The sequence below is a fragment of the Pseudophryne corroboree genome, unplaced genomic scaffold (genome assembly GCF_028390025.1).
Source record: "Pseudophryne corroboree isolate aPseCor3 unplaced genomic scaffold, aPseCor3.hap2 scaffold_99, whole genome shotgun sequence".
NCBI lineage: Eukaryota > Metazoa > Chordata > Amphibia > Anura > Myobatrachidae > Pseudophryne > Pseudophryne corroboree.
The window spans coordinates 313178-587133 of NW_026970570.1; the positions used below are offsets into that span (position 1 = coordinate 313178).

Below are 273956 nucleotides of genomic sequence, written 5' to 3' on the forward strand. Positions count from 1 at the left end.
TCCAATGAAGCAAGTTTAATTTAGTAATAGGTGAAAAACCATCACTACAAATATGTTAATCAGATACTTGGCTTTGTGGACACTTTTCAGAGAACAAATTAGTTAGCATAAAAATAAAGCCAGAAAATGAAGAGCTGTTTAATCACTCAATTGGATTTTTCTGCCAGCATATTTCTTTTTCTCTGCAACCCACTGCTAAATTGTGCTTCCTAGCTGTTTTTATAAAATCACTGAATCAAATCTAACTCTGATTACATCAGAGAAGGCCAGGTACCCTACACCATAAGAGGGGGTTTGCAATTTTGACTTGTCTACTTAAATATCACCAAAATCTGATCACAAGGTCAATTACGTCCCTGGGTGGGATTGAACCACCAACCTTTTGATTAATAGCTGAACACACTAACCGATTGCGCCACAGAGACACTTTGCAAAAAGTATATACTGACAAAGACTAATAAGCATTCATCTAGAACGTTTCCTAGAAAAACTTTAAAAAGTCAATAATCTGGAGAGTGTTTGTAAGATGTTTCTTCCAGCAACCAATGAAGAAACACATTGGTACTTTCGCATGATGAGTGAGTGCTTCAGGATCTCTTGCACTTACATGTGCAGCAGAGTACTGCAATGGAAGCATGCTGGGTCCATAACCCAGAGGTAGGCAGATTGAAACTATCCTTTGCTATATGCATTTTTTTTTGTTCATTAAAGTAATCCAAAACTGGGATTGATATTTTAGCTTTTATTTTTACTTAAAGTACAATAACTTTTACCATTTTAATTTGTTTTAATAGTATATTGACAGTATTGTTTTCTTTCAAAAATCCACTTAATTTTCTTTACCCGATTATTAAAATGGTAATTGACAAAAACAAACTACATTGTCACCAGAAGAGCAATACAAAATGTACAAGTGATATATTAAAATCATCTTTCCAGCTTGAATTTCAATGATGCATTGGGGCAACGATTTTGTGAGAAACATCTTCACCCTTAAATAAAGATTTTCTTAATTCCTTACCTGTGTGCTAATTAGATATCACCTTGTTTTCACATTAAACAGACTTCCACATGAGAAAGCAGCAAGGATGCAGTGGCGTTAATGTTTCCTGGTGTCAACCTGTATTATTTCAGTAGATATTGAAATGAGGATGCATCTTGCTGCCTTTCCAATGAAGCAAGTTTAATTTAGTAATAGGTGAAAAACCATCCCTACAAATATGTTAATCAGATACTTGGCTTTGTGGACACTTTTCAGAGAACAAATTAGTTAGCATAAAAATAAAGCCAGAAAATGAAGAGCTGTTTAATCACTCAATTGGATTTTTCTGCCAGCATTTTTCTTTTTCTCTGCAACCCACTGCTAAATTGTGCTTCCTAGCTGTTTTTATAAAATCACTGAATCAAATCTAACTCTGATTACATCAGAGAAGGCCAGGTACCCTACACCATAACAGGGGGTTTGAAATTTTGACTTGTCTACTTAAAGATCACCAAAATCTGATAACAAGGTCAATTAAGTCCCTGGGTGGGATTGAACCACCAACCTTTTGGTTAATAGCCTTACACACTAACTGATTGCGCCACCGCGACACTTTGCAAAAGTACAAACTGACAAAGGCTAATAAGCATTCATCTAGAACGATTCCTAGAAACATTTTAAAAAGTCAATAATGTGGAGAGTTTTTGTATGATGTTTCTTCCATCAACCAATGAAGAAACACATTGGTACTTTCCCATGATGAGTGAGTGCTTCAGGATCTCTTGCACTTACATGTGCAGCAGAGTACTGTAATGGAAGCATGCTGGGTCCATAACCCAGAGGTAGGCAGATTGAAACTATCCTCTGCTATATGCATTTTTTTTTTGTTAATTAAAGTAATCCAAAACTGGGATTGATATTTTTGCTCTTTTATTTTTACTTAAAGTACAATAACTTTTACCATTTTAATTTGTTTTAATAGTATATTGACAGTATTGTTTTCTTTCAAAAATCCAATTAATTTTCTTTACCCGATTATTAAAATGGTAATTGACAAAAGCAAACTACATTGTCACCAGAAGAGCAATACAAAATGTACAAGTGATATATTAAAATCATCTTTCCAGCTTGAATTTCAATGATGCATTGGGGCAACGATTTTGTGAGAAACATCTTCACCCTTAAATAAAGATTTTCTTAATTCCTTACCTGTGTGCTAATTAGATATCACCTTGTTTTCACATTAAACAGACTTCCACATGAGAAAGCAGCAAGGATGCAGTGGCGTTAATGTTTCCTGGTGTCAACCTGTATTATTTCAGTAGATATTGAAATGAGGATGCATCTTGCTGCCTTTCCAATGAAGCAAGTTTAATTTAGTAATAGGTGAAAAACCATCCCTACAAAGATGTTAATCAGATACTTGGCTTTGTGGACACTTTTCAGAGAACAAATTTGTTAGCATAAAAATAAAGCCAGAAAATGAAGAGCTGTTTAATCAGTCAATTGGATTTTTTTGCCAGCATATTTCTTTTTCTCTGCAACCCACTGCTAAATTGTGCTTCCTAGCTGTTTTTATAAAATCACTGAATCAAATCTAACTCTGATTACATCAGAGAAGGCCAGGTACCCTACACCATAACAGGGGTTTTCGAAATTTTGACTTGTCTACTTAAATATCACCAAAATCTGATCACAAGGTCAATTACGTCCCTGGGTGGGATTGAACCACCAACCTTTTGATTAATAGCTGAACACACTAACCGATTGCGCCACAGAGACACTTTGCAAAAAGTACATACTGACAAAGACTAATAAGCATTCATCTAGAACGTTTCCTAGAAAAACTTTAAAAAGTCAATAATCTGGAGAGTTTTTGTAAGATGTTTCTTCCAGCAACCAATGAAGAAACACATTGGTACTTTCGCATGATGAGTGAGTGCTTCAGGATCTCTTGCACTTACATGTGCAGCAGAGTACTGCACTGGAAGCATGCTGGGCCCATAACCCAGAGGTAGGCAGATTGAAACTATCCTTTGCTATATGCATTTTTTTTTGTTCATTAAAGTAATCCAAAACTGGGATTGATATTTTAGCTTTTATTTTTACTTAAAGTACAATAACTTTTACCATTTTAATTTGTTTTAATAGTATATTGACAGTATTGTTTTCTTTCAAAAATCCAATTAATTTTCTTTACCCGATTATTAAAATGGTAATTGACAAAAACAAACTACATTGTCACCAGAAGAGCAATACAAAATGTACAAGTGATATATTAAAATCATCTTTCCAGCTTGAATTTCAATGATGCATTGGGGCAACGATTTTGTGAGAAACATCTTCACCCTTAAATAAAGATTTTCTTAATTCCTTACCTGTGTGCTAATTAGATATCACCTTGTTTTCACATTAAACAGACTTCCACATGAGAAAGCAGCAAGGATGCAGTGGCGTTAATGTTTCCTGGTGTCAACCTGTATTATTTCAGTAGATATTGAAATGAGGATGCATCTTGCTGCCTTTCCAATGAAGCAAGTTTAATTTAGTAATAGGTGAAAAACCATCACTACAAATATGTTAATCAGATACTTGGCTTTGTGGACACTTTTCAGAGAACAAATTAGTTAGCATAAAAATAAAGCCAGAAAATGAAGAGCTGTTTAATCACTCAATTGGATTTTTCTGCCAGCATATTTCTTTTTCTCTGCAACCCACTGCTAAATTGTGCTTCCTAGCTGTTTTTATAAAATCACTGAATCAAATCTAACTCTGATTACATCAGAGAAGGCCAGGTACCCTACACCATAACAGGGGGTTTGAAATGTTGACTTGTCTACTTAAAGATCACCAAAATCTGATCACAAGGTCAATTAAGTCCCTGGGTGGGATTGAACCACCAACCTTTTGGTTAATAGCCTTACACACTAACTGATTGCGCCACAGCGACACTTTGCAAAACTATATACTGACAAAGGCTAATAAGCATTCATCTAGAACGATTCCTAGAAACATTTTAAAAAGTCAATAATGTGGAGAGTTTTTGTAAGATGTTTCTTCCATCAACCAATGAAGAAACACATTGGTACTTTCCCATGATGAGTGAGTGCTTCAGGATCTCTTGCACTTACATGTGCAGCAGAGTACTGTAATGGAAGCATGCTGGGTCCATAACCCAGAGGTAGGCAGATTGAAACTATCCTCTGCTATATGCATTTTTTTTTGTTAATTAAAGTAATCCAAAACTGGGATTGATATTTTTGCTCTTTTATTTTTACTTAAAGTACAATAACTTTTACCATTTTAATTTGTTTTAATAGTATATTGACAGTATTGTTTTCTTTCAAAAATCCAATTAATTTTCTTTACCCGATTATTAAAATGGTAATTGACAAAAACAAACTACATTGTCACCAGAAGAGCAATACAAAACGTACAAGTGATATATTAAAATCATCTTTCCAGCTTGAATTTCAATGATGCATTGGGGCAACGATTTTGTGAGAAACATCTTCACCCTTAAATAAAGATTTTCTTAATTCCTTACCTGTGTGCTAATTAGATATCACCTTGTTTTCACATTAAACAGACTTCCACATGAGAAAACAGCAAAGATGCAGTGGCGTTAATGTTTCCTGGTGTCAACCTGTATTATTTCCGTAGATATTGAAATGAGGATGCATCTTGCTGCCTTTCCAATGAAGCAAGTTTAATTTAGTAATAGGTGAAAAACCATCCCTACAAAGATGTTAATCAGATACTTGGCTTTGTGGACACTTTTCAGAGAACAAATTTGTTATCATAAAAATAAAGCCAGAAAATGAAGAGCTGTTTAATCACTCAATTGGATTTTTCTGCCAGCATTTTTCTTTTTCTCTGCAACCCACTGCTAAATTGTGCTTCCTAGCTGATTTTTTATAAAATCACTTAATCAAATCTAACTCTGATTACATCAGAGAAGGCCAGGTACCCTACACCATAAGAGGGGGTTTGCAATTTTGACTTGTCTACTTAAATATCACCAAAATCTGATCACAAGGTCAATTACGTCCCTGGGTGGGATTGAACCACCAACCTTTTGACTAATAGCTGAACACACTAACCGATTGCGCCACAGAGACACTTTGCAAAAAGTCCATACTGACAAAGACTAATAAGCATTCATCTAGAACGTTTCCTAGAAAAACTTTAAAAAGTCAATAATCTGGAGAGTTTTTGTAAGATGTTTCTTCCAGCAACCAATGAAGAAACACATTGGTACTTTCGCATGATGAGTGAGTGCTTCAGGATCTCTTGCACTTACATGTGCAGCAGAGTACTGCAATGGAAGCATGCTGGGCCCATAACCCAGAGGTAGGCAGATTGAAACTATCCTTTGCTATATGCATTTTTTTTTTGTTCATTAAAGTAATCCAAAACTGGGATTGATATTTTAGCTTTTATTTTTACTTAAAGTACAATAACTTTTACCATTTTAATTTGTTTTAATAGTATATTGACAGTATTGTTTTCTTTCAAAAATCCACTTAATTTTCTTTACCCTATTATTAAAATGGTAATTGACAAAAACAAACTACATTGTCACCAGAAGAGCAATACAAAATGTACAAGTGATATATTAAAATCATCTTTCCAGCTTGAATTTCAATGATGCATTGGGGCAACGATTTTGTGAGAAACATCTTCACCCTTAAATAAAGATTTTCTTAATTCCTTACCTGTGTGCTAATTAGATATCACCTTGTTTTCACATTAAACAGACTTCCACATGAGAAAGCAGCAAGGATGCAGTGGCGTTAATGTTTCCTGGTGTCAACCTGTATTATTTCAGTAGATATTGAAATGAGGATGCATCTTGCTGCCTTTCCAATGAAGCAAGTTTAATTTAGTAATAGGTGAAAAACCATCCCTACAAATATGTTAATCAGATACTTGGCTTTGTGGACACTTTTCAGAGAACAAATTAGTTAGCATAAAAATAAAGCCAGAAAATGAAGAGCTGTTTAATCACTCAATTGGATTTTTCTGCCAGCATATTTCTTTTTCTCTGCAACCCACTGCTAAATTGTGCTTCCTAGCTGTTTTTATAAAATCACTGAATCAAATCTAACTCTGATTACATCAGAGAAGGCCAGGTACCCTACACCATAACAGGGGGTTTGAAATTTTGACTTGTCTACTTAAAGATCACCAAAATCTGATAACAAGGTCAATTAAGTCCCTGGGTGGGATTAAACCACCAACCTTTTGGTTAATAGCCTTACACACTAACTGATTGCGCCACAGCGACACTTTGCAAAAGTACATACTGACAAAGGCTAATAAGCATTCATCTAGAACGATTCCTAGAAACATTTTAAAAAGTCAATAATGTGGAGAGTTTTTGTAAGATGTTTCTTCCATCAACCAATGAAGAAACACATTGGTACTTTCCCATGACGAGTGAGTGCTTCAGGATCTCTTGCACTTACATGTGCAGCAGAGTACTGTAATGGAAGCATGCTGGGTCCATAACCCAGAGGTAGGCAGATTGAAACTATCCTCTGCTATATGCATTTTTTTTTGTTAATTAAATTAATCCAAAACTGGGATTGATATTTTTGCTCTTTTATTTTTACTTAAAGTACAATAACTTTTACCATTTTAATTTGTTTTAATAGTATATTGACAGTATTGTTTTCTTTCAAAAATCCAATTAATTTTCTTTACCCGATTATTAAAATGGTAATTGACAAAAACAAACTACATTGTCACCAGAAGAGCAATACAAAATGTACAAGTGATATATTAAAATCATCTTTCCAGCTTGAATTTCAATGATGCATTGGGGCAACGATTTTGTGAGAAACATCTTCACCCTTAAATAAAGATTTTCTTAATTCCTTACCTGTGTGCTAATTAGATATCACCTTGTTTTCACATTAAACAGACTTCCACATGAGAAAACAGCAAAGATGCAGTGGCGTTAATGTTTCCTGGTGTCAACCTGTATTATTTCCGTAGATATTGAAATGAGGATGCATCTTGCTGCCTTTCCAATGAAGCAAGTTTAATTTAGTAATAGGTGAAAAAACATCCCTACAAAGATGTTAATCAGATACTTGGCTTTGTGGACACTTTTCAGAGAACAAATTTGTTATCATAAAAATAAACCCAGAAAATGAAGAGCTGTTTAATCACTCAATTGGATTTTTCTGCCAGCATTTTTCTTTTTCTCTGCAACCCACTGCTAAATTGTGCTTCCTAGCTGTTTTTTTTATAAAATCACTTAATCAAATCTAACTCTGATTACATCAGAGAAGGCCAGGTACCCTACACCATAAGAGGGGGTTTGCAATTTTGACTTGTCTACTTAAATATCACCAAAATCTGATTACAAGGTCAATTACGTCCCTGGGTGGGATTGAACCACCAACCTTTTGATTAATAGCTGAACACACTAACCGATTGCGCCACAGAGACACTTTGCAAAAAGTACATACTGACAAAGATTAATAAGCATTCATCTAGAACGTTTCCTAGAAAAACTTTAAAAAGTCAATAATCTGGAGAGTTTTTGTAAGATGTTTCTTCCAGCAACCAATGAAGAAACACATTGGTACTTTCGCATGATGAGTGAGTGCTTCAGGATCTCTTGCACTTACATGTGCAGCAGAGTACTGCAATGGAAGCATGCTGGGCCCATAACCCAGAGGTAGGCAGATTGAAACTATCCTTTGCTATATGCATTTTTTTTTTGTTCATTAAAGTAATCCAAAACTGGGATTGATATTTTAGCTTTTATTTTTACTTAAAGTACAATAACTTTTACCATTTTAATTTGTTTTAGTGCAAAAGGCATATCAACAGTCAGCACTAACTGGTGACATGCCATTTGTACAAGTAAGCCATGTGTGACTAATATATAAACATACTTTATTAAATAACACCTCAAACTATCATACCCTGGATTCAAACCTATAACCTGTTGAATTCTAATCAAACACCCTACCCATGGAGCTACTTGATCCTGCATCTTTTCTAACCTCCAAAAACAGATTCAGTTGCATTTTCCAGCGTGTTTTGTTTGCGCCTTTGCAAATGTCTTACATCGACAAACTTATTTAGTACTATTTTGCAAATAGGGTTACATTGTCGCAACATTGTGTTCCCTAATTGCTTGATTTTTAAAATGCAACAATTGATAAAGACACCTGATAATTGCTCTGTGGAGTCTTATTTTGTGTTTGTGTTTAGTCTTTAGATCTGAATTTGAATGTACTTGTGAACTAACTTAATTTCCTACTTCTAAATTCATTCCTAAATTCACTACTTACATGAATCCTGTAGTTGGGCATTTTGGGACTTCGATTGTGGGCATTGTTTTGTGTCCAGACCAGCAGCAGGTGGTGTGCATTTGCTGGAAAGGCATCGAAGACCTCCGATATGCTGCATCTCCTGATGTGTGTCTCCCTCAAGTGGCTGTCAGCAAATGCCTGCTAGACACCCCATTCCAAGCTGATTGTGACATCATGGAACATGCATCATAGAACAGGCATGCTAAAACATGGGTCTTCAACCTGCGACCCTCCAGCTGCTGTGGAACTACACATCCCAGCATGCCCTGCCTCAGTTTTAGCATACCTTAATAGCAAAACTGTGGCAGGGCATGCTGGGATGTGTAGTTTCACAGCAGCTGGAGGGCCACAGGATGAAGACCCATGTGCTAGAGCCAAGCCGCAGGTACATTGAATGCTAGCAAGCTGAATATTTAAATCCTTTTTGTTCCGCAGCATTCCAATGCGGAAGATTCCATGGAACCAGAGATCCTTCCATTGAGAAGGACATGCTGCCTGGATGACTACACTGTGCAAATTAAATCACGGAGCCAGTTGGCTTGTGGGTGGCTCTGGTGACTGGGTGGTTGGGTGGGTGGTGTGTCGGAAGTGGAGCGCATGCAAATGATTGTGTATCATCCAGCTAGTGAGAGAGAAAACTCATGCAGGAGTGTGCCTGCTTGTCAGTGGGTTATGCACCTTGCCAGACGTTAAATCTACATAGAGCAGCTGGAGGGGACAAGAGCAGGTTTGCAAAATATAGATAGAAGAGCATATATGCTGGCGCATTCTCCATGATTGTGTCAGCTTATGTTTTGGTGCACTGCACTTTCCTCCACTAAGTTTTAGCCATTTTTGTTAAGCTCAAGTGTAGTTGCTTCTCGGCCTTTTGGCTGTGATCTTGTATCGTGGTTGAAGGGTCTGCTGGAGGGAGGGATTGTTTTCTTCATTGGCGAAAGACCAAAGATATTCCAGGATGGAAGGCTTGGGAACACTATCTGTTTTTCAGTTGTGGAAGAGCACAGAGGTCGGATTGGACTACATTCTATAGTAAAGGATATCTTTCTATTTATTGACCCTCCCCTTATATGTGTCTGTGTTACAATAAAGCTTCGGTTTTGTGAATCCCTCACCCTCTTACACTCCACACCCATAGCCTTATTAACTGTTGTATTATTGTATAGTTTAAATGTATAGTGCAGTTCATGATTTATAGTGTAGGCTGGCCTGTGCTGTAGTTCTGGAACTGTACTATACCGTCAGCATTTGTATTGTGTTTTGGCTGTGCTGCAACACTGTACTTATGTGTGTAATGTTTATGTATGTTTTTTTAATGTCAATAAAAACTGCTTTTTCAAGCCAATATCTGAAAACAATCAATGTTTATCTTTGATGGCAATAAAAGTGGTATGATATTTGATGCTTTTGAAAGGCAATATCTGATATGTCCCCTATCTGGGAACCATATATTAAATGGCTTTTCAGAAAAGGGAGATGGGAGAAGAGCTTTCAGTACTTGTAGGACCGATGCACATAAAGAAGCAAAAAAACATACATAAACATTACACACATAAGTACCGCGTTGCGGCAATGCCAAAACACAATAGAAATGCTGACGGTATAGTACAGTTCAAGAACTACAGCACAGGCCAGCCTACACTATAAATCATGAACTGCACTATACATTTAAACTGTACAATAATACAACAGTTAATAAGGCTATGGGTGTGGAGTGTAAGAGGGTGAGGGAATCACAAGCCCGAAGCTTTATTGAAAGACTGACACATATAAGGGGAGGATTAATAAATAGAAAGACATCCTTTACTATAGAATGTAGTCCAATCCGGTCTTTCAACTCTTCCACAATTGAAAAACGGATAGTGTTCCCAAGCCTTCCATCCTGGAATATCTTTGGTCTTTCGCCAATGAAGAAAGCAATCCCTCCCTCCAGCAGACCCTTCAACCACAATACAAGATCACAGCCAAAAGGCCGAGAAGCAACTACACTTGAGCTTAACAAAAATGGCTAAAACTTAGTGGAGGAAAGTGCAGTGCACCAAAACATAAGCTGACACAATCATGGAGAATGCGCCAGCATATATGCTCTTCTATCTATATTTTGCAAACCTGCTCTTGTCCCCTCCAGCTGCTCTATGTAGATTTAACGTCTGGCAAGGTGCATAACCCACTGACAAGCAGGCACACTCCTGCATGAGTTTTCACTCTCACTAGCTGGATGATACACAATCATTTGCATGTGCTCCACCTCCGACACACCACCCACCCAACCACCCAGTCACCAGAGCCACCCACAAACCAACTGGCTCCGTGATTTAATTTGCACAGTGTAGTCATCCAGGCAGCATGTCCTTCTCAATGGAAGGATCTCTGGTTCCATGGAATCTTCCGCATTGGAATGCTGCGGAACAAAAAGGATTTAAATATTCAGCTTGCTAGCATTCAATGTACCTGCGGCTTGGCTCTAGCACATGGGTCTTCATCCTGTGGCCCTCCAGCTGCTGTGAAACTACACATCCCAGCATGCCCTGCCACAGTTTTGCTATAAGGTATGCTAAAACTGAGGCAGGGCATGCTGGGATGTGTAGTTCCACAGCAGCTGGAGGGTCGCAGGTTGAAGACCCATGTTTTAGCATGCCTGTTCTATGATGCATGTTCCGTGATGTCACAATCAGCTTGGAATGGGGTGTCTAGCAGGCATTTGCTGACAGCCACTTGAGGGAGACACACATCAGGAGATGCAGCATATCGGAGGTCTTCGATGCCTTTCCAGCAAATGCACACCACCTGCTGCTGGTCTGGACACAAAACAATGCCCACAATCGAAGTCCCAAAATGCCCAACTACAGGATTCATGTAAGTAGTAAATTTAGGAATGAATTTAGAAGTAGGAAATTAAGTTAGTTCACAAGTACATTCAAATTCAGATCTAAAGTCTAGGTAGGCCTCACGTCCTGGCAGCCGCCAGCATTTAAAAATGCCTTGATTAGAGGTACGGAATTAAATGTAGATAAGAAGTAGACACAAAATAAGACTCCGCAGAGCAGTTATCAGGTGTTTTTATCAATTGTTGCATTTAAAAAATCAAGCAATTAGGTTGCAACAATGTAACCCTATTTGCAAAATAGTACTAAATAAGTTTGTCGATGTAAGACATTTGCAAAGGCGCATCCAAAACACGCTGGAAAATGCAACTGAATCTGTTTTTGGAGGCTAGAATAGGAAATGTGCATCGGTCCTACAAGTACTGAAAGCTCTTCTCCCATCTCCCTTTTCTGAAAAGCCATTTAATATATGGTTCCCAGATAGGGGACATATCAGATATTGCCTTTCAAAAGCAGCAAATATCATACCACTTCTTTTGCCATCAAAGATAAACATTGATTGTTTTCAGATATTGGATTAAAAAAGCAGTCTTTATTGACATAAAGAAGCAAAAAAACATACATAAACATTACACACATAAGTACTGTGTTGCAGCACAGCCAAAACACAATACAAATGCTGTCGGTATAGTACAGTTCAAGAACTACAGCACAGGTCAGCCTACACTATAAATCATGAACTGCACTATACATTTAAACAATACAATAGTTAATAAGGCTATGGGTGTGGAGTGTAAGAGGGTGACGGAATCACAAGCCCAAAGCTTTATTGAAAGACAGACACATATAAAGGGAGGATTAATAAATACAAAGATACCCTTTACTATAGAATGTAGTCCAATCCGGTCTTTCAACTCTTCCACAACTGAAAAACGGATAGTGTTCCCAAGCCTTCCATCCTGGAATATCTTCAGTCTCTCGCCAATGAAGAAAACAATCCCTCCAGCAGACTCTTCAACCACAATACAATATCACAGCCAAAAGAGCGAGAAGCAACTACACTTGCGTTTAAACAAAATGGCTAAAACTTAGTGGAGGAAAGTGCAGTGCACCAAAACATAAGCTGACACAATCATGGAGAATGCGCCAGCATATATGCTCTTCTGTCTATATTTTCCAAACCTGCTCTTGTCCCCTCCAGTTGCTCCATGTAGATTTGACGTCTGGCAAGGTGCATAACTCACTGACAAGCAGGCACACTCCTACATGAGTTTTCTCTCTCACTAGCTGGATGATACACATTCATTTGCATGTGCTCCACCTCCGACACACCGCCCACCCAACCACCCAGTCACCAGAGCCACCCACAAGCCAACTGGCTCCGTGATTTAATTTGCACAGTGCAGTCATCCAGGCAGCATGTCCTTCTCAATGGAATAATCTCTGGTTCCATGGAATCTTCCGCATTGGAATGCTGCGGAACAAAAAGGATTTAAACATTCAGCTTGCTAGCATTCAATGTACCTGCGGTTTGGTTCTAGCACATGGGTCTTCATCCTGTGGCCCTCCAGCTGCTGTGAAACTACACATCCCAGCATGCCCTGCCACAGTTTTGCTTTTAAGGTATGCTAAAACTGAGGCAGGGCATGCTGGGATATGTAGTTCCACAGCAGCTGGAGGGTCGCAGGTTGAAGACCCATGTTCTAGCATGCCTGTTCTATGATGCATGTTCCGTGATGTCACAATCAGCTTGGAATGGGGTGTCTAGCATGCATTTGCTGACAGCCACTTGAGGCAGACACACATCAGGAGATGCAGCATATCGGAGGTCTTCGATGCCTTTCCAGCAAATGCACACCACCAGCTGCTGGTCTGGACACAAAACAATGCCCCCAATTGAAGGCTCAAAATGCCCAACTACAGGATTAATGTAAGTAGTGAATTTAGGAATGAATTTAGAAGTAGGAAATTAAGTTAGTTCACAAGTACATTCAAATTCAGATCTAAAGACTAGGTAGGCCTCACGTCCTGGCAGCACCCAGCATTTAAAAATGCCTTGATTATAGGTAGGGAATTAAATGTAGATAAGAAGTAGACACAAAAGAAGACTCCACAGAGCAATTATCAGGTGTCTTTATCAATTTTTGCATTTAAAAAATCAAGCAATTAGGGAACACAATGTTGCGACAATGTAACCCTATTTGCAAAATAGTACTAAATAAGTTTGTCGATGTAAGACATTTGCAAAGGCGCAAACAAAACACGCTGGAAAATGCAACTGAATCTGTTTTTGGAGGTTAGAATAGATGCAGGATCAAGTAGCTCAATGGGTAGGGTGTTTGATTAGAATTTAACAGGTTTTAGGTTTGAATCCTGGGTATGATAGTTTGAGGTGTTATTTAATAAAGTATGTTTATATATTAGTCACACATGGCTTACTTGTACAAATGGCATGTCACCAGTTAGTGCTGACTGCTGATATGCCATTTACACAAACATGCCATGTGTGACTGTATATGCATTTAAGGAGGGCACCCCTGCAATACCACAAACCATTGAGTGTCAAGTATACTAGATATATCTTCATATCTCATGTGCTTTCTCTGAGACCAATCTTGTTATGCCCCTTCCCCACAAGGCATGCGCCTTTTGTCCATATTGCAAAAATGGGGGGGAGGGCATATCATTCTCTGTCACAGGGCACCAAAAAGTCTAGTTATGGCTCTGGTATGCATTATGTAATCTGGCAGACCATCTCTCCAACACTGGCTGGTTGGAATAGAAATCCGGTTATCTATGTGAGCAAATGACCATCAACGATTTACTCTCAAACACTAAAAAATGGACAAAAATGGTCCCCTAAACAAATTGGTTAAATTTTGGGTTTAACCAATTTGTGTAATGACCATTTTTGACCACTTTTCTAGTGTTTGGGAGCAAATGGTTAATTGACATTTGCTCCTATACATTACCAGATTTTCATTCCAACCATCCAGACTGGATAGATAGCCTGACAGATAATTGTGTAGTGTACGCCCAGGATAACTGTTAGTCATGCTTTATTTTATGGCGGCACATAAATGGGTGGACAGATCCAGGGCAAGCACTGCCCACTCATGCATAGTTGTCAACTGATGTGAAGTTCCAGGGGGCAATCTCAGTTATAAAGGGAAGTATCTGGAAATTGTCCCTAGTTAAAAAAAAAAAAAAATTTGATCAACTCCATTTATTTAGTATGATATCCCAGGTGATAGGATGCCGGCAGTCAGAACAACATACTTTATTAAATAACACATCTCAAACTACCATACCCAGGATTCAAACCTATAACCTGTTGAATTCTAATCAAACACCCTACCTATTGAGCTATTTGATCCTGCATAAAAATTGTGAACATTATATGAAGCTATTGGTACTTTGCAAAAAAAAAGAATCAGCATTACAACGCAGCAGATCCATGCAGTTTGCAGCCACACACTACATGTATCTGCTCAGCCACAATGCTGATTATTTCTTCACAAAGTACAAGGTGAGCTCCAAACAGAATTCTCTAGCTTAGAATTATACCTTTCTTTGCCAAACCTAGAAGTCGGGCCCCCCACCCTGGGATCCCCCAGAGGGAGGCCTGCACCGTCATGCGGCAGGCTTGTCCGTTTTGGAAGCAGGCTGATGGGCAGCCCAGGATTGCTTCAGTCTGGGCTTGGCAGGTCTGGAAACATGAGCTTGCTTTGGGTATGCCTGACCTTGGGTACGCTTTACCTGGAGGATGAAAGGGCCAAGAAAAGTACTTTTAGCCTTCTGCGTGGTAGGAGTCATACTAGGTAGGCAAGCTGTTTTAGCAGTAGCCAGATCAGCTACAATCTTATTGAGGTCTTCTCCAAAAGGAGATTCAACTGAGGCAGCACAAGGGAACTCTCATCTGGGGACAACAACTGCAGGGAGAACACATATTTTCAGATGAACATGGTAGGGCAGAAGGCTGCCTAATACTGAAGCACCCCCAAACAACAAATCAAATGCAACTTACTTGACAGAGATGTGCCTGAGCAACGGCCCTCCCCAGCCCTATCCCAAATCATACTTATTTTGCATAGGAGATACCATGGTCATGAAGATTGTTCTCCCAGGGTTAGGTTCATTCATTGCATTCTGGGTATGCTGACCCCTGTGATTTCCCCAAATGTGGGAAACTCGACTGCATTATTTGTGGTAGTGGGGGACTGTATTTGTGCTTTCCTCTGGTCAGCTCTGGTAAAATTCAGATTTCTTTGTCTCAGATCTTCCTCTAGCCTTGTTCTTCTTTCGAGAGTTCCCTTGTGCTGCCTCAGTTGGATCTCCTTCACTTGACAGGGGGGTGCCCGAGCAGCGACCCTCCCCAGCTCTAGCCCAACTCCTACTTACCTGCCAGGTGAGATACTATGATCATGAAGTTGCTTCTCCCAGGGCAAGGCTCACCCATTGCACTCTGGGTGTGCTGCCCCTGCGATTTCCCCAAATGTGGGAAACTTGACTGCATAATTTGAGTTTTCCCTGGTCGGCTCTCATGTAATTCAGATCTCTTTGTCTCAGGTCTCTCTCCAGCCTAGTTTGCTGTCTGGTTCCACTTCTTTTTTCTTGAGCCCCTCCCTTCTATACCCTTGTGCACTATCCTGACTTCTCCTCCCGTCTGCTTACTTTGTGCCTCCCAATGCACAATGCAAACTACGGGTAGTGCTGCAGGGCCCACACCCTTTTACTTGCTTTACAGAGCAGCTCTGGAGCTGTTACAGTGCCCAGCTGCTGCAAGAAATCAGCTTGAATGCTTCAGGGGCTGGGGAATGGCCAACATGAGCCCCACACCGAAGGAGGGTGGGGGTGCTTAATGCGAACTAGGGGTCATCCAAGCACCACAAAAGGCCTCCATGCCCTGCACGCTCCTTTTCTCTTTTCATATGCAGACAAGGGTTGAAGCCAACTTTGACCCACTGCTTGGATGACATCACCATATTCAAATCCATCTGCTGCAGGCCATCCCCCAGGAATGCTTGCACTAGTTGTTGCATTTGGTTTGTTGTTTGGGGGTGCTTCAGTATTAGGCAGCCTTCTGCCACCCCATGTTCATCTGAAAATATGTGTTCTCCCTGCAGTTGTTGTCCCCAGATGAGAGTTCCCTTGTGCTGCCTCAGTTGAATCTCCTTTACTTGACAGAGATGTGCCTGAGCAGCGGCCCTCCCCAGCCCTATCCCAAATCATACTTATTTTGCATAGGAGATACTATTGTCATGAAGATTGTTTTCCCAGAGTGAGGTTCATTCATTGCATTCTGGGTATGCTGACCCCTGTGATTTCCCCAAATGTGGGAAACTCGACTGCATTATTTGTGGTAGTGGTGGACTGTGTTTGTGCTTTCCTCTGGTCAGCTCTGGTAAAGTCAGATTTCTTTGTCTCAGATCTTCCTCTAGCCTTGTTCTTCTTTTGAGAGTTCCCTTGTGCTGCCTCAGTTGGATCTCCTTCACTTGAAAGGTAGTGCCCGAGCAGCGACCCTCCCCAGCTCTAGCCCAACTCCTACTAACCTGCCAGGTGAGATACTATGATCATGAAGGTGCTTCTCCCAGGGCAAGGCTCACCCATTGCACTCTGGGTGTGCTGCCCCTTGCGATTTCCCCAAATGTGGGAAACTTGACTGCATAATTTGTGTTTCCCCTGGACGGCTCTCGTATAATTCAGATCTCTTTGTCTCAGGTCTCTCTCCAGCCTAGTATGCTGTCTGTTTCCACTTCTCTTTTCTTGAGCCCCTCCCTTCTATAACCTTGTGCACTATCCTGACTTCTCCTCCCGTCTGCTTACTTTGTGCCTTCCAATGCACAATGCAAACTACAGGTAGTGCTGCAGGGCCCACACCCTTTTACTTGCCTTACAGAGCAGCTCTGGAGCTGTTACAGTACCCAGCTGCTGCAAGAAATCAGCTTGAATGCTTCAGGGGCTGGGGCATGGCCAACATGAGCCCCACACCGAAGGAGGGTGGGGGTGTTTAATGCGAACTAGGGGTCATCCAAGCGTCGCAAAAGGCCGCCATGCCCTGCATATCCCTTTTCTCTTTTCATAAGCAGACGAGGGTTGAAGCCAACTTTGACCCACTGCTTGGATGACATCACTTGCTGCCTTTCCAATGAAGCAAGTTTAATTTAGTAATAGGTGAAAAACCATCCCTACAAAGGTGTTAATCAGATACTTGGCTTTGTGGACACTTTTCAGAGAACAAATTAGTTAGCATAAAAATAAAGCCAGAAAATGAAGAGCTGTTTAATCACTCAATTGGATTTTTCTGCAAGCGTATTTCTTTTTCTCTGCAACCCACTGCTAAGTTGTGCTTCCTAGCTGTTCTTTTATAAAATCACTTAATCAAATCTAACTCTGATTACATCAGAGAAGGCCAGGTACCCTACACCATAAGAGGGGGTTTGAAATTTTGACTTGTCTACTTAAAGATCACCAAAATCTGATGACAAGGTCAATAACATCCCTGGGTGGGATTGAACCACCAACCCTTTGGTTAATAACCAAACACACTAACCGATTGCACCACCGAGACACTTTGCAAAAGTACATACTGACAAAGGTTAATAAGCATTCATCTAGAACGTTTCCTAGAAAACTTTAAAAAGTCAATAATCTGGAGAGTTTTTGTAAGATGTTTCTTCCATCAACCAATGAAGAAACGCATTGGTACTTTCCCATGATGAGTGAGTGCTTCAGGATCTCTTGCACTTACATGTGCAGCAGAGTACTGCAATGGAAGCATGCTGGGTCCATAGCCCAGAGGTAGGCAGATTGAAACTATCCTCTGCTATATGCGTTTTTTTTTTGTTAATTAAAGTAATCCAAAACTGGGATTGATATTTTTGCTCTTTTATTTTTACTTAAAGTACAATAACTTTTACCATTTTCATTTGTTTTAATAGTATATTGACAGTATTGTTTTCTTTCAAAAATCCACTTAATTTTCTTTACCCGATTATTAAAATGGTAATTGACAAAAACAAACTACATTGTCACCAGAAGAGCAATACAAAATGTACAAGTGATATATTAAAATCATCTTTCCAGCTTGAATTTCAATGATGCATTGGGGCAACGATTTTGTGAGAAACATCTTCACCCTTAAATAAAGATTTTCTTAATTCCTTACCTGTGTGCTAATTAGATATCACCTTGTTTTCACATTAAACAGACTTCCACATGAGAAAGCACAAAGGATGCAGTGGCGTTAATGTTTCCTGGTGTCAACCTGTATTATTTCAGTAGATATTGAAATGAGGATGCATCTTGCTGCCTTTCCAATGAAGCAAGTTTAATTTAGTAATAGGTTAAAAACCATCCCTACAAATGTGTTAATCAGAAACTTGGCTTTGTGGACACTTTTCAGAGAACAAATTTGTTAGCATAAAAATAAAGCCAGAAAATGAAAAGCTGTTTAATCACTCAATTGGATTTTTTTGCCAGCATATTTCTTTTTCTCTGCAACCCACTGCTAAATTGTGCTTCCTAGCTGTTTTTATAAAATCACTGAATCAAATCTAACTCTGATTACATCAGAGAAGGCCAGGTACCCTACACCATAAGAGGGGGTTTGAAATTTTCACTTGTCTACATAAAGATCACCAAAATCTGATAACAAGGTCAATTACGTCCCTGGGTGGGATTGAACCACCAACCTTTTGGTTAATAGCCTTACACAGTAACTGATTGCGCCACAGCAACACTTTGTAAAAGTCCATACTGACAAAGGCTAATAAGCATTCATCTAGAACGATTCCTAGAAACATTTTAAAAAGTCAATAATGTGGAGAGTTTTTGTAAGATGTTTCTTCCATCAACCAATGAAGAAACACATTGGTACTTTCCCATGATGAGTGAGTGCTTCAGGATCTCTTGCACTTACATGTGCAGCAGAGTACTGTAATGGAAGCATGCTGGGTCCATAACCCAGAGGTAGGCAGATTGAAACTATCCTTTGCTATATGCATTTTTTTTTTGTTCATTAAAGTAATCCAAAACTGGGATTGATATTTTAGCTTTTATTTTTACTTAAAGTACAATAACTTTTACCATTTTAATTTGTTTTAGTGCAAATGGCATATCAGCAGTCAGCACTAACTGGTGACATGCCATTTGTACAAGTAAGCCATGTGTGACTAATATATAAACATGCTTTATTAAATAACACCTCAAACTATCATACCCAGGATTCAAACCTATAACCTGTTGAATTCTAATCAAACACCCTACCCATGGAGCTACTTGATCCTGCATCTTTTCTAACCTCCAAAAACAGATTCAGTTGCATTTTCCAGCGTGTTTTGTTTGCGCCTTTGCAAATGTCTTACATCGACAAACTTATTTAGTACTATTTTGCAAATAGGGTTACATTGTCGCAACATTGTGTTCCCTAATTGCTTGATTTTTTAAATGCAACAATTGATAAAGACACCTGATAATTGCTCTGTGGAGTCTTATTTTGTGTTTTGTGTTTAGTCTTTAGATCTGAATTTGAATGTACTTGTGAACTAACTTAATTTCCTACTTCTAAATTCATTCCTAAATTCACTACTTACATGAATCCTGTAGTTGGGCATTTTGGGACTTCGATTGTGGGCATTGTTTTGTGTCCAGACCAGCAGCAGGTGGTGTGCATTTGCTGGAAAGGCATCGAAGACCTCCGATATGCTGCATCTCCTGATGTGTGTCTCCCTCAAGTGGCTGTCAGCAAATGCCTGCTAGACACCCCATTCCAAGCTGATTGTGACATCATGGAACATGCATCATAGAACAGGCATGCTAAAACATGGGTCTTCAACCTGCGACCCTCCAGCTGCTGTGGAACTACACATCCCAGCATGCCCTGCCTCAGTTTTAGCATACCTTAATAGCAAAACTGTGGCAGGGCATGCTGGGATGTGTAGTTTCACAGCAGCTGGAGGGCCACAGGATGAAGACCCATGTGCTAGAGCCAAGCCGCAGGTACATTGAATGCTAGCAAGCTGAATATTTAAATCCTTTTTGTTCCGCAGCATTCCAATGCGGAAGATTCCATGGAACCAGAGATCCTTCCATTGAGAAGGACATGCTGCCTGGATGACTACACTGTGCAAATTAAATCACGGAGCCAGTTGGCTTGTGGGTGGCTCTGGTGACTGGGTGGTTGGGTGGGTGGTGTGTCGGAAGTGGAGCGCATGCAAATGATTGTGTATCATCCAGCTAGTGAGAGAGAAAACTCATGCAGGAGTGTTCCTGCTTGTCAGTGGGTTATGCACCTTGCCAGACGATAAATCTACATAGAGCAGCTGGAGGGGACAAGAGCAGGTTTGCAAAATATAGATAGAAGAGCATATATGCTGGCGCATTCTCCATGATTGTGTCAGCTTATGTTTTGGTGCACTGCACTTTCCTCCACTAAGTTTTAGCCATTTTTGTTAAGCTCAAGTGTAGTTGCTTCTCGGCCTTTTGGCTGTGATCTTGTATCGTGGTTGAAGGGTCTGCTGGAGGGAGGGATTGTTTTCTTCATTGGCGAAAGACCAAAGATATTCCAGGATGGAAGGCTTGGGAACACTATCTGTTTTTCAGTTGTGGAAGAGCACAGAGGTCGGATTGGACTACATTCTATAGTAAAGGATATCTTTCTATTTATTGACCCTCCCCTTATATGTGTCTGTGTTACAATAAAGCTTCGGTTTTGTGAATCCCTCACCCTCTTACACTCCACACCCATAGCCTTATTAACTGTTGTATTATTGTATACTTTAAATGTATAGTGCAGTTCATGATTTATAGTGTAGACTGGCCTGTGCTGTAGTTCTTGAACTGTACTATACCGTCAGCATTTGTATTGTGTTTTGGCTGTGCTGCAACACTGTATTTATGTGTGCAATGTTTATGTATGTTTTTTTTTTATGTCAATAAAGACTGCTTTTTCAAGCCAATATCTGAAAACAATCAATGTTTATCTTTGATGGCAATAAAAGTGGTATGATATTTGATGCTTTTGAAATCCAATATCTGATATGTCCCCTATCTGGGAACCATATATTAAATGGCTTTTCAGAAAAGGGAGATGGGAGAAGAGCTTTCATTACTTGTAGGACCGATGCACATAAAGAAGCAAAAAAACATACATAAACATTACACACATAAGTACCCGCGTTGCGGCACAGCCAAAACACAATAGAAATGCTGATGGTATAGTACAGTTCAAGAACTACAGCACAGGCCAGCCTACACTATAAATCATGAACTGCACTATACATTTAAACTGTACAATAATACAACAGTTAATAAGGCTATGGGTGTGGAGTGTAAGAGGGTGAGGGAATCACAAGCCCGAAGCTTTATTGAAAGACTGACACATATAAGGGGAGGTTTAATAAATAGAAAGACATCCTTTACTATAGAATGTAGTCCAATCCGACCTCTGTGCTCTTCCACAACTGAAAAACAGATAGTGTTCCCAAGCCTTCCATCCTGGAATATCTTTGGTCTTTCGCCAATGAAGAAAGCAATCCCTCCCTCCAGCAGACCCTTCAACCACAATACAAGATCACAGCCAAAAGGCCGAGAAGCAACTACACTTGAGCTTAACAAAAATGGCTAAAACTTAGTGGAGGAAAGTGCAGTGCACCAAAACATAAGCTGACACAATCATGGAGAATGCGCCAGCATATATGCTCTTCAATCTATATTTTGCAAACATGCTCTTGTCCCCTCCAGCTGCTCTATGTAGATTTAACGTCTGGCAAGGTGCATAACCCACTGACAAGCAGGCACACTCCTGCATGAGTTTTCACTCTCACTAGCTGGATGATACACAATCATTTGCATGTGCTCCACCTCCGACACACCACCCACCCAACCACCCAGTCACCAGAGCCACCCACAAACCAACTGGCTCCGTGATTTAATTTGCACAGTGTAGTCATCCAGGCAGCATGTCCTTCTCAATGGAAGGATCTCTGGTTCCATGGAATCTTCCGCATTGGAATGCTGCGGAACAAAAAGGATTTAAATATTCAGCTTGCTAGCATTCAATGTACCTGCGGCTTGGCTCTAGCACATGGGTCTTCATCCTGTGGCCCTCCAGCTGCTGTGAAACTACACATCCCAGCACGCCCTGCCACAGTTTTGCTATAAGGTATGCTAAAACTGAGGCAGGGCATGCTGGGATGTGTAGTTCCACAGCAGCTGGAGGGTCGCAGGTTGAAGACCCATGTTTTAGCATGCCTGTTCTATGATGCATGTTCCGTGATGTCACAATCAGCTTGGAATGGGGTGTCTAGCAGGCATTTGCTGACAGCCACTTGAGGGAGACACACATCAGGAGATGCAGCATATCGGAGGTCTTTGATGCCTTTCCAGCAAATGCACACCACCTGCTGCTGGTCTGGACACAAAACAATGCCCACAATCGAAGTCCCAAAATGCCCAACTACAGGATTCATGTAAGTAGTGAATTTAGGAATGAATTTAGAAGTAGGAAATTAAGTTAGTTCACAAGTACATTCAAATTCAGATCTAAAGTCTAGGTAGGCCTCACGTCCTGGCAGCCGCCAGCATTTAAAAATGCCTTGATTAGAGGTACGGAATTAAATGTAGATAAGAAGTAGACACAAAATAAGACTCCGCAGAGCAGTTATCAGGTGTTTTTATCAATTGTTGCATTTAAAAAATCAAGCAATTAGGGAACACAATGTTGCAACAATGTAACCCTATTTGCAAAATAGTACTAAATAAGTTTGTCGATGTAAGACATTTGCAAAGGCGCATCCAAAACACGCTGGAAAATGCAACTGTATCTGTTTTTGGAGGCTAGAATAGGAAATGTGCATCGGTCCTACAAGTACTGAAAGCTCTTCTCCCATCTCCCTTTTCTGAAAAGCCATTTAATATATGGTTCCCAGATAGGGGACATATCAGATATTGCCTTTCAAAAGCAGCAAATATCATACCACTTCTATTGCCATCAAAGATAAACATTGATTGTTTTCAGATATTGGATTGAAAAAGCAGTCTTTATTGACATAAAGAAGCAAAAAAACATACATAAACATTACACACATAAGTACTGTGTTGCAGCACAGCCAAAACACAATACAAATGCTGTCGGTATAGTACAGTTCAAGAACTACAGTACAGGTCAGCCTACACTATAAATCATGAACTGCACTATACATTTAAACAATACAATAGTTAATAAGGCTATGGGTGTGGAGTGTAAGAGGGTGACGGAATCACAAGCCCAAAGCTTTATTGAAAGACAGACACATATAAAGGGAGGATTAATAAATACAAAGATACCCTTTACTATAGAATGTAGTCCAATCCGGTCTTTCAACTCTTCCACAACTGAAAAACGGATAGTGTTCCCAAGCCTTCCATCCTGGAATATCTTCAGTCTCTCGCCAATGAAGAAAACAATCCCTCCAGCAGACTCTTCAACCACAATACAATATCACAGCCAAAAGAGCGAGAAGCAACTACACTTGCGTTTAAACAAAATGGCTAAAACTTAGTGGAGGAAAGTGCAGTGCACCAAAACATAAGCTGACACAATCATGGAGAATGCGCCAGCATATATGCTCTTCTGTGTATATTTTCCAAACCTGCTCTTGTCCCCTCCAGTTGCTCCATGTAGATTTGACGTCTGGCAAGGTGCATAACTCACTGACAAGCAGGCACACTCCTGCATGAGTTTTCTCTCTCACTAGCTGGATGATACACATTCATTTGCATGTGCTCCACCTCCGACACACCGCCCACCCAACCACCCAGTCACCAGAGCCACCCACAAGCCAACTGGCTCCGTGATTTAATTTGCACAGTGCAGTCATCCAGGCAGCATGTCCTTCTCAATGGAATAATCTCTGGTTCCATGGAATCTTCCGCATTGGAATGCTGCGGAACAAAAAGGATTTAAACATTCAGCTTGCTAGCATTCAATGTACCTGCGGTTTGGTTCTAGCACATGGGTCTTCATCCTGTGGCCCTCCAGCTGCTGTGAAACTACACATCCCAGCATGCCCTGCCACAGTTTTGCTATTAAGGTATGCTAAAACTGAGGCAGGGCATGCTGGGATATGTAGTTCCACAGCAGCTGGAGGGTCGCAGGTTGAAGACCCATGTTCTAGCATGCCTGTTCTATGATGCATGTTCCGTGATGTCACAATCAGCTTGGAATGGGGTGTCTAGCATGCATTTGCTGACAGCCACTTGAGGCAGACACACATCAGGAGATGCAGCATATCGGAGGTCTTCGATGCCTTTCCAGCAAATGCACACCACCAGCTGCTGGTCTGGACACAAAACAATGCCCACAATTGAAGGCTCAAAATGCCCAACTACAGGATTAATGTAAGTAGTGAATTTAGGAATGAGTTTAGAAGTAGGAAATTAAGTTAGTTCACAAGTACATTCAAATTCAGATCTAAAGACTAGGTAGGCCTCACGTCCTGGCAGCACCCAGCATTTAAAAATGCCTTGATTATAGGTAGGGAATTAAATGTAGATAAGAAGTAGACACAAAAGAAGACTCCACAGAGCAATTATCAGGTGTCTTTATCAATTTTTGCATTTAAAAAATCAAGCAATTAGGGAACACAATGTTGCGACAATGTAACCCTATTTGCAAAATAGTACTAAATAAGTTTGTCGATGTAAGACATTTGCAAAGGCGCAAACAAAACACGCTGGAAAATGCAACTGAATCTGTTTTTGGAGGTTAGAATAGATGCAGGATCAAGTAGCTCAATGGGTAGGGTGTTTGATTAGAATTTAACAAGTTATAGGTTTGAATCCTGGGTATGATAGTTTGAGGTGTTATTTAATAAAGTATGTTTATATATTAGTCACACATGGCTTACTTGTACAAATGGCATGTCACCAGTTAGTGCTGACTGCTGATATGCCATTTACACAAACATGCCATGTGTGACTGTATATGCATTTAAGGAGGGCACCCCTGCAATACCACAAACCATTGAGTGTCAAGTATACTAGATATATCTTCATATCTCATGTGCTTTCTCTGAGACCAATCTTGTTATGCCCCTTCCCCACAAGGCATGCGCCTTTTGTCCATATTGCAAAAATGGGGGGGAGGGCATATAATTCTCTGTCACAGGGCACCAAAAAGTCTAGTTATGGCTCTGGTATGCATTATGTAATCTGGCAGACCATCTCTCCAACACTGGCTGGTTGGAATAGAAATCCGGTTATCTATGTGAGCAAATGACCATCAACGATTTACTCTCAAACACTAAAAAATGGACAAAAATGGTCCCCTAAACAAATTGGTTAAATTTTGGGTTTAACCAATTTGTGTAATGACCATTTTTGACCACTTTTCTAGTGTTTGGGAGCAAATGGTTAATTGACATTTGCTCCTATACATTACCAGATTTTCATTCCATCCATCCAGACTGGATAGATAGCCTGACAGATAATTGTGTAGTGTACGCCCAGGATAACTGTTAGTCATGCTTTATTTTATGGCGGCACATAAATGGGTGGACAGATCCAGGGCAAGCACTGCCCACTCATGCATAGTTGTCAACTGATGTGAAGTTCCAGGGGGCAATCTCAGTTATAAAGAGAAGTATCTGGAAATTGTCCCTAGTTAAAAAAAAAAAAAAAAATTTTATCAACTCCATTTATTTAGTATGATATCCCAGGTGATAGGATGCCGGCAGTCAGAACAACATACTTTATTAAATAACACATCTCAAACTACCATACCCAGGATTCAAACCTATAACCTGTTGAATTCTAATCAAACACCCTACCTATTGAGCTATTTGATCCTGCATAAAAATTGTGAACATTATATGAAGCTATTGGTACTTTGCAAAAAAAAAGAATCAGCATTACAACGCAGCAGATCCATGCAGTTTGCAGCCACACACTACATGTATCTGCTCAGCCACAATGCTGATTATTTCTTCACAAAGTACAAGGTGAGCTCCAAACAGAATTCTCTAGCTTAGAATTATACCTTTCTTTGCCAAACCTAGAAGTCGGGCCCCCCACCCTGGGATCCCCCAGAGGGAGGCCTGCACCGTCATGCGGCAGGCTTGTCCGTTTTGGAAGCAGGCTGATGGGCAGCCCAGGATTGCTTCAGTCTGGGCTTGGCAGGTCTGGAAACATGAGCTTGCTTTGGGTATGCCTGACCTTGGGTACGCTTTACCTGGAGGATGAAAGGGCCAAGAAAAGTACTTTTAGCCTTCTGCGTGGTAGGAGTCATACTAGGTAGGCAAGCTGTTTTAGCAGTAGCCAGATCAGCTACAATCTTATTGAGGTCTTCTCCAAAAGGAGATTCAACTGAGGCAGCACAAGGGAACTCTCATCTGGGGACAACAACTGCAGGGAGAACACATATTTTCAGATGAACATGGTAGGGCAGAAGGCTGCCTAATACTGAAGCACCCCCAAACAACAAATCAAATGCAACTTACTTGACAGAGATGTGCCTGAGCAACGGCCCTCCCCAGCCCTATCCCAAATCATACTTATTTTGCATAGGAGATACCATGGTCATGAAGATTGTTCTCCCAGGGTTAGGTTCATTCATTGCATTCTGGGTATGCTGACCCCTGTGATTTCCCCAAATGTGGGAAACTCGACTGCATTATTTGTGGTAGTGGGGGACTGTGTTTGTGCTTTCTTCTGGTCAGCTCTGGTAAAAGTCAGATTTCTTTGTCTCAGATCTTCCTCTAGCCTTTGTCTTCTTTCGAGAGTTCCCTTGTGCTGCCTCAGTTGGATCTCCTTCACTTGACAGGGGGGTGCCCGAGCAGCGACCCTCCCCAGCTCTAGCCCAACTCCTACTTACCTGCCAGGTGAGATACTATGATCATGAAGTTGCTTCTCCCAGGGCAAGGCTCACCCATTGCACTCTGGGTGTGCTGCCCCTGCGATTTCCCCAAATGTGGGAAACTTGACTGCATAATTTGAGTTTTCCCTGGTCGGCTCTCATGTAATTCAGATCTCTTTGTCTCAGGTCTCTCTCCAGCCTAGTTTGCTGTCTGGTTCCACTTCTTTTTTCTTGAGCCCCTCCCTTCTATACCCTTGTGCACTATCCTGACTTCTCCTCCCGTCTGCTTACTTTGTGCCTCCCAATGCACAATGCAAACTACGGGTAGTGCTGCAGGGCCCACACCCTTTTACTTGCTTTACAGAGCAGCTCTGGAGCTGTTACAGTGCCCAGCTGCTGCAAGAAATCAGCTTGAATGCTTCAGGGGCTGGGGAATGGCCAACATGAGCCCCACACCGAAGGAGGGTGGGGGTGCTTAATGCGAACTAGGGGTCATCCAAGCACCACAAAAGGCCTCCATGCCCTGCACGCTCCTTTTCTCTTTTCATATGCAGACGAGGGTTGAAGCCAACTTTGACCCACTGCTTGGATGACATCACCATATTCAAATCCATCTGCTGCAGGCCATCCCCCAGGAATGCTTGCACTAGTTGTTGCATTTGGTTTGTTGTTTGGGGGTGCTTCAGTATTAGGCAGCCTTCTGCCACCCCATGTTCATCTGAAAATATGTGTTCTCCCTGCAGTTGTTGTCCCCAGATGAGAGTTCCCTTGTGCTGCCTCAGTTGAATCTCCTTTACTTGACAGAGATGTGCCTGAGCAACGGCCCTCCCCAGCCCTATCCCAAATCATACTTATTTTGCATAGGAGATACTATTGTCATGAAGATTGTTCTCCCAGGGTGAGGTTCATTCATTGCATTCTGGGTATGCTGACCCCTGTGATTTCCCCAAATGTGGGAAACTCGACTGCATTATTTGTGGTAGTGGTGGACTGTGTTTGTGCTTTCCTCTGGTCAGCTCTGGTAAAAGTCAGATTTCTTTGTCTCAGATCTTCCTCTAGCCTTGTTCTTCTTTTGAGAGTTCCCTTGTGCTGCCTCAGTTGGATCTCCTTCACTTGAAAGGTAGTGCCCGAGCAGCGACCCTCCCCAGCTCTAGCCCAACTCCTACTAACCTGCCAGGTGAGATACTATGATCATGAAGGTGCTTCTCCCAGGGCAAGGCTCACCCATTGCACTCTGGGTGTGCTGCCCCTTGCGATTTCCCCAAATGTGGGAAACTTGACTGCATAATTTGTGTTTCCCCTGGACGGCTCTCGTATAATTCAGATCTCTTTGTCTCAGGTCTCTCTCCAGCCTAGTATGCTGTCTGTTTCCACTTCTCTTTTCTTGAGCCCATCCCTTCTATAACCTTGTGCACTATCCTGACTTCTCCTCCCGTCTGCTTACTTTGTGCCTTCCAATGCACAATGCAAACTACAGGTAGTGCTGCAGGGCCCACACCCTTTTACTTGCCTTACAGAGCAGCTCTGGAGCTGTTACAGTACCCAGCTGCTGCAAGAAATCAGCTTGAATGCTTTAGGGGCTGGGGCATGGCCAACATAAGCCCCACACCGAAGGAGGGTGGGGGTGTTTAATGCGAACTAGGGGTCATCCAAGCGTCGCAAAAGGCCGCCATGCCCTGCATATCCCTTTTCTCTTTTCATAAGCAGACGAGGGATGAAGCCAACTTTGACCCACTGCTTGGATGACATCACTTGCTGCCTTTCCAATGAAGCAAGTTTAATTTAGTAATAGGTGAAAAACCATCCCTACAAAGGTGTTAATCAGATACTTGGCTTTGTGGACACTTTTCAGAGAACAAATTTGTTAGCATAAAAATAAAGCCAGAAAATGAAGAGCTGTTTAATCACTCAATTGGATTTTTCTGCAAGCGTATTTCTTTTTCTCTGCAACCCACTGCTAAGTTGTGCTTCCTAGCTGTTCTTTTATAAAATCACTTAATCAAATCTAACTCTGATTACATCAGAGAAGGCCAGGTACCCTACACCATAAGAGGGGGTTTGAAATTTTGACTTGTCTACTTAAAGATCACCAAAATCTGATAACAAGGTAAATTACGTCCCTGGGTAGGATTGAACCACCAACCTTTTGGTTAATAACCGAACACGCTAACTGATTGCGCCACAGAGACACATTGCAAAATTATATACTGACAAAGGCTAATAAGCATTCATCTAGAACGTTTCCTAGAAAAACTTTAAAAAGTCAATAATCTGGAGAGTTTTTGTAAGATGTTTCTTCCATCAACCAATGAAGAAACACATTGGTACTTTCCCATGATGAGTGAGTGCTTCAGGATCTCTTGCACTTACATGTGCAGCAGAGTACTGCAATGGAAGCATGCTGGGCCCATAACCCAGAGGTAGGCAGATTGAAACTATCCTCTGCTATATGCATTTTTTTTTGTTAATTAAAGTAATCCAAAACTGGGATTGATATTTTTGCTCTTTTATTTTTACTTAAAGTACAATAACTTTTATTATTTTAATTTGTTTTAATAGTATATTGACAGTATTGTTTTCTTTCAAAAATCCACTTAATTTTCTTTACCCTATTATTCAAATGGTAATTGACAAAAACAAACTACATTGTCACCAGAAGAGCAATACAAAATGTACAAGTGATATATTAAAATCATCTTTCCAGCTTGAATTTCAATGATGCATTGGGGCAACGATTTTGTGAGAAACCTCTTCACCCTTAAATAAAGATTTTCTTAATTCCTTACCTGTGTGCTAATTAGATATCACCTTGTTTTCACATTAAACAGACTTCCACATGAGAAAGCAGCAAGGATGCAGTGGCGTTAATGTTTCCTGGTGTCAACCTGTATTATTTCAGTAGATATTGAAATGAGGATGCATATTGCTGCCTTTCCAATGAAGCATGTTTAATTTAGTAATAGGTGAAAAACCATCCCTACAAAGGTGTTAATCAGATACTTGGCTTTGTGGACTCTTTTCAGAGAACAAATTTGTTAGCATAAAAATAAAGCCAGAAAATGAAGAGCTGTTTAATCACTCAATTGGATTTTTCTGCCAGCATATTTCTTTTTCTCTGCAACCCACTGCTAAATTGTGTTTCCTAGCTGTTTTTTTTTCATAAAATCACTTAATCAAATCTAACTGATTACATCAGAGTAGGCCAGGTACCCTACACCATAAGAGAGGGTTTGAAATTTTGACTTGTCTACTTAAATATCACCAAAATCTGATCACAAGGTCAATTACGTCCCTGGGTGGGATTGAACCACCAACTTTTTGGTTAATAGCCGTACACACTAACTGATTGCGCTACAGCGACACTTTGCGAAAGTACATACTGACAAAGGCTAATAAGCATTCATCTAGAACGTTTCCTAGAAAAACTTTAAATAGTCAATAATCTGGAGAGTTTTTGTAAGATGTTTCTTCCATCAACCAATGAAGAAACACATTGGTACTTTCCCATGATGAGTGAGTGCTTCAGGATCTCTTGCACTTACATGTGCAGCAGAGTACTGTAATGGAAGCATGCTGGGTCCATAACCCAGAGGTAGGCAGATTGAAATTATCCTCTGCTATATGCATTTTTTTTTGTTAATTAAAGTAATCCAAAACTGGGATTGATATTTTTGCTCTTTTTATTTTACTTAAAGTACAATAACTTTTACCTTTTTAATTTGTTTTAATAGTATATAGACAGTATTGTTTTCTTTCAAAAATCCACTTAATTTTCTTTACCCGATTATTAAAATGGTAATTGACAAAAACAAACTACATTGTCACCAGAAGAGCAATACAAAATGTACAAGTGATATATTAAAATCATCTTTCCAGCTTGAATTTCAATGATGCATTGGGGCAACGATTTTGTGAGAAACATCTTACCCTTAAATAAAGATTTTCTTAATTCCTTACCTGTGTGCTAATTAGATATCACCTTGTTTTCACATTAAACAGACTTCCACATGAGAAAGCAGCAAGGATGCAGTGGCGTTAATGTTTCCTGGTGTCAACCTGGAAAGGCAGCAAGTGATGTCATCCAAGCAGTGGGTCAAAGTTGGCTTCATCCCTCGTCTGCTTATGAAAAGAGAAAAGGGATATGCAGGGCATGGCGGCCTTTTGCGACGCTTGGATGACCCCTAGTTCGCATTAAACACCCCCACCCTCCTTCGGTGTGGGGCTTATGTTGGCCATGCCCCAGCCCCTAAAGCATTCAAGCTGATTTCTTGCAGCAGCTGGGTACTGTAACAGCTCCAGAGCTGCTCTGTAAGGCAAGTAAAAGGGTGTGGGCCCTGCAGCACTACCTGTAGTTTGCATTGTGCATTGGAAGGCACAAAGTAAGCAGACGGGAGGAGAAGTCAGGATAGTGCACAAGGTAATAGAAGGGATGGGCTCAAGAAAAGAGAAGTGGAAACAGACAGCATACTAGGCTGGAGAGAGACCTGAGACAAAGAGATCTGAATTATACGAGAGCCGTCCAGGGGAAACACAAATTATGCAGTCAAGTTTCCCACATTTGGGGAAATCGCAAGGGGCAGCACACCCAGAGTGCAATGGGTGAGCCTTGCCCTGGGAGAAGCACCTTCATGATCATAGTATCTCACCTGGCAGGTTAGTAGGAGTTGGGCTAGAGCTGGGGAGGGTCGCTGCTCGGGCACTACCTTTCAAGTGAAGGAGATCCAACTGAGGCAGCACAAGGGAACTCTCAAAAGAAGAACAAGGCTAGAGGAAGATCTGAGACAAAGAAATCTGACTTTTACCAGAGCTGACCAGAGGAAAGCACAAACACAGTCCACCACTACCACAAATAATGCAGTCGAGTTTCCCACATTTGGGGAAATCACAGGGGTCAGCATACCCAGAATGCAATGAATGAACCTCACCCTGGGAGAACAATCTTCATGACAATAGTATCTCCTATGCAAAATAAGTATGATTTGGGATAGGGCTGGGGAGGGCCGTTGCTCAGGCACATCTCTGTCAAGTAAAGGAGATTCAACTGAGGCAGCACAAGGGAACTCTCATCTGGGGACAACAACTGCAGGGAGAACACATATTTTCAGATGAACATGGGGTGGCAGAAGGCTGCCTAATACTGAAGCACCCCCAAACAACAAACCAAATGCAACAACTAGTGCAAGCATTCCTGGGGGATGGCCTGCAGCAGATGGATTTGAATATGGTGATGTCATCCAAGCAGTGGGTCAAAGTTGGCTTCAACCCTCGTCTGCATATGAAAAGAGAAAAGGAGCGTGCAGGGCATGGAGGCCTTTTGTGGTGCTTGGATGACCCCTAGTTCGCATTAAGCACCCCCACCCTCCTTCGGTGTGGGGCTCATGTTGGCCATTCCCCAGCCCCTGAAGCATTCAAGCTGATTTCTTGCAGCAGCTGGGCACTGTAACAGCTCCAGAGCTGCTCTGTAAAGCAAGTAAAAGGGTGTGGGCCCTGCAGCACTACCCGTAGTTTGCATTGTGCATTGGGAGGCACAAAGTAAGCAGACGGGAGGAGAAGTCAGGATAGTGCACAAGGGTATAGAAGGGAGGGGCTCAAGAAAAAAGAAGTGGAACCAGACAGCAAACTAGGCTGGAGAGAGACCTGAGACAAAGAGATCTGAATTACATGAGAGCCGACCAGGGAAAACTCAAATTATGCAGTCAAGTTTCCCACATTTGGGGAAATCGCAGGGGCAGCACACCCAGAGTGCAATGGGTGAGCCTTGCCCTGGGAGAAGCAACTTCATGATCATAGTATCTCACCTGGCAGGTAAGTAGGAGTTGGGCTAGAGCTGGGGAGGGTCGCTGCTCGGGCACCCCCCTGTCAAGTGAAGGAGATCCAACTGAGGCAGCACAAGGGAACTCTCGAAAGAAGACAAAGGCTAGAGGAAGATCTGAGACAAAGAAATCTGACTTTTACCAGAGCTGACCAGAGGAAAGCACAAACACAGTCCCCCACTACCACAAATAATGCAGTCGAGTTTCCCACATTTGGGGAAATCACAGGGGTCAGCATACCCAGAATGCAATGAATGAACCTAACCCTGGGAGAACAATCTTCATGACCATGGTATCTCCTATGCAAAATAAGTATGATTTGGGATAGGGCTGGGGAGGGCCGTTGCTCAGGCACATCTCTGTCAAGTAAGTTGCATTTGATTTGTTGTTTGGGGGTGCTTCAGTATTAGGCAGCCTTCTGCCCTACCATGTTCATCTGAAAATATGTGTTCTCCCTGCAGTTGTTGTCCCCAGATGAGAGTTCCCTTGTGCTGCCTCAGTTGAATCTCCTTTTGGAGAAGACCTCAATAAGATTGTAGCTGATCTGGCTACTGCTAAAACAGCTTGCCTACCTAGTATGACTCCTACCACGCAGAAGGCTAAAAGTACTTTTCTTGGCCCTTTCATCCTCCAGGTAAAGCGTACCCAAGGTCAGGCATACCCAAAGCAAGCTCATGTTTCCAGACCTGCCAAGCCCAGACTGAAGCAATCCTGGGCTGCCCATCAGCCTGCTTCCAAAACGGACAAGCCTGCCGCATGACGGTGCAGGCCTCCCTCTGGGGGATCCCAGGGTGGGGGGCCCGACTTCTAGGTTTGGCAAAGAAAGGTATAATTCTAAGCTAGAGAATTCTGTTTGGAGCTCACCTTGTACTTTGTGAAGAAATAATCAGCATTGTGGCTGAGCAGATACATGTAGTGTGTGGCTGCAAACTGCATGGATCTGCTGCGTTGTAATGCTGATTCTTTTTTTTTGCAAAGTACCAATAGCTTCATATAATGTTCACAATTTTTATGCAGGATCAAATAGCTCAATAGGTAGGGTGTTTGATTAGAATTCAACAGGTTATAGGTTTGAATCCTGGGTATGGTAGTTTGAGATGTGTTATTTAATAAAGTATGTTGTTCTGACTGCCGGCATCCTATCACCTGGGATATCATACTAAATAAATGGAGTTGATAAAATTTTTTTTTTTTTTTTTAACTAGGGACAATTTCCAGATACTTCTCTTTATAACTGAGATTGCCCCCTGGAACTTCACATCAGTTGACAACTATGCATGAGTGGGCAGTGCTTGCCCTGGATCTGTCCACCCATTTATGTGCCGCCATAAAATAAAGCATGACTAACAGTTATCCTGGGCGTACACTACACAATTATCTGTCAGGCTATCTATCCAGTCTGGATGGATGGAATGAAAATCTGGTAATGTATAGGAGCAAATGTCAATTAACCATTTGCTCCCAAACACTAGAAAAGTGGTCAAAAATGGTCATTACACAAATTGGTTAAACCCAAAATTTAACCAATTTGTTTAGGGGACCATTTTTGTCCATTTTTTAGTGTTTGAGAGTAAATCGTTGATGGTCATTTGCTCACATAGATAACCGGATTTCTATTCCAACCAGCCAGTGTTGGAGAGATGGTCTGCCAGATTACATAATGCATACCAGAGCCATAACTAGACTTTTTGGTGCCCTGTGACAGAGAATTATATGCCCTCCCCCCCATTTTTGCAATATGGACAAAAGGCGCATGCCTTGTGGGGAAGGGGCATAACAAGATTGGTCTCAGAGAAAGCACATGAGATATGAAGATATATCTAGTATACTTGACACTCAATGGTTTGTGGTATTGCAGGGGTGCCCTCCTTAAATGCATATACAGTCACACATGGCATGTTTGTGTAAATGGCATATCAGCAGTCAGCACTAACTGGTGACATGCCATTTGTACAAGTAAGCCATGTGTGACTAATATATAAACATACTTTATTAAATAACACCTCAAACTATCATACCCAGGATTCAAACCTATAACCTGTTAAATTCTAATCAAACACCCTACCCATTGAGCTACTTGATCCTGCATCTATTCTAACCTCCAAAAACAGATTCAGTTGCATTTTCCAGCGTGTTTTGTTTGCGCCTTTGCAAATGTCTTACATCGACAAACTTATTTAGTACTATTTTGCAAATAGGGTTACATTGTCGCAACATTGTGTTCCCTAATTGCTTGATTTTTTAAATGCAAAAATTGATAAAGACACCTGATAATTGCTCTGTGGAGTCTTCTTTTGTGTCTACTTCTTATCTACATTTAATTCCCTACCTATAATCAAGGCATTTTTAAATGCTGGGTGCTGCCAGGACGTGAGGCCTACCTAGTCTTTAGATCTGAATTTGAATGTACTTGTGAACTAACTTAATTTCCTACTTCTAAACTCATTCCTAAATTCACTACTTACATTAATCCTGTAGTTGGGCATTTTGAGCCTTCAATTGTGGGCATTGTTTTGTGTCCAGACCAGCAGCTGGTGGTGTGCATTTGCTGGAAATCTTTAAGTAGACAAGTCAAAATTTCAAAAACCCCTGTTATTGTGTTGGGTACCTGGCCTTCTCTGATGTAATCAGAGTTAGATTTGATTCAGTGATTTTATAAAAACAGCTAGGTAGCACAATTTAGCAGTGGTTTGCAGAGAAAAAGAAATATGCTGGCAAAAAAATCCAATTGAGTGATTAAACAGCTCTTCATTTTCTGGCTTTATTTTTATGCTAACAAATTTGTTCTCTGAAAAGTGTCCACAAAGCCAAGTATCTGATTAACATCTTTGTAGGGATGGTTTTTCACCTATTACTAAATTAAACTTGCTTCATTGGAAAGGCAGCAAGATGCATCCTCATTTCAATATCTACTGAAATAATACAGGTTGACACCAGGAAACATTAACGCCACTGCATCCTTGCTGCTTTCTCATGTGGAAGTCTGTTTAATGTGAAAACAAGGTGATATCTAATTAGCACACAGGTAAGGAATTAAGAAAATCTTTATTTAAGGGTAAGATGTTTCTCACAAAATCGTTGCCCCAATGCATCATTGAAATTCAAGCTGGAAAGATGATTTTAATATATCACTTGTACATTTTGTATTGCTCTTCTGGTGACAATGTAGTTTGTTTTTGTCAATTACCATTTTAATAATCGGGTAAAGAAAATTAAGTGGATTTTTGAAAGAAAACAATACTGTCAATATACTATTAAAACAAATTAAAATGGTAAAAGTTATTGTACTTTAAGTAAAAATAAAAGAGCAAAAATATCAATACCAGTTTTGGATTACTTTAATTAACAAAAAAAAAATGCATATAGCAGAGGATAGTTTCAATCTGCCTACCTCTGGGTTATGGACCCAGCATGCTTCCATTACAGTCCTCTGCTGCACATGTAAGTGCAAGAGATCCTGAAGCACTCACTCATCATGGGAAAGTACCAATGTGTTTCTTCATTGGTTGATGGAAGAAACATCTTACAAAAACTCTCCACATTATTGACTTTTTAAAATGTTTCTAGGAATCGTTCTAGATGAATGCTTATTAGCCTTTGTCAGTATGGACTTTTGCAGTGTTGCTGTGGCGCAATCAGTTACTGTGTAAGGCTATTAACCAAAAGGTTGGTGGTTCAATCCCACCCAGGGATGTAATTGACCTTGTTATCCGATTTTGGTGATCTTTATGTAGACAAGTCAAAATTTCGAAAACCCCTGTTATGGTGTAGGGTACCTGGCCTTCTCTGATGTAATCAGAGTTAGATTTGATTCAGTGATTTTATAAAAACAGCTAGGAAGCACAATTTAGCAGTGGGTTGCAGAGAAAAAGAAATATGCTGGCAAAAAAATCCAATTGAGTGATTAAATAGCTCTTCATTTTCTGGCTTTATTTTTATGCTAACAAATTTGTTCTCTGAAAAGTGTCCACAAAGCCAAGTATCTGATTAACATCTTTGTAGGGATGGTTTTTCACCTATTACTAAATTAAACTTGCTTCATTGGAAAGGCAGCAAGATGCATCCTCATTTCAATATCTACTGAAATAATACAGGTTGACACCAGGAAACATTAACGCCACTGCATCCTTTGTGCTTTCTCATGTGGAAGTCTGTTTAATGTGAAAACAAGGTGATATCTAATTAGCACACAGGTAAGGAATTAAGAAAATCTTTATTTAAGGGTGAAGATGTTTCTCACAAAATCGTTGCCCCAATGCATCATTGAAATTCAAGCTGGAAAGATGATTTTAATATATCATTTGTACATTTTGTATTGCTCTTCTGGTGACAATGTAGTTTGTTTTTGTCAATTACCATTTTAATAATCGGGTAAAGAAAATTAATTGGATTTTTGAAAGAAAACAATACTGTCAATATACTATTAAAACAAATTAAAATGGTAAAAGTTATTGTACTTTAAGTAAAAATAAAAGAGCAAAAATATCAATCCCAGTTTTGGATTACTTTAATTAACAAAAAAAAATGCATATAGCAGAGGATAGTTTCAATCTGCCTACCTCTGGGTTATGGACCCAGCATGCTTCCATTACAGTACTCTGCTGCACATGTAAGTGCAAGAGATCCTGAAGCACTCACTCATCATGGGAAAGTACCAATGTGTTTCTTCATTGGTTGATGGAAGAAACATCTTACAAAAACTCTCCACATTATTGACTTTTTAAAATGTTTCTAGGAATCGTTCTAGATGAATGCTTATTAGCCTTTGTCAGTAAGGACTTTTGCAAAGTGTTGCTGTGGCGCAATCAGTTACTGTGTAAGGCTATTAACCAAAAGGTTGGTGGTTCAATCCCACCCAGGGACGTAATTGACCTTGTTATCAGATTTTGGTGATCTTTATGTAGACAAGTCAAAATTTCAAACCCCCTCTTATGGTGTAGGGTACCTGACCTTCTCTGATGTAATCAGAGTTAGATTTGATTCAGTGATTTTATAAAAACAGCTAGGAAGCACAATTTAGCAGTGGGTTGCAGAGAAAAAGAAATATGCTGGCAAAAAAATCCAATTGAGTGATTAAACAGCTCTTCATTTTCTGGCTTTATTTTTATGCTAACAAATTTGTTCTCTGAAAAGTGTCCACAAAGCCAAGTTTCTGATTAACACCTTTGTAGGGATGGTTTTTCACCTATTACTAAATTAAACTTGCTTCATTGGAAAGGCAGCAAGATGCATCCTCATTTGAATATCTACTGAAATAATACAGGTTGACACCAGGAAACATTAACGCCACTGCATCCTTGCTGCTTTCTCATGTGGAAGTCTGTTTAATGTGAAAACAAGGTGATATCTAATTAGCACACAGGTAAGGAATTAAGAAAATCTTTATTTAAGGGTGAAGATGTTTCTCACAAAATCGTTGCCCCAATGCATCATTGAAATTCAAGCTGGAAAGATGATTTTAATATATCACTTGTACATTTTGTATTGCTCTTCTGGTGACAATGTAGTTTGTTTTTGTCAATTACCATTTTAATAATCGGGTAAAGAAAATTAAGTGGATTTTTGAAAGAAAACAATACTGTCAATATACTATTAAAACAAATGAAAATGGTAAAAGTTATTGTACTTTAAGTAAAAATAAAAGAGCAAAAATATCAATCCCAGTTTTGGATTACTTTAATTAACAAAAAAAAGTCAAAATTTCAAACCCCCTCTTATGGTGTAGGGTACCTGGCCTACTCTGATGTAATCAGAGTTAGATTTGATTAAGTGATTTTATCAAAAAACAGCTAGGAAGCACAATTTAGCAGTGGTTTGCAGAGAAAATGAAATATGCTGGCAGAAAAATCCAATTGAGTGATTAAACAGCTCTTCATTTTCTGGCTTTATTTTTATGCTAACTAATTTGTTCTCTGAAAAGTGTCCACAAAGCCAAGTATCGGATTAACATCTTTGTTAATCCGATAGAACGTTTCCTAGAAAACTTTAAAAAGTCAATAATCTGGAGAGTTTTTGTAAGATGTTTCTTCCATCAACCAATGAAGAAACGCATTGGTACTTTCCCATGATGAGTGAGTGCTTCAGGATCTCTTGCACTTACATGTGCAGCAGAGTACTGCAATGGAAGCATGCTGGGCCCCTTAACCCAGAGGTAGGCAGATTGAAACTATCCTCTGCTATATGCATTTTTTTTTTGTTAATTAAAGTAATCCAAAACTGGGATTGATATTTTTGCTCTTTTATTTTTACTTAAAGTACAATAACTTTTACCATTTTAATTTGTTTTAATAGTATATTGACAGTATTGTTTTCTTTCAAAAATCCACTTAATTTTCTTTACCCTATTATTCAAATGGTAATTGACAAAAACAAACTACATTGTCACCAGAAGAGCAATACAAAATGTACAAGTGATATATTAAAATCATCTTTCCAGCTTGAATTTCAATGATGCATTGGGGCAACGATTTTGTGAGAAACCTCTTCACCCTTAAATAAAGATTTTCTTAATTCCTTACCTGTGTGCTAATTAGATATCACCTTGTTTTCACATTAAACAGACTTCCACATGAGAAAGCAGCAAGGATGCAGTGGCGTTAATGTTTCCTGGTGTCAACCTGTATTATTTCAGTAGATATTGAAATGAGGATGCATATTGCTGCCTTTCCAATGAAGCATGTTTAATTTAGTAATAGGTGAAAAACCATCCCTACAAAGGTGTTAATCAGATACTTGGCTTTGTGGACTCTTTTCAGAGAACAAATTTGTTAGCATAAAAATAAAGCCAGAAAATGAAGAGCTGTTTAATCACTCAATTGGATTTTTCTGCCAGCATATTTCTTTTTCTCTGCAACCCACTGCTAAATTGTGTTTCCTAGCTGTTTTTTTTCATAAAATCACTTAATCAAATCTAACTGATTACATCAGAGTAGGCCAGGTACCCTACACCATAAGAGAGGGTTTGAAATTTTGACTTGTCTACTTAAATATCACCAAAATCTGATCACAAGGTCAATTACGTCCCTGGGTGGGATTGAACCACCAACTTTTTGGTTAATAGCCGTACACACTAACTGATTGCGCTACAGCGACACTTTGTGAAAGTACATACTGACAAAGGCTAATAAGCATTCATCTAGAACGTTTCCTAGAAAAACTTTAAATAGTCAATAATCTGGAGAGTTTTTGTAAGATGTTTCTTCCATCAACCAATGAAGAAACACATTGGTACTTTCCCATGATGAGTGAGTGCTTCAGGATCTCTTGCACTTACATGTGCAGCAGAGTACTGTAATGGAAGCATGCTGGGTCCATAACCCAGAGGTAGGCAGATTGAAATTATCCTCTGCTATATGCATTTTTTTTGTTAATTAAAGTAATCCAAAACTGGGATTGATATTTTTGCTCTTTTTATTTTACTTAAAGTACAATAACTTTTACCTTTTTAATTTGTTTTAATAGTATATAGACAGTATTGTTTTCTTTCAAAAATCCACTTAATTTTCTTTACCCGATTATTAAAATGGTAATTGACAAAAACAAACTACATTGTCACCAGAAGAGCAATACAAAATGTACAAGTGATATATTAAAATCATCTTTCCAGCTTGAATTTCAATGATGCATTGGGGCAACGATTTTGTGAGAAACATCTTACCCTTAAATAAAGATTTTCTTAATTCCTTACCTGTGTGCTAATTAGATATCACCTTGTTTTCACATTAAACAGACTTCCACATGAGAAAGCAGCAAGGATGCAGTGGCGTTAATGTTTCCTGGTGTCAACCTGTATTATTTCAGTAGATATTGAAATGAGGATGCATCTTGCTGCCTTTCCAATGAAGCAAGTTTAATTTAGTAATAGGTGAAAAACCATCCCTACAAAGATGTTAATCCGATACTTGGCTTTGTGGACACTTTTCAGAGAACAAATTAGTTAGCATAAAAATAAAGCCAGAAAATGAAGAGCTGTTTAATCACTCAATTGGATTTTTCTGCCAGCATATTTCATTTTCTCTGCAAACCACTGCTAAATTGTGCTTCCTAGCTGTTTTTTTATAAAATCACTTAATCAAATCTAACTCTGATTACATCAGAGTAGGCAGGTACCCTACACCATAAGAGGGGGTTTGAAATTTTGACTTGTCTACTTAAAGATCACCAAAATCTGATGACAAGGTCAATAACATCCCTGGGTGGGATTGAACCACCAACCCTTTGGTTAATAACCAAACACACTAACCGATTACACCACAGAGACACTTTGCAAAAGTACATACTGACAAAGGCTAATAAGCATTCATCTAGAACGTTTCCTAGAAAACTTTAAAAAGTCAATAATCTGGAGAGTTTTTGTAAGATGTTTCTTCCATCAACCAATGAAGAAACGCATTGGTACTTTCCCATGATGAGTGAGTGCTTCAGGATCTCTTGCACTTACATGTGCAGCAGAGTACTGCAATGGAAGCATGCTGGGCCCCTTAACCCAGAGGTAGGCAGATTGAAACTATCCTCTGCTATATGCGTTTTTTTTTTGTTAATTAAAGTAATCCAAAACTGGGATTGATATTTTTGCTCTTTTATTTTTACTTAAAGTACAATAACTTTTACCATTTTAATTTGTTTTAATAGTATATTGACAGTATTGTTTTCTTTCAAAAATCCAATTAATTTTCTTTACCCGATTATTAAAATGGTAATTGACAAAAACAAACTACATTGTCACCAGAAGAGCAATACAAAATGTACAAATGATATATTAAAATCATCTTTCCAGCTTGAATTTCAATGATGCATTGGGGCAACGATTTTGTGAGAAACATCTTCACCCTTAAATAAAGATTTTCTTAATTCCTTACCTGTGTGCTAATTAGATATCACCTTGTTTTCACATTAAACAGACTTCCACATGAGAAAGCAGCAAGGATGCAGTGGCGTTAATGTTTCCTGGTGTCAACCTGTATTATTTCAGTAGATATTGAAATGAGGATGCATCTTGCTGCCTTTCCAATGAAGCAAGTTTAATTTAGTAATAGGTGAAAAACCATCCCTACAAAGATGTTAATCAGATACTTGGCTTTGTGGACACTTTTCAGAGAACAAATTTGTTAGCATAAAAATAAAGCCAGAAAATGAAGAGCTATTTAATCACTCAATTGGATTTTTTTGCCAGCATATTTCTTTTTCTCTGCAACCCACTGCTAAATTGTGCTTCCTAGCTGTTTTTATAAAATCACTGAATCAAATCTAACTCTGATTACATCAGAGAAGGCCAGGTACCCTACACCATAACAGGGGTTTTCGAAATTTTGACTTGTCTACATAAAGATCACCAAAATCGGATAACAAGGTCAATTACATCCCTGGGTGGGATTGAACCACCAACCTTTTGGTTAATAGCCTTACACAGTAACTGATTGCGCCACAGCAACACTGCAAAAGTCCATACTGACAAAGGCTAATAAGCATTCATCTAGAACGATTCCTAGAAACATTTTAAAAAGTCAATAATGTGGAGAGTTTTTGTAAGATGTTTCTTCCATCAACCAATGAAGAAACACATTGGTACTTTCCCATGATGAGTGAGTGCTTCAGGATCTCTTGCACTTACATGTGCAGCAGAGGACTGTAATGGAAGCATGCTGGGTCCATAACCCAGAGGTAGGCAGATTGAAACTATCCTCTGCTATATGCATTTTTTTTTTGTTAATTAAAGTAATCCAAAACTGGTATTGATATTTTTGCTCTTTTATTTTTACTTAAAGTACAATAACTTTTACCATTTTAATTTGTTTTAATAGTATATTGACAGTATTGTTTTCTTTCAAAAATCCACTTAATTTTCTTTACCCGATTATTAAAATGGTAATTGACAAAAACAAACTACATTGTCACCAGAAGAGCAATACAAAATGTACAAGTGATATATTAAAATCATCTTTCCAGCTTGAATTTCAATGATGCATTGGGGCAACGATTTTGTGAGAAACATCTTACCCTTAAATAAAGATTTTCTTAATTCCTTACCTGTGTGCTAATTAGATATCACCTTGTTTTCACATTAAACAGACTTCCACATGAGAAAGCAGCAAGGATGCAGTGGCGTTAATGTTTCCTGGTGTCAACCTGTATTATTTCAGTAGATATTGAAATGAGGATGCATCTTGCTGCCTTTCCAATGAAGCAAGTTTAATTTAGTAATAGGTGAAAAACCATCCCTACAAAGATGTTAATCAGATACTTGGCTTTGTGGACACTTTTCAGAGAACAAATTTGTTAGCATAAAAATAAAGCCAGAAAATGAAGAGCTGTTTAATCACTCAATTGGATTTTTTTGCCAGCATATTTATTTTTCTCTGCAAACCACTGCTAAATTGTGCTTCCTAGCTGTTTTTATAAAATCACTGAATCAAATCTAACTCTGATTACATCAGAGAAGGCCAGGTACCCTACACCATAACAGGGGTTTTTGAAATTTTGACTTGTCTACTTAAAGATCACCAAAATCTGATAACAAGGTCAATTACATCCCTGGGTGGGATTGAACCACCAACCTTTTGGTTAATAGCCGTACACACTAACTGATTGCGCCACAGCGACACTTTGCAAAAGTACATACTGACAAAGGCTAATAAGCATTCATCTAGAACGTTTCCTAGAAAAACTTTAAATAGTCAATAATCTGGAGAGTTTTTGTAAGATGTTTCTTCCATCAACCAATGAAGAAACACATTGGTACTTTCCCATGATGAGTAAGTACTTCAGGATCTCTTGCAATTACATGTGCAGCAGAGTACTGTAATGGAAGCATGCTGGGTCCATAGCCCAGAGGTAGGCAGATTGAAACTATCCTCTGCTATATGCGTTTTTGTTTGTTAATTAAAGTAATCCAAAACTGGGATTGATATTTTTGCTCTTTTATTTTTACTTAAAGTACAATAACTTTTACCATTTTCATTTGTTTTAATAGTATATTGACAGTATTGTTTTCTTTCAAAAATCCACTTAATTTTCTTTACCCGATTATTAAAATGGTAATTGACAAAAACAAACTACATTGTCACCAGAAGAGCAATACAAAATGTACAAGTGTTATATTAAAATCATCTTTCCAGCTTGAATTTCAATGATGCATTGGGGCAACGATTTTGTGAGAAACATCTTCACCCTTAAATAAAGATTTTCTTAATTCCTTACCTGTGTGCTAATTAGATATCACCTTGTTTTCACATTAAACAGACTTCCACATGAGAAAGCAGCAAGGATGCAGTGGCGTTAATGTTTCCTGGTGTCAACCTGTATTATTTCAGTAGATATTCAAATGAGGATGCATCTTGCTGCCTTTCCAATGAAGCAAGTTTAATTTAGTAATAGGTGAAAAACCATCCCTACAAAGGTGTTAATCAGAAACTTGGCTTTGTGGACACTTTTCAGAGAACAAATTTGTTAGCATAAAAATAAAGCCAGAAAATGAAGAGCTGTTTAATCACTCAATTGGATTTTTTTGCCAGCATATTTCTTTTTCTCTGCAACCCACTGCTAAATTGTGCTTCCTAGCTGTTTTTATAAAATCACTGAATCAAATCTAACTCTGATTACATCAGAGAAGGCCAGGTACCCTACACCATAAGAGGGGGTTTGAAATTTTGACTTGTCTACATAAAGATCACCAAAATCTGATAACAAGGTCAATTACGTCCCTGGGTGGGATTGAACCACCAACCTTTTGGTTAATAGTCTTACACAGTAACTGATTGCGCCACAGCAACACTTTGCGAAAGTCCATACTAACAAAGGCTAATAAGCATTCATCTAGAACGATTCCTAGAAACATTTTAAAAAGTCAATAATGTGGAGAGTTTTTGTAAGATGTTTCTTCCATCAACCAATGAAGAAACACATTGGTACTTTCCCATGATGAGTGAGTGCTTCAGGATCTCTTGCACTTACATGTGCAGCAGAGTACTGTAATGGAAGCATGCTGGGTCCATAACCCAGAGGTAGGCAGATTGAAACTATCCTCTGCTATATGCATTTTTTTTGTTAATTAAAGTAATCCAAAACTGGGATTGATATTTTTGCTCTTTTATTTTTACTTAAAGTACAATAACTTTTACCATTTTAATTTGTTTTAATAGTATATTGACAGTATTGTTTTCTTTCAAAAATCCAATTAATTTTCTTTACCCGATTATTAAAATGGTAATTGACAAAAACAAACTACATTGTCACCAGAAGAGCAATACAAAATGTACAAATGATATATTAAAATCATCTTTCCAGCTTGAATTTCAATGATGCATTGGGGCAACGATTTTGTGAGAAACATCTTCACCCTTAAATAAAGATTTTCTTAATTCCTTACCTGTGTGCTAATTAGATATCACCTTGTTTTCACATTAAACAGACTTCCACATGAGAAAGCAGCAAGGATGCAGTGGCGTTAATGTTTCCTGGTGTCAACCTGTATTATTTCAGTAGATATTGAAATGAGGATGCATCTTGCTGCCTTTCCAATGAAGCAAGTTTAATTTAGTAATAGGTGAAAAACCATCCCTACAAAGATGTTAATCAGATACTTGGCTTTGTGGACACTTTTCAGAGAACAAATTTGTTAGCATAAAAATAAAGCCAGAAAATGAAGAGCTGTTTAATCACTCAATTGGATTTTTTTGCCAGCATATTTCTTTTTCTCTGCAAACCACTGCTAAATTGTGCTTCCTAGCTGTTTTTATAAAATCACTGAATCAAATCTAACTCTGATTACATCAGAGAAGGCCAGGTACCCTACACCATAACAGGGGTTTTTGAAATTTTGACTTGTCTACTTAAAGATCACCAAAATCTGATAACAAGGTCAATTACATCCCTGGGTGGGATTGAACCACCAACCTTTTGGTTAATAGCCGTACACACTAACTGATTGCGCCACAGCGACACTTTGCAAAAGTACATACTGACAAAGGCTAATAAGCATTCATCTAGAACGTTTCCTAGAAAAACTTTAAATAGTCAATAATCTGGAGAGTTTTTGTAAGATGTTTCTTCCATCAACCAATGAAGAAACACATTGGTACTTTCCCATGATGAGTAAGTACTTCAGGATCTCTTGCAATTACATGTGCAGCAGAGTACTGTAATGGAAGCATGCTGGGTCCATAGCCCAGAGGTAGGCAGATTGAAACTATCCTCTGCTATATGCGTTTTTTTTTGTTAATTAAAGTAATCCAAAACTGGGATTGATATTTTTGCTCTTTTATTTTTACTTAAAGTACAATAACTTTTACCATTTTCATTTGTTTTAATAGTATATTGACAGTATTGTTTTCTTTCAAAAATCCACTTAATTTTCTTTACCCGATTATTAAAATGGTAATTGACAAAAACAAACTACATTGTCACCAGAAGAGCAATACAAAATGTACAAGTGTTATATTAAAATCATCTTTCCAGCTTGAATTTCAATGATGCATTGGGGCAACGATTTTGTGAGAAACATCTTCACCCTTAAATAAAGATTTTCTTAATTCCTTACCTGTGTGCTAATTAGATATCACCTTGTTTTCACATTAAACAGACTTCCACATGAGAAAGCAGCAAGGATGCAGTGGCGTTAATGTTTCCTGGTGTCAACCTGTATTATTTCAGTAGATATTCAAATGAGGATGCATCTTGCTGCCTTTCCAATGAAGCAAGTTTAATTTAGTAATAGGTGAAAAACCATCCCTACAAAGGTGTTAATCAGAAACTTGGCTTTGTGGACACTTTTCAGAGAACAAATTTGTTAGCATAAAAATAAAGCCAGAAAATGAAGAGCTGTTTAATCACTCAATTGGATTTTTTTGCCAGCATATTTCTTTTTCTCTGCAACCCACTGCTAAATTGTGCTTCCTAGCTGTTTTTATAAAATCACTGAATCAAATCTAACTCTGATTACATCAGAGAAGGCCAGGTACCCTACACCATAAGAGGGGGTTTGAAATTTTGACTTGTCTACATAAAGATCACCAAAATCTGATAACAAGGTCAATTACGTCCCTGGGTGGGATTGAACCACCAACCTTTTGGTTAATAGTCTTACACAGTAACTGATTGCGCCACAGCAACACTTTGCGAAAGTCCATACTGACAAAGGCTAATAAGCATTCATCTAGAACGATTCCTAGAAACATTTTAAAAAGTCAATAATGTGGAGAGTTTTTGTAAGATGTTTCTTCCATCAACCAATGAAGAAACACATTGGTACTTTCCCATGATGAGTGAGTGCTTCAGGATCTCTTGCACTTACATGTGCAGCAGAGTACTGTAATGGAAGCATGCTGGGTCCATAACCCAGAGGTAGGCAGATTGAAACTATCCTCTGCTATATGCATTTTTTTTGTTAATTAAAGTAATCCAAAACTGGGATTGATATTTTTGCTCTTTTATTTTTACTTAAAGTACAATAACTTTTACCATTTTAATTTGTTTTAATAGTATATTGACAGTATTGTTTTCTTTCAAAAATCCAATTAATTTTCTTTACCCGATTATTAAAATGGTAATTGACAAAAACAAACTACATTGTCACCAGAAGAGCAATACAAAATGTACAAATGATATATTAAAATCATCTTTCCAGCTTGAATTTCAATGATGCATTGGGGCAACGATTTTGTGAGAAACATCTTCACCCTTAAATAAAGATTTTCTTAATTCCTTACCTGTGTGCTAATTAGATATCACCTTGTTTTCACATTAAACAGACTTCCACATGAGAAAGCAGCAAGGATGCAGTGGCGTTAATGTTTCCTGGTGTCAACCTGTATTATTTCAGTAGATATTGAAATGAGGATGCATCTTGCTGCCTTTCCAATGAAGCAAGTTTAATTTAGTAATAGGTGAAAAACCATCCCTACAAAGATGTTAATCAGATACTTGGCTTTGTGGACACTTTTCAGAGAACAAATTTGTTAGCATAAAAATAAAGCCAGAAAATGAAGAGCTATTTAATCACTCAATTGGATTTTTTTGCCAGCATATTTCTTTTTCTCTGCAACCCACTGCTAAATTGTGCTTCCTAGCTGTTTTTATAAAATCACTGAATCAAATCTAACTCTGATTACATCAGAGAAGGCCAGGTACCCTACACCATAACAGGGGTTTTCGAAATTTTGACTTGTCTACATAAAGATCACCAAAATCTGATAACAAGGTCAATTACATCCCTTGGTGGGATTGAACCACCAACCTTTTGGTTAATAGCCTTACACAGTAACTGATTGCGCCACAGCAACACTTTGCAAAAGTCCATACTGACAAAGGCTAATAAGCATTCATCTAGAACGATTCCTAGAAACATTTTAAAAAGTCAATAATGTGGAGAGTTTTTGTAAGATGTTTCTTCCATCAACCAATGAAGAAACACATTGGTACTTTCCCATGATGAGTGAGTGCTTCAGGATCTCTTGCACTTACATGTGCAGCAGAGGACTGTAATGGAAGCATGCTGGGTCCATAACCCAGAGGTAGGCAGATTGAAACTATCCTCTGCTATATGCATTTTTTTTTGTTAATTAAAGTAATCCAAAACTGGTATTGATATTTTTGCTCTTTTATTTTTACTTAAAGTACAATAACTTTTACCATTTTAATTTGTTTTAATAGTATATTGACAGTATTGTTTTCTTTCAAAAATCCACTTAATTTTCTTTACCCTATTATTAAAATGGTAATTGACAAAAACAAACTACATTGTCACCAGAAGAGCAATACAAAATGTACAAGTGATATATTAAAATCATCTTTCCAGCTTGAATTTCAATGATGCATTGGGGCAACGATTTTGTGAGAAACATCTTCACCCTTAAATAAAGATTTTCTTAATTCCTTACCTGTGTGCTAATTAGATATCACCTTGTTTTCACATTAAACAGACTTCCACATGAGAAAGCAGCAAGGATGCAGTGGCGTTAATGTTTCCTGGTGTCAACCTGTATTATTTCAGTAGATATTGAAATGAGGATGCATCTTGCTGCCTTTCCAATGAAGCAAGTTTAATTTAGTAATAGGTGAAAAACCATCCCTACAAAGATGTTAATCAGATACTTGGCTTTGTGGACACTTTTCAGAGAACAAATTTGTTAGCATAAAAATAAAGCCAGAAAATGAAGAGCTGTTTAATCACTCAATTGGATTTTTTTGCCAGCATATTTCTTTTTCTCTGCAAACCACTGCTAAATTGTGCTTCCTAGCTGTTTTTATAAAATCACTGAATCAAATCTAACTCTGATTACATCAGAGAAGGCCAGGTACCCTACACCATAACAGGGGTTTTTGAAATTTTGACTTGTCTACTTAAAGATCACCAAAATCTGATAACAAGGTCAATTACATCCATGGGTGGGATTGAACCACCAACCTTTTGGTTAATAGCCGTACACACTAACTGATTGCGCCACAGCGACACTTTGCAAAAGTACATACTGACAAAGGCTAATAAGCATTCATCTAGAACGTTTCCTAGAAAAACTTTAAGTAGTCAATAATCTGGAGAGTTTTTGTAAGATGTTTCTTCCATCAACCAATGAAGAAACACATTGGTACTTTCCCATGATGAGTGAGTACTTCAGGATCTCTTGCAATTACATGTGCAGCAGAGTACTGTAATGGAAGCATGCTGGGTCCATAGCCCAGAGGTAGGCAGATTGAAACTATCCTCTGCTATATGCGTTTTTTTTTTGTTAATTAAAGTAATCCAAAACTGGGATTGATATTTTTGCTCTTTTATTTTTACTTAAAGTACAATAACTTTTACCATTTTCATTTGTTTTAATAGTATATTGACAGTATTGTTTTCTTTCAAAAATCCACTTAATTTTCTTTACCCGATTATTAAAATGGTAATTGACAAAAACAAACTACATTGTCACCAGAAGAGCAATACAAAATGTACAAGTGATATATTAAAATCATCTTTCCAGCTTGAATTTCAATGATGCATTGGGGCAACGATTTTGTGAGAAACATCTTCACCCTTAAATAAAGATTTTCTTAATTCCTTACCTGTGTGCTAATTAGATATCACCTTGTTTTCACATTAAACAGACTTCCACATGAGAAAGCAGCAAGGATGCAGTGGCGTTAATGTTTCCTGGTGTCAACCTGTATTATTTCAGTAGATATTCAAATGAGGATGCATCTTGCTGCCTTTCCAATGAAGCAAGTTTAATTTAGTAATAGGTGAAAAACCATCCCTACAAAGGTGTTAATCAGAAACTTGGCTTTGTGGACACTTTTCAGAGAACAAATTTGTTAGCATAAAAATAAAGCCAGAAAATGAAGAGCTGTTTAATCACTCAATTGGATTTTTTTGCCAGCATATTTCTTTTTCTCTGCAACCCACTGCTAAATTGTGCTTCCTAGCTGTTTTTATAAAATCACTGAATCAAATCTAACTCTGATTACATCAGAGAAGGCCAGGTACCCTACACCATAAGAGGGGGTTTGAAATTTTGACTTGTCTACATAAAGATCACCAAAATCTGCTAACAAGGTCAATTACGTCCCTGGGTGGGATTGAACCACCAACCTTTTGGTTAATAGCCTTACACAGTAACTGATTGCGCCACAGCAACACTTTGCAAAAGTCCATACTGACAAAGGCTAATAAGCATTCATCTAGAACGATTCCTAGAAACATTTTAAAAAGTCAATAATGTGGAGAGTTTTTGTAAGATGTTTCTTCCATCAACCAATGAAGAAACACATTGGTACTTTCCCATGATGAGTGAGTGCTTCAGGATCTCTTGCACTTACATGTGCAGCAGAGTACTGTAATGGAAGCATGCTGGGTCCATAACCCAGAGGTAGGCAGATTGAAACTATCCTCTGCTATATGCATTTTTTTTTGTTAATTAAAGTAATCCAAAACTGGGATTGATATTTTTGCTCTTTTATTTTTACTTAAAGTACAATAACTTTTACCATTTTAATTTGTTTTAATAGTATATTGACAGTATTGTTTTCTTTCAAAAATCCAATTAATTTTCTTTACCCGATTATTAAAATGGTAATTGACAAAAACAAACTACATTGTCACCAGAAGAGCAATACAAAATGTACAAATGATATATTAAAATTATCTTTCCAGCTTGAATTTCAATGATGCATTGGGGCAACGATTTTGTGAGAAACATCTTACCCTTAAATAAAGATTTTCTTAATTCCTTACCTGTGTGCTAATTAGATATCACCTTGTTTTCACATTAAACAGACTTCCACATGAGAAAGCAGCAAGGATACAGTGGCGTTAATGTTTCCTGGTGTCAACCTGTATTATTTCAGTAGATATTGAAATGAGGATGCATCTTGCTGCCTTTCCAATGAAGCAAGTTTAATTTAGTAATAGGTGAAAAACCATCCCTACAAAGATGTTAATCCGATACTTGGCTTTGTGGACACTTTTCAGAGAACAAATTAGTTAGCATAAAAATAAAGCCAGAAAATGAAGAGCTGTTTAATCACTCAATTGGATTTTTCTGCCAGCATATTTCATTTTCTCTGCAAACCACTGCTAAATTGTGCTTCCTAGCTGTTTTTTGATAAAATCACTTAATCAAATCTAACTCTGATTACATCAGAGTAGGCCAGGTACCCTACACCATAAGAGGGGGTTTGAAATTTTGACTTGTCTACTTAAAGATCACCAAAATCTGATGACAAGGTCAATAACATCCCTGGGTGGGATTGAACCACCAACCCTTTGGTTAATAACCAAACACACTAACCGATTGCACCACAGAGACACTTTGCAAAAGTACATACTGACAAAGGCTAATAAGCATTCATCTAGAACGTTTCCTAGAAAACTTTAAAAAGTCAATAATCTGGAGAGTTTTTGTAAGATGTTTCTTCCATCAACCAATGAAGAAACGCATTGGTACTTTCCCATGATGAGTGAGTGCTTCAGGTTCTCTTGCACTTACATGTGCAGCAGAGTACTGCAATGGAAGCATGCTGGGCCCCTTAACCCAGAGGTAGGCAGATTGAAACTATCCTCTGCTATATGCATTTTTTTTTGTTAATTAAAGTAATCCAAAACTGGGATTGATATTTTTGCTCTTTTATTTTTACTTAAAGTACAATAACTTTTACCATTTTAATTTGTTTTAATAGTATATTGACAGTATTGTTTTCTTTCAAAAATCCACTTAATTTTCTTTACCCTATTATTAAAATGGTAATTGACAAAAACAAACTACATTGTCACCAGAAGAGCAATACAAAATGTACAAGTGATATATTAAAATCATCTTTCCAGCTTGAATTTCAATGATGCATTGGGGCAACGATTTTGTGAGAAACATCTTCACCCTTAAATAAAGATTTTCTTAATTCCTTACCTGTGTGCTAATTAGATATCACCTTGTTTTCACATTAAACAGACTTCCACATGAGAAAGCAGCAAGGATGCAGTGGCGTTAATGTTTCCTGGTGTCAACCTGTATTATTTCAGTAGATATTGAAATGAGGATGCATCTTGCTGCCTTTCCAATGAAGCAAGTTTAATTTAGTAATAGGTGAAAAACCATCCCTACAAAGATGTTAATCAGATACTTGGCTTTGTGGACACTTTTCAGAGAACAAATTTGTTAGCATAAAAATAAAGCCAGAAAATGAAGAGCTGTTTAATCACTCAATTGGATTTTTTTGCCAGCATATTTCTTTTTCTCTGCAAACCACTGCTAAATTGTGCTTCCTAGCTGTTTTTATAAAATCACTGAATCAAATCTAACTCTGATTACATCAGAGAAGGCCAGGTACCCAACACCATAACAGGGGTTTTTGAAATTTTGACTTGTCTACTTAAAGATCACCAAAATCTGATAACAAGGTCAATTACATCCCTGGGTGGTATTGAACCACCAACCTTTTGGTTAATAGCCGTACACACTAACTGATTGCGCCACAGCGACACTTTGCAAAAGTACATACTGACAAAGGCTAATAAGTATTCATCTAGAACGTTTCCTAGAAAAACTTTAAGTAGTCAATAATCTGGAGAGTTTTTGTAAGATGTTTCTTCCATCAACCAATGAAGAAACACATTGGTACTTTCCCATGATGAGTGAGTACTTCAGGATCTCTTGCAATTACATGTGCAGCAGAGTACTGTAATGGAAGCATGCTGGGTCCATAGCCCAGAGGTAGGCAGATTGAAACTATCCTCTGCTATATGCGTTTTTTTTTGTTAATTAAAGTAATCCAAAACTGGGATTGATATTTTTGCTCTTTTATTTTTACTTAAAGTACAATAACTTTTACCATTTTCATTTGTTTTAATAGTATATTGACAGTATTGTTTTCTTTCAAAAATCCACTTAATTTTCTTTACCCGATTATTAAAATGGTAATTGACAAAAACAAACTACATTGTCACCAGAAGAGCAATACAAAATGTACAAGTGATATATTAAAATAATCTTTCCAGCTTGAATTTCAATGATGCATTGGGGCAACGATTTTGTGAGAAACATCTTCACCCTTAAATAAAGATTTTCTTAATTCCTTACCTGTGTGCTAATTAGATATCACCTTGTTTTCACATTAAACAGACTTCCACATGAGAAAGCAGCAAGGATGCAGTGGCGTTAATGTTTCCTGGTGTCAACCTGTATTATTTCAGTAGATATTCAAATGAGGATGCATCTTGCAGCCTTTCCAATGAAGCAAGTTTAATTTAGTAATAGGTGAAAAACCATCCCTACAAAGGTGTTAATCAGAAACTTGGCTTTGTGGACACTTTTCAGAGAACAAATTGGTTAGCATAAAAATAAAGCCAGAAAATGAAGAGCTGTTTAATCACTCAATTGGATTTTTTTGCCAGCATATTTCTTTTTCTCTGCAACCCACTGCTAAATTGTGCTTCCTAGCTGTTTTTATAAAATCACTGAATCAAATCTAACTCTGATTACATCAGAGAAGGCCAGGTACCCTACACCATAAGAGGGGGTTTGAAATTTTGACTTGTCTACATAAAGATCACCAAACTCTGATAACAAGGTCAATTACGTCCCTGGGTGGGATTGAACCACCAACCTTTTGGTTATTAGCCTTACACAGTAACTGATTGCGCCACAGCAACACTTTGCAAAAGTCCATACTGACAAAGGCTAATAAGCATTCATCTAGAACGATTCCTAGAAACATTTTAAAAAGTCAATAATGTGGAGAGTTTTTGTAAGATGTTTCTTCCATCAACCAATGAAGAAACACATTGGTACTTTCCCATGATGAGTGAGTGCTTCAGGATCTCTTGCACTTACATGTGCAGCAGAGTACTGTAATGGAAGCATGCTGGGTCCATAACCCAGAGGTAGGCAGATTGAAACTATCCTCTGCTATATGCATTTTTTTTTGTTAATTAAAGTAATCCAAAACTGGGATTGATATTTTTGCTCTTTTATTTTTACTTAAAGTACAATAACTTTTACCATTTTAATTTGTTTTAATAGTATATTGACAGTATTGTTTTCTTTCAAAAATCCAATTAATTTTCTTTACCCGATTATTAAAATGGTAATTGACAAAAACAAACTACATTGTCACCAGAAGAGCAATACAAAATGTACAAATGATATATTAAAATCATCTTTCCAGCTTGAATTTCAATGATGCATTGGGGCAACGATTTTGTGAGAAACATCTTCACCCTTAAATAAAGATTTTCTTAATTCCTTACCTGTGTGCTAATTAGATATCACCTTGTTTTCACATTAAACAGACTTCCACATGAGAAAGCAGCAAGGATGCAGTGGCGTTAATGTTTCCTGGTGTCAACCTGTATTATTTCAGTAGATATTGAAATGAGGATGCATCTTGCTGCCTTTCCAATGAAGCAAGTTTAATTTAGTAATAGGTGAAAAACCATCCCTACAAAGATGTTAATCAGATACTTGGCTTTGTGGACACTTTTCAGAGAACAAATTTGTTAGCATAAAAATAAAGCCAGAAAATGAAGAGCTGTTTAATCACTCAATTGGATTTTTTTGCCAGCATATTTCTTTTTCTCTGCAAACCACTGCTAAATTGTGCTTCCTAGCTGTTTTTATAAAATCACTGAATCAAATCTAACTCTGATTACATCAGAGAAGGCCAGGTACCCAACACCATAACAGGGGTTTTTGAAATTTTGACTTGTCTACTTAAAGATCACCAAAATCTGATAACAAGGTCAATTACATCCCTGGGTGGTATTGAACCACCAACCTTTTGGTTAATAGCCGTACACACTAACTGATTGCGCCACAGCGACACTTTGCAAAAGTACATACTGACAAAGGCTAATAAGTATTCATCTAGAACGTTTCCTAGAAAAACTTTAAGTAGTCAATAATCTGGAGAGTTTTTGTAAGATGTTTCTTCCATCAACCAATGAAGAAACACATTGGTACTTTCCCATGATGAGTGAGTACTTCAGGATCTCTTGCAATTACATGTGCAGCAGAGTACTGTAATGGAAGCATGCTGGGTCCATAGCCCAGAGGTAGGCAGATTGAAACTATCCTCTGCTATATGCGTTTTTTTTTGTTAATTAAAGTAATCCAAAACTGGGATTGATATTTTTGCTCTTTTATTTTTACTTAAAGTACAATAACTTTTACCATTTTCATTTGTTTTAATAGTATATTGACAGTATTGTTTTCTTTCAAAAATCCACTTAATTTTCTTTACCCGATTATTAAAATGGTAATTGACAAAAACAAACTACATTGTCACCAGAAGAGCAATACAAAATGTACAAGTGATATATTAAAATAATCTTTCCAGCTTGAATTTCAATGATGCATTGGGGCAACGATTTTGTGAGAAACATCTTCACCCTTAAATAAAGATTTTCTTAATTCCTTACCTGTGTGCTAATTAGATATCACCTTGTTTTCACATTAAACAGACTTCCACATGAGAAAGCAGCAAGGATGCAGTGGCGTTAATGTTTCCTGGTGTCAACCTGTATTATTTCAGTAGATATTCAAATGAGGATGCATCTTGCAGCCTTTCCAATGAAGCAAGTTTAATTTAGTAATAGGTGAAAAACCATCCCTACAAAGGTGTTAATCAGAAACTTGGCTTTGTGGACACTTTTCAGAGAACAAATTGGTTAGCATAAAAATAAAGCCAGAAAATGAAGAGCTGTTTAATCACTCAATTGGATTTTTTTGCCAGCATATTTCTTTTTCTCTGCAACCCACTGCTAAATTGTGCTTCCTAGCTGTTTTTATAAAATCACTGAATCAAATCTAACTCTGATTACATCAGAGAAGGCCAGGTACCCTACACCATAAGAGGGGGTTTGAAATTTTGACTTGTCTACATAAAGATCACCAAACTCTGATAACAAGGTCAATTACGTCCCTGGGTGGGATTGAACCACCAACCTTTTGGTTATTAGCCTTACACAGTAACTGATTGCGCCACAGCAACACTTTGCAAAAGTCCATACTGACAAAGGCTAATAAGCATTCATCTAGAACGATTCCTAGAAACATTTTAAAAAGTCAATAATGTGGAGAGTTTTTGTAAGATGTTTCTTCCATCAACCAATGAAGAAACACATTGGTACTTTCCCATGATGAGTGAGTGCTTCAGGATCTCTTGCACTTACATGTGCAGCAGAGTACTGTAATGGAAGCATGCTGGGTCCATAACCCAGAGGTAGGCAGATTGAAACTATCCTCTGCTATATGCATTTTTTTTTGTTAATTAAAGTAATCCAAAACTGGGATTGATATTTTTGCTCTTTTATTTTTACTTAAAGTACAATAACTTTTACCATTTTAATTTGTTTTAATAGTATATTGACAGTATTGTTTTCTTTCAAAAATCCAATTAATTTTCTTTACCCGATTATTAAAATGGTAATTGACAAAAACAAACTACATTGTCACCAGAAGAGCAATACAAAATGTACAAATGATATATTAAAATCATCTTTCCAGCTTGAATTTCAATGATGCATTGGGGCAACGATTTTGTGAGAAACATCTTCACCCTTAAATAAAGATTTTCTTAATTCCTTACCTGTGTGCTAATTAGATATCACCTTGTTTTCACATTAAACAGACTTCCACATGAGAAAGCAGCAAGGATGCAGTGGCGTTAATGTTTCCTGGTGTCAACCTGTATTATTTCAGTAGATATTGAAATGAGGATGCATCTTGCTGCCTTTCCAATGAAGCAAGTTTAATTTAGTAATAGGTGAAAAACCATCCCTACAAAGATGTTAATCAGATACTTGGCTTTGTGGACACTTTTCAGAGAACAAATTTGTTAGCATAAAAATAAAGCCAGAAAATGAAGAGCTGTTTAATCACTCAATTGGATTTTTTTGCCAGCATATTTCTTTTTCTCTGCAAACCACTGCTAAATTGTGCTTCCTAGCTGTTTTTATAAAATCACTGAATCAAATCTAACTCTGATTACATCAGAGAAGGCCAGGTACCCAACACCATAACAGGGGTTTTTGAAATTTTGACTTGTCTACTTAAAGATCACCAAAATCTGATAACAAGGTCAATTACATCCCTGGGTGGGATTGAACCACCAACCTTTTGGTTAATAGCCGTACACACTAACTGATTGCGCCACAGCGACACTTTGCAAAAGTACATACTGACAAAGGCTAATAAGCATTCATCTAGAACGTTTCCTAGAAAAACTTTAAGTAGTCAATAATCTGGAGAGTTTTTGTAAGATGTTTCTTCCATCAACCAATGAAGAAACACATTGGTACTTTCCCATGATGAGTGAGTACTTCAGGATCTCTTGCAATTACATGTGCAGCAGAGTACTGTAATGGAAGCATGCTGGGTCCATAACCCAGAGGTAGGCAGATTGAAACTATCCTCTGCTATATGCATTTTTTTTTGTTAATTAAAGTAATCCAAAACTGGGATTGATATTTTTGCTCTTTTATTTTTACTTAAAGTACAATAACTTTTACCATTTTAATTTGTTTTAATAGTATATTGACAGTATTGTTTTCTTTCAAAAATCCAATTAATTTTCTTTACCCGATTATTAAAATGGTAATTGACAAAAACAAACTACATTGTCACCAGAAGAGCAATACAAAATGTACAAATGATATATTAAAATCATCTTTCCAGCTTGAATTTCAATGATGCATTGGGGCAACGATTTTGTGAGAAACATCTTCACCCTTAAATAAAGATTTTCTTAATTCCTTACCTGTGTGCTAATTAGATATCACCTTGTTTTCACATTAAACAGACTTCCACATGAGAAAGCAGCAAGGATGCAGTGGCGTTAATGTTTCCTGGTGTCAACCTGTATTATTTCAGTAGATATTGAAATGAGGATGCATCTTGCTGCCTTTCCAATGAAGCAAGTTTAATTTAGTAATAGGTGAAAAACCATCCCTACAAAGATGTTAATCAGATACTTGGCTTTGTGGACACTTTTCAGAGAACAAATTTGTTAGCATAAAAATAAAGCCAGAAAATGAAGAGCTGTTTAATCACTCAATTGGATTTTTTTGCCAGCATATTTCTTTTTCTCTGCAAACCACTGCTAAATTGTGCTTCCTAGCTGTTTTTATAAAATCACTGAATCAAATCTAACTCTGATTACATCAGAGAAGGCCAGGTACCCAACACCATAACAGGGGTTTTTGAAATTTTGACTTGTCTACTTAAAGATCACCAAAATCTGATAACAAGGTCAATTACATCCCTGGGTGGGATTGAACCACCAACCTTTTGGTTAATAGCCGTACACACTAACTGATTGCGCCACAGCGACACTTTGCAAAAGTACATACTGACAAAGGCTAATAAGCATTCATCTAGAACGTTTCCTAGAAAAACTTTAAGTAGTCAATAATCTGGAGAGTTTTTGTAAGATGTTTCTTCCATCAACCAATGAAGAAACACATTGGTACTTTCCCATGATGAGTGAGTACTTCAGGATCTCTTGCAATTACATGTGCAGCAGAGTACTGTAATGGAAGCATGCTGGGTCCATAGCCCAGAGGTAGGCAGATTGAAACTATCCTCTGCTATATGCGTTTTTTTTTGTTAATTAAAGTAATCCAAAACTGGGATTGATATTTTTGCTCTTTTATTTTTACTTAAAGTACAATAACTTTTACCATTTTCATTTGTTTTAATAGTATATTGACAGTATTGTTTTCTTTCAAAAATCCACTTAATTTTCTTTACCCGATTATTAAAATGGTAATTGACAAAAACAAACTACATTGTCACCAGAAGAGCAATACAAAATGTACAAGTGATATATTAAAATAATCTTTCCAGCTTGAATTTCAATGATGCATTGGGGCAACGATTTTGTGAGAAACATCTTCACCCTTAAATAAAGATTTTCTTAATTCCTTACCTGTGTGCTAATTAGATATCACCTTGTTTTCACATTAAACAGACTTCCACATGAGAAAGCAGCAAGGATGCAGTGGCGTTAATGTTTCCTGGTGTCAACCTGTATTATTTCAGTAGATATTCAAATGAGGATGCATCTTGCAGCCTTTCCAATGAAGCAAGTTTAATTTAGTAATAGGTGAAAAACCATCCCTACAAAGGTGTTAATCAGAAACTTGGCTTTGTGGACACTTTTCAGAAAACAAATTGGTTAGCATAAAAATAAAGCCAGAAAATGAAGAGCTGTTTAATCACTCAATTGGATTTTTTTGCCAGCATATTTCTTTTTCTCTGCAACCCACTGCTAAATTGTGCTTCCTAGCTGTTTTTATAAAATCACTGAATCAAATCTAACTCTGATTACATCAGAGAAGGCCAGGTACCCTACACCATAAGAGGGGGTTTGAAATTTTGACTTGTCTACATAAAGATCACCAAAATCTGATAACAAGGTCAATTACGTCCCTGGGTGGGATTGAACCACCAACCTTTTGATTAACAGCTGAACACACTAACCGATTGCGCCACAGAGACACTTTGCAAAAAGTAAATACTGACAAAGACTAATAAGCATTCATCTAGAACGTTTCCTAGAAAAACTTTAAAAAGTCAATAATCTGGAGAGTTTTTGTAAGATGTTTCTTCCAGCAACCAATGAAGAAACACATTGGTACTTTCGCATGATGAGTGAGTGCTTCAGGATCTCTTGCACTTACATGTGCAGCAGAGTACTGTAATGGAAGCATGCTGGGTCCATAACCCAGAGGTAGGCAGATTGAAACTATCCTTTGCTATATGCATTTTTTTTTGTTCATTAAAGTAATCCAAAACTGGGATTGATATTTTAGCTTTTATTTTTACTTAAAGTACAATAACTTTTACCATTTTCATTTGTTTTAATAGTATATTGACAGTATTGTTTTCTTTCAAAAATCCACTTAATTTTCTTTACCCGATTATTAAAATGGTAATTGACAAAAACAAACTACATTGTCACCAGAAGAGCAATACAAAATGTACAAGTGATGTATTAAAATCATCTTTCCAGCTTGAATTTCAATGATGCATTGGGGCAACGATTTTGTGAGAAACATCTTCACCCTTAAATAAAGATTTTCTTAATTCCTTACCTGTGTGCTAATTAGATATCACCTTGTTTTCACATTAAACAGACTTCCACATGAGAAAGCAGCAAGGATGCAGTGGCGTTAATGTTTCCTGGTGTCAACCTGTATTATTTCAGTAGATATTCAAATGAGGATGCATCTTGCAGCCTTTCCAATGAAGCAAGTTTAATTTAGTAATAGGTGAAAAACCATCCCTACAAAGGTGTTAATCAGAAACTTGGCTTTGTGGACACTTTTCAGAGAACAAATTTGTTATCATAAAAATAAAGCCAGAAAATGAAGAGCTGTTTAATCACTCAATTGGATTTTTCTGCCAGCATTTTTCTTTTTCTCTGCAACCCACTGCTAAATTGTGCTTCCTAGCTGTTTTTTTTTATAAAATCACTTAATTAAATCTAACTCTGATTACATCAGAGAAGGCCAGGTACCCTACACCATAAGAGGGGGTTTGCAATTTTGACTTGTCTACTTAAATATCACCAAAATCTGATCACAAGGTCAATCACGTCCCTGGGTGGGATTGAACCACCAACCTTTTGATTAATAGCTGAACACACTAACCGATTGCGCCACAGAGACACTTTGCAAAAAGTAAATACTGACAAAGACTAATAAGCATTCATCTAGAACGTTTCCTAGAAAAACTTTAAAAAGTCAATAATCTGGAGAGTTTTTGTAAGATGTTTCTTCCAGCAACCAATGAAGAAACACATTGGTACTTTCGCATGATGAGTGAGTGCTTCAGGATCTCTTGCACTTACATGTGCAGCAGAGTACTGTAATGGAAGCATGCTGGGTCCATAACCCAGAGGTAGGCAGATTGAAACTATCCTTTGCTATATGCATTTTTTTTTGTTCATTAAAGTAATCCAAAACTGGGATTGATATTTTAGCTTTTATTTTTACTTAAAGTACAATAACTTTTACCATTTTAATTTGTTTTAATAGTATATTGACAGTATTGTTTTCTTTCAAAAATCCACTTAATTTTCTTTACCCGATTATTAAAATGGTAATTGACAAAAACAAACTACATTGTCACCAGAAGAGCAATACAAAATGTACAAGTGATATATTAAAATAATCTTTCCAGCTTGAATTTCAATGATGCATTGGGGCAACGATTTTGTGAGAAACATCTTCACCCTTAAATAAAGATTTTCTTAATTCCTTACCTGTGTGCTAATTAGATATCACCTTGTTTTCACATTAAACAGACTTCCACATGAGAAAGCAGCAAGGATGCAGTGGCGTTAATGTTTCCTGGTGTCAACCTGTATTATTTCAGTAGATATTGAAATGAGGATGCACCTTGCTGCCTTTCCAATGAAGCAAGTTTAATTTAGTAATAGGTGAAAAACCATCCCTACAAAGATGTTAATCAGATACTTGGCTTTGTGGACACTTTTCAGAGAACAAATTTGTTAGCATAAAAATAAAGCCAGAAAATGAAGAGCTATTTAATCACTCAATTGGATTTTTTTGCCAGCATATTTCTTTTTCTCTGCAACCCACTGCTAAATTGTGCTTCCTAGCTGTTTTTATAAAATCACTGAATCAAATCTAACTCTGATTACATCAGAGAAGGCCAGGTACCCTACACCATAACAGGGGTTTTCGAAATTTTGACTTGTCTACATAAAGATCACCAAAATCTGATAACAAGGTCAATTACGTCCCTGGGTGGGATTGAACCACCAACCTTTTGGTTAATAGCCTTACGCAGTAACTGATTGCACCACAGCAACACTTTGCAAAAGACCATACTGACAAAGGCTAATAAGCATTCATCTAGAACGATTCCTAGAAACATTTTAAAAAGTCAATAATGTGGAGAGTTTTTGTAAGATGTTTCTTCCATCAACCAATGAAGAAACACATTGGTACTTTCCCATGATGAGTGAGTGCTTCAGGATCTCTTGCACTTACATGTGCAGCAGAGTACTGTAATGGAAGCATGCTGGGTCCATAACCCAGAGGTAGGCAGATTGAAACTATCCTCTGCTATATGCATTTTTTTTTTGTTAATTAAAGTAATCCAAAACTGGGATTGATATTTTTGCTCTTTTATTTTTACTTAAAGTACAATAACTTTTACCATTTTAATTTGTTTTAATAGTATATTGACAGTATTGTTTTCTTTCAAAAATCCACTTAATTTTCTTTACCCGATTATTAAAATGGTAATTGACAAAAACAAACTACATTATCACCAGAAGAGCAATATAAAATGTTCAAGTAATATATTAAAATCATCTTTCCAGCTTGGATTTCAATGATGCATTGGGGCAACGATTTTGTGAGAAACATCTTCACCCTTAAATAAAGATTTTCTTAATTCCTTACCTGTGTGCTAATTAGAGATCACCTTGTTTTCACATTAAACAGACTTCCACATGAGAAAACAGCAAAGATGCAGTGGCAATAATGTTTCATGGTGTCAACCTGTATTATTTCCGTAGATATTGAAATGAGGATACATCTTGCTGCCTTTCCAATGAAGCAAGTTTAATTTAGTAATAGGTGAAAAACCATCCCTACAAAGATGTTAATCAGATACTTGGCTTTGTGGACACTTTTCAGAGAACAAATTTGTTATCATAAAAATAAAGCCAGAAAATGAAGAGCTGTTTAATCACTCAATTGGATTTTTCTGCCAGCATTTTTCTTTTTCTCTGCAACCCACTGCTAAATTGTGCTTCCTAGCTGTTTTTTTTATAAAATCACTTAATTAAATCTAACTCTGATTACATCAGAGAAGGCCAGGTACCCTACACCATAAGAGGGGGTTTGCAATTTTGACTTGTCTACTTAAATATCACCAAAATCTGATCACAAGGTCAATCACGTCCCTGGGTGGGATTGAACCACCAACCTTTTGATTAATAGCTGAACACACTAACCGATTGCGCCACAGAGACACTTTGCAAAAAGTAAATACTGACAAAGACTAATAAGCATTCATCTAGAACGTTTCCTAGAAAAACTTTAAAAAGTCAATAATCTGGAGAGTTTTTGTAAGATGTTTCTTCCAGCAACCAATGAAGAAACACATTGGTACTTTCGCATGATGAGTGAGTGCTTCAGGATCTCTTGCACTTACATGTGCAGCAGAGTACTGTAATGGAAGCATGCTGGGTCCATAACCCAGAGGTAGGCAGATTGAAACTATCCTTTGCTATATGCATTTTTTTTTGTTCATTAAAGTAATCCAAAACTGGGATTGATATTTTAGCTTTTATTTTTACTTAAAGTACAATAACTTTTACCATTTTAATTTGTTTTAATAGTATATTGACAGTATTGTTTTCTTTCAAAAATCCACTTAATTTTCTTTACCCGATTATTAAAATGGTAATTGACAAAAACAAACTACATTGTCACCAGAAGAGCAATACAAAATGTACAAGTGATGTATTAAAATCATCTTTCCAGCTTGAATTTCAATGATGCATTGGGGCAACGATTTTGTGAGAAACATCTTCACCCTTAAATAAAGATTTTCTTAATTCCTTACCTGTGTGCTAATTAGATATCACCTTGTTTTCACATTAAACAGACTTCCACATGAGAAAGCAGCAAGGATGCAGTGGCGTTAATGTTTCCTGGTGTCAACCTGTATTATTTCAGTAGATATTCAAATGAGGATGCATCTTGCAGCCTTTCCAATGAAGCAAGTTTAATTTAGTAATAGGTGAAAAACCATCCCTACAAAGGTGTTAATCAGAAACTTGGCTTTGTGGACACTTTTCAGAGAACAAATTTGTTATCATAAAAATAAAGCCAGAAAATGAAGAGCTGTTTAATCACTCAATTGGATTTTTCTGCCAGCATTTTTCTTTTTCTCTGCAACCCACTGCTAAATTGTGCTTCCTAGCTGTTTTTTTTTATAAAATCACTTAATTAAATCTAACTCTGATTACATCAGAGAAGGCCAGGTACCCTACACCATAAGAGGGGGTTTGCAATTTTGACTTGTCTACTTAAATATCACCAAAATCTGATCACAAGGTCAATCACGTCCCTGGGTGGGATTGAACCACCAACCTTTTGATTAATAGCTGAACACACTAACCGATTGCGCCACAGAGACACTTTGCAAAAAGTAAATACTGACAAAGACTAATAAGCATTCATCTAGAACGTTTCCTAGAAAAACTTTAAAAAGTCAATAATCTGGAGAGTTTTTGTAAGATGTTTCTTCCAGCAACCAATGAAGAAACACATTGGTACTTTCGCATGATGAGTGAGTGCTTCAGGATCTCTTGCACTTACATGTGCAGCAGAGTACTGTAATGGAAGCATGCTGGGTCCATAACCCAGAGGTAGGCAGATTGAAACTATCCTTTGCTATATGCATTTTTTTTTGTTCATTAAAGTAATCCAAAACTGGGATTGATATTTTAGCTTTTATTTTTACTTAAAGTACAATAACTTTTACCATTTTAATTTGTTTTAATAGTATATTGACAGTATTGTTTTCTTTCAAAAATCCACTTAATTTTCTTTACCCGATTATTAAAATGGTAATTGACAAAAACAAACTACATTGTCACCAGAAGAGCAATACAAAATGTACAAGTGATATATTAAAATAATCTTTCCAGCTTGAATTTCAATGATGCATTGGGGCAACGATTTTGTGAGAAACATCTTCACCCTTAAATAAAGATTTTCTTAATTCCTTACCTGTGTGCTAATTAGATATCACCTTGTTTTCACATTAAACAGACTTCCATATGAGAAAGCAGCAAGGATGCAGTGGCGTTAATGTTTCCTGGTGTCAACCTGTATTATTTCAGTAGATATTCAAATGAGGATGCATCTTGCAGCCTTTCCAATGAAGCAAGTTTAATTTAGTAATAGGTGAAAAACCATCCCTACAAAGGTGTTAATCAGAAACTTGGCTTTGTGGACACTTTTCAGAGAACAAATTGGTTAGCATAAAAATAAAGCCAGAAAATGAAGAGCTGTTTAATCACTCAATTGGATTTTTTTGCCAGCATATTTCTTTTTCTCTGCAACCCACTGCTAAATTGTGCTTCCTAGCTGTTTTTATAAAATCACTGAATCAAATCTAACTCTGATTACATCAGAGAAGGCCAGGTACCCTACACCATAAGAGGGGGTTTGAAATTTTGACTTGTCTACATAAAGATCACCAAAATCTGATAACAAGGTCAATTACGTCCCTGGGTGGGATTGAACCACCAACCTTTTGGTTATTAGCCTTACACAGTAACTGATTGCGCCACAGCAACACTTTGCAAAAGTCCATACTGACAAAGGCTAATAAGCATTCATCTAGAACGATTCCTAGAAACATTTTAAAAAGTCAATAATGTGGAGAGTTTTTGTAAGATGTTTCTTCCATCAACCAATGAAGAAACACATTGGTACTTTCCCATGATGAGTGAGTGCTTCAGGATCTCTTGCACTTACATGTGCAGCAGAGTACTGTAATGGAAGCATGCTGGGTCCATAACCCAGAGGTAGGCAGATTGAAACTATCCTCTGCTATATGCATTTTTTTTTTGTTAATTAAAGTAATCCAAAACTGGGATTGATATTTTTGCTCTTTTATTTTTACTTAAAGTACAATAACTTTTACCATTTTAATTTGTTTTAATAGTATATTGACAGTATTGTTTTCTTTCAAAAATCCACTTAATTTTCTTTACCCGATTATTAAAATGGTAATTGACAAAAACAAACTACATTGTCACCAGAAGAGCAATACAAAATGTACAAGTGATATATTAAAATAATCTTTCCAGCTTGAATTTCAATGATGCATTGGGGCAACGATTTTGTGAGAAACATCTTCACCCTTAAATAAAGATTTTCTTAATTCCTTACCTGTGTGCTAATTAGATATCACCTTGTTTTCACATTAAACAGACTTCCACATGAGAAAGCAGCAAGGATGCAGTGGCGTTAATGTTTCCTGGTGTCAACCTGTATTATTTCAGTAGATATTCAAATGAGGATGCATCTTGCAGCCTTTCCAATGAAGCAAGTTTAATTTAGTAATAGGTGAAAAACCATCCCTACAAAGGTGTTAATCAGAAACTTGGCTTTGTGGACACTTTTCAGAAAACAAATTGGTTAGCATAAAAATAAAGCCAGAAAATGAAGAGCTGTTTAATCACTCAATTGGATTTTTTTGCCAGCATATTTCTTTTTCTCTGCAACCCACTGCTAAATTGTGCTTCCTAGCTGTTTTTATAAAATCACTGAATCAAATCTAACTCTGATTACATCAGAGAAGGCCAGGTACCCTACACCATAAGAGGGGGTTTGAAATTTTGACTTGTCTACATAAAGATCACCAAAATCTGATAACAAGGTCAATTACGTCCCTGGGTGGGATTGAACCACCAACCTTTTGGTTATTAGCCTTACACAGTAACTGATTGCGCCACAGCAACACTTTGCAAAAGTCCATACTGACAAAGGCTAATAAGCATTCATCTAGAACGATTCCTAGAAACATTTTAAAAAGTCAATAATGTGGAGAGTTTTTGTAAGATGTTTCTTCCATCAACCAATGAAGAAACACATTGGTACTTTCCCATGATGAGTGAGTGCTTCAGGATCTCTTGCACTTACATGTGCAGCAGAGTACTGTAATGGAAGCATGCTGGGTCCATAACCCAGAGGTAGGCAGATTGAAACTATCCTCTGCTATATGCATTTTTTTTTGTTAATTAAAGTAATCCAAAACTGGGATTGATATTTTTGCTCTTTTATTTTTACTTAAAGTACAATAACTTTTACCATTTTAATTTGTTTTAATAGTATATTGACAGTATTGTTTTCTTTCAAAAATCCAATTAATTTTCTTTACCCGATTATTAAAATGGTAATTGACAAAAACAAACTACATTGTCACCAGAAGAGCAATACAAAATGTACAAATGATATATTAAAATCATCTTTCCAGCTTGAATTTCAATGATGCATTGGGGCAACGATTTTGTGAGAAACATCTTCACCCTTAAATAAAGATTTTCTTAATTCCTTACCTGTGTGCTAATTAGATATCACCTTGTTTTCACATTAAACAGACTTCCACATGAGAAAGCAGCAAGGATGCAGTGGCGTTAATGTTTCCTGGTGTCAACCTGTATTATTTCAGTAGATATTGAAATGAGGATGCACCTTGCTGCCTTTCCAATGAAGCAAGTTTAATTTAGTAATAGGTGAAAAACCATCCCTACAAAGGTGTTAATCAGAAACTTGGCTTTGTGGACACTTTTCAGAGAACAAATTTGTTAGCATAAAAATAAAGCCAGAAAATGAAGAGCTGTTTAATCACTCAATTGGATTTTTTTGCCAGCATATTTCTTTTTCTCTGCAACCCACTGCTAAATTGTGCTTCCTAGCTGTTTTTATAAAATCACTGAATCAAATCTAACTCTGATTACATCAGAGAAGGCCAGGTACCCTACACCATAAGAGGGGGTTTGAAATTTTGACTTGTCTACATAAAGATCACCAAAATCTGCTAACAAGGTCAATTACGTCCCTGGGTGGGATTGAACCACCAACCTTTTGGTTAATAGCCTTACACAGTAACTGATTGCGCCACAGCAACACTTTGCAAAAGTCCATACTGACAAAGGCTAATAAGCATTCATCTAGAACGATTCCTAGAAACATTTTAAAAAGTCAATAATGTGGAGAGTTTTTGTAAGATGTTTCTTCCATCAACCAATGAAGAAACACATTGGTACTTTCCCATGATGAGTGAGTGCTTCAGGATCTCTTGCACTTACATGTGCAGCAGAGTACTGTAATGGAAGCATGCTGGGTCCATAACCCAGAGGTAGGCAGATTGAAACTATCCTCTGCTATATGCATTTTTTTTTGTTAATTAAAGTAATCCAAAACTGGGATTGATATTTTTGCTCTTTTATTTTTACTTAAAGTACAATAACTTTTACCATTTTAATTTGTTTTAATAGTATATTGACAGTATTGTTTTCTTTCAAAAATCCAATTAATTTTCTTTACCCGATTATTAAAATGGTAATTGACAAAAACAAACTACATTGTCACCAGAAGAGCAATACAAAATGTACAAATGATATATTAAAATTATCTTTCCAGCTTGAATTTCAATGATGCATTGGGGCAACGATTTTGTGAGAAACATCTTACCCTTAAATAAAGATTTTCTTAATTCCTTACCTGTGTGCTAATTAGATATCACCTTGTTTTCACATTAAACAGACTTCCACATGAGAAAGCAGCAAGGATACAGTGGCGTTAATGTTTCCTGGTGTCAACCTGTATTATTTCAGTAGATATTGAAATGAGGATGCATCTTGCTGCCTTTCCAATGAAGCAAGTTTAATTTAGTAATAGGTGAAAAACCATCCCTACAAAGATGTTAATCCGATACTTGGCTTTGTGGACACTTTTCAGAGAACAAATTAGTTAGCATAAAAATAAAGCCAGAAAATGAAGAGCTGTTTAATCACTCAATTGGATTTTTCTGCCAGCATATTTCATTTTCTCTGCAAACCACTGCTAAATTGTGCTTCCTAGCTGTTTTTTGATAAAATCACTTAATCAAATCTAACTCTGATTACATCAGAGTAGGCCAGGTACCCTACACCATAAGAGGGGGTTTGAAATTTTGACTTGTCTACTTAAAGATCACCAAAATCTGATGACAAGGTCAATAACATCCCTGGGTGGGATTGAACCACCAACCCTTTGGTTAATAACCAAACACACTAACCGATTGCACCACAGAGACACTTTGCAAAAGTACATACTGACAAAGGCTAATAAGCATTCATCTAGAACGTTTCCTAGAAAACTTTAAAAAGTCAATAATCTGGAGAGTTTTTGTAAGATGTTTCTTCCATCAACCAATGAAGAAACGCATTGGTACTTTCCCATGATGAGTGAGTGCTTCAGGTTCTCTTGCACTTACATGTGCAGCAGAGTACTGCAATGGAAGCATGCTGGGCCCCTTAACCCAGAGGTAGGCAGATTGAAACTATCCTCTGCTATATGCATTTTTTTTTGTTAATTAAAGTAATCCAAAACTGGGATTGATATTTTTGCTCTTTTATTTTTACTTAAAGTACAATAACTTTTACCATTTTAATTTGTTTTAATAGTATATTGACAGTATTGTTTTCTTTCAAAAATCCACTTAATTTTCTTTACCCTATTATTAAAATGGTAATTGACAAAAACAAACTACATTGTCACCAGAAGAGCAATACAAAATGTACAAGTGATATATTAAAATCATCTTTCCAGCTTGAATTTCAATGATGCATTGGGGCAACGATTTTGTGAGAAACATCTTCACCCTTAAATAAAGATTTTCTTAATTCCTTACCTGTGTGCTAATTAGATATCACCTTGTTTTCACATTAAACAGACTTCCACATGAGAAAGCAGCAAGGATGCAGTGGCGTTAATGTTTCCTGGTGTCAACCTGTATTATTTCAGTAGATATTGAAATGAGGATGCATCTTGCTGCCTTTCCAATGAAGCAAGTTTAATTTAGTAATAGGTGAAAAACCATCCCTACAAAGATGTTAATCAGATACTTGGCTTTGTGGACACTTTTCAGAGAACAAATTTGTTAGCATAAAAATAAAGCCAGAAAATGAAGAGCTGTTTAATCACTCAATTGGATTTTTTTGCCAGCATATTTCTTTTTCTCTGCAAACCACTGCTAAATTGTGCTTCCTAGCTGTTTTTATAAAATCACTGAATCAAATCTAACTCTGATTACATCAGAGAAGGCCAGGTACCCAACACCATAACAGGGGTTTTTGAAATTTTGACTTGTCTACTTAAAGATCACCAAAATCTGATAACAAGGTCAATTACATCCCTGGGTGGTATTGAACCACCAACCTTTTGGTTAATAGCCGTACACACTAACTGATTGCGCCACAGCGACACTTTGCAAAAGTACATACTGACAAAGGCTAATAAGTATTCATCTAGAACGTTTCCTAGAAAAACTTTAAGTAGTCAATAATCTGGAGAGTTTTTGTAAGATGTTTCTTCCATCAACCAATGAAGAAACACATTGGTACTTTCCCATGATGAGTGAGTACTTCAGGATCTCTTGCAATTACATGTGCAGCAGAGTACTGTAATGGAAGCATGCTGGGTCCATAGCCCAGAGGTAGGCAGATTGAAACTATCCTCTGCTATATGCGTTTTTTTTTGTTAATTAAAGTAATCCAAAACTGGGATTGATATTTTTGCTCTTTTATTTTTACTTAAAGTACAATAACTTTTACCATTTTCATTTGTTTTAATAGTATATTGACAGTATTGTTTTCTTTCAAAAATCCACTTAATTTTCTTTACCCGATTATTAAAATGGTAATTGACAAAAACAAACTACATTGTCAAGAGAAGAGCAATACAAAATGTACAAGTGATATATTAAAATAATCTTTCCAGCTTGAATTTCAATGATGCATTGGGGCAACGATTTTGTGAGAAACATCTTCACCCTTAAATAAAGATTTTCTTAATTCCTTACCTGTGTGCTAATTAGATATCACCTTGTTTTCACATTAAACAGACTTCCACATGAGAAAGCAGCAAGGATGCAGTGGCGTTAATGTTTCCTGGTGTCAACCTGTATTATTTCAGTAGATATTCAAATGAGGATGCATCTTGCAGCCTTTCCAATGAAGCAAGTTTAATTTAGTAATAGGTGAAAAACCATCCCTACAAAGGTGTTAATCAGAAACTTGGCTTTGTGGACACTTTTCAGAGAACAAATTGGTTAGCATAAAAATAAAGCCAGAAAATGAAGAGCTGTTTAATCACTCAATTGGATTTTTTTGCCAGCATATTTCTTTTTCTCTGCAACCCACTGCTAAATTGTGCTTCCTAGCTGTTTTTATAAAATCACTGAATCAAATCTAACTCTGATTACATCAGAGAAGGCCAGGTACCCTACACCATAAGAGGGGGTTTGAAATTTTGACTTGTCTACATAAAGATCACCAAACTCTGATAACAAGGTCAATTACGTCCCTGGGTGGGATTGAACCACCAACCTTTTGGTTATTAGCCTTACACAGTAACTGATTGCGCCACAGCAACACTTTGCAAAAGTCCATACTGACAAAGGCTAATAAGCATTCATCTAGAACGATTCCTAGAAACATTTTAAAAAGTCAATAATGTGGAGAGTTTTTGTAAGATGTTTCTTCCATCAACCAATGAAGAAACACATTGGTACTTTCCCATGATGAGTGAGTGCTTCAGGATCTCTTGCACTTACATGTGCAGCAGAGTACTGTAATGGAAGCATGCTGGGTCCATAACCCAGAGGTAGGCAGATTGAAACTATCCTCTGCTATATGCATTTTTTTTTGTTAATTAAAGTAATCCAAAACTGGGATTGATATTTTTGCTCTTTTATTTTTACTTAAAGTACAATAACTTTTACCATTTTAATTTGTTTTAATAGTATATTGACAGTATTGTTTTCTTTCAAAAATCCAATTAATTTTCTTTACCCGATTATTAAAATGGTAATTGACAAAAACAAACTACATTGTCACCAGAAGAGCAATACAAAATGTACAAATGATATATTAAAATCATCTTTCCAGCTTGAATTTCAATGATGCATTGGGGCAACGATTTTGTGAGAAACATCTTCACCCTTAAATAAAGATTTTCTTAATTCCTTACCTGTGTGCTAATTAGATATCACCTTGTTTTCACATTAAACAGACTTCCACATGAGAAAGCAGCAAGGATGCAGTGGCGTTAATGTTTCCTGGTGTCAACCTGTATTATTTCAGTAGATATTGAAATGAGGATGCATCTTGCTGCCTTTCCAATGAAGCAAGTTTAATTTAGTAATAGGTGAAAAACCATCCCTACAAAGATGTTAATCAGATACTTGGCTTTGTGGACACTTTTCAGAGAACAAATTTGTTAGCATAAAAATAAAGCCAGAAAATGAAGAGCTGTTTAATCACTCAATTGGATTTTTTTGCCAGCATATTTCTTTTTCTCTGCAAACCACTGCTAAATTGTGCTTCCTAGCTGTTTTTATAAAATCACTGAATCAAATCTAACTCTGATTACATCAGAGAAGGCCAGGTACCCAACACCATAACAGGGGTTTTTGAAATTTTGACTTGTCTACTTAAAGATCACCAAAATCTGATAACAAGGTCAATTACATCCCTGGGTGGGATTGAACCACCAACCTTTTGGTTAATAGCCGTACACACTAACTGATTGCGCCACAGCGACACTTTGCAAAAGTACATACTGACAAAGGCTAATAAGCATTCATCTAGAACGTTTCCTAGAAAAACTTTAAGTAGTCAATAATCTGGAGAGTTTTTGTAAGATGTTTCTTCCATCAACCAATGAAGAAACACATTGGTACTTTCCCATGATGAGTGAGTACTTCAGGATCTCTTGCAATTACATGTGCAGCAGAGTACTGTAATGGAAGCATGCTGGGTCCATAACCCAGAGGTAGGCAGATTGAAACTATCCTCTGCTATATGCATTTTTTTTTGTTAATTAAAGTAATCCAAAACTGGGATTGATATTTTTGCTCTTTTATTTTTACTTAAAGTACAATAACTTTTACCATTTTAATTTGTTTTAATAGTATATTGACAGTATTGTTTTCTTTCAAAAATCCAATTAATTTTCTTTACCCGATTATTAAAATGGTAATTGACAAAAACAAACTACATTGTCACCAGAAGAGCAATACAAAATGTACAAATGATATATTAAAATCATCTTTCCAGCTTGAATTTCAATGATGCATTGGGGCAACGATTTTGTGAGAAACATCTTCACCCTTAAATAAAGATTTTCTTAATTCCTTACCTGTGTGCTAATTAGATATCACCTTGTTTTCACATTAAACAGACTTCCACATGAGAAAGCAGCAAGGATGCAGTGGCGTTAATGTTTCCTGGTGTCAACCTGTATTATTTCAGTAGATATTCAAATGAGGATGCATCTTGCAGCCTTTCCAATGAAGCAAGTTTAATTTAGTAATAGGTGAAAAACCATCCCTACAAAGGTGTTAATCAGAAACTTGGCTTTGTGGACACTTTTCAGAGAACAAATTGGTTAGCATAAAAATAAAGCCAGAAAATGAAGAGCTGTTTAATCACTCAATTGGATTTTTTTGCCAGCATATTTCTTTTTCTCTGCAACCCACTGCTAAATTGTGCTTCCTAGCTGTTTTTATAAAATCACTGAATCAAATCTAACTCTGATTACATCAGAGAAGGCCAGGTACCCTACACCATAAGAGGGGGTTTGAAATTTTGACTTGTCTACATAAAGATCACCAAACTCTGATAACAAGGTCAATTACGTCCCTGGGTGGGATTGAACCACCAACCTTTTGGTTATTAGCCTTACACAGTAACTGATTGCGCCACAGCAACACTTTGCAAAAGTCCATACTGACAAAGGCTAATAAGCATTCATCTAGAACGATTCCTAGAAACATTTTAAAAAGTCAATAATGTGGAGAGTTTTTGTAAGATGTTTCTTCCATCAACCAATGAAGAAACACATTGGTACTTTCCCATGATGAGTGAGTGCTTCAGGATCTCTTGCACTTACATGTGCAGCAGAGTACTGTAATGGAAGCATGCTGGGTCCATAACCCAGAGGTAGGCAGATTGAAACTATCCTCTGCTATATGCATTTTTTTTTGTTAATTAAAGTAATCCAAAACTGGGATTGATATTTTTGCTCTTTTATTTTTACTTAAAGTACAATAACTTTTACCATTTTAATTTGTTTTAATAGTATATTGACAGTATTGTTTTCTTTCAAAAATCCAATTAATTTTCTTTACCCGATTATTAAAATGGTAATTGACAAAAACAAACTACATTGTCACCAGAAGAGCAATACAAAATGTACAAATGATATATTAAAATCATCTTTCCAGCTTGAATTTCAATGATGCATTGGGGCAACGATTTTGTGAGAAACATCTTCACCCTTAAATAAAGATTTTCTTAATTCCTTACCTGTGTGCTAATTAGATATCACCTTGTTTTCACATTAAACAGACTTCCACATGAGAAAGCAGCAAGGATGCAGTGGCGTTAATGTTTCCTGGTGTCAACCTGTATTATTTCAGTAGATATTGAAATGAGGATGCATCTTGCTGCCTTTCCAATGAAGCAAGTTTAATTTAGTAATAGGTGAAAAACCATCCCTACAAAGATGTTAATCAGATACTTGGCTTTGTGGACACTTTTCAGAGAACAAATTTGTTAGCATAAAAATAAAGCCAGAAAATGAAGAGCTGTTTAATCACTCAATTGGATTTTTTTGCCAGCATATTTCTTTTTCTCTGCAAACCACTGCTAAATTGTGCTTCCTAGCTGTTTTTATAAAATCACTGAATCAAATCTAACTCTGATTACATCAGAGAAGGCCAGGTACCCAACACCATAACAGGGGTTTTTGAAATTTTGACTTGTCTACTTAAAGATCACCAAAATCTGATAACAAGGTCAATTACATCCCTGGGTGGGATTGAACCACCAACCTTTTGGTTAATAGCCGTACACACTAACTGATTGCGCCACAGCGACACTTTGCAAAAGTACATACTGACAAAGGCTAATAAGCATTCATCTAGAACGTTTCCTAGAAAAACTTTAAGTAGTCAATAATCTGGAGAGTTTTTGTAAGATGTTTCTTCCATCAACCAATGAAGAAACACATTGGTACTTTCCCATGATGAGTGAGTACTTCAGGATCTCTTGCAATTACATGTGCAGCAGAGTACTGTAATGGAAGCATGCTGGGTCCATAACCCAGAGGTAGGCAGATTGAAACTATCCTCTGCTATATGCATTTTTTTTTGTTAATTAAAGTAATCCAAAACTGGGATTGATATTTTTGCTCTTTTATTTTTACTTAAAGTACAATAACTTTTACCATTTTAATTTGTTTTAATAGTATATTGACAGTATTGTTTTCTTTCAAAAATCCAATTAATTTTCTTTACCCGATTATTAAAATGGTAATTGACAAAAACAAACTACATTGTCACCAGAAGAGCAATACAAAATGTACAAATGATATATTAAAATCATCTTTCCAGCTTGAATTTCAATGATGCATTGGGGCAACGATTTTGTGAGAAACATCTTCACCCTTAAATAAAGATTTTCTTAATTCCTTACCTGTGTGCTAATTAGATATCACCTTGTTTTCACATTAAACAGACTTCCACATGAGAAAGCAGCAAGGATGCAGTGGCGTTAATGTTTCCTGGTGTCAACCTGTATTATTTCAGTAGATATTGAAATGAGGATGCATCTTGCTGCCTTTCCAATGAAGCAAGTTTAATTTAGTAATAGGTGAAAAACCATCCCTACAAAGATGTTAATCAGATACTTGGCTTTGTGGACACTTTTCAGAGAACAAATTTGTTAGCATAAAAATAAAGCCAGAAAATGAAGAGCTGTTTAATCACTCAATTGGATTTTTTTGCCAGCATATTTCTTTTTCTCTGCAAACCACTGCTAAATTGTGCTTCCTAGCTGTTTTTATAAAATCACTGAATCAAATCTAACTCTGATTACATCAGAGAAGGCCAGGTACCCAACACCATAACAGGGGTTTTTGAAATTTTGACTTGTCTACTTAAAGATCACCAAAATCTGATAACAAGGTCAATTACATCCCTGGGTGGGATTGAACCACCAACCTTTTGGTTAATAGCCGTACACACTAACTGATTGCGCCACAGCGACACTTTGCAAAAGTACATACTGACAAAGGCTAATAAGCATTCATCTAGAACGTTTCCTAGAAAAACTTTAAGTAGTCAATAATCTGGAGAGTTTTTGTAAGATGTTTCTTCCATCAACCAATGAAGAAACACATTGGTACTTTCCCATGATGAGTGAGTACTTCAGGATCTCTTGCAATTACATGTGCAGCAGAGTACTGTAATGGAAGCATGCTGGGTCCATAGCCCAGAGGTAGGCAGATTGAAACTATCCTCTGCTATATGCGTTTTTTTTTGTTAATTAAAGTAATCCAAAACTGGGATTGATATTTTTGCTCTTTTATTTTTACTTAAAGTACAATAACTTTTACCATTTTCATTTGTTTTAATAGTATATTGACAGTATTGTTTTCTTTCAAAAATCCACTTAATTTTCTTTACCCGATTATTAAAATGGTAATTGACAAAAACAAACTACATTGTCACCAGAAGAGCAATACAAAATGTACAAGTGATATATTAAAATAATCTTTCCAGCTTGAATTTCAATGATGCATTGGGGCAACGATTTTGTGAGAAACATCTTCACCCTTAAATAAAGATTTTCTTAATTCCTTACCTGTGTGCTAATTAGATATCACCTTGTTTTCACATTAAACAGACTTCCACATGAGAAAGCAGCAAGGATGCAGTGGCGTTAATGTTTCCTGGTGTCAACCTGTATTATTTCAGTAGATATTCAAACGAGGATGCATCTTGCAGCCTTTCCAATGAAGCAAGTTTAATTTAGTAATAGGTGAAAAACCATCCCTACAAAGGTGTTAATCAGAAACTTGGCTTTGTGGACACTTTTCAGAAAACAAATTGGTTAGCATAAAAATAAAGCCAGAAAATGAAGAGCTGTTTAATCACTCAATTGGATTTTTTTGCCAGCATATTTCTTTTTCTCTGCAACCCACTGCTAAATTGTGCTTCCTAGCTGTTTTTATAAAATCACTGAATCAAATCTAACTCTGATTACATCAGAGAAGGCCAGGTACCCTACACCATAAGAGGGGGTTTGAAATTTTGACTTGTCTACATAAAGATCACCAAAATCTGATAACAAGGTCAATTACGTCCCTGGGTGGGATTGAACCACCAACCTTTTGATTAACAGCTGAACACACTAACCGATTGCGCCACAGAGACACTTTGCAAAAAGTAAATACTGACAAAGACTAATAAGCATTCATCTAGAACGTTTCCTAGAAAAACTTTAAAAAGTCAATAATCTGGAGAGTTTTTGTAAGATGTTTCTTCCAGCAACCAATGAAGAAACACATTGGTACTTTCGCATGATGAGTGAGTGCTTCAGGATCTCTTGCACTTACATGTGCAGCAGAGTACTGTAATGGAAGCATGCTGGGTCCATAACCCAGAGGTAGGCAGATTGAAACTATCCTTTGCTATATGCATTTTTTTTTGTTCATTAAAGTAATCCAAAACTGGGATTGATATTTTAGCTTTTATTTTTACTTAAAGTACAATAACTTTTACCATTTTCATTTGTTTTAATAGTATATTGACAGTATTGTTTTCTTTCAAAAATCCACTTAATTTTCTTTACCCGATTATTAAAATGGTAATTGACAAAAACAAACTACATTGTCACCAGAAGAGCAATACAAAATGTACAAGTGATGTATTAAAATCATCTTTCCAGCTTGAATTTCAATGATGCATTGGGGCAACGATTTTGTGAGAAACATCTTCACCCTTAAATAAAGATTTTCTTAATTCCTTACCTGTGTGCTAATTAGATATCACCTTGTTTTCACATTAAACAGACTTCCACATGAGAAAGCAGCAAGGATGCAGTGGCGTTAATGTTTCCTGGTGTCAACCTGTATTATTTCAGTAGATATTCAAATGAGGATGCATCTTGCAGCCTTTCCAATGAAGCAAGTTTAATTTAGTAATAGGTGAAAAACCATCCCTACAAAGGTGTTAATCAGAAACTTGGCTTTGTGGACACTTTTCAGAGAACAAATTTGTTATCATAAAAATAAAGCCAGAAAATGAAGAGCTGTTTAATCACTCAATTGGATTTTTCTGCCAGCATTTTTCTTTTTCTCTGCAACCCACTGCTAAATTGTGCTTCCTAGCTGTTTTTTTTTATAAAATCACTTAATTAAATCTAACTCTGATTACATCAGAGAAGGCCAGGTACCCTACACCATAAGAGGGGGTTTGCAATTTTGACTTGTCTACTTAAATATCACCAAAATCTGATCACAAGGTCAATCACGTCCCTGGGTGGGATTGAACCACCAACCTTTTGATTAATAGCTGAACACACTAACCGATTGCGCCACAGAGACACTTTGCAAAAAGTAAATACTGACAAAGACTAATAAGCATTCATCTAGAACGTTTCCTAGAAAAACTTTAAAAAGTCAATAATCTGGAGAGTTTTTGTAAGATGTTTCTTCCAGCAACCAATGAAGAAACACATTGGTACTTTCGCATGATGAGTGAGTGCTTCAGGATCTCTTGCACTTACATGTGCAGCAGAGTACTGTAATGGAAGCATGCTGGGTCCATAACCCAGAGGTAGGCAGATTGAAACTATCCTTTGCTATATGCATTTTTTTTTGTTCATTAAAGTAATCCAAAACTGGGATTGATATTTTAGCTTTTATTTTTACTTAAAGTACAATAACTTTTACCATTTTAATTTGTTTTAATAGTATATTGACAGTATTGTTTTCTTTCAAAAATCCACTTAATTTTCTTTACCCGATTATTAAAATGGTAATTGACAAAAACAAACTACATTGTCACCAGAAGAGCAATACAAAATGTACAAGTGATATATTAAAATAATCTTTCCAGCTTGAATTTCAATGATGCATTGGGGCAACGATTTTGTGAGAAACATCTTCACCCTTAAATAAAGATTTTCTTAATTCCTTACCTGTGTGCTAATTAGATATCACCTTGTTTTCACATTAAACAGACTTCCACATGAGAAAGCAGCAAGGATGCAGTGGCGTTAATGTTTCCTGGTGTCAACCTGTATTATTTCAGTAGATATTGAAATGAGGATGCACCTTGCTGCCTTTCCAATGAAGCAAGTTTAATTTAGTAATAGGTGAAAAACCATCCCTACAAAGATGTTAATCAGATACTTGGCTTTGTGGACACTTTTCAGAGAACAAATTTGTTAGCATAAAAATAAAGCCAGAAAATGAAGAGCTATTTAATCACTCAATTGGATTTTTTTGCCAGCATATTTCTTTTTCTCTGCAACCCACTGCTAAATTGTGCTTCCTAGCTGTTTTTATAAAATCACTGAATCAAATCTAACTCTGATTACATCAGAGAAGGCCAGGTACCCTACACCATAACAGGGGTTTTCGAAATTTTGACTTGTCTACATAAAGATCACCAAAATCTGATAACAAGGTCAATTACGTCCCTGGGTGGGATTGAACCACCAACCTTTTGGTTAATAGCCTTACGCAGTAACTGATTGCACCACAGCAACACTTTGCAAAAGACCATACTGACAAAGGCTAATAAGCATTCATCTAGAACGATTCCTAGAAACATTTTAAAAAGTCAATAATGTGGAGAGTTTTTGTAAGATGTTTCTTCCATCAACCAATGAAGAAACACATTGGTACTTTCCCATGATGAGTGAGTGCTTCAGGATCTCTTGCACTTACATGTGCAGCAGAGTACTGTAATGGAAGCATGCTGGGTCCATAACCCAGAGGTAGGCAGATTGAAACTATCCTCTGCTATATGCATTTTTTTTTTGTTAATTAAAGTAATCCAAAACTGGGATTGATATTTTTGCTCTTTTATTTTTACTTAAAGTACAATAACTTTTACCATTTTAATTTGTTTTAATAGTATATTGACAGTATTGTTTTCTTTCAAAAATCCACTTAATTTTCTTTACCCGATTATTAAAATGGTAATTGACAAAAACAAACTACATTATCACCAGAAGAGCAATATAAAATGTTCAAGTAATATATTAAAATCATCTTTCCAGCTTGGATTTCAATGATGCATTGGGGCAACGATTTTGTGAGAAACATCTTCACCCTTAAATAAAGATTTTCTTAATTCCTTACCTGTGTGCTAATTAGAGATCACCTTGTTTTCACATTAAACAGACTTCCACATGAGAAAACAGCAAAGATGCAGTGGCAATAATGTTTCATGGTGTCAACCTGTATTATTTCCGTAGATATTGAAATGAGGATACATCTTGCTGCCTTTCCAATGAAGCAAGTTTAATTTAGTAATAGGTGAAAAACCATCCCTACAAAGATGTTAATCAGATACTTGGCTTTGTGGACACTTTTCAGAGAACAAATTTGTTATCATAAAAATAAAGCCAGAAAATGAAGAGCTGTTTAATCACTCAATTGGATTTTTCTGCCAGCATTTTTCTTTTTCTCTGCAACCCACTGCTAAATTGTGCTTCCTAGCTGTTTTTTTTATAAAATCACTTAATTAAATCTAACTCTGATTACATCAGAGAAGGCCAGGTACCCTACACCATAAGAGGGGGTTTGCAATTTTGACTTGTCTACTTAAATATCACCAAAATCTGATCACAAGGTCAATCACGTCCCTGGGTGGGATTGAACCACCAACCTTTTGATTAATAGCTGAACACACTAACCGATTGCGCCACAGAGACACTTTGCAAAAAGTAAATACTGACAAAGACTAATAAGCATTCATCTAGAACGTTTCCTAGAAAAACTTTAAAAAGTCAATAATCTGGAGAGTTTTTGTAAGATGTTTCTTCCAGCAACCAATGAAGAAACACATTGGTACTTTCGCATGATGAGTGAGTGCTTCAGGATCTCTTGCACTTACATGTGCAGCAGAGTACTGTAATGGAAGCATGCTGGGTCCATAACCCAGAGGTAGGCAGATTGAAACTATCCTTTGCTATATGCATTTTTTTTTGTTCATTAAAGTAATCCAAAACTGGGATTGATATTTTAGCTTTTATTTTTACTTAAAGTACAATAACTTTTACCATTTTAATTTGTTTTAATAGTATATTGACAGTATTGTTTTCTTTCAAAAATCCACTTAATTTTCTTTACCCGATTATTAAAATGGTAATTGACAAAAACAAACTACATTGTCACCAGAAGAGCAATACAAAATGTACAAGTGATGTATTAAAATCATCTTTCCAGCTTGAATTTCAATGATGCATTGGGGCAACGATTTTGTGAGAAACATCTTCACCCTTAAATAAAGATTTTCTTAATTCCTTACCTGTGTGCTAATTAGATATCACCTTGTTTTCACATTAAACAGACTTCCACATGAGAAAGCAGCAAGGATGCAGTGGCGTTAATGTTTCCTGGTGTCAACCTGTATTATTTCAGTAGATATTCAAATGAGGATGCATCTTGCAGCCTTTCCAATGAAGCAAGTTTAATTTAGTAATAGGTGAAAAACCATCCCTACAAAGGTGTTAATCAGAAACTTGGCTTTGTGGACACTTTTCAGAGAACAAATTTGTTATCATAAAAATAAAGCCAGAAAATGAAGAGCTGTTTAATCACTCAATTGGATTTTTCTGCCAGCATTTTTCTTTTTCTCTGCAACCCACTGCTAAATTGTGCTTCCTAGCTGTTTTTTTTTATAAAATCACTTAATTAAATCTAACTCTGATTACATCAGAGAAGGCCAGGTACCCTACACCATAAGAGGGGGTTTGCAATTTTGACTTGTCTACTTAAATATCACCAAAATCTGATCACAAGGTCAATCACGTCCCTGGGTGGGATTGAACCACCAACCTTTTGATTAATAGCTGAACACACTAACCGATTGCGCCACAGAGACACTTTGCAAAAAGTAAATACTGACAAAGACTAATAAGCATTCATCTAGAACGTTTCCTAGAAAAACTTTAAAAAGTCAATAATCTGGAGAGTTTTTGTAAGATGTTTCTTCCAGCAACCAATGAAGAAACACATTGGTACTTTCGCATGATGAGTGAGTGCTTCAGGATCTCTTGCACTTACATGTGCAGCAGAGTACTGTAATGGAAGCATGCTGGGTCCATAACCCAGAGGTAGGCAGATTGAAACTATCCTTTGCTATATGCATTTTTTTTTGTTCATTAAAGTAATCCAAAACTGGGATTGATATTTTAGCTTTTATTTTTACTTAAAGTACAATAACTTTTACCATTTTAATTTGTTTTAATAGTATATTGACAGTATTGTTTTCTTTCAAAAATCCACTTAATTTTCTTTACCCGATTATTAAAATGGTAATTGACAAAAACAAACTACATTGTCACCAGAAGAGCAATACAAAATGTACAAGTGATATATTAAAATAATCTTTCCAGCTTGAATTTCAATGATGCATTGGGGCAACGATTTTGTGAGAAACATCTTCACCCTTAAATAAAGATTTTCTTAATTCCTTACCTGTGTGCTAATTAGATATCACCTTGTTTTCACATTAAACAGACTTCCACATGAGAAAGCAGCAAGGATGCAGTGGCGTTAATGTTTCCTGGTGTCAACCTGTATTATTTCAGTAGATATTCAAATGAGGATGCATCTTGCAGCCTTTCCAATGAAGCAAGTTTAATTTAGTAATAGGTGAAAAACCATCCCTACAAAGGTGTTAATCAGAAACTTGGCTTTGTGGACACTTTTCAGAGAACAAATTGGTTAGCATAAAAATAAAGCCAGAAAATGAAGAGCTGTTTAATCACTCAATTGGATTTTTTTGCCAGCATATTTCTTTTTCTCTGCAACCCACTGCTAAATTGTGCTTCCTAGCTGTTTTTATAAAATCACTGAATCAAATCTAACTCTGATTACATCAGAGAAGGCCAGGTACCCTACACCATAAGAGGGGGTTTGAAATTTTGACTTGTCTACATAAAGATCACCAAAATCTGATAACAAGGTCAATTACGTCCCTGGGTGGGATTGAACCACCAACCTTTTGGTTATTAGCCTTACACAGTAACTGATTGCGCCACAGCAACACTTTGCAAAAGTCCATACTGACAAAGGCTAATAAGCATTCATCTAGAACGATTCCTAGAAACATTTTAAAAAGTCAATAATGTGGAGAGTTTTTGTAAGATGTTTCTTCCATCAACCAATGAAGAAACACATTGGTACTTTCCCATGATGAGTGAGTGCTTCAGGATCTCTTGCACTTACATGTGCAGCAGAGTACTGTAATGGAAGCATGCTGGGTCCATAACCCAGAGGTAGGCAGATTGAAACTATCCTCTGCTATATGCATTTTTTTTTTGTTAATTAAAGTAATCCAAAACTGGGATTGATATTTTTGCTCTTTTATTTTTACTTAAAGTACAATAACTTTTACCATTTTAATTTGTTTTAATAGTATATTGACAGTATTGTTTTCTTTCAAAAATCCACTTAATTTTCTTTACCCGATTATTAAAATGGTAATTGACAAAAACAAACTACATTATCACCAGAAGAGCAATATAAAATGTTCAAGTAATATATTAAAATCATCTTTCCAGCTTGGATTTCAATGATGCATTGGGGCAACGATTTTGTGAGAAACATCTTCACCCTTAAATAAAGATTTTCTTAATTCCTTACCTGTGTGCTAATTAGAGATCACCTTGTTTTCACATTAAACAGACTTCCACATGAGAAAACAGCAAAGATGCAGTGGCGTTAATGTTTCATGGTGTCAACCTGTATTATTTCCGTAGATATTGAAATGAGGATACATCTTGCTGCCTTTCCAATGAAGCAAGTTTAATTTAGTAATAGGTGAAAAACCATCCCTACAAAGATGTTAATCAGATACTTGGCTTTGTGGACACTTTTCAGAGAACAAATTTGTTATCATAAAAATAAAGCCAGAAAATGAAGAGCTGTTTAATCACTCAATTGGATTTTTCTGCCAGCATTTTTCTTTTTCTCTGCAACCCACTGCTAAATTGTGCTTCCTAGCTGTTTTTTTTATAAAATCACTTAATTAAATCTAACTCTGATTACATCAGAGAAGGCCAGGTACCCTACACCATAAGAGGGGGTTTGCAATTTTGACTTGTCTACTTAAATATCACCAAAATCTGATCACAAGGTCAATCACGTCCCTGGGTGGGATTGAACCACCAACCTTTTGATTAATAGCTGAACACACTAACCGATTGCGCCACAGAGACACTTTGCAAAAAGTAAATACTGACAAAGACTAATAAGCATTCATCTAGAACGTTTCCTAGAAAAACTTTAAAAAGTCAATAATCTGGAGAGTTTTTGTAAGATGTTTCTTCCAGCAACCAATGAAGAAACACATTGGTACTTTCGCATGATGAGTGAGTGCTTCAGGATCTCTTGCACTTACATGTGCAGCAGAGTACTGTAATGGAAGCATGCTGGGTCCATAACCCAGAGGTAGGCAGATTGAAACTATCCTTTGCTATATGCATTTTTTTTTGTTCATTAAAGTAATCCAAAACTGGGATTGATATTTTAGCTTTTATTTTTACTTAAAGTACAATAACTTTTACCATTTTAATTTGTTTTAATAGTATATTGACAGTATTGTTTTCTTTCAAAAATCCACTTAATTTTCTTTACCCGATTATTAAAATGGTAATTGACAAAAACAAACTACATTGTCACCAGAAGAGCAATACAAAATGTACAAGTGATGTATTAAAATCATCTTTCCAGCTTGAATTTCAATGATGCATTGGGGCAACGATTTTGTGAGAAACATCTTCACCCTTAAATAAAGATTTTCTTAATTCCTTACCTGTGTGCTAATTAGATATCACCTTGTTTTCACATTAAACAGACTTCCACATGAGAAAGCAGCAAGGATGCAGTGGCGTTAATGTTTCCTGGTGTCAACCTGTATTATTTCAGTAGATATTGAAATGAGGATGCATCTTGCTGCCTTTCCAATGAAGCAAGTTTAATTTAGTAATAGGTGAAAAACCATTCCTACAAAGATGTTAATCAGATATTTGGCTTTGTGGACACTTTTCAGAGTACAAATTTGTTAGCATAAAAGTAAAGCCAGAAAATGAAGAGCTGTTTAATCACTCAATTGGATTTTTTTGCCAGCATATTTCTTTTTCTCTGCAAACCACTGCTAAATTGTGCTTCCTAGCTGTTTTTATAAAATCACTGAATCAAATCTAACTCTGATTACATCAGAGAAGGCCAGGTACCCTACACCATAACAGGGGTTTTTGAAATTTTGACTTGTCTACTTAAAGATCACCAAAATCTGATAACAAGGTCAATTACGTCCCTGGGTGGGATTGAACCACCAACCTTTTGGTTAATAGCCGTACACACTAACTGATTGCGCCACAGCGACACTTTGCAAAAGTACATACTGACAAAGGCTGATAAGCATTCATCTAGAACGTTTCCAAGAAAAACTTTAAATAGTCAATAATCTGGAGAGTTTTTGTAAGATGTTTCTTCCATCAACCAATGAAGAAACACATTGGTACTTTCCCATGATGAGTGAGTGCTTCAGGATCTCTTGCAATTACATGTGCAGCAGAGTACTGTAATGGAAGCATGCTGGGTCCATAGCCCAGAGGTAGGCAGATTGAAACTATCCTCTGCTATATGCATTTTTTTTTGTTAATTAAAGTAATCCAAAACTGGGATTGATATTTTTGCTCTTTTATTTTTACTTAAAGTACAATAACTTTTACCATTTTAATTTGTTTTAATAGTATATTGACAGTATTGTTTTCTTTCAAAAATCCACTTAATTTTCTTTACCCGATTATTAAAATGGTAATTGACAAAAATAAACTGATGAGGATACTACTGCAGTCTTTGTTTCGTCTGTACCCGCTGAAAGAGCAGCAAAAGGTGGAGATCTTGATGGGACAGTTGAAAGGGCTTGCACTTAGAGAGGTTACTTCCTGGCCTACTGAAGAGAAGAAGACTGTGGACCAGATCCTCAACAGGCTTGCTACCACATTTGACACAAGGACAGTGTCAGAACTTAAAATGCACTTCTTTGCTCGAAAGCAACAACCAGGAGAGTCACTACGGGGCTATGCCCTCAGCTTGCAGGAAGCACTCAGAGATGTTCAGCAAGCAGACCCTGAGCAAGTGCATGACAAAGAGAAAATGTTATTGGACCAGTTCACTGAAGGTGCAAGGGGCGAATTTGTAAAACTCAGCTGCGACTATTGAGATTGCAGAAGCCTGGAAGCACATTCCTGGATTTTAAAGAGGCTGCGATTAAAGTTCTAGGCTCCAGTCTTACTTCAGGGGCTGTTCCACAAGAGTCTATTCCAGAGATGCCACGGTATCAAGAGAATTCTGATGCCCAGGAGTCAAGTTTTAAAGGAGCTACTTACCCACCTACAGTAAAAGGAGTGACAGTGCCATGTTCAAAGACATGCATATTTGACTCTTCTAGTGAGTTACGAAGTCTGCTGGCTGAACTGACACGTGGTGTGACAGAGATGCGCAGAGACCTGCAGATTCTGAAGAGACAGCAGGCACTGCTCCATGAAGAAATGGAATGGTGCCAGGAGAGGAGACCACTGAACAGTTCCCAATGGGACCTACATAGAAACAGGGAGACACTTTTTTCCAACCACTTTGCCTCCCAAAGGCGACCCATTTTTCAAAGCTGTGAAGGAAGCGGACAAATTAAGAGAGAATTTGAGCAGCCAGATCATTTAAACTCCAAATTCATGTGGTTAACCCGTTATGTTAGCCAAAGCCCGGTGGTTCAAGTTTGCATCAATGGAGTCTCAATGCCCGCTCTCTTAGACACTGGATCACAAGTGACCACAATACAAGCAACACAGTTTGAGCAGCATTGGACTGAGGAACAGATGTTTCCGTCAACTTCCACATTGATAAACCCGATTGCAAGCAATGGGCACTGCATCCCTTGCAAAGGATACTCGGAAGCTGAAATTCAAATCGGACGAACAGTGCTACCACAGCAAGGCTTCATCATCACCACTGCCCAAGATGATGGATTGCCTCCAGTGATAGTGGGCATGAATGTGTTGCGGAACTGCTGTGAGGAGCTCGTAGCAGCACTCCAAGGAGAGTTTCAAACTGACAAGCTCCAGGAGAAACAAGGCCTTCAACCTGGGATAGCCAAACAAAAGGGAAGAATGATAACAGAATTATCTGTAAGAGAGGAACATGAAAAAAATAAGGCTAGCCAAATAATGATAGAAATGCCCATCTCCAGTGTCCAGATTATCCGAAAGAATGCTTCAATGTTAGGCATGAATAATATAGCATCCAGTTCTAGAAACTGTGAGCAACCTATTCAAGGAACCAGTTTTGACCACCTGCAAGATAAAAGTCAGATGATAAGACACCTCAAAGCCTTACTGAAGATTGGGAAATACCTGACCAAGCGACAAAGGCAAGAATCCTCGCCAGAACTCCTGAAGTTGTTGAGACAGCGAGAAAGGCTGTTTGAAGAGAAAGGACAGTTGGTTCGATGTAGTGTGGATCCTAATACTCATTATAGGATCAGTCAACTTGTAATTCCAAGACAAAGTGCTTGTTATGTGCTTGAAGAATATCACGACAAGTCAGGTCACCCTGGGTGCAAAAGGATGGAAACAAGCATCTGGAAAAAGTTCTTTTGGGTTGAAATGAGGGAAGACATCAAGAGATGGTGCCGAAACTGTCCAACCTGTTCTGTAAGAAGAACCTTGCTGCCTCTTTCTCTCCAGAATCCATTGTCCCAAACCAGCTGTGATACTGAATCCCAAGATGGAATGGAAGAGGCTCATAAAATGTATTTACAGCAGACTAAGGTGGTTTGTCACCGACAAGGAGGCAAGAAGACTAGGGCTTGCAAAACAGAAAACCACCATAGTCAGCTGCAGTTTTGTACAGCATGTCCCAAAGACAGTTTAGAAAGAGTTCAATACTCATCCATGGCAGGGGGGTTGAGGTTTCCTAGACAAACTTTTCAAGACCATATACTGTCCAGATTTCAACCGATTGCTCCAGGAGCATGTGTTAATGTACTATAGCACAAAAGGAATTATACCTATCAGATACTGATGTTAAAAATGTTGATAAATGTTAATGTTTCAGACATAATCTGTGTTCACTAATGAATGTGACTGGATATAGTGAGAAGTTTATATAGGGATAAAACCAAAATGCGTGAGGACACGCATGTTTTGGGGGGGGGGCACGTGTGATATCCCATAACAACAAGGACATTTTTGACAACAGTGTAGTTGCCTGTGCCATTTTAAATAAAGTTTATTTAAAAGAAAATTGAACAGCAGTTTGAGAAGTCAGTTGGAGCCATGGTGAGGAAAGAGCTGGCGACGCCATTACGCAGAGATGAGCAGCTGAGAGAGGGGAGACAAATAAGCTGAAAATTGCATGAGAGAGTAAGCAGTAGTGCAAAATACAGCAGTGGAAGTGCAGCAATTAACAAGTAAGAACGCCATGACACTCTCAGCCAAGAGAGTGCACAGCAAGTGTCAGAGACAGGAGAGTATAAAGCCTTTATACCAATGCTGACTGGCCTACATCTGAGGGGAAACTGCCTCAGAAACATCTATTGACTGGGTGAGATAAATCCATATTTATACTGAAACCTACTCCACTGCAAAGGACATTATCCTATATTTACTATACCTATGCAGCGATTTACATGGGAAGCAGCTCCAGTTTGTTTTAAACAATCATCTTTACTACACAGAGCTACAATATTTTGTTCACAGCTAAAGAAGACAATAGCTGCATATAACTATGTAACAACATAACCGGGCCCCAACGTGCACATAGAGACTCCCTGCAGTGACACCAATGTTATCTGGGACTTAAATATTGTCTGCATAAGTTGATTTCTATTACTAAGCAACATAGTATTAATCTCAGATTTAGTTATATTACCATTTGTGTAATGACTTAAAGTGTATATGGTGTCTGTGTTTAAGTTGCTTGAATCAAATCTTTCCCTTCCCTACTGTAATCAGTTCCTTTTCTGAGTTATGTGGTAAACCATTTATTCTTTCATACAAAGCCCTGCCTGCCTTTCTTTGTGTCTGGGGAAACCTTGCCTCTCTGCCAGGAATAGAGAAGAGCTGCTGCTGAAGGAGGAATAGTCCATCAAGGTATCCCTGACCTGTTCCACATAGTTTACACACTTGTTATACCGGGGTGTTACATTGTGTGTGACTGACCTTAGGAAGAAACCGGAGCCTCCGCTGCAGTGACCCAGCAACCAGGGCACGGGAGTATACAGTGCCGCTGGGAGTGATGAAGCTGCAGTAAAGATGTCTATTAGACCTAGCCTGCTGCAGCCCTTGTAGATTCTCATAAAAAAAGTTCTTCTTTTCTTGTCAAAATTAATAGCTAAGAATAGGCTGCTTGAGGCAGGCCCCTGTTAAGTGGCCTGCTACTGAAGGCAACAACTACAAACTGAGCTCCCTGTTCATGGAAGCGGGGTTATAGAGGAGAATGCGCTGAGCATCTTGGGAACAGTCAAAAGCTTTGAGCCGGTTGGTGCCTCAGATCAAGATCCTACTCTACACCCCAATGTGAATCCTTGTGGAGTCCAGTGTACCCCACAGAAGAAATTAATGTGTCACACCCATTGGCAGCAACCTTAGAATAGCTGCTGACGGGCACAATTGAGAAAGGAAGGGGGGGGGGGACATTTGAATCCAGCACATAGATGCAATTCAAATATGTAATTTGAACCTTCCTATTTTAAAATATAATGGATGAACCTCACCCTGTGAGAACAATCTTCATGATATAGAGATCTCATATGCAAAATAAGTATGAGTTGGGATAGGGCTGGGGAGGGTGGCTGCTCGGGCAGCCCCTCCCCCGTCAAGTTAAGGAGATTCAACTGAGGAAGCACAAGGGAACTCTCGTCTGGGGACAACAACTGCAGGGAGACCACATCTTTTCAGATGAACATGGGAGGGCGGAAGGCTGCCTAATACTGAAGCACCATCAAATATCAAACCATATGCAATAACTAGTACAAGTATTCCTGGGGGAAGGTCTGCAGGAGACGAATTTGCATACGGTGATGTCATCCAAGCAGTGGGCCAAAGTTGGCTGGAACCCTCATCTGCATATGAAAAGAGAAAAGGGTTATGCAGGGCTTGGCGGCCTTTTGCGGCGCTTGGATGACCCCTAGTTCGCATTAAACACCTCCACCCTCCTTCGGTGTGGGGCTCATGTTGGCCATGCCCCATCCCATGAAGCATTGAGCATTGAGAGCCGACCAGGGGAAACACAAATTATGCAGTCAAGTTTCCCACATTTGGGGAAATCGCAGGGGCAGCACAGCCAGAGTGCAATGGGTGAGCCTTGCCCTGGGAGAAGCACCTTCAAGATCATAGTATCTCACCTGGCAGGTAAGTAGGAGTTGGGCTAGAGCTGGGGAGGGTCGCTGCTCGGGCACCCCCCTGTCAAGTGAAGGAGATCCAACTGAGGCAGCACAATGGAACTCTCGAAAGAAGAACAAGGCTAGAGGAAGATCTGAGACAAAGAAATCTGACTTTTACCAGAGCTGACCAGCGGAAAACACAAACACAGTCCCCCACTACCACAAATAATGCAGGCGAGTTTCCCACATTTGGGGAAATCACAGGGGTCAGCATACCCAGAATGCAATGAATGAACCTCACCCTGGGTGAACAATCTTCATGACCATGGTGTCTCCTATGCAAAATAAGTATGATTTGGGATAGGGCTGGGGAGGGCCGCTGCTCAGGCACATCTCTGTCAAGTAAAGTTAATTCAACTGAGGCAGCACAAGGGAACTCTCATCTGGGGACAACAACTGCAGGGAGAACACATATTTTCAGATGAACATGGGAGGGCAGAAGGCTGCCTAATACTGAAGCACCCCCAAACAACAAACCAAATGCAACAACTAGTGCAAGCATTCCTGGGGGAAGGCCTGCAGCAGATGGATTTGCATATGGTGATGTTATCCAAGCAGTGGGTCAAAGTTGGCTTCAACCCTCATCTGCATATGAAAAGAGAAAAGGGGCGTGCAGGGCATGGCGGCCTTTTGCGCTGCTTGGATGACCCCTAGATCGCATTAAACACCCCCACCCTCCTTTGGTGTGGGGCTCATGTTGGCCATGCCCCATCCCATGAAGCATTCAAGCTGATTTCTTGCAGCAGCTGGGCACTGTAACAGCTCCAGAGCTGCTCTGTAAGGCAAGTAAAAGGGTGTGGGCCCTGCAGCACTACCTGTAGTTTGCATTGTGCATTGGAAGGCACAAAGTAAGCAGACGGGAGGAGAAGTCAGGATAGTGCACAAGGGTATAGAAGGGAGGGGCTCAAGAAAAGAGAAGTGGAAACAGACAGCAAACTAGGCTGGAGAGAGACCTGAGACAAAGAGATCTGAATTATACGAGAGCCGACCAGGGGAAACACAAATTATGCAGTCAAGTTTCCCACATTTGGGGAAATTGCAGGGGCAGCACACCCAGAGTGCAATGGGTGAGCCTTGCCCTGGGAGAAGCACCTTCATGATCATAGTATCTCACCTGGCAGGTAAGTAGGAGTTGGGCTAGAGCTGGGGAGGGTCGCTGCTCGGACACCCCCCTGTCAAGTGAAGGAGATCCAACTGAGGCAGCACAAAGGAACTCTCGAAAGAAGACCAAGGCTAGAGGAAGATCTGAGACAAAGAAATCTGACTTTTACCAGAGCTGACCAGAGGAAAGCACAAACACAGTCCACCACTACCACAAATAATGCAGTCGAGTTTCCCACATTTGGGGAAATCACAGGGGTCAGCATACCCAGAGTGCAATGAATGAACCGCACCCTGGGAGAACAATCTTCATAACAATGGTATCTCCTATGCAAAATAAGTATGATTTGGGATATGGCTGGGGAGGGCCGCTGCTCAGGCACATCTCTGTCAAGTAAAGGAGATTCAACTGAGGCAGCACAAGGGAACTCTCATCTGGGGACAACAACTGCAGGGAGAACACATATTTTCAGATGAACATGGGAGGGCAGAAGGCTGCCTAATACTGAAGCACCCCCAAACAACAAACCAAATGCAACAACTAGTGCAAGCATTCCTGGGGGAAGGCCTGCAGCAGATAGATTTGCATATGGTGATGTCATCCAAGCAGTGGGTCAAAGTTGGCTTCAACCCTCGTCTGCATATGAAAAGAGAAAAGGGGCGTGCAGGGCATGGTGGCCTTTTGCGGCACTTGGCTGACCCCTAGTTTGCATTAAACACCTCCACCCTCCTTCGGTGTGGGGCTCATGTTGGCTATGCCCCAGCCCCTGAAGCATTCAAGCTGATTTCTTGCAGCAGCTGGGCACTGTAACAGCTCCAGAGCTGCTCTGTAAGGCAAGTAAAAGGTTGTGGGCCCTGCAGCACTACCTGTAGTTCGCATTGTGCATTGGAAGGCACAAAGTAAGCAGAAAGGAGGAGAAGTCAGGATAGTGCGCAAGGGCATAGAAGGGAGCTGCTGAAGAAAAGAGAAGTGGAAACAGACAGCAAACTAGGCTGGAGAGAGACCTGAGACAAAGAGATCTGAATTATACGAGACCTGACCAGGGGAAACACAAATTATGCAGTCAAGTTTCCCACATTTGGGGAAATCGCAGGAGCAGCACACCCAGAGTGCAATGGGTGAGCCTTGCCCTGGGAGAAGCACCTTCATGATCATAGTATCTCACCTGGCAGGTAAGTAGGAGTTGGGCTAGAGCTGGGGAGGGTCGCTGCTCGGGCACCCCCCTGTCAAGTGAAGGAGATCCAACTGAGGCAGCACAAAGGAACTCTCGAAAGAAGAACAAGGCTAGAGGAAGATCTGAGACAAAGAAATCTGACTTTTACCAGAGCTGACCAGAGGAAAGCACAAACACAGTCCACCACTACCACAAATAATGCAGTCGAGTTTCCCACATTTGGGGAAATCACAGGGGTCAGCATACCCAGAGTGCAATGAATGAACCGCACCCTGGGAGAACAATCTTCATAACAATGGTATCTCCTATGCAAAATAAGTATGATTTGGGATATGGCTGGGGAGGGCCGCTGCTCAGGCACATCTGTCAAGTAAAGGAGATTCAACTGAGGCAGCACAAGGGAACTCTCATCTGGGGACAACAACTGCAGGGAGAACACATATTTTCAGATGAACATGGGAGGGCAGAAGGCTGCCTAATACTGAAGCACCCCCAAACAACAAACCAAATGCAACAACTAGTGCAAGCATTCCTGGGGGAAGGCCTGCAGCAGATAGATTTGCATATGGTGATGTCATCCAAGCAGTGGGTCAAAGTTGGCTTCAACCCTCGTCTGCATATGAAAAGAGAAAAGGGGCGTGCAGGGCATGGTGGCCTTTTGCGGCACTTGGCTGACCCCTAGTTTGCATTAAACACCTCCACCCTCCTTCGGTGTAGGGCTCATGTTGGCTATGCCCCAGCCCCTGAAGCATTCAAGCTGATTTCTTGCAGCAGCTGGGCACTGTAACAGCTCCAGAGCTGCTCTGTAAGGCAAGTAAAAGGGTGTGGGCCCTGCAGCACTACCTGTAGTTCGCATTGTGCGTTGGAAGGCACAAAGTAAGCAGAAAGGAGGAGAAGTCAGGATAGTGCGCAAGGGCATAGAAGGGAGCGGCTCAAGAAAAGAGAAGTGGAAACAGACAGCAAACTAGGCTGGAGAGAGACCTGAGACAAAGAGATCTGAATTATACGAGACCTGACCAGGGGAAACACAAATTATGCAGTCAAGTTTCCCACATTTGGGGAAATCGCAGGGGCAGCACACCCAGAGTGCAATGGGTGAGCCTTGCCCTGGGAGAAGCACCTTCATGATCATAGTATCTCACCTGGCAGGTAAGTAGGAGTTGGGCTAGAGCTGGGGAGGGTCGCTGCTCGGGCACCCCCCTGTCAAGTGAAGGAGATCCAACTGAGGCAGCACAAGGAAACTCTCGAAAGAAGAACAAGGCTAGAGGAAGATCTGAAACAAAGAAATCTGACTTTTACCAGAGATCAGAGGAAAACACAAACACAGTCCCCCACTACCAACAAATAAAGCAGTCGCGTTTCCCACATTTGGGGAAATCACAGGGGTCAGCATACCCAGAATGCAATGAATGAACCTCACCCTGGGAGAGTAATCTTCATGACCATGGTATCTCCTATGCAAAATAAGTATGATTTGGGATAGGGCTGGGGAGGGCCGCTGCTCATGCACATCTCTGTCAAGTAAAGGAGATTCAACTGAGGCAGCACAAGGGAACTCTCATCTGGGGACAACAACTGCAGGGAGAACACATATTTTCAGATGAACATGGGAGGGCAGAAGGCTGCCTAATACTGAAGCACCCCCAAACAACAAACCAAATGCAACAACTAGTGCAAGCATTCCTGGGGGAAGTTCTGCAGAAGACGGATTTGCATACGGTGATGTCATCCAAGCAGTGGGTCAAAGTTGGCTTCAACCCTCATCTGCATATGAAAAGAGAAAAGGGGCGTGCAGGGCATGGCGGCCTTTTGCGGTGCTTGGATGACCCCTAGTTCGCATTAAACACCCCACCCTCCTTTGGTGTGGGGCTCATGTTGGCCATGCCCCATCCCCTGAAGCATTCAAGCTGATTTATTGCAGCAGCTGGGCACTGTAACAGCTCCAGAGCTGCTCTGAACGGCAAGTAAAAGGGTGTGGGCCCTGCAGCACTACCTGTAGTTTGCATTGTGCATTGGAAGGCACAAAGTAAGCAGACGGGAGAAGTCAGGATAGTGCGCAAGGGCATAGAAGGGAGCGGCTCAAGAAAAGAGAAGTTGAAACAGACAGCAAACTAGGCTGGAGAGAGACCTGAGACAAAGAGATCTGAATTATACGAGAGCCGACCAGGGGAAACACAAATTATGCAGTCAAGTTTCCCACATTTGGGGAAATCGCAGGAGCAGCACACCCAGAGTGCAATGGGTGAGCCTTGCCCTGGGAGAAGCACCTACATGATCATAGTATCTCACCTGCCAGGTAAGTAGAAGTTGGGCTAGAGCTGGGGAGGGTCGCTGCTCGGGTACCCCCCTGTCAAGTGAAGGAGATCCAACTGAGGCAGCACAAGGGAACTCTCGAAAGAAGAACAAGGCTAAAGGAAGATCTGAGACAAAGAAATCTGACTTTTACCAGAGCTGACCAGAGGAAAGCACAAACACAGTCCCCCACTACCACAAATAAAGCAGTCGAGTTTCCCACATTTGGGGAAATCACAGGGGTCAGCATACCCAGAATGCAATGAATGAACCTCACCGTGGGAGAACAATCTTCATGACCATGGTATCTCCTATGCAAAATAAGTATGATTTGGGATATGGCTGGGGAGGGCCGCTGCTCAGGCACATCTCTGTCAAGTAAAGGAGATTCAACTGAGGCAGCACAAGGGAACTCTCATCTGGGGACAACAACTGCAGGGAGAACACATATTTTCAGATGAACATGGGAGGGCAGAAGGCTGCCTAATACTGAAGCACCCCCAAACAACAAACCAAATGCAACAACTAGTGCAAGCATTCCTGGGGGAAGGCCTGCAGCAGATGGATTTGCATACGGTGATGTCATCCAAGCAGTCGGTCAAAGTTGGCTTCAACCCTCGTCTGCATATGAAAAGAGAAAAGGGGCGTGCAGGGCATGGCGGCCTTTTGCGGCGCTTGGATGACCCCTAGTTCGCATTAAACACCTCCACCCTCCTTCGGTGTGGGGCTCATGTTGGCTATGCCCCAGCCCCTGAAGCATTCAAGCTGATTTCTTGCAGCAGCTGGGCACTGTAACAGCTCCAGAGCTGCTCTGTACGGCAAGTAAAAGGGTGTGGGCCCTGCAGCACTACCTGTAGTTTGCATTGTGCATTGGAAGGCACAAAGTAAGCAGACAGGAGGAGAAGTCAGGATAGTGCACAAGGGTATAAAAGGGAGGGGCTCATGAAAAAAGAAGTGGAAACAGACAGCAAACTAGGCTGGAGAGAGACCTGAGACAAAGAGATCTGAATTATACGAGAGCCGACCAGGGGAAACACAAATTATGCAGTCAAGCTTCCCACATTTGGGGAAATCATAGTGCAATGGGTGAGCCTTGCCCTGGGAGAAGCACCTTCATGATCATAGTATCTCACCTGGCAGGTAAGTAGGAGTTGGGCTAGAGCTGGGGAGGGTCGCTGCTCGGGCACCCCTCTGTCAAGTGAAAGAGATCCAACTGAGGCAGCACAAGGAAACTCTCGAAAGAAGAACAAGGCTAGAGGAAGATCTGAGACAAAGAAATCTGACTTTTACCAGAGCTGACCAGAGGAAAGCACAAACACAGTCCCCCACTACCACAAATAATGCAGTCGAGTTTCCCACATTTTGGAAATCACAGGGGTCAGCATACCCAGAATGCAATGAATGAACCTCACCCTGGGAGAACAATCTTCATGACCATGGTATCTCCTATGCAAAATAAGTATGATTTGGGATAGGGCTGGGGAGGGCCGCTGCTCAGGCACATCTCTGTCAAGTAAAGGAGATTCAACTGAGGCAGCACAAGGGAACTCTCATCTGGGGACAACAACTGCAGGGAGAACACATATTTTCAGATGAACATGGGAGGGCAGAAGGCTGCCTAATACTGAAGCACCCCCAAACAACAAACCAAATGCAACAACTAGTGCAAGCATTCCTGGGGGAAGGCCTGCAGCAGATGGATTTGCATACGGTGATGTCATCCAAGCAGTGGGTCAAAGTTGGCTTCAACCCTCGTCTGCATATGAAAAGAGAAAAGGGGCGTGCAGGGCATGGCGGCCTTTTGCGGCGCTTGGATGACCCCTAGTTCACATTAAACACCTCCACCCTCCTTCGGTGTGGGGCTCATGTTGGCTGTGCCCCAGCCCCTAAAGCATTCGAGCTGATTTCTTGCAGTAGCTGGGCACTGTAACAGCTCCAGAGCTGCTCTGTACGGCAAGTAAAAGGGTGTGGGCCCTACAGCACTACCTGTAGTTTGCATTGTGCATTGGAAGGCACAAAGTAAGCAGACAGGAGGAGAAGTCAGGATAGTGCACAAGGGTATAAAAGGGAGGGGCTCATGAAAAAAGAAGTGGAAACAGACAGCAAACTAGGCTGGAGAGAGACCTGAGACAAAGAGATCTGAATTATACGAGAGCCGACCAGGGGAAACACAAATTATGCAGTCAAGCTTCCCACATTTGGGGAAATCGCAGGGGCACCACACCCAGAGTGCAATGGGTGAGCCTTGCCCTGGGAGAAGCACCTTCATGATCATAGTATCTCACCTGGCAAGTAAGTAGGAGTTGGGCTAGAGCTGGGGAGGGTCGCTGCTCGGGCACCCCCCTGTCAAGTGAAAGAGATCCAACTGAGGCAGCACAAGGGAACTCTCGAAAGAAGAACAAGGCTAGAGGAAGATCTGAGACAAATAAATCTGACTTTTACCAGAGCTGTCCAGAGGAAAGCACAAACACAGTCCCCCACTACCACAAATAATGTAGTTGAGTTTCCCACATTTGGGGAAATCACAGGGGTCAGCATACCCAGAATGCAATGAATGAACTTCACCCTGGGAGAACAATCTTCATGACCATGGTATCGCCTATGCAAAATAAGTATGATTTGGGATAGGGCTGGGGAGGGCCGCTGCTCAGGCACATCTCTGTTAAGTAAAGGAGATTCAACTGAGGCAGCACAAGGGAACTCTCATCTGGGGACAACAACTGCAGGGAGAACACATATTTTCAGATAAACATGGGAGGGCAGAAGGCAGCCTAATACTGAAGCACCCCCAAACAACAAACCAAATGCAACAACTAGTACAAGCATTCCTGGGGGAAGGCCTGCAGCAGATGGATTTGCATATGGTGATGTCATCCAAGCAGTGGGTCAAAGTTGGCTTCAACCCTCGTCTGCATATGAAAAGAGAAAAGGGGCGTGCAGGGCATGGCGGCCTTTTGCGGCGCTTGGATGACCCCTAGTTCGCATTAAACACCTCCACCCTCCTTCGGTGTGGGGCTCATGTTGGCTATGCCCCAGCCCCTGAAGCATTCAAGCTGATTTCTTGCAGCAGCTGGGCACTGTAACAGCTCCAGAGCTGCTCTAAACGGCAAGTAAAAGGGTGTGGGCCCTGCAGCACTACCTGTAGTTTGCATTGTGCATTGGAAGGCACAAAGTAAGCAGACGGGAGAAGTCAGGATAGTGCGCAAGGGCATAGAAGGGAGCGGCTCAAGAAAAGAGAAGTTGAAACAGACAGCAAACTAGGCTGGAGAGAGACCTGAGACAAAGAGATCTGAATTATACGAGAGCCGACCAGGGGAAACACAAATTATGCAGTCAAGTTTCCCACATTTGGGGAAATCGCAGGAGCAGCACACCCAGAGTGCAATGGGTGAGCCTTGCCCTGGGAGAAGCACCTACATGATCATAGTATCTCACCTGCCAGGTAAGTAGAAGTTGGGCTAGAGCTGGGGAGGGTCGCTGCTCGGGTACCCCCCTGTCAAGTGAAGGAGATTCAACTGAGGCAGCACAAGGGAACTCTCGAAAGAAGAACAAGGCTAGAGGAAGATCTGAGACAAATAAATCTGACTTTTACCAGAGCTGACCAGAGGAAAGCACAAACACAGTCCCCCACTACCACAAATAATGCAGTCGAGTTTCCCACATTTGGGGAAATCACAGGGGTCAGCATACCCAGAATGCAATGAATGAACCTCACCCTGGGAGAACAATCTTCATGACCATGGTATCTCCTATGCAAAATAAGTATGATTTGGGATAGGGCTGGGGAGGGCCGCTGCTCAGGCACATCTCTGTCAAGTAAAGGAGATTCAACTGAGGCAGCACAAGGGAACTCTCATCTGGGGACAACAACTGCAGGGAGAACACATATTTTCAGATGAACATGGGAGGGCAGAAGGCTGCCTAAAAATGAAGCACCCCCAAACAACAAACCAAATGCAACAACTAGTGCAAGCATTCCTGGGGGAAGGCCTGCAGCAGATGGATTTGCATACGGTGATGTCATCCAAGCAGTGGGTCAAAGTTGGCTTCAACCCTCGTCTGCATATGAAAAGAGAAAAGGGGCGTGCAGGGCATAGCGGCCTTTTGCGGCGCTTGGATGACCCCTAGTTCGCATTAAACACCTCCACCCTCCTTCGGTGTGGGGCTCATGTTGGCTATGCCCCAGCCCCTGAAGCATTCAAGCTGATTTCTTGCAGCAGCTGGGCACTGTAACAGCTCCAGAGCTGCTCTGTACGGCAAGTAAAAGGGTGTGGGCCCTGCAGCACTACCAGTAGTTTGCATTGTGCATTGGAAGGCACAAAGTAAGCAGACAAGAGGAGAAGTCAGGATAGTGCACAAGGGTATAAAAGGGAGGGGCTCATGAAAAAAGAAGTGGAAACAGACAGCAAACTAGGCTGGAGAGAGACCTGAGACAAAGAGATCTGAATTATACGAGAGCCGACCAGGGGAAACACAAATTATGCAGTCAAGCTTCCCACATTTGGGGAAATCGCAGGGGCACCACACCCAGAGTGCAATGGGTGAGCCTTGCCCTGGGAGAAGCACCTTCATGATCATAGTATCTCACCTGGCAGGTAAGTAGGAGTTGGGCTAGAGCTGGGGAGGGTCGCTACTCGGGCACCCCCCTGTCAAGTGAAAGAGATCCAACTGAGGCAGCACAAGGGAACTCTCGAAAGAAGAACAAGGCTAGAGGAAGATCTGAGACAAATAAATCTGACTTTTACCAGAGCTGACCAGAGGAAAGCACAAACACAGTCCCCCACTACCACAAATAATGCAGTCGAGTTTCCCACATTTGGGGAAATCACAGGGGTCAGCATACCCAAAATGCAATGAATGAACCTCACCCTGGGAGAACAATCTTCATGACCATGGTATCGCCTATGCAAAATAAGTATGATTTGGGATAGGGCTGGGGAGGGCCGCTGCTCAGGCACATCTCTGTCAAGTAAAGGAGATTCAGCTGAGGCAGCACAAGGGAACTCTCATCTGGGGACAACAACTGCAGGGAGAACACATATTTTCATATAAAAATCTTGGTCATGCTCTGGTTTCTCTTCAGAACGAACAAATCTTTCGCCTCTTACTAAAGATTTCCGTGGAGAGGAGCAAAACCGAGTTTTATCTCAATTTTTGCATGCCCCATCTTTTTGGGGTTTCTTTTACCGGTTTAAAGATAGAATGAGTGTGCTTTAATGTAAGCTCATTTGCATAGAAATGACAGTAAATGTTTATTTATGTTCAAACAGAACTTTCTTGACCATGCTACTTGCTTTAAAGATCTGGGAGCACATGGAATACAGTACAAACCATGCTTATAGCAAGGAGAAGCCAGGTGAGAAATCTGCTTTCTTTCAAATTGGGCGCTCACTTTGATCTGAATGAGGACTGCTGGCATGGCACTCAGGCGACAGGTGGAATCTTGGTCATGCTCTGGTTTCTCTTCAGAACGAACAAATCTTTCGCCTTTTACTAAAGATTTCCGTGGAGAGGAGCAAAACTGAGTTTTATCTCAATTTTTGCATGCCCCATATCATACCTCCCAACTGTCCCGATTTTCGCGGGACAGTCCCGTTTTTTGGGGACTGTCCCGCTGTCCCACCTGCGGGCCGCAGTGTCCCGCGGTGGGGAGGACAATTGGGAGGCTCTGTCTGTCGCTGCCCTGCTTAGCAGAGCAGCGGTGAATAGACGCTGTGCGCATGCGCACAGCGTCTATTCACTGAAGTCAGAGGGAGAGGTGGCATGCCAGCGGCTCACAGAGCGCTGGGCATGCCCGCTCAGTGCCGAAAACGGGGGCGTGACTCGCGATCGCGGGTCCTCCCGCGAAGCCACGCCCCCTTTTACTTAGGCCACACCCTTTTTGGGAGCGCGCGCGACTTCGCCGCGCGTGTGTCCCTCTTTGCGAGCCGACAAAGTTGGGAGGTATGCCCATATTATTGGGGTTTCTTTTATCAGTTTAAAGACAGAACGAGTTTGCTTTCTTGTTAGCTTTAATGTAAGTTTATTTGCATAACAATGACAGTAAATGTTTGTTTCTTTTCAAACAGAACTTTCTTGACCATGCTACTTGCTTGAAAGATCTGGGAGCACATGGAAAACAGTACAAACCATGCAGTATCACAAGAGCCTTTATTTGATCTTTCATGAAGATAGAGCAGAATTGAGGACACGTCAACAATTTCTGCCGAAGGTGGTTCATCTTTCCACATGGTGCCTTTGGCCACTGACACCTTCGTTGAGTCAAAGTCTCTGGCTGTGGTCAGAACTTTGAAAATTTATGTCACCAGAACGGTTCAGATTAGGAAAACAGAGGCTCTGTTTGTCCTGTATGCTCCCAACAGGATTGGGTGTCCTGCTTCCATGTAGACCATTATGCGCTGGATCTGTGGTAAGATTCAGCATGCTCATTCCATGGCAGGATTGCCGTTACTGAATTAGGTGAAGACCCATTCTACTAGAAAGGTGGGTTCATCCTGGGCAGCTGGTCGGGGAGTCTCGGCATTGCAACTTTGCCGAGCAGCTATTTAGTAAACACTTTTGCTAAGTTTTACAAGTTTGATACCTTGGCCGATGATAACTTCAAGTTGGGTCATTCGGTGCTGCAGAGTCGTACGCACTCTTCCACCCGTTCAAGAGCTTTGGTATAACCCCATGGTTCTTAATGTGACCCCAGCATCCTCTAGGTCGTATGAGAAAATAGGATTTTAATACCTACCGGTAAATCCTTTTCTCTTAGTCTGTAGAGGATGCTGGGCACCCGTCCCAGTCCATACTGTGTCTGCAGTTATTACTTGTGGTTATACACATGTTGTGTTATGGTTCTGGTCAGCTTTTTGCTGCAATTGTTCATGCCGTTGGCTTGTGTTCTGTTGAATGCCACGTTCTGCGGCATGCTTAAGGTGTGAGCTGGTAAGATGCTCACCTTAGTTTAACAATAAATCCTTTCCTCGAAATGTCCGTCTCCATGGGCACAGTTCCTATAACTGGAGTCTGGAGGAGGGGCATAGAGGGAGGAGCCAGTTCACACCCTTTGATAGTCTTAAAGTGCCCATGTCTCTTGCGGATCCCGTCTATACCCCATGGTTCTTAATGTGACCCCAGCATCCTCTACGGACTAAGAGAAAAGGATGCCCTTGCGCACTATCCTGACTTCTCCTCCCGTCTGCTTACTTTGTGCCTTCCAACGCACAATGCAAACTACAGGTGGTGCTGCAGGGCCCACACCCTTTTACTTGCCTTACAGAACAGCTCTGGAGCTGTTACAGTGCCCAGCTGCTGCAAGAAATCAGCTTGAATGCTTCAGGGGATGGGGCATGGCCAACATGAGCCCCACACCAAAGGAGGGTGGGGGTGTTTAATGAGAACTAGGGGTCATCCAAGCACTGCAAAAGGCCGCCATGCCCTGCACGCCCCTTTTCTCTTTTCATATGCAGATGAGGGTTCCAGCCAACTTTGGCCCACTGCTTGAATAACATCACTGTATGCAAATCCGTCTGCTGCAGACCTTCCCCCAGGAAGGCTTGTACTAGATGTTGCATATGGTTTGATATTTGATGGTGCTTCAGTATTAGGCAGCCTTCCGCCCTCCCATGTTCATCTGAAAAGATGTGGTCTCCCTGCAGTTGTTGTCCCCAGACGAGAGTTCCCTTGTGCTTCCTCAGTTGAATCTCCTTAACTTGACGGGGGAGGGGCTGCCCGAGCAGCAACCCTCCCCAGCCCTATCCCAACTCATACTTATTTTGCATATGAGATCTCTTGATCATGAAGATTGTTATCACAGGGTGAGGTTCATCCATTATATTTTAAAATAGGAAGGTACAAATTACATATTTGAATTGCATTTATGTGCTGGATTCAAATGTCCCCCCCCCCCTTCCTTTCTCAATTGTGCCCGTCAGCAGCTATTCTAAGGTTGCTGCCAATGGGTGTGACACATTAATTTCTTCTGTGGGGTACACTGGACTCCACAAGGATTCACATTGGGGTGTAGAGTAGGATCTTGATCTGAGGCACCAACCGGCTCAAAGCTTTTGACTGTTCCCAAGATGCTCAGTGCATTCTCCTCTATAACCCCGCTTCCATGAACAGGGAGCTCAGTTTGTAGTTGGTGCCTTCAGTAGCAGGCCACTTAACAGGGGCCTGCCTCAGGCAGCCTATTCTTAGCTATAAATTTTGACAAGAAAAGAAGAACTTGTTTTATGAGAATCTACAAGGGCTGCAGCAGGCTAGGTCTAATAGACATCTTTACTGCAGCTTCATCACTCCCAGCGGCGCTGTATACTCCCGTGCCCTGGTTGCTGGGTCACTGCAGCGGAGGGTCCGGTTTCATCCTAAGGTCAGTCACACACACACCACCCTTCCGGATCACGAGGCCGCTGATGAAGGGGAGCGTGGCCGTAGGGGGTGGACCGTGTGCGCACTGGCGTGGACACTGATTACTGGGCAGCCGCTCCACTAGCCACCAGGTACAGTTAAGGAGCACAGGTCTGGGGGTTTTTCTCCTATATTAACCCAATTTTGTACTGCCCGCAGCGCATTGTGATAGGTAATAGGGCCTGATTCAGGTTGGATTGCAATCACAATAAGCGATCCAACTGCAAAAATTGCTAAGAGCATACGCATGTGCCTGCATTTTCTGCGGCACCCCGCAGAGAATGCGATCGCCTCTGCCTGTCAATCGGGGCGGGGGGGGGGGATAGGTGGGTCAGCAACACTCCATTTCCAAGTCAGGGATGGAGCGGTGCGGGGGCAAGGCTTCAAAATGGGGTCTGCAACGGAGGAGACACAGGGGGCGTGGTCACAGCGGCTGTATGACATCACATTCAGCCGCTGTGATCACAAAAATGGTGGCGGCTTCCTGCGCGCACATACAGTCTGCACCAGCAGGAGGCTACACCATTTTTTATGATCACGCTGAACTGCAGTGCGACTGCAATTACAGCATGGTCAAGAAGGGAGGCGTCATGCTGGGTGGCCATGCCCTTTCACTGTGCAGGAGCCAGCACTGCTCACACACTAGTCCCCGGGTGCAGCCCCCAACCCCCGGGACACCCGGAGCAACAAAATGTAGATTCAGGCCACCAGGCCACGCCCCTACCTATGAAACCATGCCTCCTTTTTACCATTGCGCTGCTTATCTGCGCGCACTGCATTACAATCTCCCTCGCCACCTCTCTGGGTGTCACCAGTGATAGTGACACCTCTGCCATGCTTGTAGCAGCTGGTCCTAAGATCTACGCCTCAAGCCCTGAGTGTTTGCCCTTGTGACTTGTTGATCATCATAGCGAAGCAGATGCTTACAGAAAACTGCAGGGGCTTAGATTGAAAATAAAAAAATTGATGGGTATAAGGTAGAGAGGAGCGGGTTCGGTTCTCCGAGAACCGAATTCCCCACGAACTCCACGTTGTTTACACTGGTCCGAGGCAGGCTCGGTTGTTCCCGCCTGACTCGGAAAACCTGAACAAGGGAAAATGTCATCATCCCGCTGTCGGATTCTCGCGAGATTCGGATTCCATATAAAGAGCTGCTTGTTGCCGCCATTTTTACTCGTGCTTTGAAGAGAGAGCGGAATGGACGTGGCTATGTTCTCTCAGTGGAAATCTCAATATCAGTGCTCAGTATCAGTGGTTACTTATTGCTGCTCAGTAATACTAGTAGTGTGTCTCTCCTGCTCAGTGTCAGTTCTCAGTAGTATCCTCATCAGTGCTCAGTATCACTGCTCATTGTCTTGTGCTGCATTGTGGTGCTCAGCATACTACAGTACATTACTAATAGTCCAGTGCTGCATCTTGCTGCTCAGTGTCAGTTCTAGTATCCTCATCAGTGCTCACTATCACTGTTCATTGCATTTTGGTTTTCTGTATACTACAGTAACATAGTAATATAGTAACATATAGTAACATAGTTTTTGAGGTTGAATAGAGGCAAATTGCCCATCGTGTTCAACCTGTTTTAAGTTGTGATGATTCTACATACTTGCTGAATAATGTTTTATGACTAGTTAGCTACTATAACTCATGTTACCCCCGGATTAACCATGTTGATATTTTAAGTATTATAACCTTAGATAGCTTTTTCATTCAGAAATGTATCCATTCCTTTTTTAAATCCAATTACAGAGTCCGCCATTACCACCTTCCCTGGCAGGGAATTCCACATCCTGATTGCCCTAACAGTGAAGATCATAGTATCTCACCTGGCAGGTAAGTAGGAGTTGGGCTAGAGCTGTGGAGGATTGCTGCTCGGGCACCCCCTGTCAAGTGAAGGAGATACAACTGAGGCAGCACAAGGGAACTCTCGAAAGAAGAACAAGGCTAGAGGAAGATCTGAGACAAAGAAATCTGACTTTTACCAGAGCTGACCAGAGGAAAGCACAAACACAGTCCCCCACTACCACAAATAATGCAGTCGAGTTTCCCACATTTGGGGAAATCACAGGGGTCAGCATACCCAGAATGCAATGAATGAACCTCACCCTGGGAGAACAATCTTCATGACCATGGTATCTCCTATGCAAAATAAGTATGATTTGGGATAGGGCTGGGGAGGGCCGCTGCTCAGGCACATCTCTGTCAAGTAAAGGAGATTCAACTGAGGCAGCACAAGGGAACTCTCATCTGGGGACAACAACTGCAGGGAGAACACATATTTTCAGATGAAAATCTTGGTCATGCTCTGGTTTCTCTTCAGAACGAACAAATCTTTCGCCTTTTACTAAAGATTTCCGTGGAGAGGAGCAAAACTGAGTTTTACCTCAATTTTTGCATGCCCCATCTTTTTGGATTTTCTTTTATCGGTTTAAAGATAGAATGAGTGTGCTTTAATGAAAGCTCATTTGCATAGAAATTACAGTAAATGTTTGTTTCTTTTCAAACAGAACTTTCTTGACCATGCTACTTGCTTGAAAGATCTGGGAGCACATGGAATACAGTACAAACCATGCTTATAGCAAGGAGAAGCCAGGTGAGAAATCTGCTTTCTTTCAAATTGGGCGCTCACTTTGATCTGAATGAGGACTGCTGGCATGGCACTCAGGCGACAGGTGGAATCTTGGTCATGCTCCGGTTTCTCTTCAGAATGAACAAATCTTTCGCCTTTTATTAAAGATTTCCGTGGAGAGGAGCAAAACTGAGTTTTATCTCAATTTTTGCATGCCCCATATTATTGGGGTTTCTTTTATCAGTTTAAAGACAGAACGAGTGTGCTTTCTTGTTGGCTTTAATGTAAGTTTATTTGTATAACAATGATAGTAAATGTCTGTTTCTTTTCAAACAGAACTTTCTTGACCATGCTACTTGCTTGAAAGATCTGGGAGCACATGGAAAAGAGTACAAACCATGCTTATAGCAAGGGGAAGCCTGGTGAGAAATCTGCTTTCTTTCTTTCAAATTGGGTGCTCACTTTGAGCTGAATGAGGACTGCTGGCATGGCACTCAGGCGACAGGTGGAATCTTGGTCATGCTCTGGTTTCTCTTCAGAACGAACAAATCTTTCGCCTTTTACTAAAGATTTCCGTGGAGAGGAGCAAAACTGAGTTTTATCTCAAATTTTGCATGCCCCATCTTATTGGGGTTTTATTTTATCTGTTTAAAGATAGAACGAGTGTGCTTTAATGTAAGCTCATTTGCATAGAAATGACAGTAAATGTTTGTTTCTTTTCAAACAGAACTTTCTTGACTATACTAATTGCTTGAAAGATCTGGGAACACATGGAAAAGAGTACAAACCATGTTTATAGCTAGGGGAAGCCTGGTGAGAAATCTTCTTTCTTTCTTTCAAATTGGGTGCTCACTTTGAGCTCAATGAGAACTGCTGGCATGGCACTCAGGCGACAGGTGGAATCTTGGTCATGCTCTGGTTTCTCTTCAGAACTAACAAATATTTCGCCTTTTATTAAAGATTTCCGTGGAGAGGAGCAAAACTGAGTTTTATCTCAATTTTTGCATGCCCCATATTATTGGGGTTTCTTTTATCAGTTTAAAGACAGAACGAGTGTGCTTTCTTGTTAGCTTTAATGTAAGTTGCCATAGATGCAGTGAAACACATGTGTAGGGCACGGCGTGTCCGCGTGTATTTGACTCATGTGAAATGTTATAAAACAAAAATATATGATTATGATGTTAGCTGTTAGTCTCCACTAATAGGGAATAGAAGCTGAGCTATAAGAAAGGAATACACTAGATATGATGTCACTTAGCAATTACAATGTCTAAAGTGCATACAGATAGCTACTAATAACTCTTGATAAGAAAGTATATCAGTGTGGGTATATTTATATGATGGGATATTGGGACTAGTGAATATATATCACTCCTGCTGTCCAGATTGACAATAACCAGACAATTATGATAAGAGTAGAGATGTCACATGTGCTGCTATAGATATTAATTTAATGCTGTATGTGTCATTTGTTACAAATGGATACATTTTCTATGAGTCAGCCTAGCAGCTGCATGTTCTAACAGAACACTATCCTCACACAGAATCTGCTAACCTTGAGATAACTAAATGACAGTGTGTAACAGTCTCTTTACTATAAGACTGTTACAAAGTAATATATATATTTGAAGTCAGTCTAGCAGCTGTGTGTTCCAGCAGTTTATAAGACAAAGAAAATCTCCTATTGTGGAATCTAGACACATGGGACTGCTGGCCTGTGTCATACTATTTCTATGTAATACCAGTAACATGTATATAACTGTTACATAATTGTTACAAATGGATAAATCTTTGAGTCAGCCTAGCAGCTGCATGTCCTAACAGGACACCATAAATCCTTTACAGTGTAACAAATTGATTGGTAACACTTAAAGGCTGGAGAGCAGTTATATGCCTTACTAGCATACTCAATATACCACATTATTACACCAGTTACCACGATTATTGACAGCGCATTTGATATATTATATTACCCTCACACTGAGTCTGTTTACCTTTAGATAACTAAGTGACCGAATATGTAACAGTTTCTCTATCATAAGACTGTTACAAAGTGAGATAGATATATTTGGAAGTCAGTCAAACAGCTGTGTGTTTCAGCGGTTTATAAGAAAATTCCTCATTGTGGAATCTGGACCACTAAGGGTTATTATATATATAGCACATGGAATTGCCACATCTCCCTATATGATAATTTCATTACACTGTAACATAATAAGAATTAACTCTTTAACAGTGTAAATAGAGAGTAATGAATCTCTGACACATGGAATATATTATTTCTTAGATGAATTGGATAAACCATTATGACAGACACTTTGCTTCTTAATAAGAATTGAGGTGGCTATACCTCTAAGGAAAGCATTATTGCCTACGCCTAGATCAGATTAAATAAGATCTGGCTGAATATATGAAGGAAGGTTGCTATTTATATGAGAATTGGAATTGCTATATTCCTTAAGGCAACCCCACCGATTGATATATGTTGTCAATTAAGTATATCTGAACGGCTATATCTGGACCAGATTTAATAAGATCTGGCTGATTATATGAAGGAGGGCTGCTATTTATATTGGAATTGCCATATTCCTTAAGGCAACCGCACCTGTTGGTATATCTCGCCAATTAACTATATCTAAACAGCTAAATTAAAGCTATTCATCATTTTTTTAGTTTGGATATTAATAAATATGATCTTTCCATGATCCATAGAGATTTCCCTATCAAGTGATTCCTTATCCGATATAGAAAGCTATCCCCCTGTGGTATTGAATTTAGGAATATAGTCTTAGGGGACACAGAGAAATAAGTGATCCCCATCTACCTAAGCACCCCACAAATTGGAGGTTAGCTTACCGGTTATACTCAATCACCCCCACAAATTCGCCAATGGGGATGGCTTCCCGGGAGGTAACCCCTATTGAGTGAAGGGAGTATATAGGATACGACCCAGTGGTACCTGACGACATAGATACTAACAGCTATTTAATAACATTACGCTAGAAAGTGATTATTAGCAACATATATATCTATATAAACAACCCCGCCAGGGTTGTGCCTTCAAAAATAATCACACACGGACACGCTTTTTAAACCTTTTTTTCACATCTCTTTATTCTTCTTATGCACATGTATGTTAGTTCTGTGATTTTAACATTTATGTTTCACTGCAGTTTGGGATAATAATATTAATATTTATCCAATTTTAATACATACTTAATAAAGGTTATATTTTATGATTCATTCATTCTGTCCAGTGCGTCAACAGTGCAGATTTCTTCTTGTTTTTTCTCCCAAATTCTATAACAATGACAGTAAATGTTGTTTCTTTTCAAACAGAACTTTCTTGACCATGCTACTTGCTTGAAAGATCTGGGAGCACATGGAAAACAGTACAAACCATGCAGTATCACAAGAGCCTTTATTTGATCTTTCATGAAGATAGAGCAGAATTGAGGACACGTCAACAATTTCTGCCGAAGGTGGTTCATCTTTCCACATGGTGCCTTTGGCCACTGACACCTTCGTTGAGTCAAAGTCTCTGGCTGTGGTCAGAACTTTGAAAATTTATGTCACCAGAACGGTTCAGATTAGGAAAACAGAGGCTCTGTTTGTCCTGTATGCTCCCAACAGGATTGGGTGTCCTGCTTCCATGTAGACCATTATGCGCTGGATCTGTGGTAAGATTCAGCATGCTCATTCCATGGCAGGATTGCCATTACTGAATTAGGTGAAGACCCATTCTACTAGAAAGGTGGGTTCATCCTGGGCAGCTGGTCGGGGAGTCTCGGCATTGCAACTTTGCCGAGCAGCTATTTAGTAAACACTTTTGCTAAGTTTTACAAGTTTGATACCTTGGCTGATGATAACCTCAAGTTGGGTCATTCGGTGCTGCAGAGTCGTACGCACTCTCCCACCCGTTCAAGAGCTTTGGTATAACCCCATGGTTCTTAATGTGACCCCAGCATCCTCTAGGTCGTATGAGAAAATAGGATTTTAATACCTACTGGTAAATCCTTTTCTCTTAGTCCGTAGAGGATGCTGGGCACCCGTCCCAGTCCATACTGTGTCTGCAGTTATTACTTGTGGTTATACACATGTTATGTTATGGTTCTGGTCAGCTTTTTGCTGCAATTGTTCATGCCGTTGGCTTGTGTTCTGTTGAATGCCACGTTCTGCGGCATGCTTAAGGTGTGAGCTGGTAAGATGCTCACCTTAGTTTAACAATAAATCCTTTCCTCGAAATGTCCGTCTCCCTGGGCACAGTTCCTATCACTGGAGTCTGGAGGAGGGGCATAGAGGGAGGAGCCAGTTCACACCCTTTGAAAGTCTTAAAGTGCCCATGTCTCTTGCGGATCCCGTCTATACCCCATGGTTCTTAATGTGACCCCAGCATCCTCTACGGACTAAGAGAAAAGGATGCCCTTGCGCACTATCCTGACTTCTCCTCCCGTCTGCTTACTTTGTGCCTTCCAACGCACAATGCGAACTACAGGTGGTGCTGCAGGGCCCACACCCTTTTACTTGCCTTACAGAACAGCTCTGGAGCTGTTACAGTGCCCAGCTGCTGCAAGAAATCAGCTTGAATGCTTCAGGGGATGGGGCATGGCCAACATGAGCCCCACACCAAAGGAGGGTGGGGGTGTTTAATGCGAACTAGGGGTCATCCAAGCACCGCAAAAGGCCGCCATGCCCTGCATGCCCCTTTTCTCTTTTCATATGCAGATGAGGGTTCCAGCCAACTTTGGCCCACATCTTGGATGACATCACCGTATGCAAATCCGTCTTCTGCAGACCTTCCCCCAGGAATGCTTGTACTAGTTGTTGCATATGGTTTGATATTTGATGGTGCTTCAATATTAGGCAGCCTTCCACCCTCCCATGTTCATCTGAACAGATGTGGTCTCCCTGCAGTTGGTGTCCCCAGACGAGAGTTCCCTTGTGCGTCCTCAGTTGAATCTCCTTAACTTGACGGGGGAGGGGCTGCCCGAGCAGCCACCCTCCCCAGCCCTATCCCAACTCATACTTATTTTGCATATGAGATCTCTTGATCATGAAGATTGTTCTCACAGGGTGAGGTTCATCCATTATATTTTAAAATAGGAAGGTACAAATTACATATTTGAATTGCATCTATGTGCTGGATTCAAATGTCCCCCCCCCCCCCCCTTCCTTTCTCAATTGTGCCCGTCAGCAGCTATTCTAAGGTTGCTGCCAATGGGTGTGACACATTAATTTCTTCTGTGGGGTACACTGGACTCCACAAGGATTCACATTGGGGTGTAGAGTAGGATCTTGATCTGAGGCACCAACCGGCTCAAAGCTTTTGACTGTTCCCAAGATGCTCAGCATCCATGAACAGGGAGCTCAGTTTGTAGTTGGTGCCTTCAGTAGCAGGCCACTTAACAGGGGCCTGCCTCAGGCAGCCTATTCTTAGCTATTAATTTTGACAAGAAAAGAAGAACTTGTTTTATGAGAATCTACAAGGGCTGCAGCAGGCTAGGTCTAATAGACATCTTTACTGCAGCTTCATCACTCCCAGCGGCGCTGTATACTCCCGTGCCCTGGTTGCTGGGTCACTGCAGCGGAGGCTCCAGTTTCTTCCTAAGGTCAGTCACACACACACCGCCCTTCCGGATCACGAGGCCGCTGATGAAGGGGAGCGTGGCCGTAGGGGGTGGACCGTGTGCGCACTGGCGTGGACACTGATTACTGGGCAGCCGCTCCACTAGCCACCAGGTACAGTTAAGGAGCACAGGTCTGGGAGTTTTACTCCTATATTAACCCAATTTTGTACTGCCCGCAGCGCATTGTGATAGGTAATAGGGCCTGATTCAGGTTGGAATGCAATCACAATAAGCGATCCAACTGCAAAATTTGCTAACAGCATACGCATGTGCCTGCATTTTCTGCGGCACCCCGCAGAGAATGCGATCGCCTCTGCCTGTCAATCGAGGCGGGGGGGGGGGAGAGGGGGGTCAGCAACACTCCATTTCCAAGTCAGGGATGGAGCGGTGCGGGGGCAAGGCTTCAAAATGGGGTCTGCAACGGAGGAGACACAGGGGGCGTGGTCACAGCGGCTGTATGACATCACATTCAGCCACTGTGATCACAAAAATGGTGGCGGCTTCCTGCGCGCACATACAGTCTGCACCAGCAGGAGGCTACACCATTTTTTATGATCACGCTGAACTGCAGTGCGACTGCAATTACAGCATGGTCAAGAATGGAGGCGTCATGCTGGGTGGCCATGCCCTGTCACTGTGCAGGAGCCAGCACCGCACACACACTAGTCCCCGGGTGCAGCCCCCAACCCCCGGGACACCCGGAGCAACAAAATGTAGATTCAGGCCACCAGGCCACGCCCCTACCTATGAAACCATGCCTCCTTTTTACCATTGCACTGCTTATCTGCGCGCCCTGCATTACAATCTCCCTCGCCACCTCTCTGGGTGTCACCAGTGATAGTGACACCTCTGCCATGCTTGTAGCAGCTGGTCCTAAGATCTACGCCTCAAGCCCTGAGTGTTTGCCCTTGTGACTTGTTGATCATCATAGCGAAGCAGATGCTTACAGAAAACTGCAGGGGCTTAGATTGAAAATAAAAAAATTGATGGGTATAAGGTAGAGAGGAGCGGGTTCGGTTCTCCGAGAACCGAATTCCCGACGAACTCCACGTGGTTTACACTGGTCCGAGGCAGGCTCGGTTGTTCCCGCCTGACTCGGAAAACCTGAACAAGGGAAAATGTCATCATCCCGCTGTCGGATTCTCGCGAGATTCGGATTCCATATAAAGAGCTGCGCGTTGCCGCCATTTTTACTCGTGCATTGAAGAGAGAGCGGAGAGGACGTGGCTATGTTCTCTCAGTGGAAATCTCAATATCAGTGCTCAGTATCAGTGGTTACTTATTGCTGCTCAGTAATACTAGTAGTGTGTCTCTCCTGCTCAGTGTCAGTTCTCAGTAGTATCCTCATCAGTGCTCAGTATCACTGCTCATTGTCTTGTGCTGCATTGTGGTGCTCAGCATACTACAGTACATTACTAATAGTCCAGTGCTGCATCTTGCTGCTCAGTGTCAGTTCTAGTATCCTCATCAGTGCTCACTATCACTGTTCATTGCATTTTGGTTTTCTGTATACTACAGTAACATAGTAATATAGTAACATATAGTAACATAGTTTTTGAGGTTGAATAGAGGCAAATTGCCCATCGTGTTCAACCTGTTTTAAGTTGTGATGATTCTACATACTTGCTGAATAATGTTTTATGACTAGTTAGCTACTATAACTCATGTTACCCCCGGATTAACCATGTTGATATTTTAAGTATTATAACCTTGGATAGCTTTTTCATTCAGAAATGTATCCATTCCTTTTTTAAATCCAATTACAGAGTCCGCCATTACCACCTTCCCTGGCAGGGAATTCCACATCCTGATTGCCCTAACAGTGAAGATCATAGTATCTCACCTGGCAGGTAAGTAGGAGTTGGGCTAGAGCTGTGGAGGATTGCTGCTCGGGCACCCCCTGTCAAGTGAAGGAGATCCAACTGAGGCAGCACAAGGGAACTCTCGAAAGAAGAACAAGGCTAGAGGAAGATCTGAGACAAAGAAATCTGACTTTTACCAGAGCTGACCAGAGGAAAGCACAAACGCAGTCCCCCACTACCACAAATAATGCAGTCGAGTTTCCCACATTTGGGGAAATCACAGGGGTCAGCATACCCAGAGTGCAATGAATGAACCTCACCCTGGGAGAACAATCTTCATGACCATGGTATCTCCTATGCAAAATAAGTATGATTTGGGATAGGGCTGGGGAGGGCCGCTGCTCAGGCACATCTCTGTCAAGTAAAGGAGATTCAACTGAGGCAACACAAGGGAACTCTCATCTGGGGACAACAACTGCAGGGAGAACACATATTTTCAGATGAACATGGGAGGGCAGAAGGCTGCCTAATACTGAAGCACCCCCAAACAACAAATCAAATGCAACTACTAGTGCAAGCATTCCTGGGGGAAGGCCTGCAGCAGATGGATTTGCATATGGTGATGTCATCCAAGCAGTGGGTCAAAGTTGGCTTCAACCCTCGTCTGCATATGAAAATAAAAAAGGGGTGTGCAGGGCATGGCGGCCTTTTGCGGCGCTTGGATGACCCCTAGTTCGCATTAAACACCTCCACCTTCCTTCGGTGTGGGGCTCATGTTGGCTATGCCCCAGCCCCTGAAGCATTCAAGCTGATTTCTTGCAGCAGCTGGGCACTGTAACAGCTCCAGAGCTGCTCTGTAAAGCAAGTAAAAGGGTGTGGGCCCTGCAGCACTACCTGTAGTTTGCATTGTGCGTTGGAAGGCACAAAGTAAGCAGACGGGAGAAGTCAGGATAGTGCACAAGGGCATAGAAGGGAGCGGCTCAAGAAAAGAGAAGTGGAAACAGACAGCAAACTAGGCTGGAGAGAGACCTGAGACAAAGAGATCTGAATTATACGAGAGCCGACCAGAGGAAACACAAATTATGTAATCAAGTGTCCCACATTTGGGGAAATCGTAGGAGCAGCACACCCAGAGTGCATTGGGTGAGCCTTGCCCTGGGAGAAGCACCTTCCTGATCATAGTATCTCACCTGGCAGGTAAGTAGGAGTTGGGCTAGAGCTGGGGAGGGTCGCTGTTCGGGCACCCCCCTGTCAAGTGAAGGAGATCCAACTGAGGCAGCACAAGGAAACTCTCAAAAAAAGAACAAGGCTAGAGGAAGATCTGAGACAAAGAAATCTGACTTTTACCAGAGCTGACCAGAGGAAAGCACAAACACAGTCCCCCACTACCACAAATAATGCAGTCGAGTTTCCCACATTTGGGGAAATCACAGGGGTCAGCATACCCAGAATGCAATGAATGAACTTCACCCTGGGAGAACAATCTTCATGACAATTGTATCTCCTATGCAAAATAAGTATGATTTGGGATAGGGCTGGGGAGGGCCGCTGCTCAGGCACATCTCTGTCAAGTAAAGGAGATTCAACTGAGGCAGCACAAGGGAACTCTCATCTGGGGACAACAACTGCAGGGAGAACACATATTTTCAGATGAACATGGGAGAGCAGAAGGCTGCCTAATACTGAAGCACCCCCAAACAACAAACCAAATGCAACAACTAGTACAAGCATTCCTGGGAAAAGGTCTGCAGAAGACGGATTTGCATACGGTGATGTCATCCAAGCAGTGGGCCAAAGTTGGCTGGAACCCTCATCTGCATATGAAAAGAGAAAAGGGGTATGCAGGGCATGGCGGCCTTTTGCGGCGCTTGGATGACCCTTAGTTAGCATTAAACACCTCCACCCTCCGTCGGTGTGGGGCTCATGTTGGCTATGCCCCAGCCCCTGAAGCATTCAAGCTGATTTCTTGCAGCAGCTGGGCACTGTAACAGCTCCAGAGCTGCTCTGTAAGGCAAGTAAAAGGGTGTTGGCCCTGCAGCACTACCTGTAGTTTGCATTGTGCGTTGGAAGGCACAAAGTAAGCAGACAGGTGAAGTCAGGAGAGTGCACAAGGGCATAGAAGGCAGCGGCTCAAGAAAAGAGAAGTGGAAACAGACAGCAAACTAGGCTGGAGAGAGACCTGAGACAAAGAGATCTGAATTATACGAGAGCCGACCAGGGGAAACACAAATTATGCAGTCAAGTTTCCCACATTTGGGGAAATCACAGGAGCAGCACACCCAGAGTGCAATGGGTGAGCCTTGCCCTGGGAGAAGCACCTTCATGATCATAGTATCTCACCTGGCAGGTATGTAGGAGTTGGGCTAGAGCTGGGGAGGGTCGCTGCTCGGGTACCCCCCTGTCAAGTGAAGGAGATCAAACTGAGGCAGCACAATGGAACTCTCGAAAGAAGAACAAGGCTAGAGGAAGATCTGAGACAAAGAAATCTGACTTTTACCAGAGCTGACCAGAGGAAAACACAAACACAGTCCCCCACTACCACAAATAATGCAGTTGAGTTTCCCACATTTGGGGAAATCACAGGGGTCAGCATACCCAGAATGCAATGAATGAACCTCATCCTGGGAGAACAATCTTTATGACCATGGTATCTCCTATGCAAAATAAGTATGATTTGGGATAGGGCTGGGGAGGGCCGCTGCTCAGGCACATCTCTGTCAAGTAAAGGAGATTCAACTGAGGCAGCACAAGGGAACTCTCATCTGGGGACAACAACTGCAGGGAGAACACATATTTTCAGATGAACATGGGAGAGCAGAAGGCTGCCTAATACTGAAGCACCCCCAAACAACAAACCAAATGCAACAACTAGTGCAAGCATTCCTGGGGGAAGGCCTGCAGCAGATAGATTTGCATATGGTGATGTCATCCAAGCAGTGGGTCAAAGTTGGCTTCAACCCTCGTCTGCATATGAAAAGAGAAAAGGGGTGTGCAGGGCATGGTGGCCTTTTGCGGCACTTGGCTGACCCCTAGTTTGCATTAAACACCTCCACCCTCCTTCGGTGTGGGGCTCATGTTGGCTATGCCCCAGCCCCTGAAGCATTCAAGCTGATTTCTTGCAGCAGCTGGGCACTGTAACAGCTCCAGAGCTGCTCTGTAAGGCAAGTAAAAGGGTGTGGGCCCTGCAGCACTACCTGTAGTTCGCATTGTGCGTTGGAAGGCTCAAAGTAAGCAGAAAGGAGGAGAAGTCAGGATAGTGCGCAAGGGCATAGAAGGGAGCGGCTCAAGAAAAGAGAAGTGGAAACAGACAGCAAACTAGGCTGGAGAGAGACCTGAGACAAAGATATCTGAATTATACGAGACCTGACCAGGGGAAACACAAATTATGCAGTCAAGTTTCCCACATTTGGGGAAATCGCAGGAGCAGCACACCCAGAGTGCAATGGGTGAGCCTTGCCCTTGGAGAAGCACCTTCATGATCATAGTATCTCACCTGGCAGGTAAGTAGGAGTTGGGCTAGAGCTGGGGAGGGTCGCTGCTCGGGCACCCCCCTGTCAAGTGAAGGAGATCCAACTGAGGCAGCACAAAGGAACTCTCGAAAGAAGAACAAGGCTAGAGGAAGATCTGAGACAAAGAAATCTGACTTTTACCAGAGCTGACCAGAGGAAAGCACAAACACAGTCCACCACTACCACAAATAATGCAGTCGAGTTCCCACATTTGGGGAAATCACAGGGGTCAGCATACCCAGAGTGCAATGAATGAACCGCACCCTGGGAGAACAATCTTCATAACAATGGTATCTCCTATGCAAAATAAGTATGATTTGGGATATGGCTGCGGAGGGCCGCTGCTCAGGCACATCTCTGTCAAGTAAAGGAGATTCAAATGAGGCAGCACAAGGGAACTCTCATCTGGGGACAACAACTGCAGGGAGAACACATATTTTCAGATGAACATGGGAGGGCAGAAGGCTGCCTAATAATGAAGCACCCCCAAACAACAAACCAAATGCAACAACTAGTGCAAGCATTCCTGGGGGAAGGCCTGCAGCAGATGGATTTGCATACGGTGATGTCATCCAAGCAGTGGGTCAAAGTTGGCTTCAACCCTCGTCTGCATATGAAAAGAGAAAAGGGGCGTGCAGGGCATAGCGGCCTTTTGCGGCGCTTGGATGACCCCTAGTTCGCATTAAACACCTCCACCCTCCTTCGGTGTGGGGCTCATGTTGGCTATGCCCCAGCCCCTGAAGCATTCAAGCTGATTTCTTGCAGCAGCTGGGCACTGTAACAGCTCCAGAGCTGCTCTGTACGGCAAGTAAAAGGGTGTGGGCCCTGCAGCACTACCTGTAGTTTGCATTGTGCATTGGAAGGCACAAAATAAGCAGACAAGAGGAGAAGTCAGGATAGTGCACAAGGGTATAAAAGGGAGGGGCTCATGAAAAAAGAAGTGGAAACAGACAGCAAACTAGGCTGGAGAGAGACCTGAGACAAAGAGATCTGAATTATACGAGAGCCGACCAGGGGAAACACAAATTATGCAGTCAAGCTTCCCACATTTGGGGAAATCGCAGGGGCACCACACCCAGAGTGCAATGGGTGAGCCTTGCCCTGGGAGAAGCACCTTCATGATCATAGTATCTCACCTGGCAGGTAAGTAGGAGTTGGGCTAGAGCTGGGGAGGGTCGCTACTCGGGCACCCCCCTGTCAAGTGAAAGAGATCCAACTTAGGCAGCACAAGGGAACTCTCGAAAGAAGAACAAGGCTAGAGGAAGATCTGAGACAAATAAATCTGACTTTTACCAGAGCTGACTAGAGGAAAGCACAAACACAGTCCCCCACTACCACAAATAATGCAGTCGAGTTTCCCACATTTGGGGAAATCACAGGGGTCAGCATACCCAGAATGCAATGAATGAACCTCACCCTGGGAGAACAATCTTCATGACCATGGTATCGCCTATGCAAAATAAGTATGATTTGGGATAGGGCTGGGGAGGGCTGCTGCTCAGGCACATCTCTGTCAAGTAAAGGAGATTCAGCTGAGGCAGCACAAGGGAACTCTCATCTGGGGACAACAACTGCAGGGAGAACACATATTTTCAGATAAAAATCTTGGTCATGCTCTGGTTTCTCTTCAGAACGAACAAATCTTTCGCCTCTTACTAAAGATTTCCGTGGAGAGGAGCAAAACCGAGTTTTATCTCAATTTTTGCATGCCCCATCTTTTTGAGGTTTCTTTTACCGGTTTAAAGATAGAATGAGTGTGCTTTAATGTAAGCTCATTTGCATAGAAATGACAGTAAATGTTTATTTATGTTCAAACAGAACTTTCTTGACAATGCTACTTGCTTTAAAGATCTGGGAGCACATGGAATACAGTACAAACCATGCTTATAGCAAGGAGAAGCCAGGTGAGAAATCTGCTTTCTTTCAAATTGGGCGCTCACTTTGATCTGAATGAGGACTGCTGGCACAGCACTCAGGCGACAGGTGGAATCTTGGTCATGCTCTGGTTTCTCTTCAGAATGAACAAATCTTTCGCCTTTTATTAAAGATTATCCGTGGAGAGGAGCAAAACTGAGTTTTATCTCAATTTTTGCATGCCCCATATTATTGGGGTTTCTTTTATCAGTTTAAAGACAGAACGAGTGTGCTTTCTTGTTAGCTTTAATGTAAGTTTATTTGCATAACAATGACAATAAATGTCTGTTTCTTTTCAAGCAGAACTTTCTTGACCATACTAATTGCTTGAAAGATCTGGGAGCACATGGAAAAGAGTACAAACCATGTTTATAGCAAGGGGAAGCCTGGTGAGAAATCTGCTTTCTTTCTTTCAAATTGGGTGCTCACTTTGAGCTGAATGAGGACTGCTGGCATGGCACTCAGGCGACAGGTGGAATCTTGGTCATGCTCTGGTTTCTCTTCAGAACGAACAAATCTTTCGCCTTTTACTAAAGATTTCCGTGGAGAGGAGCAAAACTGAGTTTTATCTCAATTTTTGCATGCCCCATATCATACCTCCCAACTGTCCCGATTTTCGCGGGACAGTCCCGTTTTTTGGGGACTGTCCCGCTGTCCCACCTGCGGGCCGCAGTGTCCCGCGGTGGGGAGGACAGTTGGGAGGCTCTGTCTGTCGCTACCCTGCTTAGCAGAGCAGCGGTGAATAGTCGCTGTGCGCACAGCGTCTATTCACTGAAGTCAGAGGGAGAGGTGGCATGCCAGCGGCTCACAGAGCGCTGGGCATGCCCCCTCAGTGCAGAAAACGGGGGCGTGACTCGCGATCGCGGGTCCTCCCGCGAAGCCATGCCCCTTTTTACTTAGGCCACGCCCTTTTTGGGAGCGCGTGCGACTTCGCCGCGCGTGTGTCCCTCTTTGCGAGCCGACAAAGTTGGGAGGTATGCCCATATTATTGGGGTTTCTTTTATCAGTTTAAAGACAGAACGAGTGTGCTTTCTGGTTAGCTTTAATGTAAGTTTATTTGCATAACAATGACAGTAAATGTTTGTTTCTTTTCAAACAGAACTTTCTTGACCATGCTACTTGCTTGAAAGATCTGGGAGCACATGGAAAACAGTACAAACCATGCAGTATCACAAGAGCCTTTATTTGATCTTTCATGAAGATAGAGCAGAATTGAGGACACGTCAACAATTTCTGCCGAAGGTGGTTCATCTTTCCACATGGTGCCTTTGGCCACTGACACCTTCGTTGAGTCAAAGTCTCTGGCTGTGGTCAGAACTTTGAAAATTTATGTCACCAGAACGGTTCAGATTAGGAAAACAGAGGCTCTGTTTGTCCTGTATGCTCCCAACAGGATTGGGTGTCCTGCTTCCATGTAGACCATTATGCGCTGGATCTGTGGTAAGATTCAGCATGCTCATTCCATGGCAGGATTGCCGTTACTGAATTAGGTGAAGACCCATTCTACTAGAAAGGTGGGTTCATCCTGGGCAGCTGGTCGGGGAGTCTCGGCATTGCAACTTTGCCGAGCAGCTATTTAGTAAACACTTTTGCTAAGTTTTACAAGTTTGATACCTTGGCCGATGATAACCTCAAGTTGGGTCATTCGGTGCTGCAGAGTCGTACGCACTCTTCCACCCGTTCAAGAGCTTTGGTATAACCCCATGGTTCTTAATGTGACCCCAGCATCCTCTAGGTCGTATGAGAAAATAGGATTTTAATACCTACCGGTAAATCCTTTTCTCTTAGTCTGTAGAGGATGCTGGGCACCCGTCCCAGTCCATACTGTGTCTGCAGTTATTACTTGTGGTTATACACATGTTGTGTTATGGTTCTGGTCAGCTTTTTGCTGCAATTATTCATGCCGTTGGCTTGTGTTCTGTTGAATGCCACGTTCTGCGGCATGCTTAAGGTGTGAGCTGGTAAGATGCTCACCTTAGTTTAACAATAAATCCTTTCCTCGAAATGTCCGTCTCCATGGGCACAGTTCCTATAACTGGAGTCTGGAGGAGGGGCATAGAGGGAGGAGCCAGTTCACACCCTTTGATAGTCTTAAAGTGCCCATGTCTCTTGCGGATCCCGTCTATACCCCATGGTTCTTAATGTGACCCCAGCATCCTCTACGGACTAAGAGAAAAGGATGCCCTTGCGCACTATCCTGACTTCTCCTCCCGTCTGCTTACTTTGTGCCTTCCAACGCACAATGCAAACTACAGGTGGTGCTGCAGGGCCCACACCCTTTTACTTGCCTTACAGAACAGCTCTGGAGCTGTTACAGTGCCCAGCTGCTGCAAGAAATCAGCTTGAATGCTTCAGGGGATGGGGCATGGCCAACATGAGCCCCACACCAAAGGAGGGTGGGGGTGTTTAATGAGAACTAGGGGTCATCCAAGCACTGCAAAAGGCCGCCATGCCCTGCACGCCCCTTTTCTCTTTTCATATGCAGATGAGGGTTCCAGCCAACTTTGGCCCACTGCTTGAATAACATCACTGTATGCAAATCCGTCTGCTGCAGACCTTCCCCCAGGAAGGCTTGTACTAGATGTTGCATATGGTTTGATATTTGATGGTGCTTCAGTATTAGGCAGCCTTCCACCCTCCCATGTTCATCTGAACAGATGTGGTCTCCCTGCAGTTGTTGTCCCCAGACGAGAGTTCCCTTGTGCTTCCTCAGTTGAATCTCCTTAACTTGACGGGGGAGGGGCTGCCCGAGCAGCCACCCTCCCCAGCCCTATCCCAACTCATACTTATTTTGCATATGAGATCTCTTGATCATGAAGATTGTTCTCACAGGGTGAGGTTCATCCATTATATTTTAAAATAGGAAGGTACAAATTACATATTTGAATTGCATTTATGTGCTGGATTCAAATGTCCCCCCCCCCCCCTTCCTTTCTCAATTGTGCCCGTCAGCAGCTATTCTAAGGTTGCTGCCAATGGGTGTGACACATTAATTTCTTCTGTGGGGTACACTGGACTCCACAAGGATTCACATTGGGGTGTAGAGTAGGATCTTGATCTGAGGCACCAACCGGCTCAAAGCTTTTGACTGTTCCCAAGATGCTCAGTGCATTCTCCTCTATAACCCCGCTTCCATGAACAGGGAGCTCAGTTTGTAGTTGGTGCCTTCAGTAGCAGGCCACTTAACAGGGGCCTGCCTCAGGCAGCCTATTCTTAGCTATAAATTTTGACAAGAAAAGAAGAACTTGTTTTATGAGAATCTACAAGGGCTGCAGCAGGCTAGGTCTAATAGACATCTTTACTGCAGCTTCATCACTCCCAGCGGCGCTGTATACTCCCGTGCCCTGGTTGCTGGGTCACTGCAGCGGAGGGTCCGGTTTCATCCTAAGGTCAGTCACACACACACCACCCTTCCGGATCACGAGGCCGCTGATGAAGGGGAGCGTGGCCGTAGGGGGTGGACCGTGTGCGCACTGGCGTGGACACTGATTACTGGGCAGCCGCTCCACTAGCCACCAGGTACAGTTAAGGAGCACAGGTCTGGGGGTTTTTCTCCTATATTAACCCAATTTTGTACTGCCCGCAGCGCATTGTGATAGGTAATAGGGCCTGATTCAGGTTGGATTGCAATCACAATAAGCGATCCAACTGCAAAAATTGCTAAGAGCATACGCATGTGCCTGCATTTTCTGCGGCACCCCGCAGAGAATGCGATCGCCTCTGCCTGTCAATCGGGGCGGGGGGGGATAGGTGGGTCAGCAACACTCCATTTCCAAGTCAGGGATGGAGCGGTGCGGGGGCAAGGCTTCAAAATGGGGTCTGCAACGGAGTAGACACAGGGGGCGTGGTCACAGCGGCTGTATGACATCACATTCAGCCGCTGTGATCACAAAAATGGTGGCGGCTTCCTGCGCGCACATACAGTCTGCACCAGCAGGAGGCTACACCATTTTTTATGATCACGCTGAACTGCAGTGCGACTGCAATTACAGCATGGTCAAGAAGGGAGGCGTCATGCTGGGTGGCCATGCCCTTTCACTGTGCAGGAGCCAGCACCGCTCACACACTAGTCCCCGGGTGCAGCCCCCAACCCCCGGGACACCCGGAGCAACAAAATGTAGATTCAGGCCACCAGGCCACGCCCCTACCTATGAAACCATGCCTCCTTTTTACCATTGCGCTGCTTATCTGCGCGCACTGCATTACAATCTCCCTCGCCACCTCTCTGGGTGTCACCAGTGATAGTGACACCTCTGCCATGCTTGTAGCAGCTGGTCCTAAGATCTACGCCTCAAGCCCTGAGTGTTTGCCCTTGTGACTTGTTGATCATCATAGCGAAGCAGATGCTTACAGAAAACTGCAGGGGCTTAGATTGAAAATAAAAAAATTGATTGGTATAAGGTAGAGATGAGCGGGTTCGGTTCTCCGAGAACCGAATTCCCCACGAACTCCACGTTGTTTACACTGGTCCGAGGCAGGCTCGGTTGTTCCCGCCTGACTCGCAAAACCTGAACAAGGGAAAATGTCATCATCCCGCTGTCGGATTCTCGCGAGATTCGGATTCCATATAAAGAGCTGCGCGTTGCCGCCATTTTTACTCGTGCATTGAAGAGAGAGCGGAATGGACGTGGCTATGTTCTCTCAGTGGAAATCTCAATATCAGTGCTCAGTATCAGTGGTTACTTATTGCTGCTCAGTAATACTAGTAGTGTGTCTCTCCTGCTCAGTGTCAGTTCTCAGTAGTATCCTCATCAGTGCTCAGTATCACTGCTCATTGTCTTGTGCTGCATTGTGGTGCTCAGCATACTACAGTACATTACTAATAGTCCAGTGCTGCATCTTGCTGCTCAGTGTCAGTTCTAGTATCCTCATCAGTGCTCACTATCACTGTTCATTGCATTTTGGTTTTCTGTATACTACAGTAACATAGTAATATAGTAACATATAGTAACATAGTTTTTGAGGTTGAATAGAGGCAAATTGCCCATCGTGTTCAACCTGTTTTAAGTTGTGATGATTCTACATACTTGCTGAATAATGTTTTATGACTAGTTAGCTACTATAACTCATGTTACCCCCGGATTAACCATGTTGATATTTTAAGTATTATAACCTTAGATAGCTTTTTCATTCAGAAATGTATCCATTCCTTTTTTAAATCCAATTACAGAGTCCGCCATTACCACCTTCCCTGGCAGGGAATTCCACATCCTGATTGCCCTAACAGTGAAGATCATAGTATCTCACCTGGCAGGTAAGTAGGAGTTGGGCTAGAGCTGTGGAGGATTGCTGCTCGGGCACCCCCTGTCAAGTGAAGGAGATCCAACTGAGGCAGCACAAGGGAACTCTCGAAAGAAGAACAAGGCTAGAGGAAGATCTGAGACAAAGAAATCTGACTTTTACCAGAGCTGACCAGAGGAAAGCACAAACACAGTCCCCCACTACCACAAATAATGCAGTCGAGTTTCCCACATTGGGGAAATCACAGGGGTCAGCATACCCAGAATGCAATGAATGAACCTCACCCTGGGAGAACAATCTTCATGACCATGGTATCTCCTATGCAAAATAAGTATGATTTGGGATAGGGCTGGGGAGGGCCGCTGCTCAGGCACATCTCTGTCAAGTAAAGGAGATTCAACTGAGGCAGCACAAGGGAACTCTCATCTGGGGACAACAACTGCAGGGAGAACACATATTTTCAGATGAAAATCTTGGTCATGCTCTGGCTTCTCTTCAGAACGAACAAATCTTTCGCCTTTTACTAAAGATTTCCGTGGAGAGGAGCAAAACTGAGTTTTACCTCAATTTTTGCATGCCCCATCTTTTTGGATTTTCTTTTATCGGTTTAAAGATAGAATGAGTGTGCTTTAATGAAAGCTCATTTGCATAGAAATTACAGTAAATGTTTGTTTCTTTTCAAACAGAACTTTCTTGACCATGCTACTTGCTTGAAAGATCTGGGAGCACATGGAATACAGTACAAACCATGCTTATAGCAAGGAGAAGCCAGGTGAGAAATCTGCTTTCTTTCAAATTGGGCGCTCACTTTGATCTGAATGAGGACTGCTGGCATGGCACTCAGGCGACAGGTGGAATCTTGGTCATGCTCTGGTTTCTCTTCAGAATGAACAAATCTTTCGCCATTTATTAAAGATTTCCGTGGAGAGGAGCAAAACTGAGTTTTATCTCAATTTTTGCATGCCCCATATTATTGGGGTTTCTTTTATCAGTTTAAGGACAGAATGAGTGTGCTTTCTTGTTGGCTTTAATGTAAGTTTATTTGTATAACAATGACAGTAAATGTCTGTTTCTTTTCAAACAGAACTTTCTTGACCATGCTACTTGCTTGAAAGATCTGGGAGCACATGGAAAAGAGTACAAACCATGCTTATAGCAAGGGGAAGCCTGGTGAGAAATCTGCTTTCTTTCTTTCAAATTGGGTGCTCACTTTGAGCTGAATGAGGACTGCTGGCATGGCACTCAGGCGACAGGTGGAATCTTGGTCATGCTCTGGTTTCTCTTCAGAACGAACAAATCTTTCGCCTTTTACTAAAGATTTCCGTGGAGAGGAGCAAAACTGAGTTTTATCTCAAATTTTGCATTCCCCATCTTATTGGGGTTTTATTTTATCTGTTTAAAGATAGAACGAGTGTGCTTTAATGTAAGCTCATTTGCATAGAAATGACAGTAAATGTTTGTTTCTTTTCAAACAGAACTTTCTTGACTATACTAATTGCTTGAAAGATCTGGGAACACATGGAAAAGAGTACAAACCATGTTTATAGCTAGGGGAAGCCTGGTGAGAAATCTGCTATCTTTCTTTCAAATTGGGTGCTCACTTTGAGCTCAATGAGAACTGCTGGCATGGCACTCAGGCGACAGGTGGAATCTTGGTCATGCTCTGGTTTCTCTTCAGAACTAACAAATATTTCGCCTTTTATTAAAGATTTCCGTGGAGAGGAGCAAAACTGAGTTTTATCTCAATTTTTGCATGCCCCATATTATTGGGGTTTCTTTTATCAGTTTAAAGACAGAACGAGTGTGCTTTCTTGTTAGCTTTAATGTAAGTTGCCATAGATGCAGTGAAACACACGTGTAGGGCACGGCGTGTCCGCGTGTATTTGACTCATGTGAAATGTTATAAAACAAAAATATATGATTATGATGTTAGCTGTTAGTCTCCACTAATAGGGAATAGAAGCTGAGCTATAAGAAAGGAATACACTAGATATGATGTCACTTAGCAGATACAATGTCTAAAGTGCATACAGATAGCTACTAATAACTCTTGATAAGAAAGTATATCAGTGTGGGTATATTTATATGATGGGATATTGGGACTAGTGAATATATATCACTCCTGCTGTCCAGATTGGCAATAACCAGACAATTATGATAAGAGTAGAGATGTCACATGGGCTGCTATAGATATTAATTTAATGCTGTATGTGTCATTTGTTACAAATGGATACATTTTCTATGAGTCAGCCTAGCAGCTGCATGTTCTAACAGAACACTATCCTCACACAGAATCTGCTAACCTTGAGATAACTAAATGACAGTGTGTAACAGTCTCTTTACTATAAGACTGTTACAAAGTAATATATATATTTGAAGTCAGTCTAGCAGCTGTGTGTTCCAGCAGTTTATAAGACAAAGAAAATCTCCTATTGTGGAATCTAGACACATGGGACTGCTGGCCTGTGTCATACTATTTCTATGTAATACCAGTAACATGTATATAACTGTTACATAATTGTTACAAATGGATAAATCTTTGAGTCAGCCTAGCAGCTGCATGTCCTAACAGGACACCATAAATCCTTTACAGTGTAACAAATTGATTGGTAACACTTAAAGGCTGGAGAGCAGTTATATGCCTTACTAGCATACTCAATATACCACATTATTACACCAGTTACCACGATTATTGACAGCGCATTTGATATATTATATTACCCTCACACTGAGTCTGTTTACCTTTAGATAACTAAGTGACCGAATATGTAACAGTTTCTCTATCATAAGACTGTTACAAAGTGAGATAGATATATTTGGAAGTCAGTCAAACAGCTGTGTGTTTCAGCGGTTTATAAGAAAATTCCTCATTGTGGAATCTGGACCACTAAGGGTTATTATATATATAGCACATGGAATTGCCACATCTCCCTATATGATAATTTCATTACACTGTAACATAATAAGAATTAACTCTTTAACAGTGTAAATAGAGAGTAATGAATCTCTGACACATGGAATATATTATTTCTTAGATGAATTGGATAAACCATTATGACAGACACTTTGCTTCCTAATAAGAATTGAGGTGGCTATACCTCTAAGGAAAGCATTATTGCCTACGCCTAGATCAGATTAAATAAGATCTGGCTGAATATATGAAGGAAGGTTGCTATTTATATGAGAATTGGAATTGCTATATTCCTTAAGGCAACCCCACCGATTGATATATGTTGTCAATTAAGTATATCTGAACGGCTATATCTGGACCAGATTTAATAAGATCTGGCTGATTATATGAAGGAGGGCTGCTATTTATATTGGAATTGCCATATTCCTTAAGGCAACCGCACCTGTTGGTATATCTCGCCAATTAACTATATCTAAACAGCTAAATTAAAGCTATTCATCATTTTTTTAGTTTGGATATTAATAAATATGATCTTTCCATGATGCATAGAGATTTCCCTATCAAGTGATTCCTTATCCGATATAGAAAGCTATCCCCCTGTGGTATTGAATTTAGGAATATAGTCTTAGGGGACACAGAGAAATAAGTGATCCCCATCTACCTAAGCACCCCACAAATTGGAGGTTAGCTTACCGGTTATACTCAATCACCCCCACAAATTCGCCAATGGGGATGGCTTCCCGGGAGGTAACCCCTATTGAGTGAAGGGAGTATATAGGATACGACCCAGTGGTACCTGACGACATAGATACTAACAGCTATTTAATAACATTACACTAGAAAGTGATTATTAGCAACATATATATCTATATAAACAACCCCGCCAGGGTTGTGCCTTCAAAAATAATCACACACGGACACGCTTTTTAAACCTTTTTTTCACATCTCTTTATTCTTCTTATGCACATGTATGTTAGTTCTGTGATTTTAACCTTTATGTTTCACTGCAGTTTGGGATAATAATATTAATATTTATCCAATTTTAATACATACTTAATAAAGGTTATATTTTATGATTCATTCATTCTGTCCAGTGCGTCAACAGTGCAGATTTCTTCTTGTTTTTTCTCCCAAATTCTATAACAATGACAGTAAATGTTGTTTCTTTTCAAACAGAACTTTCTTGACCATGCTACTTGCTTGAAAGATCTGGGAGCACATGGAAAACAGTACAAACCATGCAGTATCACAAGAGCCTTTATTTGATCTTTCATGAAGATAGAGCAGAATTGAGGACACGTCAACAATTTCTGCCGAAGGTGGTTCATCTTTCCACATGGTGCCTTTGGCCACTGACACCTTCGTTGAGTCAAAGTCTCTGGCTGTGGTCAGAACTTTGAAAATTTATGTCACCAGAACGGTTCAGATTAGGAAAACAGAGGCTCTGTTTGTCCTGTATGCTCCCAACAGGATTGGGTGTCCTGCTTCCATGTAGACCATTATGCGCTGGATCTGTGGTAAGATTCAGCATGCTCATTCCATGGCAGGATTGCCGTTACTGAATTAGGTGAAGACCCATTCTACTAGAAAGGTGGGTTCATCCTGGGCAGCTGGTCGGGGAGTCTCGGCATTGCAACTTTGCCGAGCAGCTATTTAGTAAACACTTTTGCTAAGTTTTACAAGTTTGATACCTTGGCTGATGATAACCTCAAGTTGGGTCATTCGGTGCTGCAGAGTCGTACGCACTCTCCCACCCGTTCAAGAGCTTTGGTATAACCCCATGGTTCTTAATGTGACCCCAGCATCCTCTAGGTCGTATGAGAAAATAGGATTTTAATACCTACCGGTAAATCCTTTTCTCTTAGTCCGTAGAGGATGCTGGGTACCCGTCCCAGTCCATACTGTGTCTGCAGTTATTACTTGTGGTTATACACATGTTATGTTATGGTTCTGGTCAGCTTTTTGCTGCAATTGTTCATGCCGTTGGCTTGTGTTCTGTTGAATGCCACGTTCTGCGGCATGCTTAAGGTGTGAGCTGGTAAGATGCTCACCTTAGTTTAACAATAAATCCTTTCCTCGAAATGTCCGTCTCCCTGGGCACAGTTCCTATAACTGGAGTCTGGAGGAGGGGCATAGAGGGAGGAGCCAGTTCACACCCTTTGAAAGTCTTAAAGTGCCCATGTCTCTTGCGGATCCCGTCTATACCCCATGGTTCTTAATGTGACCCCAGCATCCTCTACGGACTAAGAGAAAAGGATGCCCTTGCGCACTATCCTGACTTCTCCTCCCGTCTGCTTACTTTGTGCCTTCCAACGCACAATGCGAACTACAGGTGGTGCTGCAGGGCCCACACCCTTTTACTTGCCTTACAGAACAGCTCTGGAGCTGTTACAGTGCCCAGCTGCTGCAAGAAATCAGCTTGAATGCTTCAGGGGATGGGGCATGGCCAACATGAGCCCCACACCAAAGGAGGGTGGGGGTGTTTAATGCGAACTAGGGGTCATCCAAGCACCGCAAAAGGCCGCCATGCCCTGCATGCCCCTTTTCTCTTTTCATATGCAGATGAGGGTTCCAGCCAACTTTGGCCCACATCTTGGATGACATCACCGTATGCAAATCCGTCTTCTGCAGACCTTCCCCCAGGAATGCTTGTACTAGTTGTTGCATATGGTTTGATATTTGATGGTGCTTCAATATTAGGCAGCCTTCCACCCTCCCATGTTCATCTGAACAGATGTGGTCTCCCTGCAGTTGTTGTCCCCAGACGAGAGTTCCCTTGTGCGTCCTCAGTTGAATCTCCTTAACTTGACGGGGGAGGGGCTGCCCGAGCAGCCACCCTCCCCAGCCCTATCCCAACTCATACTTATTTTGCATATGAGATCTCTTGATCATGAAGATTGTTCTCACAGGGTGAGGTTCATCCATTATATTTTAAAATAGGAAGGTACAAATTACATATTTGAATTGCATCTATGTGCTGGATTCAAATGTCCCCCCCCCCTTCCTTTCTCAATTGTGCCCGTCAGCAGCTATTCTAAGGTTGCTGCCAATGGGTGTGACACATTAATTTCTTCTGTGGGGTACACTGGACTCCACAAGGATTCACATTGGGGTGTAGAGTAGGATCTTGATCTGAGGCACCAACCGGCTCAAAGCTTTTGACTGTTCCCAAGATGCTCAGCGCATCCTCCTCTATAACCCCGCTTCCATGAACAGGGAGCTCAGTTTGTAGTTGGTGCCTTCAGTAGCAGGCCACTTAACAGGGGCCTGCCTCAGGCAGCCTATTCTTAGCTATTAATTTTGACAAGAAAAGAAGAACTTGTTTTATGAGAATCTACAAGGGCTGCAGCAGGCTAGGTCTAATAGACATCTTTACTGCAGCTTCATCACTCCCAGCGGCGCTGTATACTCCCGTGCCCTGGTTGCTGGGTCACTGCAGCGGAGGCTCCAGTTTCTTCCTAAGGTCAGTCACACACACACCGCCCTTCCGGATCACGAGGCCGCTGATGAAGGGGAGCGTGGCCGTAGGGGGTGGACCGTGTGCGCACTGGCGTGGACACTGATTACTGGGCAGCCGCTCCACTAGCCACCAGGTACAGTTAAGGAGCACAGGTCTGGGAGTTTTACTCCTATATTAACCCAATTTTGTACTGCCCGCAGCGCATTGTGATAGGTAATAGGGCCTGATTCAGGTTGGAATGCAATCACAATAAGCGATCCAACTGCAAAAATTGCTAACAGCATACGCATGTGCTTGCATTTTCTGCGGCACCCCGCAGAGAATGCGATCGCCTCTGCCTGTCAATCGGGGCGGGGGGGGAGAGGGGGGTCAGCAACACTCCATTTCCAAGTCAGGGATGGAGCGGTGCGGGGGCAAGGCTTCAAAATGGGGTCTGCAACGGAGGAGACACAGGGGGCGTGGTCACAGCGGCTGTATGACATCACATTCAGCCGCTGTGATCACAAAAATGGTGGCGGCTTCCTGCGCGCACATACAGTCTGCACCAGCAGGAGGCTACACCATTTTTTATGATCACGCTGAACTGCAGTGCGACTGCAATTACAGCATGGTCAAGAATGGAGGCGTCATGCTGGGTGGCCATGCCCTGTCACTGTGCAGGAGCCAGCACCGCACACACACTAGTCCCCGGGTGCAGCCCCCAACCCCCGGGACACCCGGAGCAACAAAATGTAGATTCAGGCCACCAGGCCACGCCCCTACCTATGAAACCATGCCTCCTTTTTACCATTGCGCTGCTTATCTGCGCGCACTGCATTACAATCTCCTTCGCCACCTCTCTGGGTGTCACCAGTGATAGTGACACCTCTGCCATGCTTGTAGCAGCTGGTCCTAAGATCTACGCCTCAAGCCCTGAGTGTTTGCCCTTGTGACTTGTTGATCATCATAGCGAAGCAGATGCTTACAGAAAACTGCAGGGGCTTAGATTGAAAATAAAAAAATTGATGGGTATAAGGTAGAGAGGAGCGGGTTCGGTTCTCCGAGAACCGAATTCCCGACGAACTCCACGTGGTTTACACTGGTCCGAGGCAGGCTCGGTTGTTCCCGCCTGACTCGGAAAACCTGAACAAGGGAAAATGTCATCATCCCGCTGTCGGATTCTCTCGAGATTCGGATTCCATATAAAGAGCTGCGCGTTGCCGCCATTTTTACTCGTGCATTGAAGAGAGAGCGGAGAGGACGTGGCTATGTTCTCTCAGTGGAAATCTCAATATCAGTGCTCAGTATCAGTGGTTACTTATTGCTGCTCAGTAATACTAGTAGTGTGTCTCTCCTGCTCAGTGTCAGTTCTCAGTAGTATCCTCATCAGTGCTCAGTATCACTGCTCATTGTCTTGTGCTGCATTGTGGTGCTCAGCATACTACAGTACATTACTAATAGTCCAGTGCTGCATCTTGCTGCTCAGTGTCAGTTCTAGTATCCTCATCAGTGCTCACTATCACTGCTCATTACATTGTGGTGTTCTGTATACTACAGTAACATAGTAATATAGTAACATATAGTAACATAGTTTTTGAGGTTGAATAGAGGCAAATTGCCCATCGTGTTCAACCTGTTTTAAGTTGTGATGATTCTACATACTTGCTGAATAATGTTTTATGACTAGTTAGCTACTATAACTCATGTTACCCCCGGATTAACCATGTTGATATTTTAAGTATTATAACATTGGATAGCTTTTTCATTCAGAAATGTATCCATTCCTTTTTTAAATCCAATTACAGAGTCCGCCATTACCACCTTCCCTGGCAGGGAATTCCACATCCTGATTGCCCTAACAGTGAACATCATAGTATCTCACCTGGCAGGTAAGTAGGAGTTGGGCTAGAGCTGTGGAGGATTGCTGCTCGGGCACCCCCTGTCAAGTGAAGGAGATCCAACTGAGGCAGCACAAGGGAACTCTCGAAAGAAGAACAAGGCTAGAGGAAGATCTGAGACAAAGAAATCTGACTTTTACCAGAGCTGACCAGAGGAAAGCACAAACGCAGTCCCCCACTACCACAAATAATGCAGTCGAGTTTCCCACATTTGGGGAAATCACAGGGGTCAGCATACCCAGAGTGCAATGAATGAACCTCACCCTGGGAGAACAATCTTCATGACCATGGTATCTCCTATGCAAAATAAGTATGATTTGGGATAGGGCTGGGGAGGGCCGCTGCTCAGGCACATCTCTGTCAAGTAAAGGAGATTCAACTGAGGCAACACAAGGGAACTCTCATCTGGGGACAACAACAGCAGGGAGAACACATATTTTCAGATGAACATGGGAGGGCAGAAGGCTGCCTAACACTGAAGCACCCCCAAACAACAAACCAAATGCAACTACTAGTGCAAGCATTCCTGGGGGAAGGCCTGCAGCAGATGGATTTGCATATGGTGATGTCATCCAAGCAGTGGGTCAAAGTTGGCTTCAACCCTCGTCTGCATATGAAAATAAAAAAGGGGTGTGCAGGGCATGGCGGCCTTTTGCGGCGCTTGGATGACCCCTAGTTTGCATTAAACACCTCCACCTTCCTTCGGTGTGGGGCTCATGTTGGCTATGCCCCAGCCCCTGAAGCATTCAAGCTGATTTCTTGCAGCAGCTGGGCACTGTAACAGCTCCAGAGCTGCTCTGTAAAGCAAGTAAAAGGGTGTGGGCCCTGCAGCACTACCTGTAGTTTGCATTGTGCGTTGGAAGGCACAAAGTAAGCAGACGGGAGAAGTCAGGATAGTGCACAAGGGCATAGAAGGGAGCGGCTCAAGAAAAGAGAAGTGGAAACAGACAGCAAACTAGGCTGGAGAGAGACCTGAGACAAAGAGATCTGAATTATACGAGAGCCGACCAGAGGAAACACAAATTATGTAATCAAGTGTCCCACATTTGGGGAAATCGTAGGAGCAGCACACCCAGAGTGCATTGGGTGAGCCTTGCCCTGGGAGAAGCACCTTCCTGATCATAGTATCTCACCTGGCAGGTAAGTAGGAGTTGGGCTAGAGCTGGGGAGGGTCGCTGTTCGGGCACCCCCCTGTCAAGTGAAGGAGATCCAACTGAGGCAGCACAAGGAAACTCTCGAAAAAAGAACAAGGCTAGAGGAAGATCTGAGACAAAGAAATCTGACTTTTACCAGAGCTGACCAGAGGAAAGCACAAACACAGTCCCCCACTACCACAAATAATGCAGTCGAGTTTCCCACATTTGGGGAAATGACAGGGGTCAGCATACCCAGAATGCAATGAATGAACCTCACCCTGGGAGAACAATCTTCATGACAATGGTATCTCCTATGCAAAATAAGTATGATTTGGGATAGGGCTGGGGAGGGCCGCTGCTCAGGCACATCTCTGTCAAGTAAAGGAGATTCAACTGAGGCAGCACAAGGGAACTCTCATCTGGGGACAACAACTGCAGGGAGAACACATATTTTCAGATGAACATGGGAGAGCAGAAGGCTGCCTAATACTGAAGCACCCCCAAACAACAAACCAAATGCAACAACTAGTACAAGCATTCCTGGGAAAAGGTCTGCAGAAGACGGATTTGCATACGGTGATGTCATCCAAGCAGTGGGCCAAAGTTGGCTGGAACCCTCATCTGCATATGAAAAGAGAAAAGGGGTATGCAGGGCATGGCGGCCTTTTGCGGCGCTTGGATGACCCTTAGTTCGCATTAAACACCTCCACCCTCCGTCGGTGTGGGGCTCATGTTGGCTATGCCCCAGCCCCTGAAGCATTCAAGCTGATTTCTTGCAGCAGCTGGGCACTGTAACAGCTCCAGAGCTGCTCTGTAAGGCAAGTAAAAGGGTGTTGGCCCTGCAGCACTACCTGTAGTTTGCATTGTGCGTTGGAAGGCACAAAGTAAGCAGACAGGAGAAGTCAGGAGAGTGCACAAGGGCAAGGGCAGGGGCTCAAGAAAAGAGAAGTGGAAACAGACAGCAAACTAGGCTGGAGAGAGACCTGAGACAAAGAGATCTGAATTATACGAGTAGCCGACCAGAGGAAACACAAATTATGTAGTCAAGTGTCCCACATTTGGGGAAATCGTAGGAGCAGCACACCCAAAGTGCAATGGGTGAGCCTTGCCCTGGGAGAAGCACCTTCCTGATCATAGTATCTCACCTGGCAGGTAAGTAGGAGTTGGGCTAGAGCTGGGGAGGGTCGCTGCTCGGGCACCCCCCTGTCAAGTGAAGGAAATCCAACTGAGGCAGCACAAGGAAACTCTCAAAAAAAGAACAAGGCTAGAGGAAGATCTGAGACAAAGAAATCTGACTTTTACCAGAGCTGACCAGAGGAAAGCACAAACACAGTCCCCCACTACCACAAATAATGCAGTCGAGTTTCCCACATTTGGGGAAATCACAGGGGTCAGCATACCCAGAATGCAATGAATGAACCTCACCCTGGAAGAACAATCTTCATGACCATGGTATCTCCTATGCAAAATAAGTATGATTTGGGATAGGGCTGGGGAGGGCCGCTGCTCAGGCACATCTCTGTCAAGTAAAGGAGATTCAACTGAGGCAGCACAAGAGAACTCTCATCTGGGGACAACAACTGCAGGGAGAACACATATTTTCAGATGAACATGGGAGAGCAGAAGGCTGCCTAATACTGAAGCACCCCAAACAACAAACCAAATGCAACAACTAGTACAAGCATTCCTGGGGGAAGGTCTGCAGAAGACGTATTTGCATACGGTGATGTCATCCAAGCAGTGGGCCAAAGTTGGCTGGAACCCTCATCTGCATATGAAAAGAGAAAAGGGGTATGCAGGGCATGGCGGCCTTTTGCGGCGCTTGGATGACCCTTAGTTCGCATTAAACACCTCCACCCTCCGTCGGTGTGGGGCTCATGTTGGCTATGCCCCAGCCCCTGAAGCATTCAAGCTGATTTCTTGCAGCAGCTGGGCACTGTAACAGCTCCAGAGCTACTCTGAAAGGCAAGTAAAAGGGTGTGGGCCCTGCAGCACTACCTGTAGTTTGCATTGTGCGTTGGAAGGCACAAAGTAAGCAGACAGGAGAAGTCAGGAGAGTGCACAAGGGCATAGAAGGCAGCGGCTCAAGAAAAGAGAAGTGGAAACAGACAGCAAACTAGGCTGGAGAGAGACCTGAGACAAAGAGATCTGAATTATACGAGAGCCGACCAGGGGAAACACAAATTATGCAGTCAAGTTTCCCACATTTGGGGAAATCGCAGGAGCAGCACACCCAGAGTGCAATGGGTGAGCCTTGCCCTGGGAGAAGCACCTTCATGATCATAGTATCTCACCTGGCAGTTATGTAGGAGTTGGGCTAGAGCTGGGGAGGGTCGCTGCTCGGGTACCCCCCTGTCAAGTGAAGGAGATCAAACTGAGGCAGCACAATGGAACTCTCGAAAGAAGAACAAGGCTAGAGGAAGATCTGAGACAAAGAAATCTGACTTTTACCAGAGCTGACCAGAGGAAAACACAAACACAGTCCCCCACTACCACAAATAATGCAGTTGAGTTTCCCACATTTGGGGAAATCACAGGGGTCAGCATACCCAGAATGCAATTAAATGAACCTCACCCTGGGAGAACAATCTTTATGACCATGGTATCTCCTATGCAAAATAAGTATGATTTGGGATAGGGCTGGGGAGGGCCGCTGCTCAGGCACATCTCTGTCAAGTAAAGGAGATTCAACTGAGGCAGCACAAGGGAACTCTCATCTGGGGACAACAACTGCCGGGAGAACACATATTTTCAGATGAACATGGGAGGGCAGAAGGCTGCCTAATACTGAAGCACCCCCAAACAACAAACCAAATGCAACAACTAGTACAAGCATTCCTGGGGGAAGGTCTGCAGAAGACGGATTTGCATACAGTGATGTCATCCAAGCAGTGGGCCAAAGTTGGCTGGAACCCTCATCTGCATATGAAAAGAGAAAAGGGGTATGCAGGGCATGGCGGCCTTTTGCGGCGCTTGGATGACCCTTAGTTCGCATTAAACACCCCCACCCTACTTCGGTGTGGGGCTCATGTTGGCCATGCCCCAGCCCCTGAAGCATTCAAGCTGATTTCTTGCAGCAGCTTGGCACTGTAACAGCTCCAGAGCTGCTCTGTAAGGCAAGTAAAAGGGCGCAGCACTACCTGTAGTTTGCATTGTGCATCGGAAGGCACAAAGTAAGCAGACAGGAGGAGAAGTCAGGATAGTGCACAAGGGTATAGAAGGGAGGGGCTCAAGAAAAAAGAAGTGGAAACAGACAGCAAACTAGGCTGGAGAGAGACCTGAGACAAAGAGATCTGAATTATATGAGAGCCGACTAGGGGAAACACAAATTATGCAATCAAGTTTCCCATATTTGGGAAAATCGCAGGGGCAGCACACCCAGAGTGCAATGGGTGAGCCTTGCCCTGGGAGAAGCAACTTCATGATCATAGTATCTCACCTGGCAGGTAAGTAGGAGTTGGGCTAGAGCTGGGGAGGGTCGCTGCTCGGGCACCCCCCTGTCAAGTGAAGGAGATCCAACTGAGGCAGCACAAGGGAACTCTTGAAAGAAGAACAAGGCTAGAGGAAGATCTGAGACAAAGAAATCTGACTTTTACCAGAGCTGACCAGAGGAAAGCACAAACACAGTCCCCCACTACCACAAATAATGCATTTGAGTTTCCCACATTTGGGGAAATCACAGAGGTCAGCATACCCAGAACGCAATGAATGAACCTAACCCTGGGAGAACAATCTTCATGACCATGGTATCTCCTATGCAAAATAAGTATGATTTGGGATAGGGCTGGGGAGGGCCGCTGCTCAGGCACATCTCTGTCAAGTAAAGGAGATTCAACTGAGGCAGCACAAGGGAACTCTCATCTGGGGACAACAACTGCAGGGAGAACACATATTTTCAGATGAACATGGGAGGGCAGAAGGCTGCCTAATACTGAAGCACCCCCAAACAACAAACCAAATGCAACAACTAGTGCAAGCATTCCTGGGGGAAGGCCTGCCGCAGATGGATTTGCATATGGTGATGTCATCCAAGCAGTGGGTCAAAGTTGGCTTCAACCCTCGTCTGCATATGAAAAGAGAAAAGGGGCATGCAGGGCATGGCGGCCTTTTGCGGCGCTTGGCTGACCCCTAGTTTGCATTAAACACCTCCACCCTCCGACGGTGTGGGGCTCATGTTGGCTATGCCCCAGCCCCTGAAGCATTCAAGCTGATTTCTTGCTGCAGCTGGGCACTGTAACAGCTCCAGAGCTGCTCTGTAAGGCAAGTAAAAGGGTGTGGGCCCTGCAGCACTACCTGTAGTTTGCATTGTGCGTTGGAAGGCACAAAGTAAGCAGACAGGAGAAGTCTGGAGAGTGCACAAGGGCATAGAAGGCAGCGGCTCAAGAAAAGAGAAGTGGAAACAGACAGCAAACTAGGCTGGAGAGAGACCTGAGACAAAGAGATCTGAATTATACGAGAGCCGACCAGGGGAAACACAAATTATGCAGTCAAGTTTCCCACAGGAGTATATAGGATACGACCCAGTGGTACCTGACGACATAGATACTAACAGCTATTTAATAACATTACGCTAGAAAGTGATTATTAGCAACATATAAATCTATATAAACAACCCCGCCAGGGTTGTGCCTTCAAAAATAATCACACACGGACACGCTTTTTAAACCTTTTTTTCACATCTCTTTATTCTTCTTATGCACATGTATGTTAGTTCTGTGATTTTAACCTTTATGTTTCACTGCAGTTTGGGATAATAATATTAATATTTATCCAATTTTAATACATGCTTAATAAAGGTTATATTTTATGATTCATTCATTCTGTCCAGTGCGTCAACAGTGCAGATTTCTTCTTGTTTTTTCTCCCAAATTCTATAACAATGACAGTAAATGTTGTTTCTTTTCAAACAGAACTTTCTTGACCATGCTTCTTGCTTGAAAGATCTGGGAGCACATGGAAAACAGTACAAACCATGCAGTATCACAAGAGCCTTTATTTGATATTTCATGAAGATAGAGCAGAATTGAGGACACGTCAACTATTTCTGCCGAAGGTGGTTCATCTTTCCACATGGTGCCTTTGGCCACTGACACCTTCGTTGAGTCAAAGTCTCTGGCTGTGGTCAGAACTTTGAAAATTTATGTCACCAGAACGGTTCAGATTAGGAAAACAGAGGCTCTGTTTGTCCTGTATGCTCCCAACAGGATTGGGTGTCCTGCTTCCATGTAGACAATTATGCGCTGGATCTGTGGTAAGATTCAGCATGCTCATTCCACGGCAGGATTGCCGTTACTGAATTAGGTGAAGACCCATTCTACTAGAAAGGTGGGTTCATCCTGGGCAGCTGGTCGGGGAGTCTCGGCATTGCAACTTTGCCGAGCAGCTATTTAGTAAACACTTTTGCTAAGTTTTACAAGTTTTAGAGTAAAGGAGATTCAACTGAGGCAGCACAAGGGAACTCTCATCTGGGGACAACAACTGCAGTGAGAACACATATTTTCAGATGAACATGGGAGGGCAGAAGGCTGCCTAATACTGAAGCACCCCCAAACAACAAACCAAATGCAACAACTAGTACAAGCATTCCTGGGGGAAGGTCTGCAGAAGACGGATATGCATATAGTGATGTCATCCAAGCAGTGGGCCAAAGTTGGCTGGAACCCTCATCTGCATATGAAAAGAGAAAAGGGGTATGCAGGGCATGGCGGCCTTTTGCGGCGCTTGGATGACCCTTAGTTCGCATTAAACACCCCCACCCTCCTTCGGTGTGGGGCTCATGTTGGCCATGCCCCAGCCCCTGAAGCATTCAAGCTGATTTCTTGCAGCAGCTTGGCACTGTAACAGCTCCAGAGCTGCTCTGTAAGGCAAGTAAAAGGGTGTGGGCCCTGCAGCACTACCTGTAGTTTGCATTGTGCGTTGGAAGGCACAAAGTAAGCAGATGGGAGAAGTCAGGATAGTGCACAAGGGTATAGAAGGGAGGGGCTCAAGAAAAAAGAAGTGGAAACAGACAGCAAACTAGGCTGGAGAGAGACCTGAGACAAAGAGATCTGAATTATATGAGAGCCGACCAGGGGAAACACAAATTATGCAGTCAAGTTTCCCACATTTGGGGAAATCGCAGGGGCAGCACACCCAGAGTGCAATGGGTGAGCCTTGCCCTGGGAGAAGCATCTTCATGATCATAGTATCTCACCTGGCAGGTAAGTAGGAGTTGGGCTAGAGCTGGGGAGGGTCGCTGCTCGGGCACCCCCCTGTCAAGTGAAGGAGATCCAACTGAGGCAGCACAAGGGAACTCTCGAAAGAAGAACAAGGCTAGAGGAAGATCTGAGACAAAGAAATCTGACTTTTACCAGAGCTGACCAGAGGAAAGCACAAACACAGTCCCCCACTACCACAAATAATGCAGTTGAGTTTCCCACATTTGGGGAAATCACAGGGGTCAGCATACCCAGAATGCAATGAATGAACCTAACCCTGGGAGAACAATCTTCATGACCATGGTATCTCCTATGCAAAATAAGTATGATTTGGGATAGGGCTGGGGAGGGCCGCTGCTCAGGCACATCTCTGTCAAGTAAAGGAGATTCAACTGAGGCAGCACAAGGGAACTCTCATCTGGGGACAACAACTGCAGGGAGAACACATATTTTCAGATGAACATGGGAGGGCAGAAGGCTGCCTAATACTGAAGCACCCCCAAACAACAAACCAAATGCAACAACTAGTGCAAGCATTCCTGGGGGAAGGCCTGCAGCAGATGGATTTGAATATGGTGATGTCATCCAAGCAGTGGGTCAAAGTTGGCTTCAACCCTCGTCTGCATATGAAAAGAATAAAGGGGTGTGCAGGGCATGGCGGCCTTTTGCGGCGCTTGGATGACCCCTAGTTCGCATTAAACACCTCCACCCTCCTTCGGTGTGGGGCTCATGTTGGCTATGCCCCAGCCCCTGAAGCATTCAAGCTGATTTCTTGCAGCAGCTGGGCACTGTAACAGCTCCAGAGCTGCTCTGTAAAGCAAGTAAAAGGGTGTGGGCCCTGCAGCACTACCTGTAGTTTGTATTGTGCGTTGGAAGGCACAAAGTAAGCAGACGGGAGAAGTCAGGATAGTGCACAAGGGTATAGAAGGGAGGGGCTCAAGAAAAAAGAAGTGGAAACAGACAGCAAACTAGGCTGGAGAGAGACCTGAGACAAAGAGATCTGAATTATATGAGAGCCGACCAGGGGAAACACAAATTATGCAGTCAAGTTTCCCACATTTGGGGAAATCGCAGGGGCAGCACACCCAGAGTGCAATGGGTGAGCCTTGCCCTGGGAGAAGCATCTTCATGATCATAGTATCTCACCTGGCAGGTAAGTAGGAGTTGGGCTAGAGCTGGGGAGGGTCGCTGCTCGGGCACCCCCCTGTCAAGTGAAGGAGATCCAACTGAGGCAGCACAATGGAACTCTCGAAAGAAGAACAAGGCTAGAGGAAGATCTGAGACAAAGAAATCTGACTTTTACCAGAGCTGACCAGAGGAAAGCACAAACACAGTCCCCCACTACCACAAATAATGCAGTTGAGTTTCCCACATTTGGGGAAATCACAGGGGTCAGCATACCCAGAATGCAATGAATTAACCTAACCCTGGGAGAACAATCTTCATGACCATGGTATCTCCTATGCAAAATAAGTATGATTTGGGATAGGGCTGGGGAGGGCCGCTGCTCAGGCACATCTCTGTCAAGTAAAGGAGATTCAACTGAGGCAGCACAAGGGAACTCTCATCTGGGGACAACAACTGCAGGGAGAACACATATTTTCAGATGAACATGGGAGGGCAGAAGGCTGCCTAAAACTGAAGCACCCCCAAACAACAAACCAAATGCAACAACTAGTGCAAGCATTCCTGGGGGAAGGCCTGCCGCAGATGGATTTGCATATGGTGATGTCATCCAAGCAGTGGGTCAAAGTTGGTTCAAACACCTTTGCAAAGTTCTATAAGTTTGATACCCTGGCTGAGGAGGACCTCCTGTTTGCTCAATCGGTGCTGCAAAGTCATCCGCACTCTCCTGCCCGTTTGGGAGCTTTGGTATAATCCCCATGGTCCTTACGGAGTCCCCAGCATCCTCTAGGACGTAAGAGAAAATAAGATTTTAAACCTACCGGTAAATCTTTTTCTCGTAGTCCGTAGAGGATGCTGGGTGCCCGTCCCAAGTGCGGTCTACTTCTGCAAGACTTGTATATAGTTATTGCTTACATAAGGGTTATATGTTAGTTTTCATCGGTCTTGGACTGATGCTATGTTGTTTTCATACTGTTAACTGGGTAGTATATCACAAGTTATACGGTGTGATTGGTGTGGCTGGTATGAATCTTGACCTTGGATTAACAAAAATCCTTTCCTCGTACTGTCCGTCTCCTCTGGGCACAGTTTCTCTAACTGAGGTATGGAGGAGGGGCATAGAGGGAGGAGCCAGTGCACACCCAGATCTAAAGTCTTTCTTAAAGTGCCCATGTCTGCTGCGGAGCCCGTCTATCCCCCATGGTCCTTACGGAGTCCCCATCATCCTCTACGGACTACGAGAAAAAAAAATTACCGGTAGGTTTAAAATGTTATTTTTTTCTCTGCAACCCACTGCTAAATTGTGCTTCCTAGCTGTTTTTTATAAAATCACTTAATTAAATCTAACTCTGATTACGTCAGAGAAGGCCAGGTACCCTACACCATAAGAGGGGGTTTGAAATTTTGACTTGTCTACTTAAAGATCACCAAAATCTGATGACAAGGTCAATTACATCCCTGGGTGGGATTGAACCACCAACCTTTTGGTTAATAGCCCATGTAAGTGCAAGAAATCCTGAAGCACTCACTCATCATGGGAAAGTACCAATGTGTTTCTTACAAAAATTCTCCAGATTATTGACTTTTTAAAGTTTTTCTAGGAAACGTTCTAGATGAATGCTTATTAGCCTTTGTCAGTATTGACTTTCGCAAGGTGTCTCTGTGGCGCAATCGGTTAGCATGTTTGGCTATTAACCAAAAGGTTGGTGGTTCAATCCCACCCAGGGATGTAATTGACCTTGTAATCAGATTTTGGTGATCTTTAAGTAGACAAGTCAAAATTTCAAAAACCCCCCTTATGGTGTAGGGTACCTGGCCTTCTCTGATGTAATCAGAGTTAGATTTGATTAAGTGATTTTATAAAAAAAACAGCTAGGAAGCACAATTTAGCAGTGAGTTGCAGAGAAAAAAAAATTATGCTGGCAGAAAAGTCCAATTGAGTGATTAAACAGCTCTTCATTTTCTGATTTTATGTTTATGCTAACAAATTTGCTCTCTGAAAAGTGTCCACAAAGCCAAGTCTCTGATTAACACCTTTGTAGGAATGGTTTTTCACCTATTACTGAATTAAACTTGCTTCATTGGAAAGGCATCAAAGATGCATCCTCATTTCAATGTCTACTGAAATAATACAGGTTGACACCAGGAAACGTCACTGCATCCTTGCTGCTTCCTCATGGGGAAGTCTGTTTAATGTGAAAACAAGGTGATATCTAATCAGCACACAGGTAAGGAATTAAGAAAATCTTTCTTTATGGGTGAAGATGTTTCTCACAAATTGTTGTCCCAATGCATCATTGAAATTCAAGATGGAAGATGATTTTCATATATCACTTGTACATTTTGCATTGCTCTTCTGGTGACAATGTAGTTTGTTTTTGTCAATTACCATTTCAGTAATAGGGTAAAGAAAATTAAGTGGATTTTTTAAAGAAAACAATGCTGTCAATATACTATTAAAACAAATTAAAATGATAAAAGTTATTGTACTTTAAGTAAAAATAAAAGTGCCAAAATATCAATCCCAGTTTTTGATTACTTTAATTATAAAAAAAAAAATGCACATAGCAGAGGATAGTTTCGATCAATCGACCTCTGGGTTATGGGCCCAGCATGCTTCCATTGCACTACTCTGCTGCTCATGGAAGTGTCAGAGATCCTGAAGACTAAATTGATTAAAGGCCTTAAAGTACTGGACTATAAGGAAAGACTTACTAGGCTGAATATTTATACACTAGAAAAGAGGTGCCTAAGAGGAGATATTATTAATATCTTCAAATATGTAAAGATACATAACAAAGAGTTATCAGAGGAATTATTTATTAAAAGAACACGTGGTCACTCGCTGCGACTGGAGGAAAGTTCAGAACGCAATGGAGGAAAGGTTTCTTCACTGTTAGGGCAATCAGGATGTGGAATTCCCTGCCAGGGAAGGTGGTAATGGCGGACTCTGTAATTGGATTTAAAAAAGGAATGGATACATTTCTGAATGAAAAAGCTATCCAAGGTTATAATACTTAAAATATCAACATGGTTAATCCGGGGGTAACATGAGTTATAGTAGCTAACTAGTCATAAAACATTATTCAGCAAGTATGTAGAATCATCACAACTTAAAACAGGTTGAACACGATGGGCAATTTGCCTCTATTCAACCTCAAAAACTATGTTACTATATTACTATGTTATTGTAGTATACAGAACACCACAATGCAATGAGCAGTGATAGTGAGCACTGATGAGGATACTAGAACTGACACTGAGCAGCAAGATGCAGCACTGGACTATTAGTAATGTACTGTATTATGCTGAGCAACACAATGCAGCACAAGACAATGAACAGTGATACTGAGCACTGATGAGGATACTACTGAGAACTGACACTGAGCAGGAGAGACACACTACTAGTATTACTGAGCAGCAATAAGTAACCACTGATACTGAGCACTGATATTGAGATTTCCACTGAGAGAACATAGCCACGTCCTCTCCGCTCTCTCTTCAATGCACGAGTAAAAATGGCAGCAACGCGCAGCTCTTTATATGGAATCCGAATCTCGCGAGAATCCGACAGCGGGATGATGACATTTTCCCTTGTTCAGGTTTTCCGAGTCAGGCGGGAACAACCGAGCCTGCCTCGGACCAGTGTAAACCACGTGGAGTTCGTGGGGAATTCGGTTCTCGGAGAACCGAACCCGCTCCTCTCTACCTTATACCCTATCAATTTTTTTATTTTCAATCTAAGCCCCTGCAGTTTTCTGTAAGCATCTGCTTCGCTATGATGATCAACAAGTCACAAGGGCAAACACTCAGGGTTTGAGGCGTAGATCTTAGGACCAGCTGCTACAAGCATGGCAGAGGTGTCACTATCACTGGTGACACCCAGAGAGGTGGCGAGGGAGATTGTAATGCAGTGCGCGCAGATAAGCAGTGCAATGGTAAAAAGGAGGCATGGTTTCATAGGTAGGGGCGTGGCCTGGTGGCCTGAATCTACATTTTGTTGCTCCGGGTGTCCCGGGGGTTGGGGGCTGCACCCGGGGACTAGTGTGTGAGCGGTGCTGGCTCCTGCAAAGTGACAGGGCATGGCCACCCAGCATGACGCCTCCCTTCTTGACCATGCTGTAATTGCAGTCGCACTGCAGTTCAGCGTGATCATAAAAAATGGTGTAGGCTCCTGCTGGTGCAGACTGTATGTGCGCGCAGGAAGCCGCCACCATTTTTGTGATCACAGCGGCTGAATGTGATGTCATACAGTCGCTGTGACCACGCCCCCTGTGTCTCCTCCGTTGCAGACCCCATTTTGAAGCCTTGCCCCCGCACCGCTCCATCCCTGACTTGGAAATGGAGTGTTGCTGACCCACCTCTCCCCCCCTTCCCCGCCCCGATTGACAGGCAGAGGCGATCACATTCTCTGCGGGGTGCCGCAGAAAATGCAGGCACATGCGTATGCTCTTAGCAATTTTTGCAGTTGGATCGCTTATTGTGATTGCAATCCAACCTGAATCAGGCCCTATTACCTATCACAATGCGCTGCGGGCAGTACAAAATTGGGTTAATATAGGAGAAAAACCCCCAGACCTGTGCTCCTTAACTGTACCTGGTGGCTAGTGGAGCGGCTGCCCAGTAATCAGTGTCCACCGCAGTGCGCACACGGCCCACCCCCTACGGCCTCGCTCCCCTTCAGCAGCGGCCTCGTGATCCGGAAGGGTGGTGTGTGTGTGACTGACCTTAGGATGAAACCGGAGCCTCCGCTGCAGTGACCCAGCAACCAGGGCACGGGAGTATACAGCGCCGCTGGGAGTGATGAAGCTGCAGTAAAGATGTCTATTAGACCTAGCCTGCTGCAGCCCTTGTAGATTCTCATAAAACAAGTTCTTCTTTTCTTGTCAAAATTAATAGCTAAGAATAGGCTGCCTGAGGCAGGCCCCTGTTAATTGGCCTGCTACTGAAGGCACCAACTACAAACTGAGCTCCCTGTTCATGGAAGCGGGGTTATAGAGGAGAATGCACTGAGCTTCTTGGGAACAGTCAAAAGCTTTGAGCCGGTTGGTGCCTCAGATCAAGATCCTACTCTACACCCCAATGTGAATCCTTGTGGAGTCCAGTGTACCCCACAGAAGAAATTAATGTGTCACACCCATTGGCAGCAACCTTAGAATAGCTGCTGACGGGCACAATTGAGAAAGGAAGGGGGGGGGGGGACATTTGAATCCAGCACATAGATGCAATTCAAATATGTAATTCGTACCTTCCTATTTTAAAATATAATGGATGAACCTCACCCTGTGAGAACAATCTTCATGATCAAGAGATCTCATATGCAAAATAAATATGAGTTGGGATAGGGCTGGGGAGGGCTGCTCGGGCAGCACCTCCCCCGTCAAGTTAAGGAGATTCAACTGAGGAAGCACAAGGGAACTCTCGTCTGGGGACAACAACTGCAGGGAGACCACATCTTTTCAGATGAACATGGGAGGGCGGAAGGCTGCCTAATACTGAAGCACCATATGCAACAACTAGTACAAGCATTCCTGGGGGAAGGTCTGCAGCAGACGGATTTGCATACGGTGATGTTATCCAAGCAGTGGGCCAAAGTTGACTGGAACCCTCATCTGCATATGAAAAGAGAAAAGGGGCATGCAGGGCATGGCGGCCTTTTGCAGTGCTTGGATGACCCCTAGTTCACATTAAACACCCCCACCCTCCTTTGGTGTGGGGCTCATGTTGGCCATGCCCCATCCCCTGAAGCATTCAAGCTGATTTCTTGCAGCAGCTGGGCACTGTAACAGCTCCAGAGCTGTTCTGTAAGGCAAGTAAAAGGGTGTGGGCCCTGCAGCACCACCTGTAGTTCGCATTGTGCGTTGGAAGGCACAAAGTAAGCAGACGGGAGGAGAAGTCAGGATAGTGCGCAAGGGCATTCTTTTCTCTTAGTCCGTAGAGGATGCTGGGGTCACATTAAGAACCATGGGGTATAGACGGGATCCGCAAGAGACATGGGCACTTTAAGACTTTCAAAGGGTGTGAACTGGCTCCTCCCTCTATGCCCCTCCTCCAGACTCCAGTTATAGGAACTGTGCCCAGGGAGACGGACATTTCGAGGAAAGGATTTATTGTTAAACTAAGGTGAGCATCTTACCAGCTCACACCTTAAACATGCCGCAGAACGTGGCATTCAACAGAACACAAGCCAACGGCATGAACAATTGCAGCAAAAAGCTGACCAGAACCATAACACAACATGTGTATAACCACAAGTAATAACTGCAGACACAGTATGGACTGGGACGGGTGCCCAGCATCCTCTACAGACTAAGAGAAAAGGATTTACCGGTAGGTATTAAAATCCTATTTTCTCATACGACCTAGAGGATGCTGGGGTCACATTAAGAACCATGGGGTTATACCAAAGCTCTTGAACGGGTGGGAGAGTGCGTACGACTCTGCAGCACCGAATGACCCAACTTAAGGTTATCATCAGCCAAGGTATCAAACTTGTAAAACTTAGCAAAAGTGTTTACTAAATAGCTGCTCGGCAAAGTTGCAATGCCGAGACTCCCCGACCAGCTGCCAAGGATGAACCCACCTTTCTAGTAGAATGGGTCTTCACCTACTTCAGTAACGGCAATCCTGCCGTGGAACGAGCATGCTGAATCTTACCACAGATCCAGCGCATAATGGTCTGCATGGAAGCAGGACACCAAATCCTGTTGGGAGCATACAGGACAAACAGAGCCTCTGTTTTCCTAATCTGAACCGTTCTGGTGACATACATTTTCAAAGTTCTGACCACAGCCAGAGACTTTGACTCAACGAAGGTGTCAGTGGCCAAAGGCACCATGTGGAAAGATGAACCACCTTCGGCAGAAATTGTTGACGTGTCCTCAATTCTGCTCTATCTTCATGAAAGATCAAATAAAGGCTCTTGTGATACTGCATGGTTTGTACTGTTTTCCATGTGCTCCCAGACCTTTAAGCAAGTAGCATGGTCAAGAAAGTTCTGTTTGAAAAGAAACAACATTTACTGTCATTGTTATGCAAATAAACTTACATTAAAGCTAACAAGAAAGCACACTCGTTCTGTCTTTAAACTGATAAAAGAAACCCCAATAATATGGGGCATGCAAAAATTGAGATAAAACTCAGTTTTGCTCCTCTCCACGGAAATCTTTAATAAAAGGCGAAATATTTGTTAGTTCTGAAGAGAAACCAGAGCATGACCAAGATTCCACCTGTCGCCTGAGTGCCATGCCAGCAGTTCTCATTCAGCTGAAAGTGAGCACCCAATTTGAATGAAAGAAAGCAGATTTCTCACCAGGCTTCCCCTTGCTATAAACATGGTTTGTACTCTTTTCCATGAGCTCCCAGATCTTTCAAGCAATTAGTGTGGTCAAGAAAGTTCTGTTTGAAAAGAAACAAACATTTACTGTCATTTCTATGCAAATGAGCTTACATTAAAGCACACTCGTTCTATCTTTAAACCGATAAAATAAAACCCCAATAAGATGGGGCATGCAAAAATTGAGATAAAACTCAGTTTTGCTCCTCTCCACGGAAATCTTTAGTAAAAGGCGAAAGATTTGTTCGTTCTGAAGAGAAACCAGAACATGACCAAGATTCCACCTGTCGCCTGAGTGCCATGCCAGCAGTCCTCATTCAGCTCAAAGTGAGCACCCAATTTGAAAGAAAGAAAGCAGATTTCTCACCAGGCTTCCCCTTGCTATAAACATGGTTTGTACTCTTTTCCATGTGCTCCCAGATCTTTCAAGCAATTAGTATAGTCAAGAAAGTTCTGTTTGAAAAGAAACAAACATTTACTGTCATTTCTATGCAAATGAGCTTACATTAAAGCACACTCGTTCTATCTTTAAACCGATAAAAGAAACCCCAATAAGACGGAGCATGCAAAAATTGAGATAAAACTCAGTTTTGCTCCTCTCCACGGAAATCTTTAGTAAAAGGCGAAAGATCTGTTCGTTTTGAAGAGAAACCAGAGCATGACCAAGATTCCACCTGTCGCCTGAGTGCCATGCCAGCAATCCTCATTCAGCTCAAAGTGAGCACCCAATTTGAAAGAAAGAAAGCAGATTTCTCACCAGGCTTCCCCTTGCTATAAACATGGTTTGTACTCTTTTCCATGTGCTCCCAGATCTTTCAAGCAATTAGTGTGGTCAAGAAAGTTCTGTTTGAAAAGAAACAAACATTTACTGTCATTTCTATGCAAATGAGCTTACATTAAAGCACACTCGTTCTATCTTTAAACCGATAAAATAAAATCCCAATAAGATGGGGCATGCAAAAATTGAGATAAAACTCAGTTTTGCTCCTCTCCACGGAAATCTTTAGTAAAAGGCGAAAGATTTGTTCGTTCTGAAGAGAAACCAGAACATGACCAAGATTCCACCTGTCGCCTGAGTGCCATGCCAGCAGTCCTCATTCAGCTCAAAGTGAGCACCCAATTTGAAAGAAAGAAAGCAGATTTCTCACCAGGCTTCCCCTTGCTATAAACATGGTTTGTACTCTTTTCCATGTGCTCCCAGATCTTTCAAGCATTTAGTATAGTCAAGAAAGTTCTGTTTGAAAAGAAACAAACATTTACTGTCATTTCTATGCAAATGAGCTTACATTAAAGCACACTCGTTCTATCTTTAAACCGATAAAAGAAACCCCAATAAGACGGAGCATGCAAAAATTGAGATAAAACTCAGTTTTGCTCCTCTCCACGGAAATCTTTAGTAAAAGGCGAAAGATCTGTTCGTTTTGAAGAGAAACCAGAGTATGACTAAGATTCCACCTGTCGCCTGAGTGCCATGCCAGCAGTCCTCATTCAGCGCAAAGTGAGCACCCAATTTGAAAGAAAGAAAGCAGATTTCTCACCAGGCTTCCCCTTGCTATAAGCATGGTTTGTACTCTTTTCCATGTGCTCCCAGATCTTTCAAGCAATTAGAATGGTCAAGAAAGTTCTGCTTGAAAAGAAACAGACATTTATAGTCATTGTTATGCAAATAAACTTACATTAAAGCTAACAAAAGAAACCCCAATAATATGGGGCATGCAAAAATTGAGATAAAACTCAGTTTTGCTCCTCTCCACAGAAATCTTTAATAAAAGGCGAAAGATTTGTTCGTTCTGAAGAGAAACCAGAGCATGACCAAGATTCCACCTGTCGCCTAAATGCTGTGCCAGCAGTCCTCATTCAGATCAAAGTGAGCGCCCAACTTGAAAGTAAGCAGATTTCTCACCTGGCTTCTCCTTGCTATAAGCATGGTTTGTACTGTATTCCATGTGCTCCCAGATCTTTCAAGCAAGTAGCATGGTCAAGAAAGTTCTGTTTGAAAAGAAACAAACATTTACTGTCATTTCTATGCAAATGAGCTAACATTAAAGCACACTCATTCTATCTTTAAACCGATAAAAGAAACCCCAAAAAGATGGGGCATGCAAAAATTGAGATAAAACTCGGTTTTGCTCCTCTCCACGGAAATCTTTAATAAAAGGCGAAAGATTTGTTCGTTCTGAAGAGAAACCAGAGCATGACCAAGATTTTTATCTGAAAATATGTGTTCTCCCTGCAGTTGTTGTCCCCAGATGAGAGTTCCCTTGTGCTGCCTCAGTTGAATCTCCTTTACTTGACAGAGATGTGCCTGAGCAGCGGCCCTCCCCAGCCCTATCCCAAATCATACTTATTTTGCATAGGAGATACCATGGTCATGAAGATTGTTCTCCCAGGGTGAGGTTCATTCATTGCATTCTGGGTATGCTGACCCCTGTGATTTTCCCAAATGTGGGAAACTCGCTTTTATACCCTTGTGCACTATCCTGACTTCTCCTCCTGTCTGCTTACTTTGTGCCTTCCAATGCACAATGCAAACTACAGGTAGTGCTGCAGGGCCCACACCCTTTTACTTGCCTTACAGAGCAGCTCAGGAGCTGATACAGTGCCAAGCTGCTGCAAGAAATCAGCTTGAATGCTTCAGGGGATGGGGCATGGCCAACATGAGCCCCACACCGAAGGAGGGTGGGGGTGTTTAATGCGAACTAAGGGTCATCCAAGCGCCGCAAAAGGCCGCCATGCCCTGCATACCCCTTTTCTCTTTTCATATGCAGATGAGGGTTCCAGCCAACTTTGGCCCACTGCTTGGATGACATCACCGTATGCAAATCCGTCTTCTGCAGAACTTCCCCCAGGAATGCTTGCACTAGTTGTTGCATTTGGTTTGTTGTTTGGGGGTGCTTCAGTATTAGGCAGCCTTCTGCCCTCCCATGTTCATCTGAAAATATGTGTTCTCCCTGCAGTTGTTGTCCCCAGATGAGAGTTCCCTTGTGCTGCCTCAGTTGAATCTCCTTTACTTGACAGAGATGTGCATGAGCAGCGGCCCTCCCCAGCCCTATCCCAAATCATACTTATTTTGCATAGGAGATACCATGGTCATGAAGATTGTTCTCCCAGGGTGAGGTTCATTCATTGCATTTTGGGTATGCTGACCCCTGTGATTTACCCAAATGTGGGAAACTCGACTGCATTATTTGTGGTAGTGGGGGACTGTGTTTGTGCTTTCCTCTGGTCAGCTCTGTTAAAACTCAGATTTCTTTGTCTCAGATTTTCCTCTAGCCTTGTTCTTCTTTCGAGAGTTCCCTTGTGCTGCCTCAGGTGGATCTCCTTCACTTGACAGGGGGGTGCCCGAGCAGCAACCCTCCCCAGCTCTAGCCCAACTCCTACTTACCTGCCAGGTGAGATACTATGATCAGGAAGGTGCTTCTCCCAGGGCAAGGCTCACCCATTGCACTCTGGGTGTGCTGCTCCTACGATTTCCCCAAATGTGGGACACTTGACTGCATAATTTGTGTTTCCTCTGGTCGGCTCTCGTATAATTCAGATCTCTTTGTCTCAGGTCTTTCTCCAGCCTAGTTTGCTGTCTGTTTCCACTTCTTTTATCTTGAGCCCCTCCCTTCTATACCCTTGTGCACTATCCTGACTTCTCCTCCCGTCTGCTTACTTTGTGCCTTCCAATGCACAATGCAAACTACAGGTAGTGCTGCAGGGCCCACACAATCTTTTACTTGCCTTAAAGAGCAGCTCTGGAGCTGTTACAGTGCCCAGCTGCTGCAAGAAATCAGCTTGAATGCTTCAGGGGATGGGGCATGGAACCTTCAGGGGATGGGGCATGGAACCTTCCTGGTTCCTCTGTAGGGACCAGGAAGGTCCCTACAGAGGAATTTCAGCTGGGTCGTTTTCTGCACTTCCTACAGTCGGGAGTGACTATGGGCCTAAAAATTGGGTTCCATTAAGGTCCAGATTTCGGCTCTGTCGATTTTCTTCCAGAAAGAACTGGCTTCACTGCCTGAAGTTCAGACATTTGTAAAGGGAGTGCTACATATTCAGCCCCTTTTGTGCCTCCTTTGGCACCTTGGGATCTCAACGTGGTGTTGAGTTTCCTGAAATCACATTGGTTTGAGCCACTTAAAACTGTGGATTTGAAATATCTCACATGGAAAAAAGTGGTCATGGTTCCAAAGGTGGGTGGGGGTGTTTAATGCGAACTAGGGGTAATCCAAGCACCGCAAAAGGCCGCCATGCCCTGCACGCCCCTTTTCTCTTTTCATATGCAGATGAGGGTTGAAGCCAACTTTGACCCACTGCTTGGATGACATCACCATATGCAAATCCATCTGCTGCATGCACTAATGCTTGCACTAGTTGTTGCATTTGGTTTGTTGTTTGGGGGTGCTTCAGTATTAGGCAGCCTTCTGCCCTCCCATGTTCATCTGAAAATATGTGTTCTCCCTGCAGTTGTTGTCCCCAGATGAGAGTTCCCTTGTGCTGCCTCAGTTGAATCTCCTTTACTTGACAGAGATGTGCCTGAGCAGCGGCCCTCCCAGCCCTATCCCAAATCATACTTATTTTGCATAGGAGACACCATGGTCATGAAGATTGTTCACCCAGGGTGAGGTTCATTCATTGCATTCTGGGTATGCTGACCCCTGTGATTTCCCCAAATGTGGGAAACTCGCCTGCATTTTTTGTGGTAGTGGGGGACTGTGTTTGTGTTTTCCTCTGGTCAGCTCTGGTAAAAGTCAGATTTCTTTGTCTCATATATTCCTCTAGCCTTGTTCTTCTTTCGAGAGTTCCCTTGTGCTGCCTCAGTTGGATCTCCTTCACTTGACAGGGGGGTGCCCGAGCAGTGACCCTCCCCAGCTCTAGCCCAACTCCTACTTACCTGCCAGGTGAGATACTATGATCATGAAGGTGCTTCTCCCAGGGCAAGGCTCACCCATTGCACTCTGGGTGTGCTGCTCCTGTGATTTCCCCAAATGTGGGAAACTTGATTGCATAATTTGTGTTTCCCCTGGTCGGCTCTCGTATAATTCAGATCTCTTTGTCTCAGGTCTCTCTCCAGCCTAGTTTGCTGTCTGTTTCCACTTCTCTTTTCTGGAGCCACTCCCTTCTATGCCCTTGCGCACTATCCTGACTTCTCCCGTCTGCTTACTTTGTGCCTTCCAACGCACAATGCGAACTACAGGTAGTGCTGCAGGGCCCACACCCTTTTAGTTGCCTTACAGAGCAGCTCTGGAGCTGTTACAGTGCCCAGCTGCTGCAAGAAATCAGCTTGAATGCTTCAGGGGCTGGGGCATAGCCAACATGAGCCCCACACCAAAGGAGGGTGGGGGTGTTTAATGCGAACTAGGGGTCATCCAAGCACCGCAAAAGGCCGCCATGCCCTGCATGCCCCTTTTCTCTTTTCATATGCAGATGAGGGTTCCAGCCAACTTTGGCCCACTGCTTGGATGACATCACCGTATGCAAATCCGTCTGCTGCAGACCTTCCCCCAGGAATGCTTGTACTAGTTGTTGCATATGGTTTGATATTTGATGGTGCTTCAGTATTAGGCAGCCTTCCGCCCTCCCATGTTCATCTGAAAAGATGTGGTCTCCCTGCAGTTGTTGTCCCCAGACGAGAGTTCCCTTGTGCTTCCTCAGTTGAATCTCCTTAACTTGATGGGGGAGGGGCTGCCCGAGCAGCCACCCTCCCCAGCCCTATCCCAACTCATACTTATTTTGCATATGAGATCTCTTGATCATGAAGATTGTTCTCACAGGGTGAAGTTCATCCATTATATTTTAAAATAGGAAGGTACAAATTACATATTTGAATTGCATCTATGTGCTGGATTCAAATGTCCCCCCCCCCCTTCCTTTCTCAATTGTGCCCATCAGCAGCTATTCTAAGGTTGCTGCCAATGGGTGTGACACATTAATTTCTTCTGTGGGGTACACAGGACTCCACAAGGATTCACATTGGGGTGTAGAGTAGGATCTTGATCTGAGGCACCAACCGACTCAAAGCTTTTGACTGTTCCCAAGATGCTCAGCGCATCCTCCTCTATAACCCCGCTTCCATGAACAGGGAGCTCAGTTTGTAGTTGGTGCCTTCAGTAGCAGGCCACTTAACAGGGGCCTGCCTCAGGAAGCCAATTCTTAGCTATTCATTTTGACAAGAAAAGAAGAACTTGTTTTATGAGAATCTACAAGGGCTGCAGCAGGCTAGGTCTAATAGACATCTTTACTGCAGCTTCATCACTCCCAGCGGCGCTGTATACTCCCGTGCCCTGGTTGCTGGGTCACTGCAGCGGAGGCTCCGGTTTCTTCCTAAGGTCAGTCACACACACACCGCCCTTCCGGATCACGAGGCCGCTGATGAAGGGGAGCGTGGCCGTAGGGGGTGGACCGTGTGCGCACTGGCGTGGACACTGATTACTGGGCAGCCGCTCCACTAGCCACCAGGTACAGTTAAGGAGCACAGGTCTGGGGGTTTTTCTCCTATATTAAACCAATTTTGTACTGCCCGCAGCGCATTGTGATAGGTAATAGGGCCTGATTCAGGTTGGATTGCAATCACAATAAGTGATCCAACTGCAAAAATTGCTAAGAGCATACGCATGTGCCTGCATTTTCTGCGGCACCCCGCAGAGAATGCGATCGCCTCTGCCTGTCAATCGGGGCAGGGGGGGAGAGGGGGGTCAGCAACACTCCATTTCCAAGTCAGGGATGGAGCGGTGCGGGGGCAAGGCTTCAAAATGGGGTCTGCAATGGAGGAGACACAGGGGGCGTGGTCACAGCAGCTGTATGACATCACATTCAGCCGCTGTGATCACAAAAATGGTGGCGGCTTCCTGCGCGCACATACAGTCTGCACCAGCAGGAGGCTACACCATTTTTTATGATCACGCTGAACTGCAGTGCGACTGCAATTACAGCATGGTCAAGAAGGGAGGCGTCATGCTGGGTGGCCATAAGAGATGAGCGGGTTCGGTTCCTCGGAATCCGAACCCGCCCGAACTTCACCCTTTTTTGCTCGGGTCCGAGCAGACTCGGATCCTCTCGCCTTGCTCGGTTAACCCGAGCGCGCCCGAACGTCATCATCCCGCTGTCGGATTCTCACGAGACTTGGATTCTATATAAGGAGCCGCGCGTCGCCGCCATTTTCACACGTGCATTGAGATTGATAGGGAGAGGACGTGGCTGGCGTCCTCTCCGTTTAGATTAGAAGATAGAGACGAGTGACATTTGATTTACTACTAATTTGGGGAGCAGTTGAACTTGTCAGGAGTACTCAGTAGTGCAGAGTTTTGCTGATAGTGACCACCAGTTTTATTATTTATAATCCGTTCTCTGCCTGAAAAAAAACGATACACATACCATATCTGTGCTCAGCCTCAGTGTGCTGCATGATATATCATCTATGTATATCTGACTGTGCTGAGTGCTCACTGCTCACACAGCTTAATTGTGGGGGAGACTGGGGAGCAGTTATAGCAGGAGTACAGTGCACACTTTTGCTGCCAGTGTGACCACCAGTATATTGTCTGCCTGAAAAAGTTAAACACTCCTGTGGTGTTTTTTTTTTATTCTATAAATGCATTCTGCTGACAGTGTCCAGCAGGTCCGTCATACATATATTATATAAATATTTACCTGCAGTAGTGTTATATTTTTTTTTTCATCTTTATCATCTCTATATTAGCAGACGCAGTACGGTAGTCCACGGCTGTGGCTATCTCTGTGTCGTCAGTGCTCGTCCATAATTGTATACCTACCTACCTGTGGTGGTTTTTTTTTTTCTATCTTCTTCATACTAGTAGTTTAGGAGTCTACTGACAGTGTCCACCAGGTCCATCATTATATTATATACCTACAGTAGTAATATATTTATTATATTATCTATACTAGCAGACGCAGTACGGTAGTCCACGGCTGTGGCTATCTCTGTGTCGTCAGTGCTCGTCCATAATTGTATACCTACCTACCTGTGGTGGGTTTTTTTTTTATCTTCTTCATACTAGTAGTTTAGCAGTCTGCTGACAGTGTCCACCAGGTCCGTCATTATATTATATACCTACAGTAGTAATATATTTATTATATTATCTATACTAGCAGATGCAGTACGGTAGTCCACGGCTGTACCTACCTCTGTGTCGTCAGTGCTCGTCCATAATTGTATACCTACCTGTGGTGGGGTTTTTTTTTCTATCTTCTTCATACTAGTAGTTTAGGAGTCTGCTGACAGTGTCCACCAGGTCCGTCATTATATTATATACCTACAGTAGTAATATATTTAGTATATTATCTATACTAGCAGACGCAGTACGGTAGTCCACGGCTGTACCTACCTCTGTGTCGTCACTCGTCCATAATTGTATACCTAACTGTGGTGGTTTTTTTTTTCTATCTTCTTCATACTAGTAGTTTAGCAGTCTGCTGACAGTGTCCACCAGGTCCGTCATTATATTATATATACCTACAGTAGTTATATATATTTTTTTTTATATCATTAATTATCATCTCTATACTAGCAGACGCAGTACGGTAGGCCACGGCTGTGGCTATCTCTGTGTCGTCAGTGCTCGTCCATAATTGTATACCTACCTACCTGTGGTGGAAGTTTTTTTCTATCTTCTTCATACTAGTAGTTTAGCAGTCTGCTGACAGTGTCCACCAGGTCCGTCATTATATTATATATACCTACAGTAGTTATATATATATATTTTTTTATATCATTAATTATCATCTCTATACTAGCAGACGCAGTACGGTAGTCCACGGCTGTAGCTACCTCTGTGTCGTCAGTCACTCGTCATCCATAAGTATACTAGTATCCATCCATCTCCATTGTTTACCTGAGGTGCCTTTTAGTTGTGCCTATTAAAATATGGAGAACAAAAATGTTGAGGTTCCAAAAATAGGGAAAGATCAAGATCCACTTCCACCTCGTGCTGAAGCTGCTGCCACTAGTCATGGCCGAGACGATGAAATTCCATCAACGTCGTCTGCCAAGGCCGATGCCCAATGTCATAGTACAGAGCATGTAAAATCCAAAACACAAAAGATCAGTAAAAAAATGACTCAAAAATCTAAATAAAAATCGTCGGAGGAGAAGCGTAAACTTGCCAATATGCCATTTACCACACGGAGTGGCAAGGAACGGCTGAGGCCCTGGCCTATCTTCATGGCTAGTGGTTCAGCTTCACATGAGGATGGAAGCACTCAGCCTCTCGCTAGAAAAATGAAAAGACTTAAGCTGGCAAAAGCACAGCAAAGAACTGTGCGTTCTTCAAAATCACAAATCCACAAGGAGAGTCCAATTGTGTCGGTTGCGATGCCTGACCTTCCCAACACTGGACGTGAAGAGCATGCACCTTCCACCATTTGCACGCCCCCTGCAAGTGCTGGAAGGAGCACCCGCAGTCCAGTTCCTGATAGTCAGATTGAAGATGTCAGTGTTGAAGTACACCAGGATGAGGAGAATATGGGTGTTGCTGGCACTGGGGAGGAAATTGACAAGGAGGATTCTGATGGTGAGGTGGTTTGTTTAAGTCAGGCACCCGGCGAGACACCTGTTGTCCGTGGGAGGAATATGGCCATTGACATGCCTGGTGAAAATACCAAAAAAATCAGCTCTTCGGTGTGGAAGTATTTCAACAGAAATGCGGACAACAGGTGTCAAGCCGTGTGTTGCCTTTGTCAAGCTGTAATAAGTAGGGGTAAGGACGTTAACCACCTCGGAACATCCTCCCTTATACGTCACCTGCAGCGCATTCATCATAAGTCAGTGACAAGTTCAAAAACTTTGGGCGACAGCGGAAGCAGTCCACTGACCAGTAAATCCCTTCCTCTTGTAACCAAGCTCACGCAAACCACCCCACCAACTCCCTCAGTGTCAATTTCCTCCTTCCCCAGGAATGCCAATAGTCCTGCAGGCCATGTCACTGGCAATTCTGACGAGTTCTCTCCTGCCTGGGATTCCTCCGATGCATCCTTGAGTGTAACGCCTACTGCTGCTGGCGCTGCTGTTGTTGCTGCTGGGAGTCGATGGTCATCCCAGAGGGGAAGTCGTAAGACCACTTTTACTACTTCCACCAAGCAATTGACTGTCCAACAGTCCTTTGCGAGGAAGATGAAATATCACAGCAGTCATCCTGCTGCAAAGCGGATAACTGAGGCCTTGGCATCCTGGGCAGTGAGAAACGTGGTTCCGGTATCCATCATTACTTCAGAGCCAACTATAGACTTGATTGAGGTACTGTGTCCCCGGTACCAAATACTATCTAGGTTCCATTTCTCTAGGCAGGCGATACCGAAAATGTACACAGACCTCAGAAAAAGACTCACCAGTGTCCTAAAAAATGCAGTTGTACCCAATGTCCACTTAACCACGGACATGTGGACAAGTGGAGCAGGGCAGACTCAGGACTATATGACTGTGACAGCCCACTGGGTAGATGTATTGACTCCCGCCGCAAGAACAGCAGCGGCGGCACCAGTAGCAGCATCTCGCAAACGCCAACTCTTTCCTAGGCAGGCTACGCTTTGTATCACCGCTTTCCAGAATACGCACACAGATGAAAACCTCTTACGGCAACTGAGGAAGATCATCACAGAATGGCTTACCCCAATTGGACTCTCCTGTGGATTTGTGGCATCGGACAACGCCAGCAATATTGTGCGTGCATTATATCTGGGCAAATTCCAGCACGTCCCATGTTTTGCACATACCTTGAATTTGGTGGTGCAGAATTATTTAAAAAACGACAGGGGCGTGCAAGAGATGCTGTCGGTGGCCACAAGAATTGCGGGACACTTTCGGCGTACAGGCACCACGTACAGAAGACTGGAGCAACACCAAAAACGCCTGAACCTGCCCTGCCATCATCTGAAGCAAGAAGTGGAAACGAGGTGGAATTCAACCCTCTATATGCTTCAGAGGATGGAGGAGCAGCAAAAGGCCATTCAAGCCTATACATCTGACCACGATATAGGAGGTGGAATGCACCTGTCTCAAGCGCAGTGGAGAATGATTTCAACGTTGTGCAAGGTTCTGCAACCTTTTGAACTTGCCACACGTGAAGTCAGTTCAGACACTGCCAGCCTGAGTCAGGTCATTCCCGTCATCAGGCTTTTGCAGAAGAAGCTGGAGACATTGAAGGAGGAGCTAAGACAGAGCGATTCCGCTAGGCATGTGGGACTTGTGGATGGAGCCCTTCATTCGCTTAACCAGGATTCACGGGTGGTCAATCTGTTGAAATCAGAGCACTACATTTTGGCCACCGTGCTCGATCCTAGATTTAAAACCTACGTTGTATCTCTCTTTCCGGCAGACACAAGTCTGCAGGGGTTCAAAGACCTGCTGGTGAGAAAATTATCAAGTCAAGCGGAACTTGATCGGTCAACAGCTCCTCCTTCACAGTCTCCCGCAATTGGGGGTGCGAGGAAAAGGCTCAGAATTCCGAGCCCACCCGCTGGCGGTGATGCAGGGCAGTCTGGAGCGACTGCTGATGCTGACATCTGGTCCGGACTGAAGGACCTGCCAACGATTACGGACATGTCGTCTACTGTCACTGCATATGATTCTCTCACCATTGAAAGAATGGTGGAGGATTATATGAGTGACCGCATCCAAGTAGGCACGTCAGACAGTCCGTACGTATACTGGCAGGAAAAAGAGGCAATTTGGAGGCCCTTGCACAAACTGGCTTTATTCTACCTAAGTTGCCCTCCCACAAGTGTGTACTCCGAAAGAGTGTTTAGTGCCGCCGCTCACCTTGTCAGCAATCGGCGTACGAGGTTACTTCCAGAAAATGTGGAGAAGATGATGTTCATTAAAATGAATTATAATCAATTGCTCCGTGGAGACATTGACCAGCAGCAATTGCCTCCACAAAGTATACAGGGAGCTGAGATGGTGGATTCCAGTGGGGACGAATTGATAATCTGTGAGGAGGGGGATGTACACGGTGATGAATCGGAGGATGATGATGAGGTGGACATCTTGCCTCTATAGAGCCAGTTTGTGCAAGGAGAGATTTATTGCTTCTTTTTTGGTGGGGGTCCAAACCAACCCGTCATTTCAGTCACAGTCGTGTGGCAGACCCTGTCACTGAAATGATGGGTTGGTTAAAGTGTGCATGTCCTGTTTATACAACATAAGGGTGGGTGGGAGGGCCCAAGGCAATTCCACCTTGCACCTCTTTTTTCCTTTATTTTTCTTTGCGTCATGTGCTGTTTGGGGAGTGTTTTTTGGAAGGGCCATCCTGCGTGACACTGCAGTGCCACTCCTAGATGGGCCAGGTGTTTGTGTCGGCCACTTGGGTCGCTGAGCTTAGTCACACAGCTACCTCATTGCGCCTCTTTTTTTCTTTGCGTCATGTGCTGTTTGGGGAGTGTTTTTTGGAAGGGCCATCCTGCGTGACACTGCAGTGACACTCCTAGATGGGCCAGGTGTTTGTGTCGTCCACTTGGGTCGCTGAGCTTAGTCACACAGCTACCTCATTGCGCCACTTTTTTTCTTTGCGTCATGTGCTGTTTGGGGAGTGTTTTTTGGAAGGGCCATCCTGCGTGACACTGGAGTGCCACTCCTAGATGGGCCAGGTGTTTGTGTCGGCCACTTGGGTCGCTGAGCTTAGTCACACAGCTACCTCATTGCGCCTCTTTTTTTCTTTGCGTCATGTGCTGTTTGGGGAGTGTTTCTGGAAGGGCCATCCTGCGTGACACTGCAGTGCCACTCCTAGATGGGCCAGGTGTTTGTGTCGGCCACTTGGGTCGCTGAGCTTAGTCACACAGCTACCTCATTGCGCCTCTTTTTTTCTTTGCGTCATGTGCTGTTTGGGGAGTGTTTTTTGGAAGGGCCATCCTGCGTGACACTGCAGTGCCACTCCTAGATGGGCCAGGTGTTTGTGTCGGCCACTTGGGTCGCTGAGCTTAGTCACACAGCTACCTCATTGCGCCTCTTTTTTTCTTTGCGTCATGTGCTGTTTGGGGAGTGTTTTTTGGAAGGGCCATCATGCGTGACACTGCAGTGCCACTCCTAGATGGGCCAGGTGTTTGTGTCGGCCACTTGGGTCACTGAGCTTAGTCATCCAGCGACCTCGGTGCAAATTTTAGGACTAAAAATAATATTGTGAGGTGTGAGGTGTTAAGAATAGACTGAAAATTAGTGGAAATTATGGTTATTGAGGTTAATAATACTTTGGGATCAAAATGACTCCCAAATTCTATGATTTAAGCTGTTTTTTAGGGTTTTTTGAAAAAAACACCCGAATCCAAAACACACCCGAATCCGACAAAAAAAATTCGGTGAGGTTTAGCCAAAACGCGTTCGAACCCAAAACACGGCCGCGGAACCGAACCCAAAACCAAAACACAAAACCCGAAAAATTTCCGGTGCACATCTCTAGTGGCCATGCCATGTCACTGTGCAGGAGCCAGCACCGCTCACACACTAGTCCCCGGTGCAGCCCCCAACCCCCGGGACACCCGGAGCAACAAAATGTAGATTCAGGCCACCAGGCCACGCCCCTACCTATGAAACCATGCCTCCTTTTTACCATTGCGCTGCTTATCTGCGCGCACTGCATTACAATCTCCCTCGCCACCTCTCTGGGTGTCACCAGTGATAGTGACACCTCTGCCATGCTTGTAGCAGCTGGTCCTAAGATCTACACCTCAAGCCCTGAGTGTTTGCCCTTGTGACTTGTTGATCATCATAGCAAAGCAGATGCTTACAGAAAACTGCAGGGGCTTAGATTGAAAATAAAAAAAATTGATGGGTATAAGGTAGAGAGGAGCGGGTTCGGTTCTCCGAGAACCGAATTCCCCACGAACCCCACGAACTCCTCCTCCGAGGCAGGCTCGGTTGTTCCCGCCTGACTCGGAAAACCTGAACAAGGGAAAATGTCATCATCCCGCTGTCGGATTCTCGCGAGATTCGGATTCCATATAAAGAGCTGCGCGTTGCCGCCATTTTTACTCGTGCATTGAAGAGAGAGCGGAGAGGACGTGGCTATGTTCTCTCAGTGGAAATCTCAATATCAGTGCTCAGTATCAGTGGATACTTATTGCTGCTCAGTAATACTAGTAGTGTGTCTCTCCTGCTCAGTGTCAGTTCTCAGTAGTATCCTCATCAGTGCTCAGTATCACTGCTCATTGTCTTGTGCTGCATTGTTGTGCTCAGCATACTACAGTACATTACTAATAGTCCAGTGCTGCATCTTGCTGCTCAGTGTCAGTTCTAGTATCCTCATCAGTGCTCACTATCACTGCTCATTGCATTGTGGTGTTCTGTATACTACAGTAACATAGTAATATAGTAACATATAGTAACATAGTTTTTGAGGTTGAATAGAGGCAAATTGCCCATCGTGTTCAACCTGTTTTAAGTTGTGATGATTCTACATACTTGCTGAATAATGTTTTATGACTAGTTAGCTACTACAACTCATGTTACCCCCGGATTAACCATGTTGATATTTTAAGTATTATAACCTTGGATAGCTTTTTCATTCAGAAATGTATCCATTCCTTTTTTAAATCCAATTACAGAGTCCGCCATTACCACCTTCCCTGGCAGGGAATTCCACATCCTGATTGCCCTAACAGTGAAGATCATAGTATCTCACCTGGCAGGTAAGTAGGAGTTGGGCCAGAGCTGTGGAGGATTGCTGCTCGGGCACCCCCTGTCAAATGAAGGAGATCCAACTGAGGCAGCACAAGGGAACTCTCGAAAGAAGAACAAGGCTAGAGGAAGATCTGAGACAAAGAAATCTGACTTTTACCAGAGCTGACCAGAGGAAAGCACAAACACAGTCCCCCACTACCACAAATAATGCAGTCGAGTTTCCCACATTTGGGGAAATCACAGGGGTCAGCATACCCAGAATGCAATGAATGAACCTCACCCTGGGAGAACAATCTTCATGACCATGGTATCGCCTATGCAAAATAAGTATGATTTGGGATAGGGCTGGGGAGGGCCGCTGCTCAGGCACATCTCTGTCAAGTAAAGGAGATTCAACTGAGGCAGCACAAGGGAACTCTCATCTGGGGACAACAACTGCAGGGAGAACACATATTTTCAGATGAACATGGGAGGGCAGAAGGCTGCCTAATACTGAAGCACCCCCAAACAACAAACCAAATGCAACAACTAGTACAAGCATTCCTGGGGGAAGTTCTGCAGAAGACGGATTTGCATACGGTGATGTCATCCAAGCAGTGGGCCAAAGTTGGCTGGATCCCTCATCTGCATATGAAAAGAGAAAAGGGGTATGCAGGGCATGGCGGCCTTTTGCGGCGCTTGGATGACCCTTAGTTCGCATTAAACACCCCCACCCTCCTTCGGTGTGGGGCTCATGTTGACAATGCCCCAGCCCCTGAAGCATTCAAGCTGATTTCTTACAGCAGCTTGGCACTGTAACAGCTCCAGAGCTGCTCTGTAAGGCAAGTAAAAGGGTGTGTAGTTTGCATTGTGCATTGGAAGGCACAAAGTAAGCAGACAGGAGGAGAAGTCAGGATAGTGCACAAGGGTATAAAAGGGAGGGGCTCAAGAAAAAAGAAGTGGAAACAGACAGCAAACTAGGCTGGAGAGAGACCTGAGACAAAGAGATCTGAATTATACGAGAGCCGACCAGGGGAAACACAAATTATGCAGTCAAGTTTCCCACATTTGGGGAAATCGCAGGGGCAGCACACCCAGAGTGCAATGGGTGAGCCTTGCCCTGGAAGAAGCACCTTCATGATCATAGTATCTCACCTGGCAGGTAAGTAGGAGTTGGGCTTGAGCTGGGGAGGGTCGCTGCTCGGGCACCCCCCTGTCAAGTGAAGGAGATCCAACTGAGGCAGCACAAGGGAACTCTCGAAAGAAGAACAAGGCTAGAGGAAGATCTGAAACAAAGAAATCTGACTTTTACCAGAGCTGACCAGAGGAAAACACAAACACAGTCCCCCACTACCACAAATAATGCAGTCGAGTTACCCACATTTGGGGAAATCACAGGGGTCAGCATACCCAGAATGCAATGAATGAACCTCACCCTGGGAGAATAATCTTCATGACCATGGTATCTCCTATGCAAAATAAGTATGATTTGGGATAGGGCTGGGGAGGGCCGCTGCTCAGGCACATCTCTGTCAAGTAAAGGAGATTCAACTGAGGCAGCACAAGGGAACTCTCATCTGGGGACAACAACTGCAGGGAGAACACATATTTTCAGATGAACATGGGAGGGCAGAAGGCTGCCTAATACTGAAGCACCCCCAAACAACAAACCAAATGCAACAACTAGTGCAAGCATTCCTGTTTGTTTCTGAAGCCAACTTTGACCCACTGCTTGGATGACATCACCATATGCAAATCCATCTGCTGCAGGCCTTCCCCCAGGAATGCTTGCACTCTTTATATGAAATCCGAATCTCGCGAGAATCCGACAGCGGGATGATGACATTTTCCCTTGTTCAGGTTTTCCGAGTCAGGCGGGAACAACCGAGCCTGCCTCGGAGGAGGAGTTCGTGGGGTTCGTGGGGAATTCGGTTCTCGGAGAACCGAACCCGCTCCTCTCTACCTTATACCCATCAATTTTTTTTATTTTCAATCTAAGCCCCTGCAGTTTTCTGTAAGCATCTGCTTTGCTATGATGATCAACAAGTCACAAGGGCAAACACTCAGGGCTTGAGGTGTAGATCTTAGGACCAGCTGCTACAAGCATGGCAGAGGTGTCACTATCACTGGTGACACCCAGAGAGGTGGCGAGGGAGATTGTAATGCAGTGCGCGCAGATAAGCAGCGCAATGGTAAAAAGGAGGCATGGTTTCATAGGTAGGGGCGTGGCCTGGTGGCCTGAATCTACATTTTGTTGCTCCGGGTGTCCCGGGGGTTGGGGGCTGCACCGGGGACTAGTGTGTGAGCGGTGCTGGCTCCTGCACAGTGACATGGCATGGCCACTAGAGATGTGCACCGGAAATTTTTCGGGTTTTGTGTTTTGGTTTTGGGTTCGGTTCCGCGGCCGTGTTTTGGGTTCGAACGCGTTTTGGCTAAACCTCACCGAATTTTTTTTGTCGGATTCGGGTGTGTTTTGGATTCGGGTGTTTTTTTCAAAAAACCCTAAAAAACAGCTTAAATCATAGAATTTGGGAGTCATTTTGATCCCAAAGTATTATTAACCTCAATAACCATAATTTCCACTAATTTTCAGTCTATTCTTAACACCTCACACCTCACAATATTATTTTTAGTCCTAAAATTTGCACCGAGGTCGCTGGATGACTAAGCTCAGTGACCCAAGTGGCCGACACAAACACCTGGCCCATCTAGGAGTGGCACTGCAGTGTCACGCATGATGGCCCTTCCAAAAAACACTCCCCAAACAGCACATGACGCAAAGAAAAAAAGAGGCGCAATGAGGTAGCTGTGTGACTAAGCTCAGCGACCCAAGTGGCCGACACAAACACCTGGCCCATCTAGGAGTGGCACTGCAGTGTCACGCAGGATGGCCCTTCCAAAAAACACTCCCCAAACAGCACATGACGCAAAGAAAAAAAGAGGCGCAATGAGGTAGCTGTGTGACTAAGCTCAGCGACCCAAGTGGCCGACACAAACACCTGGCCCATCTAGGAGTGGCACTGCAGTGTCACGCAGGATGGCCCTTCCAAAAACACTCCCCAAACAGCACATGACGCAAAGAAAAAAAGAGGCGCAATGAGGTAGCTGTGTGACTAAGCTCAGCGACCCAAGTGGCCGACACAAACACCTGGCCCATCTAGGAGTGGCACTGCAGTGTCACGCAGGATGGCCCTTCCAAAAAACACTCCCCAAACAGCACGTGACGCAAAGAAAAAAAGTGGCGCAATGAGGTAGCTGTGTGACTAAGCTCAGCGACCCAAGTGGACGACACAAACACCTGGCCCATCTAGGAGTGTCACTGCAGTGTCACGCAGGATGGCCCTTCCAAAAAACACTCCCCAAACAGCACATGACGCAAAGAAAAAAAGAGGCGCAATGAGGTAGCTGTGTGACTAAGCTCAGCGACCCAAGTGGCCGACACAAACACCTGGCCCATCTAGGAGTGGCACTGCAGTGTCACGCAGGATGGCCCTTCCAAAAAACACTCCCCAAACAGCACATGACGCAAAGAAAAATAAAAGAAAAAAGAGGTGCAAGGTGGAATTGCCTTGGGCCCTCCCACCCACCCTTATGTTGTATAAACAGGACATGCACACTTTAACCAACCCATCATTTCAGTGACAGGGTCTGCCACACGACTGTGACTGAAATGACGGGTTGGTTTGGACCCCCACCAAAAAAGAAGCAATAAATCTCTCCTTGCACAAACTGGCTCTATAGAGGCAAGATGTCCACCTCATCATCATCCTCCGATTCATCACCGTGTACATCCCCCTCCTCACAGATTATCAATTCGTCCCCACTGGAATCCACCATCTCAGCTCCCTGTATACTTTGTGGAGGCAATTGCTGCTGGTCAATGTCTCCACGGAGCAATTGATTATAATTCATTTTAATGAACATCATCTTCTCCACATTTTCTGGAAGTAACCTCGTACGCCGATTGCTGACAAGGTGAGCGGCGGCACTAAACACTCTTTCGGAGTACACACTTGTGGGAGGGCAACTTAGGTAGAATAAAGCCAGTTTGTGCAAGGGCCTCCAAATTGCCTCTTTTTCCTGCCAGTATACGTACGGACTGTGTGACGTGCCTACTTGGATGCGGTCACTCATATAATCCTCCACCATTCTTTCAATGGTGAGAGAATCATATGCAGTGACAGTAGACGACATGTCCGTAATCGTTGGCAGGTCCTTCAGTCCGGACCAGATGTCAGCATCAGCAGTCGCTCCAGACTGCCCTGCATCACCGCCAGCGGGTGGGCTCGGAATTCTGAGCCTTTTCCTCGCACCCCCAATTGCGGGAGACTGTGAAGGAGGAGCTGTTGACCGATCAAGTTCCGCTTGACTTGATAATTTTCTCACCAGCAGGTCTTTGAACCCCTGCAGACTTGTGTCTGCCGGAAAGAGAGATACAACGTAGGTTTTAAATCTAGGATCGAGCACGGTGGCCAAAATGTAGTGCTCTGATTTCAACAGATTGACCACCCGTGAATCCTGGTTAAGCGAATGAAGGGCTCCATCCACAAGTCCCACATGCCTAGCGGAATCGCTCTGTCTTAGCTCCTCCTTCAATGTCTCCAGCTTCTTCTGCAAAAGCCTGATGATGGGAATGACCTGACTCAGGCTGGCAGTGTCTGAACTGACTTCACGTGTGGCAAGTTCAAAAGGTTGCAGAACCTTGCACAACGTTGAAATCATTCTCCACTGCGCTTGAGACAGGTGCATTCCACCTCCTATATCGTGGTCAGATGTATAGGCTTGAACGGCCTTTTGCTGCTCCTCCATCCTCTGAAGCATATAGAGGGTTGAATTCCACCTCGTTTCCACTTCTTGCTTCAGATGATGGCAGGGCAGGTTCAGGCGTTTTTGGTGTTGCTCCAGTCTTCTGTACGTGGTGCCTGTACGCCGAAAGTGTCCCGCAATTCTTGTGGCCACCGACAGCATCTCTTGCACGCCCCTGTCGTTTTTTAAATAATTCTGCACCACCAAATTCAAGGTATGTGCAAAACATGGGACGTGCTGGAATTTGCCCAGATATAATGCACGCACAATATTGCTGGCGTTGTCCGATGCCACAAATCCACAGGAGAGTCCAATTGGGGTAAGCCATTCTGTGATGATCTTCCTCAGTTGCCGTAAGAGGTTTTCATCTGTGTGCGTATTCTGGAAAGCGGTGATACAAAGCGTAGCCTGCCTAGGAAAGAGTTGGCGTTTGCGAGATGCTGCTACTGGTGCCGCCGCTGCTGTTCTTGCGGCGGGAGTCAATACATCTACCCAGTGGGCTGTCACAGTCATATAGTCCTGAGTCTGCCCTGCTCCACTTGTCCACATGTCCGTGGTTAAGTGGACATTGGGTACAACTGCATTTTTTAGGACACTGGTGAGTCTTTTTCTGAGGTCTGTGTACATTTTCGGTATCGCCTGCCTAGAGAAATGGAACCTAGATAGTATTTGGTACCGGGGACACAGTACCTCAATCAAGTCTATAGTTGGCTCTGAAGTAATGATGGATACCGGAACCACGTTTCTCACTGCCCAGGATGCCAAGGCCTCAGTTATCCGCTTTGCAGCAGGATGACTGCTGTGATATTTCATCTTCCTCGCAAAGGACTGTTGGACAGTCAATTGCTTGGTGGAAGTAGTAAAAGTGGTCTTACGACTTCCCCTCTGGGATGACCATCGACTCCCAGCAGCAACAACAGCAGCGCCAGCAGCAGTAGGCGTTACACTCAAGGATGCATCGGAGGAATCCCAGGCAGGAGAGAACTCGTCAGAATTGCCAGTGACATGGCCTGCAGGACTATTGGCATTCCTGGGGAAGGAGGAAATTGACACTGAGGGAGTTGGTGGGGTGGTTTGCGTGAGCTTGGTTACAAGAGGAAGGGATTTACTGGTCAGTGGACTGCTTCCGCTGTCGCCCAAAGTTTTTGAACTTGTCACTGACTTATGATGAATGCGCTGCAGGTGACGTATAAGGGAGGATGTTCCGAGGTGGTTAACGTCCTTACCCCTACTTATTACAGCTTGACAAAGGCAACACACGGCTTGACACCTGTTGTCCGCATTTCTGTTGAAATACTTCCACACCGAAGAGCTGATTTTTTTGGTATTTTCACCAGGCATGTCAATGGCCATATTCCTCCCACGGACAACAGGTGTCTCGCCGGGTGCCTGACTTAAACAAACCACCTCACCATCAGAATCCTCCTTGTCAATTTCCTCCCCAGCGCCAGCAACACCCATATTCTCCTCATCCTGGTGTACTTCAACACTGACATCTTCAATCTGACTATCAGGAACTGGACTGCGGGTGCTCCTTCCAGCACTTGCAGGGGGCGTGCAAATGGTGGAAGGTGCATGCTCTTCACGTCCAGTGTTGGGAAGGTCAGGCATCGCAACCGACACAATTGGACTCTCCTTGTGGATTTGTGATTTTGAAGAACGCACAGTTCTTTGCTGTGCTTTTGCCAGCTTAAGTCTTTTCATTTTTCTAGCGAGAGGCTGAGTGCTTCCATCCTCATGTGAAGCTGAACCACTAGCCATGAAGATAGGCCAGGGCCTCAGCCGTTCCTTGCCACTCCGTGTGGTAAATGGCATATTGGCAAGTTTACGCTTCTCCTCCGACGATTTTTATTTAGATTTTTGAGTCATTTTTTTACTGATCTTTTGTGTTTTGGATTTTACATGCTCTGTACTATGACATTGGGCATCGGCCTTGGCAGACGACGTTGATGGAATTTCATCGTCTCGGCCATGACTAGTGGCAGCAGCTTCAGCACGAGGTGGAAGTGGATCTTGATCTTTCCCTATTTTTGGAACCTCAACATTTTTGTTCTCCATATTTTAATAGGCACAACTAAAAGGCACCTCAGGTAAACAATGGAGATGGATGGATACTAGTATACTTATGGATGACGAGTGACTGACGACACAGAGGTAGCTACAGCCGTGGACTACCGTACTGCGTCTGCTAGTATAGAGATGATAATTAATGATATAAAAAAAAATATATATATAACTACTGTAGGTATATATAATATAATGACGGACCTGGTGGACACTGTCAGCAGACTGCTAAACTACTAGTATGAAGAAGATAGAAAAAAACTTCCACCACAGGTAGGTAGGTATACAATTATGGACGAGCACTGACGACACAGAGATAGCCACAGCCGTGGCCTACCGTACTGCGTCTGCTAGTATAGAGATGATAATTAATGATATAAAAAAAAATATATATAACTACTGTAGGTATATATAATATAATGACGGACCTGGTGGACACTGTCAGCAGACTGCTAAACTACTAGTATGAAGAAGATAGAAAAAAAAAACCACCACAGTTAGGTATACAATTATGGACGAGTGACGACACAGAGGTAGGTACAGCCGTGGACTACCGTACTGCGTCTGCTAGTATAGATAATATACTAAATATATTACTACTGTAGGTATATAATATAATGACGGACCTGGTGGACACTGTCAGCAGACTCCTAAACTACTAGTATGAAGAAGATAAAAAAAAAACCCCACCACAGGTAGGTAGGTATACAATTATGGACGAGCACTGACGACACAGAGATAGCCACAGCCGTGGACTACAGTACTGCGTCTGCTAGTATAGATAATATAATAAATATATTACTACTGTAGGTATATAATATAATGATGGACCTGGTGGACACTGTCAGTAGACTCCTAAACTACTAGTATGAAGAAGATAGAAAAAAAAAAACCACCACAGGTAGGTAGGTATACAATTATGGACGAGCACTGACGACACAGAGATAGCCACAGCCGTGGACTACCGTACTGCGTCTGCTAATATAGAGATGATAAAGATGAAAAAAAAAATATAACACTACTGCAGGTAAATATTTATATAATATATGTATGACGGACCTGCTGGACACTGTCAGCAGAATGCATTTATAGAATAAAAAAAAAACACCACAGGAGTGTTTAACTTTTTCAGGCAGACAATATACTGGTGGTCACACTGGCAGCAAAAGTGTGCACTGTACTCCTGCTATAACTGCTCCCCAGTCTCCCCCACAATTAAGCTGTGTGAGCAGTGAGCACTCAGCACAGTCAGATATACATAGATGATATATCATGCAGCACACTGAGGCTGAGCACAGATATGGTATGTGTATCGTTTTTTTTCAGGCAGAGAACGGATTATAAATAATAAAACTGGTGGTCACTATCAGCAAAACTCTGCACTACTGAGTACTCCTGACAAGTTCAACTGCTCCCCAAATTAGTAGTAAATCAAATGTCACTCGTCTCTATCTTCTAATCTAAACGGAGAGGACGCCAGCCACGTCCTCTCCCTATCAATCTCAATGCACGTGTGAAAATGGCGGCGACGCGCGGCTCCTTATATAGAATCCAAGTCTCGTGAGAATCCGACAGCGGGATGATGACGTTCGGGCGCGCTCGGGTTAACCGAGCAAGGCGAGAGGATCCGAGTCTGCTCGGACCCGAGCAAAAAAGGGTGAAGTTCGGGCGGGTTCGGATTCCGAGGAACCGAACCCGCTCATCTCTTATGGCCACCCAGCATGACGCCTCCCTTCTTGACCATGCTGTAATTGCAGTCGCACTGCAGTTCAGCGTGATCATAAAAAATGGTGTAGCCTCCTGCTGGTGCAGACTGTATGTGCGCGCAGGAAGCCGCCACCATTTTTGTGATCACAGCGGCTGAATGTGATGTCATACAGCTGCTGTGACCACGCCCCCTGTGTCTCCTCCATTGCAGACCCCATTTTGAAGCCTTGCCCCCGCACCGCTCCATCCCTGACTTGGAAATGGAGTGTTGCTGACCCCCCTCTCCCCCCCTGCCCCGATTGACAGGCAGAGGCGATCGCATTCTCTGCGGGGTGCCGCAGAAAATGCAGGCACATGCGTATGCTCTTAGCAATTTTTGCAGTTGGATCACTTATTGTGATTGCAATCCAACCTGAATCAGGCCCTATTACCTATCACAATGCGCTGCGGGCAGTACAAAATTGGTTTAATATAGGAGAAAAACCCCCAGACCTGTGCTCCTTAACTGTACCTGGTGGCTAGTGGAGTGGCTGCCCAGTAATCAGTGTCCACGCCAGTGCGCACACGGTCCACCCCCTACGGCCACGCTCCCCTTCATCAGCGGCCTCGTGATCCGGAAGGGCGGTGTGTGTGTGACTGACCTTAGGAAGAAACCGGAGCCTCCGCTGCAGTGACCCAGCAACCAGGGCACGGGAGTATACAGCGCCGCTGGGAGTGATGAAGCTGCAGTAAAGATGTCTATTAGACCTAGCCTGCTGCAGCCCTTGTAGATTCTCATAAAACAAGTTCTTCTTTTCTTGTCAAAATGAATAGCTAAGAATTGGCTTCCTGAGGCAGGCCCCTGTTAAGTGGCCTGCTACTGAAGGCACCAACTACAAACTGAGCTCCCTGTTCATGGAAGCGGGGTTATAGAGGAGGATGCGCTGAGCATCTTGGGAACAGTCAAAAGCTTTGAGTCGGTTGGTGCCTCAGATCAAGATCCTACTCTACACCCCAATGTGAATCCTTGTGGAGTCCTGTGTACCCCACAGAAGAAATTAATGTGTCAAACCCATTGGCAGCAACCTTAGAATAGCTGCTGATGGGCACAATTGAGAAAGGAAGGGGGGGGGGACATTTGAATCCAGCACATAGATGCAATTCAAATATGTAATTTGTACCTTCCTATTTTAAAATATAATGGATGAACTTCACCCTGTGAGAACAATCTTCATGATCAAGAGATCTCATATGCAAAATAAGTATGAGTTGGGATAGGGCTGGGGAGGGTGGCTGCTCGGGCAGCCCCTCCCCCATCAAGTTAAGGAGATTCAACTGAGGAAGCACAAGGGAACTCTCGTCTGGGGACAACAACTGCAGGGAGACCACATCTTTTCAGATGAACATGGGAGGGCGGAAGGCTGCCTAATACTGAAGCACCATCAAATATCAAACCATATGCAACAACTAGTACAAGCATTCCTGGGGGAAGGTCTGCAGCAGACGGATTTGCATACGGTGATGTCATCCAAGCAGTGGGCCAAAGTTGGCTGGAACCCTCATCTGCATATGAAAAGAGAAAAGGGGCATGCAGGGCATGGCGGCCTTTTGCGGTGCTTGGATGACCCCTAGTTCGCATTAAACACCCCCACCCTCCTTTGGTGTGGGGCTCATGTTGGCTATGCCCCAGCCCCTGAAGCATTCAAGCTGATTTCTTACAGCAGCTGGGCACTGTAACAGCTCCAGAGCTGCTCTGTAAGGCAACTAAAAGGGTGTGGGCCCTGCAGCACTACCTGTAGTTCGCATTGTGCGTTGGAAGGCACAAAGTAAGCAGACGGGAGAAGTCAGGATAGTGCGCAAGGGCATAGAAGGGAGTGGCTCCAGAAAAGAGAAGTGGAAACAGACAGCAAACTAGGCTGGAGAGAGACCTGAGACAAAGAGATCTGAATTATACGAGAGCCGACCAGGGGAAACACAAATTATGCAATCAAGTTTCCCACATTTGGGGAAATCACAGGAGCAGCACACCCAGAGTGCAATGGGTGAGCCTTGCCCTGGGAGAAGCACCTTCATGATCATAGTATCTCACCTGGCAGGTAAGTAGGAGTTGGGCTAGAGCTGGGGAGGGTCACTGCTCGGGCACCCCCCTGTCAAGTGAAGGAGATCCAACTGAGGCAGCACAAGGGAACTCTCGAAAGAAGAACAAGGCTAGAGGAATATATGAGACAAAGAAATCTGACTTTTACCAGAGCTGACCAGAGGAAAACACAAACACAGTCCCCCACTACCACAAATAATGCAGTCGAGTTTCCCACATTTGGGGAAATCACAGGGGTCAGCATACCCAGAATGCAATGAATGAACCTCACCCTGGGTGAACAATCTTCATGACCATGGTGTCTCCTATGCAAAATTAGTATGATTTGGGATAGGGCTGGGAGGGCCGCTGCTCAGGCACATCTCTGTCAAGTAAAGGAGATTCAACTGAGGCAGCACAAGGGAACTCTCATCTGGGGACAACAACTGCAGGGAGAACACATATTTTCAGATGAACATGGGAGGGCAGAAGGCTGCCTAATACTGAAGCACCCCCAAACAACAAACCAAATGCAACAACTAGTGCAAGCATTCCTGGGGCAAGGCCTGCAGCAGATGGATTTGCATATGGTGATGTCATCCAAGCAGTGGGTCAAAGTTGGCTTCAACCCTCATCTGCATATGAAAAGAGAAAAGGGGCGTGCAGGGCATGGCGGCCTTTTGCGGTGCTTGGATTACCCCTAGTTCGCATTAAACACCCCCACCCACCTTTGGTGTGGGGCTCATGTTGGCCATGCCCCATCCCCTGAAGCATTCAAGCTGATTTCTTGCAGCAGCTGGGCACTGTAACAGCTCCAGAGCTGCTCTTTAAGGCAAGTAAAAGATTGTGTGGGCCCTGCAGCACTACCTGTAGTTTGCATTGTGCATTGGAAGGCACAAAGTAAGCAGACGGGAGGAGAAGTCAGGATAGTGCACAAGGGTATAGAAGGGAGGGGCTCAAGATAAAAGAAGTGGAAACAGACAGCAAACTAGGCTGGAGAAAGACCTGAGACAAAGAGATCTGAATTATACGAGAGCCGACCAGAGGAAACACAAATTATGCAGTCAAGTGTCCCACATTTGGGGAAATCGTAGGAGCAGCACACCCAGAGTGCAATGGGTGAGCCTTGCCCTGGGAGAAGCACCTTCCTGATCATAGTATCTCACCTGGCAGGTAAGTAGGAGTTGGGCTAGAGCTGGGGAGGGTCACTGCTCGGGCACCCCCCTGTCAAGTGAAGGAGATCCAACTGAGGCAGCACAAGGGAACTCTCGAAAGAAGAACAAGGCTAGAGGAATATATGAGACAAAGAAATCTGACTTTTACCAGAGCTGACCAGAGGAAAACACAAACACAGTCCCCCACTACCACAAAAAATGCAGGCGAGTTTCCCACATTTGGGGAAATCACAGGGGTCAGCATACCCAGAATGCAATGAATGAACCTCACCCTGGGTGAACAATCTTCATGACCATGGTGTCTCCTATGCAAAATAAGTATGATTTGGGATAGGGCTGGGAGGGCCGCTGCTCAGGCACATCTCTGTCAAGTAAAGGAGATTCAACTGAGGCAGCACAAGGGAACTCTCATCTGGGGACAACAACTGCAGGGAGAACACATATTTTCAGATGAACATGGGAGGGCAGAAGGCTGCCTAATACTGAAGCACCCCCAAACAACAAACCAAATGCAACAACTAGTGCAAGCATTCCTGGGGGAAGTTCTGCAGAAGACGGATTTGCATACGGTGATGTCATCCAAGCAGTGGGCCAAAGTTGGCTGGAACCCTCATCTGCATATGAAAAGAGAAAAGGGGTATGCAGGGCATGGCGGCCTTTTGCGGCGCTTGGATGACCCTTAGTTCGCATTAAACACCCCCACCCTCCTTCGGTGTGGGGCTCATGTTGGCCATGCCCCATCCCCTGAAGCATTCAAGCTGATTTCTTGCAGCAGCTTGGCACTGTATCAGCTCCAGAGCTGCTCTGTAAGGCAAGTAAAAGGGTGTGGGCCCTGCAGCACTACCTGTAGTTTGCATTGTGCATTGGAAGGCACAAAGTAAGCAGACAGGAGGAGAAGTCAGGATAGTGCACAAGGGTATAAAAGCGAGTTTCCCACATTTGGGAAAATCACAGGGGTCAGCATACCCAGAATGCAATGAATGAACCTCACCCTGGGAGAACAATCTTCATGACCATGGTATCTCCTATGCAAAATAAGTATGATTTGGGATAGGGCTGGGGAGGGCCGCTGCTCAGGCACATCTCTGTCAAGTAAAGGAGATTCAACTGAGGCAGCACAAGGGAACTCTCATCTGGGGACAACAACTGCAGGGAGAACACATATTTTCAGATAAAAATCTTGGTCATGCTCTGGTTTCTCTTCAGAACGAACAAATCTTTCGCCTTTTATTAAAGATTTCCGTGGAGAGGAGCAAAACCGAGTTTTATCTCAATTTTTGCATGCCCCATCTTTTTGGGGTTTCTTTTATCGGTTTAAAGATAGAATGAGTGTGCTTTAATGTAAGCTCATTTGCATAGAAATGACAGTAAATGTTTGTTTCTTTTCAAACAGAACTTTCTTGACCATGCTACTTGCTTGAAAGATCTGGGAGCACATGGAATACAGTACAAACCATGCTTATAGCAAGGAGAAGCCAGGTGAGAAATCTGCTTACTTTCAAGTTGGGCGCTCACTTTGATCTGAATGAGGACTGCTGGCACAGCATTTAGGCGACAGGTGGAATCTTGGTCATGCTCTGGTTTCTCTTCAGAACGAACAAATCTTTCGCCTTTTATTAAAGATTTCTGTGGAGAGGAGCAAAACTGAGTTTTATCTCAATTTTTGCATGCCCCATATTATTGGGGTTTCTTTTATCAGTTTCTTGTTAGCTTTAATGTAAGTTTATTTGCATAACAATGACTATAAATGTCTGTTTCTTTTCAAGCAGAACTTTCTTGACCATTCTAATTGCTTGAAAGATCTGGGAGCACATGGAAAAGAGTACAAACCATGCTTATAGCAAGGGGAAGCCTGGTGAGAAATCTGCTTTCTTTCTTTCAAATTGGGTGCTCACTTTGCGCTGAATGAGGACTGCTGGCATGGCACTCAGGCGACAGGTGGAATCTTAGTCATACTCTGGTTTCTCTTCAAAACGAACAGATCTTTCGCCTTTTACTAAAGATTTCCGTGGAGAGGAGCAAAACTGAGTTTTATCTCAATTTTTGCATGCTCCGTCTTATTGGGGTTTCTTTTATCGGTTTAAAGATAGAACGAGTGTGCTTTAATGTAAGCTCATTTGCATAGAAATGACAGTAAATGTTTGTTTCTTTTCAAACAGAACTTTCTTGACTATACTAAATGCTTGAAAGATCTGGGAGCACATGGAAAAGAGTACAAACCATGTTTATAGCAAGGGGAAGCCTGGTGAGAAATCTGCTTTCTTTCTTTCAAATTGGGTTCTCACTTTGAGCTGAATGAGGACTGCTGGCATGGCACTCAGGCGACAGGTGGAATCTTGGTCATGTTCTGGTTTCTCTTCAGAACGAACAAATCTTTCGCCTTTTACTAAAGATTTCCGTGGAGAGGAGCAAAACTGAGTTTTATCTCAATTTTTGCATGCCCCATCTTATTGGGATTTTATTTTATCGGTTTAAAGATAGAACGAGTGTGCTTTAATGTAAGCTCATTTGCATAGAAATGACAGTAAATGTTTGTTTCTTTTCAAACAGAACTTTCTTGACCACACTAATTGCTTGAAAGATCTGGGAGCACATGGAAAAGAGTACAAACCATGTTTATAGCAAGGGGAAGCCTGGTGAGAAATCTGCTTTCTTTCTTTCAAATTGGGTGCTCACTTTGAGCTGAATGAGGATTGCTGGCATGGCACTCAGGCGACAGGTGGAATCTTGGTCATGCTCTGGTTTCTCTTCAAAACGAACAGATCTTTCGCCTTTTACTAAAGATTTCCGTGGAGAGGAGCAAAACTGAGTTTTATCTCAATGTTTGCATGCTCCGTCTTATTGGGGTTTCTTTTATCGGTTTAAAGATAGAACGAGTGTGCTTTAATGTAAGCTCATTTGCATAGAAATGACAGTAAATGTTTGTTTCTTTTCAAACAGAACTTTCTTGACTATACTAATTGCTTGAAAGATCTGGGAGCACATGGAAAAGAGTACAAACCATGTTTATAGCAAGGGGAAGCCTGGTGAGAAATCTGCTTTCTTTCTTTCAAATTGGGTGCTCACTTTGAGCTGAATGAGGACTGCTGGCATGGCACTCAGGCGACAGGTGGAATCTTGGTCATGTTCTGGTTTCTCTTCAGAACGAACAAATCTTTCGCCTTTTACTAAAGATTTCCGTGGAGAGGAGCAAAACTGAGTTTTATCTCAATTTTTGCATGCCCCATCTTATTGGGGTTTTATTTTATCGGTTTAAAGATAGAACGAGTGTGCTTTAATGTAAGCTCATTTGCATAGAAATGACAGTAAATGTTTGTTTCTTTTCAAACAGAACTTTCTTGACCACACTAATTGCTTGAAAGATCTGGGAGCACATGGAAAAGAGTACAAACCATGTTTATAGCAAGGGGAAGCCTGGTGAGAAATCTGCTTTCTTTCATTCAAATTGGGTGCTCACTTTCAGCTGAATGAGAACTGCTGGCATGGCACTCAGGCGACAGGTGGAATCTTGGTCATGCTCTGGTTTCTCTTCAGAACTAACAAATATTTCGCCTTTTATTAAAGATTTCCGTGGAGAGGAGCAAAACTGAGTTTTATCTCAATTTTTGCATGCCCCATATTATTGGGGTTTCTTTTATCAGTTTAAAGACAGAACGAGTGTGCTTTCTTGTTAGCTTTAATGTAAGTTTATTTGCATAACAATGACAGTAAATGTTGTTTCTTTTCAAACAGAACTTTCTTGACCATGCTACTTGCTTAAAGGTCTGGGAGCACATGGAAAACAGTACAAACCATGCAGTATCACAAGAGCCTTTATTTGATCTTTCATGAAGATAGAGCAGAATTGAGGACACGTCAACAATTTCTGCCGAAGGTGGTTCATCTTTCCACATGGTGCCTTTGGCCACTGACACCTTCGTTGAGTCAAAGTCTCTGGCTGTGGTCAGAACTTTGAAAATGTATGTCACCAGAACGGTTCAGATTAGGAAAACAGAGGCTCTGTTTGTCCTGTATGCTCCCAACAGGATTTGGTGTCCTGCTTCCATGCAGACCATTATGCGCTGGATCTGTGGTAAGATTCAGCATGCTCGTTCCACGGCAGGATTGCCGTTACTGAAGTAGGTGAAGACCCATTCTACTAGAAAGGTGGGTTCATCCTTGGCAGCTGGTCGGGGAGTCTCGGCATTGCAACTTTGCCGAGCAGCTATTTAGTAAACACTTTTGCTAAGTTTTACAAGTTTGATACCTTGGCTGATGATAACCTTAAGTTGGGTCATTCGGTGCTGCAGAGTCGTACGCACTCTCCCACCCGTTCAAGAGCTTTGGTATAACCCCATGGTTCTTAATGTGACCCCAGCATCCTCTAGGTCGTATGAGAAAATAGGATTTTAATACCTACCGGTAAATCCTTTTCTCTTAGTCTGTAGAGGATGCTGGGCACCCGTCCCAGTCCATACTGTGTCTGCAGTTATTACTTGTGGTTATACACATGTTGTGTTATGGTTCTGGTCAGCTTTTTGCTGCAATTGTTCATGCCGTTGGCTTGTGTTCTGTTGAATGCCACGTTCTGCGGCATGTTTAAGGTGTGAGCTGGTAAGATGCTCACCTTAGTTTAACAATAAATCCTTTCCTCGAAATGTCCGTCTCCCTGGGCACAGTTCCTATAACTGGAGTCTGGAGGAGGGGCATAGAGGGAGGAGCCAGTTCACACCCTTTGAAAGTCTTAAAGTGCCCATGTCTCTTGCGGATCCCGTCTATACCCCATGGTTCTTAATGTGACCCCAGCATCCTCTACGGACTAAGAGAAAAGAATGCCCTTGCGCACTATCCTGACTTCTCCTCCCGTCTGCTTACTTTGTGCCTTCCAACGCACAATGCGAACTACAGGTGGTGCTGCAGGGCCCACACCCTTTTACTTGCCTTACAGAACAGCTCTGGAGCTGTTACAGTGCCCAGCTGCTGCAAGAAATCAGCTTGAATGCTTCAGGGGATGGGGCATGGCCAACATGAGCCCCACACCAAAGGAGGGTGGGGGTGTTTAATGTGAACTAGGGGTCATCCAAGCACTGCAAAAGGCCGCCATGCCCTGCATGCCCCTTTTCTCTTTTCATATGCAGATGAGGGTTCCAGTCAACTTTGGCCCACTGCTTGGATAACATCACCGTATGCAAATCCGTCTGCTGCAGACCTTCCCCCAGGAATGCTTGTACTAGTTGTTGCATATGGTGCTTCAGTATTAGGCAGCCTTCCGCCCTCCCATGTTCATCTGAAAAGATGTGGTCTCCCTGCAGTTGTTGTCCCCAGACGAGAGTTCCCTTGTGCTTCCTCAGTTGAATCTCCTTAACTTGACGGGGGAGGTGCTGCCCGAGCAGCCCTCCCCAGCCCTATCCCAACTCATATTTATTTTGCATATGAGATCTCTTGATCATGAAGATTGTTCTCACAGGGTGAGGTTCATCCATTATATTTTAAAATAGGAAGGTACGAATTACATATTTGAATTGCATCTATGTGCTGGATTCAAATGTCCCCCCCCCCCTTCCTTTCTCAATTGTGCCCGTCAGCAGCTATTCTAAGGTTGCTGCCAATGGGTGTGACACATTAATTTCTTCTGTGGGGTACACTGGACTCCACAAGGATTCACATTGGGGTGTAGAGTAGGATCTTGATCTGAGGCACCAACCGGCTCAAAGCTTTTGACTGTTCCCAAGAAGCTCAGTGCATTCTCCTCTATAACCCCGCTTCCATGAACAGGGAGCTCAGTTTGTAGTTGGTGCCTTCAGTAGCAGGCCAATTAACAGGGGCCTGCCTCAGGCAGCCTATTCTTAGCTATTAATTTTGACAAGAAAAGAAGAACTTGTTTTATGAGAATCTACAAGGGCTGCAGCAGGCTAGGTCTAATAGACATCTTTACTGCAGCTTCATCACTCCCAGCGGCGCTGTATACTCCCGTGCCCTGGTTGCTGGGTCACTGCAGCGGAGGCTCCGGTTTCATCCTAAGGTCAGTCACACAGACACCACCCTTCCGGATCACGAGGCCGCTGCTGAAGGGGAGCGAGGCCGTAGGGGGTGGGCCGTGTGCGCACTGCGGTGGACACTGATTACTGGGCAGCCGCTCCACTAGCCACCAGGTACAGTTAAGGAGCACAGGTCTGGGGGTTTTTCTCCTATATTAACCCAATTTTGTACTGCCCGCAGCGCATTGTGATAGGTAATAGGGCCTGATTCAGGTTGGATTGCAATCACAATAAGCGATCCAACTGCAAAAATTGCTAAGAGCATACGCATGTGCCTGCATTTTCTGCGGCACCCCGCAGAGAATGTGATCGCCTCTGCCTGTCAATCGGGGCGGGGAAGGGGGGGGAGAGGTGGGTCAGCAACACTCCATTTCCAAGTCAGGGATGGAGCGGTGCGGGGGCAAGGCTTCAAAATGGGGTCTGCAACGGAGGAGACACAGGGGGCGTGGTCACAGCGACTGTATGACATCACATTCAGCCGCTGTGATCACAAAAATGGTGGCGGCTTCCTGCGCGCACATACAGTCTGCACCAGCAGGAGCCTACACCATTTTTTATGATCACGCTGAACTGCAGTGCGACTGCAATTACAGCATGGTCAAGAAGGTAGGCGTCATGCTGGGTGGCCATGCCCTGTCACTTTGCAGGAGCCAGCACCGCTCACACACTAGTCCCCGGGTGCAGCCCCCAACCCCCGGGACACCCGGAGCAACAAAATGTAGATTCAGGCCACCAGGCCACGCCCCTACCTATGAAACCATGCCTCCTTTTTACCATTGCACTGCTTATCTGCGCGCACTGCATTACAATCTCCCTCGCCACCTCTCTGGGTGTCACCAGTGATAGTGACACCTCTGCCATGCTTGTAGCAGCTGGTCCTAAGATCTACGCCTCAAACCCTGAGTGTTTGCCCTTGTGACTTGTTGATCATCATAGCGAAGCAGATGCTTACAGAAAACTGCAGGGGCTTAGATTGAAAATAAAAAAATTGATAGGGTATAAGGTAGAGAGGAGCGGGTTCGGTTCTCCGAGAACCGAATTCCCCACGAACTCCACGTGGTTTACACTGGTCCGAGGCAGGCTCGGTTGTTCCCGCCTGACTCGGAAAACCTGAACAAGGGAAAATGTCATCATCCCGCTGTCGGATTCTCGCGAGATTCGGATTCCATATAAAGAGCTGCGCGTTGCTGCCATTTTTACTCGTGCATTGAAGAGAGAGCGGAGAGGACGTGGCTATGTTCTCTCAGTGGAAATCTCAATATCAGTGCTCAGTATCAGTGGTTACTTATTGCTGCTCAGTAATACTAGTAGTGTGTCTCTCCTGCTCAGTGTCAGTTCTCAGTAGTATCCTCATCAGTGCTCAGTATCACTGTTCATTGTCTTGTGCTGCATTGTGTTGCTCAGCATAATACAGTACATTACTAATAGTCCAGTGCTGCATCTTGCTGCTCAGTGTCAGTTCTAGTATCCTCATCAGTGCTCACTATCACTGCTCATTGCATTGTGGTGTTCTGTATACTACAATAACATAGTAATATAGTAACATAGTTTTTGAGGTTGAATAGAGGCAAATTGCCCATCGTGTTCAACCTGTTTTAAGTTGTGATGATTCTACATACTTGCTGAATAATGTTTTATGACTAGTTAGCTACTATAACTCATGTTACCCCCGGATTAACCATGTTGATATTTTAAGTATTATAACCTTGGATAGCTTTTTCATTCAGAAATGTATCCATTCCTTTTTTAAATCCATTTACAGAGTCCGCCATTACCACCTTCCCTGGCAGGGAATTCCACATCCTGATTGCCCTAACAGTGAAGAAACCTTTCCTCCATTGCGTTCTGAACTTTCCTCCAGTCGCAGCGAGTGACCACGTGTTCTTTTAATAAATAATTCCTCTGATAACTCTTTGTTATGTATCTTTACATATTTGAAGATATTAATAATATCTCCTCTTAGGCACCTCTTTTCTAGTGTATAAATATTCAGCCTAGTAAGTCTTTCCTTATAGTCCAGTACTTTAAGGCCTTTAATCAATTTAGTCTTCAGGATCTCTGACACTTCCATGAGCAGCAGAGTAGTGCAATGGAAGCATGCTGGGCCCATAACCCAGAGGTCGATTGATCGAAACTATCCTCTGCTATGTGCATTTTTTTTTTATAATTAAAGTAATCAAAAACTGGGATTGATATTTTGGCACTTTTATTTTTACTTAAAGTACAATAACTTTTATCATTTTAATTTGTTTTAATAGTATATTGACAGCATTGTTTTCTTTAAAAAATCCACTTAATTTTCTTTACCCTATTACTGAAATGGTAATTGACAAAAACAAACTACATTGTCACCAGAAGAGCAATGCAAAATGTACAAGTGATATATGAAAATCATCTTCCATCTTGAATTTCAATGATGCATTGGGACAACAATTTGTGAGAAACATCTTCACCCATAAAGAAAGATTTTCTTAATTCCTTACCTGTGTGCTGATTAGATATCACCTTGTTTTCACATTAAACAGACTTCCCCATGAGGAAGCAGCAAGGATGCAGTGACGTTTCCTGGTGTCAACCTGTATTATTTCAGTAGACATTGAAATGAGGATGCATCTTTGATGCCTTTCCAATGAAGCAAGTTTAATTCAGTAATAGGTGAAAAACCATTCCTACAAAGGTGTTAATCAGAGACTTGGCTTTGTGGACACTTTTCAGAGAGCAAATTTGTTAGCATAAACATAAAATCAGAAAATGAAGAGCTGTTTAATCACTCAATTGGACTTTTCTGCCAGCATAATTTTTTTTCTCTGCAACTCACTGCTAAATTGTGCTTCCTAGCTGTTTTTTTATAAAATCACTTAATCAAATCTAACTCTGATTACATCAGAGAAGGCCAGGTACCCTACACCATAAGGGGGGTTTTTGAAATTTTGACTTGTCTACTTAAAGATCACCAAAATCTGATTACAAGGTCAATTACATCCCTGGGTGGGATTGAACCACCAACCTTTTGGTTAAAAGCCAAACATGCTAACCGATTGCGCCACAGAGACACCTTGCGAAAGTCAATACTGACAAAGGCTAATAAGCATTCATCTAGAACGTTTCCTAGAAAAACTTTAAAAAGTCAATAATCTGGAGAATTTTTGTAAGAAACACATTGGTACTTTCCCATGATGAGTGAGTGCTTCAGGATTTCTTGCACTTACATGGGCTATTAACCAAAAGGTTGGTGGTTCAATCCCACCCAGGGATGTAATTGACCTTGTCATCAGATTTTGGTGATCTTTAAGTAGACAAGTCAAAATTTCAAACCCCCTCTTATGGTGTAGGGTACCTGGCCTTCTCTGACGTAATCAGAGTTAGATTTAATTAAGTGATTTTATAAAAAACAGCTAGGAAGCACAATTTAGCAGTGGGTTGCAGAGAAAAAAATAACATTTTAAACCTACCGGTAATTTTTTTTTCTCGTAGTCCGTAGAGGATGATGGGGACTCCGTAAGGACCATGGGGGATAGACGGGCTCCGCAGCAGACATGGGCACTTTAAGAAAGACTTTAGATCTGGGTGTGCACTGGCTCCTCCCTCTATGCCCCTCCTCCATACCTCAGTTAGAGAAACTGTGCCCAGAGGAGACGGACAGTACGAGGAAAGGATTTTTGTTAATCCAAGGTCAAGATTCATACCAGCCACACCAATCACACCGTATAACTTGTGATATACTACCCAGTTAACAGTATGAAAACAACATAGCATCAGTCCAAGACCGATGAAAACTAACATATAACCCTTATGTAAGCAATAACTATATACAAGTCTTGCAGAAGTAGTCCGCACTTGGGACGGGCACCCAGCATCCTCTACGGACTACGAGAAAAAGATTTACCGGTAGGTTTAAAATCTTATTTTCTCTTACGTCCTAGAGGATGCTGGGGACTCCGTAAGGACCATGGGGATTATACCAAAGCTCCCAAACGGGCAGGAGAGTGCGGATGACTTTGCAGCACCGATTGAGCAAACAGGAGGTCCTCCTCAGCCAGGGTATCAAACTTATAGAACTTTGCAAAGGTGTTTGAACCAACTTTGACCCACTGCTTGGATGACATCACCATATGCAAATCCATCTGCGGCAGGCCTTCCCCCAGGAATGCTTGCACTAGTTGTTGCATTTGGTTTGTTGTTTGGGGGTGCTTCAGTATTAGGCAGCCTTCTGCCCTCCCATGTTCATCTGAAAATATGTGTTCTCCCTGCAGTTGTTGTCCCCAGATGAGAGTTCCCTTGTGCTGCCTCAGTTGAATCTCCTTTACTTGACAGAGATGTGCCTGAGCAGCGGCCCTCCCCAGCCCTATCCCAAATCATACTTATTTTGCATAGGAGATACCATGGTCATGAAGATTGTTCTCCCAGGGTTAGGTTAATTCATTGCATTCTGGGTATGCTGACCCCTGTGATTTCCCCAAATGTGGGAAACTCAACTGCATTATTTGTGGTAGTGGGGGACTGTGTTTGTGCTTTCCTCTGGTCAGCTCTGGTAAAAGTCAGATTTCTTTGTCTCAGATCTTCCTCTAGCCTTGTTCTTCTTTCGAGAGTTCCCTTGTGCTGCCTCAGTTGGATCTCCTTCACTTGACAGGGGGGTGCCCGAGCAGCGACCCTCCCCAGCTCTAGCCCAACTCCTACTTACCTGCCAGGTGAGATACTATGATCATGAAGATGCTTCTCCCAGGGCAAGGCTCACCCATTGCACTCTGGGTGTGCTGCCCCTGCGATTTCCCCAAATGTGGGAAACTTGACTGCATAATTTGTGTTTCCCCTGGTCGGCTCTCATATAATTCAGATCTCTTTGTCTCAGGTCTCTCTCCAGCCTAGTTTGCTGTCTGTTTCCACTTCTTTTTTCTTGAGCCCCTCCCTTCTATACCCTTGTGCACTATCCTGACTTCTCCCGTCTGCTTACTTTGTGCCTTCCAACGCACAATACAAACTACAGGTAGTGCTGCAGGGCCCACACCCTTTTACTTGCTTTACAGAGCAGCTCTGGAGCTGTTACAGTGCCCAGCTGCTGCAAGAAATCAGCTTGAATGCTTCAGGGGCTGGGGCATAGCCAACATGAGCCCCACACCGAAGGAGGGTGGAGGTGTTTAATGCGAACTAGGGGTCATCCAAGCGCCGCAAAAGGCCGCCATGCCCTGCACACCCCTTTATTCTTTTCATATGCAGACGAGGGTTGAAGCCAACTTTGACCCACTGCTTGGATGACATCACCATATTCAAATCCATCTGCTGCAGGCCTTCCCCCAGGAATGCTTGCACTAGTTGTTGCATTTGGTTTGTTGTTTGGGGGTGCTTCAGTATTAGGCAGCCTTCTGCCCTCCCATGTTCATCTGAAAATATGTGTTCTCCCTGCAGTTGTTGTCCCCAGATGAGAGTTCCCTTGTGCTGCCTCAGTTGAATCTCCTTTACTTGACAGAGATGTGCCTGAGCAGCGGCCCTCCCCAGCCCTATCCCAAATCATACTTATTTTGCATAGGAGATACCATGGTCATGAAGATTGTTCTCCCAGGGTTAGGTTCATTCATTGCATTCTGGGTATGCTGACCCCTGTGATTTCCCCAAATGTGGGAAACTCAACTGCATTATTTGTGGTAGTGGGGGACTGTGTTTGTGCTTTCCTCTGGTCAGCTCTGGTAAAAGTCAGATTTCTTTGTCTCAGATCTTCCTCTAGCCTTGTTCTTCTTTCGAGAGTTCCCTTGTGCTGCCTCAGTTGGATCTCCTTCACTTGACAGGGGGGTGCCCGAGCAGCGACCCTCCCCAGCTCTAGCCCAACTCCTACTTACCTGCCAGGTGAGATACTATGATCATGAAGATGCTTCTCCCAGGGCAAGGCTCACCCATTGCACTCTGGCTGTGCTGCCCCTGCGATTTCCCCAAATGTGGGAAACTTGACTGCATAATTTGTGTTTCCCCTGGTCGGCTCTCATATAATTCAGATCTCTTTGTCTCAGGTCTCTCTCCAGCCTAGTTTGCTGTCTGTTTCCACTTCTTTTTTCTTGAGCCCCTCCCTTCTATACCCTTGTGCACTATCCTGACTTCTCCCATCTGCTTACTTTGTGCCTTCCAACGCACAATGCAAACTACAGGTAGTGCTGCAGGGCCCACACCCTTTTACTTGCTTTACAGAGCAGCTCTGGAGCTGTTACAGTGCCCAGCTGCTGCAAGAAATCAGCTTGAATGCTTCAGGGGCTGGGGCATAGCCAACATGAGCCCCACACCGAAGGAGGGTGGAGGTGTTTAATGCGAACTAGGGGTCATCCAAGCGCCGCAAAAGGCCGCCATGCCCTGCACACCCCTTTTTTCTTTTCATATGCAGACGAGGGTTGAAGCCAACTTTGACCCACTGCTTGGATGACATCACCATATGCAAATCCATCTGCTGCAGGCCTTCCCCCAGGAATGCTTGCACTAGTAGTTGCATTTGGTTCGTTGTTTGGGGGTGCTTCAGTTTTAGGCAGCCTTCTGCCCTCCCATGTTCATCTGAAAATATGTGTTCTCCCTGCAGTTGTTGTCCCCAGATGAGAGTTCCCTTGTGCTGCCTCAGTTGAATCTCCTTTACTTGACAGAGATGTGCCTGAGCAGCGGCCCTCCCCAGCCCTATCCCAAATCATACTTATTTTGCATAGGAGATACCTTGGTCATGAAGATTGTTCTCCCAGGGTGAGGTTCATTCATTGCATTCTGGGTATGCTGACCCCTGTGATTTCCCCAAATGTGGGAAACTCGACTGCATTATTTGTGGTAGTGGGGGACTGTGTTTGTGCTTTCCTCTGGTCAGCTCTGGTAAAAGTCAGATTTCTTTGTCTCAGATCTTCCTCTAGCCTTGTTCTTCTTTCGAGAGTTCCCTTGTGCTGCCTCAGTTGGATCTCCTTCACTTGACAGGGGGTGCCCAAGCAGCAATCCTCCACAGCTCTAGCCCAACTCCTACTTACCTGCCAGGTGAGATACTATGATCTTCACTGTTAGGGCAATCAGGATGTGGAATTCCCTGCCAGGGAAGGTGGTAATGGCGGACTCTGTAATTGGATTTAAAAAAGGAATGGATACATTTCTGAATGAAAAAGCTATCCAAGGTTATAATACTTAAAATATCAACATGGTTAATCCGGGGGTAACATGAGTTGTAGTAGTTAACTAGTCATAAAACATTATTCAGCAAGTATGTAGAATCATCACAACTTAAAACAGGTTGAACACGATGGGCAATTTGCCTCTTTTCAACCTCAAAAACTATATTACTATATGTTACTATATTACTATGTTACTGTAGTATACAGAACACCACAATGTAATGAGCAGTGATAGTGAGCACTGATGAGGATACTAGAACTGACACTGAGCAGCAAGATGCAGCACTGGACTATTAGTAATGTACTGTAGTATGCTGAGCACCACAATGCAGCACAAGACAATGAGCAGTGATACTGAGCACTGATGAGGATACTACTGAGAACTGACACTGAGCAGGAGAGACACACTACTAGTATTACTGAGCAGCAATAAGTAACCACTGATACTGAGCACTGATATTGAGATTTCCACTGAGAGAACATAGCCACGTCCTCTCCGCTCCCTCTTCAATGCACGAGTAAAAATGGCGGCAACGCGCAGCTCTTTATATGAAATCCGAATCTCGCGAGAATCCGACAGCGGGATGATGACATTTTCCCTTGTTCAGGTTTTACGAGTCAGGCGGGAACAACCGAGCCTGCCTCGGACCAGTGTAAACCACGTGGAGTTCGTGGGGAATTCGGTTCTCGGAGAACCGAACCCGCTCCTCTCTACCTTATACCCATATATTTTTTTATTTTCAATCTAAGCCCCTGAGAGGTGGCGAAGGAGATTGTAATGCAGTGCGCGCAGATAAGCAGCGCAATGGTAAAAAGGAGGCATGGTTTCATAGGTAGGGGCGTGGCCTGGTGGCCTGAATCTACATTTTGTTGCTCCGGGTGTCCCGGGGGTTGGGGGCTGCACCCTGGGACTAGTGTGTGAGCGGTGCTGGCTCCTGCACAGTGACAGGACATGGCCACCCAGCATGACGCCTCCCTTCTTGACCAATCTGTAATTGCAGTCGCACTGCAGTTCAGCGTGATCATAAAAAATGGTGTAGCCTCCTGCTGGTGCAGACTGTATGTGCGCGCAGGAAGCCGCCACCATTTTTGTGATCACAGCGGCTGAATGTGATGTCATACAGCCGCTGTGACCACGCCCCCTGTGTCTCCTCCGTTGCAGACCCCATTTTGAAGCCTTGCCCCCGCACCGCTCCATCCCTGACTTGGAAATGGAGTGTTGCTGACCCCCCTCTCCCCCCCTGCCCCGATTGACAGGCAGAGGCGATCGCATTCTCTGCGGGGTGCCGCAGAAAATGCAGGCACATGCGTATGCTCTTAGCAATTTTTGCAGTTGGATCGCTTACTGTGATTGCAATCCAACCTGAATCAGGCCCTATTACCTATCACAATGCGCTGCGGGCAGTACAAAATTGGTTTAATATGGGAGAAAAAACCCCAGACCTGTGCTCCTTAACTGTACCTGGTGGCTCGTGGAGCGGCTGCCCAGTAATCAGTGTCCACGCCAGTGCGCACACGGTCCACCCCCTACGGCCACGCTCCCCTTCATCAGCGGCCTCGTGATCCGGAAGGGCGGTGCGTGTGTGACTGACCTTAGGAAGAAACCGGAGCCTCCGCTGCAGTGACCCAGCAACCAGGGCACGGGAGTATACAGCGCCGCTGGGAGTGATGAAGCTGCAGTAAAGATGTCTATTAGACCTAGCCTGCTGCAGCCCTTGTAGATTCTCATAAAACAAGTTCTTCTTTTCTTGTCAAAATTAATAGCTAAGAATAGGCTGCCTGAGGCAGGCCCCTGTTAAGTGGCCTGCTACTGAAGGCACCAACTACAAACTGAGCTCCCTGTTCATGGAAGCGGGGTTATAGAGGAGAATGCGCTGAGCATCTTGGGAACAGTCAAAAGCTTTGAGCCGGTTGGTGCCTCAGATCAAGATCCTACTCTACACCCCAATGTGAATCCTTGTGGAGTCCAGTGTACCCCACAGAAGAAATTAATGTGTCACACCCATTGGCAGCAACCTTAGAATAGCTGCTGACGGGCACAATTGAGAAAGGAAGGGGGGGGGGACATTTGAATCCAGCACATAGATGCAATTCAAATATGTAATTTGAACCTTCCTATTTTAAAATATAATGGATGAACTTCACCCTGTGATAACAATCTTCATGATATAGAGATCTCATATGCAAAATAAGTATGAGTTGGGATAGGGCTGGGGAGGGTGGCTGCTCGGGCAAGCCCCTCCCCCGTCAAGTTAAGGAGATTCAACTGAGGAAGCACAAGGGAACTCTCGTCTGGGGACAACAACTGCAGGGAGACCACATTTTTTCAGATGAACATGGGAGGGCGGAAGGCTGCCTAATACTGAAGCACCATCAAATATCAAACCATATGCAATAACTAGTACAAGCATTCCTGGGGGAAGGTCTGCAGGAGACGAATTTGCATACGGTGATGTCATCCAAGCAGTGGGCCAAAGTTGGCTGGAACCCTCATCTGCATATGAAAAGAGAAAAGGGTTATGCAGGGCATGGCGGCCTTTTGCGGCGCTTGGATGACCCCTAGTTCGCATTAAACACCTCCACCTTCCTTCGGTGTGGGGCTCATGTTGGCTATGCCCCAGCCCCTGAAGCATTCAAGCTGATTTCTTGCAGCAGCTGGGCACTGTAACAGCTCCAGAGCTGCTCTGTAAGGCAAATAAAAGGGTGTGGGCCCTGCAGCACTACCTGTAGTTCGCATTGTGCGTTGGAAGGCACAAAGTAAGCAGACGGGAGAAGTCAGGATAGTGCGCAAGGGCATAGAAGGGAGCGGCTCAAGAAAAGAGAAGTGGAAACAGACAGCAAACTAGGCTGGAGAGAGACCTGAGACAAAGAGATCTGAATTATACGAGAGCCGACCAGGGGAAACACAAATTATGCAGTCAAGTTTCCCATATTTGGGGAAATCGCAGGGGCAGCACACCCAGAGTGCAATGGTTGAGCCTTGCCCTGGGAGAAGCACCTTCAAGATCATAGTATCTCACCTGGCAGGTAAGTAGGAGTTGGGCTAGAGCTGGGGAGGGTCGCTGCTCGGGCACCCCCCTGTCAAGTGAAGGAGATCCAACTGAGGCAGCACAATGGAACTCTCGAAAGAAGAACAAGGCTATACCCTTGTGGACTATCCTGACTTCTCCTCCTGTCTGCTTACTTTGTGCCTTCCAATGCACAATGCAAACTACAGGTAGTGCTGCAGGGCCCACACCCTTTTACTTGCCTTACAGAGCAGCTCTGGAGCTGTTACAGTGCCAAGCTGCTGCAAGAAATCAGCTTGAATGCTTCAGGGGCTGGGGCATGGCCAACATGAGCCCCACACCGAAGGAGGGTGGGGGTGTTTAATGCGAACTAAGGGTCATCCAAGCGCCGCAAAAGGCCGCCATGCCCTGCATACCCCTTTTCTCTTTTCATATGCAGATGAGGGTTCCAGCCAACTTTGGCCCACTGCTTGGATGACATCACTATATGCATATCCGTCTTCTGCAGACCTTCCCCCAGGAATGCTTGTACTAGTTGTTGCATTTGGTTTGTTGTTTGGGGGTGCTTCAGTATTAGGCAGCCTTCTGCCCTCCCATGTTCATCTGAAAATATGTGTTCTCACTGCAGTTGTTGTCCCCAGATGAGAGTTCCCTTGTGCTGCCTCAGTTGAATCTCCTTTACTCTAAAACTTGTAAAACTTAGCAAAAGTGTTTACTAAATAGCTGCTCGGCAAAGTTGCAATGCCGAGACTCCCCGACCAGCTGCCCAGGATGAACCCACCTTTCTAGTAGAATGGGTCTTCACCTAATTCAGTAACGGCAATCCTGCCGTGGAATGAGCATGCTGAATCTTACCACAGATCCAGCGCATAATTGTCTACATGGAAGCAGGACACCCAATCCTGTTGGGAGCATACAGGACAAACAGAGCCTCTGTTTTCCTAATCTGAACCGTTCTGGTGACATAAATTTTCAAAGTTCTGACCACAGCCAGAGACTTTGACTCAACGAAGGTGTCAGTGGCCAAAGGCACCATGTGGAAAGATGAACCACCTTCGGCAGAAATAGTTGACGTGTCCTCAATTCTGCTCTATCTTCATGAAATATCAAATAAAGGCTCTTTTGATACTGCATGGTTTGTACTGTTTTCCATGTGCTCCCAGATCTTTCAAGCAAGAAGCATGGTCAAGAAAGTTCTGTTTGAAAAGAAACAACATTTACTGTCATTGTTATAGAATTTGGGAGAAAAAACAAGAAGAAATCTGCACTGTTGACGCACTGGACAGAATGAATGAATCATAAAATATAACCTTTATTAAGTATGTATTAAAATTGGATAAATATTAATATTATTATCCCAAACTGCAGTGAAACATAAAGGTTAAAATCACAGAACTAACATACATGTGCATAAGAAGAATAAAGAGATGTGAAAAAAAGGTTTAAAAAGCGTGTCCGTGTGTGATTATTTTTGAAGGCACAACCCTGGCGGGGTTGTTTATATAGATATATATGTTGCTAATAATCACTTTCTAGCGTAATGTTATTAAATAGCTGTTAGTATCTATGTCGTCAGGTACCACTGGGTCATATCCTATATACTCCTGTGGGAAACTTGACTGCATAATTTGTGTTTCCCCTGGTCGGCTCTCGTATAATTCAGATCTCTTTGTCTCAGGTCTCTCTCCAGCCTAGTTTGCTGTCTGTTTCCACTTCTCTTTTCTTGAGCCGCTGCCTTCTATGCCCTTGTGCACTCTCCAGACTTCTCCTGTCTGCTTACTTTGTGCCTTCCAACGCACAATGCAAACTACAGGTAGTGCTGCAGGGCCCACACCCTTTTACTTGCCTTACAGAGCAGCTCTGGAGCTGTTACAGTGCCCAGCTGCAGCAAGAAATCAGCTTGAATGCTTCAGGGGCTGGGGCATAGCCAACATGAGCCCCACACCGACGGAGGGTGGAGGTGTTTAATGCAAACTAGGGGTCAGCCAAGCGCCGCAAAAGGCCGCCATGCCCTGCATGCCCCTTTTCTCTTTTCATATGCAGACGAGGGTTGAAGCCAACTTTGACCCACTGCTTGGATGACATCACCATATGCAAATCCATCTGCGGCAGGCCTTCCCCCAGGAATGCTTGCACTAGTTGTTGCATTTGGTTTGTTGTTTGGGGGTGCTTCAGTATTAGGCAGCCTTCTGCCCTCCCATGTTCATCTGAAAATATGTGTTCTCCCTGCAGTTGTTGTCCCCAGATGAGAGTTCCCTTGTGCTGCCTCAGTTGAATCTCCTTTACTTGACAGAGATGTGCCTGAGCAGCGGCCCTCCCCAGCCCTATCCCAAATCATACTTATTTTGCATAGGAGATACCATGGTCATGAAGATTGTTCTCCCAGGGTTAGGTTCATTCATTGCGTTCTGGGTATGCTGACCTCTGTGATTTCCCCAAATGTGGGAAACTCAACTGCATTATTTGTGGTAGTGGGGGACTGTGTTTGTGCTTTCCTCTGGTCAGCTCTGGTAAAAGTCAGATTTCTTTGTCTCAGATCTTCCTCTAGCCTTGTTCTTCTTTCAAGAGTTCCCTTGTGCTGCCTCAGTTGGATCTCCTTCACTTGACAGGGGGGTGCCCGAGCAGCGACCCTCCCCAGCTCTAGCCCAACTCCTACTTACCTGCCAGGTGAGATACTATGATCATGAAGTTGCTTCTCCCAGGGCAAGGCTCACCCATTGCACTCTGGGTGTGCTGCCCCTGCGATTTCCCCAAATATGGGAAACTTGATTGCATAATTTGTGTTTCCCCTAGTCGGCTCTCATATAATTCAGATCTCTTTGTCTCAGGTCTCTCTCCAGCCTAGTTTGCTGTCTGTTTCCACTTCTTTTTTCTTGAGCCCCTCCCTTCTATACCCTTGTGCACTATCCTGACTTCTCCTCCTGTCTGCTTACTTTGTGCCTTCCGATGCACAATGCAAACTACAGGTAGTGCTGCAGGGCCCACACCCTTTTACTTGCCTTACAGAGCAGCTCTGGAGCTGTTACAGTGCCAAGCTGCTGCAAGAAATCAGCTTGAATGCTTCAGGGGCTGGGGCATGGCCAACATGAGCCCCACACCGAAGTAGGGTGGGGGTGTTTAATGCGAACTAAGGGTCATCCAAGCGCCGCAAAAGGCCGCCATGCCCTGCATACCCCTTTTCTCTTTTCATATGCAGATGAGGGTTCCAGCCAACTTTGGCCCACTGCTTGGATGACATCACTGTATGCAAATCCGTCTTCTGCAGACCTTCCCCCAGGAATGCTTGTACTAGTTGTTGCATTTGGTTTGTTGTTTGGGGGTGCTTCAGTATTAGGCAGCCTTCTGCCCTCCCATGTTCATCTGAAAATATGTGTTCTCCCGGCAGTTGTTGTCCCCAGATGAGAGTTCCCTTGTGCTGCCTCAGTTGAATCTCCTTTACTTGACAGAGATGTGCCTGAGCAGCGGCCCTCCCCAGCCCTATCCCAAATCATACTTATTTTGCATAGGAGATACCATGGTCATAAAGATTGTTCTCCCAGGGTGAGGTTCATTCATTGCATTCTGGGTATGCTGACCCCTGTGATTTCCCCAAATGTGGGAAACTCAACTGCATTATTTGTGGTAGTGGGGGACTGTGTTTGTGTTTTCCTCTGGTCAGCTCTGGTAAAAGTCAGATTTCTTTGTCTCAGATCTTCCTCTAGCCTTGTTCTTCTTTCGAGAGTTCCATTGTGCTGCCTCAGTTTGATCTCCTTCACTTGACAGGGGGGTACCCGAGCAGCGACCCTCCCCAGCTCTAGCCCAACTCCTACATAACTGCCAGGTGAGATACTATGATCATGAAGGTGCTTCTCCCAGGGCAAGGCTCACCCATTGCACTCTGGGTGTGCTGCTCCTGCGATTTCCCCAAATGTGGGACACTTGACTGCATAATTTGCGTTTCCCCTGGTCGGCTCTCGTATAATTCAGATCTCTTTGTCTCAGGTCTCTCTCCAGCCTAGTTTGCTGTCTGTTTCCACTTCTCTTTTCTTGAGCCGCTGCCTTCTATGCCCTTGTGCACTCTCCTGACTTCTCCTGTCTGCTTACTTTGTGCCTTCCAACGCACAATGCAAACTACAGGTAGTGCTGCAGGGCCCACACCCTTTTACTTGCCTTTCAGAGCAGCTCTGGAGCTGTTACAGTGCCCAGCTGCTGCAAGAAATCAGCTTGAATGCTTCAGGGGCTGGGGCATAGCCAACATGAGCCCCACACCGACGGAGGGTGGAGGTGTTTAATGCGAACTAAGGGTCATCCAAGCGCCGCAAAAGGCCGCCATGCCCTGCATACCCCTTTTCTCTTTTCATATGCAGATGAGGGTTCCAGCCAACTTTGGCCCACTGCTTGGATGACATCACCGTATGCAAATACGTCTTCTGCAGACCTTCCCCCAGGAATGCTTGTACTAGTTGTTGCATTTGGTTTGTTGTTTGGGGTGCTTCAGTATTAGGCAGCCTTCTGCTCTCCCATGTTCATCTGAAAATATGTGTTCTCCCTGCAGTTGTTGTCCCCAGATGAGAGTTCTCTTGTGCTGCCTCAGTTGAATCTCCTTTACTTGACAGAGATGTGCCTGAGCAGCGGCCATCCCCAGCCCTATCCCAAATCATACTTATTTTGCATAGGAGATACCATGGTCATGAAGATTGTTCTTCCAGGGTGAGGTTCATTCATTGCATTCTGGGTATGCTGACCCCTGTGATTTCCCCAAATGTGGGAAACTCGACTGCATTATTTGTGGTAGTGGGGGACTGTGTTTGTGCTTTCCTCTGGTCAGCTCTGGTAAAAGTCAGATTTCTTTGTCTCAGATCTTCCTCTAGCCTTGTTCTTTTTTTGAGAGTTTCCTTGTGCTGCCTCAGTTGGATTTCCTTCACTTGACAGGGGGGTGCCCGAGCAGCGACCCTCCCCAGCTCTAGCCCAACTCCTACTTACCTGCCAGGTGAGATACTATGATCAGGAAGGTGCTTCTCCCAGGGCAAGGCTCACCCATTGCACTCTGGGTGTGCTGCTCCTACGATTTCCCCAAATGTGGGACACTTGACTACATAATTTGTGTTTCCTCTGGTCGGCTACTCGTATAATTCAGATCTCTTTGTCTCAGGTCTCTCTCCAGCCTAGTTTGCTGTCTGTTTCCACTTCTTTTTTCATGAGCCCCTCCCTTTTATACCCTTGTGCACTATCCTGACTTCTCCTCCTGTCTGCTTACTTTGTGCCTTCCAATGCACAATGCAAACTACAGGTAGTGCTGCAGGGCCCACACCCTTTTACTTGCCTTACAGAGCAGCTCTGGAGCTGTTACAGTGCCCAGCTGCTGCAAGAAATCAGCTTGAATGCTTCAGGGGCTGGGGCATAGCCAACATGAGCCCCACACCGACGGAGGGTGGAGGTGTTTAATGCGAACTAAGGGTCATCCAAGCGCCGCAAAAGGCCGCCATGCCCTGCATACCCCTTTTCTCTTTTCATATGCAGATGAGGGTTCCAGCCAACTTTGGCCCACTGCTTGGATGACATCACCGTATGCAAATCCGTCTTCTGCAGACCTTTTCCCAGGAATGCTTGTACTAGTTGTTGCATTTGGTTTGTTGTTTGGGGGTGCTTCAGTATTAGGCAGCCTTCTGCTCTCCCATGTTCATCTGAAAATATGTGTTCTCCCTGCAGTTGTTGTCCCCAGATGAGAGTTCCCTTGTGCTGCCTCAGTTGAATCTCCTTTACTTGACAGAGATGTGCCTGAGCAGCGGCCCTCCCCAGCCCTATCCCAAATCATACTTATTTTGCATAGGAGATACCATTGTCATGAAGATTGTTCTCCCAGGGTGAGGTTCATTCATTGCATTCTGGGTATGCTGACCCCTGTCATTTCCCCAAATGTGGGAAACTCGACTGCATTATTTGTGGTAGTGGGGGACTGTGTTTGTGCTTTCCTCTGGTCAGCTCTGGTAAAAGTCAGATTTCTTTGTCTCAGATCTTCCTCTAGCCTTGTTCTTTTTTCGAGAGTTTCCTTGTGCTGCCTCAGTTGGATCTCCTTCACTTGACAGGGGGGTGCCCGAACAGCGACCCTCCCCAGCTCTAGCCCAACTCCTACTTACCTGCCAGGTGAGATACTATGATCAGGAAGGTGCTTCTCCCAGGGCAAGGCTCACCCAATGCACTCTGGGTGTGCTGCTCCTACGATTTCCCCAAATGTGGGACACTTGATTACATAATTTGTGTTTCCTCTGGTCGGCTCTCGTATAATTCAGATCTCTTTGTCTCAGGTCTCTCTCCAGCCTAGTTTGCTGTCTGTTTCCACTTCTCTTTTCTTGAGCCGCTCCCTTCTATGCCCTTGTGCACTATCCTGACTTCTCCCGTCTGCTTACTTTGTGCCTTCCAACGCACAATGCAAACTACAGGTAGTGCTGCAGGGCCCACACCCTTTTACTTGCTTTTCAGAGCAGCTCTGGAGCTGTTACAGTGCCCAGCTGCTGCAAGAAATCAGCTTGAATGCTTCAGGGGCTGGGGCATAGCCAACATGAGCCCCACACCGAAGGAAGGTGGAGGTGTTTAATGCAAACTAGGGGTCATCCAAGCGCCGCAAAAGGCCGCCATGCCCTGCACACCCCTTTTTTATTTTCATATGCAGACGAGGGTTGAAGCCAACTTTGACCCACTGCTTGGATGACATCACCATATGCAAATCCATCTGCTGCAGGCCTTCCCCCAGGAATGCTTGCACTAGTAGTTGCATTTGGTTTGTTGTTTGGGGGTGCTTCAGTGTTAGGCAGCCTTCTGCCCTCCCATGTTCATCTGAAAATATGTGTTCTCCCTGCAGTTGTTGTCCCCAGATGAGAGTTCCCTTGTGTTGCCTCAGTTGAATCTCCTTTACTTGACAGAGATGTGCCTGAGCAGCGGCCCTCCCCAGCCCTATCCCAAATCATACTTATTTTGCATAGGAGATACCATGGTCATGAAGATTGTTCTCCCAGGGTGAGGTTCATTCATTGCACTCTGGGTATGCTGACCCCTGTGATTTCCCCAAATGTGGGAAACTCGACTGCATTATTTGTGGTAGTGGGGGACTGCGTTTGTGCTTTCCTCTGGTCAGCTCTGGTAAAAGTCAGATTTCTTTGTCTCAGATCTTCCTCTAGCCTTGTTCTTCTTTCGAGAGTTCCCTTGTGCTGCCTCAGTTGGATCTCCTTCACTTGACAGGGGGTGCCCGAGCAGCAATCCTCCACAGCTCTAGCCCAACTCCTACTTACCTGCCAGGTGAGATATTATGATGTTCACTGTTAGGGCAATCAGGATGTGGAATTCCCTGCCAGGGAAGGTGGTAATGGCGGACTCTGTAATTGGATTTAAAAAAGGAATGGATACATTTCTGAATGAAAAAGCTATCCAAGGTTATAATACTTAAAATATCAACATGGTTAATCCGGGGGTAACATGAGTTATAGTAGCTAACTAGTCATAAAACATTATTCAGCAAGTATGTAGAATCATCACAACTTAAAACAGGTTGAACACGATGGGCAATTTGCCTCTATTCAACCTCAAAAACTATGTTACTATATGTTACTATATTACTATGTTACTGTAGTATACAGAACACCACAATGTAATGAGCAGTGATAGTGAGCACTGATGAGGATACTAGAACTGACACTGAGCAGCAAGATGCAGCACTGGACTATTAGTAATGTACTGTAGTATGCTGAGCACCACAATGCAGCACAAGACAATGAGCAGTGATACTGAGCACTGATGAGGATACTACTGAGAACTGACACTGAGCAGGAGAGACACACTACTAGTATTACTGAGCAGCAATAAGTAACCACTGATACTGAGCACTGATATTGAGATTTCCACTGAGAGAACATAGCCACGTCCTCTCCGCTCTCTCTTCAATGCACGAGTAAAAATGGCGGCAACGCGCAGCTCTTTATATGGAATCCGAATCTCGAGAGAATCCGACAGCGGGATGATGACATTTTCCCTTGTTCAGGTTTTCCGAGTCAGGCGGGAACAACCGAGCCTGCCTCGGACCAGTGTAAACCACATGGAGTTCGTCGGGAATTCGGTTCTCGGAGAACCGAACCCGCTCCTCTCTACCTTATACCCATCAATTTTTTTATTTTCAATCTAAGCCCCTGCAGTTTTCTGTAAGCATCTGCTTCGCTATGATGATCAACAAGTCACAAGGGCAAACACTCAGGGCTTGAGGCGTAGATCTTAGGACCAGCTGCTACAAGCATGGCAGAGGTGTCACTATCACTGGTGACACCCAGAGAGGTGGCGAAGGAGATTGTAATGCAGTGCGCGCAGATAAGCAGCGCAATGGTAAAAAGGAGGCATGGTTTCATAGGTAGGGGCGTGGCCTGGTGGCCTGAATCTACATTTTGTTGCTCCGGGTGTCCCGGGGGTTGGGGGCTGCACCCGGGGACTAGTGTGTGTGCGGTGCTGGCTCCTGCACAGTGACAGGGCATGGCCACCCAGCATGACGCCTCCATTCTTGACCATGCTGTAATTGCAGTCGCACTGCAGTTCAGCGTGATCATAAAAAATGGTGTAGCCTCCTGCTGGTGCAAACTGTATGTGCGCGCAGGAAGCCGCCACCATTTTTGTGATCACAGCGGCTGAATGTGATGTCATACAGCCGCTGTGACCACGCCCCCTGTGTCTCCTCCGTTGCAGACCCCATTTTGAAGCCTTGCCCCCGCACCGCTCCATCCCTGACTTGGAAATGGAGTGTTGCTGACCCCCCTCTCCCCCCCCCCGCCCCGATTGACAGGCAGAGGCGATCGCATTCTCTGCGGGGTGCCGCAGAAAATGCAGGCACATGCGTATGCTGTTAGCAATTTTTGCAGTTGGATCGCTTATTGTGATTGCATTCCAACCTGAATCAGGCCCTATTACCTATCACAATGCGCTGCGGGCAGTACAAAATTGGGTTAATATAGGAGTAAAACTCCCAGACCTGTGCTCCTTAACTGTACCTGGTGGCTAGTGGAGCGGCTGCCCAGTAATCAGTGTCCACGCCAGTGCGCACACGGTCCACCCCCTACGGCCACGCTCCCCTTCATCAGCGGCCTCGTGATCCGGAAGGGCGGTGTGTGTGTGACTGACCTTAGGAAGAAACTGGAGCCTCCGCTGCAGTGACCCAGCAACCAGGTGACAATGCTAAATTCCTTGTCGTATAAACAACCCTTTATGAAGCTAAGAACACTGTACGCTGTTTACTTAAGAAGTACCGTAATGGTACGCTATTGACGTAGCGATCGCTCAGCCGTAGGCGAGACGCTCAAGCGTCACGTTCGCTCGCGGCCCAGTGATCACAGGACACGTTATTGGCTATGTCTAGGGGAATGATTCGCTATGGCGTAGCTTACGCTCGAGACCACGAGGAGGTCACCAGCGATGCAGACGCTCACAACACTATACCTTTATGTTAAAACCTTATACCAATGAAATACACTGAATACCTTAATGTGAGTACAGGGTGTAAATGCAACCTTGTGTAACCTGACTAACTACAAAGCTGCTTGAGCGTCACCGACGCTCAAGTGAACACTTAACACTATAGAAAATACACAGATACTGGTTTAGGTTCCAAAGCCTATTAACTGTATTATATCTAATATACTTGTAAAAGGGGATAACAGTACAAATGATACACTACAATATAACAAGGACTTCCTAACCACAGAACTAAACAATAAATACAAAAAGACAATACTACACTGACCTAAATGCAATACAGTACAATACTATAATACTATGAGAGATATAAGAGAAAAGAAGAGAGAGAGAGATAGAGAGAGAGAGAGAAATTGGCTCACAGAAAGACAATGATTACGGAGAGAAACTTACGCACAAAGGGTATGATCGCCTGCGCCTCGATATCCAGCTCCCGGCTATCAGCAGATAACCGTTGATGAGAGAGTGAGAGCTGGATGTGGTCGGCCTGCCTATTTATACCCCACACACAATGCAATCTCATGGTCCTACAATCCCATTGTCCATTGGCCGAAGGAATTCGGCCCTGCATCATAACAAAAGGTCATAGGGTGATTCATACAGGTGGGCTGTGACGATTTCCAACAGCTCAGGTGGGTGGGAAACTGGGTTTCCCGCCGCATACCTGAGTATGAGTAAATAATAGAAATGGACATAAACTTCTTATGTCCATAACTATTCGCACGAGCGATTAATACGCTCCAAACCAACACCGGAATATTGCTAATTAAATACTCTTCCGATGGGTACCAAACACTGCTGTATGATTCCTGTTAGACCCTTCGTACGATATAAAGAGGGATTCCTCAGCTCTGGGACATTGTATTTTAACCAAACTTTCAGAATCTATCAAAGGGACCATGATCTATAAACTACATTAATTGTGAAAATATGTAACGAATGAGTCGCACGCTACGACTACGTAAACTCTACCGTAAATGCGCATACCGCGCCTGCGAGTGTACGCTATTGCGGGTATGCGCCTCCACGGGAGAGCGTACGCACGCGCAGCGCGGACCAGTGTGCGGTGCAAATATGGCAACGTGCATTGAGACATTTTTCTGACTTTGACAGTCCACCCTTTGGCAGTCAACAATAACTGCCACAAAACATTTAAGGAGAAAAATGTAAGTCAGGGGTTAATTGATTTCCATGGTTGGGTAGGGGAGAAGAGTGGAGTAGGTGTGAAGAGGGTATGACCTAGTGAGAAAGTAGAAGCATGTGTGTATGAGTCCATGTTTGGAGGGTCATGTATCATCGTGCCGTACGTGTGGTAGATCAAGCTTCGAGGTATTGCGAAGTATACATTTGAATTCCTTCTTGTCCTGTGGTACAGGTCTGTGGATGGGCTGTCAAACTCTACCGAGCTCATTTCGGCTGTGGTTGTAACAAAATGGGGATGCACATTTTAGTTGATGATACATGAATGGGGGAGGTATGTGGTTGCTGCTATCTGTGCCTGTATTCCCTATCGTCTATGTGTGTCGTTACCTGGGGGTTGTAGAGATGAAGATAAAGAACACTTACGAAAAATGCAATGATATTCTATGTCAGGGAAATGTACATCTGTTGTTGAAGTTGTGTTCGGTATCTGTTGAGAGTCGTCTTCTTTGCGCTGTATTGCTCCTTGGGCATGAGCAAATAGCTTTGTCTGAGCCATCAGATTTACAAAAAATGTTGGGCTAGCGTGAGTTTAAAAATACTAGGGAAACTGGGGATCCATGGCAAAGTTCATCAAGTGTCCATATTTAAAGTTGTCAAATCTTCTTCTTTGGTGCTTGTCTGTTGTCTGTATAGCGTCTCGTCAACTTCCTCGTCCAAGGGGGTCTTTGTATCTTGGAGAAAAGCAGAAAAACAGGTGAAAGAAACGGACCGTATAATCGCATTTTCATCACATTCTGGTTTCTATCATTGGGTCATAAATCAAATCCAGGTTAATTACGGTTTCCTCACTCCTCAAGCTCATCACTTTTGTACTTTGTTTGCACCTCATTAAAGCCTGCCCGCATCTAAATATCAATCCAATCGATATAACAACACCCAAGATACATAGTAGAAACTTTCCAACATCCATTATGACTCCTTGAGCCCAGTCTCCCAAACCGGAGAACCAATTTCGCGGGTTCAACCATGACACCCAACCAGTCAGCTCATTACCTACAGCAGCAAGGGTGAGATTGTGTTTTCGACGAAATTCCCACTTTAATTGCAGAATATCGTCCATCTTTTGGTCTATGACCTCTACCGGATCCTCGGTGCTATTTGTGATATACGTGCAACACTTTATGCCGTACTGTGTTGCCAATGTAACACAATATCCGCCTGTTACTGCTGTAAGATAATTAAGAACCATCCTATGCTGAACTAGTTCTGTTTTGTAAGCTTGAAGTTCTCTTCCAGTGTATCTAAACGTGTCATCATACATTTCAGTGATATTATCTAACAAATTGGCGAGTGCGGAAATGTATCTATAATTCATCACTCCTCGAGCGGTACGAGTGAAATGTAGCGCTACCAGAACCTGAATCCCGGTGGATTCATGGATAAGATCAGAGGCCGGATGCTCTAACCTTTCTGACAGTTGTCTTTTAACTCGGTGCTCGTAATGAGTGTGAGTATAAGGAGCTTGGGCACCACGGTGTATGTCCTTCATTTTGTCATGTGTAACAGTCATCACTTCAGGCAATACTTTTCCAATATAACACAATCCTTCAGAGTTTGGGGCAAGCCACTTGTACGCCTTTCTCCCGCATATGAAATATGCATCATCGGGGAGAACATATGGGACGGAGAAGGACATGACCATGTTACAAACCTTCCAGGTGAAATCTCCTGACCCTAATTCTTCCATCTGCCTAATGCACGTATCGGTTTGTACGATATGTGCACAGTATCCTGGTGATACCTCTCCAACTCTAGTAATCCTATTTCCTAAGGTATATCGATACCGGAAAGATTTTCCTCTACTGGCTATGTGGCGTACGAACTCTGTATCTGTAGGCATTCTATCTGCTCTGTGTGAAAAGGTCATGGTAAGGTTGCTCCATGACACTTCCCAATTTCCCGGTTTTCTGGGATTGGAGATGTTAAAACATAAGAGGGACCTATCCACATGGTATTGGTGGAGCTTCAAACTAGGAGGGCTGGAGATGTTAAACCTCCGGTCCACCGGTCTCCCACCACTTAGCTCAAGTACCTCCCCTAACGTTAAAGGAAATGGTACTAGCCCTGATTTACTGTGACCCTGAGGTACTTGAGAGCATACCCAACAATCTGTTTGGTTTAACACGTTACCCACTAGAGAGTGATAGTCACTCAATGGATGCCGGTCCATATGGATATTAAAACTAGATTGGCATTTCTTTATGCATCCATCTTCAACCAGATTATCACAGAGCCTACAGATACAATTTTCTTCAGCTAACAATCCATCACAATTTCTTCTATCGGATCGTTTTCTGATACTCGCCTTTGCTTGTTGGTTTGGTTGATCTTGGAAAACTACGCCTCCATCATCATAATCGGAACCCATTCCAGAACCTCTCTCGACCTCTATGGTACTCTCGCCGGAACAGACTGCTCTGGTCAACATCATGGTTAACATCAAAATCCGGATCACAGTCTCTTGGGGCAAGTCCATCTTTGAGGAGAAAATAGAGAAGAATGAGAAGGGGGAAAAAGAAATTTTAAGGGAGAGGGGCTGGGAAGTGGAGAAAAACAATAAAGGGGAGAGGGGAGTCGACAGCTGCTTTCGATCTTTAAGGCTCAGGTGCCGCCTCAGTCCTCCTGGAACAGACACTCCAGTGATACAACCTCTACCGTCTGTTCCTTATCACGGGACTTCTCGAGATCAGCAACCTTCTTGCAGTGGGATGAATGGACCCAAGTCTCTCTCTCAGCAACCTTCAATGCTGTGGTGCTAGTCAATAAGACCTGGTATGGTCCTTCCCATCTATCAATAAGACAACCTGAGCGTAGAAAATTTCGTATCATTACATAATCCCCAGGTTCAATGTCATGACAATTACTACCTGGTAAATCAGGAATCACCAACTTCAGATTATCATTTTGATTCCTCAACTGTTTACTCATGTTAATCAAGTATTTTACAGTTACTTCATTGTTACATTTCAAATCATCCTGAGGGTTAATCATGACATGCGGTTGTCGACCAAACAAGATTTCAAAAGGAGACAGATTAAGAGGGGACCTGGGAGTGGTTCTGATGCTATACAAAACAATGGGTAAAGCTTCTGGCCACGTCAATCCTGTCTCTGCCATTACTTTACTCAATTTATTTTTAATAGTGCTGTTCACTCTTTCGACCTTCGCACTCGCCTGTGGACGGTACGGAGTGTGCAGCTTGCTATCAATTCCCATCAACTTACACATTCCTTGAAAGACATCACCTGTAAAATGGGTACCCCTATCACTTTCAATGATTCTAGGGATACCATATCTACATACAAATTCCTGCACAATTTTCTTAGCTGTAAACATAGCGGTATTTGTAGCTGCTGGAAAAGCTTCGACCCAATTCGAGAAAACATCTATACAGACAAGTACATATTTCAAATTTCTACATGGGGGTAATTGAATGAAGTCAATTTGTATTACTTGGAAAGGGCCGCCGGCAGGTGGGATATGGGATGGTTCTGTAGGTATTGCTTTTCCAATATTCTTTCTCAGACAGGTAAGGCATGACATTGCTCTTTTACCCGCATGAGAGGAGAATCCTGGGGCGCACCAGTATGCTCTTACCAATTTGCACATCCCCTCCTTGCCTAGATGAGTCAGCCCGTGAGCTGCTTCAGCCAGACATGGAAGGTATGCCCTGGGGGCCACTGGTTTACCATGTCCATCCGTCCAGAGCCCTGAGGACTCCTGGCCATATCCCTTTGCCTTCCAGACTGCTCTTTCCTGTGTGGAACACAAATTCTGCATCTCACACAACTTCTGTGTGTTGATGGTATTAAATACCATCAACTGTGTGGTGTCTGTCCGTGTGGGGGTAGCAGCTGCAAGCTTTGCGGCTTCGTCTGCTCGGCTGTTACCAAGTGACACTGGGTCTTGGCTATATGTATGTGCTTTACATTTGATAACAGCCACTCTGTCGGGTTCCTGTATCGCTGTTAGAAGCCTTTTTATATAAGCTGCATGCGCTATCGGTGTACCAGCCGCCGTCATGAAATTTCTGAGCCGCCATAGGGCTCCGAAATCATGGACTACCCCGAAGGCGTATCTAGAATCGGTGTAGATATTGGCAGACTTACCCTTAGCCAATTCACATGCTCTGGTTAGGGCGACCAGTTCAGCAACCTGGGCTGAGTGAGGTGGGCCTAGCGGTTCCGCTTCTATGGTGTCTTGGTCATCTACGACTGCGTATCCAGTACACAAGTCTCCCGAGTCTGACTGTCTGTGACAACTACCGTCCGTGTAGAACGTGAGTTCTGCATCTTCTAGTGGATTGTCACTGATGTCAGGCCTTGCGGTAAAATTTTGGGTCAAATATTCCATACAATCATGTGTATCTTCCTTTGCATTAAATCCTCCTTCCCCACCACTCTCACCTTCCACCCTTTGTGCCTGACCAGGCACACCTGGGAGAAATGTTGCAGGATTTAATGCACTGCATCTCCTTATGGTGATGTTTACTGGGGCCATTAATGCCAATTCCCATCTTGTAAACCTTGCTGATGAGACGTGTCTGGTTTGGGCAGAATTCAATAAGGCAGATACCGCATGCGGTGTATGGATTGTGAGATTGTGGCCTAGCACGACATCTTCGCTTTTTGTCACTAGCAATGCTATCGCCGCAACGCTACGCAAGCATGTGGGGAGGGATCGCGCTACCGTGTCTAGCTGAGCGCTGTAGTATGCAATTGGCCTGCTGGCATCACCGTGTTTTTGTGTTAGTACACCTGCTGCGCACCCAGCACTTTCTGTTCCGTATAGTTCAAAGGGTTTCCCATAGTCTGGCATACCTAGTGCTGGTGCCTGCGTTAGGCACTGTTTGAGTCTCTCAAATGCTGTTTCAGATTCGTCTGTATGCGAAATCCGATCAGGTTTGTTTGAAGAGACCATTTCCTGCAAAGGTAGCGCCAATATGGAAAACCCTGGGATCCAATTACGGCAATACCCACACATTCCTAAAAACGTCCTGATCTGTTGCTGGGTTTGTGGCAGTGTCATGTCTCTAATGGCTTGGATTCTATCAGCGGTCAGGTGTCTCAGTCCTTGTGTTAGACAGTGTCCCAAATATTTTACCTTAGCTTGGCATAATTGCAACTTGTCTTTGGAAACCTTGTGACCTGTGTCTGAAAGATGAAACAGGAGCTGTTTCGTATCCTTCAGAGATGCTTCCAGTGAATCTGAACACAGTAATAAATCGTCCACATACTGTATCAATACTGATCCACTGTCTGGTTGGAAAGACTGTAAACAATCATGCAAAGCCTGAGAAAATATACTTGGACTGTCTATGAAACCTTGGGGTAACCGAGTCCACGTGTATTGGACTCCTCTGTATGTGAATGCAAACAAATATTGGCTGTCAGGGTGCAGAGGTACCGAAAAGAAAGCGGAGCAGAGGTCAATAACAGTGAAAAATTTGGCAGTGGGAGGAATTTGCATTAGGATGACAGCTGGATTAGGCACTACGGGGAACTGACTCTCAACTATTTTGTTAATCCCCCTTAGATCCTGCACTAGCCTGTAACCCCTCCCCCCACTCTTTTTAACAGGGAAGATGGGACTATTTGCTGTGCTGGACGTTCTTACTAGAATGCCCTGTTGTAGCAAGCGCTCTATTACGGGAAAAACTCCTAACTCCACCTCTGGCTTCAGAGGATACTGTGGGATTTTTGGAGCTATCCTACCATCTTTTACTTGCACAACTACTGGAGCTACGTTTGCCATTAATCCAGTGCCCGGACGAGCCCCCAATTGACAATGCTAAATTCCTTGTCGTATAAACAACCCTTTATGAAGCTAAGAACACTGTACGCTGTTTACTTAAGAAGTACCGTAATGGTACGCTATTGACGTAGCGATCGCTCAGCCGTAGGCGAGACGCTCAAGCGTCACGTTCGCTCGCGGCCCAGTGATCACAGGACACGTTATTGGCTATGTCTAGGGGAATGATTCGCTATGGCGTAGCTTACGCTCGAGACCACGAGGAGGTCACCAGCGATGCAGACGCTCACAACACTATACCTTTATGTTAAAACCTTATACCAATGAAATACACTGAATACCTTAATGTGAGTACAGGGTGTAAATGCAACCTTGTGTAACCTGACTAACTACAAAGCTGCTTGAGCGTCACCGACGCTCAAGTGAACACTTAACACTATAGAAGATACACAGATACTGGTTTAGGTTCCAAAGCCTATTAACTGTATTATATCTAATATACTTGTAAAAGGGGATAACAGTACAAATGATACACTACAATATAACAAGGACTTCCTAACCACAGAACTAAACAATAAATACAAAAAGACAATACTACACTGACCTAAATGCAATACAGTACAATACTATAATACTATGAGAGATATAAGAGAAAAGAAGAGAGAGAGAGATAGAGAGAGAGAGAGAAATTGGCTCACAGAAAGACAATGATTACGGAGAGAAACTTACGCACAAAGGGTATGATCGCCTGCGCCTCGATATCCAGCTCCCGGCTATCAGCAGATAACCGTTGATGAGAGAGTGAGAGCTGGATGTGGTCGGCCTGCCTATTTATACCCCACACACAATGCAATCTCATGGTCCTACAATCCCATTGTCCATTGGCCGAAGGAATTCGGCCCTGCATCATAACAAAAGGTCATAGGGTGATTCATACAGGTGGGCTGTGACGATTTCCAACAGCTCAGGTGGGTGGGAAACTGGGTTTCCCGCCGCATACCTGAGTATGAGTAAATAATAGAAATGGACATAAACTTCTTATGTCCATAACTATTCGCACGAGCGATTAATACGCTCCAAACCAACACCGGAATATTGCTAATTAAATACTCTTCCGATGGGTACCAAACACTGCTGTATGATTCCTGTTAGACCCTTCGTACGATATAAAGAGGGATTCCTCAGCTCTGGGACATTGTATTTTAACCAAACTTTCAGAATCTATCAAAGGGACCATGATCTATAAACTACATTAATTGTGAAAATATGTAACGAATGAGTCGCACGCTACGACTACGTAAACTCTACCGTAAATGCGCATACCGCGCCTGCGAGTGTACGCTATTGCGGGTATGCGCCTCCACGGGAGAGCGTACGCACGCGCAGCGCGGACCAGTGTGCGGTGCAAATATGGCAACGTGCATTGAGACATTTTTCTGACTTTGACACAGGGCACGGGAGTATACAGCGCCGCTGGGAGTGATGAAGCTGCAGTAAAGATGTCTATTAGACCTAGCCTGCTGCAGCCCTTGTAGATTCTCATAAAACAAGTTCTTCTTTTCTTGTCAAAATTAATAGCTAAGAATAGGCTGCCTGAGGCAGGCCCCTGTTAAGTGGCCTGCTACTGAAGGCACCAACTACAAACTGAGCTCCCTGTTCATGGAAGCGGGGTTATAGAGGAGGATGCGCTGAGCATCTTGGGAACAGTCAAAAGCTTTGAGCCGGTTGGTGCCTCAGATCAAGATCCTACTCTACACCCCAATGTGAATCCTTGTGGAGTCCAGTGTACCCCACAGAAGAAATTAATGTGTCACACCCATTGGCAGCAACCTTAGAATAGCTGCTGACGGGCACAATTGAGAAAGGAAGGGGGGGGGGGGACATTTGAATCCAGCACATAGATGCAATTCAAATATGTAATTTGTACCTTCCTATTTTAAAATATAATGGATGAACCTCACCCTGTGAGAACAATCTTCATGATCAAGAGATCTCATATGCAAAATAAGTATGAGTTGGGATAGGGCTGGGGAGGGTGGCTGCTCCGGCAGCCCCTCCCCCGTCAAGTTAAGGAGATTCAACTGAGGACGCACAAGGGAACTCTCGTCTTGGGACAACAACTGCAGGGAGACCACATCTGTTCAGATGAACATGGGAGGGTGGAAGGCTGCCTAATATTGAAGCACCATCAAATATCAAACCATATGCAACAACTAGTACAAGCATTCCTGGGGGAAGGTCTGCAGAAGACGGATTTGCATACGGTGATGTCATCCAAGATGTGGGCCAAAGTTGGCTGGAACCCTCATCTGCATATGAAAAGAGAAAAGGGGCATGCAGGGCATGGCGGCCTTTTGCGGTGCTTGGATGACCCCTAGTTCGCATTAAACACCCCCACCCTCCTTTGGTGTGGGGCTCATGTTGGCCATGCCCCATCCCCTGAAGCATTCAAGCTGATTTCTTGCAGCAGCTGGGCACTGTAACAGCTCCAGAGCTGTTCTGTAAGGCAAGTAAAAGGGTGTGGGCCCTGCAGCACCACCTGTAGTTCGCATTGTGCGTTGGAAGGCACAAAGTAAGCAGACGGGAGGAGAAGTCAGGATAGTGCGCAAGGGCATCCTTTTCTCTTAGTCCGTAGAGGATGCTGGGGTCACATTAAGAACCATGGGGTATAGACGGGATCCGCAAGAGACATGGGCACTTTAAGACTTTCAAAGGGTGTGAACTGGCTCCTCCCTCTATGCCCCTCCTCCAGACTCCAGTTATAGGAACTGTGCCCAGGGAGACGGACATTTCGAGGAAAGGATTTATTGTTAAACTAAGGTGAGCATCTTACCAGCTCACACCTTAAGCATGCCGCAGAACGTGGCATTCAACAGAACACAAGCCAACGGCATGAACAATTGCAGCAAAAAGCTGACCAGAACCATAACATAACATGTGTATAACCACAAGTAATAACTGCAGACACAGTATGGACTGGGACGGGTGCCCAGCATCCTCTACGGACTAAGAGAAAAGGATTTACCGGTAGGTATTAAAATCCTATTTTCTCATACGACCTAGAGGATGCTGGGGTCACATTAAGAACCATGGGGTTATACCAAAGCTCTTGAACGGGTGGGAGAGTGCGTACGACTCTGCAGCACCGAATGACCCAACTTGAGGTTATCATCAGCCAAGGTATCAAACTTGTAAAACTTAGCAAAAGTGTTTACTAAATAGCTGCTCGGCAAAGTTGCAATGCCGAGACTCCCCGACCAGCTGCCCAGGATGAACCCACCTTTCTAGTAGAATGGGTCTTCACCTAATTCAGTAACGGCAATCCTGCCATGGAATGAGCATGCTGAATCTTACCACAGATCCAGCGCATAATGGTCTACATGGAAGCAGGACACCCAATCCTGTTGGGAGCATACAGGACAAACAGAGCCTCTGTTTTCCTAATCTGAACCGTTCTGGTGACATAAATTTTCAAAGTTCTGACCACAGCCAGAGACTTTGACTCAACGAAGGTGTCAGTGGCCAAAGGCACCATGTGGAAAGATGAACCACCTTCGGCAGAAATTGTTGACGTGTCCTCAATTCTGCTCTATCTTCATGAAAGATCAAATAAAGGCTCTTGTGATACTGCATGGTTTGTACTGTTTTCCATGTGCTCCCAGATCTTTCAAGCAAGTAGCATGGTCAAGAAAGTTCTGTTTGAAAAGAAACAACATTTACTGTCATTGTTATAGAATTTGGGAGAAAAAACAAGAAGAAATCTGCACTGTTGACGCACTGGACAGAATGAATGAATCATAAAATATAACCTTTATTAAGTATGTATTAAAATTGGATAAATATTAATATTATTATCCCAAACTGCAGTGAAACATAAAGGTTAAAATCACAGACCTAACATACATGTGCATAAGAAGAATAAAGAGATGTGAAAAAAAGGTTTAAAAAGCGTGTCCGTGTGTGATTATTTTTGAAGGCACAACCCTGGCGGGGTTGTTTATATAGATATATATGTTGCTAATAATCACTTTCTAGCGTAATGTTATTAAATAGCTGTTAGTATCTATGTCGTCAGGTACCACTGGGTCGTATCCTATATACTCCCTTCACTCAATAGGGGTTACCTCCCGGGAAGCCATCCCCATTGGCGAATTTGTGGGGGTGATTGAGTATAACCGGTAAGCTAACCTCCAATTTGTGGGGTGCTTAGGTAGATGGGGATCACTTATTTCTCTGTGTCCCCTAAGACTATATTCCTAAATTCAATACCACAGGGGGATAGCTTTCTATATCGGATAAGGAATCACTTGATAGGGAAATCTCTATGCATCATGGAAAGATCATATTTATTAATATCCAAACTAAAAAAATGATGAATAGCTTTAATTTAGCTGTTTAGATATAGTTAATTGGCGAGATATACCAACAGGTGCGGTTGCCTTAAGGAATATGGCAATTCCAATATAAATAGCAGCCCTCCTTCATATAATCAGCCAGATCTTATTAAATCTGGTCCAGATATAGCCGTTCAGATATACTTAATTGACAACATATATCAATCGGTGGGGTTGCCTTAAGGAATATAGCAATTCCAATTCTCATATAAATAGCAACCTTCCTTCATATATTCAGCCAGATCTTATTTAATCTGATCTAGGCGTAGGCAATAATGCTTTCCTTAGAGGTATAGCCACCTCAATTCTTATTAGGAAGCAAAGTGTCTGTCATAATGGTTTATCCAATTCATCTAAGAAATAATATATTCCATGTGTCAGAGATTCATTACTCTCTATTTACACTGTTAAAGAGTTAATTCTTATTATGTTACAGTGTAATGAAATTATCATATAGGGAGATGTGGCAATTCCATGTGCTATATATATAATAACCCTTAGTGGTCCAGATTCCACAATGAGGAATTTTCTTATAAACCGCTGAAACACACAGCTGTTTGACTGACTTCCAAATATATCTATCTCACTTTGTAACAGTCTTATGATAGAGAAACTGTTACATATTCGGTCACTTAGTTATCTAAAGGTAAACAGACTCAGTGTGAGGGTAATATAATATATCAAATGCGCTGTCAATAATCGTGGTAACTGGTGTAATAATGTGGTATATTGAGTATGCTAGTAAGGCATATAACTGCTCTCCAGCCTTTAAGTGTTACCAATCAATTTGTTACACTGTAAAGGATTTATGGTGTCCTGTTAGGACATGCAGCTGCTAGGCTGACTCAAAGATTTATCCATTTGTAACAATTATGTAACAGTTATATACATGTTACTGGTATTACATAGAAATAGTATGACACAGGCCAGCAGTCCCATGTGTCTAGATTCCACAATAGGAGATTTTCTTTGTCTTATAAACTGCTGGAACACACAGCTGCTAGACTGACTTCAAATATATATATTACTTTGTAACAGTCTTATAGTAAAGAGACTGTTACACACTGTCATTTAGTTATCTCAAGGTTAGCAGATTCTGTGTGAGGATAGTGTTCTGTTAGAACATGCAGCTGCTAGGCTGACTCATAGAAAATGTATCCATTTGTAACAAATGACACATACAGCATTAAATTAATATCTATAGCAGCCCATGTGACATCTCTACTCTTATCATAATTGTCTGGTTATTGCCAATCTGGACAGCAGGAGTGATATATATTCACTAGTCCCAATATCCCATCATATAAATATACCCACACTGATATACTTTCTTATCAAGAGTTATTAGTAGCTATCTGTATGCACTTTAGACATTGTATCTGCTAAGTGACATCATATCTAGTGTATTCCTTTCTTATAGCTCAGCTTCTATTCCCTATTAGTGGAGACTAACAGCTAACATCATAATCATATATTTTTGTTTTATAACATTTCACATGAGTCAAATACACGCGGACACGCCGTGCCCTACACGTGTGTTTCACTGCATCTATGGCAACTTACATTAAAGCTAACAAGAAAGCACACTCGTTCTGTCTTTAAACTGATAAAAGAAACCCCAATAATATGGGGCATGCAAAAATTGAGATAAAACTCAGTTTTGCTCCTCTCCACGGAAATCTTTAATAAAAGGCGAAATATTTGTTAGTTCTGAAGAGAAACCAGAGCATGACCAAGATTCCACCTGTCGCCTGAGTGCCATGCCAGCAGTTCTCATTGAGCTCAAAGTGAGCACCCAATTTGAAAGAAAGATAGCAGATTTCTCACCAGGCTTCCCCTAGCTATAAACATGGTTTGTACTCTTTTCCATGTGTTCCCAGATCTTTCAAGCAATTAGTATAGTCAAGAAAGTTCTGTTTGAAAAGAAACAAACATTTACTGTCATTTCTATGCAAATGAGCTTACATTAAAGCACACTCGTTCTATCTTTAAACAGATAAAATAAAACCCCAATAAGATGGGGAATGCAAAATTTGAGATAAAACTCAGTTTTGCTCCTCTCCACGGAAATCTTTAGTAAAAGGCGAAAGATTTGTTCGTTCTGAAGAGAAACCAGAGCATGACCAAGATTCCACCTGTCGCCTGAGTGCCATGCCAGCAGTCCTCATTCAGCTCAAAGTGAGCACCCAATTTGAAAGAAAGAAAGCAGATTTCTCACCAGGCTTCCCCTTGCTATAAGCATGGTTTGTACTCTTTTCCATGTGCTCCCAGATCTTTCAAGCAAGTAGCATGGTCAAGAAAGTTCTGTTTGAAAAGAAACAGACATTTACTGTCATTGTTATACAAATAAACTTACATTAAAGCCAACAAGAAAGCATACTCATTCTGTCCTTAAACTGATAAAAGAAACCCCAATAATATGGGGCATGCAAAAATTGAGATAAAACTCAGTTTTGCTCCTCTCCACGGAAATCTTTAATAAATGGCGAAAGATTTGTTCATTCTGAAGAGAAACCAGAGCATGACCAAGATTCCACCTGTCGCCTGAGTGCCATGCCAGCAGTCCTCATTCAGATCAAAGTGAGCGCCCAATTTGAAAGAAAGCAGATTTCTCACCTGGCTTCTCCTTGCTATAAGCATGGTTTGTACTGTATTCCATGTGCTCCCAGATCTTTCAAGCAAGTAGCATGGTCAAGAAAGTTCTGTTTGAAAAGAAACAAACATTTACTGTAATTTCTATGCAAATGAGCTTTCATTAAAGCACACTCATTCTATCTTTAAACCGATAAAAGAAAATCCAAAAAGATGGGGCATGCAAAAATTGAGGTAAAACTCAGTTTTGCTCCTCTCCACGGAAATCTTTAGTAAAAGGCGAAAGATTTGTTCGTTCTGAAGAGAAACCAGAGCATGACCAAGATTTTCATCTGAAAATATGTGTTCTCCCTGCAGTTGTTGTCCCCAGATGAGAGTTCCCTTGTGCTGCCTCAGTTGAATCTCCTTTACTTGACAGAGATGTGCCTGAGCAGCGGCCCTCCCCAGCCCTATCCCAAATCATACTTATTTTGCATAGGAGATACCATGGTCATGAAGATTGTTCTCCCAGGGTGAGGTTCATTCATTGCATTCTGGGTATGCTGACCCCTGTGATTTCCCCAATGTGGGAAACTCGACTGCATTATTTGTGGTAGTGGGGGACTGTGTTTGTGCTTTCCTCTGGTCAGCTCTGGTAAAAGTCAGATTTCTTTGTCTCAGATCTTCCTCTAGCCTTGTTCTTCTTTCGAGAGTTCCCTTGTGCTGCCTCAGTTGGATCTCCTTCACTTGACAGGGGGTGCCCGAGCAGCAATCCTCCACAGCTCTAGCCCAACTCCTACTTACCTGCCAGGTGAGATACTATGATCTTCACTGTTAGGGCAATCAGGATGTGGAATTCCCTGCCAGGGAAGGTGGTAATGGCGGACTCTGTAATTGGATTTAAAAAAGGAATGGATACATTTCTGAATGAAAAAGCTATCTAAGGTTATAATACTTAAAATATCAACATGGTTAATCCGGGGGTAACATGAGTTATAGTAGCTAACTAGTCATAAAACATTATTCAGCAAGTATGTAGAATCATCACAACTTAAAACAGGTTGAACACGATGGGCAATTTGCCTCTATTCAACCTCAAAAACTATGTTACTATATGTTACTATATTACTATGTTACTGTAGTATACAGAAAACCAAAATGCAATGAACAGTGATAGTGAGCACTGATGAGGATACTAGAACTGACACTGAGCAGCAAGATGCAGCACTGGACTATTAGTAATGTACTGTAGTATGCTGAGCACCACAATGCAGCACAAGACAATGAGCAGTGATACTGAGCACTGATGAGGATACTACTGAGAACTGACACTGAGCAGGAGAGACACACTACTAGTATTACTGAGCAGCAATAAGTAACCACTGATACTGAGCACTGATATTGAGATTTCCACTGAGAGAACATAGCCACGTCCATTCCGCTCTCTCTTCAATGCACGAGTAAAAATGGCGGCAACGCGCAGCTCTTTATATGGAATCCGAATCTCGCGAGAATCCGACAGCGGGATGATGACATTTTCCCTTGTTCAGGTTTTGCGAGTCAGGCGGGAACAACCGAGCCTGCCTCGGACCAGTGTAAACAACGTGGAGTTCGTGGGGAATTCGGTTCTCGGAGAACCGAACCCGCTCCTCTCTACCTTATACCAATCAATTTTTTTATTTTCAATCTAAGCCCCTGCAGTTTTCTGTAAGCATCTGCTTCGCTATGATGATCAACAAGTCACAAGGGCAAACACTCAGGGCTTGAGGCGTAGATCTTAGGACCAGCTGCTACAAGCATGGCAGAGGTGTCACTATCACTGGTGACACCCAGAGAGGTGGCGAGGGAGATTGTAATGCAGTGCGCGCAGATAAGCAGCGCAATGGTAAAAAGGAGGCATGGTTTCATAGGTAGGGGCGTGGCCTGGTGGCCTGAATCTACATTTTGTTGCTCCGGGTGTCCCGGGGGTTGGGGGCTGCACCCGGGGACTAGTGTGTGAGCGGTGCTGGCTCCTGCACAGTGAAAGGGCATGGCCACCCAGCATGACGCCTCCCTTCTTGACCATGCTGTAATTGCAGTCGCACTGCAGTTCAGCGTGATCATAAAAAATGGTGTAGCCTCCTGCTGGTGCAGACTGTATGTGCGCGCAGGAAGCCGCCACCATTTTTGTGATCACAGCGGCTGAATGTGATGTCATACAGCCGCTGTGACCACGCCCCCTGTGTCTACTCCGTTGCAGACCCCATTTTGAAGCCTTGCCCCCGCACCGCTCCATCCCTGACTTGGAAATGGAGTGTTGCTGACCCACCTATCCCCCCCCGCCCCGATTGACAGGCAGAGGCGATCGCATTCTCTGCGGGGTGCCGCAGAAAATGCAGGCACATGCGTATGCTCTTAGCAATTTTTGCAGTTGGATCGCTTATTGTGATTGCAATCCAACCTGAATCAGGCCCTATTACCTATCACAATGCGCTGCGGGCAGTACAAAATTGGGTTAATATAGGAGAAAAACCCCCAGACCTGTGCTCCTTAACTGTACCTGGTGGCTAGTGGAGCGGCTGCCCAGTAATCAGTGTCCACGCCAGTGCGCACACGGTCCACCCCCTACGGCCACGCTCCCCTTCATCAGCGGCCTCGTGATCCGGAAGGGTGGTGTGTGTGTGACTGACCTTAGGATGAAACCGGACCCTCCGCTGCAGTGACCCAGCAACCAGGGCACGGGAGTATACAGCGCCGCTGGGAGTGATGAAGCTGCAGTAAAGATGTCTATTAGACCTAGCCTGCTGCAGCCCTTGTAGATTCTCATAAAACAAGTTCTTCTTTTCTTGTCAAAATTTATAGCTAAGAATAGGCTGCCTGAGGCAGGCCCCTGTTAAGTGGCCTGCTACTGAAGGCACCAACTACAAACTGAGCTCCCTGTTCATGGAAGCGGGGTTATAGAGGAGAATGCACTGAGCATCTTGGGAACAGTCAAAAGCTTTGAGCCGGTTGGTGCCTCAGATCAAGATCCTACTGTACACCCCAATGTGAATCCTTGTGGAGTCCAGTGTACCCCACAGAAGAAATTAATGTGTCACACCCATTGGCAGCAACCTTAGAATAGCTGCTGACGGGCACAATTGAGAAAGGAAGGGGGGGGGGGGGGACATTTGAATCCAGCACATAAATGCAATTCAAATATGTAATTTGTACCTTCCTATTTTAAAATATAATGGATGAACCTCACCCTGTGAGAACAATCTTCATGATCAAGAGATCACATATGCAAAATAAGTATGAGTTGGGATAGGGCTGGGGAGGGTGGCTGCTCGGGCAGCCCCTCCCCCGTCAAGTTAAGGAGATTCAACTGAGGAAGCACAAGGGAACTCTCGTCTGGGGACAACAACTGCAGGGAGACCACATCTTTTCAGATGAACATGGGAGGGCGGAAGGCTGCCTAATACTGAAGCACCATCAAATATCAAACCATATGCAACATCTAGTACAAGCCTTCCTGGGGGAAGGTCTGCAGCAGACGGATTTGCATACAGTGATGTTATTCAAGCAGTGGGCCAAAGTTGGCTGGAACCCTCATCTGCATATGAAAAGAGAAAAGGGGCGTGCAGGGCATGGCGGCCTTTTGCAGTGCTTGGATGACCCCTAGTTCTCATTAAACACCCCCACCCTCCTTTGGTGTGGGGCTCATGTTGGCCATGCCCCATCCCCTGAAGCATTCAAGCTGATTTCTTGCAGCAGCTGGGCACTGTAACAGCTCCAGAGCTGTTCTGTAAGGCAAGTAAAAGGGTGTGGGCCCTGCAGCACCACCTGTAGTTTGCATTGTGCGTTGGAAGGCACAAAGTAAGCAGACGGGAGGAGAAGTCAGGATAGTGCGCAAGGGCATCCTTTTCTCTTAGTCCGTAGAGGATGCTGGGGTCACATTAAGAACCATGGGGTATAGACGGGATCCGCAAGAGACATGGGCACTTTAAGACTATCAAAGGGTGTGAACTGGCTCCTCCCTCTATGCCCCTCCTCCAGACTCCAGTTATAGGAACTGTGCCCATGGAGACGGACATTTCGAGGAAAGGATTTATTGTTAAACTAAGGTGAGCATCTTACCAGCTCACACCTTAAGCATGCCGCAGAACGTGGCATTCAACAGAACACAAGCCAACGGCATGAATAATTGCAGCAAAAAGCTGACCAGAACCATAACACAACATGTGTATAACCACAAGTAATAACTGCAGACACAGTATGGACTGGGACGGGTGCCCAGCATCCTCTACAGACTAAGAGAAAAGGATTTACCGGTAGGTATTAAAATCCTATTTTCTCATACGACCTAGAGGATGCTGGGGTCACATTAAGAACCATGGGGTTATACCAAAGCTCTTGAACGGGTGGAAGAGTGCGTACGACTCTGCAGCACCGAATTACCCAACTTGAAGTTATCATCGGCCAAGGTATCAAACTTGTAAAACTTAGCAAAAGTGTTTACTAAATAGCTGCTCGGCAAAGTTGCAATGCCGAGACTCCCCGACCAGCTGCCCAGGATGAACCCACCTTTCTAGTAGAAAGGGTCTTCACCTAATTCAGTAACGGCAATCCTGCCATGGAATGAGCATGCTGAATCTTACCACAGATCCAGCGCATAATGGTCTACATGGAAGCAGGACACCCAATCCTGTTGGGAGCATACAGGACAAACAGAGCCTCTGTTTTCCTAATCTGAACCGTTCTGGTGACATAAATTTTCAAAGTTCTGACCACAGCCAGAGACTTTGACTCAACGAAGGTGTCAGTGGCCAAAGGCACCATGTGGAAAGATGAACCACCTTCGGCAGAAATTGTTGACGTGTCCTCAATTCTGCTCTATCTTCATGAAAGATCAAATAAAGGCTCTTGTGATACTGCATGGTTTGTACTGTTTTCCATGTGCTCCCAGATCTTTCAAGCAAGTAGCATGGTCAAGAAAGTTCTGTTTGAAAAGAAACAAACATTTACTGTCATTGTTATGCAAATAAACTTACATTAAAGCTAACCAGAAAGCACACTCGTTCTGTCTTTAAACTGATAAAAGAAACCCCAATAATATGGGGCATGCAAAAATTGAGATAAAACTCAGTTTTGCTCCTCTCCACGGAAATCTTTAATAAAAGGCGAAATATTTGTTAGTTCTGAAGAGAAACCAGAGCATGACCAAGATTCCACCTGTCGCCTGAGTGCCATGCCAGCAGTTCTCATTGAGCTCAAAGTGAGCACCCAATTTGAAAGAAAGATAGCAGATTTCTCACCAGGCTTCCCCTAGCTATAAACATGGTTTGTACTCTTTTCCATGTGTTCCCAGATCTTTCAAGCAATTAGTATAGTCAAGAAAGTTCTGTTTGAAAAGAAACAAACATTTACTGTCATTTCTATGCAAATGAGCTTACATTAAAGCACACTCGTTCTATCTTTAAACAGATAAAATAAAACCCCAATAAGATGGGGAATGCAAAATTTGAGATAAAACTCAGTTTTGCTCCTCTCCACGGAAATCTTTAGTAAAAGGCGAAAGATTTGTTCGTTCTGAAGAGAAACCAGAGCATGACCAAGATTCCACCTGTCGCCTGAGTGCCATGCCAGCAGTCCTCATTCAGCTCAAAGTGAGCACCCAATTTGAAAGAAAGAAAGCAGATTTCTCACCAGGCTTCCCCTTGCTATAAGCATGGTTTGTACTCTTTTCCATGTGCTCCCAGATCTTTCAAGCAAGTAGCATGGTCAAGAAAGTTCTGTTTGAAAAGAAACAGACATTTACTGTCATTGTTATACAAATAAACTTACATTAAAGCCAACAAGAAAGCATACTCATTCTGTCCTTAAACTGATAAAAGAAACCCCAATAATATGGGGCATGCAAAAATTGAGATAAAACTCAGTTTTGCTCCTCTCCACGGAAATCTTTAATAAATGGCGAAAGATTTGTTCATTCTGAAGAGAAACCAGAGCATGACCAAGATTCCACCTGTCGCCTGAGTGCCATGCCAGCAGTCCTCATTCAGATCAAAGTGAGCGCCCAATTTGAAAGAAAGCAGATTTCTCACCTGGCTTCTCCTTGCTATAAGCATGGTTTGTACTGTATTCCATGTGCTCCCAGATCTTTCAAGCAAGTAGCATGGTCAAGAAAGTTCTGTTTGAAAAGAAACAAACATTTACTGTAATTTCTATGCAAATGAGCTTTCATTAAAGCACACTCATTCTATCTTTAAACCGATAAAAGAAAATCCAAAAAGATGGGGCATGCAAAAATTGAGGTAAAACTCAGTTTTGCTCCTCTCCACGGAAATCTTTAGTAAAAGGCGAAAGATTTGTTCGTTCTGAAGAGAAACCAGAGCATGACCAAGATTTTCATCTGAAAATATGTGTTCTCCCTGCAGTTGTTGTCCCCAGATGAGAGTTCCCTTGTGCTGCCTCAGTTGAATCTCCTTTACTTGACAGAGATGTGCCTGAGCAGCGGCCCTCCCCAGCCCTATCCCAAATCATACTTATTTTGCATAGGAGATACCATGGTCATGAAGATTGTTCTCCCAGGGTGAGGTTCATTCATTGCATTCTGGGTATGCTGACCCCTGTGATTTCCCCAATGTGGGAAACTCGACTGCATTATTTGTGGTAGTGGGGGACTGTGTTTGTGCTTTCCTCTGGTCAGCTCTGGTAAAAGTCAGATTTCTTTGTCTCAGATCTTCCTCTAGCCTTGTTCTTCTTTCGAGAGTTCCCTTGTGCTGCCTCAGTTGGATCTCCTTCACTTGACAGGGGGTGCCCGAGCAGCAATCCTCCACAGCTCTAGCCCAACTCCTACTTACCTGCCAGGTGAGATACTATGATCTTCACTGTTAGGGCAATCAGGATGTGGAATTCCCTGCCAGGGAAGGTGGTAATGGCGGACTCTGTAATTGGATTTAAAAAAGGAATGGATACATTTCTGAATGAAAAAGCTATCTAAGGTTATAATACTTAAAATATCAACATGGTTAATCCGGGGGTAACATGAGTTATAGTAGCTAACTAGTCATAAAACATTATTCAGCAAGTATGTAGAATCATCACAACTTAAAACAGGTTGAACACGATGGGCAATTTGCCTCTATTCAACCTCAAAAACTATGTTACTATATGTTACTATATTACTATGTTACTGTAGTATACAGAAAACCAAAATGCAATGAACAGTGATAGTGAGCACTGATGAGGATACTAGAACTGACACTGAGCAGCAAGATGCAGCACTGGACTATTAGTAATGTACTGTAGTATGCTGAGCACCACAATGCAGCACAAGACAATGAGCAGTGATACTGAGCACTGATGAGGATACTACTGAGAACTGACACTGAGCAGGAGAGACACACTACTAGTATTACTGAGCAGCAATAAGTAACCACTGATACTGAGCACTGATATTGAGATTTCCACTGAGAGAACATAGCCACGTCCATTCCGCTCTCTCTTCAATGCACGAGTAAAAATGGCGGCAACGCGCAGCTCTTTATATGGAATCCGAATCTCGCGAGAATCCGACAGCGGGATGATGACATTTTCCCTTGTTCAGGTTTTGCGAGTCAGGCGGGAACAACCGAGCCTGCCTCGGACCAGTGTAAACAACGTGGAGTTCGTGGGGAATTCGGTTCTCGGAGAACCGAACCCGCTCCTCTCTACCTTATACCAATCAATTTTTTTATTTTCAATCTAAGCCCCTGCAGTTTTCTGTAAGCATCTGCTTCGCTATGATGATCAACAAGTCACAAGGGCAAACACTCAGGGCTTGAGGCGTAGATCTTAGGACCAGCTGCTACAAGCATGGCAGAGGTGTCACTATCACTGGTGACACCCAGAGAGGTGGCGAGGGAGATTGTAATGCAGTGCGCGCAGATAAGCAGCGCAATGGTAAAAAGGAGGCATGGTTTCATAGGTAGGGGCGTGGCCTGGTGGCCTGAATCTACATTTTGTTGCTCCGGGTGTCCCGGGGGTTGGGGGCTGCACCCGGGGACTAGTGTGTGAGCGGTGCTGGCTCCTGCACAGTGAAAGGGCATGGCCACCCAGCATGACGCCTCCCTTCTTGACCATGCTGTAATTGCAGTCGCACTGCAGTTCAGCGTGATCATAAAAAATGGTGTAGCCTCCTGCTGGTGCAGACTGTATGTGCGCGCAGGAAGCCGCCACCATTTTTGTGATCACAGCGGCTGAATGTGATGTCATACAGCCGCTGTGACCACGCCCCCTGTGTCTACTCCGTTGCAGACCCCATTTTGAAGCCTTGCCCCCGCACCGCTCCATCCCTGACTTGGAAATGGAGTGTTGCTGACCCACCTATCCCCCCCCGCCCCGATTGACAGGCAGAGGCGATCGCATTCTCTGCGGGGTGCCGCAGAAAATGCAGGCACATGCGTATGCTCTTAGCAATTTTTGCAGTTGGATCGCTTATTGTGATTGCAATCCAACCTGAATCAGGCCCTATTACCTATCACAATGCGCTGCGGGCAGTACAAAATTGGGTTAATATAGGAGAAAAACCCCCAGACCTGTGCTCCTTAACTGTACCTGGTGGCTAGTGGAGCGGCTGCCCAGTAATCAGTGTCCACGCCAGTGCGCACACGGTCCACCCCCTACGGCCACGCTCCCCTTCATCAGCGGCCTCGTGATCCGGAAGGGTGGTGTGTGTGTGACTGACCTTAGGATGAAACCGGACCCTCCGCTGCAGTGACCCAGCAACCAGGGCACGGGAGTATACAGCGCCGCTGGGAGTGATGAAGCTGCAGTAAAGATGTCTATTAGACCTAGCCTGCTGCAGCCCTTGTAGATTCTCATAAAACAAGTTCTTCTTTTCTTGTCAAAATTTATAGCTAAGAATAGGCTGCCTGAGGCAGGCCCCTGTTAAGTGGCCTGCTACTGAAGGCACCAACTACAAACTGAGCTCCCTGTTCATGGAAGCGGGGTTATAGAGGAGAATGCACTGAGCATCTTGGGAACAGTCAAAAGCTTTGAGCCGGTTGGTGCCTCAGATCAAGATCCTACTGTACACCCCAATGTGAATCCTTGTGGAGTCCAGTGTACCCCACAGAAGAAATTAATGTGTCACACCCATTGGCAGCAACCTTAGAATAGCTGCTGACGGGCACAATTGAGAAAGGAAGGGGGGGGGGGGACATTTGAATCCAGCACATAAATGCAATTCAAATATGTAATTTGTACCTTCCTATTTTAAAATATAATGGATGAACCTCACCCTGTGAGAACAATCTTCATGATCAAGAGATCACATATGCAAAATAAGTATGAGTTGGGATAGGGCTGGGGAGGGTGGCTGCTCGGGCAGCCCCTCCCCCGTCAAGTTAAGGAGATTCAACTGAGGAAGCACAAGGGAACTCTCGTCTGGGGACAACAACTGCAGGGAGACCACATCTTTTCAGATGAACATGGGAGGGCGGAAGGCTGCCTAATACTGAAGCACCATCAAATATCAAACCATATGCAACATCTAGTACAAGCCTTCCTGGGGGAAGGTCTGCAGCAGACGGATTTGCATACAGTGATGTTATTCAAGCAGTGGGCCAAAGTTGGCTGGAACCCTCATCTGCATATGAAAAGAGAAAAGGGGCGTGCAGGGCATGGCGGCCTTTTGCAGTGCTTGGATGACCCCTAGTTCTCATTAAACACCCCCACCCTCCTTTGGTGTGGGGCTCATGTTGGCCATGCCCCATCCCCTGAAGCATTCAAGCTGATTTCTTGCAGCAGCTGGGCACTGTAACAGCTCCAGAGCTGTTCTGTAAGGCAAGTAAAAGGGTGTGGGCCCTGCAGCACCACCTGTAGTTTGCATTGTGCGTTGGAAGGCACAAAGTAAGCAGACGGGAGGAGAAGTCAGGATAGTGCGCAAGGGCATCCTTTTCTCTTAGTCCGTAGAGGATGCTGGGGTCACATTAAGAACCATGGGGTATAGACGGGATCCGCAAGAGACATGGGCACTTTAAGACTATCAAAGGGTGTGAACTGGCTCCTCCCTCTATGCCCCTCCTCCAGACTCCAGTTATAGGAACTGTGCCCATGGAGACGGACATTTCGAGGAAAGGATTTATTGTTAAACTAAGGTGAGCATCTTACCAGCTCACACCTTAAGCATGCCGCAGAACGTGGCATTCAACAGAACACAAGCCAACGGCATGAATAATTGCAGCAAAAAGCTGACCAGAACCATAACACAACATGTGTATAACCACAAGTAATAACTGCAGACACAGTATGGACTGGGACGGGTGCCCAGCATCCTCTACAGACTAAGAGAAAAGGATTTACCGGTAGGTATTAAAATCCTATTTTCTCATACGACCTAGAGGATGCTGGGGTCACATTAAGAACCATGGGGTTATACCAAAGCTCTTGAACGGGTGGAAGAGTGCGTACGACTCTGCAGCACCGAATTACCCAACTTGAAGTTATCATCGGCCAAGGTATCAAACTTGTAAAACTTAGCAAAAGTGTTTACTAAATAGCTGCTCGGCAAAGTTGCAATGCCGAGACTCCCCGACCAGCTGCCCAGGATGAACCCACCTTTCTAGTAGAAAGGGTCTTCACCTAATTCAGTAACGGCAATCCTGCCATGGAATGAGCATGCTGAATCTTACCACAGATCCAGCGCATAATGGTCTACATGGAAGCAGGACACCCAATCCTGTTGGGAGCATACAGGACAAACAGAGCCTCTGTTTTCCTAATCTGAACCGTTCTGGTGACATAAATTTTCAAAGTTCTGACCACAGCCAGAGACTTTGACTCAACGAAGGTGTCAGTGGCCAAAGGCACCATGTGGAAAGATGAACCACCTTCGGCAGAAATTGTTGACGTGTCCTCAATTCTGCTCTATCTTCATGAAAGATCAAATAAAGGCTCTTGTGATACTGCATGGTTTGTACTGTTTTCCATGTGCTCCCAGATCTTTCAAGCAAGTAGCATGGTCAAGAAAGTTCTGTTTGAAAAGAAACAAACATTTACTGTCATTGTTATGCAAATAAACTTACATTAAAGCTAACCAGAAAGCACACTCGTTCTGTCTTTAAACTGATAAAAGAAACCCCAATAATATGGGCATACCTCCCAACTTTGTCGGCTCGCAAAGAGGGACACACGCGCGGCGAAGTCGCACGCGCTCCCAAAAAGGGCGTGGCCTAAGTAAAAAGGGGCATGGCTTCGCGGGAGGACCCGCGATCGCGAGTCACGCCCCCGTTTTCGGCACTGAGGGGGCATGCCCAGCGCTCTGTGAGCCGCTGGCATGCCACCTCTCCCTCTGACTTCAGTGAATAGACGCTGTGCGCACAGCGACTATTCACCGCTGCTCTGCTAAGCAGGGCAGCGACAGACAGAGCCTCCCAACTGTCCTCCCCACCGCGGGACACTGCGGCCCGCAGGTGGGACAGCGGGACAGTCCCCAAAAAACGGGACTGTCCCGCGAAAATCGGGACAGTTGGGAGGTATGATATGGGGCATGCAAAAATTGAGATAAAACTCAGTTTTGCTCCTCTCCACGGAAATCTTTAGTAAAAGGCGAAAGATTTGTTCGTTCTGAAGAGAAACCAGAGCATGACCAAGATTCCACCTGTCGCCTGAGTGCCATGCCAGCAGTCCTCATTCAGCTCAAAGTGAGCACCCAATTTGAAAGAAAGAAAGCAGATTTCTCACCAGGCTTCCCCTTGCTATAAACATGGTTTGTACTCTTTTCCATGTGCTCCCAGATCTTTCAAGCAATTAGTATGGTCAAGAAAGTTCTGCTTGAAAAGAAACAGACATTTATTGTCATTGTTATGCAAATGAGCTTACATTAAAGCACACTCATTCTATCTTTAAACCGGTAAAAGAAACCCCAAAAAGATGGGGCATGCAAAAATTGAGATAAAACTCGGTTTTGCTCCTCTCCACGGAAATCTTTAGTAAGAGGCGAAAGATTTGTTCGTTCTGAAGAGAAACCAGAGCATGACCAAGATTTTTATCTGAAAATATGTGTTCTCCCTGCAGTTGTTGTCCCCAGATGAGAGTTCCCTTGTGCTGCCTCAGCTGAATCTCCTTTACTTGACAGAGATGTGCCTGAGCAGCGGCCCTCCCCAGCCTTATCCCAAATCATACTTATTTTGCATAGGCGATACCATGGTCATGAAGATTGTTCTCCCAGGGTGAGGTTCATTCATTGCATTCTGGGTATGCTGACCCCTGTGATTTCCCCAAATGTGGGAAACTCGACTGCATTATTTGTGGTAGTGGGGTCTGTGTTTGTGCTTTCCTCTAGTCAGCTCTGGTAAAAGTCAGATTTATTTGTCTCAGATCTTCCTCTAGCCTTGTTCTTCTTTCGAGAGTTCCCTTGTGCTGCCTCAGTTGGATCTCTTTCACTTGACAGGGGGGTGCCCGAGTAGCGACCCTCCCCAGCTCTAGCCCAACTCCTACTTACCTGCCAGGTGAGATACTATGATCATGAAGGTGCTTCTCCCAGGGCAAGGCTCACCCATTGCACTCTGGGTGTGGTGCCCCTGCGATTTCCCCAAATGTGGGAAGCTTGACTGCATAATTTGTGTTTCCCCTGGTCGGCTCTCGTATAATTCAGATCTCTTTGTCTCAGGTCTCTCTCCAGCCTAGTTTGCTGTCTGTTTCCACTTCTTTTTTCATGAGCCCCTCCCTTTTATACCCTTGTGCACTATCCTGACTTCTCCTCTTGTCTGCTTATTTTGTGCCTTCCAATGCACAATGCAAACTACAGGTAGTGCTGCAGGGCCCACTCCCTTTTACTTGCCGTACAGAGCAGCTCTGGAGCTGTTACAGTGCCCAGCTGCTGCAAGAAATCAGCTTGAATGCTTCAGGGGCTGGGGCATAGCCAACATGAGCCCCACACCGAAGGAGGGTGGAGGTGTTTAATGCGAACTAGGGGTCATCCAAGCACCGCAAAAGGCCGCTATGCCCTGCACGCCCCTTTTCTCTTTTCATATGCAGACGAGGGTTGAAGCCAACTTTGACCCACTGCTTGGATGACATCACCGTATGCAAATCCATCTGCTGCAGGCCTTCCCCCAGGAATGCTTGCACTAGTTGTTGCATTTGGTTTGTTGTTTGGGGGTGCTTCATTATTAGGCAGCCTTCTGCCCTCCCATGTTCATCTGAAAATATGTGTTCTCCCTGCAGTTGTTGTCCCCAGATGAGAGTTCCCTTGTGCTGCCTCAGTTGAATCTCCTTTACTTGACAGAGATGTGCCTGAGCAGCGGCCCTCCCCAGCCCTATCCCAAATCATACTTATTTTGCATAGGAGATACCATGGTCATGAAGATTGTTCTCCCAGGGTGAGGTTCATTCATTGCATTCTGGGTATGCTGACCCCTGTGATTTCCCCAAATGTGGGAAACTCGACTGCATTATTTGTGGTAGTGGGGGACTGTGTTTGTGCTTTCCTCTGGTCAGCTCTGGTAAAAGTCAGATTTATTTGTCTCAGATCTTCCTCTAGCCTTGTTCTTCTTTCGAGAGTTCCCTTGTGCTGCCTCAGTTGAATCTCCTTCACTTGACAGGGGGGTACCCGAGCAGCGACCCTCCCCAGCTCTAGCCCAACTTCTACTTACCTGGCAGGTGAGATACTATGATCATGTAGGTGCTTCTCCCAGGGCAAGGCTCACCCATTGCACTCTGGGTGTGCTGCTCCTGCGATTTCCCCAAATGTGGGAAACTTGACTGCATAATTTGTGTTTCCCCTGGTCGGCTCTCGTATAATTCAGATCTCTTTGTCTCAGGTCTCTCTCCAGCCTAGTTTGCTGTCTGTTTCAACTTCTCTTTTCTTGAGCCGCTCCCTTCTATGCCCTTGCGCACTATCCTGACTTCTCCCGTCTGCTTACTTTGTGCCTTCCAATGCACAATGCAAACTACAGGTAGTGCTGCAGGGCCCACACCCTTTTACTTGCCGTTCAGAGCAGCTCTGGAGCTGTTACAGTGCCCAGCTGCTGCAAGAAATCAGCTTGAATGCTTCAGGGGCTGGGGCATAGCCAACATGAGCCCCACACCGAAGGAGGGTGGAGGTGTTTAATGCGAACTAGGGGTCATCCAAGCGCCGCAAAAGGCCGCCATGCCCTGCACGCCCCTTTTCTCTTTTCATATGCAGACGAGGGTTGAAGCCAACTTTGACCCACTGCTTGGATGACATCACTATATGCAAATCCATCTGCTGCAGGCCTTCCCCCAGGAATGCTTGTACTAGTTGTTGCATTTGGTTTGTTGTTTGGGGGTGCTTCAGTATTAGGCAGCCTTCTGCCCTCCCATGTTTATCTGAAAATATGTGTTCTCCCTGCAGTTGTTGTCCCCAGATGAGAGTTCCCTTGTGCTGCCTCAGTTGAATCTCCTTTACTTGACAGAGATGTGCCTGAGCAGCGGCCCTCCCCAACCCTATCCCAAATCATACTTATTTTGCATAGGCGATACCATGGTCATGAAGATTGTTCTCCCAGGGTGAGGTTCATTCATTGCATTCTGGGTATGCTGACCCCTGTGATTTCCCCAAATGTGGGAAACTCGACTGCATTATTTGTGGTAGTGGGGGACTGTGTTTGTGCTTTCCTCTGGACAGCTCTGGTAAAAGTCAGATTTCTTTGTCTCAGATCTTCCTCTAGCCTTGTTCTTCTTTCGAGAGTTCCCTTGTGCTGCCTCAGTTGGATCTCTTTAACTTGACAGGGGGGTGCCCGAGCAGCGACCCTCCCCAGCTCTAGCCCAACTCCTACTTACTTGCCAGGTGAGATACTATGATCATGAAGGATCTTCTCCCAGGGCAAGGCTCACCCATTGCACTCTGGGTGTGGTGCCCCTGCGATTTCCCCAAATGTGGGAAGCTTGACTGCATAATTTGTGTTTCCCCTGGTCGGCTCTCGTATAATTCAGATCTCTTTGTCTCAGGTCTCTCTCCAGCCTAGTTTGCTGTCTGTTTCCACTTCTTTTTTCATGAGCCCCTCCCTTTTATACCCTTGTGCACTATCCTGACTTCTCCTCCTGTCTGCTTACTTTGTGCCTTCCAATGCACAATGCAAACTACAGGTAGTGCTGTAGGGCCCACACCCTTTAACTTGCCGTACAGAGCAGCTCTGGAGCTGTTACAGTGCCCAGCTACTGCAAGAAATCAGCTTGAATGCTTCAGGGGCTGGGGCACAGCCAACATGAGCCCCACACCGAAGGAGGGTGGAGGTGTTTAATGTGAACTAGGGGTCATCCAAGCACCGCAAAAGGCCGCCATGCCCTGCACGCCCCTTTTCTCTTTTCATATGCAGACGAGGGTTGAAGCCAACTTTGACCCACTGCTTGGATGACATCACCGTATGCAAATCCATCTGCTGCAGGCCTTCCCCCAGGAATGCTTGCACTAGTTGTTGCATTTGGTTTGTTGTTTGGGGGTGCTTCAGTATTAGGCAGCCTTCTGCCCTCCCATGTTCATCTGAAAATATGTGTTCTCCCTGCAGTTGTTGTCCCCAGATGAGAGTTCCCTTGTGCTGCCTCAGTTGAATCTCCTTTACTTGACAGAGATGTGCCTGAGCAGCGGCCCTCCCCAGCCCTATCCCAAATCATACTTATTTTGCATAGGAGATACCATGGTCATGAAGATTGTTCTCCCAGGGTGAGGTTCATTCATTGCATTCTGGGTATGCTGACCCCTGTGATTTCCCCAAATGTGGGAAACTCGACTGCATTATTTGTGGTAGTGGGGGACTGTGTTTGTGCTTTCCTCTGGTCAGCTCTGGTAAAAGTCAGATTTATTTGTCTCAGATCTTCCTCTAGCCTTGTTCTTCTTTCGAGAGTTTCCTTGTGCTGCCTCAGTTGGATCTCTTTCACTTGACAGGGGGGTGCCCGAGCAGCGACCCTCCCCAGCTCTAGCCCAACTCCTACTTACCTGCCAGGTGAGATACTATGATCATGAAGGTGCTTCTCCCAGGGCAAGGCTCACCCATTGCACTCTGATTTCCCCAAATGTGGGAAGCTTGACTGCATAATTTGTGTTTCCCCTGGTCGGCTCTCGTATAATTCAGATCTCTTTGTCTCAGGTCTCTCTCCAGCCTAGTTTGCTGTCTGTTTCCACTTCTTTTTTCATGAGCCCCTCCCTTTTATACCCTTGTGCACTATCCTGACTTCTCCTCCTGTCTGCTTACTTTGTGCCTTCCAATGCACAATGCAAACTACAGGTAGTGCTGCAGGGCCCACACCCTTTTACTTGCCGTACAGAGCAGCTCTGGAGCTGTTACAGTGCCCAGCTGCTGCAAGAAATCAGCTTGAATGCTTCAGGGGCTGGGGCATAGCCAACATGAGCCCCACACCGAAGGAGGGTGGAGGTGTTTAATGCGAACTAGGGGTCATCCAAGCGCCGCAAAAGGCCGCCATGCCCTGCACGCCCCTTTTCTCTTTTCATATGCAGACGAGGGTTGAAGCCAACTTTGACCCACTGCTTGGATGACATCACCGTATGCAAATCCATCTGCTGCAGGCCTTCCCCCAGGAATGCTTGCACTAGTTGATGCATTTGGTTTGTTGTTTGGGGGTGCTTCAGTATTAGGCAGCCTTCTGCCCTCCCATGTTCATCTGAAAATATGTGTTCTCCCTGCAGTTGTTGTCCCCAGATGAGAGTTCCCTTGTGCTGCCTCAGTTGAATCTCCTTTACTTGACAGAGATGTGCCTGAGCAGCGGCCCTCCCCAGCCCTATCCCAAATCATACTTATTTTGCATAGGAGATACCATGGTCATGAAGATTGTTCTCCCACGGTGAGGTTCATTCATTGCATTCTGGGTATGCTGACCCCTGTGATTTCCCCAAATGTGGGAAACTCGACTGCTTTATTTGTGGTAGTGGGGGACTGTGTTTGTGCTTTCCTCTGGTCAGCTCTGGTAAAAGTCAGATTTCTTTGTCTCAGATCTTCCTTTAGCCTTGTTCTTCTTTCGAGAGTTCCCTTGTGCTGCCTCAGTTGGATCTCCTTCACTTGACAGGGGGGTACCCGAGCAGCGACCCTCCCCAGCTCTAGCCCAACTTCTACTTACCTGGCAGGTGAGATACTATGATCATGTAGGTGCTTCTCCCAGGGCAAGGCTCACCCATTGCACTCTGGGTGTGCTGCTCCTGCGATTTCCCCAAATGTGGGAAACTTGACTGCATAATTTGTGTTTCCCCTGGTCGGCTCTCGTATAATTCAGATCTCTTTGTCTCAGGTCTCTCTCCAGCCTAGTTTGCTGTCTGTTTCAACTTCTCTTTTCTTGAGCCGCTCCCTTCTATGCCCTTGCGCACTATCCTGACTTCTCCCGTCTGCTTACTTTGTGCCTTCCAATGCACAATGCAAACTACAGGTAGTGCTGCAGGGCCCACACCCTTTTACTTGCCGTTCAGAGCTGCTCTGGAGCTGTTACAGTGCCCAGCTGCTGCAATAAATCAGCTTGAATGCTTCAGGGGATGGGGCATGGCCAACATGAGCCCCACACCAAAGGAGGGTGGGGTGTTTAATGCGAACTAGGGGTCATCCAAGCACCGCAAAAGGCCGCCATGCCCTGCACGCCCCTTTTCTCTTTTCATATGCAGATGAGGGTTGAAGCCAACTTTGACCCACTGCTTGGATGACATCACCGTATGCAAATCCGTCTTCTGCAGAACTTCCCCCAGGAATGCTTGCACTAGTTGTTGCATTTGGTTTGTTGTTTGGGGGTGCTTCAGTATTAGGCAGCCTTCTGCCCTCCCATGTTCATCTGAAAATATGTGTTCTCCCTGCAGTTGTTGTCCCCAGATGAGAGTTCCCTTGTGCTGCCTCAGTTGAATCTCCTTTACTTGACAGAGATGTGCATGAGCAGCGGCCCTCCCCAGCCCTATCCCAAATCATACTTATTTTGCATAGGAGATACCATGGTCATGAAGATTACTCTCCCAGGGTGAGGTTCATTCATTGCATTCTGGGTATGCTGACCCCTGTGATTTCCCCAAATGTGGGAAACGTGACTGCTTTATTTGTTGGTAGTGGGGGACTGTGTTTGTGTTTTCCTCTGATCTCTGGTAAAAGTCAGATTTCTTTGTTTCAGATCTTCCTCTAGCCTTGTTCTTCTTTCGAGAGTTTCCTTGTGCTGCCTCAGTTGGATCTCCTTCACTTGACAGGGGGGTGCCCGAGCAGCGACCCTCCCCAGCTCTAGCCCAACTCCTACTTACCTGCCAGGTGAGATACTATGATCATGAAGGTGCTTCTCCCAGGGCAAGGCTCACCCATTGCACTCTGGGTGTGCTGCCCCTGCGATTTCCCCAAATGTGGGAAACTTGACTGCATAATTTGTGTTTCCCCTGGTCAGGTCTCGTATAATTCAGATCTCTTTGTCTCAGGTCTCTCTCCAGCCTAGTTTGCTGTCTGTTTCCACTTCTCTTTTCTTGAGCCGCTCCCTTCTATGCCCTTGCGCACTATCCTGACTTCTCCTCCTTTCTGCTTACTTTGTGCCTTCCAACGCACAATGCGAACTACAGGTAGTGCTGCAGGGCCCACACCCTTTTACTTGCCTTACAGAGCAGCTCTGGAGCTGTTACAGTGCCCAGCTGCTGCAAGAAATCAGCTTGAATGCTTCAGGGGCTGGGGCATAGCCAACATGAGCCCCACACCGAAGGAGGGTGGAGGTGTTTAATGCAAACTAGGGGTCAGCCAAGTGCCGCAAAAGGCCACCATGCCCTGCACGCCCTTTTCTCTTTTCATATGCAGACGAGGGTTGAAGCCAACTTTGACCCACTGCTTGGATGACATCACCATATGCAAATCTATCTGCTGCAGGCCTTCCCCCAGGAATGCTTGCACTAGTTGTTGCATTTGGTTTGTTGTTTGGGGGTGCTTCAGTATTAGGCAGCCTTCTGCCCTCCCATGTTCATCTGAAAATATGTGTTCTCCCTGCAGTTGTTGTCCCCAGATGAGAGTTCCCTTGTGCTGCCTCAGTTGAATCTCCTTTACTTGACAGAGATGTGCCTGAGCAGCGGCCCTCCCCAGCCATATCCCAAATCATACTTATTTTGCATAGGAGATACCATTGTTATGAAGATTGTTCTCCCAGGGTGCGGTTCATTCATTGCACTCTGGGTATGCTGACCCCTGTGATTTCCCCAAATGTGGGAAACTCGACTGCATTATTTGTGGTAGTGGTGGACTGTGTTTGTGCTTTCCTCTGGTCAGCTCTGGTAAAAGTCAGATTTCTTTGTCTCAGATCTTCCTCTAGCCTTGTTCTTCTTTCGAGAGTTCCTTTGTGCTGCCTCAGTTGGATCTCCTTCACTTGACAGGGGGGTGCCCGAGCAGCGACCCTCCCCAGCTCTAGCCCAACTCCTACTTACCTGCCAGGTGAGATACTATGATCATGAAGGTGCTTCTCCCAGGGCAAGGCTCACCCATTGCACTCTGGGTGTGCTGCCCCTGCAATTTCCCCAAATGTGGGAAACTTGACTGCATAATTTGTGTTTCCCCTGGTCGGCTCTCGTATAATTCAGATCTCTTTGTCTCAGGTCTCTCTCCAGCCTAGTTTGCTGTCTGTTTCCACTTCTCTTTTCTTGAGCCCCTCCCTTCTATACCCTTGTGCACTATCCTGACTTCTCCTCCCGTCTGCTTACTTTGTGCCTTCCAATGCACAATGCAAACTACAGGTAGTGCTGCAGGGCCCACACCCTTTTACTTGCCTTACAGAGCAGCTCTGGAGCTGTTACAGTGCCCAGCTGCTGCAAGAAATCAGCTTGAATGCTTCATGGGATGGGGCATGGCCAACATGAGCCCCACACCAAAGGAGGGTGGGGGTGTTTAATGCGATCTAGGGGTCATCCAAGCAGCGCAAAAGGCCGCCATGCCCTGCACGCCCCTTTTCTCTTTTCATATGCAGATGAGGGTTGAAGCCAACTTTGACCCACTGCTTGGATAACATCACCATATGCAAATCCATCTGCTGCAGGCCTTCCCCCAGGAATGCTTGCACTAGTTGTTGCATTTGGTTTGTTGTTTGGGGGTGCTTCAGTATTAGGCAGCCTTCTGCCCTCCCATGTTCATCTGAAAATATGTGTTCTCCCTGCAGTTGTTGTCCCCAGATGAGAGTTCCCTTGTGCTGCCTCAGTTGAATCTCCTTTACTTGACAGAGATGTGCATGAGCAGCGGCCCTCCCCAGCCCTATCCCAAATCATACTTATTTTGCATAGGAGATACCATGGTCATGAAGATTACTCTCCCAGGGTGAGGTTCATTCATTGCATTCTGGGTATGCTGACCCCTGTGATTTCCCCAAATGTGGGAAACGTGACTGCTTTATTTGTTGGTAGTGGGGGACTGTGTTTGTGTTTTCCTCTGATCTCTGGTAAAAGTCAGATTTCTTTGTTTCAGATCTTCCTCTAGCCTTGTTCTTCTTTCGAGAGTTTCCTTGTGCTGCCTCAGTTGGATCTCCTTCACTTGACAGGGGGGTGCCCGAGCAGCGACCCTCCCCAGCTCTAGCCCAACTCCTACTTACCTGCCAGGTGAGATACTATGATCATGAAGGTGCTTCTCCCAGGGCAAGGCTCACCCATTGCACTCTGGGTGTGCTGCCCCTGCGATTTCCCCAAATGTGGGAAACTTGACTGCATAATTTGTGTTTCCCCTGGTCAGGTCTCGTATAATTCAGATCTCTTTGTCTCAGGTCTCTCTCCAGCCTAGTTTGCTGTCTGTTTCCACTTCTCTTTTCTTGAGCCGCTCCCTTCTATGCCCTTGCGCACTATCCTGACTTCTCCTCCTTTCTGCTTACTTTGTGCCTTCCAACGCACAATGCGAACTACAGGTAGTGCTGCAGGGCCCACACCCTTTTACTTGCCTTACAGAGCAGCTCTGGAGCTGTTACAGTGCCCAGCTGCTGCAAGAAATCAGCTTGAATGCTTCAGGGGCTGGGGCATAGCCAACATGAGCCCCACACCGAAGGAGGGTGGAGGTGTTTAATGCAAACTAGGGGTCAGCCAAGTGCCGCAAAAGGCCACCATGCCCTGCACGCCCCTTTTCTCTTTTCATATGCAGACGAGGGTTGAAGCCAACTTTGACCCACTGCTTGGATGACATCACCATATGCAAATCTATCTGCTGCAGGCCTTCCCCCAGGAATGCTTGCACTAGTTGTTGCATTTGGTTTGTTGTTTGGGGGTGCTTCAGTATTAGGCAGCCTTCTGCCCTCCCATGTTCATCTGAAAATATGTGTTCTCCCTGCAGTTGTTGTCCCCAGATGAGAGTTCCCTTGTGCTGCCTCAGTTGAATCTCCTTTACTTGACAGAGATGTGCCTGAGCAGCGGCCCTCCCCAGCCATATCCCAAATCATACTTATTTTGCATAGGAGATACCATTGTTATGAAGATTGTTCTCCCAGGGTGCGGTTCATTCATTGCACTCTGGGTATGCTGACCCCTGTGATTTCCCCAAATGTGGGAAACTCGACTGCATTATTTGTGGTAGTGGTGGACTGTGTTTGTGCTTTCCTCTGGTCAGCTCTGGTAAAAGTCAGATTTCTTTGTCTCAGATCTTCCTCTAGCCTTGTTCTTCTTTCGAGAGTTCCTTTGTGCTGCCTCAGTTGGATCTCCTTCACTTGACAGGGGGGTGCCCGAGCAGCGACCCTCCCCAGCTCTAGCCCAACTCCTACTTACCTGCCAGGTGAGATACTATGATCATGAAGGTGCTTCTCCCAGGGCAAGGCTCACCCATTGCACTCTGGGTGTGCTGCCCCTGCAATTTCCCCAAATGTGGGAAACTTGACTGCATAATTTGTGTTTCCCCTGGTCGGCTCTCGTATAATTCAGATCTCTTTGTCTCAGGTCTCTCTCCAGCCTAGTTTGCTGTCTGTTTCCACTTCTCTTTTCTTGAGCCCCTCCCTTCTATACCCTTGTGCACTATCCTGACTTCTCCTCCCGTCTGCTTACTTTGTGCCTTCCAATGCACAATGCAAACTACAGGTAGTGCTGCAGGGCCCACACCCTTTTACTTGCCTTACAGAGCAGCTCTGGAGCTGTTACAGTGCCCAGCTGCTGCAAGAAATCAGCTTGAATGCTTCATGGGATGGGGCATGGCCAACATGAGCCCCACACCAAAGGAGGGTGGGGGTGTTTAATGCGATCTAGGGGTCATCCAAGCAGCGCAAAAGGCCGCCATGCCCTGCACGCCCCTTTTCTCTTTTCATATGCAGATGAGGGTTGAAGCCAACTTTGACCCACTGCTTGGATAACATCACCATATGCAAATCCATCTGCTGCAGGCCTTCCCCCAGGAATGCTTGCACTAGTTGTTGCATTTGGTTTGTTGTTTGGGGGTGCTTCAGTATTAGGCAGCCTTCTGCCCTCCCATGTTCATCTGAAAATATGTGTTCTCCCTGCAGTTGTTGTCCCCAGATGAGAGTTCCCTTGTGCTGCCTCAGTTGAATCTCCTTTACTTGACAGAGATGTGCATGAGCAGCGGCCCTCCCCAGCCCTATCCCAAATCATACTTATTTTGCATAGGAGATACCATGGTCATGAAGATTACTCTCCCAGGGTGAGGTTCATTCATTGCATTCTGGGTATGCTGACCCCTGTGATTTCCCCAAATGTGGGAAACGTGACTGCTTTATTTGTTGGTAGTGGGGGACTGTGTTTGTGTTTTCCTCTGATCTCTGGTAAAAGTCAGATTTCTTTGTTTCAGATCTTCCTCTAGCCTTGTTCTTCTTTCGAGAGTTTCCTTGTGCTGCCTCAGTTGGATCTCCTTCACTTGACAGGGGGGTGCCCGAGCAGCGACCCTCCCCAGCTCTAGCCCAACTCCTACTTACCTGCCAGGTGAGATACTATGATCATGAAGGTGCTTCTCCCAGGGCAAGGCTCACCCATTGCACTCTGGGTGTGCTGCCCCTGCGATATCCCCAAATGTGGGAAACTTGACTGCATAATTTGTGTTTCCCCTGGTCAGGTCTCGTATAATTCAGATCTCTTTGTCTCAGGTCTCTCTCCAGCCTAGTTTGCTGTCTGTTTCCACTTCTCTTTTCTTGAGCCGCTCCCTTCTATGCCCTTGCGCACTATCCTGACTTCTCCTCCTTTCTGCTTACTTTGTGCCTTCCAACGCACAATGCGAACTACAGGTAGTGCTGCAGGGCCCACACCCTTTTACTTGCCTTACAGAGCAGCTCTGGAGCTGTTACAGTGCCCAGCTGCTGCAAGAAATCAGCTTGAATGCTTCAGGGGCTGGGGCATAGCCAACATGAGCCCCACATCGAAGGAGGGTGGAGGTGTTTAATGCAAACTAGGGGTCAGCCAAGTGCTGCAAAAGGCCACCATGCCCTGCACGCCCCTTTTCTCTTTTCATATGCAGACGAGGGTTGAAGCCAACTTTGACCCACTGCTTGGATGACATCACCATATGCAAATCTATCTGCTGCAGGCCTTCCCCCAGGAATGCTTGCACTAGTTGTTGCATTTGGTTTGTTGTTTGGGGGTGCTTCAGTATTAGGCAGCCTTCTGCCCTCCCATGTTCATCTGAAAATATGTGTTCTCCCTGCAGTTGTTGTCCCCAGATGAGAGTTCCCTTGTGCTGCCTCAGTTGAATCTCCTTTACTTGACAGAGATGTGCCTGAGCAGCGGCCCTCCCCAGCCATATCCCAAATCATACTTATTTTGCATAGGAGATACCATTGTTATGAAGATTGTTCTCCCAGGGTGCGGTTCATTCATTGCACTCTGGGTATGCTGACCCCTGTGATTTCCCCAAATGTGGGAAACTCGACTGCATTATTTGTGGTAGTGGTGGACTGTGTTTGTGCTTTCCTCTGGTCAGCTCTGGTAAAAGTCAGATTTCTTTGTCTCAGATCTTCCTCTAGCCTTGTTCTTCTTTCGAGAGTTCCTTTGTGCTGCCTCAGTTGGATCTCCTTCACTTGACAGGGGGGTGCCCGAGCAGCGACCCTCCCCAGCTCTAGCCCAACTCATACTTACCTGCCAGGTGAGATACTATGATCATGAAGGTGCTTCTCCAAGGGCAAGGCTCACCCATTGCACTCTGAGTGTGCTGCTCCTGCGATTTCCCCAAATGTGGGAAACTTGACTGCATAATTTGTGTTTCCCCTGGTCAGGTCTCGTATAATTCAGATATCTTTGTCTCAGGTCTCTCTCCAGCCTAGTTTGCTGTCTGTTTCCACTTCTCTTTTCTTGAGCCGCTCCCTTCTATGCCCTTGCGCACTATCCTGACTTCTCCTCCTTTCTGCTTACTTTGTGCCTTCCAACGCACAATGCGAACTACAGGTAGTGCTGCAGGGCCCACACCCTTTTACTTGCCTTACAGAGCAGCTCTGGAGCTGTTACAGTGCCCAGCTGCTGCAAGAAATCAGCTTGAATGCTTCAGGGGCTGGGGCATAGCCAACATGAGCCCCACACCGAAGGAGGGTGGAGGTGTTTAATGCAAACTAGGGGTCAGCCAAGTGCCGCAAAAGGCCACCATGCCCTGCACGCCCCTTTTCTCTTTTCATATGCAGACGAGGGTTGAAGCCAACTTTGACCCACTGCTTGGATGACATCACCATATGCAAATCTATCTGCTGCAGGCCTTCCCCCAGGAATGCTTGCACTAGTTGTTGCATTTGGTTTGTTGTTTGGGGGTGCTTCAGTATTAGGCAGCCTTCCGCCCTCCCATGTTCATCTGAAAATATGTGTTCTCCCTGCAGTTGTTGTCCCCAGATGAGAGTTCCCTTGTGCTGCCTCAGTTGAATCTCCTTTACTTGACAGAGATGTGCCTGAGCAGCGGCCCTCCCCAGCCCTATCCCAAATCATACTTATTTTGCATAGGAGATACCATTGTTATGAAGATTGTTCTCCCAGGGTGCGGTTCATTCATTGCACTCTGGGTATGCTGACCCCTGTGATTTCCCCAAATGTGGGAAACTCGACTGCATTATTTGTGGTAGTGGTGGACTGTGTTTGTGCTTTCCTCTGGTCAGCTCTGGTAAAAGTCAGATTTCTTTGTCTCAGATCTTCCTCTAGCCTTGTTCTTCTTTCGAGAGTTCCTTTGTGCTGCCTCAGTTGGATCTCCTTCACTTGACAGGGGGGTGCCCGAGCAGCGACCCTCCCCAGCTCTAGCCCAACTCCTACTTACCTGCCAGGTGAGATACTATGATCATGAAGGTGCTTCTCCCAGGGCAAGGCTCACCCATTGCACTCTGGGTGTGCTGCCCCTGCAATTTCCCCAAATGTGGGAAACTTGACTGCATAATTTGTGTTTCCCCTGGTCGGCTCTCGTATAATTCAGATCTCTTTGTCTCAGGTCTCTCTCCAGCCTAGTTTGCTGTCTGTTTCCACTTCTCTTTTCTTGAGCCCCTCCCTTCTATACCCTTGTGCACTATCCTGACTTCTCCTCCCGTCTGCTTACTTTGTGCCTTCCAATGCACAATGCAAACTACAGGTAGTGCTGCAGGGCCCACACCCTTTTACTTGCCTTACAGAGCAGCTCTGGAGCTGTTACAGTGCCCAGCTGCTGCAAGAAATCAGCTTGAATGCTTCATGGGATGGGGCATGGCCAACATGAGCCCCACACCAAAGGAGGGTGGGGGTGTTTAATGCGATCTAGGGGTCATCCAAGCAGCGCAAAAGGCCGCCATGCCCTGCACGCCCCTTTTCTCTTTTCATATGCAGATGAGGGTTGAAGCCAACTTTGACCCACTGCTTGGATAACATCACCATATGCAAATCCATCTGCTGCAGGCCTTCCCCCAGGAATGCTTGCACTAGTTGTTGCATTTGGTTTGTTGTTTGGGGGTGCTTCAGTATTAGGCAGCCTTCTGCCCTCCCATGTTCATCTGAAAATATGTGTTCTCCCTGCAGTTGTTGTCCCCAGATGAGAGTTCCCTTGTGCTGCCTCAGTTGAATTTCCTTTACTTGACAGAGATGTGCCTGAGCAGCGGCCCTCCCCAGCCCTATCCCAAATCATACTTATTTTGCATAGGAGACACCATGGTCATGAAGATTGTTCACCCAGGGTGAGGTTCATTCATTGCATTCTGGGTATGCTGACCCCTGTGATTTCCCCAAATGTGGGAAACTCGCCTGCATTATTTGTGGTAGTGGGGGACTGTGTTTGTGTTTTCCGCTGGTCAGCTCTGGTAAAAGTCAGATTTCTTTGTCTCAGATCTTCCTCTAGCCTTGTTCTTCTTTCGAGAGTTCCATTGTGCTGCCTCAGTTGGATCTCCTTCACTTGACAGGGGGGTGCCCGAGCAGCGACCCTCCCCAGCTCTAGCCCAACTCCTATTTACCTGCCAGGTGAGATACTATGATCTTGAAGGTGCTTCTCCAAGGGCAAGGCTCACCCATTGCACTCTGGCTGTGCTGCCCCTGCGATTTCCCCAAATGTGGGAAACTTGACTGCATAATTTGTGTTTCCCCTGGTCGGCTCTCGTATAATTCAGATCTCTTTGTCTCAGGTCTCTCTCCAGCCTAGTTTGCTGTCTGTTTCCACTTCTCTTTTCTTGAGCCGCTCCCTTCTATGCCCTTGCGCACTATCCTGACTTCTCCCGTCTGCTTACTTTGTGCCTTCCAACGCACAATGCGAACTACAGGTAGTGCTGCAGGGCCCACACCCTTTTATTTGCCTTACAGAGCAGCTCTGGAGCTGTTACAGTGCCCAGCTGCTGCAAGAAATCAGCTTGAATGCTTCAGGGGCTGGGGCATAGTCAACATGAGCCCCACACCGAAGGAGGGTGGAGGTGTTTAATGCGAACTAGGGGTCATCCAAGCGCCGCAAAATGCCGCCATGCCCTGCATAACCCTTTTCTCTTTTCATATGCAGATGAGGGTTCCAGCCAACTTTGGCCCACTGCTTGGATGACATCACCGTATGCAAATTCGTCTCCTGCAGACCTTCCCCCAGGAATACTTGTACTAGTTATTGCATATGGTTTGATATTTGATGGTGCTTCAGTATTAGGCAGCCTTCCGCCCTCCCATGTTCATCTGAAAAGATGTGGTCTCCCTGCAGTTGTTGTCCCCAGACGAGAGTTCCCTTGTGCTTCCTCAGTTGAATCTCCTTAACTTGACGGGGGAGGGGCTGCCCGAGCAGCCACCCTCCCCAGCCCTATCCCAACTCATACTTATTTTGCATATGAGATCTCTATATCATGAAGATTGTTCTCACAGGGTGAGGTTCATCCATTATATTTTAAAATAGGAAGGTTCAAATTACATATTTGAATTGCATCTATGTGCTGGATTCAAATGTCCCCCCCCCTTCCTTTCTCAATTGTGCCCATCAGCAGCTATTCTAAGGTTGCTGCCAATGGGTGTGACACATTAATTTCTTCTGTGGGGTACACTGGACTCCACAAGGATTCACATTGGGGTGTAGAGTAGGATCTTGATCTGAGGCACCAACCGGCTCAAAGCTTTTGACTGTTCCCAAGATGCTCAGCGCATTCTCCTCTATAACCCCGCTTCCATGAACAGGGAGCTCAGTTTGTAGTTGTTGCCTTCAGTAGCAGGCCACTTAACAGGGGCCTGCCTCAAGCAGCCTATTCTTAGCTATTAATTTTGACAAGAAAAGAAGAACTTTTTTTATGAGAATCTACAAGGGCTGCAGCAGGCTAGGTCTAATAGACATCTTTACTGCAGCTTCATCACTCCCAGCGGCACTGTATACTCCCGTGCCCTGGTTGCTGGGTCACTGCAGCGGAGGCTCCGGTTTCTTCCTAAGGTCAGTCACACACAATGTAACACCCCGGTATAACAAGTGTGTAAACTATGTGGAACAGGTCAGGGATACCTTGATGGACTATTCCTCCTTCAGCAGCAGCTCTTCTCTATTCCTGGCAGAGAGGCAAGGTTTCCCCAGACACAAAGAAAGGCAGGCAGGGCTTTGTATGAAAGAATAAATGGTTTACCACATAACTCAGAAAAGGAACTGATTACAGTAGGGAAGGGAAAGATTTGATTCAAGCAACTTAAACACAGACACCATATACACTTTAAGTCATTACACAAATGGTAATATAACTAAATCTGAGATTAATACTATGTTGCTTAGTAATAGAAATCAACTTATGCAGACAATATTTAAGTCCAAGATAACATTGGTGTCACTGCAGGGAGTCTCTATGTGCACGTTGGGGCCCGGTTATGTTGTTACATAGTTATATGCAGCTATTGTCTCCTTTAGCTGTGAACAAAATATTGTAGCTCTGTGTAGTAAAGATGATTGTTTAAAACAAACTGGAGCTGCTTCCCATGTAAATCGCTGCATAGGTATAGTAAATATAGGATAATGTCCTTTGCAGTGGAGTAGGTTTCAGTATAAATATGGATTTATCTCACCCAGTCAATAGATGTTTCTGAGGCAGTTTCCCCTCAGATGTAGGCCAGTCAGCATTGGTATAAAGGCTTTATACTCTCCTGTCTCTGACACTTGCTGTGCACTCTCTTGGCTGAGAGTGTCATGGCGTTCTTACTTGTTAATTGCTGCACTTCCACTGCTGTATTTTGCACTACTGCTTACTCTCTCATGCAATTTTCAGCTTATTTGTCTCCCCTCTCTCAGCTGCTCATCTCTGCGTAATGGCGTCGCCAGCTCTTTCCTCACCATGGCTCCAACTGACTTCTCAAACTGCTGTTCAATTTTCTTTTAAATAAACTTTATTTAAAATGGCACAGGCAACTACACTGTTGTCAAAAATGTCCTTGTTGTTATGGGATATCACACGTGCCCCCCCCCAAAACATGCGTGTCCTCACGCATTTTGGTTTTATCCCTATATAAACTTCTCACTATATCCAGTCACATTCATTAGTGAACACAGATTATGTCTGAAACATTAACATTTATCAACATTTTTAACATCAGTATCTGATAGGTATAATTCCTTTTGTGCTATAGTACATTAACACATGCTCCTGGAGCAATCGGTTGAAATCTGGACAGTATATGGTCTTGAAAAGTTTGTCTAGGAAACCTCAACCCCCCTGCCATGGATGAGTATTGAACTCTTTCTAAACTGTCTTTGGGACATGCTGTACAAAACTGCAGCTGACTATGGTGGTTTTCTGTTTTGCAAGCCCTAGTCTTCTTGCCTCCTTGTCGGTGACAAACCACCTTAGTCTGCTGTAAATACATTTTATGAGCCTCTTCCATTCCATCTTGGGATTCAGTATCACAGCTGGTTTGGGACAATGGATTCTGGAGAGAAAGAGGCAGCAAGGTTCTTCTTACAGAACAGGTTGGACAGTTTCGGCACCATCTCTTGATGTCTTCCCTCATTTCAACCCAAAAGAACTTTTTCCAGATGCTTGTTTCCATCCTTTTGCACCCAGGGTGACCTGACTTGTCGTGATATTCTTCAAGCACATAACAAGCACTTTGTCTTGGAATTACAAGTTGACTGATCCTATAATGAGTATTAGGATCCACACTACATCGAACCAACTGTCCTTTCTCTTCAAACAGCCTTTCTCGCTGTCTCAACAACTTCAGGAGTTCTGGCGAGGATTCTTGCCTTTGTCGCTTGGTCAGGTATTTCCCAATCTTCAGTAAGGCTTTGAGGTGTCTTATCATCTGACTTTTATCTTGCAGGTGGTCAAAACTGGTTCCTTGAATAGGTTGCTCACAGTTTCTAGAACTGGATGCTATATTATTCATGCCTAACATTGAAGCATTCTTTCGGATAATCTGGACACTGGAGATGGGCATTTCTATCATTATTTGGCTGGCCTTATTTTTTTCATGTTCCTCTCTTACAGATAATTCTGTTATCATTCTTCCCTTTTGTTTGGCTATCCCAGGTTGAAGGCCTTGTTTCTCCTGGAGCTTGTCAGTTTGAAACTCTCCTTGGAGTGCTGCTACGAGCTCCTCACAGCAGTTCCGCAACACATTCATGCCCACTATCACTGGAGGCAATCCATCATCTTGGGCAGTGGTGATGATGAAGCCTTGCTGTGGTAGCACTGTTCGTCCGATTTGAATTTCAGCTTCCCAGTATCCTTTGCAAGGGATGCAGTGCCCATTGCTTGCAATCGGGTTTATCAATGTGGAAGTTGACGGAAACATCTGTTCCTCAGTCCAATGCTGCTCAAACTGTGTTGCTTGTATTGTGGTCACTTGTGATCCAGTGTCTAAGAGAGCGGGCATTGAGACTCCATTGATGCAAACTTGAACCACCGGGCATTGGCTAACATAACGGGTTAACCACATGAATTTGGAGTTTAAATGATCTGGCTGCTCAAATTCTCTCTTAATTTGTCCGCTTCCTTCACAGCTTTGAAAAATGGGTCGCCTTTGGGAGGCAAAGTGGTTGGAAAAAAGTGTCTCCCTGTTTCTATGTAGGTCCCATTGGGAACTGTTCAGTGGTCTCCTCTCCTGGCACCATTCCATTTCTTCATGGAGCAGTGCCTGCTGTCTCTTCAGAATCTGCAGGTCTCTGCGCATCTCTGTCACACCACGTGTCAGTTCAGCCAGCAGACTTCGTAACTCACTAGAAGAGTCAAATATGCATGTCTTTGAACATGGCACTGTCACTCCTTTTACTGTAGGTGGGTAAGTAGCTCCTTTAAAACTTGACTCCTGGGCATCAGAATTCTCTTGATACCGTGGCATCTCTGGAATAGACTCTTGTGGAACAGCCCCTGAAGTAAGACTGGAGCCTAGAACTTTAATCGCAGCCTCTTTAAAATCCAGGAATGTGCTTCCAGGCTTCTGCAATCTCAATAGTCGCAGCTGAGTTTTTACAAATTCGCCCCTTGCAACTTCAGTGAACTGGTCCAATAACATTTTCTCTTTGTCATGCACTTCCTCAGGGTCTGCTTGCTGAACATCTCTGAGTGCTTCCTGAAAGCTGAGGGCATAGCCCCGTAGTGACTCTCCTGGTTGTTGCTTTCGAGCAAAGAAGTGCATTTTAAGTTCTGACACTGTCCTTGTGTCAAATGTGGTAGCAAGCCTGTTGAGGATCTGGTCCACAGTCTTCTTCTCTTCAGTAGGCCAGGAAGTAACCTCTCTAAGTGCAAGCCCTTTCAACTGTCCCATCAAGATCTCCAACTTTTGCTGCTCTTTCAGCGGGTACAGACGAAACAAAGACTGCAGTAGTATCCTCATCAGTTTATTTTTGTCAATTACCATTTTAATAATCGGGTAAAGAAAATTAAGTGGATTTTTGAAAGAAAACAATACTGTCAATATACTATTAAAACAAATTAAAATGGTAAAAGTTATTGTACTTTAAGTAAAAATAAAAGAGCAAAAATATCAATCCCAGTTTTGGATTACTTTAATTAACAAAAAAAAATGCATATAGCAGAGGATAGTTTCAATCTGCCTACCTCTGGGCTATGGACCCAGCATGCTTCCATTACAGTACTCTGCTGCACATGTAATTGCAAGAGATCCTGAAGCACTCACTCATCATGGGAAAGTACCAATGTGTTTCTTCATTGGTTGATGGAAGAAACATCTTACAAAAACTCTCCAGATTATTGACTATTTAAAGTTTTTCTTGGAAACGTTCTAGATGAATGCTTATCAGCCTTTGTCAGTATGTACTTTTGCAAAGTGTCGCTGTGGCGCAATCAGTTAGTGTGTAAGGCTATTAACCAAAAGGTTGGTGGTTCAATCCCACCCAGGGACGTAATTGACCTTGTTATCAGATTTTGGTGATCTTTAAGTAGACAAGTCAAAATTTCAAAAACCCCTCTTATGGTGTAGGGTACCTGGCCTTCTCTGATGTAATCAGAGTTAGATTTGATTCAGTGATTTTATAAAAACAGCTAGGAAGCACAATTTAGCAGTGGTTTGCAGAGAAAAAGAAATATGCTGGCAAAAAAATCCAATTGAGTGATTAAACAGCTCTTCATTTTCTGGCTTTACTTTTATGCTTACAAATTTGTTCTCTGAAAAGTGTCCACAAAGCCAAATATCTGATTAACATCTTTGTAGGGATGGTTTTTCACCTATTACTAAATTAAACTTGCTTCATTGGAAAGGCAGCAAGATGCATCCTCATTTCAATATCTACTGAAATAATACAGGTTGACACCAGGAAACATTAACGCCACTGCATCCTTGCTGCTTTCTCATGTGGAAGTCTGTTTAATGTGAAAACAAGGTGATATCTAATTAGCACACAGGTAAGGAATTAAGAAAATCTTTATTTAAGGGTGAAGATGTTTCTCACAAAATCGTTGCCCCAATGCATCATTGAAATTCAAGCTGGAAAGATGATTTTAATATATCACTTGTACATTTTGTATTGCTCTTCTGGTGACAATGTAGTTTGTTTTTGTCAATTACCATTTTAATAATAGGGTAAAGAAAATTAAGTGGATTTTTGAAAGAAAACAATACTGTCAATATACTATTAAAACAAATTAAAATGGTAAAAGTTATTGTACTTTAAGTAAAAATAAAAGCTAAAATATCAATCCCAGTTTTGGATTACTTTAATGAACAAAAAAATATGCATATAGCAAAGGATAGTTTCAATCTGCCTACCTCTGGGTTATGGACCCAGCATGCTTCCATTACAGTACTCTGCTGCACATGTAAGTGCAAGAGATCCTGAAGCACTCACTCATCATGCGAAAGTACCAATGTGTTTCTTCATTGGTTGCTGGAAGAAACATCTTACAAAAACTCTCCAGATTATTGACTTTTTAAAGTTTTTCTAGGAAACGTTCTAGATGAATGCTTATTAGTCTTTGTCAGTATTTACTTTTTGCAAAGTGTCTCTGTGGCGCAATCGGTTAGTGTGTTCAGCTATTAATCAAAAGGTTGGTGGTTCAATCCCACCCAGGGACGTGATTGACCTTGTGATCAGATTTTGGTGATATTTAAGTAGACAAGTCAAAATTGCAAACCCCCTCTTATGGTGTAGGGTACCTGGCCTTCTCTGATGTAATCAGAGTTAGATTTGATTAAGTGATTTTATAAAAAAAACAGCTAGGAAGCACAATTTAGCAGTGAGTTGCAGAGAAAAAGAAAAATGCTGGCAGAAAAATCCAATTGAGTGATTAAACAGCTCTTCATTTTCTGGCTTTATTTTTATGATAACAAATTTGTTCTCTGAAAAGTGTCCACAAAGCCAAGTATCTGATTAACATCTTTGTAGGGATGGTTTTTCACCTATTACTAAATTAAACTTGCTTCATTGGAAAGGCAGCAAGATGCATCCTCATTTCAATATCTACGGAAATAATACAGGTTGACACCATGAAACATTAACGCCACTGCATCTTTGCTGTTTTCTCATGTGGAAGTCTGTTTAATGTGAAAACAAGGTGATATCTAATTAGCACACAGGTAAGGAATTAAGAAAATCTTTATTTAAGGGTGAAGATGTTTCTCACAAAATCGTTGCCCCAATGCATCATTGAAATCCAAGCTGGAAAGATGATTTTAATATATTACTTGAACATTTTATATTGCTCTTCTGGTGATAATGTAGTTTGTTTTTGTCAATTACCATTTTAATAATCGGGTAAAGAAAATTAAGTGGATTTTTGAAAGAAAACAATATTGTCAATATACTATTAAAACAAATTAAAATGGTAAAAGTTATTGTACTTTAAGTAAAAATAAAAGAGCAAAAATATCAATCCCAGTTTTGGATTACTTTAATTAACAAAAAAAATGCATATAGCAGAGGATAGTTTCAATCTGCCTACCTCTGGGTTATGGACCCAGCATGCTTCCATTACAGTACTCTGCTGCACATGTAAGTGCAAGAGATCCTGAAGCACTCACTCATCATGGGAAAGTACCAATGTGTTTCTTCATTGGTTGATGGAAGAAACATCTTACAAAAACTCTCCACATTATTGACTTTTTAAAATGTTTCTAGGAATCGTTCTAGATGAATGCTTATTAGCCTTTGTCAGTATGGACTTTTGCAAAGTGTTGCTGTGGTGCAATCAGTTACTGTGTAAGGCTATTAACCAAAAGGTTGGTGGTTCAATCCCACCCAGGGACGTAATTGACCTTGTTATCAGATTTTGGTGATCTTTATGTAGACAAGTCAAAATTTCGAAAACCCCTGTTATGGTGTAGGGTACCTGGCCTTCTCTGATGTAATCAGAGTTAGATTTGATTCAGTGATTTTATAAAAACAGCTAGGAAGCACAATTTAGCAGTGGGTTGCAGAGAAAAAGAAATAAGCTGGCAAAAAAATCCAATTGAGTGATTAAATAGCTCTTCATTTTCTGGCTTTATTTTTATGCTAACAAATTTGTTCTCTGAAAAGTGTCCACAAAGCCAAGTATCTGATTAACATCTTTGTAGGGATGGTTTTTCACCTATTACTAAATTAAACTTGCTTCATTGGAAAGGCAACAAGATGCATCCTCATTTCAATATCTACTGAAATAATACAGGTTGACACCAGGAAACATTAACGCCACTGCATCCTTGCTGCTTTCTCATGTGGAAGTCTGTTTAATGTGAAAACAAGGTGATATCTAATTAGCACACAGGTAAGGAATTAAGAAAATCTTTATTTAAGGGTGAAGATGTTTCTCACAAAATCGTTGCCCCAATGCATCATTTAAATTCAAGCTGGAAAGATGATTTTAATATATCATTTGTACATTTTGTATTGCTCTTCTGGTGACAATGTAGTTTGTTTTTGTCAATTACCATTTTAATAATCGGGTAAAGAAAATTAATTGGATTTTTGAAAGAAAACAATACTGTCAATATACTATTAAAACAAATTAAAATGGTAAAAGTAATTGTACTTTAAGTAAAAATAAAAGAGCAAAAATATCAATCCCAGTTTTGGATTACTTTAATTAACAAAAAAAAATGCATATAGCAGAGGATAGTTTCAATCTGCCTACCTCTGGGTTATGGACCCAGCATGCTTCCATTACAGTACTCTGCTGCACATGTAAGTGCAAGAGATCCTGAAGCACTCACTCATCATGGGAAAGTACCAATGTGTTTCTTCATTGGTTGATGGAAGAAACATCTTACAAAAACTCTCCACATTATTGACTTTTTTAAATGTTTCTAGGAATCGTTCTAGATGAATGCTTATTAGCCTTTGTCAGTATGGACTTTTGCAAAGTGTTGCTGTGGCGCAATCAGTTACTGTGTAAGGCTATTAACCAAAAGGTTGGTGGTTCAATCCCACCCAGGGATGTAATTGACCTTGTTATCAGATTTTGGTGATCTTTATGTAGACAAGTCAAAATTTCAAACCCCCTCTTATGGTGTAGGGTACCTGGCCTTCTCTGATGTAATCAGAGTTAGATTTGATTCAGTGATTTTATAAAAACAGCTAGGAAGCACAATTTAGCAGTGGGTTGCTGAGAAAAAGAAATATGCTGGCAAAAAAATCCAATTGAGTGATTAAACAGCTCTTCATTTTCTGGCTTTATTTTTATGCTAACAAATTTGTTCTCTGAAAAGTGTCCACAAAGCCAAGTTTCTGATTAACACATTTGTAGGGATGGTTTTTCACCTATTACTAAATTAAACTTGCTTCATTGGAAAGGCAGCAAGATGCATCCTCATTTGAATATCTACTGAAATAATACAGGTTGACACCAGGAAACATTAACGCCACTGCATCCTTGCTGCTTTCTCATGAGGAAGTCTGTTTAATGTGAAAACAAGGTGATATCTAATTAGCACACAGGTAAGGAATTAAGAAAATCTTTATTTAAGGGTGAAGATGTTTCTCACAAAATCGTTGCCCCAATGCATCATTGAAATTCAAGCTGGAAAGATGATTTTAATATATCACTTGTACATTTTGTATTGCTCTTCTGGTGACAATGTAGTTTGTTTTTGTCAATTACCATTTTAATAATCGGGTAAAGAAAATTAAGTGGATTTTTGAAAGAAAACAATACTGTCAATATACTATTAAAACAAATGAAAATGGTAAAAGTTATTGTACTTTAAGTAAAAATAAAAGAGCAAAAATATCAATCCCAGTTTTGGATTACTTTAATTAACAAAAAAAAACGCATATAGCAGAGGATAGTTTCAATCTGCCTACATCTGGGCTATGGACCCAGCATGCTTCCATTACAGTACTCTGCTGCACATGTAATTGCAAGAGATCCTGAAGTACTCACTCATCATGGGAAAGTACCAATGTGTTTCTTCATTGGTTGATGGAAGAAACATCTTACAAAAACTCTCCAGATTATTGACTATTTAAAGTTTTTCTAGGAAACGTTCTAGATGAATGCTTATTAGCCTTTGTCAGTATGTACTTTTGCAAAGTGTCGCTGTGGCGCAATCAGTTAGTGTGTACGGCTATTAACCAAAAGGTTGGTGGTTCAATCCCACCCAGGGATGTAATTGACCTTGTTATCAGATTTTGGTGATCTTTAAGTAGACAAGTCAAAATTTCAAAAACCCCTGTTATGGTGTAGGGTACCTGGCCTTCTCTGATGTAATCAGAGTTAGATTTGATTCAGTGATTTTATAAAAACAGCTAGGAAGCACAATTTAGCAGCGGTTTGCAGAGAAAAAGAAATATGCTGGCAAAAAAATCCAATTGAGTGATTAAACAGCTCTTCATTTTCTGGCTTTATTTTTATGCTAACAAATTTGTTCTCTGAAAAGTGTCCACAAAGCCAAGTATCTGATTAACATCTTTGTAGGGATGGTTTTTCACCTATTGCTAAATTAAACTTGCTTTATTGGAAAGGCAGCAAGATGCATCCTCATTTCAATATCTACTGAAATAATACAGGTTGACACCAGGAAACATTAACGCCACTGCATCCTTGCTGCTTTCTCATGTGGAAGTCTGTTTAATGTGAAAACAAGGTGATATCTAATTAGCACACAGGTAAGGAATTAAGAAAATCTTTATTTAAGGGTGAAGATGTTTCTCACAAAATCGTTGCCCCAATGCATCATTGAAATTCAAGCTGGAAAGATGATTTTAATATATCACTTGTACATTTTGTATTGCTCTTCTGGTGACAATGTAGTTTGTTTTTGTCAATTACCATTTTAATAATAGGGTAAAGAAAATTAAGTGGATTTTTGAAAGAAAACAATACTGTCAATATACTATTAAAACAAATTAAAATGGTAAAAGTTATTGTACTTTAAGTAAAAATAAAAGAGCAAAAATATCAATCCCAGTTTTGGATTACTTTAATTAACAAAAAAAAAAATGCATATAGCAGAGGATAGTTTCAATCTGCCTACCTCTGGGTTAAGGGGCCCAGCATGCTTCCATTGCAGTACTCTGCTGCACATGTAAGTGCAAGAGATTCTGAAGCACTCACTCATCATGGGAAAGTACCAATGTGTTTCTTCATTGGTTGATGGAAGAAACATCTTACAAAAACTCTCCAGATTATTGACTTTTTAAAGTTTTCTAGGAAACGTTCTAGATGAATGCTTATTAGCCTTTGTCAGTATGTACTTTTGCAAAGTGTCTCTGTGGTGCAATCGGTTAGTGTGTTTGGTTATTAACCAAAGGGTTGGTGGTTCAATCCCACCCATGGATGTTATTGACCTTGTCATCAGATTTTGGTGATCTTTAAGTAGACAAGTCAAAATTTCAAACCCCCTCTTATGGTGTAGGGTACCTGGCCTACTCTGATGTAATCAGAGTTAGATTTGATTAAGTGATTTTATCAAAAAACAGCTAGGAAGCACAATTTAGCAGTGGTTTGCAGAGAAAATGAAATATGCTGGCAGAAAAATCCAATTGAGTGATTAAACAGCTCTTCATTTTCTGGCTTTATTTTTATGCTAACTAATTTATTCTCTGAAAAGTGTCCACAAAGCCAAGTATCGGATTAACATCTCTGTAGGGATGGTTTTTCACCTATTACTAAATTAAACTTGCTTCATTGGAAAGGCAGCAAGATGCATCCTCATTTCAATATCTACTGAAATAATACAGGTTGACACCAGGAAACATTAACGCCACTGCATCCTTGCTGCTTTCTCATGTGGAAGTCTGTTTAATGTGAAAAAAAGGTGATATCTAATTAGCACACAGGTAAGGAATTAAGAAAATCTTTATTTAAGGGTAAGATGTTTCTCACAAAATCGTTGCCCCAATGCATCATTGAAATTCAAGCTGGAAAGATGATTTTAATATATCACTTGTACATTTTGTATTGCTCTTCTGGTGACAATGTAGTTTGTTTTTGTCAATTACCATTTTAATAATCGGGTAAAGAAAATTAAGTGGATTTTTGAAAGAAAACAATACTGTCTATATACTATTAAAACAAATTAAAAAGGTAAAAGTTATTGTACTTTAAGTAAAATAAAAAGAGCAAAAATATCAATCCCAGTTTTGGATTACTTTAATTAACAAAAAAAAAATGCATATAGCAGAGGATAATTTCAATCTGCCTACCTCTGGGTTATGGACCCAGCATGCTTCCATTACAGTACTCTGCTGCACATGTAAGTGCAAGAGATCCTGAAGCACTCACTCATCATGGGAAAGTACCAATGTGTTTCTTCATTGGTTGATGGAAGAAACATCTTACAAAAACTCTCCAGATTATTGACTATTTAAAGTTTTTCTAGGAAACGTTCTAGATGAATGCTTATTAGCCTTTGTCAGTATGTACTTTCACAAAGTGTCGCTGTAGCGCAATCAGTTAGTGTGTACGGCTATTAACCAAAAAGTTGGTGGTTCAATCCCACCCAGGGACGTAATTGACCTTGTGATCAGATTTTGGTGATATTTAAGTAGACAAGTCAAAATTTCAAACCCTCTCTTATGGTGTAGGGTACCTGGCCTACTCTGATGTAATCAGTTAGATTTGATTAAGTGATTTTATAAAAAAAACAGCTAGGAAGCACAATTTAGCAGTGGGTTGCAGAGAAAAAGAAATATGCTGGCAGAAAAATCCAATTGAGTGATTAAACAGCTCTTCATTTTCTGGCTTTATTTTTATGCTAACAAATTTGTTCTCTGAAAAGAGTCCACAAAGCCAAGTATCTGATTAACACCTTTGTAGGGATGGTTTTTCACCTATTACTAAATTAAACATGCTTCATTGGAAAGGCAGCAAGATGCATCCTCATTTCAATATCTACTGAAATAATACAGGTTGACACCAGGAAACATTAACGCCACTGCATCCTTGCTGCTTTCTCATGTGGAAGTCTGTTTAATGTGAAAACAAGGTGATATCTAATTAGCACACAGGTAAGGAATTAAGAAAATCTTTATTTAAGGGTGAAGAGGTTTCTCACAAAATCGTTGCCCCAATGCATCATTGAAATTCAAGCTGGAAAGATGATTTTAATATATCACTTGTACATTTTGTATTGCTCTTCTGGTGACAATGTAGTTTGTTTTTGTCAATTACCATTTGAATAATAGGGTAAAGAAAATTAAGTGGATTTTTGAAAGAAAACAATACTGTCAATATACTATTAAAACAAATTAAAATAATAAAAGTTATTGTACTTTAAGTAAAAATAAAAGAGCAAAAATATCAATCCCAGTTTTGGATTACTTTAATTAACAAAAAAAAAATGCATATAGCAGAGGATAGTTTCAATCTGCCTACCTCTGGGTTATGGGCCCAGCATGCTTCCATTGCAGTACTCTGCTGCACATGTAAGTGCAAGAGATCCTGAAGCACTCACTCATCATGGGAAAGTACCAATGTGTTTCTTCATTGGTTGATGGAAGAAACATCTTACAAAAACTCTCCAGATTATTGACTTTTTAAAGTTTTTCTAGGAAACGTTCTAGATGAATGCTTATTAGCCTTTGTCAGTATATGCTTTTGCAATGTGTCTCTGTGGCGCAATCAGTTAGCGTGTTCGGTTATTAACCAAAAGGTTGGTGGTTCAATCCTACCCAGGGACGTAATTTACCTTGTTATCAGATTTTGGTGATCTTTAAGTAGACAAGTCAAAATTTCAAACCCCCTCTTATGGTGTAGGGTACCTGGCCTTCTCTGATGTAATCAGAGTTAGATTTGATTAAGTGATTTTATAAAAGAACAGCTAGGAAGCACAACTTAGCAGTGGGTTGCAGAGAAAAAGAAATACGCTTGCAGAAAAATCCAATTGAGTGATTAAACAGCTCTTCATTTTCTGGCTTTATTTTTATGCTAACAAATTTGTTCTCTGAAAAGTGTCCACAAAGCCAAGTATCTGATTAACACCTTTGTAGGGATGGTTTTTCACCTATTACTAAATTAAACTTGCTTCATTGGAAAGGCAGCAAGTGATGTCATCCAAGCAGTGGGTCAAAGTTGGCTTCATCCCTCGTCTGCTCATGAAAAGAGAAAAGGGATATGCAGGGCATGGCGGCCTTTTGCGACGCTTGGATGACCCCTAGTTCGCAATAAACAACCCCACCCTCCTTCGGTGTGGGGCTCATGTTGGCCATGCCCCAGCCCCTAAAGCATTCAAGCTGATTTCTTGCAGCAGCTGGGTACTGTAACAGCTCCAGAGCTGCTCTGTAAGGCAAGTAAAAGGGTGTGGGCCCTGCAGCACTACCTGTAGTTTGCATTGTGCATTGGAAGGCACAAAGTAAGCAGACGGGAGGAGAAGTCAGGATAGTGCACAAGGTTATAGAAGGGATGGGCTCAAGAAAAGAGAAGTGGAAACAGACAGCATACTAGGCTGGAGAGAGACCTGAGACAAAGAGATCTGAATTATACGAGAGCCGTCCAGGGGAAACACAAATTATGCAGTCAAGTTTCCCACATTTGGGGAAATCGCAAGGGGCAGCACACCCAGAGTGCAATGGGTGAGCCTTGCCCTGGGAGAAGCACCTTCATGATCATAGTATCTCACCTGGCAGGTTAGTAGGAGTTGGGCTAGAGCTGGGGAGGGTCGCTGCTCGGGCACTACCTTTCAAGTGAAGGAGATCCAACTGAGGCAGCACAAGGGAACTCTCAAAAGAAGAACAAGGCTAGAGGAAGATCTGATATAAAGAAATCTGACTTTTACCAGAGCTGACCAGAGGAAAGCACAAACACAGTCCACCACTACCACAAATAATGCAGTCGAGTTTCCCACATTTGGGGAAATCACAGGGGTCAGCATACCCAGAATGCAATGAATGAACCTCACCCTGGGAGAACAATCTTCATGACAATAGTATCTCCTATGCAAAATAAGTATGATTTGGGATAGATGATACTGGATGTGTACACAACCGCCCACACACCAACCTTGTGTGGACAGAAGTATACACTCTCCGGCGCCAGTACCCGCTGGATCAAGGAGATTTTAGACAATGGCGGAGACTGCTGCTCCTGATACAGGGATAATTGCAATCCCTATATTGAACAAAAAAACACAAAAACTACCCACACAGGTGTGACCCTCTGTAGGAAATCAGTAGCGCTGTCCCCACCATTTATCGGAGATAATCAATAAATAATTAAAAAATGGCTAATTACTATTAAATTTTAAAACATATAAATCATATTTTATTAACATATATTGCTGCAGCAAAATTGACATACATAAAAATGCATATTGTGTATAGTGGATGCCTTTAATGTAAATGCTCCACATACACAAATGTATATACTTAATTACGTTTATTCTCTGAGGCTTGGATTTTAATAAGCTGACTTCAAAATGTCCACATAGATTAATGATAGACCAATGAGCTCGGCATTTACGGACACTGCTTGCATGAGTATGTCCTTAATTAATTAATGTCCCGAAAAAGATGTGTGCACACATATATCACTTTGAATGGATAGTTACCATGGGCGATAAGTTTTTCATTCACCTCTTTAGAACAGTCTGTTTAGGACCGTCCCAATTGGAAAGACTCCCTCTGCTGGTGCTTGTCCATTTACTGCAGAATATCTGGAGACAATATCCACGGGAATCCGTCCACAGTGCTCCGGCTCCCTCTGCTGGTGGCTAACCGCAATTGCAGGTGGACTGGCTGTTTTGTCGTAGCCAGAAGCCGGTGATCGTGTAAAACAAGCAGGAGGTGATAGTCACTGCCAGTAGGTCCTTCGAAAACGCGTTTCTCCGCCTTCCCAGTGCGTTCAGCGGCTTCCTCAGTTCGAATGACCATCATCCCAATGAACACTTTATATAGCCCCACTTATTTGAAATTCCCGCGGCCATTCGCGCATGCGCACTCAAACGTGCGTTCCAAGCCTCAGTCTCATTACAAACTTTAAATAGACTCCAGCGGCCATTTTAGCTGGTTAAAACACACGATCCAAGCCTCATTATCACACCCGGAAGTTGCATCCATCGTTCTTATTAACAATATCAGAATCAAGCCTCGTTTTAAAACATAATTATCTACAACTTCATATTCAATTATACTGAACTCTAATGCAATTTGCTCAACAAGATTACGTCACTTAGTTTAATCATAATTAATTTATCATGATTACAAGTAATCCATGTCTTATTTGACAACATCAGTACAAATATGACCGTATTTAAGAACAATATTAATACTAGTCAACACATCCTATTTTATTAGCACAGGTGATAAATATATTAAATATACTGCTCAACAGTATCATTACTCGGAAATAAAAGGGGACTAATTTTGATTATAATTTGTACTTTATAATTTATAATTTAGATCCCCACACGCCATCTTGTGGTTCAAATACATAATTACACCCCTTCGTATTGTTATACATAATCCTGTTATCTCCATCTCCTTAATCCAGCATCATAAGGAACCATATCCTATCCCACCCCCCCATATATTATATGTCAAGAATGATATTTATAAAAATCAAATATTTATATTATAAATATTAAACATTTGAACTTAGATTTTATTTAACTCAACCGTATCATTCAGACCCTGCGGGATCAAGGTTTTTAGGCTAAAGATCCAGAAAGCCTCTTTCTTACATAACCTTTTATACCTATCACCTCCTCTACTGGTTACCGCCACTTGTTCAATTGCCATGATTTGTAGATTATCACTTTTCCCTCCATTGCATTCCAAAATATGGCGGTATAGGTAGGTGTTTCCTACTTTTTTATCTATCTGTCTTTTATGCTCCATGAACCTAACGTGAAGTGCCCGAGTGGTGCGCCCCACGTACTGTGCTCCACAACCACACTGTAAGACGTAGATAACATACATGGATCTACAATTCAGAAAACTTTTTATATTGAATTTCTCTCCCGATACAGATGAGACAAATTGTGTGGTTTTCTTTTTTGTGTGTTTGCATGTTGTACAGTTTAGTCTACCACACTTATGGAACCCTAATGGCGGTTTGGGTATCCATGTATCTATTTGTCCCCCTTGGGCATCTGGAGCCATGGATTTTTCCCCAGGTCTCCTAAAAAAACTTGGAGCTAGTGCGGACTTCAGACTATCTGACTTCCGAAATATTACCTGTTCACTAAGGACTACATTGGAGTTCAACATCTCATCCAACTTGAGAATAGAAAAGTTCTTCTTAATTATCCTCTTGATCTTGTATGCACTAGTATTATACTTAGTTACAAACATTGTTGTCCTATCCGTCATTTTGTTATTTTTCTTTCTAGTATTTTTGCTGGTGGTATCCAATAAATGGTCTCTTTCCATATTTTCCACCTCCTTCCAAGCCTGGTCAAGAACAGATATTGGATACCCCTGCATAAGAAACGCCCCATAGAGAGATTCCATTTGTTCTCTTGCTCCTTCTTTGGTGGAACAATTCCTTTTTATCCGAAGGAACTGGCCCTTCGGTATATTATCCTTCCATCGTTGTAAATGACTACTTTTGTAATGTAAATATCGGTTTTGATCTACCTCCTTAACAAAAGTATTTGTTATAATGATGTCATTTTCGATCTTAAGTGCTATATCCAAAAAAGTGACCTGTGTGGGGTGGCAGTACCCCGTAAACTTCAAACCATAATTATTGCAATTCAAACTGGCAACAAATTCTTCTGCTGATTCAGTGCTCCCCTCCCAAATGAAAAATAAATCATCAATGAAACGGCCATAAAGAACCAGGCTCGCCCCGAGATCACTGGTCCACACATGTTGTTCCTCGAACCGCCCCATAAACAGGTTGGCGAAACTCGGAGCGAACCTGGTTCCCATGGCCGTCCCCCTAGTCTGTAAATAATATCGTTTATCAAAAATAAAATAATTATGTTCGAGTATAAATCTAATACTCTCCAAAATCAACCACCGCAATTCTTCCCCTATATTAGGGTCTCTTAACAGATAAAATGCCACTGCCTCAATCCCCAACTGGTGCTCAATGTTAGAATATAATGATTCTACATCACATGTGATAAAACAATAAGTTGACTGCCATTTAATATTTTTAATTAAATTTAAAAAATGTGTAGTGTCCTTAATGTGTGATTTTAATTTGACAACATAACCCTGTAAAAAACTGTCTATAAAAAAAGATAAATTGCTGGTCAATGAATCTACCCCCGCAATAATGGGTCTTCCCGGGGGGTTAATTAAAGTTTTATGTACTTTTGGAAGACAATAATACGTGGGAATTACCGGATTATCAGAAAACAAAAAACATTGAGTTTCTCTGGATATAGCACCTAAATCCACTGCCCTATTTAGCAAGATTTTTAATTCCTTTTGAAACTGTGCGGTGGGATTGTGGGTCAGTCTTGAATACAGGTGGACGTTGTTTAATTGTCTATTGGCCTCCGCCAAGTACATCACTGTATCCATTACCACAATCCCACCGCCTTTATCAGCTTGTTTAATAGTCAAGGAGGGATCCCCCCTCAAGATTTTAAGTGCTGATCGTTCCTTAGTACTCAAATTATCCTTTAACGATTGTTTCTCTGATTTTTGGCACATCTCCCTAAATTGTTCTAATGTTGACTTATAGAAGCTCTCAATATAGGGCCCTCTATAAGTCAGCGGGTAAAACTCAGACTTATTTTTAAATCTGTTTGTCCCATTACCATCAAATATTTTAGTATAGTCCTCCTTATTCGACTCATTCGTTGATTCATCTGCCAAGGATTCTAATATATCAACCATTAATTGGTCATCCTGATCCAATATAATGGGATTACCTTCAATACCTTTTTTCTTCATATTTTTCATCGCGAAATATCGCTTTCTACTTAGCGTTCTGATATATCTATTAAGATCAACGAATAGATCGAATAAGTTGGGTTTTTGGGCGGGAGCAAAGTTTAAGCCCTTTTCAAGCAATCTCAGTTGATCTGGACCCAACTTTTTTGAGGACAAATTAAAAACCCCTTTTCCCTTCACTTTAATTTCATGTTTTTTACTTGACCTACTCTTTCTTCCTCTCTTTCCTCTGGCTCTTGTTCTCTTTGCCTTTTTCCGGACCACCCTGTTCCTTCGTACTTTCTTTGTGGACGGTTTTGGAATCTGTGGCTGTCCTCCAAAAAATTATTTGTGCCACCATGGGTGTTCGACTGTTGCCTATTCTTCCCTCCCATATCTACCCAATCATCCCTTCCAGAGTCTCTTCTACTCCACTTGGAATATGGGGCTGGGGATTTGACACTATTTTGTTGGAATAAATTATCATGCCTATTCCTATAGGTATTTGGTTCCCAATTCCCCTCATCCTGATTCCTAAAACTCCTGGAATCTCTCCGATCAATTGGGGTTCTTGGTCCCCTGTAATGACCTAATCTATGTTCAAGATTTTGTCTGGGTCCTAATTCCCTTTTAGAGGGTTTTTGGTCATAGATGTTGTCCCTCCTTCTATTGTAAGTGTGAACCTCTCCCTTTTGATAGTCTAATTTATCCCGATTTAGTTTGTTGTTTTTTCTGAAGACTAAGGTTTTTTCAAAATCCTCCACCTTAAGATTTACTCTCAGATCTCTTTCATTGAATCCTTTGTCTTCAGAAAAAGATTTCAACAAATCCTGGGTCTTTTCAATTTCCTTCTGTATCACACTAACTTTGTCTTCCCTAAATCTGACAAGCAATTTCATAAGGTTTATGGAACAATTATCTAGTAATTTATTCCATTCCTCTGAAAACTGCTTGTCCTCTTTAAACGTAGAGGTCTTTAAAATCCTCAATCCCCTGGGTATCAAACCTTGATCTAAATATTTCTGTAAGGACACCTGGTCCCACCAGTGCCTTGTTTCCTCTATACATAGATTTTCTAGTCTATTGAATAAACCATGCATATCCTCCAAATTCTCATCCCTCTCCATAATTTGTATATCTTCCCCCCCTCTTAAATACACATTGCGTCTTTCCAATCGTTCAGCTATGCACTTAAGCGCTGCCAGATCAATGGTTCCCCAAGTTACCTGCTGCCCGAGATGCAATTACCTAAGACAATCAAATCAAAGAATAAATGATACTGGATGTGTACACAACCGCCCACACACCAACCTTGTGTGGACAGAAGTATACACTCTCCGGCGCCAGTACCCGCTGGATCAAGGAGATTTTAGACAATGGCGGAGACTGCTGCTCCTGATACAGGGATAATTGCAATCCCTATATTGAACAAAAAAACACAAAAACTACCCACACAGGTGTGACCCTCTGTAGGAAATCAGTAGCGCTGTCCCCACCATTTATCGGAGATAATCAATAAATAATTAAAAAATGGCTAATTACTATTAAATTTTAAAACATATAAATCATATTTTATTAACATATATTGCTGCAGCAAAATTGACATACATAAAAATGCATATTGTGTATAGTGGATGCCTTTAATGTAAATGCTCCACATACACAAATGTATATACTTAATTACGTTTATTCTCTGAGGCTTGGATTTTAATAAGCTGACTTCAAAATGTCCACATAGATTAATGATAGACCAATGAGCTCGGCATTTACGGACACTGCTTGCATGAGTATGTCCTTAATTAATTAATGTCCCGAAAAAGATGTGTGCACACATATATCACTTTGAATGGATAGTTACCATGGGCGATAAGTTTTTCATTCACCTCTTTAGAACAGTCTGTTTAGGACCGTCCCAATTGGAAAGACTCCCTCTGCTGGTGCTTGTCCATTTACTGCAGAATATCTGGAGACAATATCCACGGGAATCCGTCCACAGTGCTCCGGCTCCCTCTGCTGGTGGCTAACCGCAATTGCAGGTGGACTGGCTGTTTTGTCGTAGCCAGAAGCCGGTGATCGTGTAAAACAAGCAGGAGGTGATAGTCACTGCCAGTAGGTCCTTCGAAAACGCGTTTCTCCGCCTTCCCAGTGCGTTCAGCGGCTTCCTCAGTTCGAATGACCATCATCCCAATGAACACTTTATATAGCCCCACTTATTTGAAATTCCCGCGGCCATTCGCGCATGCGCACTCAAACGTGCGTTCCAAGCCTCAGTCTCATTACAAACTTTAAATAGACTCCAGCGGCCATTTTAGCTGGTTAAAACACACGATCCAAGCCTCATTATCACACCCGGAAGTTGCATCCATCGTTCTTATTAACAATATCAGAATCAAGCCTCGTTTTAAAACATAATTATCTACAACTTCATATTCAATTATACTGAACTCTAATGCAATTTGCTCAACAAGATTACGTCACTTAGTTTAATCATAATTAATTTATCATGATTACAAGTAATCCATGTCTTATTTGACAACATCAGTACAAATATGACCGTATTTAAGAACAATATTAATACTAGTCAACACATCCTATTTTATTAGCACAGGTGATAAATATATTAAATATACTGCTCAACAGTATCATTACTCGGAAATAAAAGGGGACTAATTTTGATTATAATTTGTACTTTATAATTTATAATTTAGATCCCCACACGCCATCTTGTGGTTCAAATACATAATTACACCCCTTCGTATTGTTATACATAATCCTGTTATCTCCATCTCCTTAATCCAGCATCATAAGGAACCATATCCTATCCCACCCCCCCATATATTATATGTCAAGAATGATATTTATAAAAATCAAATATTTATATTATAAATATTAAACATTTGAACTTAGATTTTATTTAACTCAACCGTATCATTCAGACCCTGCGGGATCAAGGTTTTTAGGCTAAAGATCCAGAAAGCCTCTTTCTTACATAACCTTTTATACCTATCACCTCCTCTACTGGTTACCGCCACTTGTTCAATTGCCATGATTTGTAGATTATCACTTTTCCCTCCATTGCATTCCAAAATATGGCGGTATAGGTAGGTGTTTCCTACTTTTTTATCTATCTGTCTTTTATGCTCCATGAACCTAACGTGAAGTGCCCGAGTGGTGCGCCCCACGTACTGTGCTCCACAACCACACTGTAAGACGTAGATAACATACATGGATCTACAATTCAGAAAACTTTTTATATTGAATTTCTCTCCCGATACAGATGAGACAAATTGTGTGGTTTTCTTTTTTGTGTGTTTGCATGTTGTACAGTTTAGTCTACCACACTTATGGAACCCTAATGGCGGTTTGGGTATCCATGTATCTATTTGTCCCCCTTGGGCATCTGGAGCCATGGATTTTTCCCCAGGTCTCCTAAAAAAACTTGGAGCTAGTGCGGACTTCAGACTATCTGACTTCCGAAATATTACCTGTTCACTAAGGACTACATTGGAGTTCAACATCTCATCCAACTTGAGAATAGAAAAGTTCTTCTTAATTATCCTCTTGATCTTGTATGCACTAGTATTATACTTAGTTACAAACATTGTTGTCCTATCCGTCATTTTGTTATTTTTCTTTCTAGTATTTTTGCTGGTGGTATCCAATAAATGGTCTCTTTCCACATTTTCCACCTCCTTCCAAGCCTGGTCAAGAACAGATATTGGATACCCCTGCGTAAGAAACGCCCCATAGAGAGATTCCATTTGTTCTCTTGCTCCTTCTTTGGTGGAACAATTCCTTTTTATCCGAAGGAACTGGCCCTTCGGTATATTATCCTTCCATCGTTGTAAATGACTACTTTTGTAATGTAAATATCGGTTTTGATCTACCTCCTTAACAAAAGTATTTGTTATAATGATGTCATTTTCGATCTTAATGTAATTATGTATTTGAACCACAAGATGGCGTGTGGGGATCTAAATTATAAATTATAAAGTACAAATTATAATCAAAATTAGTCCCCTTTTATTTCCGAGTAATGATACTGTTGAGCAGTATATTTAATATATTTATCACCTGTGCTAATAAAATAGGATGTGTTGACTAGTATTAATATTGTTCTTAAATACGGTCATATTTGTACTGATGTTGTCAAATAAGACATGGATTACTTGTAATCATGATAAATTAATTATGATTAAACTAAGTGACGTAATCTTGTTGAGCAAATTGCATTAGAGTTCAGTATAATTGAATATGAAGTTGTAGATAATTATGTTTTAAAACGAGGCTTGATTCTGATATTGTTAATAAGAACGATGGATGCAACTTCCGGGTGTGATAATGAGGCTTGGATCGTGTGTTTTAACCAGCTAAAATGGCCGCTGGAGTCTATTTAAAGTTTGTAATGAGACTGAGGCTTGGAACGCACGTTTGAGTGCGCATGCGCGAATGGCCGCGGGAATTTCAAATAAGTGGGGCTATATAAAGTGTTCATTGGGATGATGGTCATTCGAACTGAGGAAGCCGCTGAACGCACTGGGAAGGCGGAGAAACGCGTTTTCGAAGGACCTACTGGCAGTGACTATCACCTCCTGCTTGTTTTACACGATCACCGGCTTCTGGCTACGACAAAACAGCCAGTCCACCTGCAATTGCGGTTAGCCACCAGCAGAGGGAGCCGGAGCACTGTGGACGGATTCCCGTGGATATTGTCTCCAGATATTCTGCAGTAAATGGACAAGCACCAGCAGAGGGAGTCTTTCCAATTGGGACGGTCCTAAACAGACTGTTCTAAAGAGGTGAATGAAAAACTTATCGCCCATGGTAACTATCCATTCAAAGTGATATATGTGTGCACACATCTTTTTCGGGACATTAATTAATTAAGGACATACTCATGCAAGCAGTGTCCGTAAATGCCGAGCTCATTGGTCTATCATTAATCTATGTGGACATTTTGAAGTCAGCTTATTAAAATCCAAGCCTCAGAGAATAAACGTAATTAAGTATATACATTTGTGTATGTGGAGCATTTACATTAAAGGCATCCACTATACACAATATGCATTTTTATGTATGTCAATTTTGCTGCAGCAATATATGTTAATAAAATATGATTTATATGTTTTAAAATTTAATAGTAATTAGCCATTTTTTAATTATTTATTGATTATCTCCGATAAATGGTGGGGACAGCGCTACTGATTTCCTACAGAGGGTCACACCTGTGTGGGTAGTTTTTGTGTTTTTTTGATTTGGGATAGGGCTGGGGAGGGCCGCTGCTCAGGCACATCTCTGTCAAGTAAAGGAGATTCAACTGAGGCAGCACAAGGGAACTCTCATCTGGGGACAACAACTGCAGGGAGAACACATATTTTCAGATGAACATGGGGTGGCAGAAGGCTGCCTAATACTGAAGCACCCCCAAACAACAAACCAAATGCAACAACTAGTGCAAGCATTCCTGGGGGATGGCCTGCAGCAGATGGATTTGAATATGGTGATGTCATCCAAGCAGTGGGTCAAAGTTGGCTTCAACCCTCGTCTGCATATGAAAAGAGAAAAGGAGCGTGCAGGGCATGGAGGCCTTTTGTGGTGCTTGGATGACCCCTAGTTCGCATTAAGCACCCCCACCCTCCTTCGGTGTGGGGCTCATGTTGGCCATTCCCCAGCCCCTGAAGCATTCAAGCTGATTTCTTGCAGCAGCTGGGCACTGTAACAGCTCCAGAGCTGCTCTGTAAAGCAAGTAAAAGGGTGTGGGCCCTGCAGCACTACCCGTAGTTTGCATTGTGCATTGGGAGGCATAAAGTAAGCAGACGGGAGGAGAAGTCAGGATAGTGCACAAGGGTATAGAAGGGAGGGGCTCAAGAAAAAAGAAGTAGAACCAGACAGCAAACTAGGCTGGAGAGAGACCTGAGACAAAGAGATCTGAATTACATGAGAGCCGACCAGGGAAAACTCAAATTATGCAGTCAAGTTTCCCACATTTGGGGAAATCGCAGGGGCAGCACACCCAGAGTGCAATGGGTGAGCCTTGCCCTGGGAGAAGCAACTTCATGATCATAGTATCTCACCTGGCAACTAAGTAGGAGTTGGGCTAGAGCTGGGGAGGGTCGCTGCTCGGGCACCCCCCTGTCAAGTGAAGGAGATCCAACTGAGGCAGCACAAGGGAACTCTCGAAAGAAGAACAAGGCTAGAGGAAGATCTGAGACAAATAAATCTGACTTTTACCAGAGCTGACCAGAGGAAAGCACAAACACAGTCCCCCACTACCACAAATAATGCAGTCGAGTTTCCCACATTTGGGGAAATCACAGGGGTCAGCATACCCAGAATGCAATGAATGAACCTAACCCTGGGAGAACAATCTTCATGACCATGGTATCTCCTATGCAAAATAAGTATGATTTGGGATAGGGCTGGGGAGGGCCGTTGCTCAGGCACATCTCTGTCAAGTAAGTTGCATTTGATTTGTTGTTTGGGGGTGCTTCAGTATTAGGCAGCCTTCTGCCCTACCATGTTCATCTGAAAATATGTGTTCTCCCTGCAGTTGTTGTCCCCAGATGAGAGTTCCCTTGTGCTGCCTCAGTTGAATCTCCTTTTGGAGAAGACCTCAATAAGATTGTAGCTGATCTGGCTACTGCTAAAACAGCTTGCCTACCTAGTATGACTCCTACCACGCAGAAGGCTAAAAGTACTTTTCTTGGCCCTTTCATCCTCCAGGTAAAGCGTACCCAAGGTCAGGCATACCCAAAGCAAGCTCATGTTTCCAGACCTGCCAAGCCCAGACTGAAGCAATCCTGGGCTGCCCATCAGCCTGCTTCCAAAACGGACAAGCCTGCCGCATGACGGTGCAGGCCTCCCTCTGGGGGATCCCAGGGTGGGGGGCCCGACTTCTAGGTTTGGCAAAGAAAGGTATAATTCTAAGCTAGAGAATTCTGTTTGGAGCTCACCTTGTACTTTGTGAAGAAATAATCAGCATTGTGGCTGAGCAGATACATGTAGTGTGTGGCTGCAAACTGCATGGATCTGCTGCGTTGTAATGCTGATTCTTTTTTTTTGCAAAGTACCAATAGCTTCATATAATGTTCACAATTTTTATGCAGGATCAAATAGCTCAATAGGTAGGGTGTTTGATTAGAATTCAACAGGTTATAGGTTTGAATCCTGGGTATGGTAGTTTGAGATGTGTTATTTAATAAAGTATGTTGTTCTGACTGCCGGCATCCTATCACCTGGGATATCATACTAAATAAATGGAGTTGATCAAAAAATTTTTTTTTAACTAGGGACAATTTCCAGATACTTCTCTTTATAACTGAGATTGCCCCCTGGAACTTCACATCAGTTGACAACTATGCATGAGTGGGCAGTGCTTGCCCTGGATCTGTCCACCCATTTATGTGCCGCCATAAAATAAAGCATGACTAACAGTTATCCTGGGCGTACACTACACAATTATCTGTCAGGCTATCTATCCAGTCTGGATGGATGGAATGAAAATCTGGTAATGTATAGGAGCAAATGTCAATTAACCATTTGCTCCCAAACACTAGAAAAGTGGTCAAAAATGGTCATTACACAAATTGGTTAAACCCAAAATTTAACCAATTTGTTTAGGGGACCATTTTTGTCCATTTTTTAGTGTTTGAGAGTAAATCGTTGATGGTCATTTGCTCACATAGATAACCGGATTTCTATTCCAACCAGCCAGTGTTGGAGAGATGGTCTGCCAGATTACATAATGCATACCAGAGCCATAACTAGACTTTTTGGTGCCCTGTGACAGAGAATTATATGCCCTCCCCCCCATTTTTGCAATATGGACAAAAGGCGCATGCCTTGTGGGGAAGGGGCATAACAAGATTGATCTCAGAGAAAGCACATGAGATATGAAGATATATCTAGTATACTTGACACTCAATGGTTTGTGGTATTGCAGGGGTGCCCTCCTTAAATGCATATACAGTCACACATGGCATGTTTGTGTAAATGGCATATCAGCAGTCAGCACTAACTGGTGACATGCCATTTGTACAAGTAAGCCATGTGTGACTAATATATAAACATACTTTATTAAATAACACCTCAAACTATCATACCCAGGATTCAAACCTATAACCTGTTAAATTCTAATCAAACACCCTACCCATTGAGCTACTTGATCCTGCATCTATTCTAACCTCCAAAAACAGATTCAGTTGCATTTTCCAGCGTGTTTTGTTTGCGCCTTTGCAAATGTCTTACATCGACAAACTTATTTAGTACTATTTTGCAAATAGGGTTACATTGTCGCAACATTGTGTTCCCTAATTGCTTGATTTTTTAAATGCAAAAATTGATAAAGACACCTGATAATTGCTCTGTGGAGTCTTCTTTTGTGTCTACTTCTTATCTACATTTAATTCCCTACCTATAATCAAGGCATTTTTAAATGCTTGGTGCTGCCAGGACGTGAGGCCTACCTAGACTTTAGATCTGAATTTGAATGTACTTGTGAACTAACTTAATTTCCTACTTCTAAACTCATTCCTAAATTCACTACTTACATTAATCCTGTAGTTGGGCATTTTGAGCCTTCAATTGTGGGCATTGTTTTGTGTCCAGACCAGCAGCTGGTGGTGTGCATTTGCTGGAAAGGCATCGAAGACCTCCGATATGCTGCATCTCCTGATGTGTGTCTGCCTCAAGTGGCAGTCAGCAAATGCATGCTAGACACCCCATTCCAAGCTGATTGTGACATCACGGAACATGCATCATAGAACAGGCATGCTAGAACATGGGTCTTCAACCTGCGACCCTCCAGCTGCTGTGGAACTACATATCCCAGCATGCCCTGCCTCAGTTTTAGCATACCTTAATAGCAAAACTGTGGCAGGGCATGCTGGGATGTGTAGTTTCACAGCAGCTGGAGGGCCACAGGATGAAGACCCATGTGCTAGAACCAAACCGCAGGTACATTGAATGCTAGCAAGCTGAACGTTTAAATCCTTTTTGTTCCGCAGCATTCCAATGTGGAAGATTCCATGGAACCAGAGATTATTCCATTGAGAAGGACATGCTGCCTGGATGACTGCACTGTGCAAATTAAATCACGGAGCCAGTTGGCTTGTGGGTGGCTCTGGTTACTGGGTGGTTAGGTGGGCGGTGTGTCGGAGGTGGAGCACATGAAAATGAATGTGTATCATCCAGCTAGTGAGAGAGAAAACTCATGCAGGAGTGTGCCTGCTTGTCAGTGAGTTATGCACCTTGCCAGACGTCAAATCTACATGGAGCAACTGGAGGGGACAAGAGCAGGTTTGGAAAATATAGACAGAAGAGCATATATGCTGGCGCATTCTCCATGATTGTGTCAGCTTATGTTTTGGTGCACTGCACTTTCCTCCACTAAGTTTTAGCCATTTTGTTTAAACGCAAGTGTAGTTGCTTCTCGCTCTTTTGGCTGTGATATTGTATTGTGGTTGAAGAGTCTGCTGGAGGGATTGTTTTCTTCATTGGCGAGAGACTGAAGATATTCCAGGATGGAAGGCTTGGGAACACTATCCGTTTTTCAGTTGTGGAAGAGTTGAAAGACCGGATTGGACTACATTCTATAGTAAAGGGTATCTTTGTATTTATTAATCCTCCCTTTATATGTGTCTGTCTTTCAATAAAGCTTTGGGCTTGTGATTCCGTCACCCTCTTACACTCCACACCCATAGCCTTATTAACTATTGTATTGTTTAAATGTATAGTGCAGTTCATGATTTATAGTGTAGGCTGACCTGTGCTGTAGTTCTTGAACTGTACTATACCGACAGCATTTGTATTGTGTTTTGGCTGTGCTGCAACACAGTACTTATGTGTGTAATGTTTATGTATGTTTTTTTGCTTCTTTATGTCAATAAAGACTGCTTTTTCAATCCAATATCTGAAAACAATCAATGTTTATCTTTGATGGCAATAGAAGTGGTATGATATTTGCTGCTTTTGAAAGGCAATATCTGATATGTCCCCTATCTGGGAACCATATATTAAATGGCTTTTCAGAAAAGGGAGATGGGAGAAGAGCTTTCAGTACTTGTAGGACCGATGCACATTTCCTATTCTAGCCTCCAAAAACAGATTCAGTAGCATTTTCCAGCGTGTTTTGGATGCACCTTTGCAAATGTCTTACATCGACAAACTTATTTAGTACTATTTTGCAAATAGGGTTACATTGTTGCAACATTGTGTTCCCTAATTGCTTGATTTTTTAAATGCAACAACTGATAAAAACACCTGATAACTGCTCTGCGGAGTCTTATTTTGTGTCTACTTCTTATCTACATTTAATTCCGTACCTCTAATCAAGGCATTTTTAAATGCTGGCGGCTGCCAGGACGTGAGGCCTACCTAGACTTTAGATCTGAATTTGAATGTACTTGTGAACTAACTTAATTTCCTACTTCTAAATTCATTCCTAAATTCACTACTTACATGAATCCTGTAGTTGGGCATTTTGGGACTTCGATTGTGGGCATTGTTTTGTGTCCAGACCAGCAGCAGGTGGTGTGCATTTGCTGGAAAGGCATCGAAGACCTCCGATATGCTGCATCTCCTGATGTGTGTCTCCCTCAAGTGGCTGTCAGCAAATGCCTGCTAGACACCCCATTCCAAGCTGATTGTGACATCACGGAACATGCATCATAGAACAGGCATGCTAAAACATGGGTCTTCAACCTGCGACCCTCCAGCTGCTGTGGAACTACACATCCCAGCATGCCCTGCCTCAGTTTTAGCATACCTTATAGCAAAACTGTGGCAGGGCATGCTGGGATGTGTAGTTTCACAGCAGCTGGAGGGCCACAGGATGAAGACCCATGTGCTAGAGCCAAGCCGCAGGTACATTGAATGCTAGCAAGCTGAATATTTAAATCCTTTTTGTTCCGCAGCATTCCAATGCGGAAGATTCCATGGAACCAGAGATCCTTCCATTGAGAAGGACATGCTGCCTGGATGACTACACTGTGCAAATTAAATCACGGAGCCAGTTGGTTTGTGGGTGGCTCTGGTGACTGGGTGGTTGGGTGGGTGGTGTGTCGGAGGTGGAGCACATGCAAATGATTGTGTATCATCCAGCTAGTGAGAGTGAAAACTCATGCAGGAGTGTGCCTGCTTGTCAGTGGGTTATGCACCTTGCCAGACGTTAAATCTACATAGAGCAGCTGGAGGGGACAAGAGCATGTTTGCAAAATATAGATAGAAGAGCATATATGCTGGCGCATTCTCCATGATTGTGTCAGCTTATGTTTTGGTGCACTGCACTTTCCTCCACTAAGTTTTAGCCATTTTTGTTAAGCTCAAGTGTAGTTGCTTCTCGGCCTTTTGGCTGTGATCTTGTATTGTGGTTGAAGGGTCTGCTGGAGGGAGGGATTGCTTTCTTCATTGGCGAAAGACCAAAGATATTCCAGGATGGAAGGCTTGGGAACACTATCCGTTTTTCAATTGTGGAAGAGTTGAAAGACCGGATTGGACTACATTCTATAGTAAAGGATGTCTTTCTATTTATTAATCCTCCCCTTATATGTGTCAGTCTTTCAATAAAGCTTCGGGCTTGTGATTCCCTCACCCTCTTACACTCCACACCCATAGCCTTATTAACTGTTGTATTATTGTACAGTTTAAATGTATAGTGCAGTTCATGATTTATAGTGTAGGCTGGCCTGTGCTGTAGTTCTTGAACTGTACTATACCGTCAGCATTTCTATTGTGTTTTGGCTGTGCCGCAACGCGGTACTTATGTGTGTAATGTTTATGTATGTTTTTTTGCTTCTTTATGTGCATCGGTCCTACAAGTACTGAAAGCTCTTCTCCCATCTCCCTTTTCTGAAAAGCCATTTAATATATGGTTCCCAGATAGGGGACATATCAGATATTGGATTTCAAAAGCATCAAATATCATACCACTTTTATTGCCATCAAAGATAAACATTGATTGTTTTCAGATATTGGCTTGAAAAAGCAGTCTTTATTGACATAAAAAAAAACATACATAAACATTGCACACATAAATACAGTGTTGCAGCACAGCCAAAACACAATACAAATGCTGACGGTATAGTACAGTTCAAGAACTACAGCACAGGCCAGTCTACACTATAAATCATGAACTGCACTATACATTTAAACTATACAATAATACAACAGTTAATAAGGCTATGGGTGTGGAGTGTAAGAGGGTGAGGGATTCACAAAACCGAAGCTTTATTGTAACACAGACACATATAAGGGGAGGGTCAATAAATAGAAAGATATCCTTTACTATAGAATGTAGTCCAATCCGACCTCTGTGCTCTTCCACAACTGAAAAACAGATAGTGTTCCCAAGCCTTCCATCCTGGAATATCTTTGGTCTTTCGCCAATGAAGAAAACAATCCCTCCCTCCAGCAGACCCTTCAACCACGATACAAGATCACAGCCAAAAGGCCGAGAAGCAACTACACTTGAGCTTAACAAAAATGGCTAAAACTTAGTGGAGGAAAGTGCAGTGCACCAAAACATAAGCTGACACAATCATGGAGAATGCGCCAGCATATATGCTCTTCTATCTATATTTTGCAAACCTGCTCTTGTCCCCTCCAGCTGCTCTATGTAGATTTAACGTCTGGCAAGGTGCATAACCCACTGACAAGCAGGCACACTCCTGCATGAGTTTTCTCTCTCACTAGCTGGATGATACACAATCATTTGCATGCGCTCCACTTCCGACACACCACCCAACCACCCAGTCACCAGAGCCACCCACAAGCCAACTGGCTCCGTGATTTAATTTGCACAGTGTAGTCATCCAGGCAGCATGTCCTTCTCAATGGAAGGATCTCTGGTTCCATGGAATCTTCCGCATTGGAATGCTGCGGAACAAAAAGGATTTAAATATTCAGCTTGCTAGCATTCAATGTACCTGCGGCTTGGCTCTAGCACATGGGTCTTCATCCTGTGGCCCTCCAGCGGCTGTGAAACTACACATCCCAGCATGCCCTGCCACAGTTTTGCTATTAAGGTATGCTAAAACTGAGGCAGGGCATGCTGGGATGTGTAGTTCCACAGCAGCTGGAGGGTCGCAGGTTGAAGACCCATGTTTTAGCATGCCTGTTCTATGATGCATGTTCCATGATGTCACAATCAGCTTGGAATGGGGTGTCTAGCAGGCATTTGCTGACAGCCACTTGAGGGAGACACACATCAGGAGATGCAGCATATCGGAGGTCTTCGATGCCTTTCCAGCAAATGCACACCACCTGCTGCTGGTCTGGACACAAAACAATGCCCACAATCGAAGTCCCAAAATGCCCAACTACAGGATTCATGTAAGTAGTGAATTTAGGAATGAATTTAGAAGTAGGAAATTAAGTTAGTTCACAAGTACATTCAAATTCAGATCTAAAGACTAAACACAAAACACAAAATAAGACTCCACAGAGCAATTATCAGGTGTCTGCATTGTTGCATTTAAAAAATCAAGCAATTAGGGAACACAATGTTGCGACAATGTAACCCTATTTGCAAAATAGTACTAAATAAGTTTGTCGATGTAAGACATTTGCAAAGGCGCAAACAAAACACGCTGGAAAATGCAACTGAATCTGTTTTTGGAGGTTAGAAAAGATGCAGGATCAAGTAGCTCCATGGGTAGGGTGTTTGATTAGAATTCAACAGGTTATAGGTTTGAATCCTGGGTATGATAGTTTGAGGTGTTATTTAATAAAGTATGTTTATATATTAGTCACACATGGCTTACTTGTACAAATGGCATGTCACCAGTTAGTGCTGACTGCTGATATGCCATTTGCACTAAAACAAATTAAAATGGTAAAAGTTATTGTACTTTAAGTAAAAATAAAAGCTAAAATATCAACCCCAGTTTTGGATTACTTTAATGAACAAAAAAAAAATGCATATAGCAAAGGATAGTTTCAATCTGCCTACCTCTGGGTTATGGGCCCAGCATGCTTCCATTGCAGTACTCTGCTGCACATGTAAGTGCAAGAGATCCTGAAGCACTCACTCATCATGCGAAAGTACCAATGTGTTTCTTCATTGGTTGCTGGAAGAAACATCTTAGAAAAACTCTCCAGATTATTGACTTTTTAAAGTTTTTCTAGGAAACGTTCTAGATGAATGCTTATTAATCTTTGTCAGTATGTACTTTTCGCAAAGTGTCTCTGTGGCGCAATCGGATAGTGTGTTCAGCTATGAATCGAAAAGGTTGGTGGTTCAATCCCACCCAGGGACGTAATTGACCTTGTAATCAGATTTTGGTGATATTTAAGTAGACAAGTCAAAATTGCAAACCCCCTCTTATGGTGTAGGGTACCTGGCCTTCTCTGATGTAATCAGATTTGATTAAGTGATTTTATAAAAAAACAGCTAGGAAGCACAATTTAGCAGTGGGTTGCAGAGAAAAAGAAAAATGCTGGCAGAAAAATCCAATTGAGTGATTAAACAGCTCTTCATTTTCTGGCTTTATTTTTATGATAACAAATTTGTTCTCTGAAAAGTGTCCACAAAGCCAAGTATCTGATTAACATCTTTGTAGGGATGTTTTTTCACCTATTACTAAATTAAACTTGCTTCATTGGAAAGGCAGCAAGATGCATCCTCATTTCAATATCTACGGAAATAATACAGGTTGACACCAGGAAACATTAACGCCACTGCATCTTTGCTGTTTTCTCATGTGGAAGTCTGTTTAATGTGAAAACAAGGTGATATCTAATTAGCACACAGGTAAGGAATTAAGAAAATCTTTATTTAAGGGTGAAGATGTTTCTCACAAAATCGTTGCCCCAATGCATCATTGAAATTCAAGCTGGAAAGATGA

The 273956-nt window shown here is 43.0% G+C and overlaps 140 non-coding genes and 9 pseudogenes across 140 annotated transcripts; 74 read left to right on the plus strand and 75 right to left on the minus strand.

Moving 5' to 3' along the window:
* The first annotated feature begins 15218 nt into the window (after nt 1-15218).
* Nucleotides 15219-15382, plus strand: LOC135049059 (U1 spliceosomal RNA). Its single transcript, XR_010240828.1, has one exon. It is a non-coding gene; the product is annotated as a U1 spliceosomal RNA (small nuclear RNA).
* A 152-nt stretch (nt 15383-15534) lies between these two features.
* On the plus strand, nt 15535-15697 carry LOC135049536 (U1 spliceosomal RNA). Its single transcript, XR_010241282.1, has one exon. It is a non-coding gene; the product is annotated as a U1 spliceosomal RNA (small nuclear RNA).
* A 674-nt stretch (nt 15698-16371) lies between these two features.
* LOC135049329 (U1 spliceosomal RNA) lies at nt 16372-16535 on the plus strand. The gene has a single exon (XR_010241090.1). It is a non-coding gene; the product is annotated as a U1 spliceosomal RNA (small nuclear RNA).
* A 150-nt stretch (nt 16536-16685) lies between these two features.
* On the plus strand, nt 16686-16849 carry LOC135049391 (U1 spliceosomal RNA). The gene has a single exon (XR_010241148.1). It is a non-coding gene; the product is annotated as a U1 spliceosomal RNA (small nuclear RNA).
* Nucleotides 16850-26670: 9821 nt separating this feature from the next.
* On the plus strand, nt 26671-26834 carry LOC135049238 (U1 spliceosomal RNA). Its single transcript, XR_010241004.1, has one exon. It is a non-coding gene; the product is annotated as a U1 spliceosomal RNA (small nuclear RNA).
* Nucleotides 26835-26986: 152 nt separating this feature from the next.
* On the plus strand, nt 26987-27149 carry LOC135049537 (U1 spliceosomal RNA). The gene has a single exon (XR_010241283.1). It is a non-coding gene; the product is annotated as a U1 spliceosomal RNA (small nuclear RNA).
* Nucleotides 27150-27823: 674 nt separating this feature from the next.
* LOC135049239 (U1 spliceosomal RNA) lies at nt 27824-27987 on the plus strand. Its single transcript, XR_010241005.1, has one exon. It is a non-coding gene; the product is annotated as a U1 spliceosomal RNA (small nuclear RNA).
* A 151-nt stretch (nt 27988-28138) lies between these two features.
* Nucleotides 28139-28302, plus strand: LOC135049392 (U1 spliceosomal RNA). The gene has a single exon (XR_010241149.1). It is a non-coding gene; the product is annotated as a U1 spliceosomal RNA (small nuclear RNA).
* A 3171-nt stretch (nt 28303-31473) lies between these two features.
* On the minus strand, nt 31474-31637 carry LOC135049393 (U1 spliceosomal RNA). The gene has a single exon (XR_010241150.1). It is a non-coding gene; the product is annotated as a U1 spliceosomal RNA (small nuclear RNA).
* A 151-nt stretch (nt 31638-31788) lies between these two features.
* LOC135049240 (U1 spliceosomal RNA) lies at nt 31789-31952 on the minus strand. Its single transcript, XR_010241006.1, has one exon. It is a non-coding gene; the product is annotated as a U1 spliceosomal RNA (small nuclear RNA).
* A 674-nt stretch (nt 31953-32626) lies between these two features.
* On the minus strand, nt 32627-32789 carry LOC135049538 (U1 spliceosomal RNA). Its single transcript, XR_010241284.1, has one exon. It is a non-coding gene; the product is annotated as a U1 spliceosomal RNA (small nuclear RNA).
* A 152-nt stretch (nt 32790-32941) lies between these two features.
* LOC135049191 (U1 spliceosomal RNA) lies at nt 32942-33105 on the minus strand. The gene has a single exon (XR_010240958.1). It is a non-coding gene; the product is annotated as a U1 spliceosomal RNA (small nuclear RNA).
* Nucleotides 33106-90402: 57297 nt separating this feature from the next.
* On the minus strand, nt 90403-90544 carry LOC135049607 (U1 spliceosomal RNA; annotated as a pseudogene).
* A 152-nt stretch (nt 90545-90696) lies between these two features.
* Nucleotides 90697-90860, minus strand: LOC135049350 (U1 spliceosomal RNA). The gene has a single exon (XR_010241110.1). It is a non-coding gene; the product is annotated as a U1 spliceosomal RNA (small nuclear RNA).
* A 674-nt stretch (nt 90861-91534) lies between these two features.
* LOC135049401 (U1 spliceosomal RNA) lies at nt 91535-91697 on the minus strand. The gene has a single exon (XR_010241158.1). It is a non-coding gene; the product is annotated as a U1 spliceosomal RNA (small nuclear RNA).
* Nucleotides 91698-91849: 152 nt separating this feature from the next.
* LOC135049267 (U1 spliceosomal RNA) lies at nt 91850-92013 on the minus strand. Its single transcript, XR_010241031.1, has one exon. It is a non-coding gene; the product is annotated as a U1 spliceosomal RNA (small nuclear RNA).
* A 674-nt stretch (nt 92014-92687) lies between these two features.
* LOC135049455 (U1 spliceosomal RNA) lies at nt 92688-92850 on the minus strand. Its single transcript, XR_010241208.1, has one exon. It is a non-coding gene; the product is annotated as a U1 spliceosomal RNA (small nuclear RNA).
* A 152-nt stretch (nt 92851-93002) lies between these two features.
* Nucleotides 93003-93166, minus strand: LOC135049268 (U1 spliceosomal RNA). The gene has a single exon (XR_010241032.1). It is a non-coding gene; the product is annotated as a U1 spliceosomal RNA (small nuclear RNA).
* Nucleotides 93167-93838: 672 nt separating this feature from the next.
* Nucleotides 93839-94001, minus strand: LOC135049437 (U1 spliceosomal RNA). Its single transcript, XR_010241191.1, has one exon. It is a non-coding gene; the product is annotated as a U1 spliceosomal RNA (small nuclear RNA).
* A 149-nt stretch (nt 94002-94150) lies between these two features.
* Nucleotides 94151-94315, minus strand: LOC135049458 (U1 spliceosomal RNA). The gene has a single exon (XR_010241211.1). It is a non-coding gene; the product is annotated as a U1 spliceosomal RNA (small nuclear RNA).
* A 670-nt stretch (nt 94316-94985) lies between these two features.
* On the minus strand, nt 94986-95148 carry LOC135049373 (U1 spliceosomal RNA). Its single transcript, XR_010241132.1, has one exon. It is a non-coding gene; the product is annotated as a U1 spliceosomal RNA (small nuclear RNA).
* Nucleotides 95149-95300: 152 nt separating this feature from the next.
* Nucleotides 95301-95464, minus strand: LOC135049260 (U1 spliceosomal RNA). Its single transcript, XR_010241025.1, has one exon. It is a non-coding gene; the product is annotated as a U1 spliceosomal RNA (small nuclear RNA).
* A 972-nt stretch (nt 95465-96436) lies between these two features.
* LOC135049251 (U1 spliceosomal RNA) lies at nt 96437-96599 on the minus strand. Its single transcript, XR_010241016.1, has one exon. It is a non-coding gene; the product is annotated as a U1 spliceosomal RNA (small nuclear RNA).
* Nucleotides 96600-97273: 674 nt separating this feature from the next.
* On the minus strand, nt 97274-97436 carry LOC135049610 (U1 spliceosomal RNA). Its single transcript, XR_010241341.1, has one exon. It is a non-coding gene; the product is annotated as a U1 spliceosomal RNA (small nuclear RNA).
* Nucleotides 97437-97588: 152 nt separating this feature from the next.
* Nucleotides 97589-97752, minus strand: LOC135049258 (U1 spliceosomal RNA). Its single transcript, XR_010241023.1, has one exon. It is a non-coding gene; the product is annotated as a U1 spliceosomal RNA (small nuclear RNA).
* A 671-nt stretch (nt 97753-98423) lies between these two features.
* On the minus strand, nt 98424-98586 carry LOC135049374 (U1 spliceosomal RNA). The gene has a single exon (XR_010241133.1). It is a non-coding gene; the product is annotated as a U1 spliceosomal RNA (small nuclear RNA).
* Nucleotides 98587-98738: 152 nt separating this feature from the next.
* Nucleotides 98739-98902, minus strand: LOC135049290 (U1 spliceosomal RNA). The gene has a single exon (XR_010241052.1). It is a non-coding gene; the product is annotated as a U1 spliceosomal RNA (small nuclear RNA).
* A 674-nt stretch (nt 98903-99576) lies between these two features.
* On the minus strand, nt 99577-99739 carry LOC135049594 (U1 spliceosomal RNA). Its single transcript, XR_010241329.1, has one exon. It is a non-coding gene; the product is annotated as a U1 spliceosomal RNA (small nuclear RNA).
* Nucleotides 99740-99891: 152 nt separating this feature from the next.
* Nucleotides 99892-100055, minus strand: LOC135049199 (U1 spliceosomal RNA). The gene has a single exon (XR_010240966.1). It is a non-coding gene; the product is annotated as a U1 spliceosomal RNA (small nuclear RNA).
* Nucleotides 100056-100199: 144 nt separating this feature from the next.
* On the plus strand, nt 100200-100315 carry LOC135049098 (U5 spliceosomal RNA). The gene has a single exon (XR_010240866.1). It is a non-coding gene; the product is annotated as a U5 spliceosomal RNA (small nuclear RNA).
* A 270-nt stretch (nt 100316-100585) lies between these two features.
* LOC135049155 (U5 spliceosomal RNA) lies at nt 100586-100698 on the plus strand. Its single transcript, XR_010240922.1, has one exon. It is a non-coding gene; the product is annotated as a U5 spliceosomal RNA (small nuclear RNA).
* A 4821-nt stretch (nt 100699-105519) lies between these two features.
* Nucleotides 105520-105683, minus strand: LOC135049301 (U1 spliceosomal RNA). The gene has a single exon (XR_010241063.1). It is a non-coding gene; the product is annotated as a U1 spliceosomal RNA (small nuclear RNA).
* Nucleotides 105684-105827: 144 nt separating this feature from the next.
* LOC135049113 (U5 spliceosomal RNA) lies at nt 105828-105943 on the plus strand. The gene has a single exon (XR_010240881.1). It is a non-coding gene; the product is annotated as a U5 spliceosomal RNA (small nuclear RNA).
* Nucleotides 105944-106213: 270 nt separating this feature from the next.
* Nucleotides 106214-106329, plus strand: LOC135049120 (U5 spliceosomal RNA). Its single transcript, XR_010240888.1, has one exon. It is a non-coding gene; the product is annotated as a U5 spliceosomal RNA (small nuclear RNA).
* Nucleotides 106330-106615: 286 nt separating this feature from the next.
* On the plus strand, nt 106616-106731 carry LOC135049073 (U5 spliceosomal RNA). The gene has a single exon (XR_010240842.1). It is a non-coding gene; the product is annotated as a U5 spliceosomal RNA (small nuclear RNA).
* A 275-nt stretch (nt 106732-107006) lies between these two features.
* On the plus strand, nt 107007-107122 carry LOC135049137 (U5 spliceosomal RNA). The gene has a single exon (XR_010240904.1). It is a non-coding gene; the product is annotated as a U5 spliceosomal RNA (small nuclear RNA).
* Nucleotides 107123-113732: 6610 nt separating this feature from the next.
* LOC135049042 (U1 spliceosomal RNA) lies at nt 113733-113896 on the minus strand. The gene has a single exon (XR_010240811.1). It is a non-coding gene; the product is annotated as a U1 spliceosomal RNA (small nuclear RNA).
* Nucleotides 113897-114567: 671 nt separating this feature from the next.
* Nucleotides 114568-114730, minus strand: LOC135049635 (U1 spliceosomal RNA). The gene has a single exon (XR_010241355.1). It is a non-coding gene; the product is annotated as a U1 spliceosomal RNA (small nuclear RNA).
* Nucleotides 114731-114882: 152 nt separating this feature from the next.
* On the minus strand, nt 114883-115046 carry LOC135049218 (U1 spliceosomal RNA). Its single transcript, XR_010240985.1, has one exon. It is a non-coding gene; the product is annotated as a U1 spliceosomal RNA (small nuclear RNA).
* Nucleotides 115047-115717: 671 nt separating this feature from the next.
* On the minus strand, nt 115718-115880 carry LOC135049586 (U1 spliceosomal RNA). Its single transcript, XR_010241321.1, has one exon. It is a non-coding gene; the product is annotated as a U1 spliceosomal RNA (small nuclear RNA).
* Nucleotides 115881-116032: 152 nt separating this feature from the next.
* LOC135049252 (U1 spliceosomal RNA) lies at nt 116033-116196 on the minus strand. Its single transcript, XR_010241017.1, has one exon. It is a non-coding gene; the product is annotated as a U1 spliceosomal RNA (small nuclear RNA).
* Nucleotides 116197-116870: 674 nt separating this feature from the next.
* On the minus strand, nt 116871-117033 carry LOC135049548 (U1 spliceosomal RNA). Its single transcript, XR_010241290.1, has one exon. It is a non-coding gene; the product is annotated as a U1 spliceosomal RNA (small nuclear RNA).
* A 152-nt stretch (nt 117034-117185) lies between these two features.
* On the minus strand, nt 117186-117348 carry LOC135049323 (U1 spliceosomal RNA). The gene has a single exon (XR_010241084.1). It is a non-coding gene; the product is annotated as a U1 spliceosomal RNA (small nuclear RNA).
* Nucleotides 117349-118022: 674 nt separating this feature from the next.
* On the minus strand, nt 118023-118185 carry LOC135049595 (U1 spliceosomal RNA). Its single transcript, XR_010241330.1, has one exon. It is a non-coding gene; the product is annotated as a U1 spliceosomal RNA (small nuclear RNA).
* A 152-nt stretch (nt 118186-118337) lies between these two features.
* LOC135049208 (U1 spliceosomal RNA) lies at nt 118338-118501 on the minus strand. Its single transcript, XR_010240975.1, has one exon. It is a non-coding gene; the product is annotated as a U1 spliceosomal RNA (small nuclear RNA).
* A 144-nt stretch (nt 118502-118645) lies between these two features.
* Nucleotides 118646-118761, plus strand: LOC135049125 (U5 spliceosomal RNA). Its single transcript, XR_010240893.1, has one exon. It is a non-coding gene; the product is annotated as a U5 spliceosomal RNA (small nuclear RNA).
* A 270-nt stretch (nt 118762-119031) lies between these two features.
* Nucleotides 119032-119148, plus strand: LOC135049163 (U5 spliceosomal RNA). Its single transcript, XR_010240930.1, has one exon. It is a non-coding gene; the product is annotated as a U5 spliceosomal RNA (small nuclear RNA).
* Nucleotides 119149-119434: 286 nt separating this feature from the next.
* On the plus strand, nt 119435-119547 carry LOC135049156 (U5 spliceosomal RNA). The gene has a single exon (XR_010240923.1). It is a non-coding gene; the product is annotated as a U5 spliceosomal RNA (small nuclear RNA).
* A 4814-nt stretch (nt 119548-124361) lies between these two features.
* Nucleotides 124362-124524, minus strand: LOC135049636 (U1 spliceosomal RNA). Its single transcript, XR_010241356.1, has one exon. It is a non-coding gene; the product is annotated as a U1 spliceosomal RNA (small nuclear RNA).
* A 144-nt stretch (nt 124525-124668) lies between these two features.
* Nucleotides 124669-124784, plus strand: LOC135049096 (U5 spliceosomal RNA). Its single transcript, XR_010240864.1, has one exon. It is a non-coding gene; the product is annotated as a U5 spliceosomal RNA (small nuclear RNA).
* Nucleotides 124785-125054: 270 nt separating this feature from the next.
* Nucleotides 125055-125170, plus strand: LOC135049130 (U5 spliceosomal RNA). Its single transcript, XR_010240897.1, has one exon. It is a non-coding gene; the product is annotated as a U5 spliceosomal RNA (small nuclear RNA).
* Nucleotides 125171-125456: 286 nt separating this feature from the next.
* Nucleotides 125457-125572, plus strand: LOC135049076 (U5 spliceosomal RNA). The gene has a single exon (XR_010240845.1). It is a non-coding gene; the product is annotated as a U5 spliceosomal RNA (small nuclear RNA).
* A 275-nt stretch (nt 125573-125847) lies between these two features.
* On the plus strand, nt 125848-125963 carry LOC135049138 (U5 spliceosomal RNA). The gene has a single exon (XR_010240905.1). It is a non-coding gene; the product is annotated as a U5 spliceosomal RNA (small nuclear RNA).
* A 6624-nt stretch (nt 125964-132587) lies between these two features.
* On the minus strand, nt 132588-132751 carry LOC135049271 (U1 spliceosomal RNA). Its single transcript, XR_010241035.1, has one exon. It is a non-coding gene; the product is annotated as a U1 spliceosomal RNA (small nuclear RNA).
* A 671-nt stretch (nt 132752-133422) lies between these two features.
* Nucleotides 133423-133585, minus strand: LOC135049637 (U1 spliceosomal RNA). The gene has a single exon (XR_010241357.1). It is a non-coding gene; the product is annotated as a U1 spliceosomal RNA (small nuclear RNA).
* A 152-nt stretch (nt 133586-133737) lies between these two features.
* Nucleotides 133738-133901, minus strand: LOC135049296 (U1 spliceosomal RNA). Its single transcript, XR_010241058.1, has one exon. It is a non-coding gene; the product is annotated as a U1 spliceosomal RNA (small nuclear RNA).
* A 668-nt stretch (nt 133902-134569) lies between these two features.
* LOC135049552 (U1 spliceosomal RNA) lies at nt 134570-134733 on the minus strand. The gene has a single exon (XR_010241294.1). It is a non-coding gene; the product is annotated as a U1 spliceosomal RNA (small nuclear RNA).
* A 152-nt stretch (nt 134734-134885) lies between these two features.
* LOC135049186 (U1 spliceosomal RNA) lies at nt 134886-135049 on the minus strand. The gene has a single exon (XR_010240953.1). It is a non-coding gene; the product is annotated as a U1 spliceosomal RNA (small nuclear RNA).
* A 670-nt stretch (nt 135050-135719) lies between these two features.
* Nucleotides 135720-135882, minus strand: LOC135049588 (U1 spliceosomal RNA). Its single transcript, XR_010241323.1, has one exon. It is a non-coding gene; the product is annotated as a U1 spliceosomal RNA (small nuclear RNA).
* A 152-nt stretch (nt 135883-136034) lies between these two features.
* Nucleotides 136035-136199, minus strand: LOC135049339 (U1 spliceosomal RNA). Its single transcript, XR_010241100.1, has one exon. It is a non-coding gene; the product is annotated as a U1 spliceosomal RNA (small nuclear RNA).
* A 693-nt stretch (nt 136200-136892) lies between these two features.
* Nucleotides 136893-137027, minus strand: LOC135049615 (U1 spliceosomal RNA; annotated as a pseudogene).
* Nucleotides 137028-137179: 152 nt separating this feature from the next.
* Nucleotides 137180-137343, minus strand: LOC135049205 (U1 spliceosomal RNA). Its single transcript, XR_010240972.1, has one exon. It is a non-coding gene; the product is annotated as a U1 spliceosomal RNA (small nuclear RNA).
* A 2296-nt stretch (nt 137344-139639) lies between these two features.
* Nucleotides 139640-139781, minus strand: LOC135049480 (U1 spliceosomal RNA; annotated as a pseudogene).
* A 152-nt stretch (nt 139782-139933) lies between these two features.
* Nucleotides 139934-140097, minus strand: LOC135049533 (U1 spliceosomal RNA). The gene has a single exon (XR_010241279.1). It is a non-coding gene; the product is annotated as a U1 spliceosomal RNA (small nuclear RNA).
* A 692-nt stretch (nt 140098-140789) lies between these two features.
* Nucleotides 140790-140931, minus strand: LOC135049481 (U1 spliceosomal RNA; annotated as a pseudogene).
* Nucleotides 140932-141083: 152 nt separating this feature from the next.
* On the minus strand, nt 141084-141247 carry LOC135049579 (U1 spliceosomal RNA). The gene has a single exon (XR_010241316.1). It is a non-coding gene; the product is annotated as a U1 spliceosomal RNA (small nuclear RNA).
* Nucleotides 141248-147994: 6747 nt separating this feature from the next.
* Nucleotides 147995-148110, minus strand: LOC135049140 (U5 spliceosomal RNA). The gene has a single exon (XR_010240907.1). It is a non-coding gene; the product is annotated as a U5 spliceosomal RNA (small nuclear RNA).
* Nucleotides 148111-148385: 275 nt separating this feature from the next.
* LOC135049067 (U5 spliceosomal RNA) lies at nt 148386-148501 on the minus strand. Its single transcript, XR_010240836.1, has one exon. It is a non-coding gene; the product is annotated as a U5 spliceosomal RNA (small nuclear RNA).
* Nucleotides 148502-148775: 274 nt separating this feature from the next.
* Nucleotides 148776-148891, minus strand: LOC135049108 (U5 spliceosomal RNA). The gene has a single exon (XR_010240876.1). It is a non-coding gene; the product is annotated as a U5 spliceosomal RNA (small nuclear RNA).
* A 275-nt stretch (nt 148892-149166) lies between these two features.
* On the minus strand, nt 149167-149282 carry LOC135049087 (U5 spliceosomal RNA). Its single transcript, XR_010240855.1, has one exon. It is a non-coding gene; the product is annotated as a U5 spliceosomal RNA (small nuclear RNA).
* A 274-nt stretch (nt 149283-149556) lies between these two features.
* On the minus strand, nt 149557-149672 carry LOC135049082 (U5 spliceosomal RNA). Its single transcript, XR_010240851.1, has one exon. It is a non-coding gene; the product is annotated as a U5 spliceosomal RNA (small nuclear RNA).
* Nucleotides 149673-149925: 253 nt separating this feature from the next.
* Nucleotides 149926-150041, minus strand: LOC135049121 (U5 spliceosomal RNA). The gene has a single exon (XR_010240889.1). It is a non-coding gene; the product is annotated as a U5 spliceosomal RNA (small nuclear RNA).
* A 270-nt stretch (nt 150042-150311) lies between these two features.
* On the minus strand, nt 150312-150427 carry LOC135049103 (U5 spliceosomal RNA). The gene has a single exon (XR_010240871.1). It is a non-coding gene; the product is annotated as a U5 spliceosomal RNA (small nuclear RNA).
* Nucleotides 150428-150571: 144 nt separating this feature from the next.
* Nucleotides 150572-150699, plus strand: LOC135049666 (U1 spliceosomal RNA; annotated as a pseudogene).
* Nucleotides 150700-151292: 593 nt separating this feature from the next.
* Nucleotides 151293-151456, plus strand: LOC135049230 (U1 spliceosomal RNA). Its single transcript, XR_010240996.1, has one exon. It is a non-coding gene; the product is annotated as a U1 spliceosomal RNA (small nuclear RNA).
* A 152-nt stretch (nt 151457-151608) lies between these two features.
* Nucleotides 151609-151771, plus strand: LOC135049463 (U1 spliceosomal RNA). Its single transcript, XR_010241216.1, has one exon. It is a non-coding gene; the product is annotated as a U1 spliceosomal RNA (small nuclear RNA).
* Nucleotides 151772-152786: 1015 nt separating this feature from the next.
* LOC135049334 (U1 spliceosomal RNA) lies at nt 152787-152950 on the plus strand. Its single transcript, XR_010241094.1, has one exon. It is a non-coding gene; the product is annotated as a U1 spliceosomal RNA (small nuclear RNA).
* Nucleotides 152951-153102: 152 nt separating this feature from the next.
* Nucleotides 153103-153265, plus strand: LOC135049571 (U1 spliceosomal RNA). Its single transcript, XR_010241309.1, has one exon. It is a non-coding gene; the product is annotated as a U1 spliceosomal RNA (small nuclear RNA).
* Nucleotides 153266-163009: 9744 nt separating this feature from the next.
* On the minus strand, nt 163010-163173 carry LOC135049213 (U1 spliceosomal RNA). Its single transcript, XR_010240980.1, has one exon. It is a non-coding gene; the product is annotated as a U1 spliceosomal RNA (small nuclear RNA).
* A 655-nt stretch (nt 163174-163828) lies between these two features.
* On the minus strand, nt 163829-163991 carry LOC135049500 (U1 spliceosomal RNA). The gene has a single exon (XR_010241247.1). It is a non-coding gene; the product is annotated as a U1 spliceosomal RNA (small nuclear RNA).
* A 152-nt stretch (nt 163992-164143) lies between these two features.
* Nucleotides 164144-164307, minus strand: LOC135049287 (U1 spliceosomal RNA). Its single transcript, XR_010241049.1, has one exon. It is a non-coding gene; the product is annotated as a U1 spliceosomal RNA (small nuclear RNA).
* A 9011-nt stretch (nt 164308-173318) lies between these two features.
* On the minus strand, nt 173319-173481 carry LOC135049572 (U1 spliceosomal RNA). The gene has a single exon (XR_010241310.1). It is a non-coding gene; the product is annotated as a U1 spliceosomal RNA (small nuclear RNA).
* A 152-nt stretch (nt 173482-173633) lies between these two features.
* LOC135049291 (U1 spliceosomal RNA) lies at nt 173634-173797 on the minus strand. The gene has a single exon (XR_010241053.1). It is a non-coding gene; the product is annotated as a U1 spliceosomal RNA (small nuclear RNA).
* A 675-nt stretch (nt 173798-174472) lies between these two features.
* Nucleotides 174473-174635, minus strand: LOC135049465 (U1 spliceosomal RNA). Its single transcript, XR_010241218.1, has one exon. It is a non-coding gene; the product is annotated as a U1 spliceosomal RNA (small nuclear RNA).
* A 152-nt stretch (nt 174636-174787) lies between these two features.
* LOC135049335 (U1 spliceosomal RNA) lies at nt 174788-174951 on the minus strand. The gene has a single exon (XR_010241095.1). It is a non-coding gene; the product is annotated as a U1 spliceosomal RNA (small nuclear RNA).
* A 592-nt stretch (nt 174952-175543) lies between these two features.
* LOC135049667 (U1 spliceosomal RNA) lies at nt 175544-175671 on the minus strand (annotated as a pseudogene).
* Nucleotides 175672-175815: 144 nt separating this feature from the next.
* On the plus strand, nt 175816-175931 carry LOC135049104 (U5 spliceosomal RNA). Its single transcript, XR_010240872.1, has one exon. It is a non-coding gene; the product is annotated as a U5 spliceosomal RNA (small nuclear RNA).
* Nucleotides 175932-176201: 270 nt separating this feature from the next.
* Nucleotides 176202-176317, plus strand: LOC135049122 (U5 spliceosomal RNA). The gene has a single exon (XR_010240890.1). It is a non-coding gene; the product is annotated as a U5 spliceosomal RNA (small nuclear RNA).
* A 264-nt stretch (nt 176318-176581) lies between these two features.
* LOC135049083 (U5 spliceosomal RNA) lies at nt 176582-176697 on the plus strand. The gene has a single exon (XR_010240852.1). It is a non-coding gene; the product is annotated as a U5 spliceosomal RNA (small nuclear RNA).
* Nucleotides 176698-176971: 274 nt separating this feature from the next.
* On the plus strand, nt 176972-177087 carry LOC135049088 (U5 spliceosomal RNA). Its single transcript, XR_010240856.1, has one exon. It is a non-coding gene; the product is annotated as a U5 spliceosomal RNA (small nuclear RNA).
* A 275-nt stretch (nt 177088-177362) lies between these two features.
* LOC135049127 (U5 spliceosomal RNA) lies at nt 177363-177478 on the plus strand. The gene has a single exon (XR_010240894.1). It is a non-coding gene; the product is annotated as a U5 spliceosomal RNA (small nuclear RNA).
* A 274-nt stretch (nt 177479-177752) lies between these two features.
* LOC135049068 (U5 spliceosomal RNA) lies at nt 177753-177868 on the plus strand. The gene has a single exon (XR_010240837.1). It is a non-coding gene; the product is annotated as a U5 spliceosomal RNA (small nuclear RNA).
* Nucleotides 177869-178143: 275 nt separating this feature from the next.
* On the plus strand, nt 178144-178259 carry LOC135049141 (U5 spliceosomal RNA). The gene has a single exon (XR_010240908.1). It is a non-coding gene; the product is annotated as a U5 spliceosomal RNA (small nuclear RNA).
* Nucleotides 178260-185003: 6744 nt separating this feature from the next.
* LOC135049590 (U1 spliceosomal RNA) lies at nt 185004-185167 on the plus strand. The gene has a single exon (XR_010241325.1). It is a non-coding gene; the product is annotated as a U1 spliceosomal RNA (small nuclear RNA).
* Nucleotides 185168-185319: 152 nt separating this feature from the next.
* LOC135049482 (U1 spliceosomal RNA) lies at nt 185320-185461 on the plus strand (annotated as a pseudogene).
* Nucleotides 185462-186153: 692 nt separating this feature from the next.
* LOC135049544 (U1 spliceosomal RNA) lies at nt 186154-186317 on the plus strand. Its single transcript, XR_010241289.1, has one exon. It is a non-coding gene; the product is annotated as a U1 spliceosomal RNA (small nuclear RNA).
* A 152-nt stretch (nt 186318-186469) lies between these two features.
* On the plus strand, nt 186470-186611 carry LOC135049584 (U1 spliceosomal RNA; annotated as a pseudogene).
* Nucleotides 186612-187303: 692 nt separating this feature from the next.
* On the plus strand, nt 187304-187467 carry LOC135049202 (U1 spliceosomal RNA). Its single transcript, XR_010240969.1, has one exon. It is a non-coding gene; the product is annotated as a U1 spliceosomal RNA (small nuclear RNA).
* A 3169-nt stretch (nt 187468-190636) lies between these two features.
* LOC135049604 (U1 spliceosomal RNA) lies at nt 190637-190799 on the minus strand. Its single transcript, XR_010241338.1, has one exon. It is a non-coding gene; the product is annotated as a U1 spliceosomal RNA (small nuclear RNA).
* Nucleotides 190800-193108: 2309 nt separating this feature from the next.
* LOC135049257 (U1 spliceosomal RNA) lies at nt 193109-193272 on the plus strand. Its single transcript, XR_010241022.1, has one exon. It is a non-coding gene; the product is annotated as a U1 spliceosomal RNA (small nuclear RNA).
* Nucleotides 193273-193424: 152 nt separating this feature from the next.
* Nucleotides 193425-193559, plus strand: LOC135049613 (U1 spliceosomal RNA; annotated as a pseudogene).
* Nucleotides 193560-194261: 702 nt separating this feature from the next.
* LOC135049183 (U1 spliceosomal RNA) lies at nt 194262-194425 on the plus strand. Its single transcript, XR_010240950.1, has one exon. It is a non-coding gene; the product is annotated as a U1 spliceosomal RNA (small nuclear RNA).
* Nucleotides 194426-194577: 152 nt separating this feature from the next.
* LOC135049645 (U1 spliceosomal RNA) lies at nt 194578-194740 on the plus strand. The gene has a single exon (XR_010241365.1). It is a non-coding gene; the product is annotated as a U1 spliceosomal RNA (small nuclear RNA).
* A 670-nt stretch (nt 194741-195410) lies between these two features.
* Nucleotides 195411-195574, plus strand: LOC135049187 (U1 spliceosomal RNA). The gene has a single exon (XR_010240954.1). It is a non-coding gene; the product is annotated as a U1 spliceosomal RNA (small nuclear RNA).
* A 152-nt stretch (nt 195575-195726) lies between these two features.
* Nucleotides 195727-195890, plus strand: LOC135049566 (U1 spliceosomal RNA). Its single transcript, XR_010241304.1, has one exon. It is a non-coding gene; the product is annotated as a U1 spliceosomal RNA (small nuclear RNA).
* Nucleotides 195891-196564: 674 nt separating this feature from the next.
* On the plus strand, nt 196565-196728 carry LOC135049297 (U1 spliceosomal RNA). The gene has a single exon (XR_010241059.1). It is a non-coding gene; the product is annotated as a U1 spliceosomal RNA (small nuclear RNA).
* Nucleotides 196729-196880: 152 nt separating this feature from the next.
* On the plus strand, nt 196881-197043 carry LOC135049638 (U1 spliceosomal RNA). Its single transcript, XR_010241358.1, has one exon. It is a non-coding gene; the product is annotated as a U1 spliceosomal RNA (small nuclear RNA).
* Nucleotides 197044-197714: 671 nt separating this feature from the next.
* Nucleotides 197715-197878, plus strand: LOC135049389 (U1 spliceosomal RNA). Its single transcript, XR_010241146.1, has one exon. It is a non-coding gene; the product is annotated as a U1 spliceosomal RNA (small nuclear RNA).
* A 15339-nt stretch (nt 197879-213217) lies between these two features.
* LOC135049142 (U5 spliceosomal RNA) lies at nt 213218-213333 on the minus strand. The gene has a single exon (XR_010240909.1). It is a non-coding gene; the product is annotated as a U5 spliceosomal RNA (small nuclear RNA).
* Nucleotides 213334-213608: 275 nt separating this feature from the next.
* On the minus strand, nt 213609-213724 carry LOC135049077 (U5 spliceosomal RNA). The gene has a single exon (XR_010240846.1). It is a non-coding gene; the product is annotated as a U5 spliceosomal RNA (small nuclear RNA).
* Nucleotides 213725-214010: 286 nt separating this feature from the next.
* Nucleotides 214011-214126, minus strand: LOC135049131 (U5 spliceosomal RNA). Its single transcript, XR_010240898.1, has one exon. It is a non-coding gene; the product is annotated as a U5 spliceosomal RNA (small nuclear RNA).
* A 270-nt stretch (nt 214127-214396) lies between these two features.
* On the minus strand, nt 214397-214512 carry LOC135049114 (U5 spliceosomal RNA). Its single transcript, XR_010240882.1, has one exon. It is a non-coding gene; the product is annotated as a U5 spliceosomal RNA (small nuclear RNA).
* Nucleotides 214513-214656: 144 nt separating this feature from the next.
* Nucleotides 214657-214819, plus strand: LOC135049647 (U1 spliceosomal RNA). Its single transcript, XR_010241366.1, has one exon. It is a non-coding gene; the product is annotated as a U1 spliceosomal RNA (small nuclear RNA).
* A 4418-nt stretch (nt 214820-219237) lies between these two features.
* Nucleotides 219238-219353, minus strand: LOC135049143 (U5 spliceosomal RNA). Its single transcript, XR_010240910.1, has one exon. It is a non-coding gene; the product is annotated as a U5 spliceosomal RNA (small nuclear RNA).
* Nucleotides 219354-219628: 275 nt separating this feature from the next.
* On the minus strand, nt 219629-219744 carry LOC135049078 (U5 spliceosomal RNA). Its single transcript, XR_010240847.1, has one exon. It is a non-coding gene; the product is annotated as a U5 spliceosomal RNA (small nuclear RNA).
* A 286-nt stretch (nt 219745-220030) lies between these two features.
* On the minus strand, nt 220031-220146 carry LOC135049132 (U5 spliceosomal RNA). The gene has a single exon (XR_010240899.1). It is a non-coding gene; the product is annotated as a U5 spliceosomal RNA (small nuclear RNA).
* A 270-nt stretch (nt 220147-220416) lies between these two features.
* On the minus strand, nt 220417-220532 carry LOC135049115 (U5 spliceosomal RNA). The gene has a single exon (XR_010240883.1). It is a non-coding gene; the product is annotated as a U5 spliceosomal RNA (small nuclear RNA).
* Nucleotides 220533-220676: 144 nt separating this feature from the next.
* Nucleotides 220677-220839, plus strand: LOC135049658 (U1 spliceosomal RNA). Its single transcript, XR_010241368.1, has one exon. It is a non-coding gene; the product is annotated as a U1 spliceosomal RNA (small nuclear RNA).
* A 4813-nt stretch (nt 220840-225652) lies between these two features.
* Nucleotides 225653-225765, minus strand: LOC135049157 (U5 spliceosomal RNA). The gene has a single exon (XR_010240924.1). It is a non-coding gene; the product is annotated as a U5 spliceosomal RNA (small nuclear RNA).
* Nucleotides 225766-226039: 274 nt separating this feature from the next.
* LOC135049100 (U5 spliceosomal RNA) lies at nt 226040-226155 on the minus strand. Its single transcript, XR_010240868.1, has one exon. It is a non-coding gene; the product is annotated as a U5 spliceosomal RNA (small nuclear RNA).
* Nucleotides 226156-226299: 144 nt separating this feature from the next.
* Nucleotides 226300-226462, plus strand: LOC135049300 (U1 spliceosomal RNA). Its single transcript, XR_010241062.1, has one exon. It is a non-coding gene; the product is annotated as a U1 spliceosomal RNA (small nuclear RNA).
* A 152-nt stretch (nt 226463-226614) lies between these two features.
* Nucleotides 226615-226777, plus strand: LOC135049596 (U1 spliceosomal RNA). The gene has a single exon (XR_010241331.1). It is a non-coding gene; the product is annotated as a U1 spliceosomal RNA (small nuclear RNA).
* A 674-nt stretch (nt 226778-227451) lies between these two features.
* On the plus strand, nt 227452-227615 carry LOC135049313 (U1 spliceosomal RNA). Its single transcript, XR_010241074.1, has one exon. It is a non-coding gene; the product is annotated as a U1 spliceosomal RNA (small nuclear RNA).
* A 152-nt stretch (nt 227616-227767) lies between these two features.
* On the plus strand, nt 227768-227930 carry LOC135049375 (U1 spliceosomal RNA). Its single transcript, XR_010241134.1, has one exon. It is a non-coding gene; the product is annotated as a U1 spliceosomal RNA (small nuclear RNA).
* A 671-nt stretch (nt 227931-228601) lies between these two features.
* Nucleotides 228602-228765, plus strand: LOC135049214 (U1 spliceosomal RNA). The gene has a single exon (XR_010240981.1). It is a non-coding gene; the product is annotated as a U1 spliceosomal RNA (small nuclear RNA).
* Nucleotides 228766-228917: 152 nt separating this feature from the next.
* LOC135049657 (U1 spliceosomal RNA) lies at nt 228918-229080 on the plus strand. Its single transcript, XR_010241367.1, has one exon. It is a non-coding gene; the product is annotated as a U1 spliceosomal RNA (small nuclear RNA).
* A 674-nt stretch (nt 229081-229754) lies between these two features.
* On the plus strand, nt 229755-229918 carry LOC135049324 (U1 spliceosomal RNA). Its single transcript, XR_010241085.1, has one exon. It is a non-coding gene; the product is annotated as a U1 spliceosomal RNA (small nuclear RNA).
* Nucleotides 229919-230890: 972 nt separating this feature from the next.
* Nucleotides 230891-231054, plus strand: LOC135049261 (U1 spliceosomal RNA). The gene has a single exon (XR_010241026.1). It is a non-coding gene; the product is annotated as a U1 spliceosomal RNA (small nuclear RNA).
* Nucleotides 231055-231206: 152 nt separating this feature from the next.
* LOC135049376 (U1 spliceosomal RNA) lies at nt 231207-231369 on the plus strand. The gene has a single exon (XR_010241135.1). It is a non-coding gene; the product is annotated as a U1 spliceosomal RNA (small nuclear RNA).
* A 670-nt stretch (nt 231370-232039) lies between these two features.
* Nucleotides 232040-232204, plus strand: LOC135049520 (U1 spliceosomal RNA). The gene has a single exon (XR_010241267.1). It is a non-coding gene; the product is annotated as a U1 spliceosomal RNA (small nuclear RNA).
* Nucleotides 232205-232353: 149 nt separating this feature from the next.
* On the plus strand, nt 232354-232516 carry LOC135049438 (U1 spliceosomal RNA). The gene has a single exon (XR_010241192.1). It is a non-coding gene; the product is annotated as a U1 spliceosomal RNA (small nuclear RNA).
* Nucleotides 232517-233189: 673 nt separating this feature from the next.
* On the plus strand, nt 233190-233353 carry LOC135049269 (U1 spliceosomal RNA). Its single transcript, XR_010241033.1, has one exon. It is a non-coding gene; the product is annotated as a U1 spliceosomal RNA (small nuclear RNA).
* Nucleotides 233354-233505: 152 nt separating this feature from the next.
* On the plus strand, nt 233506-233668 carry LOC135049402 (U1 spliceosomal RNA). The gene has a single exon (XR_010241159.1). It is a non-coding gene; the product is annotated as a U1 spliceosomal RNA (small nuclear RNA).
* A 674-nt stretch (nt 233669-234342) lies between these two features.
* On the plus strand, nt 234343-234507 carry LOC135049523 (U1 spliceosomal RNA). The gene has a single exon (XR_010241269.1). It is a non-coding gene; the product is annotated as a U1 spliceosomal RNA (small nuclear RNA).
* Nucleotides 234508-234656: 149 nt separating this feature from the next.
* Nucleotides 234657-234819, plus strand: LOC135049440 (U1 spliceosomal RNA). Its single transcript, XR_010241193.1, has one exon. It is a non-coding gene; the product is annotated as a U1 spliceosomal RNA (small nuclear RNA).
* Nucleotides 234820-235493: 674 nt separating this feature from the next.
* On the plus strand, nt 235494-235657 carry LOC135049270 (U1 spliceosomal RNA). Its single transcript, XR_010241034.1, has one exon. It is a non-coding gene; the product is annotated as a U1 spliceosomal RNA (small nuclear RNA).
* Nucleotides 235658-235809: 152 nt separating this feature from the next.
* On the plus strand, nt 235810-235972 carry LOC135049403 (U1 spliceosomal RNA). The gene has a single exon (XR_010241160.1). It is a non-coding gene; the product is annotated as a U1 spliceosomal RNA (small nuclear RNA).
* A 674-nt stretch (nt 235973-236646) lies between these two features.
* On the plus strand, nt 236647-236811 carry LOC135049524 (U1 spliceosomal RNA). The gene has a single exon (XR_010241270.1). It is a non-coding gene; the product is annotated as a U1 spliceosomal RNA (small nuclear RNA).
* Nucleotides 236812-236960: 149 nt separating this feature from the next.
* Nucleotides 236961-237123, plus strand: LOC135049507 (U1 spliceosomal RNA). The gene has a single exon (XR_010241254.1). It is a non-coding gene; the product is annotated as a U1 spliceosomal RNA (small nuclear RNA).
* Nucleotides 237124-237797: 674 nt separating this feature from the next.
* LOC135049272 (U1 spliceosomal RNA) lies at nt 237798-237961 on the plus strand. Its single transcript, XR_010241036.1, has one exon. It is a non-coding gene; the product is annotated as a U1 spliceosomal RNA (small nuclear RNA).
* A 152-nt stretch (nt 237962-238113) lies between these two features.
* On the plus strand, nt 238114-238276 carry LOC135049570 (U1 spliceosomal RNA). Its single transcript, XR_010241308.1, has one exon. It is a non-coding gene; the product is annotated as a U1 spliceosomal RNA (small nuclear RNA).
* A 674-nt stretch (nt 238277-238950) lies between these two features.
* LOC135049273 (U1 spliceosomal RNA) lies at nt 238951-239114 on the plus strand. The gene has a single exon (XR_010241037.1). It is a non-coding gene; the product is annotated as a U1 spliceosomal RNA (small nuclear RNA).
* A 152-nt stretch (nt 239115-239266) lies between these two features.
* LOC135049404 (U1 spliceosomal RNA) lies at nt 239267-239429 on the plus strand. The gene has a single exon (XR_010241161.1). It is a non-coding gene; the product is annotated as a U1 spliceosomal RNA (small nuclear RNA).
* A 674-nt stretch (nt 239430-240103) lies between these two features.
* LOC135049351 (U1 spliceosomal RNA) lies at nt 240104-240267 on the plus strand. The gene has a single exon (XR_010241111.1). It is a non-coding gene; the product is annotated as a U1 spliceosomal RNA (small nuclear RNA).
* A 152-nt stretch (nt 240268-240419) lies between these two features.
* Nucleotides 240420-240582, plus strand: LOC135049643 (U1 spliceosomal RNA). Its single transcript, XR_010241363.1, has one exon. It is a non-coding gene; the product is annotated as a U1 spliceosomal RNA (small nuclear RNA).
* Nucleotides 240583-254754: 14172 nt separating this feature from the next.
* LOC135049394 (U1 spliceosomal RNA) lies at nt 254755-254918 on the minus strand. The gene has a single exon (XR_010241151.1). It is a non-coding gene; the product is annotated as a U1 spliceosomal RNA (small nuclear RNA).
* Nucleotides 254919-255069: 151 nt separating this feature from the next.
* Nucleotides 255070-255233, minus strand: LOC135049242 (U1 spliceosomal RNA). The gene has a single exon (XR_010241008.1). It is a non-coding gene; the product is annotated as a U1 spliceosomal RNA (small nuclear RNA).
* Nucleotides 255234-265039: 9806 nt separating this feature from the next.
* Nucleotides 265040-265202, minus strand: LOC135049623 (U1 spliceosomal RNA). Its single transcript, XR_010241351.1, has one exon. It is a non-coding gene; the product is annotated as a U1 spliceosomal RNA (small nuclear RNA).
* A 152-nt stretch (nt 265203-265354) lies between these two features.
* LOC135049192 (U1 spliceosomal RNA) lies at nt 265355-265518 on the minus strand. The gene has a single exon (XR_010240959.1). It is a non-coding gene; the product is annotated as a U1 spliceosomal RNA (small nuclear RNA).
* Between the last annotated feature and the right edge of the window lie 8438 nt (nt 265519-273956).